The sequence below is a fragment of the Canis aureus genome, chromosome 5 (genome assembly GCF_053574225.1).
Source record: "Canis aureus isolate CA01 chromosome 5, VMU_Caureus_v.1.0, whole genome shotgun sequence".
Classification (NCBI taxonomy): Eukaryota; Metazoa; Chordata; class Mammalia; order Carnivora; family Canidae; genus Canis; species Canis aureus.
Genome location: NC_135615.1, coordinates 84,201,482 through 84,486,133, shown reverse-complemented (window position 1 = coordinate 84,486,133; position 284,652 = coordinate 84,201,482). Strand labels below are relative to the sequence as shown.

Genomic DNA, 284,652 nt, shown 5'->3' with positions numbered 1-284,652 from the left:
TACTGAGCACTTTATCCTGTGCCAAGGGATTGGTGATTAAAAAAAAAAAAAGGTCCCTATTCCCAGAGAGTCTAAATTCTGGAAGATAGACAAACATTCATGCCCTCAGCCTGTGTTTATTAAGTATCTACTATACGCTAGGCCCTGGGGGTACAGCAGTAAAACAACAAAATTCTTGCCTTAATGCAGCTTAGGGGTAGACAATTAAGGAGTAGATCAGGAAATGCACACACGTAGGGGCCCCTGGGTGGCTCGGTCGGTTGAGTGTCTGTTGATTTCAGCTCGGGTCGTGATCTTAGGGTCATGAGGTTGAGCCCCACGTTGGCTCCCTGCTCCCTGCTCAGTGGGGAATCTGTTTCTCTCCCTCGCTCTCTACCACTACTGGCGACAGCATGCTCACTCGCTCTCTCATTCTCTCAAATAAATAAATCTTTTTTTTTATTTTTTAAAAAGATTTTATTAAAAAAAAATAAAAAGATTTTATTTATTTATTCATGAGAGACACAGAGAGAGGCAGAGACACAGGCAGAAGGAGAAGCAGGCTCCATGCAGGGAGCCCGACGTGGGACTCGATCCCAGGACTCCAGGATCATGCCCTGGACCAAAGGCAGGTGCTAAACTGCTGAGCCACCCAGGGATCCCCATAAATAAATCTTTTTGCATGTGCATGCGTGTGTGAAAAAAGAAATAAATGTGAAGATGACACACTAGGGTAAAATGGTGTCTGGGGAAGAGGACCGTCCTCAGATGGGGTGTTCAGGAGCTACTGTTTCAGCAAAGACCTAAAGAACCAGATGGAACCAGTCATGGAATAAGACCATAGGCAGAAGAGATAGGTAGCTGGCGAGGAGCTCAGTGTTCGGGGAGCACCGTGTAGCCAGGGGCACCAGCGTGGGCACAGGGGCGTTCAGTATGAGCTGAGGAGGGAGACGTGGATGTGGGTGGAGATGAAGCCCCCGACTCGCCAGGGTCTGCAAACGAACATCACGAACAGAGGCCCCGCCTCCACCACCAGCCCGGTTATGGGCTGAATTATGTGCCCACCCCCACATTCACAGGTTGTTGACCTAACCCCCAATGTGACTGTTAATTAGAGATAATACTAGGGGGATAATTAAGGTTAAATGAGGTCAGAAAGGTGGGGCTGTAATCTCAAAGGAGTGGTGTCCTCATAAGAAGAGGGAGAAATAACCCAGAGATCTCTCTCTCTCTCCCTCCCTCTGCGTGTGCACAGAGGTAATAAGGCCATGGGACGACTCTGGGAGCAGGTGGCCGTCCACAAGCCAGGAAGAGAGACCTCACCAGAAACCGATCCTGCTGGCACCTCAATCTGGGACGTCGGCCTCCAGAACTGTGAGAAAACCGATGTCTTTTATCTAGAACCCCCCTCCCCCCGTCCACCCCCCACCGCCTGTGATGTTCTGTTACAGCAGCCCTAGGAAACTGATACAAACCCTCGCTGGACGTGAACGAAACATAGACCGGTGTGAGGGGTCAGCCAGCAAAGACTGTTTGTTACCAAGGATAATCCCCACGCGCTGCCTGATACACAGTCAAGTTACGGTCACGAACTGTTTACAATAAAGCAGTCGAAACTACACTCACATTTTTGCACTTACCATGTGCAGACAAACGTGCTGACTCTTAATTCTCTCCGCAACTTTATGGGGCGGGTGGTGTTATTATGCCCACCTTATGGATGAGAACGCGAAGCCTTGAGAGTTCACAATGCTCGTTCAGTGACTCAGTTTCCCCAGAAGCGAGGACACCATTTTGACATTAAGCTCAACTGCCTGCAGTCTCTGCGTACCGCTGGCTTCCTTTCGGCTTTCAGGAAAATCAGCTGTTGCTCTCTTTTTCTGCGCTTCCAGGTTTCAAGAAGCTGGCCCTCAACCCACCTCCAGAATTATCTGAAAGTCCGAATGACTTCTTCGCACCTCCCTAACGAGCTGGCTCCTGTCCTGCAAAGAGCAGCCCCCCCGCTCATCGCTCAGCAACCCCGCAACCACCCTTCGGGTCTTTGTTCGTGTATCTCTCCTTCTCCAGCTCGGAAGCAGAGGCCTCCTCCCTCCTTCGGTCCTGGCCCGTCTTTTACGTGGCCTACAGCCAACCCGCTGATGCTCCCGTCCCCATGGGAACCGCTGCCTGGCAACCAGACTCATGCCCCTCGGCTCCCCGATTCCGCGCCCACCTTACGCACCCAAGGAGTGAGCTGGACGAGACAGCTCGGCATGTTTCTCCAGCTTAGGTTTGAACTGGTTTTTGACTTTTTCTTGAAGAAGCCAAACTTTCGTTTACTACTTAGAAGCATTTTAAATGCATTTGAACCGAGGAGGAGACGGTTGTCTCCTATATCCCTTGAAGGCGTTTATCGGGGTTCCCTTGGAGTCACCGTTTTCTTCAATGGAAAGTGGACCGATCAAGTGACCTGCCTCCTCTAACCCCCCCCCCAGCCCCGATGGTGTGGACATAAGCAGGTGGACGCCTACGAAGCACGGGATGTCTCTAATTCCAAGATAACATTTGCGATCTTCAAACCCGTACCAGGTCACTATGGCCTTTAGAAGAACTTTCCAGCAGTTCTTGCCTTCGAGAAACAGCACTGACTGGAAAACAACCACGACGGAACAACAGAGGCCACGGAGCCTGCCACTTAAACCCAACGTGTGCTTGCCAAGACTCCTTGAGTCGATGCCAGCTTCCACGGGCGTCTCTGCGCCTCGGGGTTACGCTTGGCATTTTTACAAAGCGACGCTTTTCGGAACCGTCCTCTCACATTTCTCTGTGGCTGGAAGACACAGGTTTGTTTGCAAAACGTCCCGCACACGCCCCGGGGGGTGGGAGACTCTGGAGCTGTGCCTGATGCAGCTCGCAGGTAGGATACGCTGTCGCTGTCCTGACTGTCCTAACGGTCCTCGCGGCTCACAAAGGCGGGGCCGGGAGCGAGGTCCACGGAGCCACAGCCGCGCACACGAGGCCCGCGGGGGCCACCGGGCGTCCGCTGGCTGCACGACTCAGGAGTCGGGCACTTTGGGGCCCCCTCCTCCCCTGCGGGGTCTTACTCTAGCCCAGACTCCTCCCCCTCGGCCTGTAGGTGTCTCGGGTGGGAAGTGTCGCGGTAGGCGAGCCTGCGTGGTGTGGGGGTTTGTCGGCTGCTCGATGCCAGAGCCGTGCCCCCCAGCATGGCCATCGCAAATGCGCCCCAGCAGTGCCACAGGGCCCCTCGGAGGGGGCCTCGGGTCCTCCTGGTCGAGAACCTTGGTGGGGGGTGAGCCCGGCTAAGTGAGCTCCCTCCGACAGCAGGGCTACGTCGGCACCCTGAGCTGCGTTACCGAGTGGGCTGCTTTGCTCCGGGCGCTAGGCGAGGGCGCTAGGCGAGGTTTCACGCTGCAGGCCGTGAAGGGTGCAAGGAGGGAGAAGACAGAGGACACAGGATGCAAGGAAGAAGAGGAAGACCCAGTCCTGGCCTCAGGACCCAAGTCCAACAGGACGGGCAGCTGGGCAGGGCCAGGGGAGAGGTGGGGCAGGGGAGGGCACATGCGGGGACGGGGGCCCTGGGATGTCCCTACTGGATCTGGAATGTTCTCTCTCCCTTCCGGACCCCCATGCCTTCCGCTGTCTGAGTGTAGAACAGCAAACCAAAGCCAATGCCGATGAAGCACTTGGGGTGCGCTGGGCACTGCTCTCAGGGCTTCACGCATCTTAGCTTATTTGATCCTCACGCCAACCCAGCGAGGGGCCCCATGACTATCCCCCTTTTACAGATGGTCAATCCGAGGCACAGAGCATCAGATGACTTGCCCAAGGCCCCGCAGCCAGGGAACAACGGAGCTGGGACTGACCCCAGGCCACATGCTGATGGCCACCCTGTCCCACACACTCCCCCGGGGCTGCCCAGACCCGCCCAGCCCCTCAGAACAAGCTCCTTTCAGGCAGACTGGCTTTTAAAGAGATGCCCTAGAACACTCCAGCAACCCTCCTGCCCCCAGACCCTGACCTAGGAGGGACCAGAGAGGCCGCCGTTGTCAGGAGCAGGGCTCCAAATGTGGACGCGGAGGGACACCCCCCGGTGAGCCTTGGAGCAGCGCCCCAGCTGGCCTGCTGACGGCGGCGTGAGCACGAAATAAGGCACATCTGGAAAGGTCTCGCCATGGCGCCTGGCCACCATTCGTGCTTGGAAAAACAGCGTTCGTTTTATCCAGTCTCTCAAGGTTTCAAATTGTGCCCACACCTGACTCGAGACACCTGAGGAGGGTGGGTCCACCTGAGTCCGGGCTCTCGAGAGACTGGTAAGGCCGGCGACCCCGAGAGCTGATGGTGGAGTTCCCGTCTGAATACTGGCAGGCTCAGCACCCAGGAGGAGCCAGCGTTTCAGCCCAAGTCAGAAGGCGAGAAGGAAGTGATGTCCCAGCTCCAGGTCGTCAGGCAGGAGGCATCCTCCTCCCCACCTCAACCTACTCACAGGAGGATCCGTTTTGTTTTGTTCTAATCAACTGATTGGGTGAGGCCCACCAGCCCGGGGGAGGGCACTCTGCTTCACCCAGTCTGCTGATTGGAAGTTCATGTCACCCAAAGGCGCCCTCGTAGGCACCCCTGGAATAACGTCTGCCGGAACATCCAGAAGCCACCACCACAGCGCTCTTCGTGTTTTTCTGCGGTAGCAAGAGGGGTGTTTTTTTCATTATATTGATGGGAGGCGAAAAATCAAATGAAACTGTCTCCTTTCCTCCACCTGCCTGGAGCACCTGACGGGAGGCGGGAGGAGCTCGGAGCGAAAGCAAGGATTTAGCGGCGTGGAAAATGGCCCATCTGCGCAGCGAGAGTCATTCTCTGACCACGGAGGGAGTGTGGCTTCTCCTCCATCTACCCTCCAATCTCCTCCTCTGCTCCTTCTCCTTCTTCCTCTCTATATTTTTCCAATTTTATTTATTTGAGAGAGAGAGAGTGTGTTGAGGGAGGGGCAGAGGGAGACGGAGAGAGAGAGTCCTTAAGCAGATTCCCCACCGAGCGAGGAGCCCGATGCGGGGGCTGGATCTCTGGACCCTGCGATCACGACCTGAGCTGAAACCCAGAGTAAGCTCCTCAACCAACTGAGGTTCCACTGTGGCTGCTCCACTTCACGTCCCTGCCAGCGGCACACGAGGGCTCCCATTTCTCCACGTCCTTACCCAGACTTATTATGTCACATTAAATAATAATAATAATAATGATGATGATGATGATGCTCATCCTAATGGGTGTAAAGTAGTATCTCATTTTTTGTGGATGTGATTTTGATTTGCATTCCTCTACTACTAGTGAGGTTGAGCATCTTTTCAAGTGCTCATTAACCTACTCCCTCTTTTTAAACGAAGGACATGGGCCCCTAAAAAGCCGGGCATGTGATACATCATCAAGGATTAGCAGCCACGTTGCAGAGAGCTAGTCCCCAGTGAATCAACACGGGGAGAAGAGCAGGGCTGGGACAGGGCCCAGGGGAGACACACTGGGCAGATTTCTGAGAAGAAAGAATATGCATGTCTCCCACTTCAGTATAATTCACCTACAACGTCCTGAGGCCTGATGCACGCCCTAGACTGGGAAGAGGGTGCGTGGTCGTGTGGGTACCGGGTGCTGACACCTGCAGTGCTCTGATGCAGTGCACGCCCCTTAGCACATGTCATTTATCACTTCCTTCCTCTGGGAGGTGAGCAGCGCTATGCTCAACTCGTAGCTGAGGAAATGGGCCTCCGATATCTTTGGCAAGTTGTACACGATTAACTGGTGGAGCCAGAATTCAAGCTACACTCATCTTGGTCTGTTTTACTCCAAAGCCCCTGTTTCTTCCATCTGCCTATGTTGTCCCCGGCCCCAGGACGTTTATAATCCAACAGAGGCGGGATCCCTGGGTGGCGCAGCGGTTTGGCGCCTGCCTTTGGCCCAGGGCGCGATCCTGGAGACCCGGGATCGAATCCCACATCGGGCTCCTGGTACATGGAGCCTGCTTCTCCCTCTGCCTGTGTCTCTGACTCGCTCTCTCTCTCTGTGACTATCATGAATAAATAAAAATAAAATCTTTAAAAAAAAAATCCAACAGAGGAACCGCCCCTAAAATACACGAAGCTACTGGAAAGGAAGATAATACATGGTTGGGGATCTGCAGGGCTTCATAGATTTAGAGAATGAAGAGGCAGGGTGCCTAGAAGGTCTAGTATGTTCTCATGGATATTTATGGAATAAGTGAATACGTTTGAGCGTGAAGATTATTGGGTGGAATGAGAAAGGCCTCGCAGGCAAGAGGCACAGGTGAAATCTGAAAGCGTGGGTGGGTGTTGGATGTGCCTCCAAGACGGGATGGGGCCCCCTAGACACGGCATCTTCCCAGAGGACGGTCCCTGCTGGGTTTCCGGTGGGCTGAGTGTGGAGTCACCAGGCAGTCAGGGCCAGGAATGGAGAATTTGGATTAAGACATTTAAAAAAATTTGCTTTTTGTCAATGTGATGGTGGTAGTCTTTCAAGAGTCTGAAAAAAGCCCGTGGAAGTCAGGCAATAAGGCAGCACCGTCACGCAGACGCACCCGTCACGCTGCCCTAATGAGACAGGACACATGCCGCGAGCCTCTTCACTCGTCATCCCTGCCTGGTCCCTGTGCGAGCCTCTGGGTGTGCAGCCCCCGGGGCAGCGGCTTCAGCCAGTCTGTGTCCCAGACGCAGCCTGGGGGTGGTGGGCATGGCCAGAGGTTGAGGAGAAGACTGTCTGCCCACGACGAAGACCTCTTGAGAGCCTACAGTCTAGAGCTGTGGTCCTCAGGCTTTGGGATTTTACAAAACTGGTAAAAAAAAAAAAAAAAAAAGAAGAAGAAAGAAGAAGGAAGAGGAGAAGGAGAAGGAAAGAGAAGGAGGATGAAGAGGAAGAGGAAGGAGGAGGGGGAGAAGGAGAGGAAGAGGAGGAAGAAGAATGAGGAGGAGGAGGAGAACGAAGAGGAAGAGGAAGGAGGAGAAGGAGAGGAAGAAGAGGAGGAGGGGGGAGGAGGAGGAGGAGGAAGAGGAAGAAGAAGAAGAAGAAGAAGAAGAGGAGGAGGAGAAGGAGGAGGAGGAAGAGGAAGAAGGAGAAGAAGGAAAAGAAGGAGGAGGAGAAGGAAAAAGAGAAGGAGGAGGATGAAGAGGAAGAGGAAGGAGGAGGAGGAAGAAGAAAGAGGAGGAGGAAGAGGAAGAAGGAGAAGGAAAAGAAGAAGAAAGAGGAGGAGGAGGAAGAAGAAGAAGAAGGAGAAGAAGAGGGAGGAGGAGAAGGAGGAGGAGAGAGGAGGAGGAAGAGGAAGACGGAGAAGGAGAAGAAGAAAAAGAAGAAGAGGGAGAGGGAGAAGGAGGAGGAGGAGGAAGAGGAAGGAGGAGGAGAGGAAGAGGAAGAGGAGGAGGAAGAGGAAGGAGGAGAAGGAGGAAAAGAAAAAGAGGAAGGACGAGGAGGAGGAGGAAGAGGAAGATGGAGAAGTAGAAGAGGGAGAGGGAGGAGGAGGAGGAAAAGGAGGAAGAGGAGGAAAAGAAGGGGGAGGAGGAAGAGGAGGAAGAGGAGAGGAAGTAGAGGATGAGGAGGAGGAGAGGGAAAAGGGGGAAGAGGAGGAGGGAAACAGCCTGCCATAGGGCCACAGCTTATAATGTCGCCCCATAAGGACACGGGAAGCATACATCGTCACCGTCGACCTTTTATAAGAGGAACTTCCGTGCGCCGCTGAAGTTAGGGTAGGACAAGAGGAAAGTGATGCACATGCGGGGCCTTAGGAACGACTCGGCGCTCCCTATTCTCCTTGTGCAAAGGGCCTGTGGTCACCTGGAAAAACGACCCCCAATCCAGGCCACCATGGGGAAGCACCAGCTGTCTCCGTCCTTCCCGTCCCCCTGCAGCGAGCGCCCGGGGACTTTCTCTGAGAGCAGATGCCCCAGCCTACAGCCCCACAGCCATGTCCCCCCACCACCCCGTGCAGGTCACATCACCCTGGAACCGCCAGGCCCGCGGGCCTCCCCCTCCTCTCGGCGGCTCCTGTGCTGTAACCGCAGGCTTGAGTAGTTCCAAGAGGCCGGATGCCTCACGAGCCCTAAAAGGTTCGCCCTCTGAAGGAGGTGGGCCGTCTCCTGTTCAGAAGTCAGGAAACACCTCCCACGGGAAGCCTGCCCTGATTGCCACCTCCCCTGCGCCACGCCCGTCTCCCCAGAGCCCCTGTGCATCCTCCACAGGGTGAGGGGCTGTGCCTACCTTGTCTACACCGCCGGCCCCCAGCTGGGAGCCTGGCACGTGGAGGTGTGCGGGTGGGGAGGCTGCCGGCCGGGCCGAGGGGGCTGCGGTAGGTCAGGAGGCCACTCCCCTGTGCGTGCGGGGGACGGCACCCCCGGCAGGTTCTCGGGGCAGGAACGCTGGCAGCTACCGATGCTGTTGGCTTCACGGCCCCGTCGGCCAAGCGCACCCCAGACGTGCACCCCTCCGGTCGCTGCAGCCGCGGGTCCAGCAGACCCCGCCCCCCCCCCCGAATCCAGAACCGAGGGGAGAGGAGACCTGAAATCCCCAGGAGGAGACCGGAAATTCGGGTCCCAACGGCCGGACACTCGCCCCGGCTCCTGCTCTGCGGGCGGCCCCAGGCCCTCCGCCCCACGGCCAGGCTGTTACCGCCCTCCGGCTCACCCCCCACCCCCCAGCCTCCTCCTCTCTCTCATCTCACCACCCACCCCCCTTCCCGCCTCCCTCCCAGCCTCCCACTCCACCTTGCTCCCATTCCTCCCACACCCCAAGCACAGGCCGGCGCAGGGCCCTTGCACCTGCTCCCACCACCTGCCTCACGCCTTCACTTGCTTTCTCAGCGCCCCCTCCAGAGATGCTGTCCCCGCCTCCCCGATCGTTCCCCATCCCCGCACCTGCCCTGTTACCTACGCAGGCAGTTGAATGAACATAGGGATGGATGCAGGATAGGACGGGAGCGGCCGTGCAGCCACAGAGCTTCCTAACCCGCCTGCTCTGACACACGGACCATCCCTCCCGACGGCGCCTGGTGCTGGACAAGCGCAGGCCCCTCCCGGGCAGGACAAACGTCCCTTTCCCCAAATTCATCCGCAGAGAACTCTCTACTCCCTGCGAAGAAACAGAAGCTGTACGTGTTTCTCCCGTGCCGCCCCCCCCCCCCCCCGGAGTCCTACCACCTGCCAGGTGTCCCTCTAAGCACTCTGCACTGTCTACACTGCCTTAATCCACAAAACCATCTCGGGGGCGAGTACTATGTCGACTCTGGTTCGCAGGTAAGGAACCCGAACTGTTGTGTCACGTGCTCAAGGTCATGCGGCGAAGAAACAGGAAGGCAGGGGCTCTGCGTCGGGCAGGGTGACTCCAGAGCCCGGGCGCGTGGCCGTTACACTCCCCTGTCACCTTCAAAATGCTTGTGCAAATCCCCGCAGGGCATTCTAAGCTCCCGTGGGGCATATAATTATGCGGAGGCTGCACAGCCAAGGTGCAAACCCGAATTGGAACCTGCGCTCCCTCCAGCGACGGCCCAAGCGCAGGGGGCTCAGGGGAAGGACCGCACAAGGTCACGCTCAAGGGTCTGGGCATTGCATTCGTTTCCTAGGGCCACCCTCACCGGTGACCGCCAACCGGGTGGCTCAGCGCGAGTTCATTCCCTCAGTTCTGGAGGCCAGGGGGTCTGCAATTAAAGTGCCAGGAGGGCCGGGCTCCCCCCCGGAAGACTCGAGGGGGGATACTTTCGGGCGCCCCCGGCTCTGGAGGCTCCAGCAGCTCCTTGGCTTATGGCAGCGTCGCCCCACCCTCTGCCTCTGTCAAATCTCCCTCTGATAAAAACACCCGCCCTTGGATTTAGGGCCCATCCTAAATCTGGGATGAGCTCAGCTTGAGACCCTTAATTACATCGGCAAAGACTCCTTATCCAAAGAAGGTCGCACTCACGGGTGCCAGGCTTCAGGGCTCAGCAGATCTCTCGGGGGGACACAGTCCAACCCGCTCCAGGTGTCTCATGTGCGATCGTTACCTGCTGCCCTTGGCCTCTCATCCTCCCCGTCTCATTTGGAAGCTGCTCCCACATTGCATTTTGGGCCATCGCCGTTCACCCCTCGGGTCCCTCTTACAAAATGCGTGGTCCTTCCCTGGCCGGGGGGTCAGCACGTGACCGACACTGGGCCACAGCCTCTCTGTCCTGGTAAACTGAGCCTCCAGGGACCGCGAAGGGGGCCGGAGCCCACTCGGCCCAGCGGCGGCCCTGCCCCGCGGGAATCGGGCCCTGGAGACATGCCTCCTTCCTCGTGCACGGCGGCTTGGCACCCCGCCTGCTGCTGCTCTGTCCCCTTGACTGATGACTTCTCCCCAGCAGCTGACACCTGAGCTGGAGAGGGTGAAGAGCTGCCACTCTCCCGAAATAGACGGTGACACAGCGGATGGTAGATTGAGATTAATCTCGTGCCCCTTGCCAACAAACAGGCCTGCAGCCAGAGGATCTCTGGGGCCCTCCCCCCGAGCCATCAACGACAAGCTCCTCTAAGCACTTTCGTCATTAAAAATATATTTTTCTTTTCCCAACCCCACTTAGGCAACGCCCGTGTGCGCACTGAAAGAACAGAAATAAACAAAAAGGAGGAGGACCAAAGGGCCCATAAATGCATATCTAACACGCCGGCTTATCCTCCCCTGGGTCTCTTGTGTGCGCACGTGCACAGAGCTCGCCCACGTAGACCAGGCCCTGCCGCTCGGCTGCATAACCACGCTGGGAACGTCCTTCCCTCCGACCAACACAATTACCAAGCGTCACTGGCTTCTTTCCCCATTTATTTTGAAATCGGCCCCACGCCCAGCACTGAGTCCGAGGCGGGGCTTGAACTCATGAGCCTGAGATGGAGACCTGAGCTGAGACCAAGAGTCAGACGCCCAACTGTTTGGGGGACAGGCTCCCCCCAAACATGATTCGTAATGGCTGCGGGCACAGTGTTGCGTAGATGAGCCATAATTTACTTCTGCAGATCCCACGGGGCTTCCAGGTTTTTTCTGACTAGAAGCAACGCCGCTACGGGCATCTATACACACGTTCTTGGGATCCCTGGGTGGCGCAGCGGTTTGGCGCCTGCCTTTGGCCCAGGGCGCGATCCTGGAGACCCTGGATCGAATCCCACGTCAGGCTCCCGGTGCATGGAGCCTGCTTCTCCCTCTGCCTGTGTCTCTGCCTCTCTCTCTCTCACTGTGTGCCTATCATGAATAAATAAAAATTAAAAAAAAAATGTTATACACACGTTCTTAATTATCTCCCCACGATGCGTCCCCACAAGCTGAAGGCTCCGTGGACTTGCGCCAGCGATGGATGTGGTCACTCTTTCATCTCTGCCAATCTCATCAGCCCCAAAAGGGCATAACTGCTGATTGAATTTGCATTTCTGGTGACTAGCAGAGCTGAATGTTGTAACAAGGCTTCATCGGCCACTTGGAGTGGTTCTTCTGTGAACCGACTGCCTAAGACGCGGACTAAAAGCTTCGCATGACTTATCAAAGTGTGAGAAGGGCCTGGTGCCAGGGAGGGTTGGGGAGAGTGTGGCCGATGCTCTCCAGCCAACCCACTGCTGGAGCTACAGCTCCCAGGGCACCGGCTTCGACCACTGGGCTTTGGTTCCACTGCTCTTGACCAGAGCTCCCCCTCTCACCGCTCTCCTCTCCTGCACGCTGGAGGAAGAGGGCTCAGCGTGGGCTGGGGGAACCGTGCCAGGTGGCCGTGCACCCTGCCGGCCTCCCACAGCTCCAAACCCGAAGGACCAGGACACAGAAGCAGCACTGTGTTCTTTCGCACACACAGCCAGACTTCCGGCCCCAGCGTCCTGATTTCACAGCAGCATAGAGGTTAGACCCGAAGGCATCAGGGACTGCCGCCCGCCCCACCTCTCCCTTTTATCGTACCTGAAGGTGTGGGTACCATGGCCCCGGCTGCAGCCTCTGGTGTCACAGAGGAGGACGTGTCGGGGGAGGCACCCTGCAGGGCCTGGGGGGTGGGGTGCTGGGAACGCCGGCCCTAATTTCCTATAGTGCTGGCTTTTGTTCTCCACCGTAACTTTCATTAACTACGGGCTGCGGCATCAGGGAAATTCCCAGTCGTCCTCCGTGTCTCGGCCGCGGACACTTAGTCTGATTAGGTCATCAGCTGATTTCCACGGAGGAAGGTGCACCCGCAGCGCCGGGCCTCGGGCTCCTGCTGGTTCTGGCTCCACAGAGCATGTGGTGCAGAATGGGCAGCAGAGGCCAGCGCTGTGACTCGAGTCCGCTAGCCCACACTCCAGCCCGACTTGCAGCCCGGGACCTCAGGACGCCCACATCGGTCGCCGCACGTAGATAGAAAATCGACAGACTCACCGAAGTTTTCCCAGCCTGCCCTCCTCCGGGGAGGAAATGAGCAGAGATGATCACTGAGGGCTGAAAATCCTATTCCCTGGGAAGGTGCGCACGCATTTCCACTGCCACCCCCAGCATCACCATCACTGTCATTATCTTGACCATCACCACCCTTATTACTTACACCACCTGTCCCATGTGCATCACCCCCACCATGATGTCCCCCACCTGTCCTGGTTCCACCATCTCCACCACGATGTCTCCCACCTGTCCTGGTTCCACCATCTCCACCACAATGTCTCCCACCTGTCTTCCTTCCATCATCTCCACCATGATGTCCCCACCTGTCCCACGTCCACCATTTCCACCATGATGTCTCCCACCTGTCTTCCTTCCATCTCCATCATGATGTCCCTCACCTGTCCCATGTCCTCCATCTCCACCACAATGTCCCCCACCTGTCCCATGTCCACCATTTCCACCATGAGGTCTCCCACCTGTCTTCCTTCCATCTCCACCACGATGTCCCCCACCTGTCCCACGTCCTTCATCTCCCCCATGATGTCTCCCACCTGTCTTCCTTCCACCATCTCACCATGATGTCCCCCCATGTCCCACGTCCTCCATCTCCACCACGATGTCCCCCACCTGTTCCATGTCCACCATCTCCACCATTATCAACTCACTCGATCCTCTTAATGGCCCTTTAAAGATTTTATTTTATTTTTTTTAAGATTTTATTTATTTACTTATTTATTTGGTGGGGGACAGTGGGAAAGAGGGAAAGAATCTCAAGCAGACTCCCCACTGAGCATGGAGCCCAAAGTGGGGCTCGATCTCACGGCCCTGAGATCATGACCTGAGCCAAAATCAAAAGTTGGACACTTAACTGATGGAGCCACCCAGGCGCCCCTGATTGTCCTTCCTTTTAAAGCTGACTCATATCCCACTGTCTGGAGGGACCACCTTTTGCGCGTCCGTTCACCGTGGGCACTTGGTGCAGGTGTGAATAACACTGCGACGGACTTGGCCGTGAGGCACGTTTTAGATGCAGAGACCCAGGCTCAGAGAAGCTGTGTCACTTGCCCAAAGTCACACAGCTCGTCTGCCAGGGTGTGGATCGAAAGGCAGGCCTGCCTGTCACCCGAGCCCACCCTCTGTCCACGACACCACGGCTCCCACGGCAGTCATCTGTGGCACTTCACCGGCCCCTCTCCCGTGCGCAGCTTCACCCCGGCTGTGAAACCAGCCTCCGTGCCCATCTGTGCTCGGTGGTGCCGCCTCCCTGTCTCCTCTGGACCCCGTCCGTCCTTCCCCCTCAGCATGTGAGGCCTGCCTCCCGCCGGCATCCCCGGGGGGCTGCTCGTGTTCCCGGCCTGTGCCGCTTATCACCCAGGACTGCGGCCCCCGGGTGCCGGCCGTCCCGCTCAGCCTGGAAAGTTCTCTCCGTGCCTCAAATGGCTCTGAAACCAGCAGAGCAGTTCTGACTTTCCTGGGAAGTCAGCAATCAGGTTGGTTTTAGTTACATGTATGGTTCTTTCGGCAGCTGGGGGGCCAAGGGGAGGCCCGGGGTCCCAGGGGCAGATGCCTCCCCACGTGGTATTCAGGAGATGCCAGCACTGGGGCAACTGCTGTCACGGGGCCAGGGCCCTGGGGTTCGGGAGGGGGATCCCTTGTTTTTTTTTTAATATTTATTTATTTATTTATTTATTTATTTATTTATTTATTTATTTATGATAGACACAGAGAGAGAGAGAGAGGCAGAGACACAGGCAGAGGGAGAAGCAGGCTCCATGCAGGGAGCCCGACGTGGGACTCGATCCTGGGACTCCAGGATCCTGGGACTCCAGGATTGCGCCCTGGGCCAAAGGCAGGTGCTAAACCACTGAGCCACCCAGGGAGGGGGATCCCTTATTAGAAACAACCTGTGCGGGCAGAGAGGCCTTCACCTTTACCTGAGCCTCTACTTCCACAGGTGGGGGAACAGGCCCAGAGAGCCGCAGCTGCTTCCCTGTGGAAGACAATAATGCCCCCAAGAGGCTCACGTCCTAACCCACGGCATCTGTGATCATCGCAAAAGGGACTGTGCAGCTGAGGGATGAAGGGGCTTGAGACGGCCAGCGCTCCTGGCTCTCCAGGTGGGCCCAACGTCCCCGGGCTCCTGAGCCGGAGGAGAAGTGCCGACCCCGGGGAGGAGATGCCGATGCTGGACACGGAGAGGCCTCAGCGACGGGGACCACGAGCCGAGGGAAGGCCCAAGGAACACAGACACCCCGATTTTAGCCCGCAAGACCCGTTTTGGAACCCGGACCTATGGAACTGTGAGATTCCAGATCTGTGTGATCTCCAGGCCCTGATTGTGTGATGATCTGTCATAGGAAACCAAGAGAGCGCCCGGGATCACACGGGGAGGCGGAGGCGGAGCCCCGCCCGGGGTGGGGTGGGGTGTGGGGGGTGGTGGGACCCTCAGTCCTGAGCACCCGCAGCCCCTGAGCCTCTGGAGGCAACACAGGCGCCGATTCACAGCTGATAATAATAGCACTGGCGCGTGTTTCGGGCTTCCTGTGTGCCAGGCCCCGTGCCGAGTTATGAATATTGTCGTCCAGGCTTCATACACGTGACTACCGAAGCACAGAGAGGCTAAGGGATCTGCCCAGGCTCACGCAGCTAGCAGGTAGAGGAACGGGGTTCAAATGGCGGGGCTCTAAGTGCAGAGCCTGACCGACGAGCACCATGACCGACCAGCAGCTGCTGGTGTTGGGGGGTTAGGCCTTGGCTTTTCACTAGTTCACCGTGTGGTTTAGGACAAGTCACCCGAGCTCTCCGAGCCATGGTTTCCCACCTGAAAAATGAAGAAGGATAGACTGGGTAATCCTATAAGCTAAGCTTGAGTTTTCTGGAATGTTCCCTGCCAGAGAGCAGAGCTGTGGTCCAGGTCGCTGCCATGTCCTCCACGTTTGATGCTGAACCTGTTTTCACGCGTGTTTCGTCTGCTCTGGTTCCTGCTAAGACGTTCAGGTCATCCTTGGGTTCAGGCCAAGCTCCGGATCCGGAAAGCTCGCTGACGGGGTTTGGTTCTGAGCCCAAAGCAGAGGCTCCGGATCCGAGAGGCCTGGGCTTGCCGCTGAGGCACCCGGGTTTCCGGTATGAGATGCGAGAAGCTGTACGGCGGCGAGTGACGAAGATCCTGGAGCCAGTCTCCCCGGGTCACACCCGCCCAGGTCGGCTGGAACCGTCCCCTCCGGGCCACACGACAGACCCGGGGCCCTGCCGTCCGCCGCCGCAGCCCCGGCCCAGGTCCGGTCCGCACTGAGATGCGCCGCAGCTGTAAATACGCCCCGGACCTCGAAGACTTGGAACGAAGAAGACAACGGAGCCAAGACTCGTGGGTGACTTTCCTCTGGGCGACAAGGGGAAGAACTGACATTCTGGATATGCTGGATTCAGTGGAATATTACAGTGGGTTTCAGCTGTTCATCTGCGGCTCGCTCTGTCTTTCACTGGGTGGGGCCGCCCTGGGGTGCTGAGCTCGGTGCCGGGAACACAGGAAGACCCCGGATAAATGAGCCGCGGGGCAGCCTGCTGGCGGCAGGTGGCAGGGACAACCTCGATCAAATACGCGAGAGCCTGACTTGGACCTTTAGTGCTTATTTCCCCTTGATCAATTGGAGCAATTTGCTTGGACGTCATAAAATCTGATGGCTGGACCCCAAAAATGATTTTGGGAGGCTACTGAAGCCCAGCTCCCGGGGTGTGTGGGCCTGCCCTGGTGCCCTTACACTAACTAATCACATCCGCAGTGACCCCGGTATTCATCACGTCTTTGACCTTCCGGGTTTCATTTAGCTTCGGCATCTTGGGGCCCTGCCACCTGGGGAGGGAACGCCCCCCGCCCCCCAGGGTTCGACACTTCCTAGAGACAGTAAACAACCTGAAGGCACACCTTCGCTAGGCAAACCGAGCAGTCCCAGTCCACACCCCCACCCACCTTCTTTGGTGGGACTCTTGCAATCTGGAACACTGTCTCTTGCCCTGAATGACGCCAGGGCCTGGATAACAGGGGACACCCCCCCCCCCAGCCCCTGGCCTGCCCGAATTAATCAAACTAGCCAACCCCAAACTTGCCCAGCCCGCCTACCCTGCCCCTTCCTCCTGCAAAAACCACAACTGAAGATTCCTGCCTGTACTTTCCCATCATTCCCTCTGCGCCCTGAGCATCTCTGGTGCCTCCCTGCACGGCCCTGCGGGGCATCCACCCTTCTTGTCTCTAGGATCTAGGAGTGTTCAATTTCTTCCTTCGTACAGTCTTTTCTGTGTCTGCACGTCTTAACCAGGCCGGATTCAAACAAACCCCAGCCAGGGGCACCCGGGTGGCTCAGTCGGCGAGGTGTCTGGGCCTGGGGCTCAGTCATGATCCTCGGGCCCTGGGGTCGAGCCCTGCACCAGGCTCTCTGCTAAGTGGAGACTCGGCTTCTCCCTTGGCCCTCTGCCAGCCTCCCCACCCCATTTGCTCTCTCTCTCCCAAATAAATAGAATCTTAAAAAAAAAAAATCCTAGTCATGTTTAAAATAGTCCTATCCCCAAATAAGGTCATCATCTGAAGGACTAGGGGTTGGGACTTCCACATATGATTTGGGGAAACAGAGTTTAACCCATAGCATCCGCCTCCAATCATTCCCTGCTCAAGGATCTGTGAGAGCTCAAGTCAGGGTCCCAGCGGCAAACACGGCCCCCCCAAACTGGGTTATTTGAAGGGAGTCTAACAAAGGGGCTGCTGATGAAGATGTGGACTGGCCTCCAGAAGTCAGTGAGGGGTCGGTGCGGTACCCTGAGTCCAGCAGTGGGGAGGGGCGGCCTTCCCTGAGAGCCTAGGGGCGTCTGGAGAAGGAGGGAGACAGCTGTGGCTAAGGCAGGTGTGCACACCTGGCTGTCGCGGGCTAAAGGTAAGGTGGGGGGACATGGTACCTATCCACCGTGCCAACGTGGAAAAGCGCGCAGAAGAAAACGAAGAAGTGAAAAGCTCTGTGCCATTCTGCTAACGGCCAGACCACAGGGACGGCAAAAAGGCTGAGGCTTCCTGGAGAGGGGTTCCAGAGGAATACACAGGTGGAGCACAGGCCTCCTTTAGGACGGTAAGACCACCCGTAAGATACCGTGACGGTGGGTACACGTCACCCGTCTGCCCAAACCCAAAGGATGCACGCGACAAAGGGTGAACCCAGCGTACACTGTGGACTCCACTTAATAACGTTAATACTTTCCACGATGGTTCCTCAATTGTAACAAATAACGCAAGGTGTCAGTAAGAGGGGAACTGAGGGGGCGGGGGCACATGGGAACGCTCTGCAGGGTCTGCTGAATTCTCCAGAAACCTAAAACCGCCCCTAAGAAATAGCCTATTAATTAATTTTTTAAAAAGATTTTATTTATTTATTCATGAGAGAGAGAGAGAGAGAGAAAGAGGCTCCATGCAGGGAGCCTGATGTGGGACTCGATCCCAGGATCACGCCCTGGGCCGAAGGCAGGTGCTAAACCACTGAGCCACCCGGGAATCCCCTATTAATTAATTTTTTTAAAAAAATATGATAAAACCACTCTTTCACCCAGAGAAAATCACCAGCAGCGCCTGGCTGCCTACCCTTGCCAGTCATTTTTCTATGGGACTCAGTTCTTTCTCCTGGACTCCCGGGGGGCACGGGGCTCACCGCAAGCTTCCCCAACCTCGCCGCCCCTGCACTGGCTGGGAGCTTCCTTCCCCTGCTCAGCACCTCGGCCCCGTGCTCCCCGCTCCGGTCCCCAGCAGTGCACCCTAAAGCCCAGGTGTGCCCGTCGTCTAGCGGCTCCTGTGACCTGGACGCCCACCCTCCCTCCCGAGGCCCATCGAGGGCTGCCCGTCGCTGTTCTGAGGTTCTGGCCACACAACTGTCCGGGGGGACTGAAGACCTATAAACCCCCATCCTGGAATTTTATGGGTTGACAATGGCCCTTCTCTTGCAAGCGCTCCCCATTTTCTTCCAAAGCTCCTTTATGTCAGCATTTCCTTGATCACCGGGGGGTGACAGGAGAGAAAACCAAAGCCCAGAAAAGTTGGTGACTTGCCCAGGTCAAGAAGCGGGGGCAGGAGGTCCTGACCCTTGGCTCTAAGCTCCCACGTGGCCACGGGCAACTTCCTTTTTTCTTTCCTTCCTTCCTTCCTTCCTTCCTTCCTTCCTTCCTTCCTTCCTTCCTTTCTTTCTTTCTTTTCTTTCTTTCTTTCTTTCTTTCTTTCTTTTTCTTTCTTCTTTCTTTCTTTCTCTTTTTTTCTCTTTCTTCTTTCTCTCTTTCTTCTTTTTCTTTCTTTCTCTCTTTCTCTCTTTCTCTCTTTCTTTCCTTTCTCCTTTCTATCTTTCTTCTTTCTTTTTTAAAATTGCACAAGCAGAGGAGAAGGAGCAGAGGGAGAGGGAGAAGCAGGCTTCCCACCGAGCAAGGAACCCAACGCGGGGCTCGATCCCAGGACCTGAGCCCAAGGCAGATGCTTCACCGACTGAGCCACCCAGGCAGCCCCGTGGGTAACTTTCTTTTCTGATGCGGATAATCATGTATGATGGTCCTGTTCAAGGACAGATACCGTCTCACTGGTGTCTTGTGAATGAGCAAGGCTCTTCTGGTAACTGCTGGAGGGATCTCTTCTCGATAGGAGGTGGCAGCAGAGGGGAACATACTCTCACACCTCCTCATTTAAGACGCTTGCTGGGGGGCAGGACCGGTGCCAAGGAGCCCACCCCAGACGCTCTTGCTAGGAGCTGGAGGCTTCGGAGCCCCTCATCCCATGACCTGGAGGAGGCTGGCTCAGGACGGTGCAGGACCAGCCAAAGTCAGAGCTAGAGGGAGTCTTCTCCGCTGGCTAGCACGGGGCCCGAAACCTGAAGCCAGGGGGAGGAACGAGCCCCCAACATGTTTCTGGGAGCTCGGCCAGCGCAGTGCTCGAAGCTGCTCTTCACGTGCACGTGTGCTCGCTTCGGCTCCTGCCCTACCCTCTCCGAGGACTCCCACCTGTTGCCCCAATGGGCACCCGAGGTGATTTAGGGCAACTGAAGGAGGGACGAGCCTCGCAGGTCCCACTGCTAGCTTTGGATGGAGCAGGGACCCAGACTCCGATTCCTGCCTCTTTGGTTTGCATTCAGCTCCGAGAATCTTCCCTTTAGTCCTAAAGGGCCCGCAGCTCCCTCTGGGTCCTGACCCCTGCCCCAGCCCTTGGCCCATAATGCGCCCAGAGGATGGGTGGGGGGCACAGGACACCAGAGACTCCCCGATCAGCAGCCTCGGAAGCACAGGGCCGGGCTGCGAGCCAGTGGGAGGATGTGCTGTGAGAGCACAGTCCCCATCTACGTGGGTCGTCGACTCTTGGGATTGGCCGCCAGTGTGACATCCAGTGGGATTTGCAAGGTCGTGTGCAGAGCTGGGCTGTTCATCGGCATTTCTGTGATTTGCATAAAGAGAAAAAACAGCTTCTGTGTGTGGCGGCGGAGGAGACTGCACCTCGAGTTTCTTCCCATGACGTCACTTGAGGTCAGAGGGCGGGTGCCATCACCTGTATCTGAGGACACCCAGGGCCCAGGAACGTTAGGGGATGCATCTGCCGTCAGACAGTCAACCGGAAGCACAGCCACGGTCACGGTCACGGATGCCTAGCGGCGGCCTGCCCAGACCCTCCCGAAACTCTACCCCACGCCCTGGCGGTCCCTGCGGATGGTGTCACCGCGGCCATCCTCTGCCCCAACAGGACCCAGAGGGGCTGCTCCCAAACCGAGCCTCCTCCTGGGACCTGGCAATTGGGACCAACAGAGCACAGCCTCCGCCACCGGGTGAGAGGGTGGAGAACGGCCGTCGGCGCTTGGAGAGGAGGGGAAAGACGGCGAGCGGCAGAGGCGAGAGCGCGAGAGAGGCTCGAGCCAGGGGGGCGCCCAGCAGGGCTCACCCACAGTACTGCCCGGCCCGGCTCGGGACCTGCGCCTCCTGGAGACACCCCACAGCCTTCCCGGAAGCCTTCTGCTTGCTCACGCCAGGGGAAGCTGTTTCTCGTCCAGCGGGGTTCACGGAGCTCTGCGGCCGTGGAGACCCCAACGCCGTCCGCCCGCCCCTCATGCTGCACCTCGCAGAGCACAGGGCGCTAGGGCACCGGCCACCCCAGGACCCCCCGACGGCCGGCCCTGCATCTTGCCAGCGGTGCCCCGGCAGAGGGGCAGGCACGGCTGGCTCCCTCCCTCCACGGTGGAGAGCCTGAGGCTCGGGGGCCGTGGGGTTCGACCAGGACCCACCCAAATTTCCGGACCTCCGCCTCTGCTCAGGGATGTCTGGGTGCCTAGCCTTTGCTGACTGCGGCTGGGGACAAAAGCCAAGGCCGGTGATCTGAGCAGCGAAGGCCTCGGGCTGCGCGTTTGTCAGCCACAAGTGCCCGCGGCCCCACCGAGCTCCTTCCATGCGGCGCATGGCCCCGGGGGCCTGTGCTCCCACAGGGATGTGGATGTCTCGTGGACCAGGTAACATGGACTTCAGTCGGGGGCGGCGCGGGACCGCCCAGGCAGAGCAGTCAGGGAAGGCTTCCAGGATGTAGGGACATCCGACTGGGGACCTAATGCCGAGGAAGACACAGCCCCTTGAGGAGGAAACGTCCTAGCAGCTGGTGTGTCCCAGGGACACGGGGGGTCGGTGCGGCTGGGCTGGGATAGACGAGGCGGTGGGGGATGGCTTGTGGGACACGAGAGGGAGCTGGCTTGTTCTGAATGCAGTGGACCCATCAGAAGGCTTCCAGACGCGCCATTTACTGTTCCAGCCTCTGGGGAAGACGGGACGGAAAAGACGCATCCCGCGTCCTCCAAACTGGCCAGACCGGGAACTGCTGACGTCAAGCGGTGTCGCAGAGGTAGGAGTGTCCGGGGAGGCCCTACGGGAGAGCTCCCAGCCAGCGTCGGGGGCCCACAGGGCTGGAGGCTGGAAGGCTACGTGGGCACCAGGGGGGCAGAGAAGTAGAGGCGACGGGGGGCGGGATCTGGGGCCTGGAAGGGCCGGGCAGAGGCCCGAGGGCAGGAGGCCAGGCCAGCTCCCGGGCCTGCAGTCCCGCACCCAGGACAGACACGGGAAGCCGCGAATGTGCCTGACGCGGGTCCTCGGCAACCCACGGGCGTGCGCGGGGCTCCCGCGGTGCCATCACTGGCGCTGCCGGCCCGGAGGCCGCGGGGCCACTGAATCCCACGGGGTTCCGGGGCCGCAGGGACCGGACGGCCACTGGCCCAGAGCTGGCGCTCGGCTGTGAGGCGGCCGGCGGCTTCACGACGTGAGGGGGCCTCTCTAGGAGGGAGCCCCGACGGCATCCCCGGGCCGCCCTGCGCCAGGGACGTAGGTGCGCTGCCCTCCGTTTGAGTTAACCGACAGAGTGGCACAACCCATGTGACACTTCAGAGCGATCCAGTGTGTAGGACAGCGGAGCGGGACGTGGCCGGGCTCCCCGGGAGCCAGAAGACAGGGCGAGCTCGCCTTGGGTTCCGCTCGCGGCCCACTGGCCGCCAGGACTCCAGGCCCGGGTGCTCTAACGGCCGACGCTGGGCCCCGGACACGGGTAATGACGGGAGAGAGGACACCCCGCAACACCACTCTGACGCAGGGACCAGTTAAAGACGCATTAGCCGGTGCACACAGGACATGTACGGACCTGTCGCGGACACGAGGGAGGCCGCCTGCCAGGAACATGACTCTTGGGTGTATAAACACACCCCAAACATCCACTCCACCGGTCAGATTAAAGCAACCAGATGGCGGGGTTTTGCCTATCAAATAGAAGACACGTTTTAAAAATAATAATACACCAAAGTGGGAAAGATGCGGCAAGACAGGTGTTCCCCATTTGCCAATGGTGGCAGCTGCCCCGGGTGCAACTAGGCAAAAAAAAAAAAAAAAAAAAAGAAATATTTACAGAGGTTTAAAAATCACCATAGGCTCTCACTCCACATTTCCACTTCAAAGAATCCACCTCAAGGAAATAAAATACCAAGAGGCACCCCCACGTTTTCCGTATATGGGGTGTTTGGTTCAGCATTGTTTATGCACCAAAAAACTGAAGGGAAACAACCCACGTTTCTAACAATAGGAAGCGGTTTCAACGAATAGATCCATAAAATGACGTACTACGTGGCCCTTAAGTTACGCCTTCAAGGAACTGTCCCGACGGGGAATTCTCATGGCTTAAGGAGAAAGTACAAATCAGTAATAAACGCAGAGCGCCACAGCAACGTGTTTAAAAATGTAAATGCGCATAGGAATAGAACAGAAGTAAAATACGGCAAAACTTTGACGGCGGCCGCGGGATTCTGGGTGGTTTCTGCCTCCTTCACGGTACTTATCTACATTTCCCACATTTCCAAGGAGCCTGTTATTTTACAACTGGGGAAATAAAACTGCTTTTATTTCTAAAGGGAAAGAAATAAGAGTCACCTTGGAGTCAGCTGGGAGAAAGGACCCGGCTCCCTGGCTGGGACACCGTTTACCTTGTCGGCCTGACGAGACTTCCCATTCATCTGCACAAGCCAGGCCCTCATTGCGTCTGATACGAGGAAAGGAAATGGGGTTCCCGGCAAGTGGGGGGCAGCTCCCCCCAGGGAGCGGTCAGTCAGGCCTGGGTGGAGGGTGGAGGGTGGAGGGTGGAACTCGTCCGGGGCTTTGCTGCCAGGACACCCCTTCCTAGAGAGGGGCTCGGGAACCTGCAGAGGCTGAGCCCCCAAATGCCTGCATGCTCCAGGCCCCATAGTGGACCTTCTCTAGGGCCTGAGCCCCCCCAGGGAGCCAGGGTCACCGACACAAAGCATGATCTGTGGTCCCCAATCGCCCCCCCTTCATGCTCCCAGCCCTTCCCTCCCCAGAACTACGCATGTCAAGGTCTCGGGGTGCAAGATGAGCTCAGATCTCTTCGCTGGTGCTGAGGGCAGGGACCTGCAGGCCACATACACGGTGGTTAGAGAGGGAGGGGAACGAAGGTGCCTCCCACTCTGGGACCTGCATGTGCCCTTCCTGTGACATACCCTCGGCACGGTGTGGGCCGCATCCCTGGGGCAGGTGTCCGTGCACCTCCGAAGCCGAGCCCAGAGAGAGCCCCCTGCCTGCCTGCCACCGTGGTTTCTCAAACCCAGTAGCTTTTCCTCCCTGTGGCTCCCGGAGGGATGCTGGGGACAGGTGAGGTGTCCTGTGAGCCCAGAGTCCCGAGTGGTCTGGGTGCTCTGCTCCCCACCCTGCTGTGCAGAGACACGGCCCCCTAGATCCCAGTGGAAGGGTCTCTAGAGGGACCAAGCCTCCCCGGGGCCTCGATCTTCCAATCCTTAACACGAGGACAATATTCCCTTCCCTTGAAACCGTGTAATTTTAGAGTTAGAAGGAGCCTTAAAATCTTCCTGCCCACACTCCTTTGCTTGTGAAAGAAAAATCCGAGGTGCAGAGAGAGCAGGCAAGTCCTGCAGAGTCACAGCTAATGAGCTACTAACCCAGACAGGACCTCGGGTTTCTGGAGATGCAGCAAAAGGCCTCCAGGGCAGTTCTCAGGCTTCAGGATGTACTGCAAGCTCCTGGCCTGGGGGTGAGGAATGCAGGCCCTGGGCCCCATCCCCCAGCACCCCTTCAGTAGGCCCCGGAGGGAGTGGGGAGCGCAAGCTTCTGCATTTCAGCCAAGCTCCCACGGGCCTTCATTGCCCATCCGCCTCGGCGGCCGGAAGGAGACCCACCTCGGCCCTCAAAGCCCAAGGGGGTCACCCTGCTGCTCCGTGTCCCCAGACACTCGCCGCCCTCTCCCTCTCCACTGCGCAGCTCACCTGAGTGATTTCCAAGGACTCCCACCCACTTCCAGGTCCGGAGTCCTTTCTACTTAAAAAGGGATGGTCACCGTCCCCATGGCAACGCACTGTCCCAAACTGCCTGGGACCCACTGTCTCGCGGGAGAACCAGCAGACCTCTAGGCGCAGGACCGGGGGTGGCGAGGAGGTCAGCCAGCTGTGACCCGGGGCAATCGGAGGCTGGGCCGGGCCGTGTTGGGGACAGCCTCGCCCTCCCTCCTGATCTATGCCCATCAAGAAAAATGAGGTGCAGGGTCGGACACTCCTGAGGGCCAGCTCATCTCAGCCACCAACCACACGGCGTGCACAAGCCGACCTTGTGCAGACCACTGCGCTTCTGCGCGCCTATGTTGGATAGACCGCCAGGCACGCTTGTAAACTACAAAGTGACCCACACCACAAGGCGAGGCCGCCTGGGAAAATACGGGATGGCACGTGCTAATGGTGAATCTCAGAAAACAACAAATAGTTTCGTGGGTAAGTATATCCCACACTATTGCATGGGATATACTCATACTAAAATACGTAGATCTGAAATTCAGAGTTGATAAGGCATCCTGGGGGGGCCGGGGGGGGGGCGGGTTTCTTGTTTGTTTTCTCATTTTAGGTTTGTCTGCTTTGTTTTGTTGCTACTTTGGCTGATGGGCATCCCAGCTCCCTTCAGACCCAGCACCAGTGGGGAAGCTCCTCCTGAGCCTGCGGGCCCAGCCCTGCTAACCCCCAAAGGATCCCCAACGGGGGGGGATCCGTCACCTCCGTCGCCTCCACGGCCTTCCTCCCTCCCCGCTGTGGTGTGCTCTGTGACGGGGCGCTCCCATCTGCACGGTGGCCGCCTGGCAGACGATGAGCACATTTTTGTAACTGTCAGAGCCAGTCAAGGTCACTTGCTCTGCTCCGTTCTGCTTCTCTGGGGGAGGCGACCGCAAGGCAGGGAGGGCAGGATCCCTTTGCTCCTGCCTTTGGATCCCCTCCCCTGGGAGAGGCAGGGCACTTGCCTACAAAACCCCGGAGCTTGGGCCCCCTGGAGCCCGATTTTCCTCTGCAGGACGTGGGCGGCCACATCGTGGCAGAGGGCTGGACACCCTGAGGTCCCGTGCGTCCCCCAGCTGTCGTTAATGCTCTGGGCCATCCATCTCTGGGCCTTCTGGTTCAAACGGGACAGTGCCAACAGCACTAACACACGGTATTGCTGTGCGTCAGGCACTGTTCTAAAAACTTCATAAAACACCTTTTTAATCCTCCCAATAGCCCCCAGAGGTGAGCACTAATATCATCTCCATTTCACAGATGAGGAAACGGGGGGCGCAGAGGAGTCACACACGGAGCAGTAAGTCGAGGCAGGATTGGAACCGAGCTTGGGTCCTCAGCTACTTTGCACGGCGCCTCCGTGAAGACACGAGGAGTGCGGGGGGCCGGGGCGGGGGTGGGGGGAGCAGGGGGTGCTGGCATCCAGCAAGCACCTAGGCTGTGCTAAGCATCGCTGACCCCTGACAGAGCTGGTCTCATTCAAACCTCAGGGCAAACAAGGTGTGGGAGGCCCTTACTGCAGTCTGAAGTCAGGGGCAGGGAAACTGAGGCTCAGAGGGAAATGAGAGTGGAAATCAGAACCCCAGCCCCACACCCCACTCCCGGCAGCCAAGAGGTGCCGAAGCCCTCAGGCTCCCTCCCCGCTGCCTCCACCTCTCCCCAGGGAAGCAAACCAACCCTCAACCGGGGCCTGGACGCTGTTCCTTGCTCCGAGCCTGTCTGTCCCTTCTCCCCAGCCGCACACCCCCACCTGGTGGCCCTTTTCTTCCCTCTATCACAGACGGAGCAGAAATCACATCTTACAATCTCACCGCTCTTTCCGTCCATGACCCACATTATCTGGTTTGGATCCTGGCAACCACCCGCTCAAGTGGACCACCCGGCATTACCGTGTCCTAATTTCACGCCGGAGGGAGACAGGGCTCAAAAAAGTCAAGGGACCCGGCCAGACTCACCCAGGTTCTCCACCAGGACCCAAACCTATGTCCTCTGACTCCACAACCGGGGCTGTGTGGGGACCTCAGAGGTCAGTCAAAGCACTTTAGAGAGGAGGAGTCTGAGACCCAGACAGGACACGCGGCCTGCTCAAGGCCACAGAACCCAGACGGAAGGCTGCAGCCTCCAGGCCCCTAACCCCTCGCCTTCCTGCGGTAACACATGGAACCAATGATACCGGCTCAATGACAGCAGAGGCCAATGATGCCAACGCCGCCAAAAGGCAGAGGCAGGAGCAGGGGGTTTCTGGCCCGACATCCCAGTGTCCAGGACCGTCTTCTGGGGGGAGGGTCAGGCGAATGAAGGCGGGTCAGATCTTTTTAGGACTTGCTCCCGGGGCTGAAAACGCCAGCTCAGGGCCTTGCGTCTGGGCAGTGACTGTCCCGATGCCTGGGGTTCCTGCTTCGCAGAGTGAGGAGTGAAGATCAGAGAAATTCAGGGCATAAAGGAGCAACATCCCTGAAACCTCAGGAAATGGAAAAAAAGATCTACCAAAGCTAAATCCACGGCTCTGTCACCTTTTATAACGCGTGCCTCCCGGTTCTGGGTCTGAACCCTCTGGCTCCGCAAGGTCACTGCTGGGACTGGTGCTCACATGCCCACCGGTGGAAGGCTGGAACCCACCGAGGGCAGGGACATCCTGGGGCTCCCCATCCTGGGGGCTCCTCCCTATGGATGCTGGGGGCCCCTCTTCCCAGCTCTGCCTCTGCCTCCCTCCACTGGCCTTTGCAGGGCCCCTTAACTTCTGTGCCCTCTGTGTTCCCATCTGCCAAAGGGACCTGTACGTCCGCGTCGCCCCTGGAAAAGTGCACCAGCGAAGCAAGGGCGCAGCAGCCTGCTAAGGCTTTCGTGTTCAGCTTTTCACATCTGGGCTGAAAAAGCACAGAACTGCACATCTTTACTGCATCCCTGGCTAGCGGGCTGCCAGTACGCCGCGCCAGGACTATTTCTCTCCCCTCCTGGACAGAAGAGCAAACCTGGGAGCTGAGAAACAGAGCTGCTCAGGCTCTGCAAGCTGCCCGGGAGCCCGTAGAAGTGGCTGGATCCTTCTGTGTTCAGTGCAGCATGCATGATGGCACTCAGCTCTTTCCCACACAGTGCGGGGGCGAGGGGGGGGTGTCTTCCACTTACAAGGGGCCCATCAGTAACCTGCACCCTGCCGTACTCTGACGCCAAGGCGGGTGAGTTGATCTCAGACTTGGGTAGCAGAGAAATGGGAGGTCCCTAACTTCGGAAAGTGAGTTGCTGGAGAAACAGGTGGAGAAGCATGGCATCGGGGCCCTGAGACTCCAGATGTGACCCTCCCCACCCACTTTCCCTAGCAGACTCCGGGGCCGGGGAACCTGCCACGGTTATTATCCGGGAGCCACTCGCCCGGGGCAGCTGCTCGCCGGGGCAACTGCTCGGTGCACTCAAGCCCCAGCTTGCAGGGGGGACCCAAGGCCCTGCGCCGGCCGCTCCCGGCTCCCTCCCTGTCACCCCCTGCCCGTCCCGCAGCCCAGCCTGCCGGCAGCTCACCTTTGGGCAGCTTGGACGCGTTCTCCTGGATCCAGGAGAAGAGGTGGGCAAAGTCGCAGTCGCACAGCCAGGGGTTCCCGTCCAGGCGCAGGGTGCGCAGCGCGGGCAGCGCGGCCAGGGTGGCCACGTTGAGGCTGCGCAGGTTGTTGTCGTTGAGCTCCAGCACCTGCAGCGACTCGAGGGTCTCGAAGGCGGCCTCGTGCACGCCCGCCAGGTTGTTGTTGGCCAGGCTCAGCTTGACCAGCCTGCCGGCCGAGCGGAAGGCGCCGGCGCCCAGCTGGGTCAGGTTGTTGTAGCTGAGGTCCAGGAAGGCCAGCTTGGCCGAGCCGCTGAACGTGCCCTCCTCCAGGGAGCGCAGCGAGTTGTTCCTGAAGTCCAGGTACACCAGGTCGCCGTAGAAAATGAAGAAGTCCTCGGGGATGCGCTGGATGCGGTTGCCGGCCACCAGCAGCTTGCGCACGTCCAGGGGGAAGGGGTCGGGCACGCTGGGCAGCCCGCGGTCGCGGCAGTCCACGGTGTGCGGGGCGGTGCAGGCGCAGCCCGCGGGGCACGCGTGTCCGGGCCGGAGCGGCAGCAGCAGCAGGAGGCTGCAGAGCCCGAGCGCGGCGCCGGCGGGGGCGGCGGGGGCGGCGGGGGCGGCGGGGCGCATGGCCGGGACCGCGGCGGGGGCGCGGAGGGCGCGGAGGGCGCGGAGGGGGCGCGCGGGGAGGGCGCGGAGGGCGCGGGGCGGGCGTGCGCCCAGGGCGCGCGGCGGCGGACCAGGGCAGTCGGGGCGGCGGGGGCCGGGCGGGGGCCGGGCGGGGACAGTCGGGAGGGAGGGCCGAGGGAGGGCCCGCCAAGGACTTACCGGGACCGCAAATCCAGCCGCCGGAACCTCCCCGGGAGAGGCGGGGGCCACGGGGCCTGGCGCGCGCCCTGCGCCCCACGTGCGCCCCCCACCCCGGGACCCCGAGGCCGCGCCGGGGCCCCCACCCGCCCGCCCGCCGCCCACGCGCGCTCCCCGGCGCCGGCCGTCGCCACAGGGAAGGCCACCTGCGTCCCGCGGGCTCTGGCGGGCGGGGCTCCAGGGCGGTCGCTCTCCCTCCTCGCTCGGCCCCGGCCAGGGAGGCGCGGGGTCAAGTGAGGCGGAGCCGCCTGGGTCCCCGCCAGGGCCGGTCAGCACTTTCCACCCGGCTGGAGCTCGTCAGGCCCCGGAATCCCCCCTGGCAGGACTAGCCCGGGCTGCTGGTCTGGGGGGGGGTGGGGACTGGGGTCGGGGCTAGGGGCAAGGGGGGGGCAGGGACCTGGGGGCAGAGGCTGGAGCAGGGGCTGGGGACAGGGACCTGGGGCAGAGGCTTGGGAGCAAGGGCCCGGGGGTAGGGACCTGGGGGCAGGGGCTGGAGCAGGGGCCCGGGGGCAGGGGCTGGGGGCAGGGGCCCAGGGGCAGGGACCTGGGGGCAGGGGCTGGAGCAGGGGCCTGGGGGTAGGGGCTGGGGGCAGGGACCTGGGGCAGAGGCCTGGGGGCAGGGGCAGAGACCTGGGGGCAGGGGCTGGGGGCGGGGACCTGGGGGCAGGGGTTGGAGTAGGAGCCTGGGGGCAGGGGCTGGGGCAGAGGCTTGGGAGCAAGGGCCCGGGGTAGGGACCTGGGGGCAGAGGCTGGAGCAGGGGCCTGGGGGCAGGGGCTGGGGGCAGGGACCTGGGGCAGAGGCTTGGGAGCAAGGGCCCCGGGGGTAGGGACCTGGGGGCAGGGGCTGGAGCAGGGGCCTGGGGACAGGGGCTGGGGACAGGGAACTGGGGCAGAGGCCTGGCTCCTCAGTGATGCGGCCTGAGTTCCAGGGCCTGCACCTATCTGGACCCCGGTGCCCCATCTGTAGCGTGGGACAAGGTGATATGAATGATCCTGGTGGGAGATTTTCCTCCGGGGGAAACTACCCCCAAGCCAAGCTCCGTCTCCCACTCCTCCACCCATTTCAGAAATGGTTGAGGGATCCCGGCAGAGCCGCCAAGACATTGTCCTGCTGCTGGCTATTTTGGTCCAAATACCCTGGAATTGATAAGCTCCCACTGAACCAAAATAACCTTGGCAACAGCTGTTGGGCAACAGGCCCCCAGAGACCCTGCCCGGGTCCCCCGCCCCTACACAGACTGGTGGAGGCTCAGATTCTAAACCATAAGAGCTAAGCCCCAGCCTTTTTCCAAAGGTACATGCAGTCTCGATGCCTCCGATGGATCAAAAACCTGAGCCTCTGGGACGGAGCCAACAGCTCAACAGATGACAAGTGCTTGCAGAAGACCCGGGTGGAGGGGGGTTGGGTACAGAGTTCCAGGGAACAGCTCTTGGGGTCCTGCAGCTCTTTCTCTGCTTACCCTCCGGGCCACCCTGCCAGACCCCCGGAATCCTGTGTCCCTACTTTCCCAGGAACCCCCACTTGCCTGTATGGCCCCCAGGTGCAGGGTGGAGCCCCCACCCTGCCCCACCCTGGCATCATCCCCTTGAAGAGGCACCTGCAAGGGGGAGGGGGAGGCATAATCTACCCTCCTAGAGTGGGCGAAAGTACCGGGACTGCATGAATGATGCCCTGCTTCAGTGTCACACAAAGCACAGGCAGGTGCAGGATCAAAAGGTCCCCCTATTGCGACTTTGCGGGGGCGCCCTGCTCCATCCCTTACAACCTCTGCCTTTCCGGGTCGGGTTGAGGCAGGGCTCCGGGTGCTTACTCCAGGGCTGAGGGAGCCGGCCTGTCAGTGGTCTAAGCCCTCGGCGTCACTGTCTCAGGACATCTGGGTTTGGTTGGGCTCCCATCTCACACGTGCGCACCGCTGCGCCTGAGTCTCCAGCGTCCTTCCTGCCAGCTAGTCTGGTTGGCTGCAGCCCTGGCCTGGGGGTCCCACTGCAAGTCACCGAAACTTCCACAGGCCACTTGATCTCTCTGGGGACGCACTTCTCAGCCTGGGGTCCGTGGCCCCTCGGTGATGAACACTTTTCAGAATTAAAAAAAACGAACAACAACAATCTGGTGAAAACTGGGAAGGAGGCCTCCCAGAGTAACTGCTGCAGTTCTTGGTGACGGACCTGACGGCAGCCCTAGTTCTGCGCTGAGCAGACACCGGCACCCGCGGATGACTTTGACTAATGGACACAGAGCTGCGTTTCTACGTAAGAAATGCGGACTGTTTGGCAAGGGCTTTCGGAACGGGGATGCTTGGTGGTAAAATAGCATAAGGGGCTCCTGCTAATGAAAATGTAGAGAAATTCCACTCCTGGCCTGAATTTCCTCATCTTGAAATGCGGCAGAAAATACCTTCTCTCTCCTCTTCCACAGACTATGTAAGGCCCACGTGGGGAAACACTGGTACAGGATGTGAGCTGAAGAGTATTTAGAGAAACACGGCCCGTAGAGGTGGCCCTAAGTCTTACTATGGCAGGAACTCCTTGTGTCTTGCTTTGAGTGTCCCCCGAAGTCCCTCAAATCTAAATTTAAGTGTTTTTCATTAATATTAGCAGAAGAAGACTCGGCTGGCCTTCGTGGGGAGCAGGGAGGGGGCCCCGATGTTCCAGAGCTCCTATCCCTTGGGAAAATGCAAACTTTGCCACCTCTGATTTTCCCCAGGCAAGGAAAACATAGCTGTGACCTCGGCAAGGTCACACCATGAGTCAGTGGTAGCTGCTGGAAATAGAACACAGGCGTCCTGACTCCCCAGCTGCTCCACTCACCCTGCTTCTCCCACCCCCACCCCCCAGCCCAGGAAGGGGGCCCCTCACAGCCGGATGGAAAATGTTGCAGGTGACAGGGACCGACCTTCAGAGACTTGGTCAGCTCCTCCTTTGTGGTGCCTGTTCAAGAGGCTCAGAACCTGCCGTGCCAAATACCCAAGGTATTCTAAGGTTTCAAAACCTCGCGTCACGCGTTTCCCAACGGTTCTCCTCCGGTGTCCCCGAGCCACAGCCACGCAGCACCTCCCGTCCTGTTTCATGAGTGGCCGCCGTCTGTCGCCCTGTGGGGTCGGGTCTCCGGATCTGTGTGGACGGTGGCCCCCAGGAATGCCCTCTGTGGGGCCTGCGCCCTGTAAACAGAAACAATCCTCAGTCGTGAGGTTTTCCCCCTTGGGTGGGCGGACCGACCTCTAAATCAGCCCAGATCCTCGGCCCGACACTATGAACGAGGTGATGCCAGCATGGTGTGTGCAGAGCCTGCATCTGGGAGCAGGTGCTGGGCCTGAGCAGCGAGTGGCTGGCGTTCGTGGCCATGTCATCTGCTACTGGTCGTATTGCCTCTGGCGAGCGCCCGCTGACCTGGGTGGGAGGCACGAGGACACCCCAAGGGCCCCAGGACCCGAGACCCGAACTGGGCCTTTGCCCGGGACAGCCGGAGGCCTCGGAACCCGCTCTCTGCTCCGTGCACGCGGCTGTGGCTCTGTTCCCTCCTTAGCCGCCAGCTCCACCTTCACCTCCTCACCTTCCCCCGCGTCCCGCCCGCTGCCCCTTCTCACCGCCCCACGGGGGCACCGCCGGCCGCCTGCACCGGCTCCATCTCTTCTAACCACTAGGTCTGGGGTGAGGAGAGCCCGTGAGCCTGGGCCCACGGAGAGGAAGAGCTCCAGCCCCTGGGGTCATCCCTGGAACCGGGAAGCTAACCTTCAACCCGCCTAAACGAGAGGCAGGGAGGCGGAAGGGGTTGGGAACATAGGTTTGGACTCAGACCTGGGTCAGATCTTGGTTCTCCCGTCCATGGTCTCTGTCACCTTGGGCAAGTTGCTTACCTTCTCGAAGCCTCAGGGTTCCTGTCTGTGAAATGGGATCATCCTAGGGCCTACCCTGGGTTGTTATGAGGATCGAATGAGCAAGTGCTTAGCAGTGAGACTGTCCCAACAAATGGCAGCCACCTAATTACCTAGCTCTCTATTTGTTCACCCACGGAGGCGGGTGTTTTTCAGGTAAAGTAGGAGTGCCTTTGCCTGGCTGGAGGTCCCTTGTTCTGAATGCCCTAAAATTCCAGGGTCAGCTTTCAGAAGTCTCCCTCTGCTGAGCCACGCTCCCCACTCCGACTCTAGACTATCTGAGAGAGACACGTGTGCACACACCTTAGCTCTCTCCAGCTCTGGCTGACTTTCTGAGCACCGTTATAGGTGAGTGGTTCCCCAACCACACCCCAGCTCACCGGCTGGATCGGTCTGAGCGTGGGCAGACTAGTAAGATGAAGGGCATGGGGTCAGTCCTTCATCCCAGCACAAGGAGACATCTGTTCTCTGCTACGACCGGCGCTCGGACCGCTGGCTGGCCATCCAGCAAGTGTGTGACCTTGGGTTGGGCCAGAGGTTGGGGTAGGGCCACCCTATCTTTCCCAGGAGAAGAAAAATGCAGAGCACATGTCCCAAGAGTCAAAGGGGCCCCATTCCATGATGTCGTAGCAAGCTCAGGAGTCATCCCCGGTTCCTCTTGGCTTGTGTGCACCCCCTCCTATCCATTGGCAAGGCATCCCCCGCTGTCCTTCTCTGCTCCCCACTGTTACCTCCTTAATCCAAACCAGCATCATCTTGTACAGCAACCCCCACTGGCCTTCCCAGCCCCTGCCCACACTCCCAATACTCAAGAAAGCTAAAGTGATCTTGGAAAATATACACCAAATCACCTCACCTCCCTGCTTAGACAGCTCCAATGGCTTTCTGTGTGTGGTGAACGGATTTCGAAGATGATCTCCCTGCCAGTTACCCCGCCCTTGGTACTTTTTGAGTGGGGGCAAGGCCTGTGATCTATTCTAATGAATACAATACGGCCGAGGCGATTGATGCCATTTCTAAGACTAGGTTACAAGAGATGGTAACTTCTGTCTCGCTGTCAGACTCCCTCGTTCCCTCTGTGGCGTGTGCGCTTTGACGAAGCGAGCTGCTGCATCGGAGTGGCCGGCACGGCAAGGACGTGAGGATGGCCTCGGATCAGTAGCCTGTGAGGAACTGAACCTTACCAACAACAACGTGAGCTTCAGGCCCCGACATGAACCCAGAGATAAACTGTGAGATGAAACTGTGAGATAAGAAAACGTGTTCTGTTTTAAACCGCTACATTTGGGGGTAACTTGTTACACAGCAATAGCTAGCTAATACACTGCAGCACTTGGAGCAAAACCCTAGCGGACCCTGTGTAGTCTGGCCCCACATGCCTCTCCCACCCCATTTGGGACCACCCTCCCTTTAGCTCACCACCCTCCAGCCACTCTGGACCTTTGTACCTCTAATTCTTCATGTTCACGTCCATTCCTGGACATTCGGTGCACTCTGGCTGAAACACTCCCAGAGCTCTTAGTGTGTTGGTGCCATGTGGTCATCAGGTTTTCTTTTTCATGTTTTTTTTTTCAGAGAGAGAGTGGGAGAGCTTGCATGCACACACCTGAGCAGGGTTTGGGGAAGGCCAGGGGAGCAGGAGAGAGAGCTCAAGCAGGCTCCTTGTCCAGCAAGGAGCCGGACTCAGGGCTCAATCCCATGACCCTGAGATCACGACCTGAGCCGAAATCAAGAGTCGGACACAACTGCCCGAGCTCCCCAGGTACCCCGGTCATCAGGGTTACTCAGCCCAACTACCACTTCCTTAGACTGGCCTTCACTGGCCTCCCTCTGTCCTCAGTTACTCTCTTCCAAGCATTTATTACGCCCTGACATTACCTAGTTTGCTTGTTAGTTTATTTATTCATTCTAAGTTCTGCCACTAAACGGAACTACTGTGAGGCCAGGATGTTGACCCAGTTCCTAGCATCGGCCTCAGAATGTAGTAGGCACTCAAGGAATGCTTCATTAAGTTAATTGCTACCTGCAAGCGATGCTTCTCAACTAACCTACCGGTTTCTTGGTAGCTTCCAGTGGCGTCTCACCTGGAGATGTCCACCCAGCTCTTCTGGGGGAGGAAGGGCCTTCTTCCCTCCAAAGCTGGCCTCAGCTCTGGCCTCATGGAGGGAAAGGCATCCTTGTGTGGGGCACAGAGTGCTCCAGCGACACCCTGAAAGTATCCTGGGAGTTTGGGACTCCTCCAAACACATTCCTAGTTCCTCTCCACTCCATCGAAAGCATGCAGGACCCCACAGATGGCTTTATCATCCACCTTCAAGCCTTCACAATGCCCTCTTTCTGCTTTGGCTCTCAACAGCTTCCAAGTTTGGCTCAAAGAAACTTGGCCTCCTCCAGGGAGTCCTTCCAGAATTGCCCTGGATAATTCCCCTCGTTCTCCGTCCTGGAAGAACAGGTGCCGTGCTGTGGATGGGGCTACAAGATGGAGCAGGAACAGCTCTGTGCTTAAGGAGCCCATGGCTGAGGAGGCAGCTATGGGAAAAGGTAACCACAGTGTGGTCAGAGCTCAGGAGGTACATGTTGGTCTGTAAAACTCCAAGCCACCGCGTTTTATTCAGCACCCTGAACGGGGGCAGTAATTTGGGTAGAGTCAGAGCTAAAAGCATCGGCCCCTGGGCCAGTCAGCCTGTGTTCAAATCCTTGTCCACCATTTCTAGGCTGTGTCTCTTCTGCAAGTAAAGTAGTCTCGCCACCCCTCAGCTGCTTCATCTGTAAGACGGGATGCATGGTAGCCATCGGTCATTGAGAAGATTCGGTGAGGGAGAGCGTTCAGATGGGCACGTGGCACAACTTCTCACGAGCAGCGGTGTCCCGACACCGTCAACCATGGAACACTTCCTGCAACAAGCATCTGTTGCTCGCCTCATATTCACAGGGAAGGCACCCACCTGGGTCCCTGACAGGCGAAGATAGAGTAGAGGGCGTCCATCCTCAGATGACTCACCATCTTCGTCAAGAGACTGGGACACACGGCAGCAGCAGACAGCAGACAGTTCAAGGACGCGCCGTGTACGATAACCACCGAGCAAATCTCCCGGGCTCACAGATGTCACAGGCATTTGGAGGAGTCAGGGATGCCTGGGCTGGCGTGAGTGGGGCAAGGTACGTCTTGACACTGTTGGCCATATTTTCCAATTCGGATCTGGGAGCACATGGCCATGTGGCTTCATGCTTCTGTACCCTGGCGCACAGCGTTCCCTCTGCCGGCCCACCTGGCACACTCCTGCTCACCCTTGAAGACACCGCGCATTTTTCCAGGTGGCCTTGACCTTCCCAGGTGCGGACAAATACTTCCTCCTCTGCATCTCTTGCTCCCCGGGCTTCTATTCTTGTTCCCTGGGTGCAATGTGACATCTATTGATGACATGCTTGTCTCCTCTGCTGGAGGGTTAGTGAGCTCTGGTGTGAGAAAACAGGTCCTTGTGAGCAAGGACAGCAGACAAAGATCTGCTGTGAGCAAAGATCTGCTTGTGAGCAAAGATCGCGTCTGTTCCACCTTGAAATCTCGGAACCCAGCATAGGGTAGGGCCCTGCCTGGGGCACTGATCCCAGCTCAGTGTCTTTGCTGAATGAGTGAATGAGTGCACACATGGATAAATGAATAGTTCTGCCCTGAGGAACGATCACTGGACCAAGTATTTGAAGTCTGAATTGCTTCCGAAAGCTCGAGAGGTACGAGTCTCTGTAATCATGCCACCAGACTATGGGTTCAGCCCCACAAATCCTGCAGACTGCTCGGTGGCCGCCGTGGCTTCTGCTCCTGGCCCACACCCTCCCTCACAATAAGAAGCCCCGTGATCCCAAGCCCTCTCATTAACCATTTATAGGGCCGCAAAGCCCCTTATACCCATGATCTCAGTTGACCCTTGAAGAATAGTCAGGTGGACAGGCCGTGGGTCATTGTGTCTGTTTTATAGAAATCAAGACTTAAATGGCTCAACTTTTCCAAACCAGAAACGAGCTTCCCGTGCTCCTTGTGCGGCTCCCGTGTCCTCGAGTGGGGTTCTATAACAATGAGAGATGAGTCGGTGGCTGCAGAGTGGAGGCCCTGATTGGATACAGGTCCTCAGAGCCTGGCATTTCAAGGTTTATTTTGGACCAGCCACACATCTCTGATTGCACGGCAGCCTTTAAGCTGTCCTCACTAGCCGCCCCTGCCCTCCCCCACCCCAGCTCGCAGCCCTGCGTGGGCCCCGGGCACCTCCTCGTGCATGCCTGCGGGCACTTCCTCCTTCCAGGTGTGTCTTTCTGAGAGGGCAGATGGGAACAAATAGTATAAAACCTCCAGAATTCTTTCTAGTAAATGCGGAGGCACACAGGAGGCTATTTTTATGTGAATTTGTATGTGATTTGCATAAATCTGCATATATTTCCCCAAGCCATGACACTGAGCTCATGAAGCAAACCATTAATGGGTGAATCCGCTTCATTCATGCCAGCCAATGGCAGGAGTAGATGCATCTGCTATCCTAGCTGCCCTGGCTGTATTTCCCCCCCTGAGATTTCTTCTAATTTAAGATGAAATCATTTTCAGCATTACCGAAGACCTCAAAGGATATAGGAAACATGACATTTATACTATAATAATAATTAATAATAATAAGTCTCTAACTCAGATGGCTTGCTATATAGTAAGCATTGCTCTATCAGGTGTAATTATATTATCTTTTTTTGGGCAAATATATATTTTTTTATCTTCTCAGTAATCCAAATGGTGAGTCCCATCACTATCCTTATTTTACAGATGAGGAAACTGAGGTTCACAGGGTTGGGGTAACATGGCTTGTCACCGACTCAAACAGGGGCACCTGGCTTCATTTATTCATACAGCAAATTTTAGCTTAAGCACCTGCTACGAGCCAGGTATTATTCCAGACACTGGAAATACTGCAGCGAACAGTAAAAATAGAAAGTCCAGGCGTCACAAAGCATCAGGGTGCTTAGGTAGGGTGAGGTTGGGTTGCTGTAACAAAGAGACCCTAAATTTATTCAATCAAAGAACAAAGAAGTGAATTTCTCTCTCAACTGGTAATTCAAGGCCTGTTTCCCAGGTTGTGGGCAGCCCTGCTCCACCTGTCACTGGGGAGAACCCAGGTTCCTTCCAAGCTTTTGCTCTGCTGGGCACCTGGGACACTGTCTTCACCTGGTTGGGTGGCCCGGGCTGCCGCCCTGCGGTGTAGCGGCAGGAAGGTGGGAGGGAGCGCGCAGAGGCCACCCTCGGTGCTGAAGTCTGGGCCTCCGGGCAGAGGCAACAGTCATTTCTGTTTCCTTTCTGTGTGTAACCTGGTCCTCTGGCCACATCCAACTCCAAGAGGGGCTGGGAACGGGGTCTGGCCGGGCCCCGGGAGGACAGGAGAATGGCTCTGGGTGGGCAGCCAGCAGCTTTGCCACAGCATGACGTTCGTCAAGCAAGTGACGCTATTGGATGGTATCACACAGTGATAAGAGCAATGAAGAAAAATGAAACAAGGGAAGGGCCTGGAAGGTGATGGGGACAGATTTGTCAACAGTCATGAGCTCTTAATCACGGTTCTGAACTGACCCCCTGCAACCACCCCCACGTTCACAGCGACGGCGCTACAGGCTCAGGAGACACCCAAGCACTTCCTGAGCCAAATAAGGCCAAGTCAGGTCCAGCTGAGTAACCAGAGGCTCTGGCCAAGCCACAGTTTACTGGACTTGACCTTCAGGGAGGCTCTCATGCCTTTTTCCAAGGTGTTTTTATTTATTAGACACGTTACTCTCATTTTAAAAGTTCCTTGTGGTGTCTAGGGCAAGTACTGTCATTCCCCTTTGACAATGGGGCATCTTGAAGCTGGAGAATGTTCGGTTCAGTTAAAAAATAAACTGTAGGGGCCCCTGGATGGCTCAGCAGTTGAGCGTCCGCCTTTGGTCCAGGGTGTGACCCTGGGGTCCCGGGATTGAGTCCCACATTGGGTTCCCTGCAGGGAGCCTGCCCCTCCCTCTGCCTGTGTCTCTGCCTCTCTCTCTGTGTCTCTCATAAATAAATAAAATATTTAAAAATAAATAAATAAACTGCATCCAGCTCTTGTGTGCCAAGGAACTGGGATAAGAAGGCAATTGGGATGCAATGCCCCCAGATGCCATGACAGGTAGGTAGGGTGGTGTACAGACAGGTAAGCAAATAATTTGTAAAACATACACACGATCAAAGTGAGCACACAATACAGTGGTGCAGAAGAGGAAGGGCGTGATAATTCTACGTGACCCCTACGAGAGGGGTCAAGGGAGGGATCACAGAAGAGGTGATGGGGGACCAAGTTTTTGAAGGATGAGTAGGAGTTCTTCAAGCAGATGGGCAATCTGTTCCAGGTCAGGCAAATACGTCCCAGAGAGAAGGACTGTGTACATAAAGGCGCAGGGAAACTTGCAAAACTTCTAAAATCAATGCTAGAAAGTAACTCGGGCCTCCTGAATCCTCGTCCACGCTAGTATTTGACCTTCGTTTGCAGCTGTTCCAGGGTCTGGTGGCCCAGCGCCTGGGTGTTGTGCAAGTGTTGGAAAAGCTCTGATCACAGAGCTACCAGCCGTGCACTCGTCCAGGAGCACTGCCCGAGTGCCTTCTAGATGGACTTGGTCACCGGGGATCCACCGACATCCCTGGGCTGGCCTGATCCCCAGCGTGGGAGGGTGACCCGACAGGGGATGACGGGCTACACCAGGGAGGCCGCTGCATATTTCGAGGTCACGAGTCTGGACTTTGTTCTGAGCTCTCGCAAGGGTTGTGGTGACAAAAGACGTAACCGGGTGTGCCTTGCAGAGACGTGACTGTGGGGACAGTGTGGGGCTTGAGTTGGAGGGAGGCAAGACTGGAGCACTGCTCCGGGAACACAGACGGGTCTCCCACGGGGCCACTGGGGGCCGCACGCCTCCCCTCCGTGCTAGCAGGACCGCCAGGCCCCGCGCTTCGGTCCAGGCCGGAGGGGAAGGCGGGGAGACTGTGAGCACCCAGCTACGCCTCCAGACGGTGCGGGGACTTTGCCAGCCCTCCGGTCCCAGCTCCGTCACCTGCTAGTCACGGGGACTTCACTCAAGTGCTTTCAACAGTCTGGGCCTCGTCCTCCTCCTCCGTAACACGGGAGCCCTAGTACCTCCGAGGGTTTATGGGGCTGAGAACAAATACTACAAGCTTAGAACAGCACTTGGTGGGCAGGAGCCCTGGTGTTAAAATCATTCTTCGCCACTGTCATTGTTCCGTCCCCGGCTGCTGCTGCGGCTCCCGAGCCGCTGACGCCGGGTCCTGGCGCGCCCTCGTCGTGCTCCTTGTGTCCTTACCCCTTCCTCATCTGACCGCAGTTGTGCTCTGGGAGACTGTGCCTCGCCGTCCCGGCGGTGGTAAGACATCTCTGCTGGCCGCTTCCTGTCGCCAGTCCTTGCCGCCACCTGAACCTCAGCATCCTGCGCCCGTCACCTTCCAAAGCGAGAGCTGATCTTTGCCTGAAGCCGTCTGAGGACCAGAGATGTGCACGAAGATGTTCATCGTGTTATTTATAATGGAAAAAAAAAAAAGGCAAAGAAATAACCGGAAATACTACCTTAGTCCATTGCAACTGCTAGGACAAAATGCCCACGTCCTACAAACAACAGAAATTTATCCCCCTCCCCCACCCCGTTCTGGAGGCTGGACGTCAGCGATCGGTTCCTGCCTGCTTCCCGGCTCACTCGCGGCCGTGTTTTGGCCGTGTCCTCCCACGCGGGGGGCTTCGGAGCCCTGAGGGGCCTCTTTGCTGAGGCACCGGTCCCATTCGCCAGGACGCCGCCCTCACGACCTAACCCCCTCCCAAAGGCCCCACCGCCTAACCCCATCCCCTCGGGGGTCAGGGCCCCACCTGCCACCTGCTGTGGGGACCCAGGCACGCAGACCCCAGCAGACATCCCGCTGCGCGTCTTGCACAACATCCCCGTAGGGACGCGCTGCGTGGCCCCTCGAGATCTTGCCTCAGAAGACCCCCCAGGGGCGAGGAAATACCGCGTGGGAGTGGCCGGTTACAAAGCCTCACGTGCGGCGTGGGCCCCACTTCGTTTTACGGATACGCACCTGGAGAAGAAGAATGAAATACTAACGGAGCTTCTCTAGGTGGCGTCTTATAATCCAGAAAAAGACACTGAGAGCAAAATGGAAACTTCTGGGGAGTTACATTCGTCTTTTGAGTAAGTCCAGACACTTGCAGGGCCCAGCTGTGACCTCAGCCGAGTCCCTCCACCCTCGTGTCCAGCAGCCTCGCTCCTGCTCCCGAGTGCCCAGCCCGCGCTGCTCCCGGGACGCGATGGGCCCTCTGTCACCTGGGCCCGGGTTCCTCCCCCCCCGGGGCCGCTCCGGCTCACCGAGCCACCGCTGTGGGCTCACCTGTCTGACTCCCGCACGAAGCCCGTAGGGAGAGACACCCTGACCCCTAACCGTCGGCCCCGGCCCGTCGTGGGTGTTCGGGAAAGGCCACAGCTTTCCTCACCCAATTACCAGCCAGGAGGCGCGTCAAGAGTCCCCGCGGTGTCCAGTTCGGAGCAGCGCCACCTGCAGCCTCCGGCAGCTCAGGGCCCCGGTCAGCCCCGAAGGCCCTTCCCCAGGAGCAGGAGGGGTGCCCTCCTCCAGGCCAGGCGCCCCCCGAAAGCTGTCTCCTCCCGCGGCCGCTGCGCTCCAGGACACCCTCCGCCCCAGTGTCGCCCTCGTCGCTGCCCCAGACCCCAGGCCACTACCTTTCCTGCCTTCCCTGTCCCGCGTCCTGCCGTCTCCACTCCGCACCCCGGTTTGGCCTCTGGGGAGCTGAGAAGAGCCAGCCCCCCAGGAGCGAAGAGGAGCCGCGGAGGCCACAGAGCGGGAATCGTTCCCGGGCTCATGGCTCGTGGCGCTGGGAAGGGGCCTGTCCCCTCGAGCTCCGCCTCGCTGGGGTGCACCGTATTCCAAGTGATGGGTTAAACCAGATCCAGGGGCGCCGGGGGCTCAGCGGTGGAGCGTCGGCTCTGGGCTTGGGGCATGACCCCGGGGTCCCGGGTTTGAATCCCACATTGGGGTCCCAGGAGGGAGCCTGCTTCTCCCTCTGCCTGGGTGTCTGCCTCTCTCTCTGGATCTCTCATGAAAAAAATACATAAAATCCTTAAAAAAGAAAGAAAGAAGGGGACACGCTCATCTGCCCGTTGCCAGTTTCCGTCGTAGGATGTCTGCGTGCACTCAGACTTCAGCCACCTTTCCTGAGTCAGCTTTCTTAGTAAGAAAGAGAACGTTCCAGTCTTCCGTCCACTGGCGGTTCTCTTATGCTCAGCTGATTCGGACCAGGTTGGGGTCGGGAAGGCAGTTTTTTGGCGCCGCAGAGCCCAGTGCCTCCCTGCTCAGCCTCCTCCCTTGTCTGCGCGTCTGCACCTGCATCAGCACACCTGCATCTGGCACCTGCATCTGGCACCTGCGTCTGGCACCTGCACCAGCACACCTGCGTCTGGCACCTGCATCAGCACACCTGCATCCGGCACCTGCATCTGGCACCTGCACCAGCACACCTGCGTCTGGCACCTGCACCAGCACACCTGCGTCTGGCACCTGCATCAGCACACCTGCATCTGGCACCTGCGTCTGGCACCTGCACCAGCACACCTGTGTCCGGCACCGGGACCAGCACACCTGCATCCGGCACCTGCGTCCGGCACCTGCACCAGCCCACCTGCATCTCCACACGCACTCCCCTGAGCCACACAGGTGACCGTCCTAACCATCACCCCACAAAGCAGCCCTCTCCCTCTCCAGCGTCAGTAATAGTTAGGAAATCCCTGCTGTTATTTCCCTCCCACGCTGATCAGTTGGCTCCTGCTCGTTTTCCAGCGAGTTCCAACCGACTTCCTGGAGTCGTGTGACGCTGGCCCTCGGTCTCTCCCTCGGAGCCCCCATTCGCCTCAAGCTCCGCGTATTCCAGAAACGTTGTCTCGTCAAATTGGCTGCAAGGGGATATATCCGATGGGATGATATCTCTGAAGCTCCCGGTAAACCCTGCGCCCCTTGCAAACGTGAGGTGCTGTTTCTCCCACGCCCCTGAAGCCCATGACACATCCATCCTTCACTCGACTATGAAAGAGCAGAAAAGTTAGACATAACCTGTTTCCCACTGAGAATGTTCTCTTTCTCAGATGTCAGGATAAATCAGGTGAGTCCCAGGTTTTGGGGGTTTGTGGAAAGTGCACTTTATCCTGGCGCTTTTGTGCAAATCCTACCAGATTACTCACCCAGAAGATTAGGTGTATTTCCTGGCAAGCCTGCGAGGAACTCGTGGGTTATCTGTGGGCCCAGAGGTTTTGTTCCGAATTTTCTGCAACATACTCTAAACAAGGGTCATTTTGTTCGTTCACTCAAACATCAAACATCCTGGGTCCCCGGCTGGACTCTAGGGGCACAGGAAGATCTGAAGACGATGCTGCAGACTGGTCTCTGAGTGGGGAAAATGAATTCATTTCCGGCAGCAGATGGAAATAAATGACACCAGTTCTGAGCAGGACACTCCTTCATCCTACTTTTCCCATGAACTGTCAGTCCCCCTTCCCTTCAGTGCTGCCAAAATTACGTTTCTGGGTCTTGATGATAATTTGTGGCAGCTCGAGTGGTCACACTCGGGGGGAATCTTCGGAGCAGTTTACCCATTTGAGTCAGGCCCCATCCATCTAGAAACGTGCTACGGCCAGGGATGTGCTGATGGATGTCAATCCCCTGGCTTCTCCAGAAAACACATGCCAATATCTGGGCACATCAATAAGCAAAAATTTTGCCAATAAAAAGGGTGTACGGTGCACAATTCATAAATAACAAATTACAAATAACAAATCTTATTGTAAATTCCATACAGCCGACCGCTTCTTACAAAACATTTTCACTGATTTTTGTAGAACTCCTGATGTGCAGCAAACCTATGGTTGCACTTCAGTCATGTTGGCAAAACACCTGCTTGATCTGACTCAGCAAAGAAGTTGCTTAGATTTTTGATGATGGACTGGAGTTCCCACATAGTGACTATTGACTGGGATGCCTGGGGGGCTCAGGGGTGGAGCATCTGCCTCCAGCTCTGGTCGTGATCTCGGGGTCCCGGGATCGAGTCCCGCATCGGGCTCCCTGCGTGGAGCCAGCTTCTCCCTCTGCCTGCGTCTCTGCCTCTCACTCTCTCTCTCTCATGAATAAATACATAAAATCCTTAAAAAAATTACTATTGACTGATCTCTTTATTTGCATTAGTGAGTAAAATAAAACCATGCATACACATTGAAACTTCATTTAATGATGTGAGCAACTTCTCTTCTGAATCAGTGTTCAAATACTAGAATATTTCCTCAATTCTGTGTTTGTCTCAATGTAATAGTCATGGGCAGAACGTGCTTTCCAGTTTATCAGTCGATTGATTGATTGATTGATTGGGGCAGGGAGGGGCAGAGGGAGAGGGAGAGAGTCTTAAGCAGGCTCCATGCCTCGTGCAGAGCCCAGTGCAGGGCTCAATCTCACAACCCTGAGATCATGACCTGAGCAGAAATCAAGTCAGACGCTTAAAAGACTGAGCCACCCAGACGTCCCTATCGTTGTATTTATTATAACAAAGTAATGCATTATTAACTATTTTATTAGCATTAATGTTTTTCTATCACTTAAAAAAAGATTTATTTAAAAGAGAATGCAGGTGGGGGGTGGGGCAGAGGGAGAAGGAGGGAGAGAATCTCAAGCAGACTCCTCGGGGAACGCAGAGCCCACCACGGGGCTTAGGTCCCAGGACCCTGAGATCATGACCTGAGCTGAAACCAAGAGCTGGATGCTTAACCCGCTGAGCCACCCGGGCGCCCCTGTTGTTCGCATCACTTTTAAAAGTCTATACAGTTTATTTATTTATTTTTTTATTTATGATAGGCACACAGTGAGAGAGAGAGAGAGAGGCAGAGACACAGGCAGAGGGAGAAGCAGGCTCCCTGCACCGGGAGCCCGACGTGGGATTCCATCCCGGGTCTCCAGGATCACGCCCTGGGCCAAAGGCAGGCGCTAAACCGCTGCGCCACCCAGGGATCCCGTCTATACAGTTTAAAAAGAACAAATTAAGTCCTGATTTGTAGTGTTTCCCAATTTCCGTGGTGGAAATACTCACATTGTAGCTGATGCCAAGTTACCAACGTGTTGTCACTGGGCATGGAATTGAGAAGAAATGTGCAAGAGCACAACATTCAGTAGAATTTCTACCTGCAGATGCAGTAGATGTAAATAACCTCAAGGGCACAGATAATAGTAAGACTTAGTGGAGTAATTAGGAAATAATGAGTTTTAATATTTATTACCTTTTCTGTCTCTTTCCTTTTTATATATTTTTATTTATTATTATTATTTGGCGAGGAGAGAGAGAGGGTGTGCATGATGGAAGAAGGGGGGTAGGGGCAGAGGGAAAGAATCTCAAGCAGGCTCCCCACTGAGCGTGGAGCCTGACTTGGGGTTGGATCTCCTGACCTTGACATCATGACCCGAGCAGAAATCAAGAGTCGGACACTCAACGGACTGGGCCACCCGGGTACTGCTTTTTTTTTTTTTTTTCTAACCACTTTAACCTTTTTAATGTTTACATGTCAATAGCATTAAGTGCACTCACAGTGTTATACAACTGGCTCTACTTTTCAGTTCCAGAACTTTCTCGTGGCCCCAGGTGGGAACTTCATACCCCGTAAGCAGCCATTTGCCACCCCTTCCACCAGGGTGCTTTCTGTCTGTGCATTTGCTGACTCTGGGCACTATTTAAATGTCCAGTTTCTTTCCCTCAGGATGATGTTTTCAAAGTTCATCCATTTGTAGCTCGGATCAGTAGTTCATTCCTTTTCTTGGCTGGTGAATATTCCATCGTTCAGAGAGACCACGGCCCCTTTAGCCCTTCATCCACTGATGGACATTTAGGGTGTTGCCACCTTTTAGCTACTATGAATAGCATTGCTATGAACATTTGTGATTACCTTCATTTTCAATATAATTTACTTAATTGTAAGTTTATATAATTTCATTTTTAATAATGGTTGTGTTGGAGCATCTGGTAGAGCATGCAACTCTTCATCTCAGGGTTGTGAGCTCAAGTCCCATTTGGGTGTGGAGTCTACTTAAAATAATGCTGATGATAATAATAATGATGATGATAGTAATAAATAACAGTTCTGTTACCAACCAACTTGCAAAATTCCTGAACATTTAAAGATTGGCCCTTGGGAGTGGGCAGGCGCCGGCTCCAGTGCTCCGCGGGTTGTCACCATCTACCAGCAGATCTGTATTCTGGGATCAATGAAGGCTCCTCCTTGCTTTGTCAGTTTGAGCAGGTCACTAAGCTCTCTTGTCTTTGTCTCATCTCTAGAATGAGCCTCTTGGGCTAGATGATGTCTAAGGTCCCTTCCTGGGATAGCTTCTCTCTAATTAGTGGCCATGCCAGGTAAACAGGTGAGACAAACCCACATTAACCTACCACCACCACCCCCAGGCAGTTGAGGGGCTGAGCGGCATGCTTCTGCAGGTCAGGGTCATCAGCCCCATGGCCCTCGATGGACATGTTTTGATTGTCCCCCTTCCACCACTTCTCTTCTCCTCTGATCAGTTTTCCCGTTGGTGGATTCAGCCTCTCCCTGTTCTCGAGCCTGTATTTTAGGCACTGACCTGATGAATATTCTCTCCTTGACCAAACTCTACTCATACTTCTTTGAGCTACCCTTCCATTGGGCCCCATCCTTGGGTATGTCCTCAAGGGCCCAACTTTAGCAAGAATCCTGCTTTGTCAGGTTAGCCAAAATCCCTATCCTTTGTATCTGCCCAAATTCCTCACTCCACCATCCCCCTGTGGCACCTGACTGCCCTGGCCTGCCTTCAGCAAGAATCCAGCCAGGTCAGTTTAGCCGGAATTCCCCCTTAGCCCTGATGGTTCCCCTTAGCCACTTTCGATCCATTGAACCTCCCACCTGTACCCCCCCACTGCTCCTTGGCTATAAATTCCCACTTTTTCTTGTATTGGGAGTCGAGCCGCACTTCTCTCCCCTTCTGCAAAGCCCCATTGGGGCTGTCCTTATGCTTATTTCTATAGTCCTGAATAAAGTCTGCTGTACCATTTTAACAAGTGCTATGGCTTTTTCTTTAACAGACCCTACCCCATCTGCAGGTGATCAGGTCAGGACTGAACACATGACACAGTTGGCTCTAAGAAGATGCCAGCATCTCTTTCTGAAAAGAGAAAGAATAACCTCTTTTCCTTCCACTGAGATACTATGGTGTGAGGATGTGGTGCTTGCCGTTGCTAGGGCCATTTTGTGGCCCTGGTAAGCATTTGTTAAGCACCTACTGAGTGCACGCAGGGCCCTGAACCAGTGGAGTCTGTGAGCAAATGGATAAGAAGAGAATGGAGATGCGCGGTCTCTCTGGACTTCTCAGTTCACAAGCCAATAAAATCCTGGTTTTTTTCTTGGGCTAATATGAAGTTTAAGCTGCATTTTCTGTCTCATGCAACTTGAAAAAAACCAACCAAATCAAAGGATACCACCTCCATGAGAATGAGAGCTTCACTACCGCTTTAATATCAGACCAGCTGTGCTCAGTGCCTTTGATCCAAAGAGATCCTGGGGATTCCCACTGGTCCTGGGTCCAATGGGAATATTAGAAAACCCATCCCCTGTGTAACCTGAAGGATCACCTCTGGATACTGTGGTATAATAAAAAATATATTCAGTCATCATCTCTGGTTCCTGGCACAGTGCTCTTAAACCTTTGGCATTTCCTGAGTGAATGGCGTGTATTTGGTTACTCACAACTAACCCTTTTAAATTGCACCTGAGTTTGTGCCAATGCCATGGCTCAGGGTGGGGCTCTTAGATAGCCTCAGAATGGGACCGGTCACCAGAAGGACCAAGAACTTTCAGCCCCAACCCTGAACTCTGGAGAGGGGAGGGAGGCTGAAGATTGAGCTCTGTAAAAACGCATGGACAATTATGAGCTTCTGGGCCGGTGAGCACATGGAGGTGCTGGGAGGGCGGTGCCCCGAACAAGGCTTTGTTCTCAGGTCAACGGTACCTTCTTTTCTCCCCAACCTCACATCACCTGCAAACTCACGCATTTCCCCCGGCCCCTCTTTGAAGTAGATAAGCTTATCAGAGCTTGGAAGAGACAGTGATGTGTGGCTTCTCCTGCCGCCATCAGACTAGCTCTCTCCCTGGCACTTGACAGATGAGGTACACTTCAGTTTGGTGATGAACGAGATAGAGCATGACCTCAGAAGTGATCAGGTGGTGGAATGGAATGGTGAGTGAGCACAGGTAAGCCTAAAATCCCTCAAGGAAAGGAATACATTAAGCTAAATGAGCTAATTATGTGTGTAAAGGACCATGCCAACAGGAATATGGAATGGGGGAAAGACGGTCTCTTTAAATAATGGTGTTAGGAAAACTTGGACAGCTACATGCAAAAGAATGAACTGGACCTCTTTCTTACGTTTTCATACACAAAAACAAACTCAAAATGGATTAAAAACTTAAGTGTAGGGCAGCCCTGGTGGCTCAGCGATTTGGTGCTGCCTGCAGCCCGGGGTGTGATCCTGGAGACCAGGGATCGAGTCCCACATCAGGCTCCCTGCATGGAGCCTGCTTCTCCCTCTGCCTGTGTTTCTGCTTCTCTCTCTCCTCTCTGTGTATTCTCATGAATAGATGGATAAAATCTTAAAAAAAAAAACTTAAGTGTAAAACCTGAAACCATAAAACTTTTAGGGGAAAACATAGGCAATAAGCTTTTAGACATCAGTCTTAGCAGTATTTTTTTTTGATCTGCCTCCTTAAGCAAGAACTACAAAAGCAAAAATAAACAATTGGGACTACATCAAAAAAGAAAGCTTTTGCACGGCGAAGAAAACCATCAGCAGAATGAAAGTCAACCTACTAATGGGAGAAGATATTCACCCATGATATATCTAGTAAGGAGCTAACAGCCAAAATATATAAAGATCTTATACAGATCAATGCCAAAAATAAAAGAGAATCCCATTAAGAAATGGGCAGAGGATCTGAACAGACATTTTTTCTCAAGACATCCAGGTGGCCAACAGGCACATGAAAAGATGCTCAACATCACTCACCATCAGGGAAATGCAAATCAAGACCACTATGAGATATCACATCACACCTGTGAGAATGGCTATCACCAGAAAGACAAGAAACAGCAAGTGTTGGTGAGGACACGGAGAAAAGGGAGCCCTTGCTCACTGTTGATGAAAATTTACATCGGTGCAACCACTACAGAAAACAGTATGGAAGTTCTTCAATAAATTAACAATAAAACTACCATACTCTCCAGCAATTCCACTTCTAGATATTTATCCAAAGAAAATGAAAACGCTAATTTGAAAAGACGTATAGGGGCACCTGGGTGGCTCAGTTGGTTAAGCATCGACTCCTGATTTTGGCTCAGGTCATGATCTCAGGGTTGTGAGACAGAGGCCTGCATCAGGCTCCACAGTCAGCACAGACTCTGCTTGAGATTCTCTCTCTCCTCCCTCTGCCCCTTCCCGCCTCTGAAATAAATAAATAAATAAATAAATAAATAAATAAATAAATAAATAAAATCTTCAAAAAGACACATACACCTCTATGTTCATTACAGTATTATTTACAATAGCCAAGATACAGAAGCAACTTAAATGTCCAACAATATGTGAATGGATAAAGATGTGATACACACACACACACACACACACACACACACACACACGTATACACAACAGAATATTAATGGGACAAAAAGAATGAAATCATTTACAATGAGGTGGATGGACCTAGAGGGTATTATGCTGAATGAAATAAGTCAGACAGAGAAAGACAAATACCATATGATTTCACTTATATGTAGAATCGAAAAAACAAAACAAATAAGCAAACAAAATAAACAGAAAGCGACTCATAGATTCACAGAACAAACTCATGGTTACCAGTTTGGGGGGCAGATAGGTGAAGGGGATCAAGATGTACAACCTTCCAGTTATAAAATAAATAAGACACCGGGGTATAATGCAGAGCATAGGGAATATAGTCAATGATACCGTAACAACTTTGTATGGTGACAGACGGGAACTAGACACGGTGGTCGCTTGTTTTATAATTTATATAAACCTCGATCACTTGTTGTGCACCCGAAACTAACACACTGAATGTCAATTATTCTTCGATAAAAATAAAGAAAACATGTCAGTCAGCCAGCATTTATTGAGCACCTCCTGTATGCACACAGAGTCCAGCACCAGCCCTGGACCAGGTACCTGGGAGGAGAGGATGGCAGCGGAAGGCACAATTCTGGACCACAGGCACGAGTCCTCAGTTCTCACCAGTCACTAAACTCTAACCTTCTCATGGCTGGCTCATCACGGGAACGCTCTTAATCATCACTGGGTTTAAGGGGAAGCACTGCGGCAGAGCCACTCAAGTCGGATTGGAGATGCTGAATTTGGAAACGCTCCAGCGTCTATGAGAAGGCCCGCCGTCTGATTTCTTTAGGGAGCAAATGACCTCAGCAGACGGTACATTTCATCACCTGAAAGGATGGGAAGAGGTGAGGGGGGATGCCTCATAGGAAGTGACACCTAACTACTCATTGCTCATCCTGTTTCCAGCCCTGGCAGGCAAAGTCCCTCTGGGCATCTGGTCTACCCTTCCCCAGGAAATGCCAGGCTCGAGCTCCCGCACACACGCCCCGAGGGTGAATCAAGGCCTTTTTCTCAGCTTAATCACAAGCCCTGTAAGAGTAGAAAATGAGTGTTCTGCATTGTGATTCTCTGTCTCCTGCTCTGATTAGTTATTCGGGAACTGTTGATGGGTGACACTTGCCTTGAAGTTGTGGCGACTTTCAATATCCTGAAGCATAGAACGCGGGGAGAGAGCCCTCCGCACGGAATGACAATGCATATTGAAAAAAGAAAATAGTGCAATTGCTGCCTTGGAAATAGGAATGTATCTTTGATGAGAAAGCACTTTGCAGATGAGACTCTCAGGAAGAGAGGCTTCGAGGTGATTATTTCTGAGAGATTGTACATCTAGACAGGCAGCTATTTTGCCAAAAGACACTCATTGTCCGATTATGAAGGAATGAATGAACAGGAAGGGGACAAGGGGACTTCTCATCTCATCTGGATACACATGCCCCTTGCTTTAGGGAAGGCATTTGTTCCTGAAAAGTTAACTGCAAATTGGAATTTTCATAGCCTAAATCATTTTTTTCCATTACTTTCCTTGCAAAATGGGTCCTCAGAATATCCTTAAGCTCTAGGATGTGATAAAACTGCAAATAAGACTGCAGCAAACCTTTTAACATGATCACTTTTATACTTGGAATGGACCCTTTTCTTATATTAAAAAATACATTTCAAAAAACTAAAAAACACGAAATAAAATGCTAGGGTTCTTTCTCTATATGGTACAATAATTTCAACATCAACCACCATTTCCTGAGTCGTTTCTAAGTTTGGGGCACCAGGTGAGATATTTTCACATCGTATCTAAATTAATTCCCACAACAACCTGTGAGCTAGATATTATTTTCCTCTTTTTTTTTTTCCTCTTTGATGCAATAATAGTTTACGGAATGTAAGTCACTTATCCATGTTCATGCACTGAGAGTGGCAAAGCAGGAATTCGGACCAGGTCTGGAGACTCTGGGATTGGGGTATTTTCCCCTCCTCCACAGGTAGGTTTAAAGGTCTAAAGCAGAACACCAGTGACCCCAACAACAACCTCAGCTGCTAAAAGAAACAGATCTCAGCCCCAGCCCCTAACAGGTTTCTCTCTTAAGGGTCCTTCGAAGGGTAAGAAAGCAGCCCCACTTTCGCTGCTCAGATCTGGAGTCCAAACCACGTATGAAATCTATGGGCTTTGGGGCACCGGGGGGGCTCAGGGGTTGAGTGTCTGCCTTTGGCTCAGGGCGTGACCCCGGGAACCCGGGATCGAGTCCCGCATCAGGCTCCCTGCATGGAGCCTGCTTCTCCCTCTGCCAGCGTCCCTGCCTCTCTCTCTCTCTCTGTGTCTCTCATGAATAAATAAACAAATTCTTTAAAAAGAAATCTGTTGGCTTTCCCAACAACAGCTTGGGCAATGCTGAGTGGGTGATGGACAAAGACCCACCACTCAAAGCTCAACTGGAAAGGAACTGGCAAGGGCACATCTGTAGAGCACGTGTCAGGGGTCAAGGTCTCCACGGCTAAACCCCCGAGGCCTGCAGAGTCTGGGGAGCCTGAGCTGACGGATGCCATCTTCAAAATGTGACTTTCTCAGGATGTCGGTGCTCCTGTTCTGCTGTCGTGTGGCAGCTGGCCTCCAGGATGGTCCCCAGCGGTCCCCTGGAGTTCACATCCCATGCAAGGTCCCCTTGCACCCTGGGGTTCACATCCATGCAAGGTCCCCTCCCACCCTGTACCGGGTGCTCTCTGCAACCAATAACTTGCGGCAGGTCAGGTCCGGGCCTAGGTGAAGAAAAGCCTGCAGCTCCTGCCTGGGGTGGGTACTCACCCCGCTCGCTCGCGGGTCCTTCTCCTGGGGGGCCAGCTGCCAGGCGACGAGGACGCTGTCCTCTGCAGAGAAGGCCACATGGGCGCGGCTCCAGGTGACGGCAGCCGCACCCGGCCTCCTGACCCAGGCCTCCCGAGGGGCCTGGGCCACAACCACCCAGCGCAGCGCTCCCAGACTCCTGACCCACCGAACTCGTGAGAGGATGAACATTTGTTATTTGAAGCTGCTAAATTTGGGGCTAATTTGTTTTGCAGCAAAAGAGGCCTGACACGGCTTGTTCTCTTTTGCGAGCTTGCCCACCGCCAACCACAGGAACCGCGCCCGTGTGAATGTGGTGGGGGGTGAGGCCCGCACACCTCCGCGAGGCGCCCGCCAGGCCTGCACGCGAGAACGTGCTTGATGCCAGGCTTCCTGCTGGAAGGAGCCCATGGGCCGGTCTTCCCAAAGGTTACAGGTGACAGAGGTGGGGGTACGGTGGCTGGTTCTCACTGGGGCCGGTGGGCCCATGCTGGGGTCGCAGGCAAAGCCCCAGTGTTTGGGCCATTATCTCCCTGTCTCAGGGAAGCACCTGCAGGGTGTGGTGGCCAAGGGTTTGGGCGCTGGAGGGGTGCCTGGGTAGCTCAGTCGGTTGAGCATCGGACTCTGGATTTTGGCTCAGGTCATGATCTCAGGGTCATGGGATCGAGCCTCAGTGGGGAGTCTGCTTGGGATTCTCTTTCCCACTGCCCTTCCTCTGGCTTGAGCTCTCTCTCTCTCTCTTTCTGGAATAAATATATATATATATTTTTAAGAGCTTGGGCACTGGAATGGCACAGCCAGGTGTGGTCCAGGCCATTAGTGGGGCCACCCGGTAGGCGGCTTCACCTCCCCTGGGACTCAGACTCCTCAGGTGCCAGGTGGGAATCATAGCAGCCCCGCTGCAGAGTGGCCGGAGCGTAGAGAGGGCCCACACGTGTTGTACCTGGTTCGGGGCCTGGCACCTGAACGACGGCAGGTATCGTCTTTCTGCTCGCCCAGGTGACTTCTGCTTCCCGCTTGTCACAGAGCAGGGGCTCAGCAAGGATTTCTCGAACCCGCCGAATGAAAGGCTCCATTTCTCCGGGAGGGGGACCGCCCTGCCCACTAGGTCTGGTCAATCAGTCGATGATGCCAGTAAGAAAACCCCTGGCACTGAAGGGAGGCTTTTCACTGAACGGGACGAGCGTGGCGTCCAGGGAACCCTCCGCCTCACCAGCCAGAGCCTTAATTCACACTTGGTTTTTTTCCACACTGGAGAAATTTCAGAAGAAAATTCTTGACCCCACCCACTGGCAAAATACAGACTCAGAGGCGGCCTCAGCACAGTTCCAGATGCCCTTGGAGGGCTCCGGCTAATTCTAACCTGGAGACGCACACGCAGTCAGTCAGTGACGTCGGCCTGCCCTGACTTGAACCAAGCTGCCGAGCTCGCAGAGCCGCACACGGGCCCTGGCGACGGGCCTCCTCTGTCCCCGGGATCACGTCGGAGAGGCTCCAAGGGGGAGAGCGGATGCCGCGCGTCCCTTCCCTTCTTGGGCCTCAGGACACAGGTCCAGCCAACGTCTGGCGTCAGAGGGGAGTTCACGGGCCCTGCTCCGGCCTAGTGTCACACTGGCCGCTCCAGGAAGTGACCGGGTGGACCCGCCACGGCGTGGGCTGGGTACAGGAGCACGCCCGGCCTGGCCGGCACACGAGTGTCCACGGAAGATTCATTCAGAAAAGGGACCGACCCACCGCTCCACCCGGCGTGGCCCAGTTCCCGGGTCACCTCCTGCCCTGGCCCTCTGGTCACACCCACCGGCACCCCACCAGCTCCGGGGCCGCGGTGCTCGCCTTCCCTAGCACCCGCAGGCACCGGCCCCCCAGAGCCAGCTCCGTCCTCACCGTGCGGACACACCTGTGGGTGGACGGCGTGGACGAGAGGAGACAGACGGCAAACACGGAGAGAAAGAAACGATCCGGTCATTTCAGGCACGGATGGTGTCGTGAGACAACTGAAACGGTTCCAGGACCAAGAAAGACCAGGCGGGGCTCGTTGGACGGGTGGCCAGGGAAGGCCCCTCCGAGGAGTGACGCTGGAGCCAAGGAGATCCAGTCCCCCGGGATCACGCCAAGGGTGGAGCGTTCTGGGTGGAGGCAGGACCCACCACACCACACGTGGGGCCCAGGGCAAAATGACAACGTGGGGCCTGGTTCCAAACTTAGCAGGAATTTCAAGACGGCAACAGCAGAGCGTTACGTCGAGCGTGGGGCTCTCCTACGCTCGGGCTCTGTGCGACTATGTGGTCATTCGTCCAAGAAATGGGCCCTGAGAGAAGGAATACCAGTCCGAGAGCCCTAAGGCTCCGGTAGGCTTGGAAAGTTCCAGAATTAACGAGGAGGCCAGCAATCCGGCTGGCAGAGGCCAGGAGAGGCGTCAGAAAGGTGTCGGGGGTGGGCGCCTGGGTGGCTCAGTCAGTTAAGCGTTTGCTTAGATTCAAGTCACGATCCCAGGGCCCTGCGATCAGTCCTGCATCGGGCCCTCTGATCAGCGGGGAGCCTGCTTCTCCCTCTGCCTCGGTCCCTCCCCCAGCTCATGCTCTGTCTGGCTCTCAAATAAGTAAATAAAATCTTAAAAAGAGAGAGAGAGAGATTGAGAGAGAAAGGTGTGTGTGGGGAGATGATCAGTGGGCTTTGGTAGCGGGTGGGGCGGTGTGATGGGACTTTGCACCAGGGGGAGACTCAATCTCATTAATATTTTTTAAAGATTTTATTTATTTATTCATGAGAGACACAGAGAGAGCAAGAGGCAGAGACAGGCAGAGGGAGAAGCAGGCTCCATGCAGGGAGCCCGATGCGGGACTCGATCCCGGGACCCCGGGGTCACGCCCTGAGCCAGAGGCAGGTGCTCCACCGTGGAGCCACTCAGGCGTCCCCTGATTCATATTTTTTAAAAATCCTCCTGGCCACCAGGTGAGCCCCACCTGTGCACCCGCCCGCGGCCGCACCTGCCGCCCCCGCTGGACCGGAGCATCCTTTGTGTTGCCGTGTCCTCAGCACGTCCGGCACTTGGTGGTTCGTGTGCAATAACTAGCTATCAGTTGGGTGAATGGGTTTATGAATTCATGTTACAAGAAACGGGGCACCCCCCCACCCCCCGAACCCGGCAAACCTGAGCCCAGACCTTGCCCTGAAATAGGAGATTCTATTTCCAAACTCAGCACGCTTCCCTCTCATTAGATCTCTTTAAAAAAAAAAAGAAAGTCAAAAAAGGAAAGAGAAGCGGCTGCCGTCCTCGGAGGCTGCTGCACCCAAATTGCAGCCTCGGACTATTGTTTACGCTATATTTGTCCCGAGGTCGGGCAGGTCGGGCGTCATCCTGGGTGGGGGACGGGGACAAGCCAAAGCGGTCCTCCCGGGCGTTGCCCTGCGGCGCCCTCCCGTGGCCGGGATGGACATTGGCTGTGCCCAGCAGAGATTTTTCCAGACTTCTGGAGACACAGGATGATTTTGATGATGGAGGATTTAGCTGGGAGCTCCGATGAGCCGCCAGGGAGGCTCGGGGAACCGAGGGCCTCCTGGGCCCGTGGCCTCCACTAACCCGGGCCGTTATTTACCCTGGATGGTCCCAAATCCCGGGACCGCCAGGCTGCGCAATGACAGCTCTCCCGGACGGGCGACTTGCAGCCCTGGCCAAGGAGGACAGAACACTGGGCCTTTACAAGGCTTTTTATGGTCCCTTCACAGGGCTGTTTTATTTACCTGCTGCATGGATGAGGAGGCCTAAGAAAAACCCAGATCCACCATATAATTTAGAGCTAAGTACATGATGGATGCCCAGAGATTTAAAATTAGCCGAGCAAACTTAATACCGGGCATTATGCTTGCTTTCAAGCGCCTGGATGTCTGTTAGGGAGGCATCACTCGAGAAGGACTCTCGATAAAATAATCAGCCTCTATCCTCCCTGGAAATTAGAAAAATAAAAGGACCGGGTCTGAAGGGGACCAGTTATCCCAGACGTCCTCCAACCAATGAGTAGAGCTGGTTGTCCGTGCGTGTTCATGTCCCACGTGTGGGATCTATCTTGTGGTTGCACAGATTAAAGTGAAGTGTGGGGTGATTTCCAACAGGCAAGTAAGTGTTCGCGATTTTATGAACACATCCCACTTAGCTTTCAAAACCGAGGTCCTCCTCCCTCCCCGACCCTAAGGTAGGTGAATGATGGGGAGGTGAGGGGGCAATGAAGACATTGTCCCTCAGCACCTTTGGCAAGTACATGGTGAGAAGAGAGATGGCAGGGACCCCTGGGTGGCTCAGTCGGTTGAGCGTCCGCCTTTGGCTCCAGGCGTCATCCCAGGGTTCCAGGATCAAGTCCTGCACCGGGGTCCCTGCTCATCGGGGAGCCTGCTTCTCCCTCTCCCACTCCCCCTGCTTGTGCTCTCTCTCTCTCTCTCTCTCTCTCTCTGACAAATAAATAAATAAATAAAATCATTTAAAAAAAAAGAAAGAAAAGAGAAGGCACGAAGTCATATGGATAGTTAGCACACGAGAGGACCCTTATCCTTAAGCTCGTTACCTGCCTTATTTCATTTATTTATTTATTTATTTATTTATTTATTTATTTTTTTAACTTTTTATTTATTTACGATAGTCACAGAGAGACAGAGAGGCAGAGACATAGGCAGAGGGAGAAGCAGACTCCATGCACCGGGAGCCCGACGTGGGATTCGATCCCGGGTCTCCAGGATTGTGCCCTGGGCCAAAGGCAGGCGCTAAACCGCTGCGCCACCCAGGGATCCCTATTTCATTTAAACCTTAACTCCACGTGGTCATGACCTCCGTTTACCTCCGATGACCTCCGTTTACAAAATGAAGAGGCCGAGACTTCGCAGGGTTCAAGGAGGTGCCCAGGATCACGCGGGGGGAAGTAGCGGCAGCGACCAGGAGTCGAACTCGGGTCTGCCTCTGTGTCCGGCACCTGCACCAGCCCCCGCCAAAGCGGAGCTGAGCCTTCCGGTTGTCACCCCTCAGATCCGTCACCCGTCGGAAGTGTGGGCGGCCGGCCAGCATCGTCTTCTCTCCCCTTCGGAGTCGTACGGACGCCCGGGAGGTAGACTGGTCGTTGTCTGTTTCCGGGCGACACCTGGTCCCGCGTTTAGCAGCTGCGCACACCCACACCCGCCCGGTCTCACTCCCGAGGGTCAGGAATCGGAGCGAGGCTGGCCGGTGACTACGAGGTGGGGTCTCTGAAGGGACGTCGGTCGAGAGGTCAGCCCGGCTGCGGTGGGCTCCCGGCTTACTTGGAGCGAGGATTTGCTCGGTGCACGCGGAGGCTCCACTGCTTGCCTGCGTGGGCTCCTCCCCAAGGTGCTCATGATGGGGAGCTGGCCCCCTGCAGTGATGAGGGCGGGAGGGGGGGGGACGGGGTGAGCCCCCAGTGGCTCCACCATTTCCGTCTGTGCGGACGGCCTCGTCGGTTCCCGGCGCAACCCGCCAGTCGGAGGGCGCGTCCCAGCGGCCAGGGCCTCCCGGCAGCACCTCGGAGGCTGCCTCCCTCCCAGTACGGGGCCGCTGGGCAGGTGGAGAACACAGTGGCCGCTCTCAAACTACAGAAGTGGCACAAGACGTGTGGCCACAAGGGCCTCGGAACTACTTCCTGCCCGAGGTAGGCGCCCAGAGCACCCGCCCCAGCTGGGGACCCCGCAGGAGGTCGCGGGCCGGGTGGGCTTCACGCACGGGGCAGGATGTTCTGCGGAGAGAAGGGGCGGTTTCGGGGCCTCCGCGGCCACCCGCCGGTCACCTCCCTCCCAGGACGCGCAGCTGGGGAACGGGCTGCTCACTAAGGTCCTCTTGGCCAGTTCTCTGTTCCACCACCACCTGCTACGTCTGGTGGGTGTTCTCTGAGCCCCTGTGGGCGAGAGACGCTTCTCACAGGCGCTGGGGTCCCCGGAACCTGACGGAGGACATGACATGTGCCCCATCGTCAGGGCCACCGGCATATGTCATTAAGCACCCAGCGCGGGCCACGCCGCAGGCCAGTTCCCGCAGGAGTCGTGTCATCCATCGCCGTCACCCTTGCACCAGGCCCCGCTTGCGTCCCAAACGGCGAAGGCACGTCGGCTTCAGAGGCCTGGACATCGTGGTCCCCGGCGAGCAGGTGGCGGGGCCGGGATTGGAAGCCCCGTCCGGCCGCACAGCTCAGCTCCTCAACTCCAAGCCGGAGGCCGCCGGCAGGTGTTGACTCAAATACATGAATTCAAAACCAGCTATGACTTGAGAAAAGGAAAGAAAGTCCCGATAAGTGAAGCCGTTGGGCCGCAGCCGGTCCCCAGGAGCCCCGATGGCCGCCAGGCTCCTCCGGGTCCTCGGGATGACCGAGTGCGGCATGGGACAGCCTCCGACACAATGAGCGGTTTCCGAGAGGCCGGAGGCCGGGCCAGCCAGCGGTTCCCCCCGCGTGGGCAGCTCCGCCTCGCCCCGCTCCTCCGCGAGTGCGGGAGGGGGGCTCGCCCTGCACGTGCGGCCAGGCCGGCGGGGGACAGATGGCCTGCTGGCTGCGCGCTCGGCACCCGCAACGGGTTTACACGACTTCCCAAGAAACAGAAGCCCCGAGCTTGTTTATGAGACAAACAAATGCTCGGCCAAGAGGCAAGCTGCTGAGGGTCTGGACGCCTTCCGGGAGCAGCGGCCCGTTTGCCGTCACCGCGGCCGCCTCCGTGGCCTCATCTAACCCCTGCCTCCACGTCCAGCTGTGTCCCTCTGGTTCCGTCGACTCGTTTCCATGTCCAGACAAAACCGGAGCGTGCCAAGCGTCGTGAGCACACCAGTTACACGTGGGACACAGGGCAAGGATCACCGGGGGACGTGGGGAGAGGAGCTCTCCTGGGGGAGACGAGGGGAGGTGAGAGAAGGTGAGGACTCGGGGAGGGGCGAGGTTTTGTGGGGAGACGAGCTCTTATGGGAGGACATGGGGGAAATGGGGAGATAAGATCTCATGGGGGGATGTGGGGAGACAAGATCTCAGGGGGGAGATGACGTCTTTTGGGAGGACATGGGGGGACGTGGGGAGACAAGATCTCCTGGGGGAGACAAGTTTTCATGGGGAGGCCATATGGGAAGATGAGGACTCATGAGGAGAGAAAAAAAGTGTAAGGGAAGACTTAGTCTGCGGGGAGTTGGCTTTGGGATTTTTGGCTGTCCTCAAAGCGCTTGCTTGAGCTGTGGGGTGAGTTGGGGGCGTGACAGGAATACGGGGGTGATCAGCTGAGAGGCACTGGCCACGAAGCTCTTGAGGCTGGGCCGACAAGGAAAGCTTTCGGGGGGACGCGGATCTGAGGAACCAGGAAGACACAGTCTCCCAACCCCCCTTCTCATTCGATCTTTGTGACATTTGGCTACAGCCTGTTCTGTTGTTTCTTCAACATCTTCTTTAAATTGAATCATTTTTTTCATATACAAATTAATTCTCTTTAAAAAAAAAAAAAAGACTTTCTATCACGCCAGTCAATGGAAAACCAATGTCGCCTTCCATAACGGAACAGGAGCACAAGGTCGAGGCAGTGAACACAGAGCAGCGGGGTCGAGTCCTAGCTGGATACTGTTGACGGCAAGGTCTCTGGTTCTCGACGGGTCTCAGGGAAGTGCGAGGGGCACAGGCTGCTCCCGTCGGACTTTGTCCTTGGTTCCATCCAAACGTTAAAAGTCAACTGACCCCTTCTCATGGGAGTGTGGCCAATGGGTTCCCCCAAAGACCCCTCCTAGTGCAGCACAACTGGATCCAGGGAGATTACAACCGACGTGCACGGACCACTGTAGGCTCATACGAAAATAAGGACAATCTCCAGGCTCGGGGGCGGCGGGGGGTGGGGTGGGGGGATGAGAAAATGGCAGCAGGGTGGGCACGGTCGGCGTGTGCGGTGGGGATGGTGGGGATGGTGCGAGCACCAGCCCGGGGCAGGACGCCTCTGCTGCGGGGAGACCCTACCCCCACGCTCCCACCCTAAGCCCCGGGTCTTTGGCTGAGGTCGGGTGAGCCCGGCCTGGTAGGCAGCCTCGGGCCGCTGAGAAAAGCGAACATTAATCCTCCCTGGAAGAAAGCGGGCCCGCTTTAGGGTCTCGGGATCCCTCCAGGTGACGTCCACCCCCACGTGGGCTCACAGGGAGAGAATCCCCAGATGCTCGAGGCAACGAGCTCCACGGAGTGAGAGCAGCAGAGCTAACGAGGTGCTGGCTCAGAATCACAGGCCCGTCTGACCGTACAATTGTAACATGTAAAATACACCGTATGGGGACGCCTGGGGGCTCAGGACGTGACCCGGGGGTCCCGAGATCGAGTCCCGCCTCGGGCTCCCCGCAGGGAGCCTGCTTCTCCCTCTGCCTGGGTCTCTGCCTCTCTCTCTGTGTCTCCCATGAATAAATAAGTAAAATCTTAAAATATATATATAAAGTATAAAATGTTTCCAGAAAAAAAAATGTGTGATTGAAAATGAACGAAGAACAGGAGGCTATAAAAACTGGCCAGGGCAGATCGGGGAGAGAACCACGTGGAACTTTCAGAAACGAAAAACGTAAAACCCGACGGACTCGGCGGGTGACGGGTTGGCAGGAGGGTGAGCGAAGTGAGGGGCGCGAGGTGGCCCCGCGGGTGCTGCCTCGGCTTCGGCTCTGGGCACGTCTCGGGCCAGGGGCACGTGGGGGGCGGGGGTCCTGCCTCTGCCCGCCCCCTGCTCCTGCGCACTCTCCTTCTATGTCAAATAAATACATAGAATCTCTTTTAAAAAAGAGAGAGAGAGAGAGAGAGAGAGAGGAGCTTAGTCTTTCCGGCCCCGCCCGCGTGAGGTCGGGTGCGGGGGGCCGGGGTGCGGGGGCCGCAGGGGGGTTTGGGAAGCAGAACACCCGTCCACGTTGTCCCTGAATGAGCCCTCGGCGTGTCCGGGTTTCTGTCTTCCGGCCGTCACCCCCGACCTCGGGCGGAGGCCCCAGGGGTCTGGGCAGCGTCTCTCTCCTTCTCCTCCTTCCGAGTGTCTCGACTCTTCCCTCTCACGTCAGAAACATCCGTCATGTCCCAGTAGCCTCCACAGTTTCTTTTTGCTCTTTCCTTGCGCGGGGCGGGGGGGTCCAGAGCTCTCCTTCGGAGCCGGGCGGCTGGGTCAAGAGCCACGGTGTGGACGCGGCCAGGTCATACCATCAAATTGCTAGCACGCTTGATAACTGGACCCAGAATAACCCAACCTGGGTCCGAATACTACGATTCTCTCCCTCTCTCTCTCTCTTTTTTTTTTTTTTAAGATTTTATTTACTTAGGGGCACCTGAGTGGCTTAAGCGTCTGCCTTTGGCTCAGGTCACGATCGATCCCAGGACCATCTTAAAAAAAAACAACAACGATGTTATTCATTTATTTGAGAGAGAAAGAGAGAGCACACACAAGTGGGGGGGAGGGGCGGAGGCAGAGGGAGAAGCAGGCTTCCCGCAGGGGGCGGGACTGGACCCCAGGACCCCGGGATCATGACTCGAGCCCAAGGCCGATGCTCAACCGCTGAGCCCCCAGGCTCCCCCATAGCCAGCTGTTAACCAGACCATAATACTGCGTGTGGTGGCAGCAGCGACACGGTGACCGGGTGCCCTGGCTCCGCCGTGGGAGACAGGGAGGTCCCCCCAGTAACGTGTCCCAGACACTGTTCTGTGCCTGTCGCCCACCTCAGGGGGTCCGTAAACACGCTGCTCCTGTGCCAGGACAGTCCTTGCTCCATCGGGAGGCAGCTGAGGACAGGGCGGGGGCCCGGGTACTGGACCGCTAACATTAAAGCTGTTTTCTTCCAGCTTTATTAAGCTTTAAGCCTTTTCCTGTTTTCCTATCATGGCCAAACCCACCTCTTGGCAGACACTGACGTCTGAATTTTTTGAATTAGATTCCTGAACGGTGATTAAAACCGATTTGGGACCTCAACAAAAGATTTCAAAATACCGACAAAATCCAGGCTGTTCCGTAGGGATCGTATCCACTGGAGGGAGGCGGTGGGGCGGGGGGAGGCTCGTCCTCCAGGCCTCTCGGTCTCCTCATCCTGGGGAGGCCCCCGGCGGCCCTGGCCTGGGGATTTGGGCTGGGGCAGCACGTGCGCTGTGGTTGGGGGTTTGCTGTCCCTGCCCTCAGCGTGCCAGCAGGAGCCGGTGGGATGCAGGGTGAGGTTGCTCAAGCCGTCGGCACGGGGTCATGCGTCACAGGCCGGTGGTCTCGCCGACACGCCAGGGCCTCATCACCAACATTTCCACGGGCTCAGCTCCAGTTCCCACCCGGGGAAACTGAGGGAGAGAAAGCAGGAGATGGATTTCTTCAAGGCCAGCAGTGTTGGAGGGCGCCGTAAGGTAAACAGCGGCCGCCCGGCCCTGTCCCTGCCCGACTTCACGGCCTCCTACACTGAGACGCATTCATTCGGATTGTTTTCCGAGCAGAGCCGAGTCTCCATAATGAAGGGCTCTCTGAGCAGGGCAGTGAAAGGAGCTTTCTGTGTGGCTCGGCCAGAATTGTAAAAAACGTCGCCCTCCCTCCTCCCCGATGCTTGTCTGTCCATCAAAACGCGGTGTCGGTTTTTTTTAAAAACCCAAATAAAACAAAACAAAACACAAAACAAACAAAAAACTGACCATGCTCCCAACCCATAAAAGTAATCGGCGACCCTCTCCTCGCAACCGCCCCAAACAGCGGAACTCAAATCGTAGATTCAGCCAATTTTTCCTTTGTTGAGGGGCGGGCGGGCAGGGGGGGATCGATAAATGATTGTAAATAAGTAAGTTGTTGTTGTGGAAAAGGGCAGACGGCCGGTGGCCGAGTGAGCTCTCCTTGGCTTTAGCCCTGGCGGCCGAGCTCCGAGCTCCCAGCCCTGGGCCCCGACGGGGCGGCCCCAGGACACGAGCCCCAGCCCTGCTGGTCCAGAGCTGAATGGTTTCCTTCTTGCTTCAAGCCAAAGCCTGATGCGTTCGGCCTTGGTCCTGGCCTTGGTCCTCCTGCGCCAAAGCCAGGGGGGCAGCAGCTGCCCCGGGGTTGGGGCTTCCCGGCTCGCATCTGTGGCCGGGGCACCCAGCTGCAGCCGCCCCGGAGGTGTCCCCGCCGCCGCGCCCCGTGTGCCCCCGGCAGCGCCCAGCAGGTCGGGGAGTGCGTCGGAGTGACAGTGCACGAACCGCGGCATGAAGCCCGCAGCTGCTGGGCCAAACAAAGTGATGAAAAGGGTAAACCGAGTCTGTGGCACCCCAGGGCTTCCGCCGTCCTGGTGACCTCCGCGAAGCCAGGACCCCTGGTGACCCTATCTAGATCTGCCCTCAGGGTCACTCTGCATAGACGGGCCGGCCTGCAGGGTATCCTGTGCCACTCACTCAGTCTCTGGGCTGGGCCGGGCCGGGGCAGGGCATGTGTGTGTGTGTGTGTGTGTGTGTGTGTGTGTGTGTGTGTCTCCCGGATGGGCCAGATAAAATCCCTTTCCTCTTGCAACAATTTATGCAGCATAAACCAGAAGCGACGTCTACAAAGATAAATGGATCAGTAAACGCCCGGCTTTAGGGAGCTCAGGATGGTCTCCAAGGGGGCAGGGGAGCACCACAGCTCAGAAGACACTGGGCTGGGGCGCCTGGGGGGGGGGGGTCAGGTCGTGACCCACAGGGTCCAGGTCGGGCTCCCTGCTCGACGGGGAGTCTGCTTCTCCCTCTCCCTCTGCCAATGCTCATGCTCTCTCTCTTTCTCTCATATAAATAAGTAAAACCTTGAAGAAGAAGAAGAAGAAGAAGAAGAAGAAGAAGAAGAAGAAGAAGAAGAAGAAGAAGAAGAAGAAAGAAGAAGAAGAAGAAGAAGAAGAAGAAGAAGAAGAAGAAGAAGAAGAAGAAGAAGAAGAAAACGATGACATTGGGCTCAATCTTTTAAAGCAGGATGGGGGGTGGCCCTAATGCTGGGAGGAGGACCAGCCAGGCAGAGGGACAGGGCAGGGTCTTCAAACTGGGGACTCACACAGATTTCCCCAGGGGCACGCAAGCAAGGGAGCGATTTCTTAAATCCCCAACACCCATAAGTGTTCCCTCAAACTGCAGGGAGGGATAAATCAGCATCTTCACAAACTACCCCTCTCCTGTTTACAAAAGAAAGGCGACTCCTCGGGCGAATCCCCCGAGGTCTTATCTTAGAGCATTTTCTAGGGGTGAAAAAAAATCTCTTTAGGCCCAGGGTGCCAGTGTATACAGCGTTTTTCCCCCATTTTTACATCCATCCTGTTAAGGGTGAAGCGTGTCTCCCATTGGCTTGTTCTAAATTCAGGAATGGTGATGGGCACTGAGGGGGGCACTTGACGGGATGAGCACTGGGTGTTATTCTGTATGTTGGCAAATTGAACACCAATAAAAATAAATTTATTATTAAAATAAATAAATACATAAATGTGGTCGCCTTCAATGATAAAAAAAAATAAAAAATAAAAAAATAAAAAATAAAAATAAATTCAGGATCAGAAGGCCTCACAGCGGGGATCAAAGTCAACGCTCGCCTGCGCTGGGAACTGTCCTTCTGGGCCTCCTCCGGGATGCACTGAAGAAGCACAGGTCACCTCCGCGGTCCTCCATCCAAACGTGTATACCTGAACCTAATCACCAGGAAAAATCAGGTAAACCCGGACCGAAGGGTGTTCTACAAAATAAGTGGCCTGTTGTCTTCAAAAAGCGTCAAGCTCGAGAAAGACGCAGAAAGGCAGTGTTCCCACATCTTCTGGAGGCAGGACAGCCAAATGCAATGGATGTGTGTGGCCTTGGATTTGATTCTGGGGGGGAAAACTCTGTAAAGCAGACAATTCGGACAGCTGTCAAAATTGGAATATGGGCTGTAGATTAGATAATAGTATTGCACTTGTGTTAAATTCTGTGACTTGGCTAATCCTACTGCAGCAAGACAAGGTCCCTGTCTTTAGGGAACTCACCCCATGTATTCAGGCTAGAGGGGATGATCGCCTTTACTCTCAGGTGATTCAGATCAAAACCAACACCAGAGTGTTTTAGATACAGAGATAACAGGGAAGCAAATAGGGCAAAATATAAACCAAGTGGTGAATCTAGGCAAATGTGACGTGAATGTCAAAAGAACAAATGGCAAACAAACACACGAGGAAATCTGGACATCTGATAAATTTCCTATTTTCCTGTTTCCCACGTTTTCTTCAATAAATGTATAACAAAAAATTGATTAAAGGCACACCATTAAAAAAAGAAAAAGAATAGGGGTGCCTGGCTGGCTCACTTGGTAAAGCCTGAGACTCTTGATCTGGGTCATGAGTTCAAGCCCCACGTTGAGTGTAGAGTTTACATTAAACATATTTTTTTAGATAAGTAAATAATAAAGATAAGTTTAAAAAATGTCTGTTCGTGACGCTGACTCTTTTTAAGTGTAACTGGAAAGTTTCCCAGATCTTCTATCAAGAAAATGTCAAAATGTATAGATTGAAATTCATAGATAATTTTTTAAAATTTTTATTTGTTTATTAGAGAGAGAGAAAGAGAGAGAGAAAGAGCACAAGCAGGGGGAGCAGCAGGCAGAGGGAGGGGAGGAAGCAGAGTCTCCGCTGAGCAGGGAGCCCGACGTGGGGCTCGATCCCAGGACACCGGGATCATGACCTGAGCAGAAGGCAGATGCTTCACCGACCGAGCCCCCCAGGTGCCCACGTAGATAAGATTTTTATATATTTTTTTTCATGGTCAGCACTTCCTCAATGTTACCCAATCGTATCATGAAGTGCTTTTTCCGATTATAGTCAGTCTTCCCTTTATTTCTCTTTATGAAGTGTTTACTATGTCCTACCTTCGCTGAGCGTGCACTTATTTCACTCTGTGACTAACAATGACTGGTACCCAGTTCCTCAGACTTCTTCCCGGGGGGTCCACAAGCACAACTGTGTGCACCCCATTGAAATATAGGGCACAAGTTTGATTCTGACAACAAGACGGGCGGTTGGCCCCGGGGTTGAGGGGCGTCCTTGGGAGAGCAGAGTGACAAGCCCGAGCCAGCTCCCCATCGTTGGTGGAATGGCAGGACCCAGGTTCCAGGGAGGGGCCTGGTGCAGACACCAGTTCCTGAGGGGACCTGGGAGGTGACCTGGCTCCTCAGTGGGGTCCGAGGGCCCCGGGAGTGGGACAGGGATCCAGGACGGCTTTTAGGAATAAGGCCCAATGTGAGGGGGGCACCTAACAGGTCCTCGGGTACTGGCCCAGCTGGGTGTGCTAAGGTGGAAAGGAACCAGTTCCACTGGGCCCGCGTCAAGAACTTCTGATGGAATGGCTGGCTGAGCGTGCAGGTGGGCGCAGGTGGGCACAGGTGGGCACAGGTGGGCACAGGTGCGCTGGGCAAGGCCTGGCAGAAACAACCATCAGAGCCATCAGGGCAGTTACACTGCCGGCTGCGCACAGAGGCCTCCGCGGCGGGATGACATCCCCATTTTAAGGAACCAGAAACGTGCCCGAGGCCACCGTGGAACTGAATTTGGATCCTAAAACCCCGAGGCTCCTTCCAGCAAGCCAGGCTGCTGTGGGTTCCCGCAGTCCCACCGCATTCCCCGCCCCCAGCCTCATCTCATTCCTGCTAAATGCATTTCGAACCCAGCCTGTGCACCCAAACACACGAAATCGTGCACAGGGGTGCCTTGGATATCGATACCATCTGGGGTGGCATCTCAGCTCTGGAGCCGTGTGTGTTGAGAAGCAAGAGAAGCTGCTCGAGAAGTCTTCCCGGGCAGCGTGGGGAAGCTCTTGGGCTGCGCAGAGGCCACAGAGCAGGCAGGGAGGATGAGAGATCCGGGCCTCGGCTCTTCAGCATCCCTCAGGCCGGAGGGTGTCGTGTCGGGTGCTGTGGCTCTGCAGCTTCTCCTCCTGCAGCCTGACCCTCGGGGGACTCCTGCTCCCTCAAAGCAACTTGCAGACCTCTCCCTCTAGATCCTTAAACAAGACCCAGCGCTATCAACAGGCTCGACTTGTGCAGTAGAGGGACAATGCTCCTGCCACTCCCTTCAGAGGACCCTAGACTGTGTGCGGCGCATCTAAATCAGTGGTTCTCCAAGTGGGGCCCCAGGGCCAGCAGTGTCACCTGGGAACTTGTTAGCCATGCAAATTATTGGGCCCTTCTCTTGACCTACAATCAGAAACTCAGGGATGGGGCCCAGATCGGTGTCTTAATTAAAAAAAAAAAATTAAAGAAGGTCTATGCCCACTGAGGGGCTCAAACTCAGGACCCTGAGATCAAGAGCCTCACGCTCCACCGAAGAACCAGCCGGGAGCCCCTCGGGGTCTTCATTCTAACCAGCCTGTCCTCCACACAACGCCGGCTATGGAAACCGCTCTGGAAACCCGTTCCCTTATATATAAAATAGGTACTATCAGTGTTCTTACCCCAGGGAGTATTTTGAAAATTAAGTGAGATAGTACTAGAGTTCCTGGGGAACAGGGTAACAGTGACGGTTACCTTACTAGGCACTGTTTCTGGATCCCAAATTATTTCAAAGAATGGAGGGATCTCCTGGCAGGTACTCGTTTCCTTCCTCCTCTCATCTGGGCCGGTCTCAGGCTTCCAAATTCCATTACGTCTCACTGCACCTTCTTTGGCCTAACCTTGGGTCACTCGGGTGCACCCCAGCTCCTACCCCTTAAGCCCAAGACCAGAGTCATCTCTCTCTCCTCCCTCCTAGCCCCAAGCAGCCCTCCCAATGAGCTGATTTTAACCCATTCTTTCCCACCCAGGCTTCATTTCCTCCCCGTTGCCAAGGGAAGATGATCTTTTTCTTTCTTTTATTCAATCTTTCTTTTTCTTTTCTTTTTTTTCTTTTACTTTAGAGGAGATTTGCATCTTTTCTCCATCTCAGAGGCTGGGCAGATGATAATGGATCATTCAGTGTGGGAAGGAACATGCCTGAAGATGCAGTAATACTAAGCTCTTAACAAGATGGGGGAGGAGGTCCCATTATCTTCTCCATCTGTTTTTATCTTTACATTTTCAGCCCTTTGACCCCTGGGTCCCTTTCCCGTCTTTAGGTCAGATATCAGCTCCTATCTTGTAGGTAGCCCCAGAATAAGATGGTGTCTAGATCTTTAGAAATATGGAATCTCCCCACGCCTGACCCACAGAAGCCCACCTGCACGTGACCACACCGCAGTGTTTCACACGTGGTTTGAGAAGCCAGGTCACAGGACGTGGTTTATTTTTTTTGTTTTGTTTTTTATTTTTTATTTATTTATTTATTTATTTTTACAGGACGTGGTTTATTAAACACCCCTGTGGACAAGTTCTCCTGCAACGCCGGCTCAACACGTGGATTCCCAAAGGGCCTGATTTAAGGAGTTGGGTGTGGAGCCCAGGAATCTGAGCTTTTAAAGCAACTTCCCCCCTTGTGATTCCTACGACAGAATAAATTTGGAATCAGGGTCTGAGATGAGGATCTGAAAATAGCCAGTGTTCACACAGGTCAGGAGCTTCGGGGCGTTGTCTGCAGCTTCTTTTTGTTGAATGGAATTTGTGGCACCTGGGAACGGGTGGAGGTCGTGTGCCCATCCCCTCTTCCTAAAAAATTTTCTGTTTTAAAAGAATTCCAACAGTTCAAAAGGAAAGTTAAAAAGAAACCCACAAGTTTGCCTTGTTGCTAACACACAGGACCCGAGATCAGGGCAGGATTGCTGAAACCAGTAAAGCGGGGATTACGGGCCGAATTCCAGGAGGAACAGGGATGGGGGCGGCTGGAAGGGGCCACGGTGGCCAGGTGGGTCCTGATGCCTGCGCGGCCCCTCACCCGCTGCGAGCCCCGCATCCACGGGGAGGACCAGCAGACCTCAAACAGCCCTTTTTCTATCACTGCCGGAGCCAGCGAGTCCTCCAAACTCCCCACCGGCTCTCCCGGGCGCCGCCGGAGCCCGCCTCCCCTGGTCCCTGGACAAGGGAGCAGTTTACCGGCCCCATCCGCCCCTGGCCCACCCAGACGAGGCGGCCACTTTTTTTTTTTTTTCAAGCCATCGGATTCAATATTTACAAGAACAATCCCATCCTTGGTTCTAAAATTGCTGGCCGTGCAAGGAAGAGTTTACTTCTAACAACAACAACAAAAATCCAAAAAACCAAAAAACCCCAACAACACAGGCTTGTGCCTTAGTCTTTTTTTTTTTTTTTTTAAATCAAACTAGCAAAGTAAGATATTCTACAAAACTGAATTGCTTCCTGCGTGCCCCCTTCCCCTGGGGGCTCCGGCGCCGGCCGCCCTGTAACTTTAAACCTGGCCTGAGGTCGGGTTTGGCGCGGGCCCACGGCGGTGGCGGAGGGCGGGCCTAGCGAGCCCGAGCCCGGGACCCCTTAGGGCCGCTCCGCCCTCGCCGGGATAAAGGCGGCTCCGCGCTCCTCGCTCCTCGCAAAGTTTCCAGCAGCAAAGTCAGCTCGGCGGCGGCGGCTGCGGGAGGAGGAAGCTTGGGGACCCTGGGCGCCGGGGCTCCTGCTCCCCGCGGCCTTCCAGCCCCTCTTCCCTGGCTCCCGGGGCCGGGCCCTGGCCGCAGAGCTTGGACCCCCCAGCGCTGAGACAACCGCTGGCCCCCAGGGGAACGGGCAGCCGACGAGATGTGGAGGGTGCCAGTCCTGCTCTTGGTTTTGGGCGGCGCGGGGCTCCGGGTCCCGGCAGCAGGAGGTAAGCCCGGGCCCTGCCGCGGGGACGGGGCGCTGGGACTCGCCCAACGCCTGGGCCCCGAACTCGGGGTTGCCCGGCGGAGCCGAGGGGAGTTGGCTGTGCGTGCCTGCGGGCCCAGGGGCCCCGAGAAGGAGAGCTGGGGGCTGAGCCGGTGCTGGCAGCAGGTGGGGCCCAGGGGCAACCTGCCGCTCAGCCCTGACTCGGGGTTAAGGATAGGAGCCGGGAGCCCTGTGCTGGCGGGACTGGGCTCCCCATGGGGCTGCATGGGAGGGGTGCACAGGGCCCCAGAAGAGGCCGACCCTCTGTATGGGGGGACACTCAGCAGTGCTGGGGCGGAGGGGGCTCCCGGTGGGCTCCCTCGGGCCTGCCAGGTCTTACACCCCATGCACCACCCCGCTGGACGCCCCCAGGCCCCATCGCTGGGGTCCACTAGGCTCCAGGGAGAGGATGGTGCATGTGGAAGGATGGACGTGTGGGAGGCAGCGGGTGAGTGTTGTGAACCTTGTGGGTTTAAGTTGGTATAAGTTGGTTTGGGGCCATGTGTTGGACTTGGCCAACGTCAATGACTGAAGGAGTCTTGGCGTCTCCTTGGACCTGACCTGTGTTAGGTGTGACGGTGGGAGCTCCCCTGCCCCCACCCCACCCCCGCCCCAACTCTCACATCCTCTTCCCATCTGGCTCTTTTCTGCCCGGTGTGCTGTGCTGGTGGCATCCGTGCACAGGTGTCGACATTTGATTTTTCTTGGGCTTTCACTTGAATCTGTTTTCCCCAATAGAATATAAGCCCTCCAGAGCAGAGTGCTGTCTCAGCCCCGATCCCCAGGGCCAAAGCAATATCTGGCACGTAGTATTTGCTCACTAAATATTGGTTGAAGGAACCGTAAGCGAACCAGTGATCTTTAGAGTTGGGGGTTGCTGAAAGGTAAACTGTATTTTCCAGATTGAGAACAGAGGTGCGTCTAGTACCAGAAAAATCCTCCTTTGGAGGGAGTGCTTTGCGGGAGGGATAGACCTGACCCAGGCACCTATAATTCCGTGGCCTGGGGAAATTATACGGGGTGCGCTACTCTCTGCCAGGCTGTCTGCCTCAAAGGGACTTGAGCAACTATCTTTACAGGCCCCTGGGCTATTCGCGGCAGGCCTATCTTTGGAACTTCTCTTTCCACCGGCGCACACCCGGCTCCGCTCTTCGGTTACATTTCCCTTTTGGCGAGACCATGTGCGGATGACACCGTCCTGTGCTCCCCGGGGCAAGGGGTGGGAGACCCCCAAAGCAAGCCACATCCCAGCTCAGCTCAGGAAAGGCAGCAGCTGGGCAGCATCCTCCGTTTCCTCCTAGGAAAGTGTTGGCTGGAATCAGCTTTAAGCCAGTTTTTGAAAGTCAGAGGTGGGGAGCGGCGAGCGGAAGGGCTGGACCTGACCTAGGCATCTCCAAACCTGGTCTGGAAAACAAAAAAGAATCACCGGCCGCTGTTGGAGCTAGAAACTGCCCGGGCTAAGGACAGACGCCCCCGCCCCACCCGCCCCCTCCCCAGGCTGGGGGGCTGGCTGCGTGGGGATGCTGAGTTGCTGGGCTGCCGGCAAGCAGCTGAGGCCCAGGACGGGTTTTGTCCGAGAATAATGACCGAGGCCAAGGGAATATGGATGAATAAGTTCATTGAGCTGAGCTATTGTGGCTCTCGCGGCGGCGCCGGGCTGGGGGTAATTATGGTGATGAATTTTATTATCCTTCTCCCAGGTCCTACTCCCCACTGGGTCGCCCCCATCTAGTGCATAATCTGGTTCCGTTTTGTAATCTGGTCCCATGTGCTGTCTCTTTGGAGCTGAGTGGATTCAAAGGAGCTCCGTGGTCCGCGCATCTGGCCTTGTCCTCGGTTGTCGGGCCTGCCCCGGCTCTGAGCTTCCATCCAAAACACCCAGGCCGGGGCCCCTCCGCTCGTCCGTTTATTTTGTGAAATCCTGCAGGCTGCTGCTTGCCGCAAGCCCACATGTGATTTTCCGGGACTGGTCCACCCAGGATTAATCATGCGGCAAACAAATTTCCCTGTGATTTCCCCGAGACTCCTGGCAGTGACTTAGGGAGCTCTTCGAGTTGCTAAGAGTTTTTGTGGCGCTTAAGGCATGGATCAAGCATTTAGTAAACACCGGGTCCGTTAAAGTCTTTGGGAGGGAGGTGCTCCCGTTACCGTGGAGAATGAGATCCAAAATAGAGTTTAACGGAGAAAAGCAACTTTTTAAGAAGTATCCGAGCGTGCCAAGACTAAGTGGGACTCGGAGAAGAAGGCAGAGGTAGGCGATCCCTTCTCTCTTTCTCCGGCCTCCGAAGTGAGTGGTCCCTGCTGGTGTAGCCGCTCCATACCAGAGGGTTGTCAGGAGCCCAGACGCTGGTGTGACAGTTGGCGTGACAGTGAGCGTCTGGCCAAGTAGGGAGGACACCACCTCCCCGCCACGTCCACCCCCACCGTGTGCTCGGAGTGTCACAGTTCCCTCCTTCAATCTTTACAACTCCTTAAATTACACATCCTTATCTCCAGGATATGCCAGCGCTGGGATTCAGAAATGGGTCTCCCTCCAAACCCCAAGCGCTTTCCAGGACATTACAGAGCCCCATAAACACTAACGGTCGACCTTGAAATTAGAGGTGAATGTCCCTTTAGGCTCCTTACACGTGAAAACAAACAAGAATGTAAAGGTATCAAAAGTCCTTTACATTAAGAGCTTGCCATTCAATGCCTGTAGGAGTGAAAATAGGACTCATGGCTTCATTCCCCAAATGGTGACCCAGCACCTCTTGGGCGCTTGGTGGGGAGCCAGGTGCAGGATTGGAGCTGTGCGCACGCACGTTGGAGAGTCACACCTGACTACAAAGCATTCCCCAAGCCCTTGCCAGCAGAGCAACGGACCTGTGCTTTAAATTCCATTGGCTTATCTGAATATTTGTCATATTTCTGGCTCTAAGAACATGCACGCCAGGTTACAACTTGTGGAAATGTTTCAGGGGAAGACAGAGAAGACTCGAATGCCAGCAGTGCCCTTGTGGAACCCTTTGGGGAATCGAAACAAGATCTCCCAAGGCTCTCCAAGGAAGCCGTGCCATTCCTGCCACCCCGAAGCCCCTCAAGGAAATACGGGTCCAGCATGAGCCATTTGTTGGAGGGGAATCCAGTGACTGGGGGGACCCGGTGGGGAGCACTTCTGCAGCCGAGTCACCAGTTAAGGGAGATAAGCCTTGGGATTCCCGAGGGGTGGGCAAGAGCTAAAGAATGCTTGATTGAAATTCTGAATCCTTCCCCTATCGATTCCTTCAAACTTTTTGGTGAAGGAAAGAGAGCAGATATCTTCCCCGAGGGCTAGGAGCTGGAGCCAGGTTAGGCAACAAAGTGGCTGCTTCAGTCCTGGCTGCCATCAGGGCCCCCCAGGACCCGCCAGGACCCGCCAGGGCCCTCCAGGACCCTCCAGGACCCACCAGGGCCCACCAGGACCCTCCAGGACCCACCAAGCAGGCAGGCCAGTCCGAGGCAAGTGTTCCCCGGAGCTTCAGAGATTGGGGTGGCTGGGATCCCCCTGCTTGTTGTCTGGCCCAGCGACTTTGCCTGTGACCCACTCCGAGGAGGTGGATTTGTCTTTGGAGGGGAATCTCGCCAGGTCCGGGGGGACCCTGCAGACCTGGCCACCTGGCTCCCCTAGTTGTCTGAGGAGCTGCAAACTGAAGTTGTTTGGGGCGACACTCAATATCACGTAGGGAGAAAACCAAAAACCCAACAAACCGATTGAAGGGATAATCACCTTTCCCCCGAGGAAGGTGGGCCTTCCTGCCCTATCCAGGGGGTAGAGCTGCCCTGTGCCTCCGACAGCGGAGGGGGTACCGTGGGGCACACGGGGGAACAACCGACGGTGTTAACATTCGTAGCGTGCAGGGGTGTCGGGGACCTATGGGTGGGAAGCAGGGAAGCGGGTCCTGGAAGATGTGCAAACACAGTATGGATGGGAATGCGGTGCTTCCTACAATTCCTTACAATGTCTCCGTCCAGGAGAGTAAAACACAACCGACATAAAAAGCTGTTGGCTTATGAATAGTATCCTGCCTGAGGAAGAAAGGTGCTGGTCTGCCTAGAACCTAGAGAGGGAGAGAAAGGGGATGAGGATTGACGGCGGTAGACCCGCCCTGCCCAAGGAGTTCATATGTTTAGCAAGCACATGTCGAGTGACTGCGCTGTGAGTCAGGCAAGGCACATGGAATCCCTGCTACAGCCCGTGTGCAAGATGTCGTGTGGGGTGGCCTTGGGTCTCAGCCACGGTGACTGTCCTATGATGAATCAGGGACCCTGTTCCATCACAGTCTGGAAATGTATTACACCCAAGAGCTGCACCCTTTGTCTTTGTGGCATGTGCGCCAGGTATTTCCTCTCGAGGAGGGCCTGCCTCGGACAGCAAACAAGCGTGGCCTTGGAAAACGGTCTCCTGTCGCAAATAAACTCTTTGGTTTCCTGGCCTCTTTTCAATTTGGCTAATGTGAAATGGAAGCATCTGAGTTGGGTCACCCCGTAATAAGATTCAATTTCTGGGGACGGCCTGGATGGCTCAGGGGCTGAGTGTCAGCCTTTGGCTTGGGTCATGAGGCTCAAGTTGAGTCCCACGTCGGGCTCCCCGCAGGAAGCCTGCTTCCCCCTCTGCCTGTGTCTCTGCCTCTCTCTCTCTCTCTCACTCTCTCTCTCGCTGTGTGTGTGTGTGTTTGTGTGTGTGTCTCGTGAATAAATAAATAAAATCTTTAAAAAAAAAAAAAAGAACTTTTTTATAGAAGCACAAAGTGGGCAGCAAGATAGATGTGTGTGGTGTACTTGTAAAAAAGAACATAGGAGACAACATAAAATGGCAGGTCCTGAGCAGCAAACACCATTAACTGCCACTAAGAATTTGGAGACGAGATTCTTTGGCCTTCAATAGCCAGGAAAAGCCTAATGGGGCACAAGGGCTTGATCTCGGCTGTGAAAAATGGTAGGATTGGTTGGACAAGGTGACAGGGAAGGGCAACGCAGGCAGGAGCGATTGCTCAAGCAAACGCATGGAAAGTAGAACAATCTGGAGTTGGATGGGAAGACTAATGCAGGCTCGCTGGGGTTGGAGTGAGGATAAGTCAGGGAGAAGGATGAGTCCCTGCTCAGTGGAGGAGGCAAGACGCAATCATGGCAAATGGGGGTAAGGAGCTATGAATAGCGGTTGGCAGGAAAAAATTGGTGACAGGAACCATGTGGGATTGAATCTACTTTATGGGATGACTGGGGTGAGGGTGGGGGGGTCAGGAGATGAGAGACTAAGTGTGGTGACAACCAAATGGGGGATGAGCTCAGATTTGGGGGAATCTGAGCTAGCATGACTTACAGCTCAGAATTTCCCGACTTCTTATTCTTCCTTCATTTCCCAAGTTCCCGCTGTTCACCTCTTACAACACAACATTACCAAATATTTTTTTTTTATTGGTAAGTAATTCACAGATCATAAAATTAACCCTTTGAAATGGACTAGTCAGGGGCAACTGGTGGGCTCAGTCGGTGGAACATGTGACTCTTGATCTCAGGGTTGTGAGTTTGAGCCCCATGTTGGGTGTAGAGATGACTTAAAAATAAAGTCTTATAGGAAGAGATAAATTGAATAATCAAACCACTAGAAGTTTTTCCCGTTTTCTCTGTCTCCCATCTCTGGGCAACCATTGATCTGCGTTTTGTGTCTATGGGTTTGCCTCTTGCGGGCATTTCATATAAATGGAATCCTACAGTATGTGGCCCTCTGCGCCTGGCTGCTTTCACCCAGTGTGATTTCAACGTCCATTTCTGTTGCAGTGTGTGTGTCAGAATTTTATTCATTTTTAACGGCCAGATACCACTCCACTTGTGGTTTATCCATTCACCGCTGCATGGACGTTTGGCTTGCTTCTGCTCTGGGGCTCTATGAATACCGTGGCCATGAACATTCGTGTACAAATCTTTACGTGGATGTATGTTTTCATTTCTCTCGGGGGTATCCCTAGGAGTGTGATTGCCCAGTCATATGAAAACTTTACCTTTTGAGGAACTGCAAACTGCTTTTCAAAGTGGCTACATCATTTCACATTCCTACAGACCATGCAGAAGGGTTCCAATTTCTCTACTTCCTCACCAACACTTGTTTTTTTTTGTGTGTGTGTGTGTGTTATTTTTGTTTCATTTTTTTGATGGTCGCCCTCCTAATGGATATGAAGTGGTATCTCATTGTCATTTTCATTAGTATCTTCCTAACGACTAATGATGCTCAGCATCTTTTCAGGCATTTGTTGGCCATTTACATATCTTATTTTCTTCTTAAGATTTTATTTTGAAGTACTCTCTACACCCAGTGTGTGGCTTGAACTCACAACCCCGAGACCAAGAATCACACACTCCACCAGCAGAGCCAGCCAAGTACCCCTATATCTTCTTTGGAGCAATGTCTATTCAAATCCTTTTCCCATTTTAAAATTGAGTTGTCTCTTCATTGTGGAATTCTTTATATATTCTGGATACCAGACCTTTATCAGACATAGGAATGGCAAATATCCTTCCCACTCAATTTCTTGATGGTGTCCATCGAAGCACAAATAGTAAAATCTTTAAAGTCCCATTTATCTATTTTTGCCCCTGATTGCCTATATTGTTGGCGTCAGATCTAAGAACCCATTGCTTCATCCAAGGTCACAAAGGTTGACTCTTGTGTTTACTTTCAACAGTTGTGTAGTTACAGATCTTATGTTTAGGTCTTCAACCCACTGGGAGTTACTTCTTATATGAGATACAAGGTAGAGGGCTCACTCCATTCTTTTGCATGTGGCTGTCCGGGTGTCCCAGGGCCATTGGTTGGAATTCTTTTTTATTTTTATTTTTTTCTTTTTTATTTTTTTTATTTATGATAGTCACAGAGAGAGAGAGAGAGAAAGAGAGAGACAGAGAGGCAGAGACATAGGCAGAGGGAGAAGCAGGCTCCATGCACCGGGAGCCCGACATGGGATTTGATCCCGGGTCTCCAGGATCGCGCCCTGGGCCAAAGGCAGGCGCCAAACTGCTGCGCCACCCAGGGATCCCCATTAGTTGAAATTCTTGATGGTCATTCTTTTCCATCAAGTTATCTTGGCACCTTTGTCAAAAATCAATTGCCCATAAATGGATGGGCTTATTTCTGGACCCTCAATTCAATTCCATTTTTCTATACATCTATCCCTTCGCCAATGCCACACAGTCTTGATTACTGTAGTTTTGTTGTAAGTTTTGAAGTTGGGAAGTGTGAGTCCTCCTACTTGACTCTTTTTCAAGATTGCTTCAACTTTTCTTATTGCTGTATTTTAGTTATTTGTGTACATCTCTTGCCCATTAGAGAGTGGGACCCATGTCTCACTCAGCACTTAAAAGACATGGTTGATACATAATAAACATTTTTCAGGAGGAGGAGGGAGGAAATACAGTCATCCATGCATTTAGGCAGAAACAACAAAGACGCAGGTGATAGAAATCTAAAAGTCAGGTTGGAGGGATGATAGATTTGAAACCAATGTCATAAGGAGGAGTTCAAGTTTGTGCACTCTGTTCTAGACAGAGGGACTTTGAGGTAGGACATCCAATTTGATACATCTGATGGGTACCTGGGAGGAAAATCAAAATGACATTGGAGCTAAGGCCTACAGACACAATTTGCTGCCTGAACTCCTCCCCATTCATCAGAAACAAGGGGAGAATGATGGCAAGGAGGGTCAGAAGAGATTCCCCCTCGCTAAGAACAATTATTTTTAAAAATCTACCAAAGCATACTTCAAACTCCCCAACCAGGCTCAGGATCAAGGCCAAGAGCAGCTTAATGGAAACACAGCCACATTCTGCACATTCCTGCAGGGCCTCATCCTCCTCGGTGCACAGCTGGGCTGTCTGTGAGCTACATGGGTGGATGGTGAGGTCAGATCCGAACGGGCTTCTCTTTTCACTCTTGCAAAATCAGGGCCTGTTCAGCTGACAGCCCTGATGAATCAGAAGCTCAGTTTCCGAGCAGATGGCAAGTGATTTCCCAAATTCTCTGCCACCCCGTTGAGATGCTCTGTTCCAGGGCAGGACTTCTAAAGCAAGTTGTAGTCATTTGGTTTTTCACGTACTAAACAGTCCTCTCTACGAGATGGCCTTTCACACAGGATGCTGAACCCAGCTAGTTCCAGAAGAGTTATTACAGAGGTGTTGATTCCAGTTTATAAAGCTGAACTCATTTCCTCTTTTACTGAGAACATTCTCTTGGTCAACAGAGAAAACCTCTTTCCAGGTTGAGTAATCTTGGTTGAAGTTGTAATCAACAGCCTCTAGTTTTAATAGTTGAGGAGTTCTGAGCCCTGGTTGTGGTTGGGGTGAGCAGGTAAGCTGATTTGTGAATGCTGAGACGTGTGACTATTCGTGGATTCATCCATTCAGCTCTCAGAGGCCACGCCAGTGGTTGGGCCATAAACCTGCAGCAGAATGAGATGTTGCTCCCAGGAAGCATATAGACGTTAGTAGAGAAAAAGTGGTCGGTGTTGGTTTTATCAAGCCTGGTACTAGGTTAGAGAAATTGCTTCCTCTTGGCATCCTGGGAAGGCTCTGAGGAAGCAGTAGCTCACCTGGGCCAGGTAGTACAGTAGGTATGGTTTAGATGGACAATGGAGTTGGAAGGATGAAACTTCAGGTGCCCTTGACATCCAGAAGCCCACAGAGCAGCTTCAGTGCCACCCCAGCCCTTGCCACATGGAGTAACGAGACTATGAGGGGAGCTGCTGAAGAGTGACCAGTACACGCAGAGCCTGTGTGACACGGTGGCGCGAGGGGGCTTTGGAGTCTCACAGAGCCGATGTCTAATCCCTGCATCACCACTTGCTGGCTATGTGAGTGGTTTACTCTCAGCCTCACTATCCTTAGCTTCAAAATGAGGATGACATTAGTTTTGTTTTTTTTGTTTTGTTTTGTTTTGGTTTTTGATGACATAAGGCTTTTGTAAAGATCGGGAGAGAGTGCTTGGTACCATGTTTCCTACATCCTCCCGTAAATTCAAAATAGCAACCATCATTACAATACCTCCTTCCTTGGAAATGCAAACTGGTGTCGCCACTGTGGAAAACAGCATGGAGGTTCCTCCAAGAATTAAAAATAGAATCACAGGGGTGCCTGATGGCTCAGTCAGTTAAGCATCTGACTCTTGATTTCTGCTCAGATCGCGATCTCAGGGTTGTGAGATTGAGCCCCGCTTTGGGCTCCATGCTGGGCATGGAGGCTGCCTGAGATCCTCTCTCTCCCTCTCTGTCTGCCCCTTCCCACTCACGCTCTCTTTCTCTCAAAAAAGAAATAGAACTACCATATGATCCTGTAATTCCACTACTGGGCATTTATCCAAAGAAAATGAAAACACTAATTTGAAAAGATATATGCACCCTTCTGTTTATTGCAGCCTTATTTATGATAGCCGAGACATGGATGCAACCAAGTGTCCATCCATAGATGAATGGATAGAGAAGAGGTGGCATTTATAGACCATGGAATATTACTCAGGCATAAAAAAAAGAATGAAATCTTGCCATTTGCAACACCGTGGATGGAGCTGAAGAATATAATGCTGAGTAGAATAAGTCAGAGAAAAACAAATACTGTATGACTACACTGATGTGTGGAACTTAAGAAATAAAGCAATGAAAAAAAAGACACAAACCAAAAAACAGACTCCTAGCTACAGAGAACAAACTGGTGGTTGCCAAAGGGCAGGTGGGGGCGGTGGGGATGGAAGAAATAGGTGAAGGGGATTAAGGGTGTTTTTAGTGTGATGAGCACTGACTAATGTGTAGAATTATGAATGACTCTATTGTACACCTAAAGCTAATGTAACACCATGTTAATTGTAATAGACTAAAAAATAAATACATAAATAAATTAAATACTGGGCGCTTGGGTGGCTCAGTTGTTGAGCATCTTCCTTCTGCTCAGGTCATGATCTCAGGGTCCTGGGATCGAGCCCCACGTTGGGCATCCTGCTCGGCAGGGAGCCTGCTTCTCCCTCTCCCACTCCCCCTGCTTGTGCTCTCTCTCTCTCCCCCTCTGTCAAAGAAATAAATAAAATCTTTAAAAAATAAAAAAAATAAAATAAAACACCTACTTGTTGGACGGTCATGGAGATTAACTGGGGATTTGTGAAGGGCACCCCGTGGGCTTCCATTGATTCTCCGCCATCAGGGGAGAGAGCATGCAGGTGGCGGGGAAGCGCGGGGTTGTGCGTCGAGGACTGCACGTCCTGCTCCGTCCACCCGCCAGGGACTTGGTGGGAGTCGCTGCTAGGGAAACGAAAGCTGAGTCCCCAGCCACACGGACCCCTCTCCTTTCTTTGCTGCTCCTGTTCAGCTGCAGAGCCTGTCAGAAGGCTGCCTCTTTGGGGCACTGTGCACAACGCCCCCTCCCTGAAGTCAGGGAACACGGCTCCAAACCCTAATGTGTAAGCGTTGCTTCTGGTTTCTTCAGAGGAACTGGTGACACTTGTCAGACCTCAGCCTTGACACGTCTCTCTTGAATTTCACATGTCCCCGGTGGTGACGGGAGGTGACTGCACCCCACCACGGGCCTGGGCCTGCAGGGGCTGCCAGGGTGGGACCCAGCAAGTGGACAGGCCGCTGCTCGCTTGCAGAAGGAACAGCAGAGCCACAGAGCTCATCCTCAGAGGCGACTGTCCTACTTTCAGCCACGTTCTGGGGAAGCTGTTTAACAACTGGGGCGAAGCACCGTGGACAGTAGCAAGACTATGCTAATAGGCGCGATGATTCAGAAGAAATAACCTAGGTGAGTGGCCGTGTGCTTTTTGAGTCAGGAGTAGCTCAACAAACATCTGCTGAGCGCTTACCGCGGGGCCCAGCGCTGGGGATGCGAAGTGGTGTGGGCTTTAGGGGGGCACCGTGCACCCCGGAGGAAAGCTACAGGTACTGTGGCCGGGCCGAGCCCTCAAGGAGCCGCCTCGATTTCCCGTGGCCACGCTTCTGATCCAGGAAGCAGTTGACCCTGATCCGTGGAAAGAGGGGAACCTGTTGGCCACTTCAGGGGTTATACTGACCACAGCCCAGTGCTGCTGGGACCTGAAGCTCTGGGTCAGCAGGCAGTTTTCAATATCCCAAGGAAAGGCTCCTTCGCAAGGTCTGAGGATGGACCAGGCTGTGGGATGAGAGAGGATTGATTCCAAAGATGTTGTAAATCAAAGCAGAGTCCTGACACCTTTCTTCTGGTTGCAGAAACCCACTTGGTGGTAAATGAGGGAGCAGCATCAAAAGCTAAATTTGGGCCGTTGGAATGGAGATGAAGGACCCGGTGAAGATCTGAGCAGGAACGTGGGTGGTCTGCAGGGCGCTAGGGAACCTCGGAGGTTGGCACCTCTCCACAGCTCGGGGAGGGTTTATTCTCAGGCTCCTGAGCGCCCGTAGGAGACGTGCTGGGAAACGAACTAGGGGTGGTGGAAGGGGAGGTGGGGGGGGTGACTGGGTGACGGGCACTGAGGGGGGCACTTGACGGGATGAGCACTGGGTGTTATTCTATATGTTGACAAATTGAACACCAATAAAAAATAAATTTATAAAAAAAAAAAGGAGACGTGCTGGAAAGGTGATAGGCAGGAGCCTGTCTCTGGGCAAAGGAACAAAAGCAGGCATTTTTGCTTTTGTTTTCCAAATAGATGTGTTGACCTCTCTAAAAGCATTGCTTCATCCCAAATGTAATTGGGAGGCCAGGTGGGTGGAAAGGCTAGAATGAATTATTTATGAATTATCTTAGTTACTCCAAGGGTGGGTGGGTGGGGAACCAGAACTTCCTAGGATTTCGTAAGAGAAAAAAAAAGAACACTCTGTTTCCGTGATGCTGGAGCAGCTCAAGATGCTAGAAAACATCAGGCAACACGGAAGATTGCCTCAATCTGTTGGCTGACACCACAGGTTTTCTTTGAAAACCCCGGGGGTAACTCAGCTCGTGACTTCTTTATTTTGAAAATCAACTTTCATAAGATGAAGTCAGCGAGGGAGGCAAACCATGAGACTCTGAACTCTAGGAAACAAACTGAGGGTCACTGGGGGGGCGGCGGGTGGGAGGATGGGCTAACTGGGTGACGGGCACTAAGTGACCGAAGGAGCACTGGGGTGTTCTGTGCAACCCATGAACCCCTAAACTCTACTCCGGAAACTAATAACACTTATGTTACCTAATTGATTTTTTAACATTTAAAATCAGAGTATCGCTAAAAAAAAAAAAAAAAGTATAGTTAAAACTGTAATATCTTGGGGCGCCTGGGTGGCTCAGTCAGTTAAGTGTCTGCCTTGGGCTCAGGTCAGGATCCCTGCTTTGTGGGGAGCCTGCTTCTCCCTCTCCTTCTGCTCCTCCCCTGCTCATGCGGGCTCTCTCTCTCTGTCTCTCAAATAAATGAGTTTTTAAAAATATATTTTTTTAAATATTTTATCTGAAAAAAATTTTATTTTTTAAAAAATTATTTTATCTGAAAAAATAGTTAATTTTTTATTTATCTGAAAAAATAGTTAATTTTATTTATCTGAAAAAATACAGTTAATTTACAGTTTACACTGAAACGTAAAACAAGCACACACACACCCAAATCAACTTTCCTGTTTCAAGATAAAATGCCGTGGATGCCGCCTCCCCAGCTGTCTGGTTTTTGAAGCTTCGAGTCAGCAGTTAGAGGACCGCAGGGAGCTTCTCCCTTGCGTGGACATGGAAACAGCAGAGGCGTGTAAACTTAGGGAACTTAGGCGGCTCTTCTACTAAACTAAGGGGAAGTCCGGGAAAGCCTCGGTGTCACGTACTCGGTGCCTCCGTTCATAGCCTTGTTGTCCCCCAGCAGGGCTCGAACCGTTGATGAAATGAATTCTCAGCTCCAAGGCTTTGCATTGACTTCTGGTTGTCGCTGGGGGAGGACTTCAGACTCGTCCCGGGCTGTACCTGCCTGGCTCTCCCCCGGCCACCTCTCTGCCCTGGGCCAAGTCTCAGCCGCTCCCGCGGGGACACAGGATAGGCTGAAGGGTCTCCCCGCTTCAGTCTGATCCAAGCGCCTTCCCGACACACACACACCATTCACAGGGCGTTGGACCCAGTGACCTCATCTACTGGCCTCCCTTCACACTCCAGGTGACACACACCCCACCAGACGGGCCCTCCCCACCTCCTCGATCTCGTTTCTTCCCCCCAGCACCCATGACCTCTCTCCGTTTCTTTTTTTTTCTTTTTAAAGATTGATTGGTTGATTGATTGATTGATTGATTTAAGAATGAGAGAGAGAGAGAGAGAGAGGCAGAGGAGGGAGAAGCAGGCTCCACACAGGTAGCCCGACGCGGGACTCGATCCCGGGACTCCAGGATCACACCCTGGGCCAAACGCAGGTGCCAAACCACTGAGCCACCCAGGATCCCCCTTCTCTCCGTTTCTTGAGCGTGTCCTACCCCAAGCCATTCTGGGCTCCCAGGTTAGTTAGCCCAGCTCTCCCCATCTGGAGTTCACTTGCTCTCTCCACAAGTATTTATTGAGTGTCCCCTATGTGCCAGGTATTTTAGGAAAGGGGGACACTGAGGTAAACAGCCTTTACTCAGTTGATGTCCTGGTGGGACGGCCCGTTAGTGAATATACGGCACCATGAGTGGTTGAGTACTGTGGCAGGAGTGTGAGGGTGTGTGGGGGCAGGTACTGATTTCCGTGGGGTGGGGGGGAGGCCTCCCCAAGGAAGTGCCCCTGGAGGACATGTCTAAGGGGGTCAAAGAGTGCCAGCTTGAGGCTGTCCTTGCTTGCTCGCTGTGAGTCCCCTCCCCCAGACAACAGTACCCAAACCCGTGAGGGACCTCCCCTTGCTCACTCCTCTGTTTCTAGTGCCCAGAAGGGGGCCCAGCACTTGGTAGGTGAACGGAATGTTTGGGGACGGAAGTAGGCCTTGGGAAGGTTCCAGTCTTGACTGATGGGGGAACACAGGGCCAGCTGAGGACAAAGCACGAGCCCAGGGCAGCACATTGACAAGTCCATGAAACAGGCAGAGGGATCTTCCTTACGGACGCAACTGCCTCAATGTTCATACTTTGCTGAGGGCAAGAGGCAATCTTAGCCCGACCCCAGGATCCTGTGAGTCTACTTTAATGTATAAAAGAGGGACAGCTGGGTTGCTCAGTGGTTGAGCGTCTGCCTTCGGCTCAGGCCAGGGTCCCCATCAGGCTCCTTGTGGGGAGCCTGCTTTTCCCTCTGCCTATGTCTCTGCCTCTCTCTCTCTCTTGTCTGTCTCTCATGAATGAATATATTTAAAAAATCTTTTAAAAAAAAGTATAAAAAGTCCTTCAGAAATTTCCTTTATCTCTAAACCCCCAAGATCCATGTTGGCGGTCATTCCCCAAGCACATGACCCACCGATACACATCTGAAGGGTCATCTGAAGGGTCTCATGACTCAGGTTTTATTAGCCAGTAATAAGTGACCTTTTCCCAACAATAGCCAGCCCCTCAAGGTCCTCGAAACCTTGCTTCTAAAATTCCTTAGAGCCTATGCCATCCTCAAACCCCTCCCAACTCTCAGGTATATAATCAGCCACTCCTCACAGGCCCGGGGTAGCAGCTCTTCCTGCCCCCGGACCCTGTCCCCGGGCTTTAATAAAATCACCATTTGGCACCAAAGACATCTCAAGAATTTTTTCTTGGTCGTCGGCTCCAGACCTCACCCCACCATCGTTGATGGTTGCTGCTGTCTTAATTTGCAGAGCAAGGATGAGCTGCTGCTGAAAGAGAAAAAGACACACTCTTATAAAGGAGGTCACGTCTTCCTTCGATAACCTACCGCTTCAGAAAGCTTAGTCCTAGAGTCATTTGAGGAAACTGAGATTCTGGTCCCTAAATAATTGGGCTGGAAGATTCTAACCAGATGGGATTTCGTAAGAGGACATGTGATGCCAGAGTGAGCAATTGCTTCTGACGACCAGGATTATAATTTATGAAAGGATGAAGGCTGAAGAGGAAGGATGTCAGAGCCCAGGGAGGGGGCAGCGGGCTTTCCGGCCCACTGTGGCCGTGGTGCCACAAAGATGTCTTTTGTTTTGTTGGTGAGCACATGGATGAGCCGTTAAAACACTTGGCTTGGTGTTTGCTCACCGACCAGGTGATCTAAGCAAATCATTTTTATATATATATTTAAAGATTTTTATTTATTTATTCATGAGAGACACACAGAGAGAAGCAGAGACACAGGCAGAGGGAGAGGCGGGCTCCCCGCCAATGTGGGACTCGATCCCAGGACCCCAGGATCAGGCCCTGAGCCAAAGGCAGATGCTCAACCACTGAGCCACCCAGGTGCCCCCTGGACAAACCATTTCATTTCCGATGTTAGACAATTATTCTGACGCTTTTTAAAACATTGGAAGACTTTCTTCAAGATTATTGCAATAGGGGGAGAGAGAGAGGGGGTTCAACTCTAAGTACAGCAAAGATCGCTGGGGATTTATAACCGAGGAGCAGAGTGTGTGGGGGGCAGGTAGGAGGGGAGTGAATGGAAAAGTATGGAGAGAACACGTTAAGGGTAGGGGGTGGTTCTTGCTAAACTGGCCCAACAGGATTCTTGCTAAAGGCAAGCTTCCCACTTAGACATCGAGGGTGGGGGATGGGGAGCTTGGTCAGGAGGGAGCGTTCTCTCTAAAGTGACCTAGCAGGGTTCTTGCTGAAACTAGACTCTTGCAGGGATGGACAGAGAAGCCCAAGTAGACTTTGGTCAAGGAGAGAGCTTTGTCAGCCTCACTTCCCTAATCCGATAAAGGGAACGAGCCAGTGCAGCTCACCCACCAGGCCATTTTGAAACGAAGTCAGTCAAAAGATAATAAACAAATAAGGCCTATGCTGGGGGAGGGGGTGGGGCAAATGTTATAAAGCTGGGGCCTCCCACGTGGAGCAGAACCTACAGCTTAGAGAGGCCTCAATGCACTTCTGTTAAAGTAGCCTACTCTTCCTCCTCGCGGTCTATACCCCTACACCTGCCCGGGTCTACACCCCTACACCTGCCCAGGACACTGAATTGACTCTGCTAGCAGCCAACTTGAGGAGGAAGGGGGAGAGGATGGTAAGGGGAGCACAGATTTAGGAATCCCTTCTGGAAAGAATCTACGGGCAGTGTATGGTATGGAAGTGAGGTCAGAAGGCAGTGGGCAAGCCATGTAGCGGGTCCTTGTGCTGAAAGGTTGCTCCCATGACTGTGACGTGGTGTTTGAAAGAAGACATTCGTCTCAATGAGAGCTGGTTTTGAAGCAGTGAGGGAAAGAGGGTTTATTGGGACTAACTGGTCAATTTTTTTGGGGGGGGGATCAAATTGTAAATTATAAACATTAAGTGTAAGAACAAAACCATAAGGATAATCTTGGTGAGTATTTGTATAAGCTTGAGGTAGGGTTTGTAAGTATGACGTCAAAGGGAAAAGCAAGCTTGATGTCTGACTGGAAACTGAGCTCAGGACTTACAAAAGAGAGGTGCAGGGATGCCTGGGGGGCTCAGCAGTTGGGCATCTGCCTCCAGTTCAGGACGTGACCCTGGGGTCCCAGGATCGAGTCCGGCATCAGGCTCCCTGCATGGAGCCTGCGTCTCCCTCTGCCTGTGTCTCTGCCTCTCTCTGTGTGTCTCTCATGAATAAATAAATAAAATCTTTAAAAAAGAGAGAGATGCAAATGCCAGCTAGTCAAAAGAAAAAAAAAAGTATTTGCAGCAGCTCTTACAAAAATATATTCCTAAGGCATAAAGCACACAAAAAACTATATGAAAGATGAATACCGTAAGAGAAATATTGGTCACAGGAGAAGAAGACATTTTTAATGGCCAACAAATAAATGGAACCACTCACCACCATGAATCAGGAATGTAAATAAAACCAGAAGATTGAAAACACTTCTTTAAAACACTTTTTATCAAGACTTTGGTCCTATTACTATTACAGTAACAGTTGTAGATTCTGAAATATTTTATTTTTTACTTTTTTAAAGATTATTTATTTGTTCATGGGAGACACGGAGAGAGGCAGAGACACAGGCAGAGGGAGAAGCAGGCTCCCTGCGGGGAGCCCGAGGTGGGACTCGATCCCGGGACCCCAGGGTCACGCCCTGGGCCAGAGGCAGACGCTCAACCGCTGAGCCCCCCAGGTGCCCCTAGATTCTGAAATATTTTAAACAAAAGGGGATCCCATAAAAGTATGGAAACAAGAATCATTTCTTTCCAGAGATCAGGCTTCAATGCGAGGATAAAAGTGATTGACAATTAGCGTCTTCAAACTGCTAAGGATCTCCTCAGTTCCGCTGGTTCTCAGATTTAAGAACTTTAGGGAACATTGATTTATCACACCTTCTCCTGGTTAATAAAAAATCCTGCTGAGCTTTTGAAAGAATAACACCCACACACAAATTCCAAAGCCAATGGATGTGTTGCCCCTGAGTTTGGAAACTCCCACAGGTTCTGGCCCCCAGGCAGGTGAGGCTCCCAGGCGGGTGATGGCCCCAGGTGGGTGATGCCCCCAGGATGGTGAGGCCCCCAGGTGGGTGATGCCCCCAGGAGGGTGAGGCCCCCAGGTGGGTGAGGCCCGCAGGCTGGGTCAAGTGTCCCCGAGCATGAGGCTAGTGGGGCGCAGGACTGGCGCTTGCTGTGGGCTCGGCCCTGGGCTTACGTGGCCAGGTGTGTGTGTGCTTGTGCACGCACGTGCCTCGGGAGGACCAAGGCATCGCCCCGTGATTTGAATTTCACTGGTCAAGGTGAAAGGGCGTCGATCGCTGGCTGGAAACGGGGCAGCTGGGCTGGTAGGGACTCCTCACCCGGGAAAGGCTTCAACCAAAATAAGAAGAGGCTCAGTCGAAGATCCCTTGTTAGAGATCAGCTTTCCCATGGAGCGGAGAGAAAGCCAGGGCAGTGAGACAAAAGCTGCGCGTCTTAATCACGAGTGTCATTCATGAAACAGCCTTTGTCTATTCAGGGCGATCTTAGTACTTGGCTCTGGGGCCAAGGACAAGAAGGCATTTTTATCAAGTTACGCTTTCCACCAGCTGAACTTTCTATGAACGAGTGCAAACCAACTTCATTCAGTACTTGATTTTTTTTTTTTTTTTTTAAGCAAGGCTGTTTTGCTTTGTCTTGTAAAGTTTGGAGGATGCCACATAGTAAAGGGCTTTGCTGAGCGGCCCCCAGAACACATCCGTAACACTGATGACTTGTTAACTGGTCAAACCAGGAGGGGAAGAAAAGAAAGCGGGCCGGGCCGGAGGTTTCGGGCGTGTGTGTTTAGTCAGGTCTGCTTGGCCGGCCAAGGGCTATTTCCCCCCTGAGCTTGATAAATAGGTTCAGCATTTGCCCAACACCACAGCCCTAAATCCCGGCGGCAGCGCATCACTGCCCCCCGCCACCCCAGCGCGCTGCCAGAGGGGAGGCAAACTGCTCGAGGTGTTCAGTCATTGCGAACTGGTGAAATCCATCCCCACCCCCCCCAGATGAAAAAATAAATGCCTTTGCTTCGGGGGCTCATCCAAAGCCATTGATTGACAGCCCCGGATTAGGACTCCAGATGCAAAGGAAAGGCTCGCGGAACAAGCGAATTCACTCTTGAGACTTTCTCCCTCCATCAGCAAAGAAGTTATGATCAAATATTTATTAGCTGTGCCTTTGGCTGGGCTCTCTAAGCACAGGGAGAAATAATATATCTTAAGGCAAAGACAGGATTGCTGACTTGAGCACCGCCTGGGTCCAAGCATCTACTCTTTAATTATAAAACCCAGTCTCCAAGCACCGCCTCCCTCTTGCCCCTGGGATGTGTACGCTTGCTTAGTCGGCAACTGTATTTAGCCACGGAGTTCCCAGAGCCGCTCTGAGTATGGGGACGGAGCCCATGGCCAACGAGTCAGATTTTTAACTCGTGAAAAGGGCTATTTGGTGAATGAAGACAATGCCCCTGCTTGGTCGTGACTCATTTGGATCATTGTAACAGAGGTCAAGGAAAAGGCCACTGTTGTTATCTGTTCTGCTTCCCCCACTCCACCTTCGTGTCGAATTCAACCTGCTAACCCACTCCACCCGTCCCCTGCTCCTCGGGAAACCTCTCTCATTGGTACAACAGGATCATTCATTCAACGTTAACACAGAAGAGCCGCCTCCAGGGACACTGAGGTCCCTTGTTAGCATCGCTCTCTGCGCGCTAGGACTTCTGTTGGGTATCTCGGCACCATTACGTGCGTGACTGACTCTCCCTCATAGACATTAACCTCAACTATAAAATAAGAGGTTGACCTTACCTGGGAGGTCTGTGGTCGGAGCCAACGGTTCGAATCACTCAAGGAGACATCCGTCTCAAAATTAAATGGAAAGCACACTGGATGGTTAAGAGATAGGATCCACTTCTGGGCATTCTGATTCAGCATGTTAGAGATAGAGCCTGCAAATTCGTATTTTTAGAAATCTTCCCAGGCGACTGTAACATAGAATTTTTCCAGGTCTGAATGATATTCCACATTAACCTGAATACACTAATTGATTGTGTGAAATGGCACCAGGAAGTATCTGGTTCAATACTGAAAAGGCGAAGTAGGCATCCCACTGTCACCCCGCCAAGTGGCTCCACCATTTTGTATTTTTAGCTCCTTTTGCCTGGCTGTGGAGTTGACCACACCATTGTATGTGACAGAGGTGCAGCAAGGAGAATGGTTTGTGGTAAGCTGGAAAGATGACCCCAAAAAATCCCCCCCCCCAAAACAGTAAATAAATAATCTGGTTGTAGTTGGCCAGTGAGGTCTACCCACACAATTGCTACCTTAAGCCCTGACCCAGTCTTTCTTCTTCAGCCAGCACAGTCCGGCCAGATGACATAATACCAGGTGTAGAAGACAGCGTGGTGACCCCAGGCACAGAAGACAGCGTGGTGACGCCAGGCGCAGAAGATAACGTGGTGACTGACGGTGCCACTGAAGAGCCTTATGAGTCTGGCTTAACCCCTCTGGTGAGTGTTCCAGGAAGAGTGGAATTGGTGCCATAGGCATGCAATCGTATGCAAGGACATTTTATGACTGGCTTATTTCACCTAGAATTATACCCGTATGGTTTATTCATCTTGTAGCACATGTGAGAATGTCCTTCCTTTTTAGGGCTGATTATTATTCCACTGTATGTCTGTACCACATTTTGTGTCTCCATTTATTGGTCAGTGGACATTTGGGTTGCTTCCAACCCTTGGCTATTGTGAATAGTGCTACTATGAAAATGGACGTGCAAATACCTCTTCCAGACCTTGCTTTCAACTGGATTATACACCCAGAACTGGGATTGATGAGGCATACGATAGCTCTATTTTTAATTTTTTTGAGGAGCCTCCTTCTTGTTTTCCATAGTGATTGCACCATTTTACAATCCTACCCGCAGTTTCTCCAGCTTCTTACCAATATGTTATTTTCCATTCTTTTGAGAGTAGCCAACCTAACAGGTATGCGGTGATAATCTCATTATGGTTTTAATTTGTATTTCCCTGATGATTAGGGATACTGAGCATCTTTTATACGCTTGTTGACCATTTATATCATCTTTGGGGAAAGGTCTATGCAAGTCCTTTTGCTTATTTTTATTATTATTTTTTGGTTTTGGGTTTTGTTTTGTTTTTTGAGAGAGGTACAAGCGGGTGCAAGTGGGAGGGGAGGAGCAGAGAGAGAGAGAGGGAGAGAGAGAGAATCTTAAGCAGGCTCCACTCTGAGTGCAACGCCCCACATGGGGCTTGATCTCATGACCCTGAGATCATGATCTGAGCTGAAATGGAGAATCGGATGCTTAACCAACTGAGCCACCCAGGTGCCTGCCCCCTTTTGCCCATTTTTGAATCAAGCTATTTAATTCTCTGTTGTTAAGTCATAGGAGTTCTTCAGAGTCTTATCAGGTATATAATTGGCAGATATTTTCTCCCATTCCATAGGTTGCTTTTTACTCTGTTGATTGTGTCCTGCTACAAAGTTTTTAAGTTTGACGCCGACCCACTTAACCTAATTGTGCTTTCATTGCCTGTGCTCACTAGCATATGTGTTGAATGCTACATTGGCATGAACGTTGGAGGCAGCAAAATCCCTTCCAAGTCTTCTTGCTTGTTGGCTCTGTGAGTTTGGGCATGTTGTCTAATCTCTCTAGGCCTCATTTAGGCTATAGGACTAATAATAGGATTTACTTTACAAGGTTGTTTACGGAGTAAATGAGAAAGTCTTTAAAGGGCCTAGCACACAGTAAGCTCTCGATAAAGGCCAGTTATTACTCTAATTGGGGTAGGGAGGGCATTGATCGATGATACAACATAATATGTGCCAAGTAAATATTAGAGGGGAAAAATGCCATTCAAGCTCAAGAGAGAGGAAGAATTAAAGTCTAGTGACCTAGTATTTTTTGGAGAATTAAGACCCTAGGAAGCCAACATGCCAAATATTTGGTGTTTATTTCTGGAGTACATTTGGTTGTATTCCTGTTCCCAGTCTGTCATTTCTGTTTGTTTGTTTTCTTATTTGCACTTTAAATTTATGTCATCATATATTTTATGTATGTATGCCACTTTAAATCCTTTTCTGTTATAAGGCTGTGTATATATTTTAAAACATTGGGTTTTATTTCTCTTTGCCTCATTTACTTCTCAAATAGGTGACAAAAAATACAGAGAGTGTAACAGACTTACACTTAGAGGATGGGCCGACTCAAGAAAGCACAGTCCATGCCAAAGAAGAGAGCCAGAGCACCACAACCTTGAATGTAGTGACTAGTCACTCCAGAGGTAAGAAAACCAGTTGCCCCAACAGGTGTTGATCTTTTGCAAATCAATACATTCCAAATATCCAAGAACAAACCTAACGATTAGTAGGGCACATACTGGAATGCTAAGAGCGAATTCTGAACCAAGGCTTATAATGTGCGAGGTTCAAAATTCAATTTATAGGGTTGCTAACTTGAATTTTATTTATTGGGTTGCTGAACACAGCTCTTCACTTTGAATGACAATAGTGATAATGTCCCCACAAGGACAAGTGAGCTACTTGTGTCATGTTGCTGACCATAAGTTGATATGATGCTACACTAAGAACTTTGTATTGACTCCCAAGAGCAGAAACCTCAACCAACCCCTGTGAGTTGTAATAGATTCTGTGCTACTATTTACCATCTCACACTGAGTTCATGTCTGTACACATGGAACAAGAATCTATTCTAAACCAGTCTTGCCAGGATTAGGGGCTGTACTTTGATTCGTAGTTGGCACCAACCATGCAGCAGTGTAAAAGGAGCACCACATTGGGACTTTGTCGTTATTGTGAGGTGTAGACCATCGCTGAGAATGAGGAAAACTCATTGCCATGACAACTTAACAATGGAAAGAGATAGCCTCCTATTTCTAGAGCTTTCTTAAGAAAAAATTTAGTTGTTTGGGATTTGTATTTTAAAATTGACTTATTTTGGGACACCTGGGGGACTCAGTGGTTGAGCGTCTGCCTTGGGCTCAGGGCATGACCCCGGGGTCCCCGGATCGAGTCCCACATCACGCTTCCTGCATGGGGCCTGCTTCTCCCTCTGCCTGTGTCTCTGCTTCTCTCCCTCTCTCTCTGTATCTCTCATGACTAAATATCTTTAAAAAAATTGCCTTATATTGTAGTAAGTGGGGTGGGAGAGGGGGAAAAAACCAATCCTTCAATAACTACAATGAATGCTTACTAATGAGCAACTTTATGTAAATTATTTTACCTAGATAGGTGTTTCCATCTTTAAATGAAAGTAAAGTCTTTAAAAAAAAAAAAAAAGAAAGAAAGTAAAGTCTTTGCCTAAATTGATGGTTCCTTAAATCAGTTGCACAGCTGAACACCTAGAAAGTTACTCTTTATTATTATCAATAAACATTTCTAGACCTAATCACCACTCTAGTTTTAAAAACTCTGTAGCACTTCTGAGGAACTTTTTAAATTGCTTTATATTTGATGTGCCTGGCTGGTTCATTTGGTGGAGCATACAACTCTTGATCTCAGGGTCATGAGTTCAAGCTCCACATTGGGGGTGGAGCCTATTTAAAAAAATTTTTTTTAGTTGCTTTATGTTTTTACACACAGTGCCCATAGCAGCATCACTCACAATACATAAAACACGAGAGCAATTCAGATGTCCATCAACAGATGAATGAATAAACAAAATATGGTATGTACATTTAATGGACTATTATTTAGCCCTTAAAAGGAAGCACATTCTGACACCTGCTACCATATGGATGAAACTTGAGGACATTATGCTACATGGAATAAACTAGTCACTCAAAGAAAAATATTGCATGATTCCACTTATATGAGGTACCTAGAGCAATCCAATTCATAGAGACAGAGAATACAATGGTGGTGGCCAGGAGCTAAGGGGGTAGTTAGGGTTTAGCAAGTATAGGGTGTCAGTTTTGTGAGATGGGAAGAATCCTGGGGGTAGAGGATGGTGATGTCAAGACTGAATGTACTCAATGCTGCCAAACTATCTATTGTAAAATGGTGAGGACAGTAAATTTTATGTCATGTGTCTTTTACCACGGTAGGGGAAAAAGGGGCTTTATGAAATGGTTTGAAAATAAAGCCCAAAAGTCACTCTGAGATGCCAAAAAAAGGTGAACATTTAAACACCAGATAGAGTCAAATAGGGCCAAGCAAGGAAAGAATCATCAATATAATTGGTCATTGGAAAGCATTTCAAAGGTCTGGAGAAGAATCGATCATTTGTGAAATGAGTTGACAGCTAATGAGCTGCAGAAAATGGAGTGTTCCAAGTTGAGGAGTCTTCCTATCATCCGGGACACTCCTCCTATTCCTTTAAAACAAAACTCTCAATTCTCTGGAAAATACCCATGATTACACTCCTATCCTGTCTCCTGCCTCACCCTGTCACAAAAAGTATGACTTATGGTACATTTCCACATAATACATCAGTGTCCCAAGAAATTTTCACATGTGAGTTAAAATGTAATTATAAGCACTTAGTTTTTTTTAAGAGGTGATTTTATTAGGGCAGCAGATGTCTTTCCCATGAAACACCCAAGCATGATGATGTTCACACATATGACACACTCTCATGACTACATTTCAGTTGTAATTGGGTGAGAGCTAGGGTGGATAGAACTAATAATCTCTAATTTGGTAACACATCTTCCACAGTTTTTGGCAATACCTTTTCAACCAATGACATCATTGATGGTGATAATGATGCATTACAAGTCTGGAATCAGGACATGATGTTACATCAGGTTAGGACAAGATAAACAAATGACTGACCTTTCTCTACTGGTAGTTGGCAGCCAGGGATGGCCTATTAGGAGAGATTCCATGATAACTTTGTTCCAGGCTGGCCTCAGATCCACCAGTCTGAACCATTTTTTTTAATGGTGAGATAGCACCATCAGCTTGAGCTCCATGTGAAAGCTCCAGAGCCATGGCTTCAGTTCATGGTGGCAGAGCTGGGTTCAGGAACCTTTATCCTGGGGCCATCTTGTAAAGGTGCCTTTTTTTGAAGAAAGCCATGGTACAAAGACATCTTTCAAATCCAAACATTAGGGGATCCCTGGGTGGCGCAGTGGTTTAGCGCCTGCCTTTGGCCCAGGGCATGATCCTGGAGACCCGGGATCGAATCCCACGTCGGGGTCCCAGTGCATGGAGCCTGCTTCTCCCTCTGCCTATGTCTCTGCCTCTCTCTCTCTCTCTCTCTGTGTGACTATCATAAATAAATAAAAATTTCAAAAAAATTTAATAAAAAAAAATCCAAACATTAGAAAAAGTAAGCATTTTGTAGATAATGCTTTCACCTTTGATTTGAAAAGCCCTTGGATATCTGTAGTATTCACATGTTGTAAACTACAGATCTAGGGAGGGACCTGATTGATTGACTTCTCTCCATTGTCTAATTAAAAGACAGCCTCTTGGCTTTTCCTCCATCTGCAAACTAGGTAAATGAGTGCTACTCAGAGGAGTTAAAGTGTTGGTATGCAAAGAGAATGATGGGAAAAACCAAACCAAACCAAACATGTTTTTTTTTTTTTAAATAGGCATTGTGTAAAATTATCTGAAAGAAGCAACTTTACTGCTTACTTACTCTAAGTTAATAACTCACACCAATGTGATAGATAAATGATATTATTCCCATTGTAACTATCGGACTAGGTTTGGCTGCAGAGAGAAATCCTAACCTAACAGTGACATAAACACAAAGAGTATTTTCTCTTATTAAACTTAGCTGTCCAATAAAAAACAAAACAAAACAAACAAACAAACAAAAAACTTAGCTGGGCATATTGCTGCCCTGTAAGATGTGGATTTTGCTTCTAAAGAAAAGGCAGGGAATTGATATCACAAGACAAATGGTAGTGTAGGCCCCATTTTCTAGAACTAGAATATATTGCTCTCAAAATAAAATCCTTCAAAATAAACCTTATCACAGTGAATGAGTTTTCTATAGTCTTGACTTTGGACCAAGAATCAATAACCTTGGCTTCTTTTGTTTCCCAAACCTCTGAAACTTTTTGACCATTTCTATAAGATCTTTGTGGGTTAATTTCCCTGACTCTGGTCTCTAAAGTAGATGAGAAAAAAGTAAGGTACATCAAAATAGTATGAACTCATAGGTGTGAAGAAGCATTAATAAATTCAGTAATAATAGTTTTGAAGACAGGATCGTGTCAGAGCTTGCTTCAAAATCCCCTGATCCAATTTATTTAAGAAATTATCCTCTTTGCTTGTGTTTTGCTACCTTCCACTTAGGGTAAATTCATCTTTTGCCAATTGTTAAATTATAGTTATTATATCCTAATAATTCTGTATCATTACGTCTCTTTCTTTACAGAGAAAGTAGGTGAAGACACCGAGACAACGGTTGAGAAAGGTAGGCTAGATTTTGTTACCAAAATATTTTTATGGGAGTTTAAAAAAAAAAAAAGTTTCTTTGAAGCTAATCTTTTGATGAGTTACATGCTTTCCTGGATTGTAGTCAACAAGAGCAGAATACGGAACCTTCTAAGAATAGGTTTCAAACCTCTTTTAAGAGAGAAAAGAAGATTGCCTGTATTTGAAAATATGCAAACCACAAATGAGTCTAGTCACTTAATGACAACCATGGAAAATGGTGTCATATCACAATTTATTGTTCCAAAGAATGAAAAGAGGGGCTAATTTAATACAGCACACAACCACTACCTAGTAATTAACAGCGAAGCCACCCAGTATGAGTGGTATGCTTAATAGATCCTGAGACCCAGGAATCTTTCCATTCGTATGAGGGGATGAGAGTAGCCCAAAGTTTCATCTCTTCTAAGTCAACTCCCACTGGAAAAGGAGAAGCAAATTAGAGAATGATCTGCTATCTTCAGTGGGGCAGTGGTAGTGTAATAAGTGACACATTTTCTCACAGGCGAACCATTTATCTAGGGCTCATGCTTTTTTCTTCCTCCTCATTCAGATGGCCTGGCAACAGTGACCCTGGTTGGGATCATAGTTGGAGTCTTACTAGCCATTGGATTCATTGGTGGGATCATCATTGTGGTTGCTCGAAAAATGTCAGGAAGGTACTCGTAAGTAAATAACTTACACCCATGTGGTAGGTAAATGAGAGCAGTCATAGCTACTACTCCGACTTTTGAGCTAATAGAAACCTCTAAATAAAGATCATGTTCAGAGGCGCGTGGCTGGCTCAGTGGGTGGAGCATGCAACTCTTGATCTCGGGGTTGTGAGTTTGAGCCCTATGTTGGGTGTAGAGTTTACTTTAAAAAAAAAAAATCATTTTCAGAAGGGCCTTACCTCTGTGAGGACTACACCTGAAGTTCCCCCAGTAGAACAGGTATCTACTTGGCCCTTCTAAGTTTCCAAAAAAAAAAAAAAAGAGAGTTAGAGCCAGAGATGGCTTTTTAGTTGACTCCAACTGGGATCTAACCAAATTTGACCTCTTGTCCTAATTTTTCAACTACCTGAACTTGAAAGAAAACCCACACCAAGTTTCAACTTGACTCCTAATTGCCCCGTTTCCAGACATCAGAGGGAGGTAGGTAGCTTCCAGCTGAGCATCCATTGCAGAGCCAGGGCACCATGTAATGAGAATCCTTCTGGTGGTGGGGTCCCCTCCCTCCACTCTTGCCTTGCACACACCCACGCACTTGGTAGTGAACCCCTAGCAGCGACTATTATGAAAAGAAGGAGTTTTCTCTTTATGAAAATTCCGTAAGAATTCAGAAGATTCAAACTCATAACCAGAGGAAAGCTTTTTCTTATTTCTGCTGGGGAGATGATAGATAATGGGGGCAGAGAGGGCAAATACTATACAACCGGGGGTGGAGGGACGTAGCCCACAATAGGGTCACAGGTTCACGTGCTTGGAAATGCTTGGGAATCGGACCGTGGCCGTGACGGTGCCTCCATGGAGGCAGGAGGAATGAGGAGAGAGAGCAGAAGAGCTCCAGGCTGCAGAAGGGCAAGATTTATACAAAAGGACAATAGGACCCAATAGGACCATGACTCACAGGATTACTATTTACAGTGCCAGTAAGAGAAGTGACAGTCACCTTTTTCTCTGTTTCCACAGGCCCTAAAGAGCTGAAGAATTGTGCCCTTCTACCAACACATTTAAAAGAGAGTTTCCGACTTCCCCGTCCCCAAGCATGTGGGAGAAGATGACCCATGGAAATGCTTGGCGATCCCACTACCAAATCCATGGTGATCCCTCCACTTACCAAAAGTAACCCAAGGAAAGACAGTTCACAAGACTTGCTCCTCTAGGCAGGCATCTGTCTTCTGAAAATGTTTTTAAATATAAATTTTGCAAAAGAGGATTCAAAAGACACAATGCCTAGAAAATGGAGCAAAACCACGTAAACTGATTTGTAACTAAGACAATATAATTTAATTGATGTTAGAAATTATGCTCCCATCTCCGTTCTGACCATTCTCTCGTATTGTTAAAATGCAATCAAGCCTGGAAATATTTATACCAGTGGAGCCCTTGAGTTGAGTGCGACGTTCATAAACAGCAGAAGCATTTTGCAATTTCCGATCTGTTGAAATGTACACATTCCAATCTGGCCTGCTTTTTTAAAGCCTAACTTCATGTGAATAATCAAATAGAAAAATCTAAACTTGTATAATATGTAATGACCAACTGCCTTTCCCTGGCCCAGATAAATAATTTCAAAGGCGCCCGTGTTAGGTCATAAACGGGAAGTCTATGGTTTGGAGAAGGGATTTGTTTATCGCAATAAGGTCATCGGGCAGGCTCTAGGCTTGCTTATTGCCTTCTCCAGCGATGGCTTGGTGACTCAAAGGCTTGCTCCCACCTGCCGCCTCCTCTTCCCTCAGACGATGGGGAGCCAGAGCTCCTGGGGCAGGCTTTTTCCTTTCCATGACCTCTAAGCCCTTCAGATTGGCTGCTTTGTTCTGGAATATGGAAGTCTTGGCTCTGATGCCAACGAGACTGCTGGGGGCCCAATGGTGCCCGAGGCTCAGATGTACCAGAAACCGAGAACCATGGTGGTCCCCACACAGAAGGAAATCCTGCGTGTGCCTCTGGCCTGAGAAATAGAACCTGCCAGGCTCCTAACATTTACTTTCTGCCTCAGAGGAAAGACGTAGGACATCATAATAATCCTGTAATTTTAAGAAAGCAGGTGGATTCAAAGACTTGATGTAAAAAAATAAAAGAAATGCCCATCTTGGTGACACGTACCACACGCCCTACATGGGGTCATCATTGGAAAGGTCGTCAAAGTAGAGGACCCACCTGCCATCAGGTGGGCACCATCCATTCAGCTCAGTACATTTCTTCCCGTAGGTCAGTTGACTTCTTTTACCCAAACACAAAGATTTTACGCTGAGCAGATGCTCTGTCACGGTTGTGCTTGTGCAGGTCTGTTATCCTTGCAACTCGTATGAAAAAGTAAACTATCCTTTGGAAAAGCACAGCGCATTTCTCTCTCTGCCGCAGTAACGTGGGGGGTGGTATCTTAAACAGCGAGGCCTCCCGAACCCAGTCGGGCTGGTCCCCCCCCCCAAGGTCCAATTTGGATATCTGCTGGTTGAGAGAAGGGGCCTTAGGAGGGCTTTGTGAGCTTCCAGAGCCTTCTGTTTCGTCACTCAGATTCCTGAACTGGAGTCGGGGACAAAGTCCGTTTTGTCTTTTGTGTCCTTGCTTTTCTCCTCTCACTGTGAACCGTAGCGTCCGCCCCAAGTCATACACTGGACCCGCCGCCTGCTGGGACAGGACTGTGGGTTTCTTGGTCACATCTGTGTTGGTGTTTAATGCAGTGTGGACGTGTTTTAAAATAAAACAGATGATTGCGTGTAACAATGAGTCAGACCTTTGATTGGAAAGATCACATCTGGGTCACATCTCCAGATGAGATGGTCGGCTGTGTAAACATCTGCCTCTTCCCTTGATTGGGGGCGAATTAGAAGTGGTCACAGGAAGTACATCCACGGGAAAGGAGCAACTGCACCTGCCGAAGTGGAGGGGCAAAGGCCTAGCTGAGGAACGGGGTGAGACGGGTGGCACCTTGGGACTTCTTTGCCCTCTGGTCACAAGGGCTAACGAGGTCTTGCGTGGCTCCTGACTTCCCGGCACTGGACAGGAGCCAGGCGAGGGAGCAGTTACAGCTGCCACTGCTGGCCACCCTCCCCGCGGCCTGTGTCCCTGGCAGCCTGTCACTCCTGCTCCTGGGACATCTCAGTGCTCCGTGCCCTCGGCCCTCAGCTCCCTACCGGGTCTGGAGACAGTGGCCAGGCCCTGCGCCTTTGTCCCCCTGTCCCCTTCTGGTGGTTGAGCTGCTGCTGCACCCCCAGCCCCCGTGGGGCCCCCAGCCCTATGCGCCCCCGGGTCTTCCCCCCGCCGCCCCCCACTCCGGAAAGCTGGACGCTGGGAGCAGAAGAGCCCTTAGCACCTGCCGCCCTCGCTGTCACTCCGCTTCTGTTCAATCGGGACGCCAGGAACTCCGGGTGCCTATGTCCTAACCGGAGAAGCGGAGTGGAAAGGCGGGGAGCTGGAGTCCCCTTCTGTTTACAAGTCATCCCTCAGGTGAGTCCTTTAACCTCCCCGGGCTACAGTGTCTTTGTAGGAATGGCCAGCAGCTGCTTAGGGAGCAACCTTTTTCTAGCAGAAAACTAGCCGCGTCCACGCGGCCCAGGGACAGAGAACAGGGCCCTCAGCTCGGTCGGGGTGCGGTCGTGTCCCCCACCTGCTCCCGCCCCAGGGCACCGCCCGCCAGTGCAAGGGGACAACTGTCCCCGAGGTGCCTGGGTGCAGCCGCCTACCCCCGACCCGGGTTAACTGGGCCTGGAAAGTGGGGCCCCAAGGCCCGGCCACCCCCTGGCTTTGTCTCTCCAGGGAGAGCCCTTGAGAGCGGAGCTTCTGCCCTACAGGCCCCCTAAGTTCCCAGCCAAGAACAGGGCCTGGGGGCCTGGGGGCCTGGGTGTCCCCGTGGGCATCCGCGTTTACTTAGTACTCAGCGAGTGGGGCTGCTGGCGCCGAGGCTTCCACGGGGAATAATGTGCATTTGGACTTTAATTTTTTTTTTACTAATTAAAGTCCAGTGGAGGAGGGGGAAGCAGTCCAGACGCGCTGGGCTGGGCTCCTGCGGGACCCACTGGGTGCCAGGGGACTTGCTTCCCAGGGGCTGCTCTTCCCCGTGCTCCCCCCCCAGCTGAGCGTGGGTCAGCGGGTGTCCTGGGCCCCGCGCCCTCAGGGTCCGCGAGTATGGACGATGCAGCCCCGTTAGTGGGCGACGATGCAGCATGAATTCAAAATCTCGAAGTGGAAGTATGCAGACTGCCCCGCTGCTGTGAAGGCTGCCGGTCGTTCTTGGCCGGGGCCCGCGGACGTGTGTCCCAGCCTGGGTCCCCCCGCCTTGCGCCCCATCGCTCCTGCTCCTCCGGTCGTCCTGTCCCACAGGGACGCGAAGCGCCGTGTGCTGAGCCTCTGAGTCCAGGGCTCCCGGCCTCAACTGCACCCCCAGTCCCACGCTCAGCCCTGAGGCCTTGTTTCTCCCAGGTTCGTTCCGCTCCCTTCTCTCCTACTGCCTCTACCGTCCCACGTCCCACGGATGCAGACTTTTCAGGAGTAAAGTCCCATGCCGGGCACAGGGGGCTGTTCCAGAAGCGAGGGCCCCCTCCCCCCACGGCCCCTGAAGACCTCTAACATGTGCTCAAACGACTAACACCACCTAGAGCGTCCACGTGTGACCTCCGCAGGGGGAGGAATGTTCTGGCTAAAGGGACCAGTTGAACCCTCCTTTTGCACCCCCCTGTAGATGTGTCTGGGGCTGTGGATGGCACAGGACCAGTTGGAAAGGGAATGTATGGTGTCAACAAGGCCTTCCAGGCTGCTGGAGAGAGGAGAATAATCTGATCATTCATTCATTCATTCAACAAACGTGTTCTCAGGCTCTGTTCCAGGTCCTGGGGACACACAGTGAGTGAAACCAACGAAAATTCCTGCCCACGTGGAACTTGGAGTCTAGCGTGGGACACAGGCTGTGTCCCAAATAAGTAAGCCCTAGAGTATGTGGAGACTGGGGGTGGTAGAGGCAGCGGCGAACAATGAGGGGAGGGAGAAGCGGAGGAGCGAGGCGTGGAACTGGGGGTGGCGAAGACCTCCCCCGGGTTGGGCGAGGTTCTTGAGGAGGCTTGGGATGAGCCAGGGCGACATCTGGATGGAAAGCCGCCCAGGAGAGGAGCATCAGAGGCCTGAGACAGGAGGGTGTCTGGTGCTTGGGGAGGGCAGAGACGCTCAGGAGGCTGGAACAGAATGGACTCGGGGGGGAACGGTAGGAGGCAACGCCTGAGAGGTTGAGGGTGCTCGTAAATAGGGACGCTTGGGAAGGCTTTGGGAGATGGTGTGCACCTCAAATAAACATCTGACATTAAAAAAACAACAACAACAACACTCTCAGGGCACCTGGGTCACGCAGTCAGCTAAGCGTCAGACCCTTGGTTCAGCTCAGGTCACGATCTCAGGGTCTTGGGACTGAGTCCCATGTGGGGCTCCACGCCCAGTGTGCAGTCTGCTTGAGAGTCTCCCTCTCCCTCTCCCTCTGCCCTTCCCACTCATGTTCTCTCGCGCATGCTCACTCGCTCTCTAAAAATAAATAAAATTTTAAAAAATAATAAATTAATTAAAAAAATTTTTTAAAAACGCTCTCACTTCTTGTTGGGAACCAGCCAGTTGAAAAGCCAGTGTGATGGGGTGACTGGCTGGCTCAGTCGGGGGATTGCGCAACTCTTGGTCTCAGGGTTGTGGGTTCCAGCCCCACACTGGGTGTGGAGATTACTTAAAAATAAAATCTTAAAGAAAAGCCTGTGTGATAATCCAAGCTCAGACCAGATGGCTGTAACAGAGATGGCATAAGGTGGTCTGGTTCTGGCTGTAATTTGAGTAAAATCAACAAAATTATCTGATGGGTTGGACATGGGATATGGAAAAAGAAAAAAAACCCAGAGAAGTCAAAATGACTCAAAGGACTTTGCCCTGAGCAACTGGAAAGTGGAGTTGCCATCCAGTCACTGGAGGGCGGGAGGGGGCGCGGTGGGTGTTGCAGGTTTGAAAGGAAAGAACGGGATTTCTACACCGAACATCTAGCATGTTCCTCCCGTTGTTCCGTTGTTCCTACCGTCACTGGCCAACACCACCCTGCTTCCTGCTGCTTCCTGGCCTCTGCTGATTTATAACTTCCACAAACCCCCAGCCTAAATCCCCTATGGACCATGGCGTCCCCTAGGCACACCCTCCCTGGCCCAGCAGCCTCTCTCACCTTTGGTTTCTGCCGCCACCAGACCGATTCACTCTGCATTTGCAAGACGTCCCATGTCTCAGGGCATCTGCTTCTCCTGGCCGCTCACCATCGTCTTTGTTGGTCAGAACTCCCTGTGCTGGATCACCAGGGTCACCCTCACCCCCATGTCACTGCCCCTTCCTTATTGGCAGGGATTGGTTCTGGAGGGAAGAACCTGGGAAAACCGTCTGCCTCTGAGCCTTACTATTTTTTTTACATGACAAAAAAAAAATCCATAGACAATAATACCTACATCATAGAGTTATTAATAGGTTTACAATAATGAATGTTTACTGCCTATTTGAAAATACAGTAACTGCTCAGTCATTAGCAGCAATTATCCCAACAACGTCTTCTTGCTCCAGTTATTATGGCCTCATTTTGCCCTCACTACCTCCCTGTGAAGTAGGTGAGAGAGATTATCCCTATTTTACTGATGAGGACACTGAGGTTCAAACAGTTGCCTAAAATTACAGAGTTACCATGTGCCTGAAGCATAACCAGAGGCCAGGTATCTTGATTCATTCTCTGGACCTCCTTTGTTTGGTCCACATGTCTTTTTCTTTTCTTTTCTTTTCTTTTCTTTTCTTTTCTTTTCTTTTCTTTTCTTTTCTTTTCTTTTCTTTTCTTTTCTTTCTTTTCTTTTCTTTCTTCTCTTCTCTTCTCTTCTCTTCTCTTCTCTTCTCTTCTCTTCTCCTTTCTCTTCTCTTCTCTTCTCTTTTCCTTTTCTTTTTTAAAGGAATCTCTCCGCCCAATGCGATCCCAAGATCAAGAGTCTCTTCGCCCAATGTGAGGCTTGAACTCACGATCCCAAAATCAATTGTTTCCCCATCAGGTCAACGGTAGTACACTTTGAACACATGGTGTCCTCAGCCAGTGGGAGACAGGGAACTTACTTTTTAAATTAAGAAATATTTTAGGGGATCCCTGGGTGGCTCAGCGGTTTCTTGCCTGCCTTTGGCCCAGGGCGCGATCCTGGAGTCCCGGGATCGGGTTCCGTGTCGGGCTCCCGGCATGGAGCCTGCTTCTCCCTCTGCCTGTGTCTCTGCCTCTCTCTCTCTCTCTCTATGTCTATCATAAATAAATAAAAATAAATCTTAAAAAAATATTTTAAACATCTGGAAAAATACAGGGATTAATAACAAAGCCCCACATGCCCACCATTCCGCTCTAGCAAACCCTAACATCTTCTCATATTTTCTACATAATATTTTTCGAGAAATAAAACCCAGCACCTACTGTCCTCCTGGCATCAGTTCCTTCCTGCTCACTTTCCCAGATGGATCTTTCTCCTGAATCGAATGCATTGCATTTGGAAACATGTATATTTTTCTACTACTCTTCTTATTTTATGTGCAGGTACCATAAAGATATAGCATTGTTGTGCATGTTTTCAACTTTTAAGTGCATGGGATCCTTCTCTGCAACTTGCTTTCCCCCCCTCATTGTGAGTTGGGCATCTCTGTAGCTGGTGTGGAGCACTGGGTCACGACTAGACCAGCATTTACTTAAGCTTTTCCTTGCAGATGCATATTTAGGATGTTTCTGAATTGTCTAATTAGAAACCATGCTATGACAAATAGGGTCATAATAAAAGAATTCTCGTGTTCCCAGAGACCAGGACTTTGTCCCCTGGGAAAAATAAAAGCAAAGGTGAGTTAATATTTTGGATATTTAATTACCCAGATTTGACTAGGAATTGCTTGGCATCTCTCCTCTGAGTGTGATGCTCAGAGGAAGAAGGTCTAAGTTCATTGGATTTAAAAGGCTGATAACTTCGAAATGATCGTTTGTCCCTATCCATCTGTTCTCCTTCAGATGACCTCCTGATCTTTAGTTTTTTCCTATAAGAAAATATTTTAATAAAACACATTTATTGTTTCTTTTCAAAACGATAGAAATGTCTCATCCACCTTCCATGACAACATCTTTGGAGATAGTCAATTATTTATAATAAAAATGAAACTTAGTCAATGTAAAAGTCGGCATTTTAAAAAAGGATTTCATTTATTTATTTATTTGAGAGAGAGAGAAAAAACACAAGCAGGAGAAGCAGGCTTCCCCATGAGCAGGGAGCCCGATTTGAGGCTTGGTCCCTGGGACCATGACCCGAGTGGAAGGCAGATGCCCCACCGGCCGAGCCACCAGGTGGCTTTTTTAAAAGTACAATGTGACGTATCAGATGTTAGAAGAGATTTTCTAATATGGAACAGAAAAGGAATTTAAAGATATGACATTGGCTCCTGAGAAAAATCCTTCTGCGGTGATCCACAATCCAAAATCTTCCCGGGGAAGTTTTCAAAAATGGAAAGATTTCATGATTGTTACCTTCACCGAAATGAATAAGAATTTCTAGGCACACAAATTTAAATTGAATATTTTCCCTGTTTAATCAGGAAACAAGGAGGGCAGCCCAGGTGGCTCAGCGGTTAAGCATCTGCCTTTGGCCCAGGGTGTGACCCCAGGGTCCCGGAATCGAGTCCCACGTCCGGCTCCCTGCATAGAGCCTGCTTCTCCCTCTGCCTGTCTCTCTGCCTCTCTCTCTCTCTCTGTGTCTCTCATGAATAAATAAATAAAATCTTAAAAAAATATATAAACAGGAGGCAAGGAGTATGCGTGGGATCAATTGGGAAATTCTCAATTGTTTTATCAACATCCCTTCAGAGAGCAGCTGGAGCCGACCCCACCCGGAGTGGATTGAACCGTGGCCCCCAAGATGGGAAGTCCAAGTCCTGAATCCCAGTCCCTGTGAAAATGATCTTCTCTGGAAGAAGAAGGGTCTTTGCGGATGTAAGCAAGTTTGGGACCGTAAGGCGAGATCATCCTGGATGAACTGGGTGAGCTCTAGATACCATGACAAGGGCTCTTCTAAGAGGAGGAGACACAGAAGCGGCGACACATGGGGAGAAAGGCCACACGGAGACACAGGCAGGTCGGAGCGATGCTGCCACAAGCCAAGGAGCCCCAGAACCCCCAGAAGCTGGAAGAGACGTGACGTCTCCCCTAGAACCTTAGAGGGAGATGTGCCTGCCAATGCCTGCATTTCAGACTGGGGCCTCCAGAACTGTGAGAAAATCAATTCCTGTTGTTTTAGTCGCTCTGGTTGGCGGTAATTTGTGGCGGCTGCCCTCGGAAGTTAGCCCAGCCCGTGAGCAGCCCATGTGGGGACGCGGCTCCCCACCGCCCACCCAGCCCCTGCCAGATGGAAAGCAACACTGACCTCTTCCACCGTGACCTTGAGCCATTCCCTTGATTCTTCCAAACAATGGGTTGGCAGCTATCACGCTTCCTTTGTGACAGACAGATGTTACTAGACCTTCCCATGCTGTCATTCCAATTTTTCACTCATGTTGGAGGAATCTGTGGTGAAAGAAATATGTGGCCTAGAACAATAGGCAAAGCCAACCCTCGCATGGTGAGCGGAATAGAGGCAGACCCAGCTGCGCTAACTTCTCCACCCTTCGTGGTGACTAACCCCCCAAGGCCTCCCTCACTCAACACTCGCCCTGCGTGAACACAAATGCTCCAGTGAGAATAAAATACCCGCGTCGACTGGGGGGGGCGTCCAGCAGCTACTCACCGCACACTCTCCCGGGAGTCGGGTGCGGCCGTAGATGTTAACAGTGAGAAGAAATCACCCCAATAATTCATACAGCGGGCCGGTAAAAATACCCCTTTTAGTCTGTGGCTAAAGGAAAAACTGCTTCTTTGGGGTCTGAGGAGCACTCCTCATTCACAGAGCTCCAAGGGGATTCACTTCGATGGCCAGGGTGTCCCCGGATTGCTGCGGACAGCCCAACGCACGGACTGCGACTCCAAAGACGGTCGGGGCAAAATGAGCAACGTCCTTTGCGTCCTCCCACCTCCCCTTTGCTCAGTCCTCTCCCCCGGGCTCCTAGTCTGCGCTCCTCCGTCACGGGCCAGCCCTCAGCAGGCTGCCGCCTGAGCCACTGATGCGGGAGGGTGGGGACAGACCCTGGGTGGAAGGAGCACAGGGCTTGCAGTTGACGTACAGCGGTCACCTGTTTCCTCATCTGAAAAGATAGAAATGGTGGTGGGTCACAGGCGTGTTTGCATCTGGAACACGTCCCTAGTGCATTTGGAAGTGTTGTATCAAAGCGATGGGGGCGCTTGGCTGGCTCAGTCGGTGGAGCGCACGACTCTTGATCTCAGGGTCATGAGTTCAAGCCCCACATTGGGCATAGAGAGTACTTGAAAATAAAATCTTAAAAAAGAAAAAACACCAAAGCAATATCCAAAAGCAATAGGACTTGCTGTTTATTTGGCAACCACCACGTCCTGGCCCGTGCTAGACTCTCTACATGCACTGGGACAGCCCTTCACTGTGGGTATTATTATTGCTCAATCGTGGGTATTGTTTTGGTGAGAACACCAGACGTGGGAGAGGTCAAATCACCCAAGGCCACCCCACAGTAGGTGAAGGAGCTGCCGCCCCAAACGCACAGCTCTTTCGCTGTGTCACTGCGCCGCCAATATAAGGCACCGTACCTGCAACAGGCTCACTCAGATGGCTGTCCATGTCTCGTCCAGAGAAATAAATGCTTGAAAAGTCTAAGAAACAAGATTTTTTAAAAGATTTTATTCATTGGGATCCCTGGGTGGCTCAGCGGTTTAGCGCCACCTTCAGCCCAGGGTGTGATCCTGGAGGCCCGGGATCGAGTCCCACGTCGGGCTCCCTGCTTGGAGCCTGCTTCTCCCTCTGCCTGTGTCTCTGCCTCTCTCTCTCTCTGTGTCTCTCAGGAATAAATAAATAAAATCTTTTAAAAAATAAAAATAAATTAAAAAAAAAAAAGCCAAGGGAAAGCCAACTATGTGACAAGCTTCCTGGTTCTTGTAAGCCGCAGGGGTTCAACTTCCCTTCCACGAGCACACACTCATGCCTGTCACGCTCACCCCAGGCCCTGGGCAAGCACCGGTACCCGCAGGGCAGTGACCCGCCGTCCCTCCCCAGCGTGTTCCCAAGTCCCACGCCAACCCCTCCTCACCCACCCGCTCCATCCAGCCCCAGCTGGTTCCCTCACGGTCCTCGACCCAAATGGGAATAAGAACAGCAAATACGCGTGCGGCCCTGGGCCCCTGCCCGACATCCCTCTGTGTGCTGTACGAAGCCTCTCCACCCAGGTGGTGCGTGCTGTTGTCATCCCTGTTTCACAGCAGGGAAACTGAGGCACGGAGAGGTCAAATGGCCTAAAGGCACTCAGGGCCAAGAGGCAAAGCTGAGATCTGAGGTCTGTGCGTCTGGCTCTGCCGCCCCTCGGTGTCCCCAGGGCCCCTCCCGTGGGCTGGTCATCGGGGCACCCCCTTTCACATGGCCGTCACTGCGGTGCTCAGGCTGTGCTCTCTGCTGGCTGCAGGCTCCCACGCTAGTTTCCTTGGGCTGATGGGACAGATCACCCCAAACTGGAGGCTGGAAGCCCAAGATCAAGCTGCCCCCCGACCCCGGCCCCCGAGAAGCTTCTGGGAGAGTCTGCTTCTTGCCTCCTCCGCTTCGGGGGGCCATCATCCTCCCTCCGGCCCTTGCCTCCGTGGTCCCCTGGCCTCCCCCGTGTGTGTCTGTCCCCACACTCCCTCCACTTGTCTCTTATTCGGAGGCCCGGACGGCACCCAGGGCCCGCCGGCCGAGGGAGGGCAGCGCCTCCTCTCAGGAGCCTTGACTCCATCCCCCCGGGGCCAGGTGAGGGCTGGGCCCCGCTTCCAGGGGCTACCACCCGGGCGGGTACTGGCCGTGGCGGGGGGGTGAGGGTCCCAAAGGGCCGGAGGCGCATGCCCCATCCCTCGGGGCACCCTGTGGGTCGGGGCCCTCCGGTGCTTGCTGCAACCGGCGCCCAGGCCCCGCTCTCTGGGGAAGGGAAAACCGGGGCTGCCGCGTGGGTCCGTGTCCCGGGCTCGGGGCGTTACCGTTGCCCCCGGGCTGGGTGTGCAGGACTCGCTCCTCCGGGGGAAGGAGGCAGGGGTCCCCCCCTCTGGACCCGCTGCGGCAGGCCCCGCGGTCAGCGTGTGTAGGAAGAGCCGGGTCCCCAGGGAGGCGGCCGGAGGGCGAACTGCTGCGGAGCTGCGGGCGGCGGGTGTCCCGACTCACTGGCAGCAGCACCGCCGGGACAGACGGACGGACGGAGGCTGGCGAGTCGTCGGACGGCAAGCTCCTCGGGGACAGCGTTGGGGGGCCCGGGCGGCACCGGCCCCAGGATGTGCTGTGCGCTAGGGGTCCCTGTGCCTGAGCCACCCGGACTCCTTCCGAGATGTGGCTTTGCCCCTCCCGCCATCGCTACTCCCTTCTTTTTTTTGTTTTTAATTTTTTAAAAAGATTTTATTTATTTATTCATGAGGGACAGAGAGAGAGAGAGACAGACAGACAGACCCAGGCAGAGGGAGACGCAGGCTCCATGCAGGGAGCCTGACGTGGGACTCGATCCCGGGACCTGGGGTCACGCCCTGGGCTGAAGGTGGCCCTAAACCCCTGGGCCTGCCGGGCTGCCCCCGCTCCTCCCTTCTAAAAGCACACAGGCCTCCCGGCTCAACCCAACTCCCCTCCACAGAACTCTCCAGGCCAGTTGACTCCCTTCTTTAAAGCTTGAAGGAGGAATTCTGCGAAGACTTGTCGTGGAGAAAGCAAGATGCCAGGCGACCCCAAGGGGCCCAGCACTTGGGTTTCTGAATAGGGAGGCGGGAGCCAGCACCGAGCAGCCCCAGGCAAGGTGGCAGCTGCAAGAATGAATAAGGAACCCACGCAGGGCCTCGTGGCCCCCAGGCAGGAGCCCACCCAAAGACTCATTACCCCACTTCACGGGAACGGGAGCTCTGCAAGGGTGAGCACCGTCCGCTTCTAACTCATGGACGGCAGAAACCCAAGAAGAGCCAGTGATCCCGAGAGACAGTGGACGCTCCGATGGCTTCAAAGAGACTTAAAATGATGCTTAAAATACTACATGCATGTAGCACAGTCTCATTTGAAATAGCAGCTTAAGAAAATACAACTTTGCATCCTATTCGGATACCGTAGTCCAAGGAGGTGTCTCAAAGTCTCTTTTTTCAAATTTTTATTTTTTTTAAAGATTTTACTTATTTATTCATGAGAGACACAGAGAGAGAGAGGGGGGCAGAGACACAGGCAGAGGGAGAAGCAGGCTCCCTATGGGGAGCCTAACGCGGGACTTGATGCCGGGACCCCAGGATCAAGACCTGAACCAAAGATAGACATTCAACCACTGAACCACCCAGGCATCCTTCTTTTTTCCTTTCCTTTCCTTTCCTTTCCTTTCCTTTCCTTTCCTTTCCTTTCCTTTCCTTTCCTTTCCTTTCCTTTCCTTTCCTTTCCTTTCCTTCTTTCTTTCTTTCTCTTTCTTTCTTTCTTTCTTTCTTTCTTTCTTTCTTTCTTTCTTTCTTTTTAGAGAGAGAGCAGGAGCAGAGGTAGGGGCACAGGGAGAGGGAGAGAGAATCCGAAGCAGACTCCATACCCAGCGTGGAGCCTGACACGGGGCTCAATCCTGTAACCCTGAGATCATGGCCAGAGCCAAAATCTAGAGTCGGATGCTCAACCGACTGAGCCACCCAGGTGCCCCTCAAAGTCTCTTTTGGTGGCAGGTACTATATTTTGGCATATCACTGAAACCTGGACCTTGTATTCTGGGCTCTCCAGTTATAACATTTTTACTCAAGGATTATATCACCTCATTATTTGAGAAGAAAAATAAAGTCTTGACCTGAACCTTGGAAGCCAGTGTCTTGCATTGAAGAGTCCTGCAGAGCCTACAGTTTATGTGAAGGTAAAAGCTTGGGGGACTCTTTTTATTTAAAATGAAGCAAGTGATACTGCATTTTCAGAATTTAACACACACCATTTATCCTGAAAAGCCACAATTGCACTTAAATAATTTTTCAATGAAAGAAATGCAAGCTGAATTTTACGTGCATTGGGATCGTAGCTGGCTGAGTTTAAAACGCCTTCCACTGCAGCATGGTCCCCCTGTCATGACTAGCTGGCAGTACGTGGCGCATGTGGTTCGCCAGCACCACCAATGTGGTCTCCAGTGGGGACTTGCTACTTGCTTCTCCAGGATTGGCCCCTGATGGGTAGGTTGGATGTCAAAGCGAGGTCAGGTGCCATAACATTTTCTCAGTGTTTGCTCTCAATTTCTGAACTTTCTGGCATGAGCCAGTAACAGCCCTCAGACCAGCACCAGTCTGCTCATGGATCTAGTCCTATCCTTTCTTGGTAGAGATTCATTCATTTGCTTGTTCATTTGTTCAGCAAATAAGCAATTGGGTTTCAAGCATGTACCACGCACTGGAGCCAAACCAGGGAATAAGACTCCAGAGACAGTCCCAGCCTCACGGCACTTATAGTGGTGTGGGGGAGACTACAAATTTTAGGTTGTGACAGTTGCTATTCAGAAACACAAAGCAAAAGAAAGGGGAGAGAGAGTGAAGGGATGAGAGGATCATGGAAGGCCTCTCTGAGGTGGGAGGGGGGACATCTGAGCTGAGAAATGAAATGAAGCGTGGAAGGGAACCAAATGACGTCCTGGCAGAGGGTGTTTCCAGATAAAACAGTGAAGGCCAAGGCCCTGGGGGTGGAAGAGCTTGGTGTTTTTTGGAAGAGAGAAGAAGGCCAGCGTGCCTGGGAAGGAGTGAGTACGAGAGAGAGGGGTGGGAGGTGAGGGTAGAAGGTGGGTTTGGAGCCAGACCTCGAGGGCCATGGGGTCGGAAGTTTGGCAAGGATTGTACGTCTCATGTTATGGGGGGCAGATGGTGGGTTTTGAGCAGAATGAGTTTGACATGCAAAAGCCGGGGAGGGGGAGCCCAGCTAAAGTTGAGTAAGACCATAGCAGTGGCTCCCAACGGCCCTCATCTTGTGGTATTTACACCCTTACGCAGACGCCTTCAACATTAACTAGGTCTGGCCTGCGTAACCACAGAATATTGATTAGAAATAGAAATAGAGGGGCGCCTGGGTGGCTCAGTCAGTTAAGTGTCTGCCTTCAGCTCAGGTCATGATCCCGGGGTCCTAGGATCGAGCCCTTTGTCCAGCTCCCTGCTCAGCGGGGGGCCTGCTGCTTCCTCTCCCTCTGCCCCTCCTCCCACTTGTGTGTTCTCTCTCTCTGTCTCTCTCTCTCTCTCAAACAAATAAATAAAATCTTTAGAAATAGAAATGGAAGAGTCCAGCTCATGAAAGGCAGTGTGGTTTCCTCCTTGCTTTCGCTCTCAGATCCGTTGCCCGGGAGGCCAGCGGCCATGCTGTCAGGGTGCTCAAACAACCTTGTGGCGAAGTCCATGTGATGAAGAACCGGGTCCTCCTAACAACAACCACGCTGACTCGCCAGTCCTGTGAGCAGCCTGTCTTAGAAGTGGCTGGTCCAGCTCTAGCTGGCCCTTCAGCCGACCGCAGGCTAGCCTGGCATCTTGACTGCAACCTCGCGAGAGACCCTGAACCAGAACCTTCCAGCTAAGCTGCTCCCAAATTGCCCATCTGCAGAAACTATGAGATAATAAGTGTTGATTGCTCTTCGAAGACGCTAACCTATGGAGTAGTTGGTTATGCAGCAAGAGGTAGCTAGTACCGGGAACCTTTTTTTTTCTTTTTTTTTACCGGGAACGTTTTTGGAATCCCAGAGACTAGTTTATCAATGCAGCTTGGGGGAGAATGAGGGGCTCCTACAAGGGAAGTTTTCTGGTACATGAAGGTAAATAGTGTCTTGAAATGCTTGTTAACCCCAACCTGCATCAGTGAGAATTCCAGAAGACGGGATGAAAGGTGCATCGGGGGAGGTAGAGAAAAATACGCACTCTGGCTGTCACGTGAAATACATGGCACAGCTCGGTGTGGATCCACTGACGTCGATTTATATTTTTGTGTTTTCTTCCCAATGAGGTAACACATCCACGTAGGCATGTCCTAAAATGAGAAGACTGGGTTGATGATGGTGGAAGCTCGTGCCCAAAGGATCCTCATTGGCCTCTGCTTACAGATCAGTGTATGCTCGGAATTACCAAGGGCACAGCTCCTCCAGAAATAAGTGTGAGGAGTCTGGGAGGAGCGATTTGCGGCCGGGCAGCATTGCTCTGGCTTGGAGCTTTGGATGAAATTCAGTACATCGATCATTATCCCAAAGAGGCTCCTTTAGAATAAGTGTCTCCAGCCTTGCATGGAGCCCTGAGAACCCAAACAAATATTTGCATGTATTAACTTTCCCGAATTAGTCGGTTGTTGACTTTTAGTACAAGCCATGACTGGTGCTGGTTTCTCTTCAAAGAAAACATGGTTTTCTTGCCTCTGAATGTGCATTCAGGAAGTGGAAACCTGATGGTCCCTTCAACTGAAGCGGGGTTCTGGAAAATCACCACCTTTCATGCTGTCGTGGGGATAGTCAACAGCTGGAGATCGGAGCGCCGAAGCAATGACATCAAGAAATCAATTAGAGTTGTATTAAAAGGACTTTGATAAGGCCAGCAATTGTGGGAGCGCCTCACCCAGCTGTCCAAGAAGGCAGAGGGACACGGAGACTACACCTCGGGGCCCCGGGCCCCCGCCCCCTGGTGACCCGCAGCCTGGGAGTTACTAGCATGGGTTGCGCAGCGTTGCGGCGACCAGGGGTCTCTGGTGGGCCAGGAGATACGGGACCGTCCTCTGGCCATTTCACCATTCGGACTGGCTGTTTATAGAGAGAACGGACAGTCGGTGGCGGACATCCCAGCTTCCGCTGCCCGCCGGCAGCCCGTCTAAGTCAGTCATGGGTCTCGTTCTCCTTCCCGTGGCTGATTTAGAACCAGCGAGGGGATGGATTGTGGCTCCTAAGCAGGCAGCGGGAGCCGGCTGGGGCTGACAGCCTGCGGACAGGGTGCTCCCCCCGAGTCTCCGATCCTCAGCCACGTCTTCCTTCAAGAGCCGTTGCGAAGATTAGCTCTCATCCTTATTAAGAGGAGGCTAGAAGCAAAATGAGGTCAGATTTTTCTAGAACAGCGGTTCTTAAGCTTTTTGATCTTGGGAATTCTTTACACTCGAATACGATTTAGGACCACAAAGATCTTTTGTTTACGTGGTGTATCTACCAATATTTGCCACATTAAAGATTAAAACTGGGGTAACCTAAGAATATATATTTATCTATTTATTTAAAAAATCCATCATAAGCCCATGTATGCATTACCATATTTTTCAACTACATATCCCAAACCAAGACCAATTTCCTGAGAAGAGTGGCATTGTTTTGCGGTTCTGCGAACTTCCTTGTCGTCTGGTGTCACAGGGACAGCCGGATTCCCATACCGGAGTCCGCATCCTGGCAGCTGGGTTTTGGTCAAAGTATAGGAAGAAATTCCTGCCTCATGCAGACAGGTGGACAAAGGGAGGCTGGTCAGAAAGGGCTCCGGGCGCCCCCAGGAATTCTTGCCCCACACCCTGCAGGGCGTACCCCAGTCACTGTCTAGGAAACCAGATCCAGGCCAGTGAGGCCAGAAACAAGCTGCTGTGATTCTCGGAGGCCAGGCTCTCCGGGCAGAGGTCAGGCAGCTGGTCCGCTCGGGCCTGGAGCCTGGAGCTGCTTTTATGCATCTGGGGACACACTTCCACTGCAGCCTTTGGCTGAAAACTCACATTTGATGTTCCGACGGGCCAACACATGCTCAACTGGCACCTGCGTCAGAGCAGTCCAGGATCTCAGCGCCAGGAGGGACCTCGGCATCACGTCCTGGCTCCCCGGGCCATCCCCTGCTCCCGCGTGTCCACACACCACCTGCAGGCCGACCCCCAGCACCTCAGGAGACTGTGCATCCACAGAAGCTGCGCTCGGGATCCCCTGGACACTCCCGTGCACACCCCCGAGCAACCTGCTACCGATCCTACAATTCATGGCCGGCCGGCCCAGCCCTTTGATCCAGTATGTTTTTTTACTTCCTTACATTAACTTTTTTTTTTTTTTTTGAGTTTCGGTCATAAAAACATTCGTCCTTTATGTGCCGATGCCAACCACGAGTTCCTTTCTGGGAATTAATAAACCACATCATTTGGTTTCGGCCCCGTGGGACACTCTTTGCTAAATGAACCTTTTGAATCAGTCGATCAGTTAAAGGAAAGGAAGGTTTCAAAGTAAAACGTCTCTTTAGGGTACAGTGAGGACACAGTAGCCCACGTGGCCTCGTGGAGCACCTCTGCTCCCTCCCCCTTTGGCCCACCTGGGGGATCGCTGTCAGCACCCGCGGGCAGGAGCCTTACTGACCAGGTTTACCCTACGTGATACACGGATCGCCTGAAATCTTTTCCAGTGCCCGACTGTTGTTTTGCGGTTTGCATTTTATCGTGGACATTTTGATGGCAAAAAGAATAATTAACCCATTTCTCTAAATTAACAATTTCAACATTTTTATTTTGTTATACTGGCTTTCTGTAGCCAGTCTTTTTTTTTTTTAAGATTTTATTTATTTGAGAGTGAGAGAGAGTACGAATGGGGGGAGGAGGAGGGAGAGGGACAAGCAGACTCCCCACCCCTGAGCAGAGAGCCCAATGTGGGGCTTAATGTGGGCACCCTGGGATTGCTTTTTTTTTTTAAGATTTTTAAAATTTATTTATTCTTGAGAGACACACACACACACACAGAGTCAGAGGCACAGGCAGAGGGAGAAGCAGGCTCCCTGCAGGGAGCCCAACGTGGGACTCGATCCCAGGACCCCAGGATCACGCCCTGAGCCGAAGGCAAGGCACTCAACCACTGAGCCACCCAGGTGTCCCGGGACCCTGGGATCTTGACCTGAACCTAAGGCAGACGCTCAACCGACTAAGCCCCCCAGGTGTCCCTAGGTAACCAGGCTTTACCCCTCTCCTTCCCTTCCTTCCCTCCTGTCTTTTTTTTTTCCATCAATAACTTAAAGCATATCCTTAACACCATGTTGTTTCACCTTGAAATGCTTCTATAGATATTTCTAAAATACAAGGCCGTTACCCACAATAGCATCATCTCACTTAAATTAAAAACTCCTTGGGTGCCTGGGTGGCTCAGTCGGTTAAGCATCCGACTCTTGATTTTTGGCTCAGGTCATGATCTCAGGGTCATGAGATCTGCTTTGAGATCAGCGGGGAGTCTGCTTGAGATTCTCTCCCACTGCCCCTCCGCCGACTTGGGTTTTCTCTCTCTCAAAGAAATAAAATCTAATCAATCAATCAATCAATCAATAAATAAATAAATAAAATAGAAATTCCTTAATAAGAATGATTAGTCAGTTTATACTCTAATTTTCTACTCATTAAGTTCAATGACTATAATTATGTCTCTCAGGTCATTTTTATAATCTGGGACATCTTCCTACCCCTTCCACCCTATTTTCCTTAGGCCCTTGACTTGTTTTAGAAACTGGATCTGTTTTTCTACGGGATGTCCCACATTCTGCATTGTGTTTTGGGACTTTCTTCTGGAGTCGTTTAACTTGTTGATTTGTCCCTCGTTTATTCTGTAAGCTAAAAGTGAGGTTCATTTTCTCTTATTTAAATTCAATTAGCCAACATACAGTACGTCATTAGTCTCAGATGTGGAGTTCAATAATGCCTTGGTTGCACACAACACCGTGGGCTCATCACATAAAAAGTGAGATTTAAAGGCTTGATTAGATTCTTCGGCAAGAACGCATCACAGTGGTTCTTTCCGGTGGACTCCATTTATAGGTGTACTTTCTACGGCGTCTCAACCACAGGCACAGAGTCTGGTTGTTCTGTGCATAGTGATGCTGAGACCGGCCAGTGGGTTCAGGTGGTGAGAGTCTGATTCCTCGTTGTAAAGGTCCCTGCCAACCCACATCCGTTAGGTTTTGCATCAGTTTAATCCCTGGACCAATGATTTCATTTGCAGTTGAAAACGGTGATTTTTCTACCATTTTTATTCTATTCTATTTATTAGCTGGAATTTTCTTATAAAGAAGAGCTTTAACTCTTCAACTAGAACTTTTAGTAGTCTAGAAATACAATTCACACGGAACCAGCAAAATAAATGCTTCGTTCTTTCCCTGTGATCACCAATTCTGAGTCAAGACAGTCTCAGTTGAGGCTGCTATAGCCAGATACCACACACTGGGTGCCTTAAACAATTCTTTTGGCTGGGGAGCCCAAGATCAAGATGCCAGCAGATTCAGGGTCTGGTGAGAGCCCACCCTCCCGGCTCGGAGATCCCCATCATCCGGCTGTGTCCGCACATGGTGGCAGGGAGTCAGAGAGTTCCGGAAGCCCCACCTCTGAACACCTTCACACTGGGGAGCTAGGGTCTCAGCATTCAGTCCATAGCAGAGTTGGTGCTCTAGCTTCCAATGGTCGCTTCATTGCACCCAGTGGTTGTGTTGTTTGGGTTTTGTGTGTGTGTTTTTGGTTTTGTTTTTTGTTTTTTTTTTGAGCTACTACCGCCATTCCTCTCTCTTCTTCCAGTTCTCACTCTGATTATTGTTGTTAACTCATGATCTTATATATTTGCTATGTGTTGGCCAGTTACACTCATTCCTCTTTTTGTTTTTTTGTTTTGTTTGTTTTTTAATATTTTATTTATTTATTTATGAGAGACACAAAGAGAGGCAGAGACACAGGCAGAGGGAGAAGCAGGCTCCCTGTGGGGAGCCCTATGCGGGACTCCGTCCCAGGACCCCAGAATCAAGACCTGAACCAAAGACACTCAACCACTGAGCCACCCAGGTGCCCCTCATTCATTACTCTTTTTGATGCGCAGAATGTCCCACCTTAGGCCATGGTAGCTCCACAAGGTGGCTTTTTGACATGAACCCATTGATCTTTGCTTCCTTGCTTTCGGGCACAAGAGCCTCGCCAGATGGCTCATACATTTCCTGCCTCCAATTCAGACTTAGCTATTTTTCTAAAAAGCCTTGTTTGTTTTGGTGGGGGAATGGTGTATGCATTGCTATCGAGTTGTTATTGCTTCTGTTGACTATTTAGAAAACACATATTTTTCAAAAGCAAAAACCTAAAGTATTCATAGAGATATCTCCGCTTCAAATTTAACATCACCAGGTTTACACTTAAACTCTTTAATTTTATACTTGGGTGCTTTTGCTGTTATACTAAACATCTTGACTCCTAACAATAATTTTATTGCTGTAATCACTCAATAACCTTCATTACACATGTAATAATTTCGAAATGTCAATATGGATACTCACAAAAGACTACTGAGAGAAGCTCAATTTCTCTCTATAGTTCTTCTCAACCTTAGAAGATTCTGCTAATGATGTGCGGTCCAAATGCTGCATCCCCCAGTAACTTGAAATAGGTCTTTTATCTTTGTGGTACGACATCAGTTTGATATATAATTTAGTACTTGTTTGGATTTGTTTTCGAATTTTAAGGAATGCTTTTTCCCCTGCCTTTTGATTTAATTTTCTTTTTGGAAGATGTAAAATATTTCCTGATTCCAAAGTCAAAGCTTTACAGCAAGACTTATTCAGAGAAGTCTCATTTCTATTTCTGCTTTGCCTCTCATTCTCTCCCTCTTCCTTCCATTGGTTTACCCTTACTGTATTTCCTTTGGGAAATATAAGAAAGTGTGTGCATGTGTTAATATTCCCTCCTCTCCTTTATTCAAAAGGTGGTGCTCTACATGCAATGTTTTGTAGGTGGTCTTCTCTTTTACCAATATATCCTGTGTATCATCTCATTTAAGAATATGGAGATATTCCACATTCCTTATGCAACACACTGTGCTCTATTGTGTGGATTTTTCATACTTTATTCAACCATTTCCCTACTGATGGCTGTTTGGTCTGTTTCCAATGTTTTACAATTACAAGTCACGTTGCCATGAGTAACTGAATATGTATGAGTAAATGGATGTGTCCTTCTGTGTTTTGCTTGTTTGTTTGCAGATGTATCACTGGGATAGTTTCCTAGAAATGGGATAGCTGCATCGAAGGATAAAATGCATATGGGATTTGGCTAGATATTGCCAAATTCTCCTTATGTTATTTCGTATTCCTACTAATAATGGATGAGAATTCTTATTGGCTCCACACCTCATCTGTGGCGTTTGGTGTCAAAGTTTTGAATGTTACTCTGGTAGGTGAGAAATAGTATTTGAGTGCAGTTTTCCCATTTCCCCTATTACAAGGGAGGTTGAGCATCTTTTCTTCTTTTTTTTAATATTTTTTAAATTTTTATTTATTTATGATAGTCACAGAGAGAGAGAGAGAGAGAGAGAGAGAGGCAGAGACACAGGCAGAGGGAGAAGCAGGCTCCATGCACCGCGAGCCCGACATGGGATTTGATCCCGGGTCTCCAGGATCGCGCCCTGGGCCATAGGCAGGCACCAAACCACTGCGCCACCCAGGGATCCCGCATCTTTTCTTACCTTTAAGAACCATTTGCTTCTCATTTTCTATGAACTGTAACTTTCATCCATTTAAAAAAATCACTTTCTTCTTGACTTTTAGAGGCGCTGTTTATAAACTCCTTCTCTGTAAGTTACAAATACTTTTCCCTCTTTACTATTTGTCTTTTTGCCTTTGTATATAGTAGTTTCACCACATAAAAGGCCTTTAATGTATTTTGCTTTATTATCTATGTTTGTTTATTTTTCAGATTTTATTTTTATGCAATCTCTACACCTAACGTGGGGTTCAAATACCTAATCCTGAGGCCAAGAGTCGCATGCTCCATGAACTGATCCAGCCGGGTACCCCTGTTTTATTTTTGGGAGTTGAATTTACAATATTTTTCCCTATTGCTTCTGGACTTCAAGCCATAATTACTACGATGTTTCTCCACTTCTATATTACAAAGGAATTTACCCACTTTTTTCCTACTACTTATAATAATATCATTTATAAAATTTAGATACTTAGTCCATTTGGAAATCACCTTTTTCTTCTTCTTCTTTTCCTTTTAAGTAATCTCTACACCCACTGTGGGACTCAGACTCATCATCCTGAGATCTCAAGTCACCTGTTCCACTGCCTGAGCCAGCCAGGTGCCCCTGGAAATCACCTTGACATACTGTGTGAGCGACAGATTTTTTTCCAAATGGAATTGTGATTGATTGTGGTTTTGACGCAGTTAGTTGAAACGATTGCTGTTCTGGTTCATTGGATAGCCTTAGGTGAAGTAAGATAATATCTATCTCACATTTTCAGCACCTTGTCACTGATAGGCCAGAACTCAAGACTACTTTAAAAGTTACAAGTCAATATTACAATAATCATTGTTACCTTCATTCCGCCTGTTCTTTTAGGTTTTCTAACTACACTGCTCACATTCTTGTCTCAACAACAGTCAACTCATGATGTTACACAGGAAGCCAGAAAGAGCAAACTCTTCTTGCTGGCCTCGCTGTCCACTTCCTCTCAATTTCCGATGTGATATTGTGTACCGGACACAATTGGGAAGAGGAGATTTTCACATTTGCTGTTGACAAACACATGCTGTTGGCTCACACATGTCAGTCACACAACATTGCCCATGAGAACACTTTCCATCCTTGATCCCCATGAGGGGGGACCACTCTAAATGACCTTCGGAAATGCCAGAGCTGACACTTTAGATATGTTAATTCAGAGAATTGCAAATAATGATATTTCTGACTTAGTGACTTTTAGAAATTTTTTTTAAGTAATCTCTACACCCAACATGGGGCTCAAATTCACAACCCCGAGATCAAAGGTCACATGCTCTTCTGACTGAGCCAACCAGATGCCCCTATTTCAATGACTTTAAAAGCAGAATTTATAATGATGATCGTACAATAAAATGAAACTCGGTTTGTAAAATTTCTTGAATATTTTAAAGGGTGATAATAGACACCAAACTCAACCAGAAATACAATGGTCAGCGTATTTTATCAACAGATAAACCTTTTCTTCTGTGCTTTTTCTTTTTTTTTTCATAAAATCTGCTATTCTTCACTTGTTGAAAATAACAGAAATAACCAGCAGATAGCAGGATGTGAACTTCTGTATTGTTTTTCTAGTAATGTGAAGACCCCATATTTGCAGAGAGGCTTTCAGACTTCTGTAAGGCAGAGTCTTTCATCATATGTATAAATGACCCAGCGTAAAACTGCAAAATGAAAAGAGAGCTCTGGCTAACTATCCAGCTCTGTTGCTTCCTTTGAAGAGGACTTTAACAACATAGTTTTGGGGATTTGTATTTTTATTAGGATGTTTCTGTCTTTAAAATCTCTGGCCCCGGAACGCCTGGGTGGCTCAGTGGTTGAGCATCTGCCTTTGACTCAGTGGTGATTCCGGAGTCCTGGGATAGAGTCCCACATTAAACTCCCTGTGGGGAGCCTGCTTCTCCCTCTGCCCGTGTCTCTGCCTCTCTCTGTGTCTCTCATGAATAAATAAATAAATAAATAAATAAATAAATAAATAAATAAATAAATAAAATCTCTGGCCCCCTAGATGCACCAGGTATAGGATAAGATTCAAGAATAATCAAAATAACTTGATATGTTGGAAGTGACAGTAAAACCAGAAAATCTTGGTTTTGAAAGAGACTTTAAGGCTTGTCTCATTCAAAAAGAAATCTCTTCAATGTTTGTAAGTGCAGCTGTGGGGGGGGGGCAAGATTGGGGAGCTGCTTTCCTCCGCCTTGATAAACCAGAGAGTGGAAATGACATGAGGGCATGAGCTCAAACAAAGAGGAATGACCCACTTAGGGTGACTAATCGTGGTGGATTCAATGTAATTGCATGCTTACTAGTGGTATCCTAGCACCAGCTAGTGGCAAGAATTAATGAAGACATTATTCGCCAGGAAAAATAGAACATTTGCATTAAGGACATCTTACATCTCGATTTTTCAGCCACTTTTTAGGCACCTTCTTCAGTACGTAATTTTTATCCTCTTGACATTATTTAAGATGCCAAAGGATGCTGTTCAGCTGGGAAAATTGATAAGCAGCCTGCCTGAGACGGTTATTAGAATCCTGGGAGGAGGGTCCAGGGTGGGGTTAGGAAAGAAGGGAATAGAAAAATCTTCATGTTTAGAAAAAAAAAAAAAAAAACCCTTGAATATGTCAGCTTTCCCAGACCTTGTGAGTATATAGCAATTACTTAGTAGTTCACCGTAATTCAGCCTGAAGGATACTGTAGCTGTCCTTGAGAGCGGTTATTAACCATCAGACCCCAGCTCATTTATCACATCCAACACTCTGTGATGGAAAATCTGGAATTTCAAGCAGACTCACCAGTCACATTCTGAGCCAGCTCTGACAATGTCTTGCTGGGTCTATACAGACAGAGAATTAAGGACTTTGAGGGCAAATTCGACGTTGGTAGCCTCCCTGCTTTGCCACTGTCAGCAAAGCCCACTTTTGTAACTGTTTACACATCCAAAAAAGCGAGTGAGTCCACACAAGTACACGTAGCATTATTCACGATGATCACAAGGTGATTCAATTGGATGCAATAGCTATCTTCTGTGGCTAGAGGAGAAAAACTGGAAAATGTACACTTGTTATGCAAGGAAAGTTCCTCTAGGACCCAAATCACAGGAATAAGTATTATCTTGTTGAAGTTAAAACACATTCGAAAAGATCATAATCAAAGAATAAAAACTTTACTGGTAGAGCCTATAGCAGTCCTAGGGTCTAACATATATTCCAAAAACAGACACACAGATCCACTGTGTAGTTTGTTTATATTAAGAAATTATATATGCGAGTCTATCTATGGATCTATACATCCAAACACAACGGAGTTCTTACGGGTGTGCTTTTAGCTGCTGAAAGATAATTGGCTCAAAGTATATACATGCATTACTTCTTGAACAATGTTATTTCTTTTATTTTATTTTTTTTAAGATTTTATTTATTTATTCATGAGAGACACAGAGAGAGAGAGAGAGAGAGGCAGAGACATAGGCAGAGGGAGAAGCAGGCTCCATGCAGGGAGGCCGATGTGGGACTCGATCCTGGGTCTCCAGGATCACGCCCCGGGCCGCAGGCGGCACCAAACCGCTGTGCCACCGGGGCTGCCCCAATGTTGTTTCTTTAAACTGTACCTGAAACCTGGGGTTGTAACTCACGAGCCCAAGATCAAGAGTTGGTCCTACTGACCAAGCCAGCAGGGCACCTCATGGAACAATGCCCTTTAATGACTGCGGCTTATATGACCTACAGATGTAAGTCCTGCCGCTTGTTGACTTGCTTGGTGACCATAAACTCTTCCCAGCTCACCTGCTACCCACAGGCAGAAAGAAGCAGCTCCCAGACTCTGCATCTCCAGGAGTCAGATTGGTCAGGCCTCGGTCACCTGCATGCCTCCCTCGCAGACAGAACTAGTCAAAAGAATTGCCAAACACAGTCAGATCCGAAGTCTGAGGGTCCTACACCTGCCCCATTCCCACAGCTCAGAACCAGAGCCCTCGGTCCATAGACACCATGCTCTGCAGCCAGGACGGCCATAGTTCTGATCACGTCTACGCATCCCTTCATTCACTGGCTCATGCGCCTCAATACGGGCTTATTTGAAACCACTATGTGATGGATGCTGATGTTTCAGGGATGAAGGACCCAGTCCCTGCCCTTATTGCCCTCTCAGTTTAGTGGTAAGAAGGAGATGCCAACTGACAAATAATACAGAGGAGGAGGTGGAAGTTCTTAAATTCCTAAAATGTGCTGGCACCATACTAAGAGACTAACAGGGATTATCTCACTTAATCCTCGTTCAACAATACAGTGGATATTCATTTTACTTATGCCAAAAAAAAATATGAGGCTTTAGAGAGAGAAGCAATTTATCCGAGATGACTAAAACGGAAGTGGCAGAGATAAGAGGAAGTCACTCTATGTCCAGAGTCTAGATGCAAGCATATCTCTAACAGGCTTCTTCAAAAAATCAAGTAAAAAAGCTTTCTTATCTTCCAACCCAGAATAGATTTACATATTCTTCCCCATTTATTGATATCATGATGGACTCATGGATAGTTTTTGAAAGATTTTACTTGACAGAGAGAGAGGGCGTGCGCAAGAGCGCACAAGCAGGGGGAGTGGCAGGCAGAGGGAGAGGGAGACGCAGGCTCCCCACTGAGCAGGGAGTCCCACACGGGGCTCGATCCCAGGACCCCGAGATCATGACCTGAGCCAAAGGCAGATGCTCAACCGACTGAGCCGCCCAGGCCCCCCCCCCCCCCCCATGAATAGTTATTCTGCACTTTGGTTTACAATCCAACACTGTGTGATTTGTTTTTTTGTTCAGATTATTTCAGCTACGGCCATTGGGAGGAGCTCCTGCAGCTGGCTCCGGGCTCCCTTTGACATGTCTCCAGGACTGTATTTGCTGTTTATTTGAGCACTTTCTTCTTTTCTGGCACCACGAGATGCTTCAGACTTGTACATTTGCCTGTTAGCTATGCTTACAAACGAAATTAATGCTATCAGTTTGACCAGACAAACTATCAGCCACTTTGTGTAAATAACCACAGATTTGTGGCTACACGTTGAGTTTTCACAATACTTTACTTTTGTATTTCTGCCTTTCTTTTGGATGCCATCGGCAGTCATCTGGATTTGACCACAAACCTGTGATCCTGGCTTTGAACCCTTGACCTACTACTCCCTGAGCTGACCGGTTTACAACACTGGAGTTAGCCCAGTGCTTTCCACCGTGCCCAGTAAATCGCCGAAACTATCAGCCTCTCAACATCACGCTATATCCTCTATTCTGCTTTTGCTGAACATTTCTGGGAAGATGTGGAGGCCGTTCCACAGCGGCAACACTAACATAGAAATCAGTTGTTCTGGGATCCCTAGGTGGCGCAGCGGTTTGCGCCTGCCTTTGGCCCAGGGCGCGATCCTGGAGACCCAGGATCGAATCCCACATCGGGCTCCAGGTGCATGGAGCCTGCTTCTCCCTCTGCCTGTGTCTCTGCCTCTCTCTCTCTCTCTCTCTGTGACTATCATAAATAAAATAAAAATTAAAAAAAAAAAGAAATCAGTTGTTCTTCCTCTGGGTGGAGAAAAAGGAAACCAGAAGAACACAAGAGCTCTATGCCACCCGGCGGGCTTGCTCCACATCTGGGGCCGGACACTTCCTCGTCCTGGCGGCTTCCTGTCCTTGCAGGTTGTTTCGCAGCCTCCCCGGCCCGCCTGCTAGATGCCAGTAGTACTCGCCGAGTTGTGACAGCCACAATGTCTCCGAAGAGCAAAATTCCTCCCAGTTGAAAACCACCATCATATAATAACTAACTGGGAGTGTTCAATTAGCAGCGTTAGGACGGAAAGGAGAGCGAGGAGTCTTGGTTATTTATACCCTTTTCCCCTGTCATCTGATCAGCTTTGATATCCTGAGCAGGACTGAACTGGGCAAGTCACTGCAAACCTCCAAGGACCAAGAAGGGTGGAAACTGGGTAATTCCATACACGACTTAAGAGGTCGGAAGGTTGCTCTGGCTCATGCACCGAAACACCTGCACCAAGGTGGTGAGTTAACTGTGTGGTCCTGGCCCATTTCCAGTCCAGGTGATGGCAGGTCACCTTCCGTACTGTTCCTTCCAGTCTCTGGGCCCGTGGAGCCTTTCTTCGCTCCTGTTCAACGCTGCGTGACTAAACCATAATTATTCTCTTAGCTTCCAGCGATTAGTTAGGGGATATTAATTTGTGATTTGTTTGTAATGTTTAAGTTGGCAAAGCACTGGCGGATGAAAAGTTCAACTTGGAGTTTCTCATTTTGGCTCTGTGCGACCTAATGGTGGAGAGAGAAACCTCCCCTAGGCTATGTTGCCAAAAGAAAAAGAAGTTATCCAGTAGTTGGTGAATCTGCAAAAGGCTTTCTCTGATGAAGCCCAGTTCTGGAGAAACTAGGAGGCAAAGCCGGATCACAGTGTCGTGCGCTTGGCTGTGTAGACACAGGAGAGGGACCTCGGGTCCTGTGAATCGCTTCCCCCCCCCATCCCTGCGCTGATGCCCTGCTTCCAGCTGACCTTTGGGGGAACCTGCGCCATCCTCGGGCTTTTCGAAGTCTCCTTGTTCCCATTTAAACCACCAGCGCGGTGCACTAACCTCGGTAGAGACCTGGTCTCAGCGCAGCTGCCCGGGGAGCGCGAGAGTAACCTGGGGGCGGGCAAGGGTCTCGGCGTACAGGAGTTGCCAAAATAGTGACAGTCCAGTCCCAGGTCCGTCCCGAGCAGCCCCAACCCCTTGAAGGCGACGTCCAGGGTTCGTCGCCCTTAACCTCACCGCTGTCCTAACGCGCACCCCGCGGGGGGTCGGTCCGGGAGCGCTTTTGCGTCTCAAACCAAGAGCTGGAGACCCGGGGATTAGCCGCAAGTGTGCTGCGGGTCACGAGGGGGCGGGTCTCCCACATGGGGAGGAGGGGCAGGGGGTCCAGCCCGGCAGGGGAAGGCGGTGCAGGTCCCGGTTGGGGCGGTGGGGTCACGAGGGGGCGGGTCTCCCACATTGGGGGGGAGGGGGTCCAGCCCGGCGGGGGAGGGGGTGCAGGTCCCGATTGGGGCGGTGGGGTCACGAGGGGGCGGGTCTCCCACATTGGGGGGGTGGGGGTCCAGCCCGGTGGGGGAGGGGGTGCGGGTCGGGTTGGGGCAGTGGAGATCAGTTCCCCGGACCGCCAGGGATGGCCGAGGGGTAGACATAGGAACAGGCCCATCAGTGTCCTCTTCCCTTCACACACACACACACACACACACACACGTGCACACACACGCACACCCCCCCGGGGCCCAGGCGCCCTGTATCCCCCACTCTCCACCCTCACGACCACCTTGCAAAGGGGGCCGTAGCCCGAAGTGGCAGCACTGGGTGAGGCTGGATGGGGCTGCACCAGCCCCACTGGTGAGGCTGAAAGGACCCCACCTTTTCACCCCTACGCACCACCCTGCTGCTTTACAGAACCACGAAATGGGCGCAGGACAAAGTGTCCTGGGCTTAGGCCTGGGGGTGGGGACCGGGGGCAGGGAGGGCAGGCCGTGCGGATGGACGGTGCCCTCACGGAGACCTGGGTGCAGGCGCAGCGTGGGGAGCACGGGGCGGGGACCCCAAGGGGGGTCGGGGTGGGACATGGGGATGCCAGCTGCGCTTCACCTGCAGGGCCACGGGAAGCAGGGACTGTAGCACAGTCGGGAGCCCGGATCGCCAGCAGGCGTGGTGGGGCGCAGGGCCGGTCACTGAGCCCGAGGCCTTCCTAGGAACCGGGCCCTGCGGGACTGGCGCTGCCCCGGCACCAAGCCACCTGCGGCTGCCCCCGGCCAAGGGAGCCCGTGAAGCCAGCCCCAAACTATTCATTTTTTAAAAATATTTTATTTATTTATTCATGAGAGACACAGAGAGGCAGAGACACAGGCAGAGGGAAGAGCGGGCTCCCTGCGGGGAGCCTGACTGGACTGGATCCTGGGACCTTGGGATCAGGCCCTGAGCCAAAGGCAGATGCTCAACCGCTGAGCCCCCCCAGGCGTCCCTGGGAATCCCTGGGTGGCTCAGCGGTTAAGCACCTGCCTTCGGACCAGGGCCTGATCCCAAGGTCCCAGGATCCAGTCCCACATCAAGCGCCCCAAACTATTCAGAACTGAAGTTCCAAGAATACCCACAAAAGAAAAGCACCTGGCATCGCTGTCCTTCAAGCAAAGGAAAGAAGAGCGTGGCAATTCCACTAAGGAGTCATTAGATGTCTTAACCCTGTGGTTGGTGCCAAAGACACGCAATGTCCTAGAAAAGGGTAAAAGTGATTGAGGGGCGGGGGCTCTTTTAGAAGGGAAATCTTTAAATTCAATTCAACTTGATTGAGATTCCTCTGCTGCTTTTCACACTTTACAGATAGGCTCAGGAGTCCTGGGGTTCACTTGTACTTTTCTCTTTTTCTTAATGAAAAATCTCTGCAATAGTTTTCATAGAATTGAAATTTTTTTTTTTTTTTTTTTTTTGTGTCTATCATCTTGACAATCACAGCTTGGAAGACCTGCTGAGCTGTCATGAAGAGGACTCATCTTCACATTACTTTAACCAACACAGTTTTGGTTTTTAAAACTATGAATTAGATTACTATATCTGTCCCAGCTTCCTTGGCTGCCATCAAATGAACTAGGCTAACATTCCTGAATTGCAAATAATCCTTTCCCCGTGAATATATTTTTATCCAGGGCAATATTGCTCTAATTCAAGTCTTGAAAAATGAAGCCCACATGATTTCAAGAAGATGAGCACTTTTAAGTTGTGAAGCATGTTGTAGCTTAAAAAAGAAAAAAAAAACATAGCCTTCCAAGAGAATCATCTCTTCAGTAACCAAAAAACCCCAAAAACAAAAAACCCCCAGAACCTTGATGGACAGCTCTTTTCAAGTGCAAATGAGAGAATAACAGCAAGAAGAGGTTTGAAATCCTCATTCATTTGGATGGTAGGGTTCCTCCTTTAATGTAAATATTGATATGCATTCTGGTTTTCCCTGTTGAAAATCACTCATGCATGCAAATATGCTCAGAATTTAATACACATGTTCTCTGTTCCTTCCCTAAATCCTGTATTCTTTTCTTTATAAGGCCCTTGCCAGAGGAGCAGAAAGCATGTGATTTACAGTCAATTTTTAAGATGGCAGCTCTGAAGAGCACCCAAAAAAATGTGCCCATAAACCAGCCAAAGAGCAAATATGTTTATATAAACAAAGTTCTCATCATTTCCCTGTCCAGTTAAAATTTTTTCAATAGCCTTCTTAAAAAAAGAGTCCCAAGGTGTTTGGCTGGCTCAGTGGGTTGAGCATCTGACTCTTGTTTTTGGCTCAGATCATGATCTCGGGGCCATGAGATCGAGCCCCATGTCAGGCTCTGCACTCAGCATGGAGTATGCTTGAGATTCTCTCTCTATATCCTCCCCTGCTCTCTCTCCTTCTCTCACTCTCTAAATTAATAAATAAATAAATCTTTTTTTTTTTTTTTTAAAGAGTCCCAACACATACTTCATACAGAACTGGACTGTTGTAAATACACTGTGGAAGGAAGGAGGGGTAAACCTCACTCAGGGTTGCTCAAACTAATGATATCAGTAGAGGATATAATGGGATTTTAGTGTACGGACAGCTGTCCAAATTTATTTTAAAATTCAACATATTTGGGGTATCTGGCTGCCTCCATTGGAAGAGCCTGGACTCTTGATCTTGGAGTTGTGAGTTCAAGCCCCACATTGGCTACAGAGATTATTTAAATAAATAAACTTAAAATAAGATTCAACATATTTTACGATTCATTATAATTCTTTACCATACAAGCAAAATAAAACATATTTTTAAATAAAGAATAATAGTTGTTTATATTAGAGAATAAGATAGCGCCATTTCTTCTCTTTTAAGAAGTATCCGTCATTTGCTGATGATGGATCAGTTGAGCCAAAAGTATGACTCCAAATCCAATTGGCTTTGTTTTTTATTTTTTTATGTTTTTTAAAGATTTTATTTATTTATTCATGAAAGACACACAGAGAGAGAGGCAGAGACACCGGCAGAGGGAGAAGCAGGCTCCCCATAAGGGGCCTGATGTGGGATTCAATCCCAGACCCCAGGATCATGCTCTGAGCTGAAGGCAGACGCTCAACCACTGAGCCACCCAGGCGCCCCAGCTTTGTTTTTTATTGGTTAGTTGCTATATTGGCCAGTGCTCTTCCTCTTGAAGTAATAAATATCAAATTAGCTTAATTTGAACTTACTGGCTTAGATAATCAGAAAGTTCAGGGATACTGCTAACTTTAGGCATAGCTGGATCTAGGTGCCCAAATGATGTCACAAGAACATGTCCCTTTTCATCTCTTCTCTCTCTCTCTCTCTCTCTCTCTCTCTCTGCTTCCATTCTAAGCCTTCTGTCCATGTGGCAGCAATTATGACCCCAAGTTGCTCTGACTTACATACCATATTGCCTATGCTCTCAAAAGAACCAGGGTGTCTCTTTTAACAAAAACCCTGTGAAAATCTCCAAAAAGCAGATTGATTACAAATCCATCTTTCCAGATATAAACCAATCACTGTGCCCAGGAAATACTGAAATCACTGGACAGGCCCGCACTTGTTCCCATCCTTCAGACTTAGGTTGGCATCCGCATGGACCACACAGCCTGAGAGCAGGAAGGAGATAATTTCCCAAAGAAAATTTAGAATGCTGTTATCAGAGAAGTGGGGCATGATGTCTGCTGGGGAAACACAACATTTGTCCACTTCAGATACTAAATTCCTCATTAACAGTCATTGAGAATGGCAGCAAACATTTGGTGGCTCAGATAGTTATGAATATGCAGCTAGAAGAAAGGCCAGGAATTACGGGCAGGCCTCCCAGGGAAGTCTCTTTCCAGTGCTCCATCCCTGGCTCACCCAACCAGCATGTCACACTTGTTCTAAAAGTTTCCTCCATTTGGGTAAGAACTGAGTGTGACTTCCTATCTCCTGTTAACTTGCTATTGGCGTGGACATTGTATCTTCATGTTGTGCTGTGCATTTGGATGTGATATTAAGATTATTCCCAACCATCCATTGAGGATAGAAAATTATTGATTCTCGGGGCTGGGTGGGAGGGGGGAAGCAAACTCTTAATGATTAGACCATGTGCACCAGAGTTTCGATTCTTTAAAAATCCAAATCTTTTGTACACTCCATGAAAAACCATGCAATCTCATCCTTGAAGTGAGAGATTGCAGCTTGTGGGATATGCCATTTGAGCCCAGCACCAGTCACGACAGAAGTAGTCTTTGTTGTATTGTCAACCTTCTGGACAAATGTGTTCACCATCATTCAGTTCAAAGAATTTCTTAATTTCCCTTTTTTATTTCCTTTACAACTCTAGGTTGTCCCTTGATACTTCGCGTTCCAGACATATGGCATTTTTGTGGTCATCCTTTAGTATTAAATTCTAATTTTACTGCATGATAGCTGAAGAACATGGTCAATATGGTGTTTGTGATCTTGTTCCTTTGGAATTTATTGAGGTCTCTTTTATGACCTAATTTATGGTCTAGTTTTCTGATATTTTTTCCATATGTACCCAAAAGTGTGCAGAAAAAGATGGTGTGTCCCGCTGTTTGGTATATAGAAATTCTTAAGAAAAAAAAAAAAAGAAATTCTTCCCTCTCCCTATATATATACATAGCAAAAATCTGAAAAATACAGTTAATAAATTCAAGCTATATAACACGTGTATATACATGCATATAACGTACACATGTGCATACATTATACATGCATGTAGGTCCACACATACACTGATGTGTATCACCTCCCCAGCCCAGCAGGGACTTGTGGAGCCTTCAGACACCAGTGACCTGGGATTTCTGTGGTGAAGGGGGAGAGGCATTTTACGGAAGAAACGAGAGGAGAACTTACGATCTCTCCCCCAACCTGACCTCTTAGTGCCACTTCCAGCCGCTGTCGCCCTGGCTAGGTCACCAGTGTTCCCACAACCAGCTAGAGTTTCTAATGTTTTGTTGTGGTTTCCATTTTTCTTAATTTATGGAAGCCATACTCTCTTTCTGTATTTTTTTTTTTTTTTTAGTTTCTCCAAGGTTGGTTTTGGGATGAAAGAAACCACAACCTGTGCTGGTTTGTCATTTTGACGGGCACCAGAAGTCACCTCTCAGACCAAAGGAATACATTCACTTAGCTTTCTTTTCTGGACTCCTATGTGACACTTGCCCTCACAGTGAGGATATTTTGGAGTAGACCTACTGCTCATTTCATTGTACATTATGCTCGAAGTATATAGTTTCAGGATAGAGATTTGATTGTATTTGCAACTTTAAAAATCAATGTGTAATCCACACACTGTAAAATTCACTTTTTTGAAGTATACAATTCAATGATTTTTAGTGTATTTACAAAGTTGTGCAACCGTCACCAACTATAGAATTCCAGACCATTTTCATCACCACAAAAGGAAACCTTACACCCATTTCCCTCCCCTCTGGCAACCACTAACCAGCTTTCTGCCCTATGGGTTTGATTCACCTATTCTGGATAGTTATCATAAATGAAGTTGTATAATGTGTGGTCTTTGTGTCTGGCTTTTTGCACCTAGCATGATGTTTTCAAGATTCAGGCTTGTTGAAGCGTTATTCATACTGAAGCATGAAGCATTCTTGACAAAGCAGGGCCTTGTCCTGTTATATGGCTGAATAGTATTCCATTATATGGATAAAGCACATTTTGTTTATCCATTCATCAGTCGATGGGTTGTTTGCACTTTGGGATACTATAAATACTGCTGTACTGAGTATTCAAATGGACATTTTTGTGAGGTCATGTGCTTTCAATACTCTTGGATCTATATCTAGGAGTGAAATTGCTGGTCCTATGGCAACTGTACATTTAACTTCTGGAGGAACAGCCAGCCTGTTTTTCAAAGCTGCTGCACCATTTTATATTCCTACCAGCAATGTATGAAGGTTCCAGGTGTTCTAATCATTCTTTGGTGATATTTGTCTTTTGTCTGCCTTTCTGATGAAAGCCATTGCGGTGGGTATGAAGTGGTATCTTGCCATCATTTTGATTTGCATTTCTCTATGAGTAACGATGTAGAACACCTTTTCATGTGCTTATTGGCCATTTGTATATCCTGTTTGGAGAAAACCCTATTCAAATCCTCTGCCCTTTAAAAAAAATGGTTATTTTTCTTTTTAGTGTTAAGTTGTTCTTTATATATTTTGAATACTGGACTCTTAGCAGATATATGATTTGCAAGTATTTTCTCCTGTTGTCTGAGTTGCCTTGTACTTTCTTGATAATGTCCTTTCTTGATAACTCCCAGACTTCAAAGTTTTAAATTTGTGACTCATGCTGTCTGCATAATAGGATATTCAAATAAACACGTAACAACCTTTAAAAAAAATAGGCTCATACTTCTTGATTTCAAAGCTTGCTAGAAAGCTGCAGCAGTCAAAAGTGTGGTACTGGCAGAAGGACAGATAAAAATCGATAGACTAGAATTCAGAGTCTGGAAATAAAGCCATATTGAGGAAAGGTGTGAACTGTAACTCGATATGTCTGGCTGTGTAAGGAGCTACAGCGGCACAGGGAAGTGGGAGCAGATCTGTGAGCACAGTCATCAGCACAGCCTCAGAGAAGGGGGGAGTTTGGGATGGGCAGGAAGGGAACCAGGACGGATGGGTTTCCATACATGAGGAAGATGACTGTCTGGGCCACTTCATTAGTGTCTTCCTGAAGGTCAGCAGGGTCTGGAGAGGGCAGGCACCAAGGGCCAGGAAAGCTGACTCTGCAACCTTTCAGCTCAAGGTTACGGATCCAGACTTCTACATAGGAGTGACGTGTGGTTAATAAGAGCCTTCATTAAGTATTTATGGGAAAACAGGACCAAAAGTTGTCATTGCAAAGATTCACACCCCAACTCACTTTGCAGATCAGACTAAATGAGGTAAGTGGCTTGCCCCAACAAATCCCTGATTCATTAATGTATTCCTCCTGTAAGCTGCATCTACTGTGAGCAGGGCGCTGTGACAGCTGTGATCACAGAAACAAGCAGCCTCGGACCCTGTCCTCAACAGTCTAGTGAGAGAGGTCAGATGTGGGTACAAATAATGAGAATTATAAGGCAGAAAGTTTGAAATGCAATAAAAAAGGCCAAGGAGCTCCAGGAAGGATCCCGAGGTCTGGGAGTCTCAGCGAAGGAGGGATTTCTCCCCTGGGGGGAAGAGGGATGACAAGGGAGGGGCTCATGAGAGGCAGGTGAGGAGCAAATGTGAATGACCGGGGACACCTGGGGAAGGGGCTTTCCCGGGGAGGGGACCTTGGGAGAAAGTCAGTACATGGGCAAGGGTGAGTCACCGGGAGGAAGGGAGAGAAGCTGAAAGGCAAGTTCACGTGGCGACTTTCCAGCTGGATAGCCGGGAAGCAGGGCCATCCTGTGTCCTGCCGCCCTCAACCTCCCAAAGCTTGCCTGGTGCCCCATAAATCTGTGCTGAGTGGATGGATGAAGCCCCACTAACTGAGCTCGCCTTGACTCCTGGTCAGCTTTGTGATACACAGCAATATAGTCACTCGGGATCCCTGAATCCCAACGTGAACCATGAAGTGGAAACAGATAAAGAATGCGAGGTGAGGGGTGCCTGGGTGGCTCAGGGTGTAACCCCAGGGTCCTGGAATCGAGTCCCACGTCGGGCTCCCCGCAGGGAGCCTGCTTCTCTGTCTGCCTGTGTCTCTGCCTCTCTCTCTCTCTCTCTGTGTCTCTCATGAATAAATAAATAAATAAATAAATAAATAAATAAATAAATAAATAAATAAATCTAAATAAATACATAAAAAAGAAAAGATTATTTAAAAATGCAAGGCCAAAGGACAAATATGAGGGTAAGGTACAGCAGGTTCTATTCCTACAGAACTCTCGGGAGAATGGGATTGTGAGAAAATCATTTTACACTTGATGTCATATTTGTATCTTTTTAAAAGATTTTATTTTTAAGTAATCTCTACACTCAACGTGGGGCTCAAACTCAACCCCGAGATGAAGAGTTGCTCACGCCACCAACTGAGCCAGCCAGGTGCCCTGATGTTGTATTTGTATTATTTTTTTTGCTTTTAGATTTAATCTCACATAACATTTTCCCCAGTACATACTGTGTGTGTGTGTGCACATGTGTATGTTGGAACAAAAATATATTTTCCTCTAGGAATTTGGAGGTGCTTTAGTAGAAAGAAATACATTTCTTTCTATTGGCTGATAACATTCTTCAAAGATGTTTATATTAAAACTAAATGATATCTGTTATAAAATAGTACTGAAGCAGTGACAGCAATTCCCAGACTTCACGTCAAGACTTGCCTAAATGCCACGCATTAATCTACAGTTAAAGACATGGAAATAAAAAGGGCTATAAACGTGATTGAGCTTGTCTTTTCTTTGCTTTAATATGTTTTTTTTTTTCCTTTTCATAGGAATATCTTCACTCAGAAGTTCACATGTGTAGGAAAAGTGCAACCAAGTGCAGAAGACTCAGCAGCATTTAGTGCTACCCTTTAAGGAGAAATACTGTACATTTGTGAAAATCCAAGTTTACCCATAAGCCTGGTCTCTAAAGCAGAAATCGCGGACAGAAAAAAAGAATTCTATCTGAACCTTCTATCTAATTAATATTACAATAAAATACTTAAGTACCAAAGCTACATTTCCATGAATATTAGTTTTGTTAAGATCAGATTATTTTCTATAGTATTACTGTATCTTTGTGATGGGTAATTGTCTGTATCAGCTTGGACGGTGTTTCTGATGAGATTAACATTTAAACTGGTAAACTTTGACTAAAGCAGATTGCCTTCCATAAGGGAGGGTCTTATGGAATAGGTGGCTTTAATGAATGGGTGGGCCGCATCCAATCAGTTGATGACCTGAATAGAAAAAGACTGCTCTCTACATATTTGAAGACTGGTCTCTACAACATGAAGTCTCAAAGAAGAAATTCCTCAGCAGACTGCTGTCAGATTTAATCGATCATGGGCTTTTCTGGATTTCCTGCCTGTTGGCTCACACTGTAGGGAGATATATATCTATGAATATATGTATTTATATTTACATATCTGTTTAAGTCAGGTGTAGGAGATGCAGTATGTTTAAACCATAAGGAGGTTGTTGAGGTACTTTTACAGAAACTTCTGTTATACTCATCTCTTTTTTTCTTCCACTTCGTTTTCTTTGCCTATTTTTAACTGTATGTGCAAGAGTCACTCCCCTGTATTTTTTTAAAAATGAGGTTGAATAAAAATAAATAAATGAATACATTAATGACATTCCCTTTATAGAATTTGCTTGGAAATTTTGGCAGAAAAAAATTCAGTGAAGCAGAAAAGATTAATACAACATTATATTTATTAATGTTTTACATTCCATTCTTATAATTATGCTTTTAGAATTAAAACTACTTTAAAATTGGACATTACTGATTTATTTTTTAAATTTTACTTATTTATTTGAGAGAGGATAAGAGAGCATGAGAGCGAGGAGGGTCAGAGGGAGAAGTGGACTCCCCACTGAATGGGAAGCCCAACGTGGGGCTCAATCCTGGGACTCTGGAATCATGACCTGAGCTGAAGGCAGATCCTTAACCAATGAGCCACCCAGGCACCTTGACATTGCAGATTTAAAGAAAATTGTTTTTCTTGCTATTTTCAAGTCAACTCCTATTCTATCGTTGAGTAAACTTCCAACTCGGGGAGAGTTTGTAATAACTTCTTTTAACCAAAAGAGATATTATGTTACCTTGTACTTCTAAGTGAATACAATGTTATGTGTCAATTATATGTAAATTAAAAAGACAATTACATTAAAAAGATATCTGAGTGACAGTCTGTTATTTGCAAAGTGACTTTTGTATATATATAATACATCATACAATTTATATAAATATATTTGCCCATTTCATATTAAAGGCTGTATTACATCTGTTTTATGTGACATATTTTATCTAACATATTCATATTTGTATTTCTTATGTTCCCATATATATGCTATCAAGTAATGAGGTGTTTTTTTTTTTTTTTGGTCCCTGAAAGAAAATCCCTATCCTATTTAACTGTAAATGTCCAAATTCCAAAGCAACATTTCAAGAAGATACAGCATGAGTTCTTAAGTTATACAATATTTTGGTCTCCCTGTTTTGTATTTCTCCGCATATGTCACCTGTAACAAAAGGTGAATTGCAAATTATCTTTACATAAATTGTTGTTAAAAATGCATAAAGTTTAAAAATTGAAGGTTTATAAAATTAATTTTGTTAGAGTGTTTCTTACGAACTAAGGGATATCTGAACTATACTTTTTTTTTTAACTCAAAATACCTCCCATTGTCAAATACTATGGTTCAGTTTTTTATTATGAAACTTGCCAGAAGTTTACATAAATACAATTAGAACAATAGATTTTAGGATCATTAAGGATCTTAGGGGTTTGATCTAGCTCCTTAATTTTATATACATAAAAATCAGACCCAGAGGTACCTGGGTGGCTCAGTCATTTAGGCACCGTACTCTTGATTTCCACTTGAGTTAGGATCTCAGGATAGTGAGATCAAGTGTCACATTGGGCTTGGCACTGGGCATGGAGGCTGCGTGGGATTCTCTCTCTCCCTCTCCCTCTCCCTCTGCTCCTCCCCCTTGATCCCCCACTCACATGCATGCTCTCTTTCTGAAAAAAAAAAAAAAATCAGATCCAGAAATACTAGACATCATAATTAAAGTCATACAGATTCTTAAAATTCTTAACCTCAAATTCTTAAAGACAAAACACTAAGATAATTTCAGAGGCTAAAACAAATATTTTTTAAAAGAAACCTAGGAGTTATATTTACATTTAGGAGCCATTTATCATCTTGCATAAAATATTAGTTTATTGCCTGCTAAAATATTTGTTTGCTCGCCTGTATCTATTGTCATAATCTTCCATCGCACTCAACTATAAAAAGTGGTTGAGGGGATCCCTGGGTGGCTCGGTGGTTAAGCACCTGCCTTTGGCCCAGGGCGTGATCCTGGAGTCCAGGGATCGATCGAGTCCCACGTCGGGCTCCCTGCATGGAGCCTGCTTCTCTCTCCTCCTGTGTCTGCCTCTCTCTCTCTCTCTCTCTCTCTCTCGCTCTGTGTCTATCATAAATAAATAAATAAATCTTAAAAAAAAAAGTGGTTGAGTGTTGTGGTTTATGATACCACCTGGGTAAGTAAGAAACAGCTCATAGGAGTATCTATTGCTAATTTTAATCATATCAGAAGAGAAAGTTTGAAAAACATTGCCTCGGCCATGCCGTTTCCTCACTCTTTCGTCTGTCTCTCTGGAAGTAGACATAAACTGACTGGCATAAGAGGACGTTAATGAGGCTTCAGTCTTGCTGGCAAATTTTTTTTGACATTTGTTCTCAGAGTAGAATACTCAAAAAAAGAGTATGATTAATCTTAAGCTTTCCATATTGCTATCTTTATGCCTTGTATCATAAGATACATCTAGAAACAGGTGCCTCTCTAGTCCAAATGGATCCCAAGTTTGTTGACATGTTTAGATTAGGTAATCATAGTATGAGGAAGCAAAGCTTTAACCTTTCTACTAGTGAACTTTTTCTCCCATGATCAGGATGTTATTGATTTGAATCATGCATTCTCATCAAGGGCAAAAATTGGTTCTTGTGGGATACAACATCTTAACTATAAAACATTTAAAAATTCCTGGCCATACATTCTTAAACACAAAACAACACCTAAAACTTTTCCAAGGCTGAAACACATATTTGAAAAAGAAATGGGAGCTGAATTTATATTTAAAAGCTGTTTATATGCCCAGAAATACACCCCCCACACACACACACTGCATATATGATCAAATGATTTTCAACAAGGGTGCCAAGACCATTCAATAGGAAAAGATAGTCTTTTCAACAAATGGTGCTGGAAAAACTAGTTATCCACATGTAAAAAGAAAGAAAGAAAGAAAGAAAGAAAGAAAGAAAGAAAGAAAGAAAGAAAGAAAGAAAGAAAGAAAGAAAAGAAAAAAAGAAAAAGTTGAATCTTTTCCTTACACCATATATGAAAATTAACTCAAGATGGATCAAAGATCGAAATGTAAGAGCTAAAATGATGAAAGTCTTAGAAGAAAACAGAGGGGGTGGGGTAGCCTGGGTGGCTCAGTGGTTTAGTGCTGCCTTTGGTCCAGGGAGTGATCCTGGGGACCTGGGATCGAGTCCTGTGTGGGGCTCCCTGCCTGGAGCCTGCTTCTCCCTCTGCCTGTCTCTGCCTGTGTGTGTCTATGTGTGTGTGTGTGTGTGTGTGTCTCATGAGTAAATAAATAAAATCTTAAAAAAAAAAAGAAAACAGAGAGGGAAACCTCCATGACATTGGATTTGGCAGTGATTTCTTGGATAGAACACCTAAAGCACAGACAGGCAAAAAAAAAAAGAAAAAGAAAAAAGAAAAGTAAAAATAGACAAATTGGACTACATCAAAATTTAAAACTTCTATACATTAAAAGATACAATCAACAGAGTCAAAAGAACCCAAGAATGGGAAAAAATATCTGCAAATCATATATCTGATAAGTTTATATTCAGAACATAACAACTCTTGCAACTCAATAGCCAGCACAACTAAAAAGTGAGCAATGAAGCAAAGGGGAAAAAGAGAGAGAGACTGAGTGAGAGAGAGACAAATCAAGAAACAGGCACTTAACTATAGGGAACAAACTGATGGTTACTGGAGGGGTGGGTGGGTGGGGGAAAGGGTGAAATAGCTGATGGGGATTAAGGAGGGCACGTACCCTGATGACCACTGGGTGATGTATGGAAGTGTGGAATCACTATATTGTACACCTGAAACTAAGATTACACTTTATGTTATCTATACTTGGATTTAAATAAAAACTTCAAAAAAAATGAGCAATGAACTTGAATAGACATCTCTTCAAAGAAGATATATACACAGCCAGTAAACACACGAAAAGATGTTCAATATCCCTAATCAATAGGGATATGCAAATCAAAACCACATTGAGAAACCACCTCAAGCCCATCATGATGGCTACTATACAAGAAACTGAAAATAATAAGTTTTGGCAAGGGTCCAGAGAAATTGGAACCCTGGCGCACTTGGAAGGGATGTAAAATGGTGTAGCTATGACATAAAACTGGGGGCTCAGTTGGTTAAGTGTCTGACTCTTCATTCTGGCTCAGATCATGATCTTGGGGTCATGGGACTGAGCCCAGAATCGGACTCTGTGTTGAGCATGCAGCCTGCTTAAGATCCTCTCTCTCCCTCTGCCACCCACCACTCTCATGTGCATGCTCTCACTCTCTCGCTCGCTCTCTCTCACAAGGAAAAAAAAAAACCAGCATGGCAGTTCCTCCAAAAAATTAAAAATGAAACATCCAGCATCACACTCCTGGGTATCTATCCAAAAGAACTGAACGCAAGATCTTGAACAGATATTTAGACACCCATGTTCATAGCAGCATTACTCGCAATAGCCAAAAAGTGGAAACAACCCAAGCGTCTTCTGACAGATGAACAGATAAACACAATGTGGTCTATACGCACAATGGGATATTGTTCAGCCTTAAAAAGGAAAGGAATTCTGACACCTGCTACAACATGGATGAACCTTGAGGACATGATGCTAAGTGACATAAGCCAGGCACAGAAAGACAAATACCGTAGGATTCTTCCAATGATGTGAGGTACTTAGCATAGTCAAATTAATAAAGATGGAAAATAGAATGGAGGTTTCCAGGGGCTGGGGTGGTGGTGGAGGGGGACTGATTTTTTTTTTTTTTTTAATGAATGCAGGTTCCTGTTTGAGACAATGAGAAGGACTCTGGAGGTGGATGGTGGAGATGCCGCACACCAGTGTGACTGTGCTTACGATCGCTGAGCCAAGCACTTGAAGTGGTTAAAAAGATGAATTTCATGTTTTGTGTATTTTACTTTACTTTTTAAATTTTTAAAAAGATTTTATTTATTTATTCACAAGAGACACAGAGAGAGGCAGAGACACAGGCAGAGGGAGGAGCAGGCTCCATGCAGGGAGCCCGATGCGGGACTCGATCCCAGGACCCCGGGGTCACGCCCTGAGCTGAAGGCAGATGCTTAATCGCTGAGCCACCCAGGCATCCCTACTTTAACTTTTTTTTAAAGCTGTTAATAATCTTACCTAAAAATTGAGTTAATTCTCTGCTAAAATATGTATTCGTTCTTTAGCGACTATGGCTGCAGTATTTCTCCAGAGTGTACAAAGCACAGGTACACACGTAGGACATAAGCAGAAAGATGGAATATCTACCGATACTAAAATTTCATGGTGAGGGGGGCAATTTGAAAGGAATGCCTAAAAAGGCTTGTGGGATAGGGGACGTGACAATAACAACAACAACAGCAAACGTTGAGATGTACTCCTTTTCCTTGACAAGTTCCTGTGCCATATTCCAATTAAGTAGACACATGTCAAAAGGCGAGACTGGAAAATCAGATGCAGAATGATCTGCAGTAGGATTTCTCAACATCTTGGCCATACAATTCTTTGCCATGAAAGGGGCTGTCCTGTGATTCACAGGATGTTTAGCAGCCTCGCTGGCCTCTACCCATTAGAGGCCAGTAGTGTCTCTCGCCCAGCTTGACAACCCAAAGTGTCTCCAGACGTTGTGAAATGTCTCCTTGGGATCCGATCTCACCCCACTTAAGAACCACTGCTCTACAATTAGTTAAACTTAATCATAACTTGGCCAATGGGTAGGTTTGGGGTAGAGGCTCAGACAGGTTGATTACGATGTTTACAAACCCAGCTTAGGTGTCTCAGCCCTGACAGGTATTGGCAGGTGCTATCTCGGCTGTGACATTTGTAGAACTACTTTATCCTGTTTAAAGGATGACCTCTGTGACAAAGGAATGCCGCACCTTCTGACCCTGTTTGTGAAGCTTTAGAAAGGCATTATTATTTCTACGGTTAAACAAAGACTCTTACGAAGGCAACAGAGCTTAAATATGGTGGGAGGGACACACAGCCAAATTAAACTGGAAAAGAAATGAATTCAAACTGCAGGCCCAGAGTTCTTGATAAGCTCTGGCTAAAGCACTTCTATCTCACAGATCAGATTTAAATTACAACGTAGGGTGCTGGTCTCTATCAATCAACAATATCCATCAAGGGAAGACTCTTTGTCTACCATTGTTTGAATAATGGAAGCCTTTACAACTGTTTTCATTCCCAAGGGCTTAGAACAGATTTGGGACTTGGGACATGCATGCGCAGTAGTCAGACAGTGGGACGGAGCATACAGATAAATGTGGATGGTGCATATGTAGGGATTCATACACACGGGAAATGACCAATGTGGGGTTTACTCCTGTGCTGATTGCATAGTGTCCCCTCCCTCTCCCAAATTCATGCCCACCTGGAACCTCAGAATGGGACGTTATTTGCAAATACTGCCTTTGCAGATGTCATTAGTTGAGACGAGGTCATATTGGTCTAGGGCCTTAAATCCAAAGACTGGTAACCTCATAAGAAGGTCTTGTGAAAACACAGAGGGGCGTAGGGAAGAAGGCCACAGGAGCAGGGCGCCTGGGTGGCTCGGTTGGTTAAGCATCTGCCTTAGGCTCAGGTCATGATCCCAGGGTCCTGGGATCAAGCCCCGCCTGCATGAGGCTCTTTGCTCAGCAGGGAGTCTGCTTCTCCCTCTCCTTCTGCCCTCCTCCCCTGCTCGTGCTCCCACTTGTGCCCGCACACATGCTCTATCTCAAATAAATAAAGTCTTAAAAAAGAAAAAAAGAGTTGGATTAAGACTCACCAACACATGACCCCTGAAAGAAAAAAAGAAAAGCAAGCAAGCTATGGGAGCATGGAGACAGATTTGGAGGGATGTGTCTGCAAGCCAAGGACGACCAAGACAATCCGCAGAATCCAGATGAATCTAGGAGAGAGGTGTGGTGCAGCTTCTTCCTCAGAGCCCCCGGCAGGAACCAGCTGACTCCGCCAACCCTTGGGTGTCAGACTTCTGGCCTCGGGACCTGTGAGCGCATCACACGCTGATGGTCCCGAGCCCCCCAGGCGGTGCCCTTGCTGCCGGCAGCCCTGGAACCTGCTCTAACTTCTAAAGGAAAATCTCATGGAAACACGGGCTCCTGGGGAGACACAAGGTTTGGGTGGGAGAGAAGAGGGGTGACGGGGGAATTCCAGAGGAAAGGCCAGCGGAGGGAAGACAGGGCGAGCTTTCCCAGCGCAGAGCGGGCGGCCAGAAGCAGGGCTCCTCCTGCAGCAGCACCTGTTAGGTGGGTGAGGAGTGGGGGCCACCTGGGTAGTAGGAGGGGCCAACCTGGCTGTAGACACACCTGGAAAGGGGCACTCGGGAGCTTAGTCTGGGGCGATGCCTCAGGGCTGTCCCACGTCAGCGCTTTCTGCATGTTTCTGGACCCGATTTATCCTCTACTCCCCGACGGCTGCTTGCTGCTTCCTGCCGGAAAAGATTTCCACTCCAGGGTTTTGTTGCCAGCCTAGATGTTTTATTCATGTTCTCGCGGCGGTGTATTAGCGAATTAATTCTGCCTTCAACGAAAATGAAGACTTTACCAACCTTCCCCTTGTGTTCTCTAGGACGACACTGCCTTGGGCCCGGAGTTTGTTATACCAGGGGCTCCGAGACAGGAGCAGAGGCTGCGACCTGGGGACCTCCGCACAGCAAATTCTGAACTTTTTAACTGACTTCTTACTATGTTTGGTTCTAAACATGTGGTCTAAGAAGAGCAATGGAAAAATCTAGAAACAGTGCTCTGAATTTTCTTATAGGATGGAATACACTTATGGGGGGCGGGGTCACAAATTTGAATTGGTTAGAAATGTTAGCATCGTGGCATTGGGTTTTCCTCTTTTTTTTTTTTTTCTTTGCACAGGATTTTCTCTTTGTTGTTTCATTCCAGAAAAGGTTATTAGACAGACCACAACATAAAATCCCAATTCATTTACTTTTGTCTGGCTCCTTCCCAACAGCTCACCTTTTCAGGACAATGATTTGTTATTTGTATGCGTTGTGAATAGATCACCACAATGTCTGGTTGACCTCCACCAAGAACGTTTTTCTTGTGATGAGAACTTTTGAGATTCACTCTCTTAGCAACTTACAAATATGCAATATAGTATTATTAGCTATAGTCACCATGCTGTCCATTACATCCCCATGACTTGTTTATTTTTTAAAATTTTATTTATTTATTCATGAAAGACAGAGAGAGAGAGAGAGGCAGAGACACAGGCAGAGGGAGAAGCAGGCTCCATGCAGGGAGCCCGACGTGGGACCCGATCCCAGGACCCCGTGATCATGCCCTGAGCAGAAGGCAGACACTCAACCACCCGAGCCATCAGGCACCCCGACTTAATTATTTTACAACTGGAATTTTGTACCTTCTGACCACTTTCACCAATTTTGCCCACTCTCCAAACCCTGCCTCTGGTAACCACCAATCTATTCCGTGCCTATGACTTTGATTTTGTTTTAGAATCCATATATAAATGGGATCATATGGTGTTTGTCCTTCTCTGACTTATTTCACTTAGCATAATGTCTTAATGTCCATCCATTTGTTGCAAATGGCAAGATTTATTTTTCTTTCTGGCTGAATAATATTCCACTGTGGTTATCTATCTATGTATCTACCTACCTACCTATATCAGTATATCTCCTATATATAGTACATGATCTCTCTCTATATATGTATTTATATAAGTATTATATGTAATACAGAGAGATATAGAAAATGTGAGATATATGTATCATACATTAATGATCTATATGGACATCCATATATATCCACTCCTCCACCAACGGACACTTTGGTTGCTTCCATATCTTGGTTATTGTAAATAATGCTTCAATAAACATGAGAGTGCATCTATTTTTTTAATTAGTGTTTTCATTTTCTTTGGACAAACACCCAGAAGTAGATTTGCTTCATCATCTTATAGTTCTAATTTTAATTTTTAAAGGCACCTCCACACTGTTTTCCATAGTGGCTATAGCCATTTACCTTCCCACCAACAGTGCACAAGGGTTCCCTTTTCTCCATATCCTCACCAACACTTGTTACTTCTTGTCTTCCTGATAATAGCCATTCTCACATGTATGATGTAATAGCTCATGTGGTTTTGATTTGAATTGCCCTAATGATCGGTGATGTTGAGCACCTTTTCATGTACCCACTGGCCATTTTTATGTCTTCTTTGGAAAAATGTCTATTCAGATCCTCTGCCCATTGTTTTTATTGTTCTTCTGTTCAGTTGTATGGGTTCTTTATATATTTTGGATATTAGCCCCTTATCAGATACATGATTTGCAGATATTTTCTCTCACTCAGCAGGTTGCCTTAAAGTAATACTGATAAAAAAGAGTGGGGCGCAAACCTGCATGGAGCATGCAGGGAGCATAAGGATGCCGCTCTGGTCTTCCACTGTACTCTGCTTTTGTAAGCAAGCCCAGACTGCACCAATAGACTCTAGTTCTTGGAGGGTGGGAGTGGTGTCCTTGTCCCTTTGTGTTCTCCCCAGTGCCCAGAGATCGTAGGGAAGCAGTGGCCAGTAGACAGATCATGGGCTTTGGCACCAGACAGGTTCTTGAGTCCTGCCTCTGGCACTTTTACAATCTGTGCTTTTGTTTCTTCATCTGCAAAAGGGCTGTCGTTGTTCATCTCATCGGAAAAAATTTGCACCAAGAAAGGAGACTCAGGTGTTTTGTTTTCTGTTTTTTTTTTTTTTTTTAAGTGGTGTGTTATTCAGACAAAATAGGAGTTCATATGATGCTGTTGCCCTTAGACACCCAATCCCTTCTCCTTGACCGAGATGTTCTTGCCTGACGGTCCAGGGAGACTATTTAGAATGGTTTGTTTATGCAGATATTTTTTTAAAAAAGTACATCCCAGTTCCTACTGTAGTATCTAGATTCAGGAGTGGCTAGTTGAAGTTACCTATGCCAGCTCTCAACTTTCCAGTGTCTGTGTGCATGTGTAGGGAGTATAGTTTACTCGCTAAGCCTACAGCTTACTAGGGAACTACATCGTCTAGGCTGGAAACCTGGCTTTGTTACTAACTAGGCAGATTCTTTAACTTTTCCTGGCCTCAGTTTCCTCAGTTGTAAAATGAGGCCAGTGCTTATCACATAGGGTTATTATGAGGATGAATAAGACAGTCTGTGCAGCATACCTAGAGTAGAAGCAGGTGGAGAATAAATACGGTTATCATTCGAGGAATTTTAAGTCCACTTACATTCCCATTGGTGATATGTTGTAAATTCCTTAATCTTGGTTGTAAAATCTTTCATCTTTTTAGGAGCTCTGCTGTAGGTCTTATGGTTGCTCTGCTGAGCAGGAATTCTTGTGGTTTCTATTATAACCATATGCTGTCTTTTTAAATGCACCATGTCTTTGGTCCATACATACTTGCTGTAATCTAGCCATTTCTGAAGAGCCAGAGAGAAGACTTTTTTCCCCATTAAACACATCTATATAGTGTTTACTATGTGCCAGACAGTTCTGGGTACTGGGGCGTTGTGGTGAATGACATGTCCCCTGCAAGGGAACTACACACCAGAGTACAAAACTGGCCAGGACCTACACTAGATGTACCTGTGTAGAGTGGAGTTTCATTCATGTTACAGATTCAGACAAAGAGTGCATTTTATACTTCCATCTCAATATAGAAGTTGCCCATGAGATGTGATGAAAATGTCTGAGTTTCCTTCTCTCATCCTTTAGCAATATATTTCACCTTTTGAAGAAAGCAAAAGAGTAATATTTAGCATATCAGACAAATAATAAACACTCATGAAATTACATTGTTTTCTTGACAGATAGCATCTTTTTTGGATTAAGTTGGTAAAATATACACAATGATTTATCCTAAGAGGTGGCACAGGTTGAAAAATAGAAACACGTACAAGAAAAATACACAGAGGAAAATTAACGCAATGGATGATTGGGGGTAACTTAGAAGAGCTGAGAATATATATACCCAGTGTGGCAGGCTAATGCCCCCCAGAATTTGTTCACATCCTAATCCTCATATGGAAAGAAGTCTTTGCAGATGTGATTATGTGAAGGATTTTGAGGTGGGGAGATTATCCTGAGTTACCTGGGTGGATCCTGAATGGGATCACATGTACCTTCAGTAAGAGGGGTGCAGGTGGAGATTTGAGCTAGACCCAGAGGAGAAGGTGATGTGGAGATGGAGCAGAGAGATTTAAAGAGGCTGGTCTGGAAGACTGGAGTGATGTGGCCACAAGCCTACGCATGCTGGCAGCCACCAGAAGCTGGAAGAGGCAAGGAACGATTCTCCCCTAGAGCCTCCAGAGGGAGTGTGCCCCTGCTGACGCCTTGATCTTGGTCCAGGGATGCTGAGGTTGGACTCCTGGCCTCTAGAACTGCGAGAGAGTCCATTTCTGGTATTTGGAGCTACACAGCTTATGGTAACTTGTTACAAGAGCCACAGGAAACTAACACACCCAGTCATTTCAGATTAAGGCTGGAAAGACAATCACCAAGGATTCAGTCATCCATGTCTTGGGATTAGGTTATCCAGGATGTGTCTAGTATATGTCACTGTCTTGCTTTCAAACTTGATGTCCCTTTATCTTCCTTTGCATTTTATTGAATGCCAGATAGCATAGAGCTTTAACATTTTTTTTTACTTGTAGGTCTGTGTTTTAATTGTGGATGGAATGATGGCATCTCTTTTTTGAAGGTATCCCAGGTAATTTTAAGGCATGGATTGTGTTGCAAGGCATTGATTTAGGTGAGAGATGGAAACTCTGATGTCTGCTTTGATCCACAGCAGAGTACAGCTATTTTACTTTATTTTCGGAGTACACTATTTTTGCAACATGCATGGGAGCATCTCCCAGATCTTGGGTCTCTTTCCCTTGTAAGACTGCAGAAAAAAAGCAAACGCTTGAGGTTTGATTCCTTTTTTTTTCTTATACGCTCTGTGCTGGCCCTGTCATATTTTAAGGCCTTGATGAGTCTTTCCTGTAAACTTTTTTTTTAAGCTTTTTTTCTTTTAAAAAAGATTTTATTTATTCTTGAGAGACACAGAGAGAGAGAGAGAGACACAGGCAGCGGGAGAAGCGGCTCCATGCAGGGAGCCCGATGCGGGACTCGACCGGATCCGGGACCCTGGGGTCACGCCCTGAGCCCCCCGGCGACCCTTGATCTCTTTTTAGACCCCGGCTGAGCTGGTCCCCGGCCACGCTACCCCTTCGCGGTCCGGCCGTAGCAGGTAAGTAGCAGGGTAAGGCCGTGCTCGTCCTATTTTCCTAGGGTCCAACTCCCGGCGCACACCTGCCGCTAAGCCGGGGTCTCTTCCCCGCGGCCCCTCCTCCCCTCCGCGGAGGCCCGACGCGTCTACACTCCGATGCTCCCTGACTTGGCCGTCGGGGCGCAGGGTCACCGACCGGCTCGCGGCTTTCCGCACCCCGCGGGCCGGGCCTTCCTCCGGCCCCGACCCGGCGCCCACCGCCTCCTGCGCCCCGCGCTCGGGCCGCCCCACAGTCGGGCTCCACCGGGACGAGGCCGCGCGGCACCCAGGGCGGGCCCGGGCACCCGGGCGGCGGCGGAGCGGCCAGTGAGCCCGGGGCCCCCGCTCCAGCCCTCGGGGCGCCGCGGCCGGTCCGGGGGAGCTGAGCCGGGAGGGCCGCGTGGTCACCGGGCGCGGCCCGCCGCTCAGCCAAGGCGCGGGGTCTCCCAGGAACTTGGCGCCCGCGGAGCTGCGACCTCGGGGCGCGGGGTCCTCGGCAGCGGGGCGGCGGCGGGGGGCCCCGGGGTGTCGGCGGGTCCGAGGGCGGCGGCGGGGGGCCCCGGGGTCTCGGCGGGGCGGGTCCGAGGGCGGCGGCGGGGTCCCCGGGGTGTCGGCGGGGCGGGTCCGAGGGCGGCGGCGGGGGTCCCCGGGGTGCGGCGGGTCCGAGGGCGGCGGCGCGGGGTCCCCGGGGTGTCGGCGGGTCCGAGGACGGCGGCGCGGGGCCCCGGGGTCTCGGCGGGGCGGGTCCGAGGGCGGTGGCGGGGGTCCCCGGGGTGTCGGCGGGTCCGAGGGCGGCGGCGCGGGGTCCCCGAGGTGTCGGCGGGTCCGAGGGCGGCGGCGCGGGGTCCCCGGGGTGTCGGCGGGTCCGAGGGCGGCGGCGCGGGGTCCCCGGGGTGTCGGCGGGTCCGAGGGCGGCGGCGCGGGGGTCCCCGGGGTGTCGGCGGGTCCGAGGGCGGCGGCGCGGGGTCCCCGGGGTGTCGGCGGGTCCGAGGGCGGCGGCGCGGGGTCCCCGGGGTGTCGGCGGGTCCGAGGGCGGCGGCGCGGGGCCCCGGGGTCTCGGCGGGGCGGGTCCGAGGGCGGCGGCGGGGGGTCCCCGGGGTGTCGGCGGGTCCGAGGGCGGCGGCGCGGGGTCCCCGGGGTGTCGGCGGGTCCGAGGGCGGCGGCGGGGGGTCCCCGGGGTGTCGGCGGGTCCGAGGGCGGCGGCGCGGGGTCCCCGGGGTGTCGGCGGGTCCGAGGGCGGCGGCACGGGGTCCCCGGGGTGTCGGCGGGTCCGAGGGCGGCGGCGCGGGGTCCCCGGGGTGTCGGCGGGTCCGAGGGTGGCGGCACGGGGTCCCCGGGGTGTCGGCGGGTCCGAGGGCGGCGGCGCGGGGCCCCGGGGTCTCGGCGGGGCGGGTCCGAGGGCGGCGGCGGGGGGTCCCCGGGGTGTCGGCGGGTCCGAGGGCGGCGGCGGGGGTCCCCGGGGTGTCGGCGGGTCCGAGGGCGGCGGCGCGGGGCCCCGGGGTCTCGGCGGGGCGGGTCCGAGGGCGGCGGCGGGGGGTCCCCGGGGTGTCGGCGGGTCCGAGGGCGGCGGCGCGGGGTCCCCGGGGTGTCGGCGGGTCCGAGGGCGGCGGCGCGGGGTCCCCGGGGTGTCGGCGGGTCCGAGGGCGGCGGCGCGGGGTCCCCGAGGTGTCGGCGGGTCCGAGGGCGGCGGCGGGGGGTCCCCGAGGTGTCGGCGGGTCCGAGGGCGGCGGCGCGGGGTCCCCGGGGTGTCGGCGGGTCCGAGGGCGGCGGCGGGGGGTCCCCGGGGTGTCGGCGGGTCCGAGGGCGGCGGCGCGGGGTCCCCGGGGTGTCGGCGGGTCCGAGGGCGGCGGCGCGGGGTCCCCGGGGTGTCGGCGGGTCCGAGGGCGGCGGCGCGGGGTCCCCGAGGTGTCGGCGGGTCCGAGGGCGGCGGCGGGGGGTCCCCGAGGTGTCGGCGGGTCCGAGGGCGGCGGCGCGGGGTCCCCGGGGTGTCGGCGGGTCCGAGGACGGCGGCGCGGGGCCCCGGGGTCTCGGCGGGGCGGGTCCGAGGGCGGTGGCGGGGGTCCCCGGGGTGTCGGCGGGTCCGAGGGCGGCGGCGCGGGGTCCCCGGGGTGTCGGCGGGTCCGAGGGCGGCGGCGCGGGGTCCCCGGGGTGTCGGCGGGTCCGAGGGCGGCGGCGCGGGGTCCCCGGGGTGTCGGCGGGTCCGAGGGCGGCGGCGCGGGGCCCCGGGGTCTCGGCGGGGCGGGTCCGAGGGCGGCGGCGGGGTCCCCGGGGTGTCGGCGGGTCCGAGGGCGGCGGCGCGGGGTCCCCGAGGTGTCGGCGGGTCCGAGGGCGGCGGCGCGGGGTCCCCGGGGTGTCGGCGGGTCCGAGGGCGGCGGCGCGGGGTCCCCGGGGTGTCGGCGGGTCCGAGGGCGGCGGCGCGGGGTCCCCGGGGTGTCGGCGGGTCCGAGGGCGGCGGCGCGGGGTCCCCGGGGTGTCGGCGGGTCCGAGGGCGGCGGCGCGGGGTCCCCGGGGTGTCGGCGGGTCCGAGGGCGGCGGCGCGGGGTCCCCGGGGTGTCGGCGGGTCCGAGGGCGGCGGCGCGGGGTCCCCGGGGTGTCGGCGGGTCCGAGGGCGGCGGCGCGGGCTCGCGGGCTCTCGGGCTCCCGGCGCCGCCCGACGTCACTTCCGACCGGAGCCAAGATGGCGTCGGCGCGGCCGCGGACGCCGGGGCGGGCGGAGCGGCGGCAGCGGCGGCGCGGGCGGCGGCTCTCGGCGCTGTGAGGCGCGGGGCGCGGCGGGCGCAGGTAAGGGGGGCGGAGGCGGCGGAGGCGGCGGGGCCGGGCGGGCTCCGGGACGGCGGCGGGGTGGGCGCCGGGACGCCCGTCCCTGCCCGCGAGGAGCGAGGCGGCGGCGGGGGCGACCCGCGGGGACCGGGCGGGCGGGCGGACGCGCCCCCTCGGAGCGGCCGGGCGGGGCGGGGGGTGGATCTCGGAGCCGGGCTCGGGCCCCCGCGTCCCCCCGCGCCCCGGACCGGCCTCGGGGCCGCCGCCGCCAAGTTGTGCGGGGCGCTTTGTGGCGGTTGGGTCGCCGCGCGCCCGGCGGGGGGAGGGGCGGGGTCGGGGTCGGGGTCGGGGTCAGGGGCGGGGCGGGACCCGGGTCGGGGTCGGGTCGGGGTCGGGGCCGGGGCGGCGGCGGGTCCCGGGCGGTGGGCGCGGGCGGGGTTCGTCCGGGGCCGCCCCTCCTCGGCAGCCGCCGCGCTCCCCTCTTTTGTGCCGGGCGCGGGCGTGTGTCGCCCACTTGGCATTCCTGACGCGTCGCGTGCCTTTGCGCCTTTTGTGTTTATTCCCCGAGAGTTGCGCGCCCCGAGGCTGGAGGTGGCCCCCGCCCCGCGCCCCCGTCGCGGACCCCGGGGTTTTGCTCGCGGGGAGCCGCCGCGCGCTCGCGGATGGACCTTTGGCTACCGGAGCCGCCTACGCGCCTACCCTTGCGGGGCCGGTGGGACCCGTGGGACCCGAAGCAGCCGAAGCACCCCTGCCTGCCGCGCGGAGGACCCCCAGCGACCCCGCTGACCCGCGGAGCCCGGCAGGGCGCTCCGGTCGGGCCCCGTGGGGCGCGGAGCCCGGATTCCTGGACGCAGCTGTAACCCCCCGAGAAAGGGCATTTACGCCGCCCCCCCCCCCCCCAGCCTTCCATTCAGTGTTGTGCTGGGGTCGGTTTTACTTCATTAGTTTTATTGCAGGCGCCTCGGGGAGGTCCCAGGCGGCCCTCGGGCCCCTTCCATCGGACGCTGAAATGGTCGCACCCACAACGCGGCCGAAATCTCTCCAAGTTTTTGTTGACTACAGGGTCTAATTGTTAAAAGCAACGATAAACGTCGGACGCCAAGTGCAGCCTCTCGGTGAATCTCTCTCTCTCTCTCTCTTTTTTTTTAAACCTCCCAGACCAGGCTTCCCGCCCTCTCCATCGGTTGTGGCCGAGTATCGGGAAAACGTAGGCCTTTCCACATTTTTTCTTTTTTTTTTTTTTTTAAACACGTTAGGAAATGTGTCGTGCACGTATGGAGGAGGAACTGGGACACGCAATCATGTTCTTTTTTCAGAGGGTTTTGTCTTTGAGACGGGCTTGCAGCTGCCCCATCGTTCTCGAGAGGAGAAGCTGCGGTGCACTCACTGGCTCAACCATATTCATCATGCGTAGAATCTCATTGTGGCCTTGAGAGGACCTTTCAAGATCCTCTTATTAAACACCCTCATTTCAGTCTGTAGAAGCTGAGATGGAGATTCTTGGGGAGACTAAGGCTGATTCACAGCTTCTGTTACTCCAGGGCTCTTTTCTTCCTATCTGTTTGTTTGTTTGTTTGATTTAAATAAGTGAATACATCCCAAGTGTGTAGAAAAATACCAGGCACATAATAATGGCGCTCAATGAAAGTTTGCTCTTGTTGGTGCTGAAGGTGGCTTTGACTGAAAAGTCGGCGTATTCAGATGTCTTTTTTCTTCTCCTTTTGGGGACAGTTCCTGAAACAGTACGATTTAAATTTCATTGCGATGATTTGTTTTGTGAGTACACATCATAAGAAACGATTCTCAGAGTAGGACAATATGAAAATAGAGAAAAGCACAGAGAAGGAAGGGAAATGAGCTCTAATCCTCCCACTCGTCAGATAACCCCTGTTAACATTTTGGCAGACCTCCGTCACCTTCCTGTCTTTCTTGTGCATGTGTGTATTTCTTGCATATATTTATTCACCTCTGTGTATTTGTATTTTATACAAGATTGATACTATGTTGTGTGTATTATTCATAACCTGTCTGTGTTGGGAGCATATATTCATGCCATTAAATATTCTTCAATATAATTTTTAGTGGCTGTGTAATATTTGAGTGGGCCATAATTTATCAATTCCATATTGATCAGTAAAGCTTCTGTAGCCTGAGATTCTCGTTTCATTGAGATTCGTTTAGATTTTTCCATTGTGAATTTTAAAGTTTTGTGATTTTTTTTTAAGACAATATGTGAAAATGTTAATTCTATCTTTTAGCCTCTAAATACGTAGTTTCCCTGCCAATGCAGTTATAAGAAGCAGCAGTCGATTTCAGCTTCCTTTTATTCTCTCCTCCCTGAGCCGGGTCTGTGCAGTTCCATAGGTATATCTGCACTCATATTCTTTTGATGATGATTTTACGTTAGATGTTTATTTATTCATGGGACTGTTTTCTTTAAGCTGCCGATCTCTTTTCAAGTTACAGATCTGATTTACAAACCTTTTAAGTCCTGTTAAATCATAGACTTTCTGGGATGGAAAGCACCTTAGGTTATTTACTATTTTCATGTCTTCCAACTTGCTTTTCATGCTATTTTTAATAACCCAGGCAGAGGAAAAAAAGCCCGTGGGCTGCACGAGAAAACTCCATAGTGGGAGTGAAAAGGGAGTAGTAGTAGGTGGACAGTGGGGGAAAACTCAAACTTGTGTGGCAGTGTGTAGATACTGGGAGTTTCCAGATGCTGGGGACATTACCTGACAGTCATTACTCTTGACACTGCTGACGTGTGGCCAGCACTCTGTGGTTTGTGTGGTGCCCGTCGGTGACACTGTCACTCCTCATAGCATTTGGTTAGAGGTCTGGCTCTCTCCTTTTGAAGTTAGAACTTTGTAATTAGAGCCGGTAAAATCATCTTCCTAGATCGACCAAAAGCTACAGGTTCCATTACTGAGAGCGTTACTTAGGTTCCATGAAACAGGATTTCTTAACCTGGGCAGGGTTGACATGTGGGGCTGGATAATTGTCTGTTTAGGGGGCTGTCCTGTATGCTCTAGGGTATTTTTTTTTTTTTCTTATGATAGTCACACAGAGAAAGAGAGAGAGGCAGAGACACAGGCAGAGGGAGAAGCAGGCTCCATGCACCGGGAGCCCGACGTGGGATTCAATCCGGGGTCTCCAGGATCGCGCCCTGGGCCAAAGGCAGGTGCCAAACTGCTGCACCACCCAGGGATCCCCGCTCTAGGGTATTTGGCAGCATCCCTGGTCTCTCTACCTGTGAGATGCCAGTAACACTCCCCGCAGCCGGAATAACTAATAGAGTCTCCTGATGTTTCCAGATGTCCCTTGGTGGGGACTCAGTCCTCAAGCACTGCATTAAAGGAAGGGAGGCCCATCTGATCGGATGGTGGAGTCACTGAAGCAGTTTATGGAATCTGTTTAGTCAAAGAACTATAAGAAGAGAGTCTGGTTTCCTTGAAGTCCACCTTGGGAACAGGGAATGGACTTAAGTGGCCTGTGGCAGTCCCTGGGTGTGTCTTTATGATCATACCCCATGGTCTACTTTCAGCAAGTCTGTGGCAAGAGATAAAGCAATTTGAGATAACCTGGAGACTCTGAAGGAGTTTTCATGACATAGATCAACATTCCCTGTATGTAGATTAAACTATTATGGATTTAAATAAATTTGTATAGAGTTCAAGCATGGTGACTCATGTAAGCTTGTGGTCTGTTATACTTGAATAGCATAGAAACATCTGTTTTCTAGAAGATGAGACTCATTGAAGCAACCCCTTAAAGATTGATGGTAGAGGCCAGACTAGATTTTCTAAGATTTTTTTTTTTTTTTTACAACCGATTCAGGGTTATGCACTGGAAGTGGTGAATTTGTCCTGAGGAAATAGTTTACTTTTGAAGTGCTTACGTAACTTTAGCTTATTTCTTTATAACTTAAAGATCGATATTGATTCTCATGGCATACATGCAGCACGAATGCGACTTCCCGTGGGAGAAGACTGCAATCAAAGATTGCATACTTTAAAAGTATGGATAGTATAGATTGAATTTTTACTGTGGCGTAAGTGATCTTCAGGTAGAACTTAAGGGAAGAGATGTGGTGCTGTTGGACCATGTTTGGTAATGGGGTGGCTCTCTCAACTATGGAATACCTGCATAATTTCACTGGAATGAATGCATGTGTCATTTAAATATTCTTTCGTAAAGAGAATGCCTTTCATTCCCCACCCCCACTTCCCTGAAGCATGAATTAGTTATTGTATGTAGTAAATCTGGCTCATTTGGAGTGAAATACGCTTATAATATTTTTCTCAGTACTGCATAGTACTTAGAGCCTTGGTTCAAGTCATACTTAGGCTGTGTTTCATTTATTAGTCTTTTGGAACATGCAATAAAGGAGGTTTCACTGAATTACTTATGTATTTGCCAGCCATTTTGGTGAAAAGAATATTTTGTAGCTCTTGCAATAAATCATCTGATAGGCTTTGCTTTGAAAGAGCTAAATTACTTCTTGGCACAGCTTGCCTGAAATATGTAAAGCTAAGTGCAACTGTTAGTTTGATTACTGTGGGCAGCCTGTCTGGGAATTGGTAAAACCTACAGCTTTTACATGTGCATATAAGTAGTTCCACTAAGACTACATTAAACTCTGGTGGGAAAACTCTATGGCATTTTCAAGTAATTTAAATGATGCTGTTAAAATTTGAAAAGAAATCTGAGATTCACCAAACCCTTACATACTTCAGTATGAATCCTGCGCATTACCCAAGGGGTTATTAAGACAGTATAAATTAAGCATAATTTGGAGAAAGAGTATAAATATGATATTCTTAACGTTTCTCACTGTGAGGCTAATTTTAGGGACTTTGCTGTAATTCTAAAAGGCCTTAGTTTTAAAGTACATCTGAAAGGAGAATTTTTAAGAAGGGGGGTGGGTCTCTGGGATAAATTTAGATTTTTAATGGTGAAACTGCTGCCCTATGTTAGAGGACGTTGAGCTAGTCAGTTTACCTGTTTTGGGAGGTAAGTGTGTCAGTGCGATCCCTAGTCATTTAGTTGAGCCCTGCCTCGATGTGTGGAATAAGGCCTCGCACCGGGCTGAAGTATTCCTGGCCCTGGAGGGGCCGCTCTGTTATCCTGTCCCCGTCCTGCTTGTAAAGGGGGCGCAGGGATTACTTCTTTCCTTTCCCGGGGTGTTTTGTGATGAATAGATGAAGAATATGAAAGCAACTTGAGATACTTGTAGGTCTCTTCGAAACTATTACCAGCATTTTCCCGAGCTGCTCCTCTTCGCTCGGCTCCCGAGGGCCAGTGCGGTCGCATTATTGGCAAGAGGAACCCTTCCAAGCTCCGAGTCCTCCGGCTTTTGGGCCCCCGCCGCCAGCGCGGTGGAGGAGGCACTTTTTCCTCGGCTCTCCCAGCCTGTCACAAAGCCAAGTCCTTGGTCTCCTCTTCTCTCTGGACATCCTCGCCCTTCCTTGGCAGCTTCCCTGGGCGCCCGTGCCTGAAGTCCCCTGCATCTCCATCTCCAGCCTTGGGGGCGGCCCGTGCGGGGCCTGTGCCGGGCCTGTCCCCTCCTGTTGGTGGACGCAGCTTTCCACGCGGATGTCTGGCCTGCCCCAGAGGCTAAAAGGGAGCTCGCCACCGTCCGCTTAAACACCGTCCCTACTCCTGGCGACTCGACCTTGAAAATATATGCATTCTTCAGTCAGTCACAGTCCATATTCGGGACTCCTCTTCACCATTTTTTTACTTCCTGTGCGTTAGAAGACACCTTCTGTCCATTCTGTGTGTAGCGGTGGTCATTTTTTTTTTTTGTTTGTTTGTTTCTTTTCAGCTGTCATCTGTGGTTCACACCCTTACGCCCTATGGCTTATCATCTCGGGTTCTTAACCCACTTGCCTGGTCCCTGGCTGCCCTCTCCTCACCTCCTTCCTGTCAATTTAATCTTTCAGAACTGGGAGACCGTGTTTGTGGCATTCCTCAGCCGAGGCCCTGTTGCTCCTCGTTGCTCCCGGCAGGGGGCCGAAGCTGCCTCCTGATGGGCCTCAGGGAATCCGGCTCCTGGGCTCTCCCGGTTGCTCTGCCTTGAAATAATTCCCCTTGCATCTTTCCCTAAAGACCTGCAGGGCTTTGGGAGTGGATCGGGAGGGAGGGTGAGTGAGGGAATAGCTCCTGTGACAGCTGGGGAGCCCGACCCACAAGTTTGCATTTAACTGGGACTCGCATCCCTCTAGAACCGCCCTTTTAATCTGCTGCTCTGCACAGACCCTCCCTGGACCGGCGCCCTCTGGTTTACCGCTGCGGGTAGTACCAAGAGATAATCTTTCATTCTTTTCATCGTAAGTGGGGAGGCATATATCTTTACCTTGAAACAAGAACTACAAATTATTTGGAACCCTGCTTTCCTTTAAAAAGTAAAAGCTTAAATGCGTACAGAGCCACTTAAACTGTAGAGCAACACATAAACATTGCTCTGTAAGCAGTAGGTGTTGCTATTATTTTAAAATGCTCTTGAGAACAGAAGTACTTGCATATTTAGAGGTTAGACCCTGAAGCTCAGACTTTATTTAAAGTAGAATGAGTCACTCTGTACCAAAAGAATAAATATCTTAATAAACTCTTGGGAAAAGACCTTGAATCTTGTAGTGACAGAAGTGTGCCTGAGATCTTAGGAAAATCTAGTTGAAGTTGTCAGCCTGTCTGGGATAACTTCCAATTTTGCTCTAGGTTCTTCACTTGTGAATTCAGGAAGCCTTGTGATTTATGTGGAGTTTGGGGAAGATGAGTTTTCTTATGTATTTTGTTGTGTAGGAAAGATAAAAACAAAACAAAACAAAAAAACTCTGAGCAGCTATTTGTAAGGTGACTCTGTTAACACTTAAGAGAGCCTTTGTGTGAGAAAATGAATATTCTAGTGCCAGGAGCTGAGCACCATGTTGCAGAAGTTCTCTTCCCTATTTTAGGAAATTCAGAAGCATTTTTGTAGGCTTTCTGAAAATCCCTCAACTTTAAATGTTTAATCACAAAGGTAACATCTGTATTGGCAGCGCCAGTGGAGAAACATTAACCCAAAAGGGTCAACTGAGAATTCATTTTATTTTGGGGATTGTGAAATGAACGGTCGTTTCTTGTTTTGGAAATTTCGTGTTTGAGTTGGAAGCTTGACATTTGAATGTTAGGAAAGAATTGACTTAATTTTCCTTTTAAGATAATTTGAAGTTTTTACATGTCTCACAAGGGGAAATATTAGGAAAGTCTCATTTTATAGGAACTTCTTTGATTTGAATGCTGTCTGGAAGAATGTACAGTCAGCAGTTGGTTAAGCTGGACTTTTAGGAGAGATGGGAGCCGAGCTGTACTACAAATCTTGAGTGGGGCACAGTTCTCTTCACAGAGCAGGGACTGGCCACACAGCATTTGTCTTCTTACTCACTTGTCTTTTCATGTGGATTTTTATATCAATATTTTTTGCCAATTAGTCTTGAAAATAGGAAACGAAATTAACTTATTAATTCAGGAGTATTTTGATTGGATGGAGTTACTTCAAGAAAATTGACAATGATTCTTTTTTTTTTTTTTTAAGTATTTATTTGAGACAGAGAGAGACTGAGCGCTGGAGCTAGGGGAAGGGGCAGTGGGGAGAGAAGCAGATGCCCTGCCGAGCAAGGAGCCCCATGTGGGGCTCAATCCCAGGACCCTGAGATCATGACCTGAGCTGGAGGCGGCGGCTTTGCTCACCTCGACGGTGATTCTTGCGGTTTTTAGTACCATGAGGAAGAATATCAGAGTAAGACGTTAAAGTGAGAGTAATATGTTTTAATTTCTTTAGAGAAACAGTATTTTTAATTGTGGGATTAGAGGGGATATTTGTAGAAACCCTAAACAAAACCTGGAATTTATGATGTAATTCTGTGTTTAGTGCGATAAAATGACATAGATATATAAATTTAATCAGAAGAAAGGAAAGTGTATGTTAATGGTGGTCCATAGCATAAACCACATAAATGGTAAATAGCATTTACTATACATTTATTGCTAAGCTAGCTCTTCATTAATGGCTGCTTGAAGCAGTATTTTGTTAAAAAATTTTCTTGAATCTCTCTTTTCCACAGAGATATTCTAAGGGAAGGAAAAAACACTTATAACATCATAATCTAACTTTGGGTTTATAGTACTTTCCTAGCACATTTGCAGATCTCTTATTTAACATTCTTCTGTGGTGTTAACTTACATATATTTTTTGTTTTTAAAAAATTTTTTTATTCATTTGAGAGAAGGAGAGAGAGAGGGAGAAAGCATGAGCCCTGCGCTGGGGAGGGGCAGAGGGAGAGGGAGAGTCATTCCCCACTGAGTGCAGTTCCCACTGCAGGGCCCCATCCCAGGTCCCCAAGATCATGATCTGAGCCAAAATCGATAGTCACTCGCTTAACTTTTAAATGCCACCCAGGCGCCCCAACTTACATATTTAATTTTAATTTTAATTTAATTTTAGTTTTTTTAAGATTTTATGTATTTGAGAGAGAGACATAGAAAGCAGGAGTGGGAGGAGAGGGAGAAGCAGGCTTCTCTCTGAGCTGGGAGCCTGATGCAGGGCTTGATCCCAGGACCCCATCATGACCAGAGCTGAAGGCAGATGCCTAACCAACTGAGCCACCCAGGTGCCCCAACTTACATATTTTAAACAAAAGTTTAATAAACCTCATTTTCTTGTTGGATTTCTGCGGCTCTGAAGCTGTTCTGAACAACAGACTTTCTGTTTTTCCCCTCCATTGTGTGGAAACTGTTGTCAGGATCAGGTTCTCCCACCTGGAGTAAATTCACCGGTCTGTGCTTCCTTATTTAGGATTGTGTCAGGACACCACCTTCCAAGAATTTGGAGAATCAGACCTTAGGATATTTGTTCCTGGTGTTCTGGGCCTCACTGGGGGAAACTGATGTATTGAAATAGGAGAAGTGATGGGTTTATTTACGAGCATTCTATTCGTTGTGTCTCCTCACTTACTTCGCAGATAGGGAAATTCCTCTGTGTGATATACTCTGTTCTACAATTGCCTTTTTTGCCTTGGGTAGAACTTGTTCTACACGGGGAAAGACTTGAACATCCAGTTTTGAGAAGCAAGAGTTCACACCCTCCGAATCTTTGCTGTATTCTCAGTCTCTTTCTCTTTACACACACATGCGTGCACACAAACTTTATTTTTAAGATGATAAATGCACAAGGTTTGATTTTTTTCATTTCCATTTATTTAACTTGGTAACATAATTTGCCTTTTAAAAGAGGACTTGGGGGGTGTATTTTTTAGTGCGAAATTAGATGTTCTAGATGGTTATTCTTGTGAAATTGTGTTTGTTATTTTAGAAAAAAATGAATGATTTTGTGTTTAGCAAACTCTGGGGCAGATTCTATATTTATGAGTTACATGTTTTTGCTTAATCCGAGTAAGTGCTAAGTGTTTTTATTATTCATATATAGAGTTCATAGATTGTGTAATTTGGTGATTCCATTCTTCTGGTAGGAATTATGAATGGTAGTTTTTATTTTATTTAATTTATTTATTTTAAAAAAGATTTTATTTATTCATGAAACACACACACACACACACACACACACACAGAGGCAGAGACACAGGCAGAGGGAGAAGCAGGCTCCCTGTGGGGAGCCCGATGTGGGACTCGATCCCAGGACCACGGGATGCCCTGAACTGAAGGCAGATGCTCAACCGCTGAGCCACCCGGGCATCCCAAATAGTAGTTTTTAATAACAAAATATGCTAGCTGTGCTTGGGAGTTAATAAAAACTGCTCTTGAGAAGTTGGCATAGTTTAGATATTTTTACTATTTTTCTAGGAGTTTCTGGATTGCAAGAATCTTTTGGTTAGCATTGTTAAACACTGTAAATCTACTCTGCTAAACGCTTAATCATCCCTGCTGTTTGCTATAAAGATTAATTTACCATGAAAGATGTACTTTAAGCTGTGATTAGTATTAATTTACCTTGAAAGATGTACTTTAAGCTGTGATTAGTTTTAGAATATTTATCTTAGGTAGGCTATAAACTTTCTAAAACCTCTTTCACAAATTATTATTTTTTAACTTTTCTTTGCATCTAGTCCATGTTTTTTAATGCATTAATGATTTTTTTATATTTTAATATACCATACTAGGTCTCTTAATTCCAGTGACTCTGAATGTTGCAAATTTAATTATTTTTCAAATAGTTCCAAAAGAGTTTAATTGACCCAAAAGAATACTTGTAAAATAGTGACTTATAGGTGAATATACAAATCAAATCAAATAATTATCTTCCTACTTCTCTGCCTTCCTTCCAGATTTAAACTACTCCTACAGAATCTATTGCTTTTACTTTGCCTCTCAAGTAGTTTTATAGATTTTACAAGTCTACAAAGGGCAAATGTTACAGTTTAACCTGTTAAGGTGTTGCATTCCTGTTACTTCCTGTCTTTGTTTAGTTTAATCTGCCTTATTTTAGAGGATGAGTGACAGTGAGATGCCAGGGACTCCTAGGCTCTTCTGACCCAAGGACTGGAATGTCCGGTGTGTCTCTCCTTTTTCTGGTCTCTGGCTCTCCATGTCAAGAGATAGTAGCCTAACAGTTGTTAAGGTTGTTTTGACACTTTAAGGAACCAGTATTGAAATAAAGACCCCAATAATTGTTGTATTGATACTAATCATATATAATCAAATCAATTTTATTTTAATTTTTAAAAAGACTTTATTTATTCATGAGAGAGAGAGAGAGAGAGGCAGATACACAGGCAGAGGGAGAAGCAGGCTCCATGCAGGGAGCTCGATGTGGGACTCCGTCCTGGGACTCCAGGATCACACCCTGAGCTGAAGGCAGGTGCTAAACCGCTGAGCCACCCAGGAATCCCCCTCAAATCAATTTTATGATATTATTAAATATTTGTAAGGATGATTTGTCCTAGGATTTGGAAGCAATATCTTGAGAAGTTAAGTACATGTATATTATTAAAGCCATGGATTTGTAAAATCAGGACCACGCTCTTACTTTTCTAAGAATGTATGCTATTAGCAAAGTATAGTTGGTGATAAAAATTCACATGCTCTAAATTTGTATATCTGCCTAAGTATTTTATCTGATAGATGTCAGCAAGCTGGAATGGAAGGGATATGTAGAAATATTCAAGGTGGTTTGGTCAGGTATAGAAACTGAAAAAAGAAACTAAGGCTTTAGCTAGGGTAGGATAAGTCTTAGCTTCTGAAAATTTTAAGATTTTCAGTATTGACTGTTAGAAAACCAGAGGCACTTAACTGTTTAGCATTTTTTCCCTTTAATATGGTAGAATTATTGAGTTTCAGTGATTGGTATGGAAAGATTCCTCTCTGCCCCCACACTAATAGGATTGTTAGTTCAGGTTCTCACATATGATAAAATTGATCTTAGTTAAGTGGATATGTGAAAACGGCACTGCTGAGGTCAACACTGAATATGAGAATATGTAGGATTGCCAGGCGGCTCTCACAGGGGTTTTGCACTGCTGGAGGAACCTTAAGGAAGTTACTTCAGCAGCAGCTTGTAGAGTCTATAGTTGTTTTAAAATACATTGTCATATTACAGCTAGTTACATGATTATTATAATTCAGGGTTCTCAGCTGGGAGGTTATTTGGGAAGGCCTGTAGGTATTTTTGATTTTCGAGATGATCAGAAGCACTGTTGGCATTTGATGGTGCAGAGCAGAGTTAAACGGCCCCTCCTAGAAGGGACAGACAAGGAGTAGTTGCCCAGTCCAAAATTCAGTGGGCTTCTGTTGAGAGACACTGCCAGAGTCTCAGTTCTTGTGTTTAACATCCCTTGTTTTTAGTATAGTTTAGTAAAGGATTTAATTTTTAAAGTATTATTTGAGAAGTCATTTTTGGATTTGCAGTGCTTTTGACTCTGTAAAATATTTTCGATATATAATTTGACAATGTTGTGAGTCAAGGGGAGCGAAAAAAAATGAGTCTGGTTTTTGGCAATTGGGATTAGAAGTGATTGGAGAGGAGAGCCCAAGCATATGTGTTTGTAGCGAACTCTGGGGGGGAAAAGATGTTAAGACCCCTTTCTCTGGAAAGAAATGATGAGTGCATTCCTGTTAGGACAAAGAGGGAACAGACAATGCAGAAAGTCAGATTATTAATCATTTAACAACCTGAATTATATTGTAACTTTTTATTAAGAAAAAGTGAGATTGAGATAACAAATGAAAGACTAAGTGGTTCTAAGTACTTTAATATTTGAGTTCTTTGGGATTAGAGGCCAGATGCCATGGTATCTCAGTCGTTTGAATCATGCCTGTGAGCCTGTAACTACAAAAGGGGAGGAAGGAAAGGAGGAAAGTGTGAAGTGAAGGGAAAAAAGCAATGACAAGCAGATGGGAGGAAGGAGGCAGCATCTCCTTTGATGAAAGAAAATGGCAGCTCCATCCTTCTGTGTCCTTGGGATAAAAATCTTGGTGTCCTCCCTGACTTCCTCTTCTTTCATACCAGCTACTCTGGCAGCAAATCTCGGGGGCTCTGTTTTTAAAATATATCTGGGATCTGAGTACTTCTCGTACCTCTTTATATGGGCCAAGCGGCCGCTGCCATCTCTTGCGTAGATGGGGGCAGGAGCCGCCTGAGAGGTTGGCTTGTCCCCACCCTGCTCCCTTGTGGTCTCTTAAACCTAAGGCACGTCAGGTGTGCCACCTTGAGCCTCCCAGTGACTTCCCACCCCTTGATGGAAAAGCTCTAGCCGTTCTGGTGGACAGTGCTTACCTCGCAAAACTCGTACTTTATCTGCCTCCCCACCCACCCCCATTCCCACCTTATACCCCACACCTTTCTGAATCACTTCCTACACTTTCCCTTTCATTCACTGTGCCCTTGTCACTGTCCTTGCCCTTCCTCAAACACCCAGGCACACTGCCGAAGGGAGTTTCTTACTTCCTTATGATGCTCCTTCCTCATACCTTCCTGGCCCACAGGTCTTCTAGTTTTTATGCAGTTGGCCTTTTCTCATGGAGGCCTTCTCTGACCAGACTGTTGGAGTCACAGGCAGAGAGATAGAGACTGTAATTCCTATCTCCCTCTCCTTACCACCTCTTTATTTTTCCCGAAAGCACTTTTGTTATCTGACCTCCTGCACATTTTACTAATTTATTGCCATCTGTTCCCCTAGAGGGCAGAGATTGTTCTGCTTACTGTTGAAAACAGTGGTTGACACATAGTAGGTGTTAAGGGGAGGCAGGAGTAAACAGTTGGTGAAATATGGTTAAGAAGCAATGGCAGAAACCCATTATGAGAGTGGTGGAGTTATCCTGACCTCCTTGAACTTAACTTCTTACTTACCTCTGTAAAAATCAACTGGGCTAACTTAAGTGAATGTAGCACAGTGTCTGCTGGTCTTAGAAGCAGCTTCATAGGTGATAGTTGCAATGATGGTACCAGTGATTCTCATGGGAAGGAGAAGACGACAAACCGATGGAAATGGTAAAGCATCATAGCTCTTGCCAAAGATCTTTCATGACAGCATTTGCGTTTTCCTGCAGAATTTTTGTTCTGTTCCTTAAAGAGAACTCCCGGTGGCCAATATTAGTAAATCCATCCGTAAAAGCTTAGTAAGAGGGCAAGTGAAACCACTGACATTTTATTCACTTCTGAGTTGCAAATTGTCCATCCCGACGGTCCTCCTAGTGGACTGTATGGCATTCAGTAGGCATTGATGATAGAGGGAGCAGAGGGGCACACCCCTCAGGCCACTAACCTCATCACTGTGTGACAGCCAAATCCACAGTTGAACCTCATAATGATTTCAAATCTAGAAAAGCATGGATTCTGCTCAATAGGAGATGTATACTAAGGAAAGGCATATTAAATATATATGAGAAAGATTTCAATATTAAAATTTAAAGGAATGGACTTAATGGGCTAACCTCCAGTTGTCTGAAATCATATTCACCGAGTATTTCCTTACTGAGAGTTTATATTGGTTTCACTAGCCCTGAGCTCTCTAACTAAAGATGCAAGTTTCAGAATACATTTCCTTGTGCCGAGTGTGAATAAAAACTAGTTCAGGTGCCCAGGTCCTGACTTAAATATAGTGCCTCTGATTGTTAAAGGTGATCAGGTGAGTGTGTGGGGAAAACCCCAACCATCCTTGTTAATGAAGTGGGGCAAAATGTTAAAGCACTATGTTTATGATAGCCGGCAGGTAGTATATTCTAGGATGAAGGGTGTCATGAAGCCACACGTCCCTTGGTTTATTAGCAGCTAGAACGTAAATTTCTACAATGTGAGTAGAGTCTTGTGGATCTAGGAAAGAAGGATAATTTATTAAAGCAAGTTCATGAAGAAATAGGAGACCTGTTCCTGACGGTATGTGTGTGTGTATGTCTACCTGCTGGAAGCAGTTAGCATGTCGCCGGGGAAGTGCTACTTAAAGTGGTGCGGCTTCCATTTATTGTGAATGACTTCCAGTGACTCCTAGGTTGTGCACGACAGCAAGGACCATCTTCACACATTGTCATTTAGAAATAAATGTCATATGCATTGACAAGAAATTATTTTGTCATATCATTTCAGTGTACTATGAATATACTGAATACAAATTTTAAGGGAATTACTGCAGTTCTTTTCAAACAGCTTTTATTAAAACATTTTGCCTTTTACTACAAGGGTTTTGTTTTGTTCCTCAAAGAGAACTCCCCGTGGAAATGTTAGCAAATCTACCTTCCTACTTCAGGAACTTGAAAAACTAAATAATGTAAAGGGTCTAATTGTGTTTGCATTCAACACAGTATTGATATAAGTGAAAGAAGGACATTTATTTACATTGCATAATAAATTACTCAGCAGTGCTTTGTGTTTCTATTAACAGAGCTAATCTGTTTCTTCTTATAAATGATGTAATTTCACAGCAAAAATTTGATGTCATTCTAATGAGTATGCTTTCAATTGTAGAGTACAATGAAGGCCTAGTAAAGATTAGTAAGAAATCTATTTTATTGTAGATAATAAATCTGCGAAGTAAGCTCTCAGCATAGATTGAAGTTGATCTGGCATGGAGTTGCTTTATGAATAGCCCTTTGAGCAAACTCTACAGTTCTGTGTGTGGTTTTAAATCACTGTAAATTTGTAGGCAGGTACATATTACAATTGTCTGTTTTTCTTTTTAGGGCTCATGTAATCAAAGAAGTTTCTTTGTTGTGTGTATCTTTTCAGAACACAACAGGAATTGAAAATGAATCAGGTGAGTTTAAAAATAAGAATTTATACAAATACATTACCTAGATGCTAGACCAGTTCTTGATTTTTAAAAGATCAAAACACACACATTCATTTCTCCCAGATTTTCTTTCCATTTCTTAGTACCATTAACTGGTTCATTGCTTTCATAGTGTGCATTTGTTTGTGGAGTGGCGTGTGCTCTGTTGTGCCGTGGGTTGACATTTCCGTGGAACCCTGCACTAGGGACTGGTTCTTTGAGACCGTAGTTCAGACTTTCTGTTTCTACCTTTCCCCTGCCACACTGTAGTGTTAATTTTTTTGTTTTTGTTTTGAAGCTTATTAAGCTTTCATTTTTAATAGTTTTTTAAAAATAATTTTTATTTAGTAAATTATCCATTGGTTGTAAAGGGAAGATTGAAATTTATTTTTAGAGACTAAAATTTCCTTGAAAAAACAAGATAGAATGGATAGAATAAAAACAAGAAGGCAGACATTAAAATAGAAGATGTATTTCTCCCTATAGGAGGGTGTGGGACTACCTAGGAATTAAACAATTCTGCTATGGAGATTTCTGTAGCCTCAGCGGTGTTCTGATAAGTAAAACCAGTTATGTGGCCTAAATGTATTCTAAACTAGGATTCTTATTTTCTAGTCTTAGTATCATTTCACTTGTAGTTACAGAAAATCATGGGTGTTAGAAACACTCTTTTGAGGTCGTCATAAACACATTTAAAAAATACAAAAGAAAAAACTTAGAAATGTGAAGTCTAATTTGTAGTGCTTAGCTTAAAACTATTGGACTTGAAAACATTTGGTATCCCTCATTATCTGAAATTGGGGACACCTTTTTATCACTTATAGGTGCTTCTAACTGTAGTCCCAGTTTTCTTAGGGTGGCTATTTAATAAGTTCAGTTCCGTGTTGCACGGAGAGATGTGAAATTTTTGGAATGGATTCTTTTGATTTCTTTTCATTATTTTGCTGTATCAAAAATACGTTTATTTTAATGCGGAGGACCATACATCATAAAAAATGAATCTGGCGAACACATGGGGCACATGGTTTCTATTATTTTACAACTTGCAGATTTACTGACATGCTTTTGAAGCCAAATTATTTTTGAAATAGTGAGATGGAGGAGGGGAAAAGAGAATAGAGTGGATTTTTGTAGTCCTTGTTCATCAACGTTATGTGCATATATATGTGATACATTTCACTTATTTTTTTGTCTTAAGACTGATTCCATATAAATGTGAACCTGGCCATCCAAAGGAACTTGATTTTCTCTAGAAATCTGTTGTTAGAAGAGCCTCAATTCTGGATTAGAATGATTGTGAATGCTTCCAGAGTGGAATCCAAATATTGACGTTACTTTTGGGGCATCACTGTTCAGCAGTCAGTTATTTCAGGTGGCTACAACTGTACCCTTAGGCTTAAATTAGGCTTTAATTCTTACGCTGTATTCAGCTACTAATATTTTATTTCTAACGTCTTTTGACCTGTTTGACACCTCACACTTTCACTTTATGGTCCCTTTTATATCAAGTGACCTTGTGTTTAGAGAAAGTCCATATGCCATTCAAAAGAGTTGTGGCAATAACCTTTTCTTTTTTTGGCTCTTTTACAATTTCATTTTGTTTTTGACAAGTTTTAATATCAGATCTGCAGAGGACTGCCTTTGATGCCAAATGCCAAATATCAGTGGAAAAGTGTCCTCTTATGTTTCTAATGGTTAGCACATTTCTGATTTGGATGTAATTTAAGTGGTCTGGTAGTAATGAAACTTTTATTTGGATTATAAAAATTGTCCACTTTTTATGAGTAAAATTTTCAGCATCTTTAGTTATATTTTCCTTATCTGAGGGATTTTAGTTGCATGATGTTTAGACCTGATTATTATGTCATGGCATAAAATCTATGAGTGTTTTTCAACAACTGTCTCAGTAATTCTTTAAAGTTAAGAATTGTTTCAGGACATTTTATGTTTTTCCTTCTTATATTTATTCTTCCCATTTTTAGCCAGTGAAAATGAGCAATCAGTGCTTGAGAAACATGAAAGTAACTACGCAAAAATTTAGATATTGAAAAAGTTTTAACTTGAACGAGATTGATTTTTTTTTTAAGTTTATTTATTTAAGCAATCGCTATACCCAGTGTGGGGCTTGAACTCATGACTCTGAGATCATGACCTGAGCTGAGCCCGGGAGTCAGACGCATATCTGACTGAGCCACCCAGACCACCCCTGAACCAGATTGATTTTTAATTAAAATCTTAATGGGGATTGTAGGGTCAGATAAATTCTCTCTAAGGACTGAGCAGCCTTGGTTAGATGAATTTTAGCAGTCAGATCTATCCCTTACAGCATGGTCTGGACAGCACAATACCATTCATTCATATGTGTCTGCTGCTTGAGGTTTAGGGACCAAAGGATCCCCAGAGTGAGCAGACCATATTATTTGCAGATGGGTTCTTTAGAGGAAACAGTGGACTTGGAAGACTCACGGTATTTTAGGAGCTGACTATTGAAGCAGGGTTCTGGACTGTTCAGTCTTACCGTGGTGTGTGCTCTTGGAGTGGTAGCTCCCCAGGCTTTCTCTCTCACTCTAGCTCTGGGCTGCACAGAGCCTCTGGATCCACATGTTCTTTGTCCTTCTTTTCCTTCCCGTTCTCTGCTCAACACTTATCCCTTTTCTTACCTTCCCAGCTTGGAAGCCTTGGAACTCTGCTTGCTTTGCCTCTGAGCCTTTGTTCCTTCCAGCCTAGTCCTGGCCTGGTTGGCAGGCAAGTAGAGAGCCACTCTGCTCCCCCACTTCATTCTCTCATTTTCTTTTCTCTTCATTGTAAATCATGCATACACTTTACTTGCTTCATATCCCAATATTTAACTTTGAAGATGTTCTAGTATTTTCCTCCTTTTCCGCCCTAGATTTACTTAGGAGAATCTACAACTTTGCAAATGACTTTCTCATTGAATAAAGAGTTTAGAGTGCTTTACTTTATAGAATATCAATGGTGAGGAAAGTTCCACAATTTGAATATGCTCATAGTAGTTTAAGATAGATACGCTGGAGTTTACTACCACTTCCTCTCTACTGAGTGCTTAAGCAATATGCCAGGCACCCATTATTTTCTCACTCATTTAGTCTTTGCAACCATTCTATCAAGTGTAGGTATTATATCCGTTTTATGGATGAAGGCATGAAGGCCCAGAGAGGTGGCCATGGCTTGCCCGTGGCCACTCAAACAGTAAGTGATACTGTCACACTGTCACTCGTCAGATTCCAAAGCTCAGGTCCTTGGTCACCATGCTATACTGATGTATCAGTCAGGATAAGCTGTGTCATACTGTGCTAACAAACAAGCAGCTCCAAAGTGTCGGGGGCTTAACGTGGCGTCCTTTCATTTCTTGTTCTTGCTACGCGTCCTGTGTGGATCTGCTGTTGTGGTTGCTCAAGAACCAGAGATGATGAAGGCTTTGTTTCAATATACATCACTTCTATTCACATTTAATTAGCCAGAGTTAGTCATGTGGCCACATCTGACTAGGGGCTGGATGGGATGGAGGTGGGGGCCAGTGCCATCCTGTCAGGTACCTGGGAGGAGAGGAGAACTGTAATATCTTGGGTAAAGCTTCAGTGATTTCCCCCTAGCTTTATTGAGGTATAATTGACATGGTACATTGTGTAAATTTTAGCCCTAATGAGGTAATACAACTGCTTTGATTTCTGATTTATTGAATCCTAGTTTTTTTTTTTTTTAAGGATCTTTGCGTAACTTAAGTTGTTCCTGATTCTATCAACATAGTAGCTTATGATTGCAGCATATCTATATCCTGATCAATGATCTTTAGTATTGCCAGTAGCCTGTAGCAAAATAGTTTAGCAACTCAGCCTTCCAGACTTTTAAAAAGTTTTATGTAGTGAAATAATAAAAGAAGCTTTTTTAAAAAATTTTTATTTATTTATGATAGTCGCACATAGAGAGAGAGAGAGAGAGAGAGAGGGAGAGGCAGAGACACAGGCAGAGGGAGAAGCAGGCTCCACGCACCGGGAGCCCGACGTGGGATTCGATCCTGGGTCTCCAGGATTGCGCCCTGGGCCAAAGGCAGGCGCCAAACTGCTGCGCCACCCAGGGATCCCTAAAAGAAGCTTTTAATCACTGGATGCTGCAGATCCAACTCTGATAATTGGGAGAAGCCACCCATAGTTGCAGTATCTTGCTGCTATAAATTTAAATGAAATACCAGTAAAACTTGCTTATTTTTGTATGTTTAAAAATAAAACCATTGGTATATATTGCCTTTCTCAGATGGTATGTTCTGGATGTACATTCGTTCACTCATTCATCTTGCGTAGACTGTACCCCAGCATGTTGTGGATTCTGCAGTGAGCTAGACAGGCACGGGCGCTGCTCTGCAGCTTACCTAGTCAGAGAGAGATCATTGAAAAGCGGAAGATGAGACAATTTCAGGTAATGAAAAATGCCGTGCAGACCGTGAAACCCAGTAGTGTAGTAAAGGATGATGAACGAAGGCAGGAGGAGGTTCTTTGGGTTCCACGGTCAGGGAAGGCTGTTCTGAAGAGATGTCTAACAACTAAAACGGACACTCAAGTGATCGCCAAGAACCAGATACACAAAGATCCAGGGAAAGAAAATTCTTGATAGAGTTAGCCAATAGTGAGTGCAAAGGCAGGAGGTGGGAATGAGCTTGCTGGCTCAAGGACACAGAACAGGTGGGGGTGGTGGTGGTGGTGCTGGAGCTTGGCAAGCATCATGGGCTTTGGGACAAGGTGAAGTTGGGGAGAGGCAGGGGTCAGATTCATAAAGCCTTAATGGCCATAGAAAGAAGTTTTTATTTTATTCTAAGTGTAGTGGAAAGGCACTAGACAGTGATATGATCTGTTTTCTATTTTTTTAGAGTATCACCTTTATCTTTATTGGGCAAGAGGATAGTAATATGTTTGTTCATTATTGAGATTAACACCATATTTGAGGATAGTTTCTTCAGTTGGACAATTTAATGGGCCTGCCGCTTTTTGAAGGAGGGCACTTTTTAATGTATTTCAGAACTATTGACTACTATTGTTTTCAGAGATGGTGTGAAGGTTTTCTTGTTCTGTGTCCCCATCTCTTTATTGTTATTGCAGTCATACTGATTCCTTAAACAAACACAATTTAATGCTGTTTCAATAAACTGTAGCTTGTTTCATCCCCTCCCTCTATTGTTTGCTCCCAGAATAGTAGCTAAGAGTCTTGTTTGCAAGTTTAAACAAAGAAGAGTTGTTCATAGAATTTAAAGTATTAGCACTCTGCTTCTCAGATGTCTTTTGCTGGTGACAACAATTAACTGTGGTGATTATCATTAGTCTGTGGCAGAATAATATGTATTTTAGCGTGAATATGCTGTGACATATGCTCAGTGCAAAGCGATGTACAGCCACTGCTGGTGCTCTCCAGTGTTTTGATTAAATTGAATATTTAAGAAACTAGGTGCTTTAATTAAATTGACTAAAACAGATACATTTATGGTTGTTTTCTGTGTGGAGTATGTAAAAAGAGTTGCTGCTATAAATTTAAATGAAATACCAGTAAGACTTGCTTATTTTTGTATGTTTAAAAATAAAACCATTGGTATATATTGCCTATCTCAGATGGTACGTTCAGCCTCATGTAACAAACAGCAGCCAATGCCAGTGTCCTGCTACATGACTCTCTGTAGTGGAGTTACCTTCCCCATTCCGGTGGTATCTGTCTTGGGGGGGGGGGAGGTAGGGAATGGGGCAGGCTGGTTCTAAGGCTACCGTGTGTCTGGAGCAGAGCACATGAGGGAGGAAGGAGTGGTCAGAGAGGTGTGGGCTCAGCTCTGTGGTCATTGTAAAGATCAGGGTAGACTTTACTTGGGGAGATGGGAAGCGTTTGGAGGATTTTGAGCAGAGGAATGCTTGAGTTGGGTCAGAAAAAAGCCTCAAAAGAAAAAAAAATTTTTTTCTCGGGATCAATGTTTTTATCCTTTGTTTTCTGGGACCATTAAAGTTTCATTTGGACATGATTTAAAGAGGAGAGTGTAGAAGTCATTTACTTATTTTATTTTAAAGATTTTATTTATTTATTTTATTTATTTATTTATTTAACAATAAATATTTATTTATTTATTATTGTTTTATTATTTATTTATTTATTTATTTGAGAGAGGAGAGAGTGAGCGGAAGAGAGAGGGAGAGAGAATCTGAAGCAAACTCCACACTAAGTATAGAGCCTGATGTCGGGCTCGATCGCATGACTGCAAGATCATGATTTGAGTTGAAATTAAGAGTTGGACGGTTGGTTAACCAAATGAGCCACCCAGGTGCCCCTATTTTACTTTAGAAACTTCTTTGAGGTATAATATTTGTGCATTAAAATGTACTCATTTGAAGTGTGTCAGTCTTCAGGTTGATAAATACCTGCATCCAGTGCTCTCAAGATGTAGGATACTCCTTCCACTGCCCCGAAAGTTCTTTCTAGCTGCTCTGCAGTTAGTATCCCCCCGCCCCCTCAGCCCCTGCCCAGGCAAGCACTGATTGACTTTCTGTCCCTGTAGGTTGTGTTTTCCTGTTCTGGAATTTCACACGAGTGGAATCATTAGCACTTGTCTTTTGTGTTTGTCTCCTTTTTGAGCAGCATCGTGTTTTTGAAATTCATCCATGTTGTTGTAGGTATCAATAATTTATTCCTTTCACAGAGGACATTTTATGAGGGACAGTCTGACCATCCAGATAAATTTGTTTATAATTGTATTTCTAAAGATTTGGCGAAACCGTGAATGACTCTCTTTCATTTTAGGTTATCTTCCCCACTTTTTTCCTAATCCTAGATATTGCCAAATATGGTATAAAAATTGAAAGTACTTTTAATTGAAATACGAAACCATGTTTTAGCATATTATTAATATGGCATTACAGTTTTAAAGGATTTTGTTTATTTTACAGAGAAGAAGGAGGGAGCACAAGCAGGTTCAGGTTGATAAATACCTACATCCAGTGCCAGGTTGATAAACACCACATCCCAGTGGGGAGTGGCAGGCAGAGGGAGAGGGAGAAATAGACTCCCTGCTAAGCAAGGAGCCTGATGTGGAGCTCGATCCCAGGACCCTGAGATCGTGACCTGAGCCAAAGGCAGACTCTTAACTGACTGAATCACCCAGGCACCCCTCGAAATACATTTTTATAAGTAATTATAAATGCAAATTTGATTTTTCAGACTTTTTAGAAAGAGACTTCTAAGTAAGGTGATTCCTGTGTGTTAGGACTTAAACCTCAATTAGTGAATGTATAGTTTAGAAAATTAACATGTTTGATAATGGTGGCACTTAAGTTTCATTCTGAATCATGTATTCTACGAGATAAATTAGCAATTTTTTATGAGATCTGGGGCCTTGTCTTTCTGAATGAAAATATATTATTTCTGAAGTTTGAAAAAGAATTAGTAATGTGGATAACATTTCCTCGTATAACTGTGGCAAGAAGGCTTATAGTTTTTGTTATTAATGCTTTGGTAGAGAAAAAGGTTGTAGGATTGTTTAGCTCTTCCTCCCCTTTGCTGTCTGGTGACTCACATTCCACCTCAGTCCTGGCTTGCCCCTCCAGCTGTGTGACCTTGGGCAAGTCACTTGACGCTTTAGTATTTGCTCTTTTACCTGTTAAATAGAGATAGTAGTGGTGGCCACTACATATGGTTGTGGTCAAGAGTAAATGAGTTAATAAACATAAAGGCCAGTGCCTGGCAAATAAGAAACACTGTGCAAGTGTTGTCGTTATCATCGTTATTTTTAGCTGGTAACCAAGTGTGGATTCTGCTCTATAACATACTTTCTAAGCACTGTCAGTGCTTTAGTTTAGACCAAGGCATTGCTTGTTTGGATTATCACAGAAACCCCCTCATTATCTGCTTTGCTGACCATCTCTTTCCCCATGGGACCATTCTCTGCAGGCCTTGAGTTCTGTATTTATACTACATAATCCTGACCATATAGGAAGTCAGGAAGGTGGGCAGTTAACCAGGAGTTGTTTGGAATGTCTTCATGGATGAACTGGGATTTGAACTTGACCTGGTCAGAAGAATTGAGGGCAAGAAGGATCAGTGTGGTCTGGGAGCCCTGTCAGCTAAAAGCCTGACTTGTTGAAAGACCCTAAGGAGAAGGAGGACCTCCAAAGCGTAGGGCCTGTAGGGATCAGGGAGGAACTTTAAGAGTAAAATTGGGATTTTTCTGTGATTTCTTCCAGTAGAATTCTAGTTTTTTTTAAAGCTATGGATAGACCAGACAAACTCCATGTGACCTGAAAACCTGTGGCTCCAAAGTTTGCCACCTTGGTGAAAGTAAAGTGGTTTGAGGTTTGGCAGCCGAGTCTCAACGGTGGCAGACTCACTAGGAGGCAGCATAACCTTCCTTCTGGACCAGGGGAAGGGGTATGGCCAGTTAGAAGAGCTCTCAGGACCTAATTTACTTTGCTTCTCTTGAACCTTGAAAGACTCTAAAACCAGTAGAGTAACTACTGGGTTTTATTTAGAATGTTTTTAAAAAGAGTTCTGAGGCAGTTGCTTTATAGGATGATTGATCAAGAAGGCAGAGGGTTTAGGGAAGTTGAATATAGAAGAGGCTGGAAACCAGAAAACCTTCCCATCACATCATGTCAGTCCCCTGCCCAAGACCCTCTAGCAGTGTCCCACCACTCCCCAGATGCACTCCAGTCTCTCCCCAGGCCTTCACGGTTCTGTAGGTTCTGGTGGCAGCCGCCTTGACTTTCTCCCACTCTGACGCGGCCACAGTGTGTCATTTTGTTCCTAAACATGCCAAGCCTTTGTTTCCTTGGGGTATTCCCCCGAAATGTTCAGTCCTTAGCACATAGCCATTGCCATCTTTCAAGTCCAAGTGTCTGTGTGTGTGATCTTCTCTAAGATGTCCCCGCAGCTACCCCCCTTTTTAAATTATTTTATTATTTTTATTTTATTTTTTAAAGATTTTATTTATTCATTCATGAGAGAGAGAGAGAGAGAGAGGCAGAGACACAGGCAGAGGGAGAAGCAGGCTCCATGCAGGGAGCCCGATGTGGGACTCGACCCCAGGACTCCAGGATCACGCCCCGGGCCAAAGGCAGGTGCTGAACCGCTGAGCCACCCAGGGATCCCCAGATAGCTTTATTTTTAACTCTTTGAGGAACCTCCACACAGTTTTCCAGAGGGGCTGCACCAGTCATGTTCCCACCAACAGTGCAAAAGGGTTCCCCTTTCTCCACATCCTCTCCAACATTTGTTGTTTCCAGTCTCGTTCATTTTCCCCATTCTCAAGGGGGTGAGGTGAGATCTCATTGTGATTTTGATGTGTATTTTCCTGATGGCAAGTGATGTGGAGCATTTTCTCATGTGCATGTTGGCCACGTCTATGTCTTCCTCTGTGAAATATCTGTTCATGTCTTTTGCCCATTTCATGATTGGATTGTTTGTTTCTTTGCTGTTGAGTTGAATAAATTCTTTATAGATCTTGGATACTAGCCCTTTATCTGATAGGTCATTTGCAAATCTCTTCTCCCATTCTGTAGGTTGTCTTTTAGTTTTGTTGACTGTTTCTTTTGCTGCGCAGAAGCTTTTTATATTGATCAAGTCCCAATAATTCATTTTTGCTTTTGTTTCTCTTGCCTTCATGGATGTATCTTGCAAGAAGTTACTGTGGCTGAGTTCAAAAAGGGTGTTGCCTGTGTTCTCCTCTAGGATTTTGATGGATTCTTGTCTCACATTTAGATCTTTCATCCATTTTGAGTTTATCTTTGTGTCTGGGGTAAGAGAATGGTCTAGTTTCATTCTTCTGCATGTGGATGTCCAGTTTTCCCAGCACCATTTATTGAAGAGACTTTTTTTTTTTTTAATTTATGATAGTCAGAGAGAGAGAGAGAGAGAGAGAGAGAGAGAGAGAGAGAGAGGCAGAGACACAGGCAGAGGAAGAAGCAGGCTCCATGCACCGGGAACCTGATGTGGGATTCGATCCCGGGTCTCCAGGATCACGCCCTGGGCCAAAGGCAGGCGCCAAACTGCTGCGCCACCCAGGGATCCCCTGAAGAGACTTTTTTCCACTGGATAGTCGAATATTAGTTGACTATAGGATTGAGGGTCCACTTCTGGATTCTCTATTCTGTTCCATTGATCTATGTGTCTGTTTTTGTGCCAGTACCACACTGTCTTCATGACCACAGCTTTGTAGCACACCTGAAATCTGACATTGTGATGCCCCCAGCTCTGGTTTTCTTTTTCAATATTCCCCTGGCTATTCGGGGTCTTTTCTGATTCCACACAAATCTTAAGATAATTTGTTCCAACTCTCTGAAGAAAGTCCATGGTATTGTGATAGGGATTGCATTAAATGTGTAAATTGCCCTGGGTAGCATTGACATTTTCACAATATTAATTCTTCCAATCCATGAGCATGGAATATTTTTCCATCTCTTTGTGTCTTCCTCAATTTCTTTCAGAAGTGTTCTGTGGTTTTTAGGGTATAGATCCTTTACCTCTTTGGTTAGGTTTATCCCTAGGTATCTTATGCTTTTGGGTGCAATTGTAAATGGGATTGACTCCTTAATTTCTCTTTCTTCAGTCTCATTGTTAGTGTATAGAAATGCCACTGACTTCTGGGCATTGATTTTGTATCCTTCCACACTGCCGAATTGCTTTATGAGTTCTAGCAATCTTGGGGTGGAGGCTTTTGGGTTTTCTATGTACAGTATCATGTCATCTGCAAGAGGGAGAGTTTGACTTTGCCAATTGGAATGCCTTTTATTTCTTTTTGTTGCCTGATGGCTGAGGCGAGCACTTCGAGTACTATGTTGAATAGCATTGGTGAGAATGGACATCCCTGTTGTGTTCCTGATCTTAGGGGAAAGGTTCCCAGTGTTTCCCCATCCCTCAGCTACCCCTTACTAGGACCTTGTCTTACTCCTTATCTGTCCCACTCTTGATTTCATCGGATTCCAAGGGGACACCCTGTCAGATGGGCAGAACCTGCCTTGTCTTCAGGGCTGCGCTCTCGGGTAGCACAGAGCTAGCCCATGGGGCACTCACTGGACATTTGTGGGATGAGAGGAGATAGCTGTGGTATTTCAGGTTGGAAGGATGATGGTGGTGGCGGGAATTAAAGAAAGGGATCCGAGACAACCTACTGCAGGTTTAGCAGGTGCGTTTGACTGTTGACCTCTACCCCTCCCTTGAACCTTTTCCCTAGCTTTTCTGACACCATGTTCTTGGAACCCCTTCTGCCTCTGTGACATTGCTTCTGGCCTTATCTTCCTTCCACTCTTGGTGGCATCCTGAGGGCTCTGTCCTCGCTTGTGCCTCTTTCTCTGATCTCATCCACTCTGCTGGACTCCATTGCCAGTTGAGTCTATACCCTCTTATAACTGTCTCTGCACCCAGACTTCATGGCACTTGACTGCCGGATACATGTGTTTGTTTGCAGCAACCACTGCTCCGAGTGAGGCATCCTGTCAGGCACCGGGTTCGGTGACGAGTGAAATAGAACCTGCCCCCTGTGTCTGCAGCCTAAACTTGCCTCTGGTGGGGAGACCCTTAAACAGGCCGACCAAGTAAGTGCTCACAAAGTGCGAAGTGCCCCAAGAAGTGGCCTGTGTGCTCTTATGGAGTCTTGAGGGAAATCCTGCTTGGTAGGACAGTGGAGACAGGCTTCCTTAGGGCAGGGCGGGAGGCCTAGGGCATGAATGCAAAGTGGTACCCTTATGGCTCTTGCCTTGTGTGTGTGTGTGTTGGGGGGGGGGTCCCCGCCCCACCTTAGTGGTGCTTTGAGTCGAGGGTGGAATCTGTCTTCTGCTTTTCTCTCCCACCTGTGCAGGAGCTCTGAACAGTAAGTTGTTGCCTTTTATTGTCTTTGAAGCTGCTTATCCCAGTTTGTTCTCATCTATTTCGCTTATTCTCCTTTAGTGATTCACAGTGAAACCCTTAACATGAACCCCCCCACCCCATATGCCTGTAGGGAGCAGCCCCTCCAGTTGTAGTTAAGAAGTAAGGGAGGTAGGACTCAAATGTTCAGTCCAGGCCCTCCATCCTCACTCTCCTCTTTGGTTCCTATACTCTCTCCAGTTGGTCTCTCAGATCTCTCTTGTTCTCTGCTTCTCAGGCCTGAGGTGGGAGGTGCAGGAGGAGCAGAGGTGGTCTGTTTAGTGCAGTAGTCCTCAAGCTTTTTGCCTATGTGGATTAGATCTCTGGGTATTTACCATGTTAGAAATTGAAACACTTTTTTTTTTTTTTTTTTTAAGCTTAATTTGGGGCTTGAACTCAAAGACCTGGAGATTAAGAGTCTCATGCTCTACTGAGTGAGCCAGCCAGGCCTCCTTGAAACAAAAATTTTAATTGGAAGTATAGAGTCACAGGAAGTTGCAAAAGTAGTACAGAGAGTCCTTGTTACCCAGTGGTAACATCTTACTTTATTACAGTATCAGAACCAGGAAATAGACCTAGTTCAGGAGTAAGACTACAAGCTTTATTCATAGATCAGAAAATTTTAAAATACAAATTAGAAAATTTTAAAACTTGAGATCAGAAGCTACTTATCCCAGCCATCACACATCCATTAGCCAGTGGAATTGATGACCTCATCACTTGCCATAACCCCTGGAAAACTCCCCTCTACTCACCTGAGAGTGAAAAAGGCAAGTAACATCTTAGTATGATTGTAAAAGTAGCCCTGACCTGTGGGCCCCCGACAGGTGGCCCTGGATGATCGTGAGAGACCCCACTGGCTTTGTGGTTGGAATATGTACTCTGGAGTCCATCTGGATTTTATCTTGGCTCTACTGCTTTAAAACCACATGGCTTGGGATAGGTACTTGACAGGAAAGCTCTATGGCAACATATTTGAGAATCCAGACCCTGAAGCCTGACTGTCTGAGTTTGAATCCTAGCTCTGCCACTCGCTAGCTGCGACTGTGGGCAAGTTTCAGTTTCATCTGGAAAGTGAAAGCACCGCCACTAGAATGGTGGTGCAAAGGTTAAATGAGATGAGGTGTAAAAAGAGCTGGGAAGAGTGTCTGAGTTGTGTCCTGAGTATCCATCAACGTTAGCTGTGATTGTTGTGAAGTAATAGAGGAAAAATGGTCAGCCCAGAGCTTGGCGCAGAGGAAGCAGTAAAGGTCCTACTCCCGAAGCTCCCCTGCCATCCAGCATGAGGAGGTCATCATGGGCCAAAGGGAAGGTTTTTGGTAGTAGGGAAAGGAAAGAACAGTTCCTCTAAAAGAGCTTTGTGATGAAGGGGCCTGGATCAGCTCTATTAACCATCATATCTTCACCGTGCAGTGCAGTGCCATCCTGGAACAGGTTCTCAGGAAGTGTTAGTGATCAAATGGTAGACTGAAAGAATGAAGGAGAACTGCTCCTGGCCATGAGTTGAGGAGGGGAGAGGATGCTGACTTTCTCTGAGTTTGAGTTAGGAAGTTGGAGACCTTGATTTAATGAGATCAATTGATAGTTAATAACTGAGTAACTTATTAAATTAGCTTAAGTTTAATGCATTGAATTTAACATGTACTGCTCCAGCTCAGCTCACTGATACATGTTTGGAGGCTGTACTACACTAAGGAGTGAAATAACCAGTTCTTAGGTTTCCTGTTACATAATAGGAAAGTAGAGAAGTCCTTGTAACGTCCTCTGTGCTCATCATGTGATTCAAGTCAGAAACCCTTGAAACGGGAACGTGCCTTTATTCTGGGGCATCCTGGATAGGGTGGTGGGGGTTCTGCAGGCCACTCCAGAGAAAGGAGCAGCCAAGGTTCCTTCCTGGAGCTTGTAGTTTGGCCTCTACTCCTGATAGTCTCTGCAGTTCAGTGGGTGATCATTTCTCCTAAGGCACCACCCCTGCCTGCCTCTGCCGCTTCAGCTCTAGCTGCTTTTCCCTCACCTTCTCTGCTCCTGACACATTGGTCTTTTTGCCTGTCTGTTCTCTGAGCATACCAAGCTTGCTGGATTACCAGCATCCTTGCTGATTACCTTTCTGGGCATGTATGCCCCCTGTATGGTCACACGGTGCCCTTCCCACTTCTGGGGAGGTCTTCTTGAAGTGCTTCTGTCCAAAAAGCACGCTACCCATCTCTGTCACCGTGTCCTTTCTTGTGCTTGGTTTTTCCTCAAGCATCAGTAAGTACTAGGCGGTGTATATCCTTGCTTGATTTTACCTGTTCCTCGCTAGAGTGACACATTGTTAAGGCAAATGAGATGCTTAACATGTTGCCTGGCTCAGTAGAAGGGATTCAGGAACTGAGTAGATGCCGCGCCTTCTTTTAGAAAATTAATCTGGGAAATACTCTGAGGATCAAATTGTGATCTTTAGTGTAAGAACCAGGATGACCTTGTTTAGAGTATTATATTGTATCTAATGCCTTAAGGATATCACACACACTGGTGTGTGTGCCTCTGGTGGGGAGACCCTTAAACAGGCCGACCAAGTAAGTGCTCACAAAGTGCGAAGTGCCCCAAGAAGTGGCCTATGTGCTCTTATGGAGTCTTGAGGGAAATCCATATTTACCACACACACACACATATGTATATAAAAATGAGATCCCAGTTTATAAGTATGTAGGGGAGAGAAATTATTTTTAAATATTCTTTTGTTCCAAAGGTTTACTTGTAAATTGGCTACTTAGAATTGAGAACATATATCACATTTTCTAAAAAAGAATTCTTCTCTTGACTCAGAAATATACCTACCTCAAATTCAAGAAGTTCAGGCACACAGAGAAAATGCTTTCTGATTGGTGACTCTGTTATTTTATTTATTTCTAGCCCTCTTTTTCCCCCCCAAAAAGGTTCAGTTCTGTTTTTAAGAATTATTTACTCATTCAAGTATTCAAGTGACAACAAACATGTCACGTCTACTGCTAAGCATTGGGAATGCAACACTGAGTAAGATAGACACCATCTGTCTTCATTATCGTTTATCAGGGGAGCTACATTAAACCCATAATTATACAAATAATTACTTAAAATTGTGGCAAGGGCTATGAAGGAAAAATAAGGAAAGGGAGAGGCAATTTCCAGCCAGAGCCTTGCAGCTGGGAAGGGGAGAGGAAGTTCCTAGAGTTGGCCAGGGTTGGCTTGCTGTGTTTGGGGTCCTTGAATTTAGTTGAGTCTTGTTGTGTGAAGGATACTAAAATAAACAAAAAAGGGTTTCCTCCCCTAGTTAAATGAGCCCAAATTTAAAAACATGGACTCACTGAAAGGCAGGTAAATAAATGCATAGGAATTTGTCTTATCTTTTTTCCTGTGGGAGCTCTATTGAAGTGTTTTATATTTACATGTGTAGCAAAATGTTAACATACATGATCTTTGTATTACACTAAGTTAGAAATTTCCTATGGGAATGACCATTCCTGCCTTAGGAGCCATTTCCTGCTGACCCTTCCATGGAAGTTTGAAAGTTTTAGGGCACAGGTTCTCAAATTATATTCCAGCAGAATCTTCTTTTCTTTTTTTTTTCCTACTTTATTGAGGTATAATTGACAAATTGTAAGATATTTAAAGTATACATTGTGGTATTTTGAGATCTGTTAACCATCTAGTTAATTAACACATCCATCTCTCTCATATTTACCTTTTTCCTTTTTTTTTTTTTTTTTGGTGAGAACATTGAACATTTTTTTGGTGAGAATTTGAACATTTGCAAATTTCAGTTCTGTAATACAGTGCTATCAACTAGAGTTAGCCATGTTTTACATTAGGTCCTCCAACCGTATCCAGGAGAATCTTAACTGGAAATAGCACAGTGGTTATGAACTTGGGCTCAGGATCAGACAGAGGTTCAAATCCTGGCCTTAGGCAACTTAGACGACTTTCCTAAGCCTCAGTTTCTTCCACTCTGTGTATTTTGGGGATGAGAGTTGGGGGAGAAAGTGGAGGTGGGGATGGAAGAAGCAGTGTCGGTCCTTGTCCCTTGAGCTGTTTGGAGTAAATGCCGTCATGCATAGAAGACTGTTAGTGCAGCACTTTGCACTGAGGTCCCAGGAGTTTCTCAGGAAATATTAGCTTGTTAGTATTACTGTCATAGTGCCTGGAAGTATCAGTTAGAGTAGCTGGCACACTGTCTTTTCCAAGTTCTTGGGGAGGTTAAATTGTGTCAAATCCTTTTAAATTTTAGGTCAGGGTCCCACCTGAGAAGAAGAGGAAAACTCTCACTCTGCTAAATAGGCATGTGCTGATAGGACTTGGAGCTTTGGCTGAGACTCTTCTTAATTTTGCTTAATTTATCAGTATTAAAAATAATTATTATGTAGCCTAGGATACTGACGACCAATTTCACACCTTTTCCTCCATTGGAAAAAAAAATTATGCTTCCAAAATAACTGTTAATCAATTAAACATTTAAAAATGGTGGTACTAAAAAAAAAAATAAATAAAAAATAAAATAAAAATGGTGGTACTACATTTAAAAGTGAGAAGTTTGTGTCCTAAATTTATTCACATTTTAGCTAATTAAAAATACCATAAGGGGCAGCCCGGGTGGCTCAGCGGTTTAGCGCCGCCTTTCGCCTAGGGTGTGATCCTGAAGACCGGGGATCAAGTCCCACGTCGGACTCCTTGCATGGAGCCTGCTTCTCCCTCTGCCTGTGTCTCTGCCTCTCTCTCTCTCTCTCTCTGTCTCTCATGAATAAATAAATAAAATCTTTAAAAAAAATACCATAAGGCCCATTTTCTGGAGCAGTTTTGATATTCCCATGTTTTGCAAGGCATTTAACTTGTGTTTGGTGATATTGTCAGGACCAAGCTGTAGATCCAGATCCAGCAGGATCAAAGCATTTGTGCTTCTGAAGTGTCCACACTGTCAGCTTTGCCTTGTTGGAGAAATGACTCTCAGGTTGTAGATGCCCACTTGTGTGCATTCCAACTCAGAGCAGACCAGAGTACACCTTCATAATGAATTGCTCATTGCTGTGGGATTTATTTCTCTTGAAGCAGCCTATTGATACTTAAAAAAAAAAAAAAAAAAAAAACGACATGTTGGGAGCACACAAATTTGGATGATATTCTCATCTTTGCACAAAACATTCTTAAAAGCTGTAAGAGCTTCATTGTGGAAAAGTTAAGTTCTTTAGGTTGGAGCTTGCTTTTTGCCCACTTTGGCTTCTTTGAAAGTCCTTGAGAAATGTTTCCCTTGGAGTGAAAAAAAACAAACAAACAAAAACAAACCTAGACTATAGAACCCATCATTCTTACTGGTGGTGTGATATGCACTGGTTCTTTGGGGCCCATGGGGTAGCAGTTAAAAGACATTTGGTTTTCCTTGATTGAATGTTATGCATTGAATGTTATTTGTTTGAATGTTGTTTTTAAAATAACAGTTTTGTTTTACCAGTTGGCTCAGATTTCCCCTTTCTGTTCCCTTATATTCATACTTAATAGTAATCTTATTTCTTAAGATTAAAGTGAATTTTGGTTGGTAATTGTATAATATTCTCTATCTCAAGACTGTGATATTCTGGTGACTTTGTTAATTTAGTGACTTGATATAAGTGGGAAATTACTGTTTCCTGGAAAGGTCACATTTCCATTGAGGGCCCAGAAAAAGTTGTAGTGTTCCTGTTGGAATATTCAAGGGGGTATTGTTGCTGGAGGGATGAAAGCATAGATGAGGTGGGGTCTGGCTGGCTGGCAGGTCCTTTATAGTGTGTGCCGAAAGTATTCCTTAAAGTAGAGAGTGTTGATTTTTATTTTTTAAATGTTCTAAAATGCTGATGGTAGCCTTTGATTTAAAAGTAAGGTGTTTACTTCCAGATTCTGTGGGAGTAAAAACATTATGGTGCCAGATATTTACATATTTTGAAAATGACTACAGGTGGCTGGAACAAAATAGATTAACACAGACATGCTTGAAGGTTGTAGTAGTTTCCTTTAGAGACTCAGGAACAGCCATCAGAGAGAGCAGCTCCTGAAATGCTCCGCAGCATGGTCCCCTTGCTCTGGCTTGCCAGCTTCAGATTTCAGTTACATTTTTGCATATTTGCTTATTGGACCAGAAAAGAAAAAAACTGACTGGGTTTGCTTCCCTCTGCTCTGATCCTTCTGTTTCTTGACTTGCAGGACACTGAGCCTTTTGCAGCTGCTGAGAGCCTGGCTGAGGTACCTGAACATGTGCTCCGAGGACTTCCGGAGGAAGTGAGGCTTTTCCCATCTGCTGTTGACAAGACTCGGATTGGTGAGGACCAGGGTCACAGAGGGTGGTGGGGGCTGTGGGGAGAACCACCTGTATCCAGGCATCCTTTGAGAGCATTTAAGGTAGGGAGCTCATCATAAAAGAAACAGATTTGCATTTAGATTTAGAGGATTATGTGGTGTCACTGCCTTCTCCAGTCAAGAATCCAGGGTGGACATAGATTATAAAACTAAACCAGAAATATCCACACACCCATCCACCATCCTTTGTGACTTAGCCAAGTGTTCCCTCCCACTGTTCCTTGGGCCTTTTCTTTCTACTGAGTATATTTGTTCCCTCCTCTCTGATTCCAGTGGAACTTGAATGTGAGTATGTTATTATATTTGATTTCATTATTTTGTATTTGTTTTCACATCTGCCGTTTTCATTGATTTTGAGTGCCATCGTTTCTTGCCTGTCTTTATGTCTGCAGTACCTGACACATGATGGACTTCAGTAGGTACTTATATTGTATCATTCACACGAAAGTGGTAGGTTGTATAGCTCCACTAACTGATTGTTAGCTCTGTTATCAAATTGGATTTGTAGACCTACAGAAGAGTGAAATTTGAGCCTCCTATCTGGGCAAGACTGGCTAGGCCTCTACCTTCCTTCTGTGCATTCTCTGAGAGCAGATGAGGGAACCTGTCCAGAGGGCTGTCGTCAGTGAGTGTCACCTCTTCCGTGCTGGTTGCTTTGACTCCAGGGCTGTCTTCTGCCATTTTGCCTGAAGCTTCTTCAGCCTGTCTGCCTGCCTTCTGGTCCATGCACAGAACACACCAGGAATATGACGGAGTGGCGGCAGGTGTAGCTCTGGGCTGTTTGAAGCTCGGCAAAGTGAGTTGTTACAGCAGCTAAGTTTTCAGGAGACTTAGCTGGAGATGGCAGAGGAAAGTGTGTTCCATTTTGAGCAAACAAACTTCAAAAATATTTATCCATAAAACAGCATTCCAAGCCTTTCTAAAAGCAATTCATGTGCAGTAGAGACTGTATGAAATCTACAGAAGAGTAGAAAGGAGTCTAAATAATTATTTCTAGTTTCATTCCTTTCTCATGTTTTGTTTCCCCTTAGTTGTTGTGATTGTGGTGTTCTGTTCTCCAGGTATTTGTGATTGGACCATCTGAGTAATTTTACCTGTTAAAAATAGAAACAAATATAAAACATTCTTTCCTACTTCTCAAACAATGTAGGTTCTCTACAGGCTATTTGGGAAATACAGAAGAATATAAGGAAGAAAAATCTTTGTGGAAGACAATTTCATTTGACTTCACTTGCTCTCCATTGATTTAACATTATCTTGTTAGCCTTCTAACTATTTTGTGAAACAGAATTGACTGTAATATTTCAGTTTTTAAAATAACCACAATAACATGATAAAAATATTTGTTTCATTTTCTAGGTGTCTGGGCCACTAAACCAATTTTAAAAGGCAAAAAGTTTGGGCCATTTGTTGGTGATAAGAAAAAAAGATCTCAGGTTAAGAATAATGTGTACATGTGGGAGGTAAGAAAGAATTCTGGTTCTTTACCAGTGTTCTTCTGTACGTCTTCTCGGAAATCATTCTATTCTCTCAGGATTTGACATTTTGAAGTTAAAAAGTCATCTTAATGTTCTTTAAAATCAAGAATATATATTTTTTAAAGACCTCTATTTTCGGGAGAGAGTGCATGAGTGGGGGAAGGACAGAGGGAGTGGGGAGGGGAAGAAGGAGAGGGAGAAGGGAAGCAGATTCCCCACTGAGCTGGGGGCTGACTGGGGCTCTGTCCCACCACCCTGAGATCATGACCTGAGCTAAAACCAAGAATTGGATGCTCAACCACTGAGCCACCTAGGCATCCCTCAAGAATATTTTTATTAAAGAGAAAATGTGTTTCTTTGGTCACAGAGTGCTGTTCACATTTGTATTTTGAAGATGCTTGTCTGTCTTCAACAATAAATGTCAAATCCACTTTTTCTATTATTACCTGTTCAGGGTGTTTTACATTACAGTGGAGACTTTGGTCTGTCACATTGCAGGCTTCCAGATAGATAACATAAAAGACACTCTGAGGTGGCCACAGATAAAACAGTGTTAGGGTCTTCTCTGTGTTTTAGAAAATAATCTCTGGCTGCTGGAATATTCAGAGTTGGATATATTTAGCACATGGCACATTTATATAGCTCTTTGGACTTCTCACAAGGCTTTAATTTTGTTTATTTCATGTTCTCACAATGGTCCTGGAGGACCATGCAGAGCATTAGCATATTGCTTACAGAGGTGAAGCTGTCAAGAATGGAGGTAAAGTGTTCCTCTTATGTTGAGAGTGGTATTGATGCAGAACCAGAACCCATGTCAGCTGCCTGACAGTGAGGCATTTAAAAATGTTTCATTGGATTGCTGGCCTCAAATCAAGCCTTTAGCTTTGTGACTCTCTGGGTTCTTAACCTGTGGGCCCCAAAGCTCTCAATTTAAAAATGGGGTTAATAAAAAAATACCTTATTAAGATAACCATGAGGGTAAAGTAGATTGTTACTGTTTCCTGGAAAGTTGCATGCAAATTCAGCATTTATGTGGAATTTAGTTCAGATCAGGTGCTCTGGGGAAGCTCTTCACATTCTGATAGGATCTCAGTTGGTGTGACTCTTTATCAAAACAAGTGAAGTTTTTCAGTGGTTAGAAAAGCATTTCTATCAGATGGTCTTATATTGACTCACAGCTGTTTTACACGTAAACATCCAGAGGCCTAAAAATAAAATATGCCTAGGAAATGTCTGGATACTTTGCATCAAGGAGTTCTGTGACATTTGTACCACTGAGGTATTTTGCTGTTGTTTTCAGTGAGACAAGCAATGTTTCTTAACTTGAAGATTCCTACAGTTCCTTCCAGTAATTTTGAGTTTCTTTGTTGTGAATCCCTTATAATAAATCTGATGCCGGTTAATCCAGGGGGCCTTAGGAAATGAGGATTTAACATGAGAATAATCACATTATGCTGTTTCACTGCTTCTGAAGTAAAAGAGTGCTATATTTGTAGAACTGCCCAGCCAAAAAATGATACTAATTATTCAAGCTAATGCCTGAATGATTAAAAATGTCTTGACCACAAAACTATGCCCGAAAATAAATGGCACTTTTAATTTTAGAAATTTCTCAAGGGAAACTAACAAATATGTTCTATCAAGTTAATGCTAATCTCAGTGAGGCTAATGTCTGGAAACCAGGAAATGCATTGTCTAGTTCTGTGTGTATAATGCTAAACTTGACCAAATGTCATTAATATTACACCTAAGTTTATCATACCTGTTTTACCCAGTGTAACAATTGGATATTTTTGGGCATAGAATGTAAATTATTAATAGTGTCTTTTGTAAATTAAGCTTCATTTGTGTTGAAATTCATATGTAGTATGAGTTCATAGTCAGCTTGGTGAAAATTGTAATTTGGAGCCATGACCTATTAGGGATTTGACTTCTACTTATAAATGAGTTAATATTGCATTGTTAACTTAAGGTACTTCTACGTATGTACTACCACAGTTTGTGAATCTTATGACATGGCCATTTCTTATTACATTTAAAGATTGAGTTCTTGTCAAGGCTAGCCTTTCCTTCTTGTCATTAAAAAACCAACTGGATGCCATTCAGATAGTTGCGATTACAAGGTATGTATACTTTAGAGAAACCTGTAAGCTTTTTGCTTTGTTAAAATAAAAGTAGATATATCTGACATATATGTAGAAGTATACATGAGGCAAAGTATAGGAAGCATCAATTGTAATGTATATATTTCTTAAAAAGAAAAAGAAACACCAAATAAAACTTAGTATATCCCCATTAATTTATTCCAACCTTAGTCTTACCCTCAGACTTGCATCAGAATGCCTCTTATTAACATAACAGAAACTGCTTATCATTAAAATCTCATCTTGGCATTTGTTCTTCCATTAAAGCCCCTTAAGACCAGCTTATCTTTTAGCAGCCTGGTCTCTTGCCCCAGCTAGAACTCCATTTTAAAGCTAATCTAAGACAAAGTGTTAAATTGCTTTTCTTGAGCCCTTGATTATCTAACACAGTCTTAAGTCCCCTAAGCTTTCACTGAAAACATTCTATTAAATCAGAAACAACAGGAGAGAAACAGTCAAGTATCCTCAGGGTGAATGCACAGAACTGTCAGGTTCTCCTAAGAGGAGAGCATTCTTTGAGCTGCTTCTAGGGAGGAATTGCTTGCTAGCCAGCTAAACTGCTGAACTTGGTGTGATACTTGCTGTGACTAGCCCCCCCCCTCCCCCCCCCCACACTGAGCCATCTGCAGTATTCTAATACTGCTTCTGACAAAAGCCTTTCAGATTCACTTCATGGGTCTCAGATCGCTTCCCATGAGATGAACTTCTGAGTTGTTTGCCTGTGAATTGTTCTAATAAACTTTTTTTTAATAGACTTTATTTTTTAGAGCAGTTTTAGGTTCACAGCAAAATCGAGCAGAAAGTACAGAGAGTTCTGTACACTGCCGTCTCCCCCCACTATCGCAGCAAGCGGTACATTTGTTAGATACTCGATGAACCTGCACTCATGCGTCGTTATCACTTAAAGTTCATAGTTTTCATTAGGGCTTGGTATAAATTCTAATAAGTTTTTTTTTCAAAGATTTTTTATTTATTCATGAGAGACAGAGCAAGGCAGAGACACAGGAGAGCCTGCTTCTCCCGCTCTGGGAGCCTGATGTGGGACTCCATCCCAGGACCCCGGGATCACGCCCCCAGCCAAAGGCAGACACGCAACTAGATGAGCCACCCAGGCATTCCTAATAAGCCTTTTTTAAATTATAAAAGTAATACATGCTCATTGTAATGTAATGTATATAATACCAAAAACTATAAACAACAAAGTAAAAATCATTTGTGAATATTTTGGTGAACATTCCTCTAAGTGTCTGCTTCTCTGTCTCTGTTTTTCTTCTGTCTCTCATGTACACTGGTGCATATACAAACACCATATATAGACATTTCATGCAATTGAGATCAAACAGCACGTGCGGGTTTTGTGACGTGTTTTTCTCTTTCAATATGCTGTGGACATATCCATGTCAAATAGTTTCATCTGCATCATTATTTCTTATGGCCACCTAGAATTCATCCCATCCTTCCATTGTTTAGCAGGTTGGATATTTAAATAGTTTTAATCTTTTCATGATATTAACAGTTCTTCCAAGTATGAAACTTGCTGTATATATGTGTATGCTCACTTGTCTGTTATCTTAAGATAAGTTTCTGGAAGTATAATTGTTAAGTCAAAAGTTATATACATTTTAATCTTTGGTGAATTTTGCTAACAGACCTCCAGAAGGATTGCACTAATTTACATAGCCACCAAAAGTACATATTTTTTCTCCACTTTTTAAAACCCAGTACTATTGGGATGTCAGAGTGGCTCAGTGGTTGAGCATCTGCCTTTGGCTCAGGGTGTGAACCCTGGGTCTGGGATCAAGTCCCACATCGGGCTCCTTGGAGGGAGCCTGCTTCTCCCTCTGCCTGTGTCTCTGCTTCTCTGTGTCTCTCATGAATAAATAAGTAAAATCTTTAAAATCAATCAATCAATCAATCAATCCAGTATTGTTAATCTTTTTTGTAGCCCCTCCCCTGTCTCATTCTTATAAATAGAAACCAATACTTGACTGCTTCTATTGCGTGGTATTCTTTTAGGCAACAACTTTTGAGTCAGGGATGGCGGGAAGATGTAGAACTGTATTTCAACTAAAATTGTTAAGTCATTTCTCTATAATGAGAGGACTTTAATTATTTAAGGAAGTGAATAACTTTTTATCAGTCTGCACTGTTAGCATTAGATGTTAGCAAGTGCATTCCCTGATCTTTGCTAGCTCAGCACTTCTAATTTCAGGCTTTGTTTTTGTTTTTAAGATTTCATTTATTTAACATAGAGCACACAAACGGGGTGACGCAGGCAGAGGGAGAAGGAGGGAGTCCTCTGTGGGGCTCGATCCCAGGACCTGGGGTCATGACTTGAGCTGAAGGCAGACCATAACTGACTAAGCCACCCAGGGGCCCCTAATTTCAGATTATTTCTAAGTTAAAAATGGAGGCAAGAAAAGAGAGCAGTCAGCTAGTTGATCCTGTAGAACCTTTTTCCAGTAAGTACTATTCAGCTCTTCATTCCAACTTCTAGAGTAAGTAGCAGAGGAAAAGACTAGGGTCACATGGAAATGCAACCTGTCACCTGTTCCTTATAGTCCTGCAGGTACGAGTGGTTTCTACATTCTTAAGTGATATAAACAAAAATAAAATGTTTTGTGACACATGAAAATAATATGAAATTCACATGTAAGCTCATGATTCAAGTTGTATTGGGACATAGCTACACTCATTCGTTTGCATGTTATTGGTGGCTGCTGTGGCCCTATGGTGGCAGAGTTGAGTAGTTCTGACAGGGACTGAATAGCCTGCAAAGCTGAAAATATTCATTGCTGGGTCTTTACAGAAAAAGTTTTCTGAGCTCTGGTCTCAGTGTCTAGAAAGGAGAAGTGGTGGGAGTAAGCATGGTGATGTCTGGTGTCTTCGGTTTACTGTGAAGCTATGTGGTTAATAGTGGGAAGATTTTGAACTAGGCACTTAAAAGTGGAGTAGCTGTAGAGTTAGCCATAGAAACTCCTAGGCCGATCATATTCTTTTCTGAGGAACTTCAGGACAGACGAGGGCATTGAAATATGGAGAATGAAGTGATCTTCCCAAATAATCTTCCCAAGATTGGTGGCTTGGTCTGAGGCAAAAACAAAAACAAAAACAAACCAAAAACAACCCCAGAAAACCCAGAACTCTTTGGGAGTGTATTATGCCTTCTTTTAACCCCTGTTTGTGAAGCTCTGAAGTTCTGGAGCACTAAATTTGGCATATAACATGCGTGCTATTGTGTAGATTACTGGTGATATACCCTTTGGAAAGTTTTGTTTGTGGAATAAGAGTACTGGAACTGCCCTAAATCTTTGCACGGGTGAGAAATCTGAGTGTGAAGGGGCTTGCTTGATGTCTTAAAGCTGTCAGTCCTGGAGTCCTGCTGAGAGTCCAAGCTTCTTGGTTGCCTATTCTGTGCTCTTCCTGCTAGCAGAGCCCAGAGGTTCCTTATTCTTCTTTGTGTTGTGGGCCCTTTTGAAAATCTCCCAAGAAAATATACAAATGCTCTATATCCATATTTATATATGATATATATTTTGCATATGATATATGGGGTTACATGGCATGCTTAAACATCCATAGTCCAGTGTTAGAATAATTTACTTTGTTGATCCATTGAGTATTGATCAGGGCACCTACCTCAAACCTGTGAATATTTATTGAACACCCATTATTGGGAGATTTTCCAAATACATCTGTGTAGTTGTAGGTATGAAACTTAAAGTAATTCCAAAAAAGAGTGTCAAGGGTTAGTCAGTCAGTGCTGTGCTTTGGTAACAATGGCTGTGGTATGGGACTTTGCAGGCTTGAGAAGCCCACTTGTTTAGTTTTTCAATTTGTATTTTAGGATTGCCTACAAGTTTGCTTATTGAAGTATAATGTGCCACCACCTATTAGATTCTCTTTATTTCTCTTACTCTAGAATCTTCAGAATATTTCAGATGCACTGATGTGTTTAAATAGTTCTAAAAAGAAACCTTTGGTTTTCTAAAGCAATCTGAGGAGTGAAGTAGTTGGTACCAAAGATCCAGTCTCTAGCCTCCAGAAAGTTATTTCTGTGGGGTGGCAGTTTTATGGTCCTTAACAAGCCCTCCAAGTGTCTAATTCTGTAACTCAAGAATGACTGGAATGTGAACATACCAAGAAGAAGGTGTGGTATTTTCCAGGTAGCAGTGTTAATAACTTACGGAGATATAACTTTCATTAAATGTTTTCATTGAAATGCTCCCATACCAAGCGAGGCTGTTCTTTTCTTCTTTTTCCTCACTCTTAAATGAGGACAACAAGCTCCTCATTAGTTTGGCTACAAATGAGATGACGTTTATGAAATTACTTGATATAGATGAATTTGGCCCGGTAAATATTAGTTGAATTTGAACATAAAAGAAAAGTACTTGAGTGATCTTATGGAGGACTAAAACACATTTATATATGTATTCGTAGTTGAGTACTTTTTAAACGATTACTGGTCTTCATTTTTGCTTAGAATTTCCTTCTCTTCTAATATTTGAGAGCATGGGCTGCATTTTGAACTGAAAGACCAGAATAACCGTGTGGGCTGGAAATCCTGAAACTGACTTCTGCAAGCTGATTTACTGCGAGGTGGGCTTGTCGAGATGCTAGCCTCTTGTCTCCCCGTTCCGCCTTTGTCAGTCTCCACAAATGGTGAAGGGGATTGTCTGTCTTCCAGGAACAGGCAGGGAAAGTGAGATGTTTCTGTTGTGTATAGGTCAAAGTGTTGGAAATTCCAACAAGCTAGATTCCCAGAGAAATAAAGACAGAAAGGAGCCTCAGGAGCCCGGACCTCCAGGACAGGTTTTGTCCCACCTAATAACATGTTTTTTTGTTTTTTTTTTAAGATTTTATTTATTCATGAGACACACACACACACACACACAGAGAGAGAGAGAGAGAGAGAGAGAGAGAGGCAGAGACACAGGCAGAGAGAGAAGCAGGCTCCATGCAGGGAGCCCGATGTGGGACTCCATCCCAGGTCTCCAGGATCACGCCCTGGGCCGAAGGCGGCGCTAAACCGCTGTGCCACCCGGGCTGCCCCCACCTAATAGCATGTTAAAGCTTCTTGGAGGGCAAGTTGGAGAACAGCCAACAGAATGGCTTTATCACTGTAGACTCTTCGTTTTCGGGGGGCTGTCTGGATGCACAAAAGACGTATCTCAGCACCAGAGCTGATTCAGCATGAGGGGGCATCGTCAGTGCTCTGTCTGGGAGTGGTTTCTGTCACAGTCAGCTGGTTACTGTAAGTTGAGAGTGGGTAGGAACCTCAGACCTCAACCAAGCAGTTGAGGATTCGAATGATGCACATTTGCACTAACTGAATGAGAATTTTTTTCAATTTATGAATTTGAACACGTTTAGAAAAGAACAAGTAAATGATAAGGAAGGATCTATGTGAAAACTCTTACCCCTAACTCATGAGGTAAGTATGTTGAATAGTTTGGCTTGTTCTTTGCAGAACATCCTCTGTGCATCAGGAGGATTTAATTTTGATTTGTTTTTAAATTGGAGTGTGTACTGAATTTTGAATTTAGATTATTTTATAACTATTTCAAAAGGACTGGATTAAACTGAATGGAAATTGAGTGGTATAAAGATTATGTTTTGTTTGACAAAAAATTAATACCCAGTCTTTGTTCAGTGGTGAGGACAGAAAGGAGGTCAGGCCTGGATAATGGAGGGAAGGTGAAGCGTGGGAGGAGGGGTTTGGAAAGAGGAAAATTGAAATGGATGCATACATGAGGGAACCAGGTTTGAATCCTGGCTCAGACTTTAGTGACTTTAGTATTCTAGTAAAATGATCAACCCTCTCTAGTGTCCTGATTTTAAAAAGGGGCTCAGTATATTTCATGGGGTTCTTGTGAAGGTTAAATAAAATAACACGTTAAACATCTCGCCCAGCGCTTGGGGTGGCGGTGCTCTTCCCCTTTGAGTTCTTTTCTCCAAGTAGGGAATTCCATTTGAAAGTTAATTTGTAAAAAATTGTTTATATATACATAGTCAAGTACCCTTGCTTTTGTTAAAAGGGACTGTGTTATAGACTGGCTCAGGAAAAATGATTAATTATATGAAAATATTTTTTGGTCATTATAAAGATTTGGAAATAGATTTGTTGCATGTCTTTTGTTGAGTTTGAGCTAGAGTGGGAGTTTTAGCTGCTTTTGCATTATCTTCATGTGAAAGGAAGGGATTCTGGTTGGTTCTCCACTACCCTAGCCTAATGGTGCTGCAGCACTTCTGCTGTGTAGTATAGCATTGGGAGTTAACATTAATCTTAATATTTGGGTTCTGTGTGTGAGTCACTGAAGTGAATTACAATTTGAAACCAAGGTTTGACCAACTAAGGTAGAAATGATATAAAAACATATTTTTATCCCCATTTCTAATTATAAGGTTAGACTCTCAATAAAAAAAAGGAAAAGCTATATACTTAAAAAAATGATGTGTGTGTGATGATGATGTTGGTGGTGGCAGGAGGAGGAGTGTCAGCAGGCCTTGGCTTACGTCAGGCACACTTGGGCTTTCATACTGGAGACTAACTTGCTCTCCCCACCCACAACCTTTTTTTAATTTAGAGATTATACTAAGTCAGTGGAGGAAAGGCAGAAAATTCAGATGAGCAGAAGAAAGAAAAATGATGGAAAATCTCACTTCTCAGAGAAAATCATTAGTAAGATTTTCATGTATTTAGTGTCAGGTTATTTTTCTCTTCATATATTCCTGAGTTTAAGACAAAAATGTCTTTTGTTTAAGACAAAAAAAAGTTTAAGACTGTGCCTCAGTGGCACAGTCAGTTGAGCATCTATCTGCCTTTGGCTCAGGTCATGATCCAGGGTCCACCCATGTCCGGCTCCCTGCTCAGCAAGGAGTCTGCTTCTCCCTTTCCCTTTGCCCCTCCTCCAGCTCATGCTCTCTCTCTCTCTCTCTCTCTATTTATATAAATAAGTAAAATCTTAAAAAAAACCCAAAAAGAAAAAAAATGACATCATCCTAAGCCATACTTTCTGTAAGTGGCTTTATTCAGTTGTCAATAGTATTCTTTTATACCTGTAAAAATATTCCTCCAGCTTGTCTTTACCTATGTTTTCTTCCAATTGTAGAAATAATACAAGTTCATTGGAAAAATTCTTAAGGGATACAGAAATAGCTAACAAAATAAAAGATTCCACATAAACCAACTGTTTACACAAAAGTACTTTTTAATGTCTACTTAGTATTCTGCTATGTGCACTGGATTATCATACTGAGCTGATCCATTGTGTTTTCCACTTAGCAATTAATGGAAAACAGTCTGTAATAAACCGCACTGTTAGGAATGTTCTTGTACATACATCTTGGTATAATTGCCAATTATCTCATGAGAATAAATTCCTATAAGTGGGTATGCTGGCTAAAGTGTGTATACGTTTTAAAGCTTTTTTGTCATGGACTGCTAAATCCCATCCAAAAAAAAAATGATACCAATTAATTCTCTGATCACTGTTTGGAGGATGTTTGCTTTCTAATCCTGTTTTTGTTTCTCTTAAAAATTTCTTTTTACCAAGTTGATAGGTAAAAATTATTGAATTTGAAGTTATTTTTTGATTATTAGATAAGTTTAATTTCTTTCATGAGGTTTTGGCCATGTGTATTCCTTTGTGAATTATTTTTCCACATTTAAAAAAATTGAGGTATTCATCTTTTTATATGAATTTAGTATTCTAGTTTTTTTTTTTAATTTTATTTATTTATTTATGATAGAGAGAGAGAGAGAGAGAAGCAGAGACACAGGCAGAGGGAGAAGCAGGCTCCATGCACCGGGAGCCCGACGTGGGACTCGATCCTGGGTCTCCAGGATCGCACCCTGGGCCAAAGGCAGGTGCTAAACCGCTGTGCCACCCAGGGATCCCAGTATTCTAGTTTAAATATGACATAGCAGATGCTATGAAATAAAATAAGCCATTCATAAATAAAGAATTCACCCAAGTGGGCCACAGAGGTCTGTGTTGACCTGGGAGCCAGGAAATTCTGGCACAGCTTGTATGGTTATCCTGGTTGGTGGGCAGACTTGGTGTCTCTCCCCAGCTGCCTTCTTTGACTATGTGGGGTTTTCCAGCACCATCTCTGTTTGTCCTGGTGATTTCTGGATCTACATCAGTATGTCGATGGGGAGTGAGTAGGACTCTGCCATCCGCTGTGATAAGTCTAAACAACACTTTGGATGGACTGCCGGTGTTAGCGTACAGTTGCTCCCTTACCCTTATGCCATCATGCTGGCAAACATGACAGATGTCTGTTAAACATTTTAAAATAAAGCCCCTTCTATTATTTTGGTGTGTGAAGTTTCACTTTAAATTTTGCATTGTGGGGGATCCCTGGGTGGCTCAGCGGTTTAGCGCCTGCCTTTGGTCCAGGGCGCGATCCTGGAGTCCTGGGATCGAGTCCCACGTTGGGCTCCCAGCATGGAGCCTGCTTCTCCCTCCTCCTGTGTCTCTGCCTCTCTCTCTCTCTCTCTCTCTCTCTCTCATAAATAAATAAATAAATAAATCTTAAAAAATTTTTTTTTGCATTGTGATGCTGTCTCTTCATAACATACCACTTGAGGACTTCCCTTTCTCTGTTTGCAGGGACAAGAGTGTGTATGTGTGTGTGTGTGCGTGCGCGTGTGCGCTGAGGGTGAATGATAGCTTGAAAAGGGGTCTAATGGGACACAGATAACTTTTCTTTAGAGTGGTGTAGGTAGATGTTCAGTAGACATCCAATTTCTAAATAAACTCAGAGGAGACACTTACAGGACAGTGAAAACACTCCTTGGCATGCTACCTGTCACATAGTCGGTGCTCATTAACTGATGGTGGTGGCACCTTGGTGTGTGACAACATCCTTTAGGTCATTCCATAGTTATTCATTGAGAGCCTCCTCAGTGGCAGGCTCTGGTCAAGCCTTGGGAGTGCTGCAGTGAGTGCAAAGGCTGACGTGTCTTTTCTTCATGGAGCTAATGCTCTGGTGTGGGGTTGCAGTCACTAAATAAAATAAGTAAGGAGATGATCTCATACTTTAAAAGAGCATAAATGCTTTGAAGAAAAATCAGGTAGGATGGCTGGGGGGTGATGGGAAGAGAAGGATTTGCAGTTTTAACTAGGATGGTCAAGGAAGGTGCTGATAAGTATGGTTGGGTCAGGCAGATTTGGATTTAAGTGAGTGACTTTGGGAAAGTCCAGTTGAACTCTTGATCCTCAATTTACACATGTTAAAAAGTGATAATAGTGAACCTGCTGCCTAGGGTTAAATGAGATGACGTGGAAAGCATATAGCATTATGCCTGACATCTGACTCCTCACAGGAAAGAAGTATGGTTAGCACCGGTTGAGGTGGGTGCTGCTCAGACACAGATACAGGCTGGGAGACACAGACATGCTCAAGAAAGCGGGGAGTGAGGCATGAGAGCTTTGTTCCAGAGGGACAGAGGCGGTAAAGAAGAGTGTGTAATGTGGGTAGGAGAGAAAAGAAGAAATGAGTGGGGGAGTCTTGGCTATGTATGTGTAGGGAACAGATGAAGCAACAAGAGTCTTTCCCTTCTTCCTAAAGAGAAGGTAAAAGACACATTCCTTTTTTATTTTTTGACAGGTCTATCACCAGTTGACCCTTTGGTTCTATTTCAGTGCATAATCAAGTGTTTTACAGTCTAGTTTGGGGGGAAGTAAAAAAAACCCCCACATATATGATTTATATATGTATGTATGCATATTTGTATATGTGTATACATGTATGTGTGTATATACAAAGATAAAAGTTAAATATTGTTGCTAAATAGACTTTCAAATAAAAGAATGAGAAATGCTGGAAGTTTGGCAGAGGTGGGTAGGATGGGGACATTGACCCAGAGTGGATGAGTAGGTTTGATGGGAGTCCTGAGAGGGAAGTCGGGTTTCAGGTCTTTACTTTGGAAGGACACTGGTACTTCCCGGAGTGTGTTCCATAGCACCTTAGTCCTAACAGATGATTAGGTAGAGAAGGTTTGGAGGGTCAGCTGAGTTTGTAAGAGCACCCGAGCGCCATCACACACAGGGGGGTTCACACTGCACGTTCACTTCCTGAAGCCCAGGGACCTCTAAACTGTGTAGTCCAGCAGAACTGGGCCCCCACATTCCCAGAACACTCAGGGAACTTGGTGTGGTGTGGTGCTGCCGGCAGCTCACTCTTCTTTTCCAATTACATTTAGGGACTGGAGTTGTTATTTGTCTTTGTGTGCAGACAGTATTTGCAGAGCATTTAGAGATCATTACACATACTTGCTATCGTTCTTGAAGTTTAGGAGAAAAAAATGACTCCAGCCCAGATAGAGAAATGATTAATGAGGATTATCAGTCTTGGCTCTCCGTTTTTCATCTTTTAGTTTTTTCTCTGTTGCTTATTTTTTTAAAAGATTTTATTCATTTATTTATGACAGAGGAGGGAGAGAGAGAGAGAGAGGCAGGGGCACAGGCAGAATCAGGCTCCATGCAAGGAGCCGGATGTGGGACTTGATCCCAGGACTCCAGGATCACGCCCTGGGCCAAAGGCAGGTGCCAAACCGCTGAGCCACCCAGGGATCCCCATGTATTTTGTTTCTGTGAAATGTTTTGTTGAGTACTGCATATGATAAAAAGGAATTATCTCAAAAGTTAAAAATGGAAACATTTTGAAGACACTCCTGTTTTAACAATGGTGTGTCCTCCCTTTCTCCTCCAAGGTATATTACCCAAATTTGGGATGGATGTGCATTGATGCCACCGATCCAGAGAAGGGGAACTGGCTGCGATATGTGAATTGGGCTTGCTCAGGAGAAGAGCAAAATTTATTTCCACTGGAAATCAACAGGGCCATTTATTATAAAACTTTAAAGGTAAGAGTGTTAAGAGCTGGGCTGTTGTGAGTTACTATGCATGCATTTATTTTTGTGACTGACAGTAATGACTTTGCCTACCTTAAAAGGATTATGTTTGAAAGTGGTTCATCAACACATCGCAAGGTCTTTGTTTTAAATATACAGTTGCCACTGCTTTCTGTGCACCAAGGCATGAAGATTGTGTTAAGTAATTACATACTGCATCCTTAGAGATACCGGTGAGTTAAGCGTGTGGCAGCTCAGTCCCTCCTCCTAAGATACAAATGCACCACGAACTGTCCCAGGGCAGATTTGTCCAAGTATAGGACACTGTCAGTAGCAGTGGTCCTTCTGTGTTAACTGAAAACACATTCTTGGTCTTCAGTGTCATGTAGATGTGGATTAGCTTTTTTTCTTCCTAGATTTTATTCAGAATGGAAGTTAAGTGGAATGGGTTTCTTCTTTTTGCCAATTTTTTTATTTGGAGGCATTAATCATTGAGATGAAAAGAAGAGGAAAATCGTCTTCTGGAGTTTGTTGTGAGGCCAGAGGTCACTGAGTACATGCAGGGCAGTTAGCATTCGGAAGCCTAGAGTGCTGCTGTATTTCTGCAGCAGTCAAGTCCATATCTCTGTCCCTGTTTTCGTGTTGTCTGGGAAGGCAAATCTGCAGTGATCCTGCATGGAAGTGTTCTCTAAAGAGGAGGTTTGAGGCTCTGAGGTAGATGATTGTTCCTTTTTGGAATAGATACATTAACTAAAATTGGCTGCAATTCAAGTTTCTGTTTATTCACTTCCATTTAAAAATGTCCTAGACAGTCCATGAAAACCATGAAAATGGTCTCTGTGGAGTTGAAATCCCTTGAGCAAGCGTTGAAGACAGTGGTCAGCTTTGCAGCATGGTAGTGCTGGGATTTTGGGAAATTTAGTTAACACAGAGCTGTTTAATTTTCCTTTGCTGTATTTTTCCTGTCATCCTTAGCCAGTTGGACTGTCCTTTGCTTCATATATACCCAAGTCCTTGATTCCAGTCCCTACGGGAATTTTTTTTTTTTTTTTTTTTTTTTTTTTTTGTGGTATCTTCTCGTATAAAATGTCTCCCATTGTCCTTCTCATTTTCTTTCTGCTGGGTTGCAATCACATGATTTCCTAGTAGGTGTTACTATGCAGTTTTGTTACATCACAGCTTGAAATTGGATTCAGAACTTGATTCAAGAATTCGTTCATTGTTTCTCAAAATGACTTCAAGTGACAGTTCCCTCTGATTAAATTGGTGACGCAGAATCCTGGTGGAGATGAAGTAACCAGCGAGGGGATGAATGCGAGGGGATCAAGGGACAGCAAGCCCAGGATGATAGTCAGGCATTCCGCAGTTCCTTCATCAGACTTCCAGTTAAAACGTATTCATCTCTCGTAGCAGATCTGGGAAACACTAAGAATCGAGTGAGAATGGTATTTGGGAGAGTGAACTTTAAAACCAGACTTCTGGATTAAATCTGGGTTTGCTTTGTGAGCCAAGGGAACCACCTTTCTGTTTCTTAGTTTCCTTATTTGTAACATACAGGTAATTATGGTAATGACCTCATAGGGTTATCATGATGATTGCATAGGTTATTAGAGGTAGAGCTCTAGTGACTGATAAGTGCTAAATGCTAGCTGTTATTTTTGGTGAGGTGGTATAGTCCTGTGGTTAGGAGTAGGGACTCTGGAGCAGATTGCCTTATGAGTGAATTCTGGCTTCTAGATGTCTGACTGTGAGAAGTTACTTAAACTCTCTTAGTTTTCTCATCTGTAAAAATGCAATTAATACATAGCAGTTGTTGTGAAGGTTAAACAAGCCACTATGTATAAGGTTCCTTGAACAGTTCCTAGCCTAGCCTGAGTACTCCCAAGTGTCAACCGGCTGTACCACTGCTACTCTTTTTACCTTTGTCTGAAGTAACATAGCTCTGTCTTTGCAGACTTTCCGCAGTCCTGACCTTTGATGTTTGCTCACGTACACATAAGACCTTTCAGATTCCTTGCTGGTGATTATCTGACTATAATCTTCTAGATTAAGCTTTCTGTGGGTTAGGTTTTGTAAATAAATTACACGTGATGTTCCTCTGGGCTTTGTATAGCCTTCTCAACTATCACCCAGATAATGAGGAGATCTCAACACTGGTCTTGTTTATAGTATGATTAAAAACTATTTTAAATTCCTGAAGGTTAGGGGCGCCTGGGTAGCTTAATTGATTAAGCATCTGCCTTTGGCTCAGGTCCTGATCCCAGGGTCTTGGGATCAAGCCCCACATCAGGCTCCCTGATCAGGAAGCAGGAAAGGGCCTGCTTCTCCCTTTCCCTCTGTGCTCATGCGAGCTCTCTCAAATAAATAACATCCTTATAAAAAAATTCCCGAAAGTTAGCCTGCCATCCGTTTCATTAGTTTGATAAATATTTATTGAGAGTCTACTACATACAAAGTATTCTTCTGTAGTAGTGAGTAGAACAGAAGGTCTCTGGTCTCATGGAACTTCAATTTATGGCAGAGGAAGCAGATAATAAACAATGAGTAAAATTATACAAATTATATAATTTTATATCTGGTGGGTCAGGGAAGACAAGACCTATAAACCCTATCCACCCTACCCCTTAGCATAGGAAGGAGCCAGTTACCCAAAGATGTCTCCAAGAAGAGCAGTCTAGGAAGAGGGGCTTGGAAGAAGCAAAGGCCTTGGAGTAGGAACAAACTAGACTTATTTATTTATTTATTTTTTTAAAAGACTAGAAAAGGCCAGTGTGGCTGGAGCAAGGAGAGGAATGGTAGATGAGGCTGGTGAGGTGGCCGAGGCTCAGATCCGGTGGGGCCTAGTGGCCCGCAGGGAGAAAAATAAATTTCAGTCTTCAGTTCGCCCGTTGGGGAGTTGAGGCCATCTGACCTGTGACTCTGAAGAGAGATCATGCTGGCGAGTTGATTGTAGGGGGCCAAGTGTTGATGTGCTTTGTGTGTTCTTGTAATTCTGGAGTACTTCTCTTATTCTGACCTAGTGTCTGGAATATTTATTGGAACCCTTGCCTGTTCCCAATTGGTCTGGTAAGATTTCAAGTTTATATTTACTGATACTTAGGTAAGAGTATATGCTTGGTTCTGTACACCTGTCGGAACTCAAAGGAGAAGAAAGATTTTAAAGTCTTCTTGTTGTTGTTCTGTTGAACACCACAGTACAATACATAAAACAGAAGTTGTTTGGACTTTCAGCTTTATTTTTTATTTTTATTTTATTTTATTTATTTTTAAAGATTTTATTTATTTATTCATAGAGATGCAGGGAGAGAAAGAGAGGCAGAGACACAGGCAGAGGGAGAAGCAGGCTCCATGCAGAGAGCCTGATGTGGGACTCGATCCAGGGTCTCCAGGATCACGCCCTGGGCTGCAGGCGGCGCTAAACCGCTGCGCCACCGGGGCTGCCCTCAACTTTATTTTTTAAAATGTGGGTTTATCTTTCCTCTGTTTAAGGACATGATTTTTCTCTTCTGAAATTTGACTTACAAAATCTTAAATGTGCTAAGCAGTGCAGAAGAAAAAACATAGTACAGAAGCAAAGGAGCAATGATTAAAAAAATACGTTTTCCTCTTGGTAAAGTTCTGTTAGTTGTGTAGCTATTTTACTGTGAAGTTTTTTACTGGGAAGTATATAGCTCAATGATACAATAGTCATCTCAGCTGCTAATGGCTTTGAAGGTTGTTCAATAGCTACAAATCAGGTTGTTCTTAACTTAGCTGTGCACCAGATCTTTAGCTATTTAGAAATGTTATATGAGATTTGAGTTAAGAACAGATTCTATTGTGTGTTTAATATTGTGTTTTGCAACAACAAAAGAGTACCCTCCTAAAAAAAAAGTTTGTGCTGATATTTATCTTCACACAGCTGCTAGTACAGTCAGTACTCTGCAGAAGATTGCAGTAGAACGAACAAGCTCTGAGTCTGGGAGGTATCTTGGAAATATCCAGTGGGTTTCTGGTAGCCAGTGTTCTGGTTATGCTGTTTGGCTAGGGACAAATGGGGTATACATTTTTCTTCACTCCTTTTCATGTTTCTTCTTTACTTTGGTTTTATTGAAGACTTCATTTATTTCTCTGAACCCTAATCATTTCAAATATTATAGGATACTGCCATTTCATACATATATGACTTAATAACAAAAAAACAGAAGCAAACTATATTTTGGAACTAGAAATAGTTTATTTAAATAAAAAGCCTGTTCCTTCAGCAGAAACAGATTTAGCCCATCAGAGTGCCAAAAGACATCTGTAATGGCTATTTCAATGCATTAACAGCTTATATATTAGATTTTTTTTTTTTGTTTCTTTGGGTGTAATTGTTTCAATAAGGCAAATAATAGTATATTGGTTTAAATATAAGAAAATGGCAGGTTTTAGCCATCCTTGGGGGAGCAAAGGAAACAGTATCTCGTTCTTTCATTTAAAAAACTTTAGAATATCTTAAAATTTGGACTACATAAACTGAGTTCTGCAGAGAATGAAACAAAGGCTACTTTCAAGGGCTTTATCTAGATGAGAAGGTATGTTAAAATGAGGAACTGTGCAGTTTCTAAGTTGGCATCTTAGATGGAATTCACCTGCACCTAAAACCAAGGGCCTCCTCTTCCATGATCCGAGTGCAGTGATCAAAATCAGGAAGCCAACACTGACACAGTATCTCATTAGCTAATCTCTACACCTTATTCACATTTTATCAGTTGTTCCAACCATGTCGTTATAGGAAGAGAAAGCTCAGTTGCATTCAGCTGTATTATCTTATCAGTCTCCTTACTGTGGACAGTACGTGGTCTTTGTCTTGTATATCCTTTCAGTTTTGAGAGAACTGGTCGGCTATTTTGTAGAATGCCCCACAGTTTGGGCTTTTCTTACATTTCATCCTGATTAAGTTATGGTCGTGGCATTTTGGGCCGAGCTCTCCAGAAGTGATGATATTCTTTCCTGTGCATTGTATCAGCAGGCAGCTGATGTTGACCTATCTTGTTCTAAAGGGTACTACTGTTTTTACCTTTGTAATTAATGTTTTATGGGGAGATGTTTTGAGACCATACAGCTAATACTGTATTACACCTGAAACTTACACCTACTAGTTTCCGCATCTGTTGATGAATCAGTTATTAATGCTACGATTACCAACTAGAGGTTTTCTAACATGTCATTGATTGGTTGGGATCTACTTTAAGGAAGAGAGAGGTCTTTCCTTCTCAGTTATTTACTTGTCCATTCACTAGATTTGTATCGGTATGGACTGATGGATTCTTAGTTTATTCGGTGAGTTTTAGGTGCAGTTTTACTTGTGTTGTTACCCTTGGAACTTTTTGAGCAGATGAGTCATTGTGAGAGAAGCCAATAAGCCATTTCCTTAAATTCTATTTAGGAATGTGATCTTTGCAGTTCGTGTATCTGTTTCGTCGGGATCCTATCGTAGGTGTCATCAGCACGGTGGGGGTACGTGTCCGTCACTGCTTTTATGGCTTTTTCAGAGTTCATGTTTTAGAACCATAGTACCTGTGGGTTTTTGGTTTGTTCTCTGTTATTTTTGGGAATTTCCTTGTGAGTCTAAAAGCTGTCCGGTGCGAGGGCGAGGCAGCGGCCCGTCCTCGGGAGCAGGTCGGTGGCCGGGACCCCGGGACCCCGCGTCCGCCCGTCCCGCAGCACTTCTGGGATTCCGTGGCGGCGCGCTGCGGTCCTGCCCAACCTGCTCCTGAACTTGCTCCGAGACGTGCGCAGGTCGCTAGCTTCCAGCGCTTCTCCTTCCGGCCGCGGCTCTCCCCACTGCGCTTTCCCAGGGTCGCGAGCCTGCAGTTCGTGGGCAAATGGTTGCGCGTCTCAGTTCTTGCGCGTGGGCGGCCGAGGCTCCGAGCGGGGGCCGTCGGGGGGCCGCGGCTGCGCAGGCCCGGGGAGCGGCGGGGCGACGTGAGGTCCTCCCTCCAGCAGAGGGTCCCCGCCCGCCGCCGCCCGGCCCGCCCCGCCGCCGCCGAGCTTCGGGAGCCCTTCCTGCCGGGCGGGCCTGGCGCCGCGCCGCGCCCCGCCCTGCCCTGCCCGGAGCCCCGCCCCCCGCCCTGCCCGGAGCCCCGCCCCGAGCCCCGCCCCGCCCGCAGCCCCGCGCCCCGCCCCGCCCCGCCAACAACCGCCGCTCTGATTGGCCCGGCGCCTGTCTCTTCTGTCCCCGCAGCCAATCGCGCCGGGCGAGGAGCTCCTGGTCTGGTACAATGGGGAAGACAACCCCGAGATAGCAGCTGCGATTGAGGAAGAGCGAGCCAGCGCCCGGAGCAAGCGGAGCTCCCCGAAAAGCAGGAAAGGTAGGCGCCCGCGCCGCCCCGGCTCCCCGCCGCCCCGCCGCCCGGCCCGGCTCGGGCTCGGGGGCGCCCGCGGCCCTCGCTGACCTTCCCCGGCCCCGCGCGGCCCCACTCGGCGGCCCCGGCCCCCCCCACCCCCCCCCGGGCCGCTGCTGAATCACGGCCGGACGCCGCGCTCGCAGCCCCGCACGCCCCGCGCAGCCTTGGCTTTGGGTGCCGTTGGCCCGGGACGCGTCACCAGCCGTGCCCCCCCGTGACATTGCCAGGCCCGCAGATCCGGCGGCCTCGGGTCCGCCCGGGACGGCCGCGCCGCCGCCGCCGCCGCCCGGGCCCTGCCCTCCTCTGGGCCTCCCGGGGCAGGCCGCGCCGCTGCTCCCCGCTGCTCCCCGCTGCCCCGCTCCCCTGCCTCCTCTCCTGCTCCCCGCTCCCCCGCTCCCCCGCTCCCCGACCTACGCTCCGGCTCCGCTACCCGCTCCTGCTCCCCTGCCTCCTCCCCTGCTCCCGGCTCCTACTCCCGCTCCCCCGCTCCCCTGCCTCCCCTCCTGCTCCCCTGCTCCCCTGCTCCCCTGCTCCCCGCTCCCCGCTCCCCTGCCTCCGCTCCGCTCCCCGCGCTGCGCACGATTGCAACACTCCGGGTGGGCGAAGGTCTGGGCGCCGCGGACCTTCTCGAAATTAGGCCACTAACAAGATGGAAGTTGACGACTGTGCTGTTGTGTCACTTCTGCTCACCGCTCTCCTAGTTTTATTTTGTTTTATGATGTTTCCGAACAAAAGGTAAAGCGTCGTCACACTTTAGGGAAGGGGATAATTTCTCGGTAGGAAAACAGTTTGGTTGGATGGATCGTATTTCCAGCTGGCATTCGGACACGTCGGGATTTTTTTTTTTTTAATGAAGAATTTTAATGTGAATTGGCGAATCTTTCATAGAGTCCAGTTTGAATATGTGCCAAGGCACGGTATGGTAGTTCCTCACTCGCATAAACCCTTTTTTGTTTGTTTGTTTTGCCTGCTTTAGCTCTTACGTAAATTTTTGTAGTCCTCGGAACTTAGGCGCCCGTCCTTCTCCTTCACTCGCACCGTAGCCGAGTGAGCTGCGGAAGTCATACTGTAAATAAAATCAACCTACTCTGATTTTGGAAGAGTGTAAAAGTAGTGTTTAAAAACGTAGGCGAGAAGTCGATTCTGATTTTTTTCTATTACACATTCTTCTGTATTTCGCAGTGTAATGGGAATACAGTTAACTCATCCAAGAGAAAGTTGGTGGGGTCTTTCACTAAATACATGTTTCCTATTTATCAAATGTTATCTTGTCATTGTTTTAGTCCATTAAATGCTTTGATCCTGCATCAGATGATTAGGGTCTAGAACATTCCCGAGTGTCTCTTCTGCTGTAACTGAATATTTACGATTTTTGCTGTTTTTAGGCTTAGTACATAATTGTTTGAACACTGTTTACATATTTCAGTTTGTTCCTTTATTTAGTGTTCTTTTTATTTATAAGTGATGCCATCAGCCTCTCCAGGTAAGTTGTGATTTATTTGCAGGGGTGGGAGTTTGGGGAAGAAGAGCAGATACTCATTCTGCTACTGAGTGTAACTAATGATTTATTTAAATACATTCATAGCTTACTAGCACCTTCTCTCAGGTTTTTCTCTAGTTTGGCATACTTTGGTGTGCATGTTTAGAACATTTCATGGCTTTCTGCTTTTTTATTGATTCCCTAAAATTTTTTCCTGCATATTTAGTTGGATGTGGAGGGAAAAACCTGAAAATAAATTTTTTATTGGTGATACATGAATTTTACACACTTATATTTTTATACCTGCCTGGATTGCTGGGTTTTTACATTGAATTAAGTATTTCATATTATCCTGTTACTGTTTTTGTATTTACTCTGGGAAGCATATAATCTACTGAGTCTTAGGTTTTAATGAAAATACTTGGCATGAAGCTTGCTCTGAGAACTTAATAGTCTGTTTTGAACAACTTGCTGGTAAAGAGTCCTGAAGTTTAGAGACTTTAAATAATGAGTCAAACCTTTGCTTTTAAATTAAACACTCGGTGAAAGCTAATTTATAGCTTGCAAAGACCTGAAACGGAGAACTTTTTATTTTAACTTGGTTCTCTTTAGGTCTTATGTGTGACCTCAGACATTTAAAACTATTTTTTCAGGCAGTGATGTCAGAGAGTAAATCAACAAAAATTTCATTCAGTAGCATGTTAGCTTAGTAATTCTGAAAGCCAGATGTTGAAGACATGCAGCTGACAGGTAGACTGACAGTGGACCTAACTAACTTCATTTTGGTTATGAGGCAGGGAGAGAAAAACAAAGGGCTGAATTCTTCAGGAGTTCTGGGCCTCGGCTCCTTTGCATGACAGCTGCTATGCCTACAGCTGTGCATTGCATGTGGCGCCTTTCAGAATTCATCACATCGCTGGTGGATCATGAGGCGTGTTCTGGGCAGTAAAAAGTCCTACTTCCTTTACAAAGTGGCCTCTTCTCTCTGTCTCTGTCTCTGTCATTCATTCATTCATTCATTCATTCAGTTCATGTTTGTTAAGTCCCTGCCATGTGCCAGGCACTCTGCTAGCTTGTACAGGGCAGTGGTGAGCAGAAAAGAAGCAGTAATGCTCCTCATGATGCCTGGAGTCTAGTTGGGGAGACCGACATTACATAAGGAAGTTGCTGATCAGCACCTTGATGGTTGGCATGGAATAGGCCCTCAATAAACGTTGGCTGATTGGCAAACAAAGACCCACACAAACCTTGTAACGAAGGGAGAGCACGCAGTGCTGGGAGAACACAGTTCATATTGTCTCTGACCAGCGAGCATGCAACTTTGCCATGGGCCAAAGATGTGCATACTTTAGGTGTTTCAGACGAGAGTTTTGGATTCTCAGCTTCGTAATTCAGCCTGACTTCTTACGTGCCTGAGCAGCCCGTTATGAGATGGAGCATGAGAATTTCTTGGCTGGGACAGCTGAGACTTTGCAGGTAGAGAAGGAGGGAGAGTTTTTTAGTGTCTGATGCTTCAGTTATTTTAATTTGAACCACAGGAAGATTGTGTTCTGAGAATAGAAACCTAGAAAGGCCACAGTTAGAAGAATTTACCATCTTCTCGATTTGTGCCATTTGTGCCGTTTGTTCCTGTGAGATATAAGAGATTGAGTTTGCTTGTTAGCAGTACATAATGACTGTTGGCAAAAAGTTCTTGTAAAATACAGACCATAATAGAATGTGGCGTTGCACGGCTGTCTCCTGGCTACGGGAGAGCCTTACCTGAAGTCCTTACCTGATCCCTAAGGAAACAATAGTGGCTCATACAGATGGGCTTAGTGGAAGGAATGTAAGACACAGGAGTCCTGGGTTTCTTCAGGTGTGTGACTGGGGAAGTATGTCACCTTTCTGGGGTGTACAGTGTCCATAGCTTTAAAAACGAGAATCCTAACATAGCACGGTCTCTGTGCTACCTAACCTCATGGGGTTGCTGTCAGGAGCAAAGGAAATAATGAAAAAGAGCTCAGTGCCACGTGCCAGGACCATTGTAACAGTAAGTGCAGGGGGGTAGCTGACAGTTGGTGTTTCTTGCAGAGGAACTCTTGAGTCTGTGACTCATTTAATCAGTCGGTATTTATGGAGGATTTCTCTAAGCCCAGAACCAGCGGCGGACCCCTCCATTCTCCTTTCCCTTGGCGGAACCTCGCACTGTGCCACTTCACCTTGATTTTTGGCCTCCTTCTCACCTACTGACTTTCCCATTCACAGCAAATTAGAGACAGAGGAATTATTTATAGCAGCAGATAGTTTTTATAGCTGGGAGCTGGACAGTAAAGAAGGCGGTTTATAACCAAACTGGCAATGCCTTGTGAAGAGTGTAGCTCCTTCGGGTTACTTGAGAGGTTTTAGATGATCCTTTATAGAAAGTGTAAGTAGTCCCTGAGAGTGCCAGCTAGTTTATAGTATCTGAGGAGGTGATTTGTAGTCATCACAGAACAGTTAAATTATAATCAACTTAAAGAGGAAATGTTCCGTGCGTCTCTGTAATCAGAGTCGTTCAAATAAAGCACCTTGGTACTGTGAAGAGCACCTGCGCTTTCCTTAGTTGCACATATTTGGAAAGGCTTGCTTCTCCAAAGGTGACGGAGCCTACACGCACTTAGAGTCAAGTTAGGGAGGTGGGAGATCTGTGTGCAGAATGATAGCTCTGTGGCAGTTTAAGGGGAAAAAAGTAAGTGCTGACCTGCTGGTGTGGGCAACAAGGGCTCCGGATGCCAAGAGGAGGGAGAGCTTGGCTAGGGCGCTGGGTCGTCTCTTTAGTAGAAAGGGTGGCGAGGAGCCTTAGGGGACTGTCAGAGAGGAGCGGCGGCAGATGTCTGGAGGGTCCCCCCTCGGCCTCTCACAGGCATTTGCCGGTCCGCGTCTGACACTGTGCTAGATGCTGAGGTTCCAGCCGAGAACTGGAGTGGCCAGTGTTCCCGCCATCACGGAGCGTACGCCCCAGGGAGCAGGGGGATGGTCAGCTAGATGAACAGTGTGAGTCTGGAACGTGTGTGTGAGCTGGTGGGGGGCGGTGGATGTGGGTAGCCAGGGATGGCCTTTCAGAGGCCGTGACACGAGTGACGCAGGGGTGGGCCTCCGCTCAGCTCCAGGAAGAGGGACCGATCTGGATGTTCTCTCAGCACTTTGGGCAGTTTATTGCTCAGGTAGGGGTGGGGACATCGGGGGGGCCACCTATGGGTTTTGTATCATGAAACTCAGGTCTCCAAGTGGACGCACAGGCCCCTTCTCTACCAGGTGCTCCACTCAGTGGCTGGATTGGGAGGGAAAAGGTCCAGGGAGGAGCTTACCGCCCATCTTAATGTAGCTCAGTGCAGGTCAGGCTTCCTAGGTGTTCGAGTTTATGTGTGTTTGGGGCCCATGGTAGGGAGGGGTAGGCAGGAACCCCCTGGGAGAGGGGACATGCTGCATTGCAGTGACAAAGCAGAGCACGGTGGGGAGGACTCCTGTGAAGGATTCTGAGGAAGAGAAGAAGGAAAGACCTTGTACGAGCTGGGGAAGGAAAAAGTTGGAGGGACATGGGAGGTCACAGGTCCCTGCTGGACAACAGGTAGAAGACAGGTGCAGCAGGAGGCTCTGGTGGCAGTGGAGAGGGTGCTAGGGGACAGAGGTGTGCGGTGCTCCAGCTGGGCGGGGTCAGTAGCCCGGAGCAGTGCTGGGCACTCTCCCGTGGGTGTTCCGCGCAGCCTCTGCTGCTGCGGTGCGCACACCACCTCCAGATGAGGAGACGGACACTTAGCCAGCTTGGTGAAACTGTCGGAACTCACGGCTGGTGGATGGCAGAGTCAGAACTTGAGTCCAGGTTTTCTATGCTTTTTCTTCTGCAGAATATGCTGCTTTTTGTCCGCTTGTCCGTGGGGTGGGCTGCAGCAGCAGACATGACAACACCAGTTCCCTTTAAAGTTAGGATTACAGGATGCAAGCTGAGAACGGGTGCTTTGGTGGTGTTTGGTGTCCTAGTCTCCCATAGCAGCTGACGACGACGGCTCTTTTTGTGGCTCCTTGGCCAAAGCTGAAGGGCAGAGGCCTGGCCGTGGTGCCTGAGGGTGAGGCCCTTGGGCCCTGAACCTTCTGGGCACCTGTTGGGCAGGTCCTGTGCCCCCTTCCTTGTAGGACACTCTGCAGTGGTTCTGGTTCACAGGTGCTGGAGCGGGGCGTGGGGTGGTTGGAGGTCGTGACGTTCCTGTGGAAATACCGCCCCAGCACTAACCTGTCGGGTTGGACCCAAGAGAGCAGTCTTGGTTGGTTCCCACTGTAGCTTTCACTTCCCTCTCGCTGAGTGTTGGCCTTTGCAGAGTGTTGGGTCCCATCTCTGATGGTTGGCTGCCAGGTTGATCCACGCTGCTGTGGTGGTGCTCTGTTTTTTAAAGCTTGATACAGGGATGCCGGGGTGGTTCAGCAGTTGAGCGTCTGCCTTTGGCCCAGGGCGTGATCCTGGAGTCCTGGGATCGAGCCCCGCGGCGGGCTCCCTGCATGGAGCCTGCTTCCCTTTCTGCTTGTGTCTCTGCCTCTCTCTGTGTCTCTCATGAATAAATAAATAAATAAAGTCTTTTTTTAAAAAATGAAAGCTTGATACAGTTTTGATATTTTTTCAGCAGTAGGAGATGGGATTTTTTTTTTTTATTTCTAATTCTACTTCTGATGCTTTTCTGACTTCAAATTTAGTGCCTAAATAGTTTTGTGCCTTTGATGTTTGCTGTGTATAACTTATTCATAGGGAAATTATATGGATTTACTAAAATTTTTCAAAGCATTTTGTGCATTTTTCAACTGTAGTTCAGTGGATGAACTTGGGAAAAATCCTGATACATGCCATGATTAAAAACTGCTTTAAGCATTGTGACTGAGTATATAGTTAGGCTGTTATTCTGATTCTCCTGCTCATATGTAAATTGGAAGGTGAGCCAAATGCAGAAAATAGGTTTGATCATGATTAAATTTTCTAAAAGAAAAAATGTGAGACCGTTAATGTAGTGGGTACAAACTCGTTTAGTTGATTTTTTTAAAAACTTGGTTGTAATTTGAAAGTAAACAGAAACCAAATGCAATCTTCAGTGCTTTCCCTAAATAGGAGTACTGAGTTCTTTTTTCAGAATTATGGATTAATTGTTTTTAAAACTCATTGAGTGCTTCCTTTCCCTAGGTGGTTTCCTGTTCTGGTTTACAGAGGGGCTGCTACACACATGAACTTAGTAGAATTACAGAAAGGAGTTTATTGAGGTTGCCTGTGAAGAAGTGAGGACTTGGGTGAACACTCCCAGGGCACCGTGACGCACGTTCTCCATACGTTAGGCTGAAAGAAAGGTCGGTCAGTTGGGGTTGCAGATAGGCTAGGCTAGGCTAGCCTGATCGTGTTGGCACTCATGTGACCTGTCCATACTTCACAGGCTGCCAAGGACAGTTCTAAAGTTTGATTTCATTAATCTTAATAATTTGGTTGACACAGTTCAGGGAATGTGAATGACAAGAGAAGCGAGAGTTACTTGCAAAGGCTACTGTTGTTCCTCGGAGTGAGAATGATGAATACTGAAAGCAGCCGTTTTTCTTTATTAGCACTCCGATTAAACCAGTGTCAGGCGATACAAGAGTTCTGGGTTGAATTCATTCCTTATGGTATATTGTGATGCGGACACATCTCGTGATTGGACGCTTCCTGCACATCCTATCACTCTGTGATGGATCACTGCTTTCTGTTGAGGGTGAGCGTGAACAGCAGTTACTCGTTGGCATGTCTCGCGTGTGCCTGGCGCTGTGCTTAGTGCTCCATCCACAGCGTTGACGATGCTCCCTGCTCGTAGTGCTGCAAGGTCAGGAGGCTCCTGATCTCCCTTTACATGGTTGGCCCAAGTCCACCTGGCTCCCACGTTATTTGGCTTCGTCTTGTCTGCCTAACTCCAGTTTTTATTCATAATGTTTCTGAGTAGGACAGTCATACTGAGTAAGTAGCAGTGTTTTATAAGGCTCTAGTAATTAGCCAAGATGAATTTTCACTACTCACTGTAGAATTGCCCACTTTAATCCTAAATAATAAGGTAGTGTGATTAAGTGAAGCCTTTGGTATTAGAAAGCTAACTTATGGTGAGAACTAATGCCTTCAGTTATTTTTGCCTTGGGGGTTTATGGATTGAATAGATTTATTGTATTCCTTTGAGCACCTCAAAGAAACAGTTCTTAAAAACACTGTTAGGTTACATTTTTGTCCCTTGTTAGCCTTCGTCTGTTAAGTGTTTTTTTTTTTAATGGCATTTGTTGGTTTGGGCTTCTTCTGAATATTTCATTTTTCTTAAGTTTTATGTTATTTTTGAAATCTGTTTAGAAGCCGCAGAGTGAGACATTGGCCTGGCCTAAGTCCCTCTGCAGTGCGGACGGCAGGGGAAGGCACTTCTAGGACCAGGGAGCTCTTGCGCTTTGTCTTCCTTGTGATCTCAAGAAGACCATGATGTTGGGCTTCCTTCTCTGTACCAGTGTTCTTTTTTTTTTTTTTTTTTTTTTTTAATTTTATTTGAGACACACACAGAGAGAGGCAGAGACACAGGCAGAGGGAGAAGCAGGCTCCGTGCAGGGAGCGCGAGCTGGGACTCCATCCCGGGTTTCCAGGATCACGCCCTGGGCTGAAGGCGGTGCTAAACCGCCGAGCCACCCGGGCTGCCCGGTACCAGTGTTCTTGTGTTGAGAATAACTGGACTGTTCCACTGACTACAATAAAATTTTGGAAACTTTCTTAAGCTGAATGTTACAGATCATGAACATACTTTAATTTACATACACTCCAGAAGTTAGGTGTAGAAACAGGTGGTAAGTGCAGTGCTGATTTGCTGTGGAATAAATCATGCTTGCTAGTTTCTATCACTCTTATGATGTGACACCAAAAAATGGTAGGGATTTTGTCTTTTTGTTTTGTCAAAGTGTTTATTGGGGGGGCTGTTGGCTCTTTAATTTTTATCTGTTCCTTTAACTGGAGCTCATTTGAACTGTTAGAAGCAGCACTTTGTTAAGAGGTTTTGTTTGCTCTTAAAGCCGTTCCTATTCTAGGGGCTTGACTCATTCAGGAGTAAAAGCATGAAAAAAAACAAGGAGGAAGGAGCTGCCCTAACCTGCCTTTGTGCACTAGTGATTTTTCCTCATGAGGGGCAGGGGTTGATTCCTTAATTGTATTTACCCCGCTGTAGAGTCTTTGGAATATGTAAAAAGTGTTGAAACTTTTTTGAAACTTCTTGAATTTGTAGCAAAACGTAATATGGCCTTTTCTATTTCAAGCTTTTAATAAGAGTTTTTTTTGTTTTGTTTTTACTCCATTTCTTAAAGATTTAGTCTTTAACTGAGGTCATGAACCCTCCACCCCCATGCCTCAAACACAGGGCCAACTGGACAGAACCTCCGCCGCCTAGTGATCCGTGCTTTCATTTTCCAAAAGCAATTTCCTTTCTGTTCTATCCTTTCCCCTAAATATTAGGAGATAGCTTTGTTTTAAAAGGTTAAAACTTGGCACATACAATTAAGAAAATGTTCTGAGGGATTATGGGTAGGATGAAAATTCTCAGCATTCTGAATCCTCTGCTGTAACTAGTTCCTCTTCCCATTTTTGTGGGCAAGACCCTGAAAGTTAGAAATATTTTATGATGGGAATTTTCATACTAAGCTGGTACATGTATAGTTAAGTATTATATATCAATATATTTTAATATACACAGTCTTTAAGTAGTTTTGGAAGCCAGAGATTTATCCTAATGATAAAATAATGATATTGTATGTGTGTGACCTATAACAACACCAGTTTCTGAGGTTAGGACATCTAAAATGTTTGCTAATTTGATACTTGGAAAACATTTCCATTTTATGTGTTCTTAATAATTTAATGTGTCTGAATGACCCAAACCTAATTTCATCCTTAGTAAATTAACTACTGTATGTTATATGTAGTTGTGGAGAATTATCTTTGCTTTGGTTAAAAAGAAAACCAGTAAGTACCTACTTAGGCTACTCCCCCCCCCCCCCCCCCCATTTCTCTTAAAGCTGAGGTGATAAATAGTCTTTCCCCTTGTACTTCTAATCCTTCCTATTGGGGCAGTCTTTTGTAGATTTCCTGAGCCACCACATGCCACAAAAATGAAGACAAACTGGTTTGTTCACCCCTGTTTAGAACCCCAAAACCAATCCTATGCAGTGTTTGAAGTTGCAGTGCAGTTTAGAATGGGCAACAATGCAAATTCCTTTGCCTTTTGTTATTTATTCATTTATTTATTTATTTATTTATTTATTTATTTATTTATTTATTTATTTATTTATTTATTTTACTGTTTGACTTTTTCATTTCAGTTTTCATTCTCTTGCCAGTTGGAGGTGTAGAATATGCCTTTCTGGTTCTGTATTTTTGTTTTTAACATGGGATTTTTTAGACCACGTTTCTCTGTGTAGTCAAGTGACTGCTGGTTTTAGGCAGAATGTCTGAGGATCCCTGTGAGGAATGAGGCCTTCCACCTCCACCTCCTGCCTCTGGCGGTACCTTCTCTGTGAGCATATTAATGTTGGCATCAGCACAGACCGAAGTCTACATTTCCTCTCTACCAGGTTTATGCTGCAGGCAGCCTGGTGCTGGCTGTTTGCACATGGGGCACTCTCCTCCTGCAGTTATAATTTGTGGATTATAATTTTTGTAGGATTAACCTTGGAGTTGAAGTTATAGTTTTCCTCTCCTTGGCATTCCAAACAAATAATAAGAAATAATTAGATACAGTCTCAATCTTGGTTGGATTTTTGAACAAGAGGGTTAAAATCCCAAATTTGCTTGGTTAAGCAGTTTGATTAGTTCCTAAATATATTGTCACAGGAAATATCTTCCTTGCTGCTTGTGATCATGTAGTTGATAACAAGAGCAATTTGGGTGTTAAGCTTGATATTTGTAGTTTTGATTCCATCAAAATTATACGTTCAAGAATGGAGGATATAAAATGTAAATTGCTGCGTGTGCGCCAATATCAATTCAATTTATGGTTGCACTAAAGTGTAGAAAATATTGAGAAAAAGTGATGCTTACCACTCTTTGTGGCCCTCATCAGTTTTAGAGTGAGAGGATTTCCTAAATCTCATGGGCAGTTGTCAGAAAATACACAGAATTGGTAAGCTTTGTTTTCACAGAGAATGATTAGGTCGGTGCTCCCTCCAATTTTTAGTTTCTGTGCTAAAGAAATACACAATATACATGAGTATATTGCCTGAGTTTCGTTATTGCCTTTCTATTAAATGCAACATGACCAGTACTTTGGAAATGGATAGCCTGTTTAAAATGAGCCTGAAAGGTGCGTTGTGTCTCTGTTGTGAGGAGGAGAGAAGGGAAAAACTGCTGACTCAGCTATACGTTTGAGTTCTGGGAGCTTGGAAGTATGAGGCCAGATTCATATCCCAGCTCCACCGGTTAATAGGATGACTTTGGACAGGTTATTCTAAAGTTTTGATCTTCAGTTTACAAGTCTGTAAAGTGGGGATGAGATCTGCCTTGCAGGATTGCACTGAGCATTAAATGAGAGCCTTGTAGGAATACGCCCGGCACACTGACCTTGTTCCATCCCATTATAATTGGTGGGCACCGGCAAAATTAGCTCTGTGGTAACGCTCTCCATTCTTTGGCTTATTGTGGCACTTCCGAAAAATTAAAGGAATAGTTCCAACGTCTTATTTTGGTTTGATGACATAAAGTGAATTAAGTAGATTGAAAATAGGTAAGAGCTAAGACGGTCTTTGGATCTGCATCTAGGTACACATCGTGGCATTAGAAAACTCCTCCTGTGCTAGAGACCTGCTTCTCTCTTAAAAGCTGTCTTGTTTTACTAGTTAGTTACTCAAACTGGGACACCTGTGGTTACATAGATTGGTGGATTAGATAGCTCCTGGAATCTGATTTCTTGCATGTGCCTGGGCAGAAGTAAACATGTTTGACTGTTTGCTTGTTGCCCAAATGAAGGTTTACTGTTTTCTTCTGTTCTTCTGTTTTACCTGTGTGGTCCAAACCACTTATGACTACCATGCTGTTGTGACCGAATTTTGTGTGGTTGACATTTTGGATGAATTTTGGATACATTTCCTTAGACATTAAGTTATCAGACAACCCTGAAGGTAACTGTGGGAGCAATTTCCATGCTGCACATGCCAGATTAGGAAATCTGTAATTTTACATGTTTCTGGTTGTGCAGTCAGGAAAAAACAAAAATGTGAAAGAGCCATTTTCTTACAAGTTACCGATGAAGCCAACAATACCGACTTTAAAGGAAAAGAACCTTTTTAAGGAAACAGATGTCCTGATTTGCTGTGCACCATTTTTTATTGAACACTCTAAGGATTGGGGTCTGTTTTGGGGAATCATACAGGTACACCCCTCAGTACTCATGTGTGGTGAACTTACAGCTGGACTCTGCGACACAGAGGTCCGTGAGCCTCCTAGAATGGTTGTGTCTCTTTCTGATTACCTGGAGAGGAGGAGCCTTAGGTGTGTTGCCTGACTTTCAGAGATTTCCCAAAAGATTAAGAAACCACTAAGTGAGCTGTTATGTTTAGACAGTTGGTGAGAAGTAATAAAATCAGTAGGTTAAAGATTTAAAAAGCTGAAGTATACTCAGAGCTTCTGTTAGAGCATGACTATATATTGGTGGGGGCATTAGTGAGTGTTTGAACTTGTGTCCTCATTGGACATGTACATCTTCATAGTGATATCTGGGTGGGATCGTGGGAATCACTGGAGAACAAATGAACAAAAACAAATGGATGAATTTGGAATTGTTAATGGAAGCAGAATGTCATTGTCTTCCTAAGAAGGAACATATGCTGACAATTTAGGCTTGTAGGCATGGGGTTTCTGTAATTTGTTTAGTAGAATCTACTGTGGGTAATCCTTACAAACAATTGATTCTATTGAATCAGTTGGGACTGTGTCAGGCACTGTGCAAAGTTCTTTTTATGCATTGTCTGATTTACTCCTCCTGATTCCTGTATCAGGTAGTTGTCACTAGTGTCTATTATAGTTCCTGTCTGCCTTAACCGGGATGGTGTCTCCTTGATCAGATCATGGCCCAAGGCTGCACAATATAGTTTTAGTTTTGTGACTTTCAATTTTTCTGGGTTTGTGTCCCTGGAGAACTGTTTTATTTATTTATTTATTTTTTTTGAGAACTGTTTTATTCAGAGTACCACCCCAACACTGGGGAGAGACAGAAGAGCCCATTCCAGAGTCTCATTTCGTTGGGGCCAGCTGTTTTCAGGAAAGATTATGACTCTGGGGCCACAGGGACCTTTTGGGAACAGGTGAAAGGAGTGACTGGCATGAGAGGGAGCCTAGGAGGCAGCAGTTTAAAATCCTAGTCCTTGGTGAGACCTTGCTCCTAGGCTTCTTTGTTCCCTGGGGGGCGTTATTTTACCTCCGTGTTGGTGAAAGAGAGAAGCATCAACTCAGGATAATGTGGCAGGCATAGTCCTGTCAGTGCTGGGGTTCCACAGCTGCTCTCCCGAGGAGGGCCCCAGTTGGCCTGCGTCCTTGCTTTACCTGGCTGGATGGAGATTTACTTTATCCCCTCCCTCTCCCCACCTCCCTGGCCTGCCTTTTTCCTTCCTTCCTGTTTTCTTCCTCCCTCTTCTTTCCTCTCCCTTCTTTTTATTTTTAATGAGATTCAGTTTCTCTTGAACATCTTTTCTATTCAATATTTGCTTCTTGTTGACATCAGGTAGGGCCTTTCTGCAAAGGGACTTGCTTTTCACAAAGTTGGGTATAACTTCAACTTTAAATTCCTTTGGGGCAGACAGCTTTGTAGTCATATCTACTATATCTGTAGCTATATTTATATCTATCTATCTATATATACACACACACATACATATATATATATATATATATATATATATATATATGTATGTATTCCCCATAGCTCTTAACAGAGTGCTTTGTGGATAATAGGCACCCCAGAAAAATCAAAATACTTCTGCTTCACCATGGTTCCAGAAACTTTACAAAGTGTGTAGAGGGAAAAATTCTAATCTGGCATGAATTGGGCTCTGATAACAGGCCGGTGCATCTGAGTGTGAGTTGTATTATCTGGTATAATCTTGTTTTTAGGTGCAGATCTTAGAAAAAATCTTGAATTTAAATGTAATTTGTGTCTTAAAAAATAATTATGAGGAGAATACATTTTAGTTTCTTCTCTGCTTGAGTCTGAAAGACACCATTCTGAGTTATCAGAGTGGGCAAATGTATGCTGGTCTGTGCGCATGCATAAAAGTCTCCAGAGGTCCTAGCTCTTCCCTGGTGGAGTGGTGATGCATCTGTTTATAAGCTCTGATAGAGGTACATCCGCAGATGTGGAGGAGGCCAGAAGACAGTTGAGGTCTCAGAAAGAAGAGAATGAGATTGCTTAGCAGTAGTGATGGATAGTCTTAAAAATTATACTGGAATAAAAATAAGTATCCCATGGTAGATCCAAATGATGAATAGTTTAGAGTCTCTGTAGATTGTCTCATTTTTATAATCTGTTTCTTAAAGCTCTATCAAAACGTGGCACATTAATTTCACACTTTCAGGAGAAGCAAAATAAAAGCCAGGAAACAGTACTCTCATGATTATCACGGGTGCCTGCCAGCACATTGACCCTTCGTTTATACCTGGGAGGCATTCAGTATGGTTATTTAAATTATACTTTTGATTTAAATAATGATGGATAAAAATAAGCAAGTGCGGTAAAACAAGAAAAAGAATACAAGTGCATGGCTGCTCAAAAGGAGGAGGGAAGTTAAATTTTTGTTTGTAGTAAACGTGATGCACAGGGAAGAAGAGAGTTGAAACGACCCGCCAGAAGGTTAGCATCGGTAACTGGAATGCTTGAGCAGTGTCGGCTGTTTACTAGTGTCTTTTCTGTTTTACACCCCCTTTAACTGTGTATCTGTTGTGAATGTTGATTTTTTTTTTTTTCTAGACACTTAGACTAAGCTATACAGGTAGGAGATAGGGAACAGAGGGAGCACCTCAGGACTTTCTGCTGTGTAGGCAGAGTAGACCATTGAGACCTTTTCCAAATTGTACTGTTTAAAATTGCATATATTAATCTCAACCAATAGTGGCCGTTTTCAGTTGCCTCATTAATTTTCCCTTTGTTAGGTATTTCTTTCAGAGATAATTTATTCATTTGTTTTTTGCACAATATAACCAAATGTCCATCTAGAAAAATGAGAAAATACGAACACATAAACAGGTATCATACCTTCGTTGGTGGTATGGCTTGACTGCTGTTTCTCTGAGCATTTTTGGGGAAACAAATGTAGATGATGATTTTAAGTGTTGTCTTTGTGTCTTCTCTCAGATTTATATCTAGATTTTACTTCCTGAAAGTATTTTTAATCTCAGTTTCACAGTTAATTCATCAGGATGTAGCATTGTAAAATTTATCAGAAATGTCTTTCCCTTTAGCTGAGGATAACCAATGCTCTAGGGTGTGGCCGAGTGCTCCGTGTTAGGGGGTTGCCAGGCACAGGCCACACACCACCTCCCTACCTAGCTCCCCGTCTCTGTTCGTTTGGCCTCGGGGGACTGACGCTGGAACTGGAGTTAATGTGTAGTTGCCAACTCACATTTTATATGCATGGTTTTCAGACTTTAGATACATTTTTTTCTCCTGTAAAATAAAAGCTATTGAAGATCAATGAGAAGAACCCTAGAAATTAAAATAATTACGAAGTAGAACAGGCTGGCAGCTTGTTTAGGTTTCAGAGGTATTGAGTTAGCCTCTCAAATCATTTTATTCATGCCGCAAGACTTTGAGGTTCCAAAGAGCGTAAGGAAATTTAATGCTTTCTTCATTTGAATTTATTAAAGTTTATTTGGGGAGCCTTTTCTGGTATTTGGAATTATCCAGACAAAGCCACTAAAAGCCTTTTTTAGAGAAATTAAAAGCTCCCTTCAGATGGGATCCTTGCTGTTCCTTCCATCAGCCTAGCATGTGGAAGACTTGTGGGCCAGACCCTCCACAGGGGCAAAGACTGTGTGCCCCCCCCGCCCCACGCGAGGCAAGCATCCTAGGAATTTACACTGGGATCTGAGGCACTGAAAAATCCAGAACTTTTCCATTGTTTCTGTTGGAAGCAAAGCCTAGAGTCCTGTTTTAATACTATGAGCAACTTAAAACCAGAGAGGTTTTATTTTTATAATTTGCCTCCAGGATTACAGACAGCTCTCTTGGCGAGTTTAACTACAGAAAAAGGTTGAAATTATGCCCAAACTGCTTAACAGAATTTTTTTACAGTCAGGTACGTTTTCAAGCTATTTTAAGTATAAAAGCTATTTTAAGTATAAAAGAAACATATAGAAAACGTATTGCCTGTTACTTTCATGAAAACCAGTTGCTGCACGACGTCTTGCCACTTCATAATGTTCTCTTGCAAACAGCTGGAGCGCTGGGACTGGGCTTGGAGTGGCTCGTCTTCCCCCAGTGTCCCCTTGGGCAGCTGTAGCAGCTGATGGACACACCCCGTCCGGGTGCCACTGGGCTGACCTCCGGGGGAGCCTCTCTGGCCATGGTTTCCGAGGCTCCGCTCTCACTTCAGTCCAGCTGCCCAGACCGGGACCTCTGCTGACCCTACTGAGTCCGTCGTCTTCTGGATTTTTTAAACATACATTAAAATAATTGAAATGGACTGTTACTTTCCTGTAGAAAACGTAATTTTCGTATATGTTTCCAGCTTCTTTCCTCTGTACTCCTCACACCAACTGCAGAACATTACCCACCCCCAGACAGAAGGCGGTGCTGGGGTCTGACTCTTTGCCCCGTTCCCAGCTCCCACGAACATCACATCACCGTCATTCTCTCAGCCTGTGACTTTGCCGTCATCCATCGATGCCCCTTCCTCTCTTTGCGGTTAGAGATTGTGTGTGTGTGTGTGTGCGCGCGCGTGCATGTGTTTTAATCCTGTAAAGAAGTCATTTAACATGAACTTTATGCTTTTAATATTTTTAATTGATTATTTTAGGTTGGCTTCACGCCCAGTGTGGGGCTTGAACTCACAACCCTGAGATCAAGAGTCATGTGCCCTACCGACTGAGCCAGCCAGGCGCCCCTGAACCTTATGCTTTTCTCCCAGCCAAACCTTTCACCTTGCCCATGGAATGCTGACCTCCCCCTAAAGCTGGCGTTCTGAGTGCTGCTGTCATAAAAGCTACAGCCTTGCTTTCAGAAATTTGAAAAGCTGTATGCCGACTTTGTTTTTATGATAAGTTTCTCAAACTTGCCTGCAGTGCAGATGGCGCCCTTAATTATCTTCATTAAGGGTGAAAGAATTAGGGCCTAGAACATATCACTCATAGCAAGGCCTCTAGAACACAGTGGACAGAGTAGTAAATAGAATGGGAATAAAAGTCCCGGTTTTGCTACCAACTTGCTGTGAGATTTTAGGCAACTCCTATAATGAGATAAAGCTTCAAGAGGCATGTTTGTGGAGTTTGGGGAGCAGATAAGGCCACCTTTGAGGCTCCTTCTGCTTCAAATCTTAAGGTTCTTCTCTCTTCCCTTTTAATGAAGCCCATTGTTCCTGTGTCCCATGTCTGTTTTGTTCTCTAAGATGTGCTCTGGGCTTGGCCTTTCTTCAACCTTGTATGAAAGCGTCCAGTCTTCACCTTCCCTCTGAGGGACCCTCTCGGTGGAGGGCAGGGAGAAGAGGAGGATCTCATGAAAGAAGCTAACAGAAGGAGGAGGTGGTAGATGGAGGTGTCCCAAGGCTGGGGGAGAGAATCTGAGGATTGTTCAGGCCCATGAAACTGTCAGATGCAGAGGGGAAACCTGGGGCGAATGTGGGGTTTTGTTGTCACAAGGCCAGAGGTAACCGTGCACAGTGGGGCTCCAGCGGGTAGTTGTGGATGGAGGCGCAGCTGCTGGGATGAAGGGCTCAGTGAAAGGCGAGGCACTGGAGGCAGCAGGTACAGCCTGTCCTTCAGGGGTTCCTCTGGGGGTTCTTCTGGGAGTTTGTGGCGGCTCCTGTTCAGGGCAGCTCATGTTCTCGATGACCTTTTCTGGTGGAGGCTCAGAGATGGGGCCTCACCTGGTGTGGAATCAACCGTGTATCTGAGAAAGGTGGTGAGCTCCCTACGCAAAGTGCAGATAGGCCTGCTCCTGTGGGCTAGCACTGAATTCTGATTTTATACCTTGGGAGTTGAGTCGCTCCCCAGTGAGGAGGTGGCACATGTTGAGTTAGTTACATAGGTTTCTAAATTTAATTCACTTAAATCACGAAATGTGTGAGCCTTCACTCTTGTGATGAATTTTTAATGTAACTTGAGCACGCCTTCTAGAATTTTGTGTTTTCTCTAAAGTCTGTGCATATTTAAGTGAAACATTATTCTCTAGAATTTCCTAGTGTTTGACCAGTTTTATTAGACTAGTAGAACACAGTCCAGACCTAGGTTAAATTATTTATGTGATGCTTTAGGCAATTTTGATTTCGCAACTTGCATCTCAGGCTCCGGAGGTATAATGCTAGACATTATCTTTAAAAAGTGGTCATTATGACTGTTGGACTTCTCTGTATGGTAGCTATTTCACTAGAAAGCCCAATTTTATTGGTACTGTGTAATGGTGAATCATATTTGCTTAGATCGAGGTTCTGTGCTATTGACTGATCAGTGTGTCTGACATCAGATAAAATTGAAATGGGAAAAAGATCTGCACTCCAATTCGATTCTTGTTCCTTTTCTATAAATGCAGTGGAAGTCTCTAGCAGTTTTCTTTCATTTGCCCTTGAAACCAAGTGGTTTCAAACCAAACGCATAGAAAACGCTTTGTAGGGCAGCCTGGGTGGCTCGGCGGTTCAGCACCTGCCTTTGGTCCAGGGCGTGATCCTGGAGACCGGGGATCCAGTCTCACATTGGGCTCCCTGCAGGGAGCCTGCTTCTCCCTCTGCCTGTGTCTCTGCCTGTCTCTGTGTCTAATGAATAAATAAACAAAATCTTTTTTTGAAAAAAGAAAGTGCTTTGTAGGGAGCGCCTGAGTCACTCGGTTGGTTGAGCATTTGACTCTTGCTTTCAGCCCAGGTCTTGATCTCAGGGTTGTGGGATCAAGCCCCACGGCTCAGCGGGAGTCTGCTTGGAATTCTCTCTCTCTGCTCCTACTCCCACTCAATGCACACGTGCACACATGTTCTTTCTCTGTAATAAAATCTCTTTTAAAATGCTTTGTAAAGAATATGATATTTTTATTATGTTATTACTGATATTACATAAATGTAGTAGCAAGAACACTTTGAGCACTATCATCCTTGGGGGTTCATTCTGGCTCTGGGGCGAATTTAGTGATGTGACCTTGGGCAGATGACTTACCGTCTCTGGTCCTTGGATATCTGTAAGATGAGAGGCGTGGACGGGGACTTCCGGGTCTTCAGCAGAATGTGCGTGAGTGGTAAGAACATCTGTTTTGCAGCGCAGGCGTGGTACAGGCCTGAGAGTAAGTATACCAAGCAGGTCCTCCTGTCAGTGGCTGAGAACACAGTTAAAGATAAATTTTTAAAATCTTTTTTTTTTTTTTTTTTTTGTGCGTGAGAACCTTGCTGCAGTAGGTAACTGCTCTTTCCCTTCTGTTTCATTCCGTTTTCTTCATAACTGTGTGTGTATTTCTTTTCCTCAGATACATGAGGTTTGTCCTGTCCCCCCGTTACGTTCTTTGTTGGCATTTCCATTTCACTTTCCTGGTGTTTCATTCCTGTATCTTTCTTGTTTAGACCAAGTGGAGCACGCAGCTGGCAGTAGCTTCTATGTAGGACCCTTCAGGAACCTGATGGTAAGTGCACACGTGTACTTACCAGGCTCCCAGCGGGCTCAGCCGGCCGGGTGCCCGAGGCGCCTCCTGCCTCACAGACACAGACAAGTCCCCGTGCCCCTTGGTCAGGGCCCTCACAGGTGGTTGTTGGTTATAGGCTTGTTTTTGTTTTTCTCTTTTTGTGGATGACAAATAGAATAGAAACCAAGTATCAGGAAGAGAAATTTACTCATTTAAGGAAATGTAGCAGGCTCCCCCACCTGTCGTCCTGTTATGGCAGTGTTTGGCTTTGTGAGTGACGCCAAGCATGCCTAAGTGTAAGTCGGGACACCTGGGCCCTCATTTCTGTTCTCCCGTAGACCGATGATTTAGTCCCTCTGGGGCCCTGGCCTTCATTTTTCTCTCAAAATAGCAGGCAGGACAGGTGGTTTTGAGAGCCCCTTCGTCTCTAGTCTACGGTCCTGATGGGAAGTAACGCGAGGGTTAGTTAGGTGGTTCTGATTAGGATTGTGAGGATCATTTCATGTGTCGGCTAATCTCAAACTCATGAGTGAATGAGAATTAGATTAGGATAGACTCATTTCCAGGATGAACTAAGTCTGTCAGCGTTCCCCAAAGGGACTTGGGAGTATGTTTAATTGTCCTTTTGTTTTTATCACTAGTTTACTAGTATATTCCAATACTTGAAAAAAATTCTTAAGTATATAGACTGCAGAGCCCCGATTATGTCTTTCGTGGCCTGTATTGTATTGGTTCAGCCCAGTGGTTCTTAACCTGGGGAGAGCCTCCCGCCCCACCCTAACTCCCCCGCCACCCCCCCGGACATTTGGCCATGTCTGGAGACTTTGGGTTTTCACAGTTAAAAATTGGAATGCTATTGGCATCTCATGGGTGGAGGCCAGTGATGTTGCTAATCGCCCTCCAGTGCATCAGACAGGCCCCACGACAGAGGGTATCATTCGTGGAACGCCCAGGCAGCCTGTGGCCCTCTGCATAGGATGCTCATGTCCCTGCTTCAGGTGGTTTCTCTTCACAGGGCAGGGAGTCAAGGTTTCCTAATTTTGTTTTTTAAAGAGGGCCCCTGGCGTTGGGCGAGGGGGCCCCTTCTCACTGATTAGGTTTGGAGAGTCCAGAAGTATATAACTGACGTTCAGTATCAGCTAAGGTGTTTTAATATTCTTTTAGGCAAGGAATGAAACTTCAAGTAGTGCTTTGGCCTTTTAGATAGTTGTGTGATTTCAGTCTGAATACGTATTGGTGAATGGTATCATTACAGTTGTGCTGTTTTATTATAAATCTAGAAACTTCACTTATTTAATACTCTGTTTACAGATAGGCCAGTTTTTGGTATGACCTGCTAACCAGCTTTGTATAATAGCACTTGAAAGGTTGCAGAAACCCTTCGAGTTGCTTTTGTACGGGATTGTATTACAACAAACTGACATCTGTTTTTCTATTAAATTTCCCAGTGTGACTTTTTGAAATGTATGTAAGATTTTTCCATAACAGGTCAAGCTTATACTGCATCTCTATTTTTTACTTCTTTCAAAAGCTCAGACCTGTACAAAGTAGAGAGTTAGAGTAAGAAAGGGCCATTCCTTGGGCTCTTTGGGGTATATGAGGTGGCGCTGATGTCTTACAACACTTTTGTGTCTGTGATCCAGGGAACTTTTCGGAATATAACTTTTGACTTCAGCAACCTAGAGCACTAGGGGTCCTTCACGTGGTTTTCAACAGACATGAACTGCAGCATTAGAACAACTATATGTTAGTAGCCAGTAATCATTTATGTTTGTAGTGTTTGCCACCAGTAGTCTGATATGGACTGGGCAACACATACAGGGAAGGGCATCTGTCATGGTGAGGATAAGAAAACTGATTGAAAATCGATAGAATTCAAATTTGCTGAAGCACAGTTGAATTCCTCAGGAGTCTTGTCATCAGATTGAGGTTTAGTGCCCTTAGGGTGACAAAGGGAAAAAGAATTACAAGGGGGAGGTTACTTCTTTCCCTGTGAAAAGGTGTTTTTGTGTCCTTCCCTTTTACAGAGGGGATTGGATTATAATCCTCCCACCTAGAAGCTCTCGGCTTCTGTTCCCACCAGAATATGGTTTCAGAGAAGTGTTTGTGTCCTGAGTTCCATTTTAGATGCCTTTGGAAACGAGGGATGGATGTGTTACCAGGAATTTATCTGAGCGAGCTCTTACATAATGACAGAAAGCATCAAAGCATCTTTTTTTTAACAGACCGAAGAACTAGGGATTTAAAATGGTATTTTAGAATTTGCTTTTTAAGACTGACCATTTAAATGCCCGATTATTGAGTTTTTTGTACTTTCCCCCCTTGTTTCATCTCTTCAGTATTTATCAAAATCTGGTGGTGCTTTTTTTTAGGATTTAGCATTTACTTTATAATTGATGTTTCCATTTTTAACCGTTCTGAACTTTTCAATGTTACTTGTGTGTCTCACCTCATTTTCATGTGTTATCTATATTTTAGTTAATTCTGCTCCTCTGTAGTGATGTTCTGTTACGGAGAATACTGTTTTCCAGGAGCAGTGAGTGGTTTCCAGTTTGTCATTTTACTAGTTCAGAGAAAAAGGTGTCAAGAGGCTTGTTCTGAAAGAGGACAGCTCTGTGAGGCCTGATGGGGAGAGCATTGCGGGAGGGGAAAGAAATGTTTGGGGAAGATGAAGAGTACCCTGTTCTGTATCTGGAAACTGAAAAACAAGTTACCAGGAAAGAGAAACTTAGAATTAAAAAAAAAAAAAATTAAAAAAAAAGGGCCACAAATTCTGGTTAAATCCCAAAGACACTGAGCTGCCAAACGTCCAGTATTAGTGCTTTTCTAGAGAATTGCTTATCCATATTGAATATCTTGGTGACCTGAGCTCATTGTTCCAGCTTGTCAGAGATGCATTGCATTTTAATCTTACCTCCTGAACTCTGTGGTATTGGTTGGAATGCAGTTAGTGTTTCCTGAATTCCATTCTTCCAGTTGTTAATGAAATCCCGAATTGTACTGGACCTGGAGTCGAGTCCCTGGGGACCCTCAGAATTCATGCCGGCTTGACAGTGAATTATTCATAATTACTCTGCATTTGATATTTGAGCCACTGCGCAATATGCATCCTTTGCAATTCAGTGGAGCCTGCTTTTGGTGTTTCACTTTGACAGTTATGGATAAGCATATCTTAACAAAAAGGGACCCAAGTTACACCGCCTTGTTTTTCCCCAGTATGCTTCTTACAAATCATCAGACTCTTGCCAGTCCTTATTTGGGTGGTATTGAAAGTATCTCTCTCATTTTCCTCTGACATCAGTATTTTTAACTTTTCTAGAATAGATGATCTATTAGTTTGTTAGGGGAATAAATGCCCCAAAATACAGGGTTTATAGTTTTGTTTTGTTTTTCTCTGACATGACAAAAGTATTCATATTCATCATTTGTTCCTTTCTTTAGAAATCTGATCTGATTAACTGCTGTCGTTAGATTAGAAATAATCTTTTTCAAGAATTCAGGGTAATAGTGAGTGAGTAAGTAAGTAAATAAATAAATAAATGTTGTATTTTAGGGAAGAAAAAATCCCAGGAAAGTAAAAACAAAGCAAACAAAACTGACGACCTGCAGCTGAAGACAGGCGAGCCAGATTCTGCTTCTGCAAATATGAGAGATTCTGCAGAAGGTAAGCTTGGAAGTTGGACATGTATGATTGGGTATGTATCACTAGTTACTGTAACTCTCCTTAGGATGCCCTTCTGAGACTCACCCAAGAACCTTAAAGGTTTACCGGCAAAGGCTATCCGAATTTAACATGGTGAGCTGAGCCTTCCACATCCCACCTATCCTTAAAAAAGACCTTCTTTGTTAAAAATGAGATTATTCCCTGATTAAAATAAAATGAAACCTACTGTATGATCACATTTATAAATAGTTAAACCATCGAAACAAATCTCTGGTGACAGAAGTGCTACAGGCAGGCAGGGGCTCGGAAGGCCCTGGATCACTGACGCTGGTCCATCACTGAGCTGGGGGATGGGCGCATCAGTGTCTTTACTCTGCTACTGTTTTATCTCGCTGTGTACTTATGATTGATACTCTTATATTGTTATGTTTTGCACTTCAGATAAAAATGTACTTGAAGTCTCAAAACACCTTTGATGTTATGTGTCGGCATGAAAAGTGTGCAGAGTGAAGAGCGTTCTTGTTTTTTTTTTGTTGTTGTTGTTAGAAATTAAATTCCTATTTTTATTTCTTTATATTTCTCCACACCAAATTTTCTTCTTTGTAGTCCCTTCTGAGGATTGACATTCTAGGCCTTCCATGATGTGAGAATTCAGAGAGAGGCTGGATAGGAAGTTCATCAGAAAGGCAGATGGTTCCGTGCTCCTTGCAGTTGAGCTGCCACACTGAGACCGTTGGTAATAGAAATGAGGGAGGCGTGTCTAAGTTTGTTATGTGGCAAATACATGCAGAACCTGGAGCTTTTTAAGGATTGTTTGTAGTGACCCAAACAGGCAAATTTCAAAATAACGCTTGTGACTCTTTCAAGAAACATTTGTAGGGGAGAAACAAACAAACCCAAACAGAATATTTTGGCTGCCTTTTTACAAACTGCTTTATTTCAGCACTGTTTGCAGTGATGACATTCATAAAGGATTATAATTTCCTGTGGCATTTTATGAAGCAAGAACAGGCAGGTTGATTTCCTAGAGCCTTATGAAACTAAGTTCTGCATGCTCATAGCAGATTTGCTAATTAAGACTTTGTTTGAACAACAGGACAAATACTAAAGAACCTCAGTGCTTTTAGTGGCAGAATTAAAAAAAAAAAATCCAGTAGCCTTCAGTAATTGGAGACATTTATTCCTGATATGTAATATTAGGTCTGGTGAAGAAAAGAACCTCATACTGTACCTGTGTTTGGAGTAGCTGGACAAAGTCTGATTGGTTCCTTACAGGGTGGTTGTCAGCCACTCCTGAATGTTCTGCATTGTTCTCAGCTGAGCAAACAGTCCAGACTCTTCCATGTGCGCCCCAAACCTTCCTTTATTTTTAAAACTCAACAGACCTCATCGAATGTGTGCATACACGGTGTGGGCCTTACTGGTTAATTAGTAGAGCTCTGTGGGTTTTGCTCCGTATTATTTTGGACAGTTTTAAGTCTGGGATTGTTTACCAATCACAGGGAAAGAAAAAAAAATGCTTTTCCCCAGTAAAAGAAGCCACAGATTTTGGCTAAAAATGGACTCTAAAATTTGTAAGCCTTAGAGGTGTTATTTTCATTTTCTGTTGTCTCATTTTGAGTTTTTTAGCAACGTGCCGGGGCTTTGTTGAAAATGTACTTGGAAAGGGAGTTTGCTCCCAGCACCATTAAATGACTGGTGTCCTGGTGGAGAACTGGTGGGATTAATGAAGAGAAGGCCCATCTGTTGGAAGGGAGAGAGGCAATAAATGTCACAGTGGACAGGCAGGTACACAGTAAGGCTGAGCGGCCAGGGGGTGAGGCCTGGGTGAGCTTGCACCAATACGTGGTGTTTGTAGAGCTGGGACCCGCTGGCCTTTGTAGTGCCGCCTCCTCACATCCAGGTGGTCACTGGGCCTGTTGGCAGGTCTCTGCTCTGACGGCCTGGCAAATCTTTTCTGTGTCCACTGCTTCCTTCCATTTCCTTCTCTTAGTGTAGCCACACACCCGCCACCCCCCCACCCAACCCCACCTTGGAAGTGGTCTCCTGCCTCCAGGGGTGTCCTCTTCCCAATCTGTAATCCACACTGCAGCCAGACCTCCCTGACGCAGGCTCCTGCTTTAGAGTACCTCAGTGGGTCCCCACGGCCCCCAGGAGGTCTGCACTGATCTCCAGGGTGCGCCTGCTTTGATTACTCCTGCTCTCTTTTTCCTCTCCTGTCCTTGACCTTCAGGTTCAGCCCCGCCCAGGGCCTTCTCCAGGAAGCCTGCCTGCCCTGCCTCAGCGGGACCTCGTGGGGGCTCGTTGGCAGAGCGTGGCCCTTAATTTATGGCTGCATCATCAGCTGGTGGAGGGAAGCTCTGTGGGAAGTAGGGTCTGGACAGTCTCACTCACCCAGTCCTGGCATGTGGGAAATACTTGCACACCAGACGAGGAGCCAGAAGTCAGAGTAGCTTCGCTTCCTTTACGGAGCCCTTCTTAACTCTCATTTAATGTTCTTAAAAGGGGCCTAATTGAGCAGGGACTCAGGTGGTACTGTGGAGAAAGCAGCACTGTCAGCATTAAATGGGTTCGTGACAGTGCCTGTCTTAGAGTCCCTTGCCGTCCCGGTGAGTTGTTGCAGCCACTTCTCTGCTCTCCTTTATAGCTGCACCATAGTCTCTCTGTCTCCTCGCTCTTGGACTCTGATAGGCTCTTGGACTCTGATAGGCACTTGTCCCCATTGCTCTGCTAAAACTCTTGTCACAATCCCCAACCTCCTCTACTTTGGTAAATTGGATGTTTAGTTTTCTGTCCCGCTCTTTGCCAGCCCATTTGCAGCTCCAGACACAGTGGATCGCTCTTTGGAACTTTCTTTACTCTTTCATTCTGACCTGTGAGCCCTTGGGTCATGTGGGGGCACTGTCTTCCTGCCTCTGCATTCATTCCCCAGGCGGCTTCGTGCAGTTAGTTCCACACTCCAAATACCACTTCTGGCTTGAGGACTTGGATGGTCTGGGTTCAGCCTCTTTGTTGAACTTGAGTCCTATAAAAAAAAAAAAAAAAAAAACCACTTAATGATATCTCTACTCGGAGATATATTAGGTATCACAAACTTCACCTCCAAAGTAACTCTTGACCCCCCCCCTCCCAAGCGCAGGCACATTCACAGAGGGGGGATGGGGCTCAGACCTACTTTCCCCCAGTCTCTCAGTAAATAGGATTATTACAGTCCTGTGGAATCCTCCTTGACCTCTCCCTTCCTCCCTCCCTCCACTGCCCTCCACAACCAGTCAGCAACCTTGTCAGCTTTTGACCTTCAAAACCTACCCAGTGTCCAGCCACTTCCCACTACCTCTCCCTGCCCTGCCCCCATCCTTGTCCACCTAGAGTTTTCTTTCAGTTGCCCTCCCCCCCCCCCCGCCCCGCCCCAGCCTCTCTGACTTCTTGCTGTTTTTTGAACACATCTAACACGTTCTTGACTCAGAGCTGACGTGTCTGTTTCCTCTGTCTGGAGGGCTTCCCTCCCCCAGATGTTCACATGGCTCATTTTCTTTAAGCCTCTGCTTCCCTATCCCCTTAACTGGGGAGTCCCTCCCTGACCACCTGTGCCTGCCCCTGTCTTCCTCTGGGGCGGGGTTGGGGGGTTGTTCTTCCGGCTATAGAGACTCAGAGGTAACTTCAGGTCTTTATTTCCTTCTTGAGGTGCTCCTGAATTCTTTCTTCTTTATTAAGTTTTTATTTTAACTCCAGAGTAGTTAACATACAGTATTATATTCTCTTCAGGTCTGCAGTGTAGTGATTCAGTAACTCTGTACATTCTTCTGCCCTTTGTGATGCGGGTACTGTTAATCCCCATCCCCTATTTACCTCTTCTTCCCCTTCTGATAACCACTGGTTTGTTCTCTGTAGTTAAAGAGTCTGTTTCTTGGTTTGTCTTTTTCTCTTTTTTCCCCTTTGCTCATTTGATTTGTTTCTTAAATTCCACACTAGAGTGAGATCGTGTGGTATTTCTTTCCCTGACTTTGCTTATTAGCATTGTGCTCTAGCTCCATTCATGTTGCTGCAAAAGGCAAGATTTCATTTTTTATGGCTGAATAATACTCGTGTGTGTGTGTCTGTGTGTGTGTGTGTGTGTGTGTGACATCTTCTTTATCCATTCAACTATCAATGGACACTTGGGCTGCTTCCATAGTTGGGCTGTTGTAAATAACGCTGCCGTAAATGAAGGGATGTATCCCTACGTGTATCCCTCTGAGTGAGTGTTTTTGTATTGTTTTGGGTAAATACTCAATAGTGCGATTAGTGGATAGTAGGGTAGTTCTGTTTTTGATTTTTTTGAGGAACCTGCATGCTGTCTTCCACAGGGGCTACACCAGTTCACATTCCCACCAACAGTGCATGAAAGTTCCTTTTTCTCCACAGCTCCTGAGTTCTTAATAATTTGTTTAGACTTGGAAAATGTCCACCCTTCTTAGCGCTTTTCTAGCTTCAGTTTGGAATCATGAGGAATTAAAATTCACAAGACTCCTAATATCCAACATCACATGCTGGTCCCAAATCCAATTTTGTGTCCATATCCAACACAGGTTTTTTTTTTTTTTTTTTTAATTTTTTTTTAACATTTTATTTATCTGAGAGAGAGAGAGAGAGCGTGCACATGCAAGAGAGTAAGCACTGGGAGGGAAGAGGGAGAGAGAGAAGCAGACTCCCTGCTGAGCAGGAAGCTTGATGTGGGACTCGATCCCAGAACCCCGGGGTCATGACCTGAACTGAAGGCAGGTGCTCACCCCACTGAGCCACCCAGGCGCCCCTCCAACACGGTTTAAGTACTACGATTTCTGTCAACAGAATTGTATTTATATGTGTGTGATTGATTACAGAAGAGATTCAAAGCTCCACGTGGGCACCCTCTGTTCATGTACGTATCCTCACCGCACAGCATGTTGCCTGGTGTGTAGCAGGTGCTCTGTAGACATTTGTTGAGTGAATGAACATAATGGGATTCCTAGCCAATACGGCTTTATAAATGCGAAGGTAGAGCTTTTTATTGCTGGCCATATGCTCCTCTACGCATCTTGGGTGATAAGAGAAATCGCTTGAATACTAAGAATTGATCAGAAAGTGGCTTGTTTTTGCCCTCATGCCCATGCTTCTGTTTCCCTGTGCTTTCTAGGTCCCAAGGAAGAGGACGAGAAGCCTTCAGCCTCAGCAGTGGAGCAGACAGCCGTTCTTCAGGAGGCGGCTAGTCAGGATGTGCTTCCAGAACTAGTGGTCCCCCCCACCACCTGTGAGCCCCACACAGAACCGGACGAGAAGCCAGAAGCCACGAACTGTGAGGTGAATGATTTGGAGGAAGAGGAGGAAGAGGAAGAGGATGAAGATGACGAGCTGGAGGAAGAGGGGGAGGAAGAAGCTGACATGCCAAATGAAAGTTCTGTAAAAGAGCCAGAAATACGATGTGATGAGAAGCCAGAAGATTTATTAGAAGAACCAAAACATGTTTCAAAAGAAACTCTTGTGGGCTCTCTAGAGCTTCCACCTGTTACCAGAACTCCCAGAGCTAAGGAAGAGGCCAATGGTGATATATTTGAGACGTTTCTGTTTCCGTGTCAGCATTGTGAAAGGAAGTTCACGACCAAACAGGGGCTGGAACGTCACATGCACATCCACATATCCACGGTCAATCATGCTTTCAAGTGCAAGTACTGCGGGAAAGCATTCGGCACACAGATCAACAGGAGGCGGCACGAGCGGCGCCACGAGGCGGGGCTGAAGCGGAAGCCCAGCCTCCCTCTACAGCCATCCGAGGACCCCGCTGATGGCAGAGGACCCGGAGACAGTGTTGCTGCGAAAGAGGACTCGCCGCCTTCCAGTCTCGGGCAAGACTCTCTGCTCCTGCATTCAGAGAAAGCTCCCCAGGAAAGCGTCGGTTCTTCTGTTGTGGAAGAGAATGGGGAAGTTAAAGAGCTTCATCCGTGCAAATACTGTAAGAAGGTTTTTGGAACACATACTAACATGAGGCGGCATCAGCGCAGAGTCCACGAGCGCCATCTGATTCCCAAGGGCGTGCGGCGGAAAGGGGGCCTCCTGGAGGAGCCACACCCCCCTGCCGAGCAGGCCCCACCTGCCCAGAGTGTCTACGTGCCTAGCACGGAGCCGGAGGAGGACGGGGAGGCAGATGACGTGTACATCATGGATATCTCCAGCAATATCTCTGAAAACTTAAAGTTCTATATTGATGGCAAAATTCAGACCAGCAGCAGCACGAGTAACTGTGATGTCATCGAGATGGAGTCCAGCTCGGCGGACTTGTATGGGATAAATTGTCTGCTTACTCCAGTTACGGTGGAGATCACCCAAAATGTAAAGACGGCACAGGCCTCCATAGCAGAGGATCTTCCTAAGGAGCCTTCTGGGGGCACCAACAGTGAGTCCAAGAAGCGAAGAACGGCAAGTCCTCCCGCACTACCGAAAATCAAAGCTGAGACAGAGCCTGACCCCTCGGTGCCCTCGTGTTCCTTACTGCCTCTCAGCATATCCACGTCAGAGGCGGTGTCTTTCCACAAGGAGAAAAATGTGTACTTGTCATCGAAGCTCAAACAGCTTCTTCAGACCCAGGACAAGCTAACTCCTCCTGGGGGCATTTCAGCCACTGAAATACCGAAGTTAGGGCCTGTTTGTGTGTCTGCTCCAGCATCGATGCTCCCCGTAACCTCGAGTAGGTTTAAGCGGCGGACCAGCTCTCCACCCAGTTCCCCACAACATAGTCCTGCCCTTCGAGACTTTGGAAAGCAAAGCGAAGGCAAAGCAGCATGGAGTGATGGAGTTCTAGGTTCCAAAAAGCCCAAATTAGAGAGTCATAGCAACTCACCTGTGTGGAGTTTATCTGGGAGAGAGGAGAGAGAAACTGTGAGCCCACCATGCTTCGACGAATATAAAGTATCTAAGGAGTGGGCAGCCAGTTCTGCTTTTAGCAATGTGTGCAACCAGCAGCCACTGGATTTATCCAGCGGTGTGAAACAGAAGGCTGAGGGTACGGGCAAGACTCCGGTCCAGTGGGAATCTGTATTAGATCTCAGTGTGCATAAGAAGCCTTGTGGCGACTCTGAAGGCAAGGAGTTCAAAGAAAACCATCTGGTGCAGCCAGCCTGCAGTGCTGTAAAGAAAAAGAAGCCAACCACCTGCATGCTGCAGAAGGTTCTTCTCAACGAATACAATGGCATTGATGTACCTGTAGAGAATACTGCAGATGTGACCCGGAGCCCGAGTCCTTGTCAATCCCTGGACCCCCAGCCAGACCCTGGCCTTGGCCCGGACTCGAGTTTATCTGCCCCTGTGGTTGAGTCCCCACCTGATGTCTCTCCTTCCTCGCCTGCCCTACAGGCCTCTTCCCTTTCTTCTGGGCAGCTGCCTCCTCTCTTGATCCCAACACACCCCTCTTCCCCCCCAGCCTGTCCTCCCGTGTTGACTGTTGCCACGCCACCGCCTCCACTCCTTCCCACCGTCCCTCTTCCGGCCCCCTCTTCTGAGGCGTCTCCCCATCCGTGTCCCTCTCCGCTCTCAAATGCCACCGTGCAGTCCCCGCTTCCCATTCTCTCCCCGACAGTGTCTCCGTCACCCTCTCCCATTCCTTCCGTGGAGCCGCTCACCTCTGCTGCTTCGCCGGGACCCCCAACCCTTTCCTCGTCGTCGTCTTCGTCTTCCTCGTCTTCCTTCTCCTCTTCGTCTTCCTCCTCTTCCCCCTCGCCGCCACCGCTCTCAGCTGTATCATCTGTTGTTTCCTCTGGGGATAATCTGGAAGCTTCTCTCCCCATGATTACTTTCAAGCAGGAGGAACTAGAGAATGATGATCTGAAACCCAGGGAGGAACCCCAGTCTGCAGTCGAACAGGAGATTGTTCAGGAAACATTCAACAAAAACTTTGTCTGCAATGTCTGTGAATCGCCTTTTCTTTCCATTAAAGATCTAACCAAACATTTATCTGTCCATGCTGAAGAATGGCCCTTCAAATGTGAATTTTGTGTGCAGCTTTTTAAGGCTAAAACTGACCTGTCAGAGCATCGCTTCTTGCTTCATGGAGTTGGGAATATCTTTGTGTGTTCGGTGTGTAAAAAGGAATTTGCATTTCTGTGCAATTTGCAGCAGCACCAGCGAGATCTTCACCCAGACAAGGTGTGCACCCACCATGAGTTTGAAAGTGACACGCTGAGGCCCCAGAACTTCACTGATCCCAGCAAGGCCCACAGAGAGCATATGCAGAGTTTGCCGGAAGATCCTTTAGAAGCATCAAAAGAAGAGGAGGAGCTTAATGATTCCTCTGAAGAGCTTTACACGACCATAAAAATAATGGCTTCTGGCATAAAGACGAAAGACCCAGATGTCCGGCTGGGCCTCAATCAGCATTACCCGAGCTTTAAGCCACCCCCATTTCAGTACCATCACCGAAACCCTATGGGCATCGGCGTGACGGCCACAAATTTCACTACCCACAATATTCCACAGACGTTCACCACTGCCATTCGCTGCACAAAGTGTGGGAAAGGTGTTGACAACATGCCAGAGTTACACAAACACATCTTGGCGTGTGCTTCTGCCAGTGACAAGAAGAGGTATACCCCCAAGAAAAACCCAGTCCCCTTAAAACAGACTGTACAGCCCAAAAACGGTGTGGTGGTTTTAGACAACTCGGGGAAGAACGCCTTCAGACGGATGGGACAGCCCAAAAGACTGAACTTCAGCGTCGAGCTCAGCAAAATGTCCTCGAACAAGCTCAAACTAAACGCATTGAAGAAAAAGAACCAGCTTGTCCAGAAAGCAATCCTTCAAAAGAACAAATCTGCGAAGCAGAAGGCCGACTTCAAAACCGCCTGTGAGTCGTCCTCGCACATCTGCCCCTACTGTAACAGGGAGTTCACGTACATCGGGAGCCTGAATAAACACGCCGCCTTCAGCTGTCCCAAAAAGCCGCTCTCCCCGTCCAAAAAAAAAGTGTCGCCTTCATCCAAGAAAGGTGGACACGCGTCATCTGCCGGCAGTGACAGAAACGGCAGCGGCCACCGGCGCCGGACTGCAGACGCGGAGATTAAGATGCAGAGCGTGCAGGCTCCTCTGGGCAAGACCCGAGCGCGCAGCTCCGGCCCTGCGCCAGGCCCGCTGCCGTCCTCGTCCTTCAGGTCCAAGCAGAATGTCAAATTTGCAGCTTCGGTGAAGTCCAAGAAGCCCAGCTCCTCCTTGAGGAACTCGAGCCCTATCCGGATGGCCAGAATAACGCATGTCGATGGGAAGAAGCCCAAAGCTGTGGCCAAGAGTCACTCCGCTCAGCTCTCGAGCAAGACGTCCCGGAGCCTGCACGTGAGGGTACAGAAGAGCAAGGCCGTCTTGCAGAGCAAATCCGCTCTGGCCAGTAAGAAAAGAACAGACCGGTTCAATGTAAAATCTAGAGAACGGAGTGGGGGGCCGGTCACCCGAAGCCTCCAGCTGGCAGCCGCTGCCGACCCGGGTGACAGCAGGAGGGAGGACAGCGGTGGCAAGCAGGAGCTGAAGGACTTCAGGTAAGCCGAGGCTTCCAGGGCTACAGGAAGTCCGAGCTGACAAGCGCGGGGGGGAAGACGGTTGGAAGAAAACAATATTCTTGCCCAATGGCTGTTTTTTTCCTTTTTCCTGTAGAATTTTGACATAAGCGTTTAAAGGAAGTAGCTGTTGGTTCGGTTGGAGGCACGAAGAAGGGTCACTGCTTTGGCTGCCTCAGACCTGAATTCCCAGCTTTTGTGTCAGTCCTAGGACTCACCGAGTGGTACCGTTTCTTGAATAGGGCCGATTGCGAGTTGAATTTGAGACCATGAGAAGCTCTCAAAGGTACCCTCTTGTGAAAAGATGAAATCCTCTCACACTTCCTTCATATCTTGGGTAATTTCTCAGTGCCACTTGTATTATTTCCAGATCATAGATCATTGCTTTATGGTTAAGGTTGGATCACCGAGTTCGTTGAAACCACATCGCAATCTTGTTTAATACTTCTGTGACTGGAGTCACAGAGACTGTAGTTATAGTAATTGAGCATGCTTTTATTATTCATGCTTTCTTTTTGTGTGTTTTAATTTGAAAAAAGTTGCCTCATTGGTTAAAGCAAAAACACGACACCGTACTCCTTTTAAGATGCCTTATGTCCCCCACCCCCACCCCCAGCCCACTCCCGTCTCCAGACATAGGATAAAATAAACAGGCCAGATTCTGAAGAAAGACGAGGAGGGAGCGCTGAGAGCCTGGCAGTGGGACAGCGAGAGCCTGGCAGGCCCCCGGGGCAGGTGTGGCAGCCCAGGGCAGGTCAGCCCCCACGCGTCCGCGCCTTTGTTCCCCTAGTAATGGCGGAAGATGACTTCTTAGGTTGGAGGTTGATTTCAGTGTTTTATTCTGTGTCTTCCCTGTATTAAAAACTCTTCTCAGTGACACGTTAAAAACACAGGGCAATAGTTAAATTTGTCATATTGACTTTTCAGACTTTTTCAAGTCACTCAACCCGAGGTGATGTGCATTCTCGGAATTCCTATTTCCTGGAATAAAGCCTACAGGTGAAACCCACGTGAAATAGTCAACATGAGATAGAATTTCCACAAGATACTTTAAAATCTTGTCCTTTCAGAGTAATGAGCTGCTCAGCTCTAGGCGTTCTTGGCTATAACTTTGAGTGAAAACTCTGATGTTTCAGGCAAACCATTAGAATGAATTCTGGGAGAGTGAGTGCAGTTTGGAGAGGTCACGAGGACTCGGAGGTACGGTTATCACTGCACAGTTGATAAGGTGGAGTTCTTGGTGCTGGTGTGCCTTAAGTCCTGGCTAAAGAAAAATAAAGAGAAGGATCATTAGCCAAGGCTGATTGGAATGATTTACTGTAGGCATCAAGGGTCACGTTTTAAAAAAGCGACTTTCGTAAGTGAACTATAAATAATCCCAGTTACTATAATTCCGGTTCAGCATCTGGTCTTTGGCCATGGCATATGCATACATACCATCTTGGAGCTTAGCCCTGGTGAAAATACGCACCTGTATATCAGCTGTTCAAGCTGCCTACCTGTAGCAGTGTAACTGTACTCCATCTGTGTTTGCGAAGTTCCACAACAACAGGATATTCTTGAACCGACTCCTTTTCAAGGTTAAAGAACCGGAAAATGCCATCATTTTCACTGACTGTACTAAAAAACATCTCCCATGTGGTTAATGCTTTAGAATGTACTCTGTGCATCCCTTTTTGTCTGCAGTGTTACGTGAAAGAATCACTTATTTTGTACTGGATCCCATTTATACAGTTCAAGGCTGAGGTTATACAAAATTACTTATAAAGATAAACTCTCTGAATAACTATACATTTATGAAGTTCGTTCACTTAGCCTCTATACTCATCCAGTGCTTTTTGAAGAACCCTTAAAACTGCAAAGGACCAAAGTGCCTAATAAAATTGTGTCTCTCTTTTTTGCTCCAGTTAATCTTGATTATTTCATTTTATTTGATAGTTAACAGAGGGTTACATTGCTGGAATGGATTTGGCCTAAAAGGCAGCACTGAAGAGTCTGATAAGAAAACACTGCTGTGGTTTCTAACGGGTAGATGGTGGCAGCAGGGGTCACTGGAACTGTACTGTGGGTACATCTGAACGAAGGACGTCTGTCTGACGTCGGGGGGTGGGGGGGTGGAGGGAGAGTGGGGTGCTGCTTCCAGGTGACCATAAAATTTGGGAAGTAAAGAAACAAACAGGTTCCATAGGACATCATAGTTTAATTAGCCGGACACAAGAGTGGGGGCAGTTCTTCAGAGAGTTTGTTGTGGCCGTCGGTAGCACCTTGTGCATTTGTTCTAAGGCTGGGTGGGATTCCTGCTCTCCAGCCTCCGAAGGTGGGGCTGGTCATCACTGTCCAGTGCAGAGCTCTTAGAAAGCCCGCCTCATCCTCCTCCCGTGCCGGGTGTGTTACACTGGAAAGGAATTGTGTTAGATGTAGTCTTCGTCCCTTCTCGGTATATTTCTGCTTGTAAATTTTATTCAGGGATGATTTCATGGTGCATGTTTAGAAATACTTGCTTTGCATTTGTTTTCAGTGATTTTGCTTTACTTAGCCCTTTGCATATTCAAGGACTTGCACGAAACTGGCAGCACATCCCTTTTCCTGCGTGTTCCTTCGTAACAAACTGTGATTAAGAGCTAGTCCCCAGCGCTCAGACATTTTACATTGGAATGCCAGTTGAGGATTCCACAGTTTCTCAAGCCATGTGAATGAAGTCAGAGTTTCCCACTGAATGCTGAGGGCTCAGCAGACTTTGCCAGTTGGTCATTTCCTGGAGCACAAGACATGGTGCCAGTCAGGGCGTAAGAAAGGCATGTGTTCCACATCCTCCTCTTAGGACTGGGCAGCGGAGGACAGCAGGCATACCACCCGTCTTTAGCTTGTCCTGTGACAGCTCTCAATCCCCTGTGGACCCTGTCCTGTGTTGGGCTCACCTTGCACAGTTAGTGGCCAGAGCCCGCCTGCATGCTGTGGGACTGAAGTTAGTTTTGTTGCTGAGGGCTCATTGCCACCTGCTACAACAGGAAAGAGGTACATCCTCCGCCCCTGGCCATCTTTTTGGTCTTCGTAAATTCCAAGGTGTTCTTCCATTCTTTAATGCTTTTTTTAGAGCAGCTTAAGTAACTGTGTTCTCGTTAAACACTTAAAGATGGAGAAGCAGCATGAACTACCAGACCATGTTTTCCCCTTGGCCGTGAATGAATTGATTGAAAAAACGCTGCGATGCTGTTTTCACATACCTGTCTCTGCCACTCACCGCTCCAAAGAGACCTGCTCATGGTCCCTCCCAGCCTCTCTCGAGTAGGCTACCCAAGTTCCTGTGCACCTGCAGAGTCATTCTGTCAGCTGTCCTAACGACATTTGTTGAACGGTCTTTGCACCGTTCAGTTACCACGGTCAGGTCATGTCAGGTGAGGTTATGTTGCCATTCATCTTTAGTTTCCTTATTTTCTAGGAGCTTCCTATAGAAAGCCCCCCAAAAGCAAACTTTTAATTGGCTAAATAAAGATACTGCATGTTCAACTTAGGATAAGCACTACAGCCAAAAGGATATGAGATCTCCCACGCTTGCAAGACCAGTTGAAGCTGACTCAAAAATCCTAACGCAGGACTGACGCAGGCTTCTCGTTGCCCTGGTTAGGCTCGGGTCTCTGCTGCTTTGCTGGGGCCCATCGCCACAGCACTGGGGGCTCAGATCTGAGCGCCGCTCCGGGTCTTCGCACGGCAGAAAAAGGAATGTTTGGAACTTAACCTTGCCAGAGCAAGTTCTGGTTTATGAGTAGTTCTCTGTAGATTTCAGGGATGACAGATTCTGATGCACTCATTCTAAAAACGTTTTGGTCACACACCAGCTCTTGATGCCTTTCTTTTAAATGAGTTCTATACAGAGAGGCATTTAGCTTCTCTCAGCTTGTGTGTTCTTTTTGTTTTTGAAATATGTATCACAAGCAGATTGCCAGCATAATGGAGAGGGAACCAGATTGGATGTGGACTGTTTTTTAATGCTTCTTCCAGTGTCATGTTCATATATCCAAATGGACATTATCCTCTCAGATGATTATCTGGCACTAATTTAGAACTATTGTATTATTGGAGACTATGTAGCAATATATATCCGCACCCAGGATGCACCACAGGCCTCTATAGATGTATGTCTACACGTAAGTATAAATGAATTTACATGCCAGGTTTTACACTTCTGTCTCTTAAGAGAGAGCAACAAACCCACAAATTGGCCTCTTCCCGAGTGGCTGTGTCGTTTCTCTGTGCATTCTATGCCTTTCCCTTAATCGATGACTGAGTTGGTGGAAAATGGCTTGGTTTTATTCATGTTGGTTTTTTTTTGTTGTTGTTGTTCTCAACTTTAAAAGTAATCTACCTCTGAAAATGTGTAGTTTGATGCTTGTTTGGTGAATTTGTGCCACTTTAACCCTTTCGCGACCATTCCCATTTTGTTAAATTTCTGTTATGGGGACTTTATGTTGAAATGTTGTACAAAGCATTTGTAGCAGTTTAAAAATAAAATATTTAAAATTATTTAAATTGTTTTGGACACTTCAATTGTATTATATGTGATTTACATTTTACATTTTTGTTGGAGTTGTTAATCTGGAGAGTGTTCTTGTATTGAAGTTTGCTGTTAGTTACTTTATTGTTTCTTCTTGGAGAGTGATATCAAAGACTATTCTAATGAAAACATTAAAATTTACAATTTGACATACAAAAGAGGTTGTCCGTTGATTTTAACCAATGTAGCCTTAGAGAGCGAGAGAGAGCGAGAGAGAGAGCGAGAGAGAGAGGGAGGGAGGGAGGGAGGGAGGGGTTCCTTACACAGACAGGACTGCCCTTTGCTGTTCTTCCCCTTCTGGCCTGAAAGAAATCATTGGAGCTTGTCAGATGTATAAGAAGTGTTTTGATGCTGTTGCTAGCAAGCACTTAATAACTAGAGGGAATTCAAATGAGACTTTTTATATAATTGTAACCAATAAAAACGCTTTCTAAACCCTTGTGAAAGGACTGCTTTTGTCCACCCTGGGGAAGAGGAAGGGGACAGGCAGGAGCTGCCTGAGGCTGCGCGTGGCAGGAAGTGCGGCATGTAGAGTCCACCCAGACGGCCCCCGTTCAGTTGCTCCTGTTTGGCACCCGCTGAATGTTTGCTAAACTGCTTCTATAGCCGAGAGGGTAGACGTGCAGTTGGGGCAGCTTGGGGCGGCGGTGCTGAGAAGTACCTTGTGAACTTTGCTAAGAGGGAAATAAAGAATTTCATGTTGGGGGCGGGGGAGGGGTTCATCTCAGCCTCCTCTATATTTCTTAACAGTTTACTCTAGCTTGGGGGTTTTTCTTTTTAAGAATCCCCACAAGAATGAAACAAGCTGTAACATTTGTATTGGGCTTCTATGGAATTGCTGTGTTTTGCTTTTGTTCTTTAAATTAAAAACGATTGAATATAAGCAGTTTCGTAAAGCCCACCACAGTAGCACTTGCTATTCTCGTACTTTGTTCCGATCTCTGCGTGTCACTGCATCCGCGGGGATGGTGGTGAAGCCGAACGTGTGATCAGCCTCCCTTGGCCAGATGGTCCTGTCTCGGGCTTACAGCTCTCCAGCTCTCCGGTGTTACAGAAACTCAGGGGGGAGGAGGGAGGCGGGCGTGGAGGAGGTGAGGGCTCCATGCAGCTTCAGAATGACTTTCCGTATCCTTGGTTTTTATATCTTCTGCTCAATGGAGCGCCGAACTCCTCCAGTGCCCTGTTGACAAGCTGGGACTTGTGAGATGGAGCACTGACGGGGCTCTGGGAAGGAGAAGTGGGTTCCCGTCGTGGCCCGTGCACTCGCCGTTTGTCCATCCCTCCATGTGCCAGTGAACAGGCGTCTGACCTGTGCCCTCTCTGTCCCTGCCGTGGGTGGCTTTGCCCCGGGCAAGTTATTTTACTTTCTGGATCTTAGTTCCCAATCTGCCAAAGCAGCGAATGGACTAGATGGTCTCTTGAGTTTTTCCCTCCAGAAGGAGGCCTTTTTTACTGGGTTTGGATACTTAGCAGACTATCTCACTGAACTGAACGAGCAGGGCCGGGTCTCACCTGGGTACCTGGATGCTGTGCTGACAGCAGTGCCCGGGCGCGACGGGCACACGAACATTGACTCAATGGAAGGAAGAGTCCCAAGAAGTCTTGTGACTCCCATCCTGCCGGGAACAAGCTGCCCCTGGTCTGGTTGCTTTTACTCTTCACAGAGTCAAACATTTAAAAAATTCAAAAGGCTAGTAATCGAAGCCTTATGTTTCTGCTCTTTTGAAGCACCTCTCACTGTTTCTGATTACAAACCCCTCTCTGGCCTGGCTGTTTTAATTTGGTGGATTCAGGTGCTTTCTAAAGCAAGATGTTATACGGAATCACATGAGCTTACCGAGCACCTACCATATAGCAGGGCCGCATTCGGGTGCCTCGGTTATTACACCGGTGGACAAAAATCCCGGCCCTCGTGGAACTTAGTTTTGCTTGGTGGTCTTCCCTATTTATACTTCGTACCGAAAATGCCACTTGGTCACAGTTCTCCACGGGCTGGGTGGTCAAGAAGATACCGCTGGCTTCGTATTTGTGGGTGGAGAGCTAGAGGACTGCAGTCTTTTTAATACATAGGTTAAAGTGACTCTACCAAAACGACAGCTTATTTACTGCATTTGATACTTAGGTGGATTTTAATTTGCTATCAGACCTTGAGGTGGATTGACTTCTATCCATAAAAGAAGTATAAATGGCACTTGACCTTGAAAGTGGATTGCAGCGCAGGTGAGTGAAAGGCTGCCTTGGATACCAAGGCCACATTTAAAGACCCAGGGTGATGGTTAGAGGATGTGGTTTGCCACTTGTCATCCTTTTAGAGACCCAGTGGCCTGTGGCCTCTTCCCTACCTAGTGGCACCAGCCCTTGCTGTTCCCACTTTGGGATCTCCTCTTTCAGGGACTGTCCTAAAGCACTGCTGAGGGTGTGTTCCAGAGTGTAGAGAGTGATGGAGCCGTCCTGAGAGACTTGGGAGGTGGGAGGGCTGCGGGGGCACCCGGCAGTGACTGACACGCTGGTCGGGCGACAGGTGTGGCTGTCAAAAGACTAGCCACAGCCCTGCCCTCTTGGGCAGCCGGTTCTCAGACAACCCAGCGAGGTGCTAAGCTACCGGGTCCAGAGCCCTACAACCATCCTTTTAAATTAGACCGTGGGTGGGGCCTGGGTAATCTGTAGTTTAAAGCCCCAGGTGATTTCCATGCACATTGCAGACTTTCTGAAGTGAGGTGGGAGAAATGGTAACGAACGCGTTGTGCGCTCCCATCTGAGCTTACAGTCACTCCAGAATAGGTGCTGTCTGCCCCATTTTTCTGAAGGGGGTGGTGGACGGGTGTTGCCTGGGAGGTGGGGTGTAAGGGGCTGTTCTGAAGCCAGGCTTGAAGAAAGGCATGTGTACTTTATGGAAAGAAGAGGTGATAGGCCTCGAGGGGGGAGGAGGAGAGGCTGGCCGGGTTGTGCAGTTTCTTTCTCAGACCGTATTGCCAGGTCACAGCCCCCATTGGGTCCCTCCCTCCTGGCGCCTTGACCCTTTTCTGGGATTTTGCCTACAAGATGGCAGGACCTTTAAGTGAACACAGTGCTAGGAGATAAAAAATACACAGTAGGAGCGAGGCCCAGATTTGAGGGGTGGGGGGTGGGTTGAGGCCTCATAAAACTTAAAATTCGTTTTAGACAGAATTGTCAAAAGATTGGATGGAACAAAGCATGAGGTTTGAGTGGATCGAACAAAGGGGAAAATGTAAAAAACTGCCCATTGACCCATCTGTTGGGGCTCCATGGCTCAGACTCCTGTTTGGGGACTGCCCAGGCACCCCCCTGCCTCCAGCCACAGGGTGCACCCCAGCTCTTCCTCCCACCTCCCGCCCCTGTGCTGCTCCCTCTCCAACTGGTCTTAGAAACGGCCCGATAAGCCTCGTGAGTCTGGCATAGCTCTCCAGTGCTTTCTGCGCGTGAGGGACGGTGCCAACGTGTTTCAGGCTTGCCTCTTGACAGTAACAACTTGAAGCTGGTATCGTGTGCAGGGAGGGGGAACAGACCTCAGGGGGAGTGATTTTGTCACAGAGGTCACACCGCTCTCAAGTAGCAACTTGGGGTTTGAACTGCCCCCAAGCTACGCCATCCTGTTGATTGTCTTTATAGTTTTATCTAAGTTTCTTGAAGCTTCATTTCCTCCGGGTGTAGAACACAGGCCTTGGTACCTTCCCTGCATCTGCACAGGGCTCTCTGGCTTAGTGGGAGTCTCCTGCTGCAGCCAGGGCGCGCGTCGTCGGGAGCTGTGGCCGAAGTCCCGCGTCCGGCCTCGCCCTGACGGTGGAATAGTGCCTCTCCCTGTCGCAGACCTTCCAGCTCTGACCGGCTTTGCAGGTCATTCTGCTTAATCAAGAAAAGTCTGCTTTAATAGGAACCAAGCTTGTTATAATCATACCCTTTGATTTTGAAAGTGGTTCTAAGGAAGGGGCCTGGGGGTCATCAGGAGTCAGATGTCACTTGGGGGCCTTCCTCTGGCGGTCATGAGCCCAGGAGGATGGTTGAGGTGGGCCTGGCTTCCCACCCCAGCACCATGCAGAACAAAGGGTTAAGTTTCTGCCCGTAGTTATTTTTGAAGGATAGGATTAGAGCCTGGGGGGTATGTGTTGGCTTTACTTACTTTCTGGATTAAGAATAAGAATTGCAGAAAACCGTCATGCCTCTGCATTAAATCACTAGCCGCTGCAAAAATGGCATTCTGTTGTGAGCCACGAAGATGGTCTTGGAAATGCTTTTTTATAAGAGAAAACGTGCTGAACTGTTGGGATAATAGCATTTGTGCGAACTCCTGTCTTCTGCTTCACTTCTAACAGCTGGATTCCTTTTCAGCTGCCTTGTGTAGAAAGTGACCCAAAAACCAGATGGATGTTCCAGAAAACATCAAAGTATGTTACGGAAGACGTTAGTGCCTAAATGTGCCTTCCCGTGTCCCGCTAGTCACCCGCCGCAGGAAGCCAGACGAAGCACCCGCCTGATGAGGGGGCATTTCAGTGATGAGAGAAAGCTCTGGATGGATTTTAAAGTGTGGGCTTATGCCCTGAGTCAGGACACGTTCAAGCTAAGCATATTTCCGTGTCCACCCAAGGTTAGACGGGCACCTACGGTATGATCTGGAATCGTGCTTGGATAACTACCAAGTCTTAGCGTTAAATCTAAGTGCCAATTTTAAATACGAGTCATTTAAAAAAAAAAAGACCAGGCATCCGTTGTTCAGGGAAGTTAATAACCAAAGGGGATTTGAGGCCTTAGGATACAGTTGTGGCAATTTTAATTTTTAATTCAAAAGTAAGAATTTCAGTGTAAAGTAATTGTGTTTGTTTTAGTATTTAATAATTGCCCAGAATAGACTATTTTAATACTCTTTGTTGGAATGGAGTTATTTGAGGCTCATATGGATTCGATTTTCCCCTGCAGTAACATTCTCCTCTCGCTTGCTTTTTATAATCACATCCAAACCTTGCCAGCCCAGCTCGAGTTTAGGAACATTTTCAGATGGCTTCTATTTCCAAGCTATTATTGGACTTGCGAATTTGGGCACATTCTCCTCTAGTGTTTCAGTGGGTCAGCCATTCAGAAAACCTTTTTAACGGCCGGTGTGGGTCACGGAGGCGTCGGGCTGCAGGTCTGATGGCCTCTGCCCCACGCGCTGGGCCCCGAGAGGGCCCTGGGGTGCAGCCGGCCGCCGCGGGGGAGCCAGCTGGGGGGTGCTCCCGGCCGAACTTGCGTGCCGCCCCGTCCTGAGTGCCTTGCAGGCTCACCCTGCCCTGCAGCTCTCACCACGTGGGGGAGTTAGCATCCTCGTGTACAGATACGTGGGCCCAGGGTGAGGGGCAGCGACACCTGGATCGCGTCCCGGAGCTGTAAGTGGAGACCGCAGGCCGGCCATGTGATGCCGCCGTCTCCACCACAGTGACACCACCCGCTTCACCGTGCCCTCCCCCTGGGTTTTACACAGCTGTGGTGTCTCCCGCGTGACCAGTGGTGATGTCATCGCCCCAAGGGGGGGTTGGTTGCAGGGGTTGGATAGCACAGTGGGAGTAAACATTGGCCTCGAGCCCTCCTGTGCAGGGTCCTTTTCGCCCTGGGTACCACTTACAGCCAAGGTGGGCCTGCAGGTGGCTGGGTCGAGGGACGTGGGGGTGTGTGTGCTCGGTATAGGGGTTCGGTGGTGAGTTCTCCCCACCCTGCTAAGGAAGCTCACGTCCTGGTAACCACCCCGGGGTGTGAGGGTGGGACGTGCATGATGATGATCCTCGTGGAACTTTTGGAAGAGGCTCCTGAAGAAAAACTGCTTGTGCTTTTATTTTTATTTATTTAAAGCTTGACTTATTTGCGAGCCGGCAGGGGGAGAGGGGCAGAGGGAAAGGGAGAGAGGGAATCTTAAGCAGGCTCCGTGCTCAGCACAGAGCCCGATGTGGGGCTCCATCTCAGACTCGGAGGTCATGACCCTGAGATCATGACCTGAGCTGAAACCGAATCGGATGCTTAAGCGACTCTTTTTTTTTTAAGATTTATTTGTTTGGGGCACCTGGGAGGCTCAGTGATTGAATGCCTTTGGCTCAGGGTGTGACCCCGGGGTCCCAAGATCGAGTCCCATGTCGGGCTTCCTGCATGGAGCCTGCTTCTCCCTCTGCCTGGGTCTCTGCCTCTCTCTCTGTGTCTGTCAGGAATAAATAAATAGAATCTTTATTAAAATTTTCATTCATTTGAGAGAGAAAAAGTGAGCTGCTCGTGCTTTTAAAGGCCGTGGAAGAAGAGGATTCCTTCATGACAGCTGACAAACATCACGTTCTGTTAGTTTCCCAGAACAGACGGTTATTACCTTTGGTGAGATGAGAGCTTGTGTCAGAATCTTAGAAACCCCCGAAGCCTTCCCGGGCAGGCCCCTTCCCTCCTGGGAGCCCCGCGTGGGCCATGTGCTTCAGCCCAGGGTGGCTGGCCAGGACCACGCAGGGAAGGGATTCAAGATTGAGAGCTTTCCGACGGCCTCTGGTCCTCTGTGAGGGACACTGTGCTGTAGGCCAGCAGTGGCCTGGTCTTGAGGTTTCGCTGTGATTTTTTTTTTTTTTTTTTTAATAAAAGGTTTTATTCATTCAGAGGACACACAGAGGCAGAGGGAGGAGAAGCAGGCTCTCTGCAGGGAGCCTGATGTGGGACTCGACCCCAGGACCCCCCAGGACCCCCCAGGACCCCGGGATCACGCCCTGAGCTGGAGGCAGACGCGGCACCACTGAACCAGCCAGGTGCCCCTTCGCTGTGATTTCGTTACAGGCAGTGGGATGTTGGGAAAGGTGTTGATTGGCTCCGGACCTGGAGCTGCTGAGCAGCTGTCACCTCCTCCAAGAAGCCTTCCCTGGCCATCTTCCCAATTAGAAATACTGTCCTTGGCTCTCTCCGTCTCTTTACTCTGCCCTCCTGTTTTTGGGGGCACTGAACTCCCGGGACGTTCTGTTACCGCTCTGTGTGTTTACTAAACGTCTCCCTTCCTAAAGTGAACGGTCTGCCCGGGAGGAAGGACTTTTGTGTTGTTCACAGCTGCATTTCCAGCATCTGCGACCGTGCCTGGCATGCAGTAGCTGCTCAATAAATCCTCGTTGGCTGAATAAAATCTCTGAATCCTGGCTTTATTACTTACCTGCTCGTAAGACAAGAGCTGAGCGTGTGGGGATCACAGACGCTGCCTGCCGTAGCACGGTGCTTCGTAAACAGTCGTGGCCACGTGGGTGTCCGTTTGAATCTCACTGAAGGTTGTGGCCGGTGCTCAGAGCCGTGCAGGAAATGTTGTGTGACGGCACAGGCCGTGGCGGCTGGAACATTGCTTGAGTGTGCCCTGCCTCTGCTCGGAGGTGGTGAGGAGCTGCTGGTCCTGCCTCCGACCCCAGGGACCTTGGCGGAGTCTGGGCCCGGCCGGAGCGGCTCCCTTTCCAGGTCAGGCACTGGCACGCGGCAGAAACGACCAGGAGCTTATATAGAGCAGGTCAGCCGTTTTCCAAATCAGAGGAAAGAGCTGCTTATGATTTTATCACCACACGGTGTTCTTGGTTTTGAATTTCAAACCCAAAACGGACATTTTTAGGGATCCCTGGGTGGCTCAGCGGTTTAGCGTCTGCCTTCAGCCCAGGGCGTGACCCCAAGGTCCCGGGATCGAGTCCTGCGTCGGGCTCCCTGCGTGGAGCCTGCTTCTCCCTCTGCCTGTGTCCCTGCCTCTCTCTCTCTGTGTCTCACGAATACATAAGTAAAATCTTTAAAAAAAAAAAAAAGACAAGACCTTTTTAAAGGCCGGGTTCAGAAGACGACCTTCATTAGCTCCATAAAATCGTGGAGACCTAGGGCCCTAGCGAGGCCCAGGATGGAGCGCTTTGCCCCAGGTCACAGCGTGCGGCCCCGTCCCCATCAGGGTCCCTCCTCCTCCTCCCTGCAGGCCTGGGAGCCAAGGCCTTGCCCCTTCAGCCTCCAGTGGCCCGACATTGAAGAAGGGAGGGGACCGGACTTCCTCCGGCTGCGCGTGTGCAGCAGACGCGCCCGCGAGGCTGGGGGGGGGCCAACACCCGTGGGGGGCCCAGGTCTGCTGCGTCTCAGGTGTCCTTGGGGACAGGCCTGCGGCTTGTGTCGGCCTGGTGTCAGCCCTGTGCTGGCGCCCCGTCCGTCCGCGCAGCTTTGTCGGGAGGGGCAGCAGGTCCCTGCTCGGTCAGACCTGCTCTCCCTTTGCGCGGGGATCCTCCCGGGCCTCCGTGGGCAGTGGGTTCCCATGTGTTCCGGGGGCCGTGCTGTGGGGGGCTGCTGAGGGCCCGGGGTCTGCCTCCGAGGCAGGAGGGGATGGCGGTGCTGGGGCTGGCCGGACAGCTGCTCTGAGAAACTTGTGGGGACACCACCTCCCCTTCCCTTCAGCCCCTGCTCCGCAGTGGAAGCGCTGCCTTCAGAGGTCTTCAGGCGGGCGGGGTCCCCGCCGTCCCGTCCCATCTGGTCCCGTCTGTCCTGCACTCCCCGCGCCCCCGATGTGCTTCTGTTCGTCACCTGCAGGCCTGCCGTGCGGACGAAGGGGTGCAGGCCTGACCCGGCCCGGGCGCTCCCCTGGCAGCGGAGCCGCTCGTGCGCAGCCTGGGGGTTCTGGCCCGAGTTGCTGGCCCGCTCACACAGGCCCTGGCCCTTGGCTCGGCGCTGCCAAGGGACGGGGCTGGATGGGGCTGGACGGGGCTGGATGGGGCTGGACAGGGTTGGACGGGGCTGGAAGGGCCTGGACGGGGCTAGACGGGCCTGGACGGGCCTGGACGGGGGTGGACGGGCCTGGACGGGGCTGGACGGGGCTGGAAGGGCCTGGATGGGGTGGACGGGCCTGGACGGGGCTGGACGGGCCTGCACGGGGCTGGACGGGGCTGAACAGGGCTGGAAGGGCCTGGACGGGGCTGGAAGGGCCTGGACGGGGCTGGATGGGCCTGGACGGGGCTGGAAGGGCCTGGACGGGGCTGGAAGGGCCTGGACGGGGCTGGACGGGCCTGGACGGGCCTGGATGGGGCTGGACGGCCGGCCTGACGATCGGAGAACATTAGGCGCCACAGGCAGAGGGAGCGCGGGTCTCCTCCAGCTCCTGAAGCCCGAGGGCGTCGGGACGGACTCATGGGAGGAGGGTGCGGCCGGGGGCCTGCGGTGGCCCTGGCCGGCGCCCGTCTGCGTCTGCGGCAGGACGTCTGTCCTCTCCGCCCGAAGCCTGCCCTGTGTCTGCATGGCTCCCCTCCCGGCTCACCTCTCCCCGCTGGGTGCGGCCGGTGGAACCTGCGCAGCGGCTTTCCCGTTTCCGGGTCTCGCTCCAGAAGCTTCTCAGAACCGCTCTAATCAGTGCACGGTCTGTAGGTGTTTTATGCTCCTTTTTTGTTATTGTTGTTAGATTTTATTTGAGACAAAGCGCGCACGTGAGCAGGAGCAGGAGGGGCAGGAGGGAGAGGGAGAAGCCACAGCCCCCGCCCGGCCAAGCAGAGATCCTGACCTGAGCCAAAACCCAGAGCCGGACGCCCTGGGACCGGCCGTTGGCGCATCTCCGTCAACCGCTGCCAGACGTTGTGCTTGGAGTTGGTGCCGTTGGCTGTGTGACTCCGTCCCGTCACCGGCACGCGTGTCCTCTGGGACTGGGACGGTTACCCTGCAGCCCGCTAGTGCCAGCTGACAGCAGGTGTTTTACGGAGGTGACGTCCCGAGGTGTGTGGGGTGCGGTGCAGCGGGGCCGGGGGCCTTGGCCCCGCGTGTATGGCCCTGCTACCTCCCGGCTGAGGAGCCCTGTTGCTCAGGTGTTCCCAGGTGCATGAAGGGGCCCGAGTTAGGATCTCCCTCCCCGGCCCGTCCCCTTCGTGGGCCACCTGCGTCACTACCCACCTGGGCCGCGTCCTTAACGTTCCCGACCGACTAAACCATCAGCTCCAGGGCGGGGCTCGGAAATCCTTGGTTTATCAGCCACTTGGATGAGTCTTGGCCGGAGTTAGGAGTTCTCCTTTGGGTCCAAAAGAGAACGGGTGACGCGGCGTCATCCCAGCTCATCATTTAATTTGCTTCCGGTCTCTACCTGAAGTTTTCTGTCGCTGCTTAGCCGTACCTCCGATGTGGCATCGCTCAGTTTTCAGAACGCTTGACCTACGTTCCCGTCAGCCCTGGCGACACCGCGCGACCAAGGCATAAGGACACGGACCCGCAAGCGTGGGCCGTCAGGGCTGTGGTGGGGTGAGGACTGGCCGCGTGGCCACCGTTGCTGTCTGTAGCCCTCGGGGCCTCCGCGATCTCGGCCTCTCGCTGGCGTCGGCTCAGGGTGCGCGGCGGGTGGTGGCGGTGGCGGTGGCGGTGGTCCCCCGCGGGCATGGCCTCGCCGCGTGTGGAGTAAGCGGGGGGGGGGGGGGGGGGGGGCAAAACGAAGTCTCCGGGGGTGAGAGGCAGCCGCTCCCCGAGCTGCGCCTGACTTGGGACCTCCTGGCTTCAAGCGTGAGTTTGGGGGCAGCGAATTGTCAGGAACTGCGGAGTCTCGGGTAAGTGCGCGATCAGCAGAGGTCAGGTTGAGAGGAGAGGACGGGCCACCGGGTGACCCTTCCCTCCGGGCGGCAGCAAAGGCTGGGCCCGCGGGCGCAGCTCCAGGTTAGAGATGCACGGGGCGCGCTCCCCGCCGGCTCGTTGGCTCAGCGACACGGGTCACGTCCTGCGCCCCGTCCACGAGGCTGCCGGAGACGGGTGCAGCGTCCGGAACCTCGGGTGGCGACGCATGCAGCTCGCCGGGCCTTCCTTGACGTCTTTAAACACTTTGCTCAGTTTTTGGCTCTGAAAGGAGGGTCGCCCTCCCTGTCACCCTGTGATTCCGCCTCCTGACGTCGCCCCGAGGGCCCTCCCCCGTGGAACCTCCAAACCACCCAGCAGCGGAAGACGTCCTTGCAGCTTATTACCTTTGTTCAGAAGCCGCGACTCGCCTGGCCCTAGAGCCCACGCTGATCGGGGCTGTGCCAGCCCAGGCCGCCCCCGGTGACAGTGCCACGCTGATGGCAGCAGTGGGAGGAGGCCCGGGCCGCGTGGGGGGCGCACCTGCCGCGCTGCCAGCGGGCCCGGAACCGGCGCCGTACCGCCGGCAGCGAGTGAGATCGGCGGGTGGCCCGCTGTCCAGTGTCCCGGTGCCCACGCGTGGCCGCGCCGCCGGCCCTCCGACCCAGCCCGACACCTGCGGGGACAGCCCGCGGCCACCCCGTGGCGGCCGTACTGGTCCCTGGGCCTGTTGACGGCGCTTGGACCTGTTACTGACGCCCGTGCCTCCGTCGTATCCAGGCCGCCCCCCGAGCTGGAGCTGCTGGTGCGGACCCGGTCGGGTGAGAAAGGCTCCTGGCCGTTTGCCTAAACCCCCTCGGATCCGGTTAAGGGGCGCGTGCCGCCCGGAAGGCTTTGCGCTCAGGTTGCTTTATGAGGCACGTGGGCTCCCAGAAGCCGCAGCCGGTGCGTGAGGGGCGTGCGCCAGCCGGGGCCGTCGCTGCGGCCTCGGGGCTTCGTCCCGTCCTGCCCTTACCTGTCCGGTCGGGCGGACGTAGGGCGCGGGGGGCGGGCACTGCTGAGGGTGTAGCAGCGCCCCACACTCACGTTCTGGGGCGGGGAGGGCGGGGGGACAGACCGTGAACAAGCAGGGGCTACACCGAGTGTCAGCTGCTGAGTGCTGTGGAGACGCGTGAAACAGGGAAGGGGGGAAAGAGATCTGAAGTCCATGGGGCGCTGCTATTTAAAACGAGGGAGCCCGAGAAAGCCTGGCCGAAAAGGGGAACATGTAAACAAAGACTTGGAAGTGGGGAAGGAAGCAAGCCCTGGGGACCCAGGGTGGAAAGCGCTTGGCAGAAGGAATAACAAGTGCAAAGGTCCTGAGGCAGAAGTATCCCCGGCTCGCCCAGGGAATCCGGCTTGGCTGGATGGGGACATGGGGGGTGAGGTCAGGGAGGGGACCAGGGGCGGCTACCGCCATCGTAAGGACTCCCCTTGTACTCCGAGCGCGTGGAAGCCCGAGGGCCGCGAGGGGAGGAGTAGCGTGGGGGGACGGGCCTTCTGAGAGACTGACTCTTGCTCATCTGTTCACGATCAGCTGGAAGGAGCCACGAGTAGAAATACTAGGAAGGGAACGCAGTGACCGGGGGAGCGATGGAGGCTGGAGGCTGGACGGGAGTGTGGCAGCGGGGGACGCGCAGCAGCGGAATCCTGGGCCTGTGTTGAAAGCAGAGCCGCGAGGTTTGCTGAGGATTGGGTGGGGACTGGAGCAGACAGTTAAGGAGGACCACGGGGTTGGGGGTTTTCTTACCTATGCTTCCGGCATCCGGGTGCCTTTTGTTTTGCCATTAAGGGATGAGGGGAAGACTTACCTAATCAGAGGCGGATTGTGTGGCTCGCGTGTGCCGGGAATTCAGGTTTGAACCTAGGACCTTGGAGAGGCTGTGAGGCCCTGCAGGGGAGACGTGGGATAGACAGTGTGAAGCTCAGACGGCAGGACCCAGCTGGAAGCGTCACTTGGGGCGTCCCTGCTACGCACAGTGTTGAAGACCTCGAGATTGGAGGCCCCAGAGAGCGAGCCTAGATGAAGAGGAGACGCCGGGAATCGATGCTGGGGGTGCTCCGGTGTTGAGGGCGTGGGGAGGGGAGCCTGGAGGTGTTGAGGGCTGAGTGAGGATGTGCAGGGGCCGACGTGGCATCTGACGGTGGTGGTGGTGGGTTCAGACCCGGCTTGGTGTGCTGCAGGCCCGGCCCTGCACCTGGGGAGGCCCTCCCCGCTCCCCGCCCCGCAGCTCTCAGGCTCTCCTCTGGGCCCCAGCTCCCCTCTGCCTCTGCGCCTACTGAGCAGGGGCCAGGCAGTGCCCCCTGACTCCTCCCCCTGACTTCCCACCACACCCATCCCCAGCTCGCCTGCTGCTCCTCCAGGGCTGTCTCTGTCGGAATCCAGCAAGCCAAGGGTGACCCCGTGGAAACGACCTCGGCCGCTCACAGACCCGCAGAGCTGCTGCTTCCAAGGAGCCGAAGAGCCCCGTGTGACCAGGTGTGTTGTTCGCAGTTCAGAGAAGGCCCAGGGCACAGACCGGAGGACTTCCTACCCCAGTCTTGTTCTGCTTGCCAAGTGCCCACATCCCCGGGTGCAGCGCCCGTCTTGAGGCTCAGGTGCACCAGGAGGACAGGAGAGGCTTGGGGGTGAGAACCGGTAGTAACAGCCCTGGCCCCTGCCCCGCTCCCGGAGGAGTGGCCTTCGGGGCCAGACTTTCAGACCTCTGCTGCGGGGCAGTCCTGTCTCTTTCGTCCGGGGGTTATAAAGTAGGTTATGCCTTCTACGCTTTCTCGTCCTTCCCTACCCCGTAAAATAAAGCAAAAGGCAGCGTGGTGAAGAGAAGCGAGTCCTGAACTGTGTTTCGTATGTGCCCCAGAGCCCGAGTCTCCGGGTGTGCTTGCAGTGCTTGCTGGGGTCCGTGCCCTCGTTCTGAGCTCTGGTATTGTCTGTTTTTCACACTTTGCAATTGCGTATTTACTTCTACATTATACAGATAATGACCTTCCCCTTCTGGAACATGTGCCCCATGGGGGCAGAGACCAGGTCTGTCTGGTTGACTGCTGTGTCCCCAGGGCCTAGCGCCGGGCCAGGTATGTGCCAGGTGCTTGACTGATGAATACTGATAATCAGCGGAGCGTCTGGTTTTGTTTGGTGTGCAGACGGGAAGGCTGGCACTGGCACGCCTCCGTAAGTCTCGAGGACATCTCCCCACGAGGGCGCACGGCAGCACATGTACACGTGCAGAGTGGGGACCCCGACTCCCAAAGATTATACTAAATCAAATTCAGGACATGTTGATTCATAGGGCTGATTTTTTAAAAATCAAAAAAGGTTTTTTTTAAAGGTTGTATTTATTTGACAGAGGGAGTGTGCACGCTCACGTGCAAGAGAGGAAGGAGAAGCAGACTCTCGGCCAAGCGGGGGAGCCCAACGCGGGGCTCGATCCCAGGACCCCGAGGTCACGGCCTGAGCCCAAGGCGGTCACTTAACCGACTGAACCACCCAGGCGCCTGCATATGGCTGATTTTAGAACGCTTTTGTTCGGAAAGGCTAAAGTAACATTTTTTTTTTCCTTTGTGGTGCTTTGAAGGGCCGTCGCGGAAGCTTAGCGTGGATCAAGGCCGTCCCCTTGCAGTCTTGTGCCTTCAGAGAGCACGTCTGCCCGCCCCCCACTGCCCCACGGTGCCGGGCAGCCAGTCAATCAATAGTTACCCGATCAGATCAACGATCAACGGGGCAGTAGGCTGGGGGGAGGTGACTGCTCGCGTCGTCCTCTTGGGAGCCTGTGCCACCCGCCCGTCAGCACGTTAAAGCTCGGGGTCCTGCAGGGACGCGGCCGCACGCCGAGCTCTGGCAGGGAGTGGCTCCCCTTTGACCCCAGCTCTGCCTCTTGCAGCGTCACTTGGCTCCTCGTGCATAAGGCGTCGTGGTGCCCGTCTCACAGAGGCCTCGTCAAGACTGAGTTTGTGGTTCCAAGTCAGGCACCCAGGAGGGACGGGCCCGGTGGCTGCCGCGACGCGGGGGTTATGCCGACACCAGCCTTGGTTGGGGAGACCCGTTAGGAAGGTTTGCGCTCCGCGTGTGCCACTGGCCAGCTGCGGGTCCCCAGTGATGAGGCTGGGCCGGGGTCTGACCCCCGGGGGTAGCCTCCCCATGGGGCGTGAGCGGTTCACCAGGCAGCGCAGGGGGTGCCGGGCGGCCCGGGTCCACGGCCCAGGGCACCTCCAGACCTGGGCGACCTGTCTGTGAAACAGGGTGAATGAACTGTCCCGCCCTCCAGGCTACACCCGTCTGAGTCAGCCGGAAACAGGGCGGGGGCTGGGGGGAGGCGGGGGCGGGGGCGGGCGGTGCCCCAGCGGACTCGGCCGCCCAGGCCCCTGCGCCCTCTGCACGGGAGGTCTCCGGCCCGCAGTCCCGGCACCCCTGCCCTCGGGGCAGCGTCACCGTTGCTGACGACACCCCGTTCACGTGGGGGGTCTCCGGAGACGAGCCCCTCGAGATGCGCGGTGGCAGAGGCGCCCCGACCCCCGCGGGCTCCTCCCGGAGGCAGCGCCTGTTCTTGGTGTCGTGGGACGGGCAGCAGACGTCGGGACCCAGGACGCCCATTAGCAGGCCAGAGAGAGCCCCGGTGCCCGCCTTCACACCCTGCCAGGCTTTGCCCCGGGAAGTGACTTGCTCTTTTTTTTGGTGCGTGTCAGCCTCGGAAGACGGGACGGTCCCCATAATTAAGACTTAGCGTCTTTGCAGTTTCACCATTTCAAGGAACTCTCCGTGCCGGCCTCCGGGGAATCTGCTTTGTGTGTGTTGGTCTGGACACACGTGTTTGCTCGTGTTTCCTTTTGGCCTCCGTCCTGGTCTTAGATGTTTCCTGAGTTTCCCTAGGTGTTAGAAAGCCGCCTGTTTGTGCTCAGTGAGGGGGAGAGGGGCCGGCGCTTGGGGTGTGCTGGAGCTGGGTGGTGGCCGGAGCAGAGGGCCCGGAGAGGTGCCCGCCTAGGGGGACGGTTCCTCTGCGGGACCTGCTGGGGCTGCTGGGTCCCGCTGGGTCCCACTGGGGCTGCCTGGGCCTGAGCGGGGCTCGTCTGGGGCAGCGGCTGTTCCCTGCTGGCCTGAAGCCTCCGCACCGGAGCGTCGCCCCCAGGGCCGTGGGGAGCAGGAGAGGGTCTGTCGGGGAGGCCCGAGGCCTGTGGCATCGTGTCACAGCATTGTCAAAGTGGGCGCTGGCCCCACGGTTTGGGGGGGCCTGGCAGCGAGAGAACCCTTCCAGGAAGTTCCTTACTGCGATGATTTGGTCTTCGGGCAGTGTCGTTGGGCGTGTTTGGGGGTCTGGGCTCCAGGTTTGCCCTGTACTTGTTCAGGAACATTCTCCAAGCACCTCCTGAGCCGGGCTTGGTGGCAGAGCAGTGGGCGGGCGAGGAGTGAACGCGGATCGGGCCCCTGGGGCCTGAGTCCCATCTCCCCCGGGGGCGCCCACCTCGCACGGCTCCTCGTCCCAGGTCTGTGGGGCTTCCCTTTGCCCTGCGCCCCCTCCCATTTTAGCGTCCCCCAAATGAGCAGTGAGGCCACTGCGTCCCCTCACTGCTCCCGCAGGACACCTGCCGCGTGACCTGAGCGAGTGGCGGCGGCGCTGAGCGTGAAGGGCCCCGGCCCCCTCCCAGCCTGGCGGGGACGGACGGAGGGACAGACGGACAGACGGACGGCGCCCGGCAGGATCTGCCCGCCAGCAGCTGCCTTGGCTCGGGTCGCCGTGGGCCGGGCCAGCCTTCCTGGTGCCTGGGTTGTGTTCTGAGCTGTCACATGCTGGTGTTTGCAGTTCAAGCCAAACAGGTTTGGGGAACTAATGGCCTCTGAAGACCTCAGATCCTGGCATGAAAGCCCCGCGAGGCAGGGCGGCCATCCGTCTTTGGGAGGCACGGCAGCCGGGTCCCGAGCCAGCGGGGGCGCGTGGCGTGGAGAGGGAAGGGCGACCCGTGTGCTGGGAGGCGGCCTTCAGGTCTGAGCAGGTCCCTGTGAGTCCGGTCCCCCCCGTCACGCCTCTGTGTGACCCAAGTTACCTAACCTGCCTGTGCTGCTGTCCCCCCAGCCAGAGAGAGGGCACAGGAACCCTGTCACGTGGTCAGAGGGAAGAGCAAGTGAAAATACTACCTGTTAGCTGCGAGTCCCCCCGCCCCCAGCCCCCAGCGTCTCCATTTGAACCAAGTGCAACGACTGTCAGGCCAGTGGTTTCGGACCTTTGCTCCCAAGAGCCTCTTGCGTTGTCCTCGTCCCGGCTGCAGAGCCAGGCCTCTCCTACGAACGGCCTTAGCCTGGCACCTGGCACCTGCCCAGGGTGTCCCCAGCCCCTCACCCTGACCTCAGTGGACTGATTGCCTGGACGCCCCAGGGAGCTTGTTAAAATGCAGTTCTGACTCAGGAGGTTGTGGGGGTGGCTGAGCAGCTGCATTGCTCCCAAGCCCCAGGGACTGCAGACCACACTTTGAGGAGACACATCTAGACCAGTGGCTCTCGGAGGTGGCTTTTTTTTTTTTTAAGATTTTATTTATTCATGAGAGACTGAGAGAGAGGCAGAGACCCAGGCAGAGGGAGAAGCAGGCTTCCTTGCGGGGAGCCCGATGCAGAACTCGATCCCAGGACCCTGGGGTCACGCCCTGGGCCAAAGGCAGATGCTCAACCACTAAGCCCCCCTGGCGTCCCTCAGAGGTGGCTTTTATTTATTTATTTTTATTGTTTTAAAGATTTTATTCATTTGTTCATGAAAGACACTGAGAGAGGGAGAGGCAGAGACAGGCAGAAGGCAGGTCCCATGCCGGGAGCCCGACATGGGACTCGATCCCGGGACTCCAGGATCACGCCCTGGGCCGAAGGCAGGCGCCAAACCGCTGAGCCACCCCGGGATCCCCTCAGAGGTGACTTTTAAAGTTTTCAATGCCTGGGATGCCAGCCAGCTAAATTGCAATCTGTAGGCCTGAGGCGCGGGGCTGCAGGATTGTTCTCACCTGTCCAGGTGACTCCAGCGAGTGCTGGAGTTTGACCCCCCCGCCCCCCGCCCGCCCCCGTCGCACTGCCAGGGTTCCTCTGAGCTGCCAGGGTTCCAGCTCAAACAAAGCCAGCTCCTGGCCTCCCGGGTGGCTGTCCTGTGGGCAAACGGCTAACTCCATCTGGCGTCCTGGAATATGGAAACGCGCTCTTTGGTCAGGGAGGGGACCCAGGCTTTGGGGGCAGATGGTCCCGGATTCGCAGTTTAGCTGCACCCCTGTTGGCCAAGAGAACGTGGTTGGGACCTCGGGCTCCCTCAGCTCTCTGAGCCTGTCTCCTCCTCTACAAGACGCAGATCATCCTAGGCCCTGCCTCCAGGGCTGCTGGGAATACTTGAGAGCTCCCCTGAAGGCCCCGAAGTAGCTCGGGTGCATAGCCGGCGCTCCCTAATGGTCCTGTTGCAGAGTTGTCCTCGCTTGACGTCCTCATTTTACAGGTGGGGTGGCTCCGGTTCAGCGGGTCCAGGGCTGCCCACCTGTCCTGCCTCTGACTCCGCCCGGGGCCTCATCGCGGGGAGGGCCTCCCTGGAATGGAAGGGGCTGGCTGATGGGGGACTCCCGGAGTGGCGGGTCCTGGCGCCAGGAAGCAGGCGGTGCCTCCCACAGCCTGGCCCAGCCCCCAGGGAATCTCAGCAGCAGCTCGGGCCGCCCCGCCTCGGCAGCGGCTCCCACACGCTCGGCCTGTCCCTTCGCCTCTGGCGATGGCGAGCGTGCAGGACGCCAGACGTGGCTTCCGGTGAGCCGCACTGGGCGAGCTTACAGAGACTTGGGGAAGACTCCGCGGGGCCAACCAGCTCTGGGGACCGGGTTCCCGGACGTCCCTGCCGCCTCCTGCGCGAGGAGGGCCAAGGCGGCCGGGGGTCTCTGCTCAGCGTGTCGGGCAGCCTGGCCCGGGGATGGAGGCTCCGTGGGGACTGGGGCACCCCTTGGCCTCCGGCAGTGGTGGCCTCTCCCTGGGCAGGCCGCCGCCCTCGCCCCCGCGCTCCGGGCTCCCTCGGCGTCTCCACCGGCCCCTCCTCGCCCCGTCCCGGGTCCACACACGCTGAGCAGCCCCAGATTCACCGGTTCCGTTTCAGCCACCCGCTTGACCCCACTCGGGGCAGTAGACACTTCATGTTTAATCCTTTTCCGACTGATGTCTGCCTGCCTGAGCCTCTCCTGCCATCTTCCCGTCTTGGCTAAAGGCGGGCCATCCTGCTCTGGTCATTCGAGGCTCCGGTGTCTTCCTGGCCCCGGCCCCAGCATCCGGTTCATCAGCAAATCCTGTCCACACAGCCTCCAAGCTGCATCTGGAGTCAGCCGCTTGCCCCTGCTGCCCCTAGGGAGGTGCAAGCGGCCATCCCTGACTGGCCCACTCCCCCCTCATCCCATTCCTGCCATCCTACAATCTGTGCCCAACACGGCGGCCGGATCTGCTGCCCGGAAGGACAGCCTGGCTCCCACCTCTCTCAGGGCTCCCAGGACCCTCCCTTTCTGCCTCCTTTTCTCTGGCATTCCAGGCAAACTCCACCTCAGGCCCTTTGCACGTACTGTTTGCACCACCTGGAACGAGGCACGTCCAGGTGTTCAGGCAAGATCCCTCAGCCACCGCCTTGGGGCTTGGCCCAGATGCTTCTGTGGTCTTCCTTGTTCGCCTCACGGCCCCCTGCCCCCACCGCGCACTCCTGAGCTCCGTCCCCTGCTTCATTTCTCTCCACGGCGATCACTGTGCTGCTGTGCTGCTGGCTGGCTGTCCGAGGACGTGGCCTGGGGGGGAGGGCTGGGGTGCGTGGCCCTAAAGTGGGAGGGAACGGAGGGGGGGCAGCCTTGACCCGGTCGCGTGCCCTCACCTGCGGGCTCCATGTTTCTGTGCCTTCCCCGTCTGCCCAGTGACTGTGGGGTGTTGACACGCTCTTCTTGGACGACAGCATCTTGCCTCTTCGTGTCATTGAATGATCTGCTCAGTGATTGGATGGCCTTTGCCCTTTGTTTTAAGTGTTGTCGCACCGTCACCCCACCTCTCTGGACGCCGCGCCCCCTGTTCTCGGGAGGCCCCGGGAGGCTCAGGTGTGGCTGCTGCTCTGTGACGTCACCTTCCCCCGGCTCCCCGGGCTCAGGGGCATTGGGGCTCCAGGAAGCCCATGTGAGGGGACGGGCCCTCCCCCATGACTCGTGGAGATGCCCCCTGGTGAACAGGCCCAGCCTGGAAGGTCCCAGGGGTCCTTGCGTAGCCCTGAGCCTCGGGGGCTTGGGCTGAGACCCCGCACTCTTGGCGTGCTCCCCGGGCCCTGGCCTTCTCTCCTGCTTCCTCTGTTTCCTGCAGGGGGTTCCAGGTGCCCAGGTGCCTCCTTTCCCAGAGGCCAGGTGGGGGCTGAGCGAGACCGTGGTCCCCTGGAGCCCGGGGGCTCTGCACCTGAGCCCTTTTCCTCCCAGGGCCCCACCGAGTCACAGCGGACCAGGTTAGGGGGCCTGTCCGCCTCACCCCACGGATCACCTTGGCCCAGCACCTGGCAGGTGGGAGGCTCCCTCCAGTGGCAGGCGATGGTCGGGGCGGGATGCTGTGGCCACAGGAAGTCTTCTGCGGGTGGAAGGGCCAGGTGGGGGCCTTGGCTGTTCCTGTGGGGGCACCTGAGCAAGGACGGGGGGGGGGCAGCCGTCTGCCCATGTAGAATCGGGGGGCTCACACATACCTCCATACCACCCCCGGGGGTCTCACCTCCTGGGCCTGGTGTGCAGACCTGGGCTCCCCATGAATCTACTGAGGAGCCAGGGCTGAGGGCCGCCTGGAGGGGAGTGCGCGTGGCCAGGCTGGAGGGAGCCCAGCACGGCGGCCAGGGCAGCGGGGGGCCGGGGAGTCACTGCCTGGGAGTGGGAGCCGGGACTGAGCCGGGGTGCGTCCTGACCCGGCATGCTCTGGGGAGTGAGGGGGCCCAAGGGGCAGGGAGGGAGGGCACTGGCCGGCCATCCGCCTGCTCCGACCCGCCGTGTCACCACCACCAGGAGCATCCCGCATCCCACGCTGCTGGGGTCTCAGGAGGTGAAGTGCCCTCGCATCTGGGTCCCCGGGCTCCCCAGCCCCGCTCTGCCTCGGCGGCCCAGCTGGGGTGGCCCCTGTTTCAGATGAGGAGGCTGAGGTTCAGAGCCCTGGAGGCACGGAGGGCCACACCCTGGGTCACACGGCCAGCGGGATGGGGACCCACACGGGGACTGCCCCCCCGGCGGCCCCACCGACTGCCGCCAAGCAGACACCGTGCGTGTCCTGTGCTAAGAGCTTCCTCTCAATTTAATCAGCCCAACAAGCCAGGGGGTCACTGCTCGTGTTTTGCAGGTGGTGAGACCAGGGCCCAGAGAGGCCCCGACTGGCCAGGGTCACACACTGGGAACCTGGAATCGGGTCTCTGTGCGTTAACCACGGAAGTACGTGTGCCGCAGACGGTGTTCTCAGCCCGACAGCTCGGCTGCGGCAGCCACAGGGCCCCGGGTCCTCTGGCTGCAGGAGGTTTCACCGTCAGGAGGGAGGCCGTCCTAACAGGAGACACAGGGGTGACCTGCTGTGTGGCCCACGGAGCTGAAAGGCCTGGGCTCTGCTCCCCCAGGAACGTGTCTGAATCTGAGCCTCAGTGTCCTCCTCTGTGAAATGGGTATAAAAAGCGCTTGTTCTTCCCACATCCTGAGCTGCCGGGAGGGTCCATGATAACAGCTGAGAAAGTACGTGGGAATTACAAGGGCTGTGCGCATGCCAGCTGGGGTGGCCCCCACTGGGCCAAGCCCGGTGGAGGGTGGGGGCGAGGGGAGCCTGCCTTTGGGGGCTCTGCGGGCGGCTGTGCAGAGGCCAAGGGCTGGGGGGAAGCTCGCCCCCCAGCGGACGTGGCTGTGGCTGCAGGAGCCTCGGTGGAACAGGTGCGCAGGGAGCGGGGGGAGCAGGGGAGCAGCTGCAGAGGGAGGGGCGGCCAGGGGGTCCCCTTGGTTTGATGGATCTGGGTTTTGAGCAATGATGCTGTCAGACGTAGCAGTTGATGGTGGGGGCCGGCCTGTCTTCCAGGCTGCTGCTCGTCCCACTCCACGCCATTAGGGACATCTCTGCAGACAGGGGAGGGGGCACCCGCGGTGTGCTGGGACTGCCTTTGTCCCCAGCAGGACAAGCCCGCGGGTCGTCCCAAATTTCCGGGCGGCCTCACACCTGAGTGTCCCTCCGCAGTCGGTCAGCTGGTGGAGGGGCTGTGCTCATGTTGGGGTCCCGGCCCGCACCCAGGCCGCCGAAGGGCCTCGTCGTTCTGGGGCCTGCCGCTGAGCCCGGGGCCCCCCTGGTTGTCTGCCTTGACTCTTGCTCCGACGGCGGAATGGGCTGCCCACAGGCCTGGACTGCACGGCCGTGGGGTGGTTCCCACGGGGCACCCCGCCGCCCCCGAGGCCAGGCCCCCACTTGTCGGTTCACGTGTCTGTGTGTCCGCACGCCCCTTACTTCTTACTGTGATAGGAGCTGTTGGAGCCGTTGGCTGCCTTTGCAGCTTTGACGCTACTGACGCGGGGTCAGTCCCCAGCTGTGGAGCGTCTGGCGGCAGTCCCCGGCCTGTCCACTGGTGCCGTGGCGGCTCCCGCCCTCACATGGGACCCCCAAGCCTGTCTCCAGACACGCCCCACACTTGCCCCTGTTGAGAACCAGTCGTCTCGACCCTGATATCTCCGCTTTGTGACTGGCCCGTCCCCATGTCCCGCGCCCTGTCTCAGCGGACTCTGGGCCACCACCCTTCCCGCTGCCCCGCTCGCCCCACCCTCCACCTGTCCTGACCCAGGGCCTCCTTGCTGTGCATTTCTGTCTGGGGAGCCGCTCTGGGACCTGGGGCGAGGTTCTCAGCCCGCCGTGTCTGTTTCCCCGTCTGCAAGTCGGGGCCCGTCGAGTGTCCACCTCGGTAGGTCGTGTGTAGAGCGGGATGACTGCAGATACCTAGCTCGTTGCCGGCTACGTGTCGTTCTTACTCAACGACTATTTATTTTTGTCGTGCCGAGATGGAGATGCATCAGCGAACAGGACAGAAGCCCCGGCCTTGGGATCTCTCAGCCCAGGAGGGAGGCAGATACGTTACCCCGCGATTGTGACTCCGTGTCACCGGGGCTGCGGTGGGGAAGTGTGAGGGGGCCGTGGGAGCCTGCAGGGGGATGCTGCACTCAGGAGTCAAAGAAGGAAGGCTTCCTGGAGGAGGTGGTATCCCAGCCGGGACCTGAAAGATGAGTCTGAGTTAGCTGCGTGAAGGAAGGGGAGGAGTCGTGGTCTTAGGTTACCTATCTTTTAAAAAATGTTTAAATGCTTTCCTGGGATAAAGAAATCGTATTTAATGGGCTGTGGTAGTGGACAGGGCCAAACCGTGTCACGGGATCTGGGCTCACAGCCTCTGAGATTCCCGAAAGTGCTCGATGCGGTGAGGCCGGGATGGGGCCGAGTGTAGAGTGCACGGCCTGGAGGAGACCCACTGTCGGGGATGGATGGAACTTGGTACCAGAAGCTCCCCCTGCTGCCCCGGGGTGGGACGGGGTGGGACGGGGAGGCCAGGGGAGGCAGGTGGGGGCACAGGGCAGCCGCCATCTGCACGACAGAGCTCTGTTCCCAGCTCACCCGTCGCCCTGGGGGGGGCCTCAGGGCAGCCCTGCTCGGTGCAGCGCCCCAGAGCCCCGCTGGTGGGGGCCCCGTCCCTTGAAGCGGAGGGAAGGTGGCGGGCAGCGCTCAGCGGAGCCCATGCGGGCCGTTAAAGCCCACGTCCTGTAGGTGCCGTGTGGGGCACCAGGGCCAGCCCCTCTGATGCTGTGTGTCCTTCCTCTCCCCAACAGCTACAGCCTCCGCCTGGCGTCCCGGTGCCCTCCGCCAGCCGCCCCGTACGTCACCAGGCAGTGTAGAAACGTCAAGGCCACGGCTGCAGCCCAGTTCCAGGGACCCCTCTTCAAAGAGTAGACACTTCGCCTGCTCCCTGACAGGTACGAGGAGGGCAGAGCGGCTTCTGGCCCGGTTCGGGTGGCTCTGGGGGCGAGGCGCACTGGGCTTGGGGCTTGGGGTGGGCGGGAAGCAGGGAAGAGGCGGGCACGATCGCCTGTGTGCCAGCTGGGGCACGGCCGGCCCGTCTTGCAGGCAGGTGGGCACCGGGGGGCTTCCGGGCGCAGACACCAGCTCTGCCACTTACTGGCTGGGGGACCTCGGCAAGGTACCCCGAGACCTCAGTCTCCACGCCGGTAGACTGGGGATGACAGTGGCGCCTGCTTCATGGCTTGTGAGAACTACAGGTGTCGGTGTGCAGAGCAGGAACAACAGCGCCTGGCACACACAAGCACGAGGTGTCACTGCTGACGGAGAACAGCAGGAGAGCAAGAGCCAGCACTTCATCGAGACCTGGAGAGGCTGTGAGCCCAGCAAAGGTTGTGGAGTCTCTATTCCCACAACGTATTTGCGAGTGAAAGTCCTAGTAAGTCCTAGTATTCTGCGGAACACGAACCAGAAGTCTCTTCGTGGATTCTCTACTGGTAAAACCTGAATCCATGCGCGGAAGCTGGACTTCCCCTCTTCAGGGGGCCTGGGCCTGGCCAGTAGTCTCGAGCAGGCTTGGGCTCCTTTGCTGCTGACGTGGCACGTCTTCTGTCACTGCGCCCCCGGGGCCGGCCTCTAAAGCATGGTTGGAGGAGCCCGTGCACCTGTAGGTCAGGGCGCTGGTGAAAGATACAGACCCCAGGGAGCCACTCGAGATTTACTGAGGGAGCGTCCTGGTGCAGGGCCTGGAATCTGTACTGGCAGATGGCCCGTGATTCTGGGGCCCGCTCAAGTTCGGGGACACCTGCTTAATGCAGCCAGGGTTGTCAGAATGAGAACGCGGTGGTGGTTCTGGGCAAGAATGGGCTGAACTCTGAAACTTTGGGGTCCTCCATCCTGTACGTTCTCCCCTCCGCCTGCCCTGCTACCCGGAGCTTGTTCGCTCCTCCCTTCCTGAAGCTGCTGGAGTCTCTGGGCTCTGGGCTTTACTTCTCTGGGGACTGGGGAGGGGCATGGAAGCAACATCCACTTGCGCCAGAGGGTGTGTTGTCTTGAGGCAGGACTGAGCCTGCGTCTCCAGAACAGGCTCCCGAGAGGGCACGTGACTCTGGGCTGGGCACGCCATGGAGTGCCGGTGGCCTGGGCGCTGAGCGCAGAGCTGGAAGGCTCTGGAGAGCGTCCCTGCCCTCGCCCTTCTCACAGACGGAAAGCTTGGGGCCTGGAGAGGAGAGGCTGGGCTGGCGTCTTCCAGACGTGGTGGGGCAGTGCCAGGGCAGCCCTGGGGCCCCGCTTGTCCCGGGACCCTCCCTGTGGTGGCTGGATCCGGGTTCCAGGCCCACGGCCGCCCCTGGTCATCAGCCTGACCTTGTAAAAGTCACTCGTCCTCTCTGAGCCTCTTTCTTCCCTGCAAAATGGGGATCTGGGGATCTCTGTCACCTGCCATGGGGGGGTCTGGGGGTCGGTGTCACCCGCCGTGAGGGTCGTCGCAAGCATCAGAGTGCAGTCAGGTGGTGGTGTAGATACCATGGAATAATGTTGGGCGGTATTGATGGAAGCCGAACCTCCACATCCCTAGGACCCAGCAGCTGCACCACCAGAGGGATACTCAGCGGGGGGGGTGTGCCCACATCCCAGAACACACCGCGGGAAGTTCGGGTGTTCCATGTGCACACCCTGCTACCCAGTGCTTCCCCTCGGCCTATATACGACGCGTGTGCACCGCACGTGTCCTCCAGACATACGTAGCGGGTCCCAGCAGCATTCCTCACGGTGGGCCCGGACTGGAACCTGCCCCCTGTGCGTTGGCCGTGGACCAGGCGGATGAAGGCAGCAGGTCCTGCAGTCGACCCCGTAGCAAGGAGGTGGGCAGGAGCACACACAGGCTCGGAAGGGATGAACCTCACATGCTGTCACGCAGGAGAAGCCAGACACAAAGGACACGGACCCACTGATTCCATTTATTTCAGTTGAAAATGGGCAACGTGTGCATGAAGAGGGCCGAGAGTTTTCATTCCGGGGCTGAGGCTCAGGGGTGGTGCTAAACGGGGGTGTGGCTGGGGGCCACGGGGAGGTCGGTCGTGTGCTGTTTCTTGGGCCAGGAGCTGGGCACGCACGTGTGTTCACTGTGGACTCCTCGAGCTGCGTACGTGGCACATTTCAGTGCCTGGTTGAATCAGACACGTGGCGGGAGCGCAGGCCGCGGCCGGACTGGGCCCGGAGTCTGCAGCCACCGCATCATTTCTCTTCTTTTTTCTCCTCAGCACCTGAAGTGACCTGGAATCCGTGAAGCCAAAGGGACTGGCCTTCTGCCCTGCAGGGAGTACCGACCTATTCCACTTGATGAGCCTGGGAGAGAAAGGAAGGGAGTGTGTGCGCGGGTGAGCGTGTGTGCGCGTGTGTGTGCGGTCTTCAGACGAGGGTCTCAAACCCCGGGAGGCAGGAAGGCAGCTGGTTCCACACCACGGACGACACTTGGGTGCAGCCCCGGGACTGTCTTCTGCGGCTCAGCCTCCCGCCAGGGTGGGGCCTCTCCTACTATGCAATTTTTCAAGAGCTCCTTGATCCTGCTTTTTGCTTCTCGAGTTGTCTTTTGCCGTGGCGGGGACCGTGCTCGGGCTCAGGGGTCGGCTCCAGCCCCGTCCCAGGAAGGCCTCGGGGGAGGCCGAGCCTCCCTCCCAGCCACGCTGCCTTCCCCAGCCTTCCACCCTCTCTGGGAACCGACGGCGTGTGGACACGTCGGAGCCTCGCTCATCGACCCCCTCGGCCCATGCACGTCGACGGCCTCCCTCCTTTGTCTGAGCTGCTGGCTTGAGTCGTCGCCAGACTCGAAATTCTCATGGGTCCTCGCCCCCGCCTGGAGATCGGGGTCCTCCCTGGGGGGAGGCGGGGGATGGGACGGCGTGGGGGGGGCCAGGGGAGGGCCCGGGTGCTGCTCTGGCCTCACTCGGTGGGACCATCCACACCTTTAGCGTCTGACCTTCGCAGACTAGCTGGAAAAGGACACAAAAATTGGGAACTGAACAGCCAGCTGGAGGATGAAGCAGCGAAGCACAGGGGGAAGAAGAAGAGATTTCTAGAGGCCACCGGTCGCCTGCCAGGGAATGACGGGGCTGGCTCCTGCGTGTGCGGGGCCGTCCATGTCTCGGAGAAACGGGTGAGCTGGGCTAGGAGTTTGGCCCCAGTCCAGTGAGGGTCTTGGGTTTTGTGCCTTTGGGGCAGACCCCAGACACGGATGTCTGAGCCCACTTTGGCGCTGTTCCCTCAGCTCTGTTTTTAGTAGTGACGTGTCAACCCCACGGTGGAAGGAGAGAACTTTGGAGAACCTGAGTGGTCACACACAAAAAGGGACTTTTTTTTTCAGGGCTACTATGGTTGATCTTGCAACTCTGTAAATATGTACGTAGACACTTTTAAAAGCACGTATTTATGTCCCTGACTGTAAATGCCCCCTTTTTAAAGTTTTATAACTTGTGTTATTTAATTAATCAGTCGACTGGCTGCAATGTAGGGTCTGATAACGGTCTGGGAGGAAGGTCTCACGAGACCCTCACATGGGCAGAGAAGGGCCGATGGCTGGCCACGTCACCGTGTTCCGTTTGCCACCCAGCTAAAAACCATCAGTTAAAGTTGTCCATTTCCATAGCTGGCATCCTTTTGCCTGCTCCGAAAATTAACCCTCACAAGCATGAAAGGCTGTGGCTGTTCCTCATCCGTCCCATAGATGTTGACACTCCTGAACTGTACCCCAGCCTCTCAGTTCTTGAGGATTCTCCTTTTCAGCAGCAGGGAGGGCTCCCGAACCCAAAGCTTTGAAAGTCAACTTCAACCGATGGTGAATCCCAGAAAATGTCGTGGGGGCTGGGGGATGCTCCTGTTTGCATGTGCGAACGTGCCGGTCCGCCTTCGACCCTCTCAGACTAGCGGAAAGGGCCACGGAGTGTCCTAGTCACGGAGCCGGGGTGGTCTTCTAGAGAGTGGTGTTTCCCGGTCAGCGGTGGTTCTCGGGCGTGGGTGTGGATCGCGGAGGAGGGCGGTTCTGTATCTGCCATGTGAAGAAAATTAACAATAAAAGTGTGAAGCGCGATTGTAAAGAACAAGCCTGGGCGTGATCGTTTTGGGTTCTGGGTCCGTGTTGGCGATTCCCTGGGCGGCCCCGAAGGCCCCATTCCAGCAGGTTCCAGAGCGCAACCTGAGGTTTCAGGGAGACTCTGCGAAGATCCTGCCTGGTGAGCAAGGTTACTTTGCCTTCAAATCTCCCGCCTGCCAGCCAGTGAGCGGAGCCGCTTCGCGAAGGCTAGAAAGGCCTCTGTGGTGCCCAATGTATTCTTTTTAAGTAGCTTTATTGGGATGCATCCCCGTGCCACACAGTTAACCCACGTAAGGAAGTGTACAAATCAGTGGGGTTTTTTTTTTTTTTTTGGTACATTCGGAGTTGTGCAGCCCCCACTGCATTCAGTTTTAGAACATCTTCAGTCACCCCCAAAAGAAATCCCACACCCATTAGCAAGCACTTGCTGGTTTTCCCCTCGGTTCCTTAGGCAGCCAGAAGCCTACTTCCTACCCCTGTGGGCTCACCTGTCCGGGACATTCCACGTAAATGGGATCTCACAGTACATGATCTTTTACGACCAGCTGCTCTCGCCTCGAGTGTTTTCAAGGCGTACGCAGGCTGTAGCATGTCTCAGCACTTCATTCTTTTTTATGGCCAACTATCCCGTTGTATGGGCGTACTCGTGGAATATTCGGGACATAACAGACTTAAAAAAGAGTCACTCATGGTTTATCTGGAATTCAACTAGCGGGCACGCTGGACCTTTCCTGGCAACTCAGCCTCCAAGCCCAGGGCCGTCCTTCCAGGGACCATTTACTGTGACCTGTGATGCACCAGGTATTCCCCACACGGTCCCTCTCCTGTCACAGCCTCCCAGCAGGACAGGTACCTCCGCAGCCGTTTCACAGATGAAGAAACAGGCTCAGACACCCTCCGTAGTTTGTCCGGGGTCCCACAGCTGGCAGATGCAGGCCAGGCACTGGGCCCCGGCTCTCAGGCCCACAGTTTCCGGTTTCCCGCTTGCCTCTGGCTGCTGCCCCTCCTGCCACCCCACTGGCTCCTCCAGCTCTTGAGTCACCTGCAGGCAGAAACATGACAACAGGTCAGTCCCCAGATGCCCAGAACATAGCGGGCCCCTGGGCCTCGGCCCCACCCCAGGTGCATGGCTGTATGGAAAGCATAGGTTTCAAACTGTGGGTTAAGTCCCATCCCAGTCCTGCTCCCTGGCGGCTGCATGACCTTGCCTGGGTTCCCACCCGTCTCAGCCCGGTTCCTAGTTTGCCAAGGGGATGGCCCCCCCCACCTTCCTGCATTCTAGCTCATTGCCTGCCTCTGGGGTCACCTGGCTGATCCCTAAGGGAGAGATCCTCGGCCTCTACCCCGCCCCCAACCCCAGCAGGGCCCAAGGCTGGAGCAGGCGTGGAAACAAGCATCGGGGCCTCAGCCCACTGCATGGGGTGCCCAGGGGTCTGCACCAGCCGGACCGTGCATGGGGCGCCCAGGGGTCCGAGAGTGGGACCGTGCATGGGGCGCCCAGGGGTCCGAGAGTGGGACCGTGCATGGGGCGCCCAGGGGTCCGAGAGCGGGACCGTGCATGGGGCGCCCAGGGGTCCGAGAGTGGGACCGTGCATGGGGCGCCCAGGGGTCTGCACCAGCGGGACCCTGCATGGGGCGCCCAGGGGTCCGAGAGCGGGACCGTGCATGGGGCGCCCAGGGGTCCGCGTCAGCCGGCGTCCCCGGTGCTGGTTCCGAGCGGGCTGTGCAGCCGCGGGGCCGCCGCCAGGGCCGGGGTGGGGCGGACCCGGGCCCGGAGCTCCGCAGGATCCGTGCAGCTGCGCGAGCTGAGGCCGAGGCGAGCGGGGGCGGGGGGCGCGGGGCGGGGGGCGCGGGGCGGGGGGCGCGGCGCCGGGGCGGCGTCGGGGTCGGGTCCCCCTCCCGGGGCGGGTCAGGGCGCGTCCCGGTCGCCCCGGCAACCGCCACCGGAAGCGGGTGCGCCCCCTGCTGACGCCGCGCGCCCGCCGGGGCCCGGGCAGCCCGCCGTGCGTCACGCCTGCGTCATGCGCCGCAGGCCGCGGGGTCACGTGGGCACGCGCGCTGACGTCACCGCGGGCGGGCTGAGCCGGGGCGGCGGGCGGGGGAGGCGCGAGGTCGCCGCGCAGGTGCGTCGTGCAGGTGCGGGGCGGTGCGTGCGCTGAGCCTCTGCCTTCCTGCCTCGGCCTGTGCCCGGGGGGCGGGGGCGGCAGGTGCGGGCGGCCCCGGGGGGGGGGGCGGGGGCGGGTGCTGAGCGCCTTCCCGGCCCCGGCCCCGGCCGCCCTGCTCCGTGTTTCTCGGACCGTGGGCATCCCCGAGTGGGTCCCGTCACCGTAAAGAATCCTCGGGGGTTGCCTGTGCCCTTGGGTAGACCCCAGGCCCTCCCTCCCTCCCTCCCTCCCTCGGCCTGGAGGCCGCGCCTCTGCGCCAGCCGCGACCGCAGCGTTGCTCCGCCTCCTGCCACAGGGCCTTTGCACACACAACCCCGCTGTCGGCCCTGAGTGTCCGGCCAGCAGCCACCTGCCTCTCCGCCGGTGCTGTCCCCGCAGCGTCCCTCCCTCGCTGCGGGTCTCGTGTGGCCTCCCCGTCTCCTGCCCTCGTGCATTTGATTCACTGCCTGAGATTTTAGAGTTTCTCGAGAACGTCAGCCGCGGGGTGCAGACTTCACCCGTCCTTTCCTTGTTGGCTGCAGCACCTGCCGCCCGCGGGCCTCCGGGCTCCCGGTGGGATGCGTGGGATGCCGCCCTGCGGGGACCTGAGCCCGAGGCCTGGATGCGCGGGGGGCGCGAAGGCCGCCAGAGCCGGTGGAGCGCCGGGCCTTCCCGCTGCTGGCTGGGAGCTCGTCAGGGCCTGGCCCTCGGCCCAGCAGCCGCGCCGGGCCCCCCCCCACCCCCGGGACAGCTCGTGGCCTTGGGTCGCAAGGCCGCGGTGTCAAGTGGGGCCCTGAGGGCCCTGAAGAGTGTTCAAGTGGCTTTTGACGCCTGCTGACATCTTGGGCTTGTGGCTCTGACTCTGCTGATGCATAGGATTCTTGTATTTTTTTTAAGATTTATTTATTTATGATAGAGAGAGAGAGACCCAGGCAGAGGGAGAAGCAGGCTCCATGCCGGGAGCCCGACGTGGGACTCGATCCCGGGTCTCCAGGATCACGCCCTGGGCCAAAGGCAGGTGCCAAACCCCTGAGACACCCGGGGATCCCGATGCATACAATAAGAATACCTTGTTTTTTGAACCATCTTGTCTTTCTTACCATCTGGGGGCAAACGAGTGGACCGGTTTTGTTCTTGGCTGGTCGGACGTTGCCATCATGTTGGGCAAGGCAGGGCCTCGGGCGGTGCTGGGTGAGCCCCTCCGGCCCACGACGCTTACCTCCTTTTGCCCAAGTGCCTTCAGGGGCTCCTGGCCGGGCTGGGACGTGAGCAGAGCGAGGGTCCTGGGAAGCATGGGCTGCCCCGTGGGCCATCCACCCCTTCCGCGACTCGGTAGGCCGGGGGGCGTGCCCAGGTCCCAGCGAGCCTCCAGCCCGCCAGGCATCGGGCCAGTTCTCGTGTGTTTCCTTAAACACCCAGTTTTGAGTTTTCTAATTGGAAAATTGTACGTTGACGCAACCTGAGAAAAACAGAATCCAAGGAAACCCCCAGGTACCGATTGACCCTCTCGTGCGTAATCCTTTGGATTTTTATGTACACAGAGCTTAGCTAACTGGCCCTGCCGGACCTCCCAGCGTGACCTTGCGATGCCCTTGACCCTCCCCACGCCTCCATACCCTCCTCTTTAAAGTAGAGGGTCGCAGAGCGTCCCCGGAGGTGTCTGGGGAAAATCAAGGTGATTGCTCGAGCAGAGCCGCCCGGAAGAGTGCGCAGCCCTGGGTGTGGACGGTAAGCGCCCATCATGGTGTCCTTCCTGTTGGCTTTTACACTCTCCGATTATTGCTGCTGCTTTCCTCTTAATGATGCTAGTGGTGGTGGAGGGTGCACATCAGAGCCAGCATTTGGGTTACTCCATCACCTGGGCGTCCTCATACCTATTTGCCCCAGTATGATTTTTAAAAAAAAATTGGAATGGAAGTGGAATGGCCAGGTTAAAAGGCGATAATCGGTGATCCTTACGAGATACACCCTGTGCGCCAGGCCCTGGGCTACACGCTTGCCTTATGGAGACCCGATGGAGGTAGGCTCCCTCATGGTCCAGTATTTATGGACAGAGACCACTTTTTTTTTTTTTTTTAAAGATTTTATTCATTCTCTGCTCTCTCTCAAGATCGCTGCGCCGGTTTGGGGGCTTCTGTGTCTCTATGCAAATTTTAGGATTGTTTGCTCTATTCCTGTGAAAAATGGCATTGGCATTTTGATAGGGATTGCACTGAACCTGCAGGTGGCTCCGGAGAGCGTGGATATTTATTAGTATCAATTCTCCCAATCCATGAACACAGTATATCTTTCCATTTGCTTGGATCTTCATTTTTTTTTCCATTAGGATCTTACAGTTTTCAGGGCACAGGTCCCTCATCTCCTTGGTTAAGTTTATTCTGGGTGTCTGATTCCTTTTGATACAATTGTAAATGGGATTTTCTTTTTCCTTTTTTTTTTTTTTTAAGGCTTTTATTTGAGAGAAGAGAGAGCATGCACGAGCATGGGGAGGAGAGGGAGAGGGACACGCCGACTCCGTGCCGAGTGTGGAGCCTGACACGGGGCTCGATCTCACACCTCGAGATCAGGACCTGAGCCGAAACCAAGAGTCAGATGCTCAACCAGCTGCACCACCCAGGGGCCCCGGGATTATTTTTTTTTTTTCTAATTTTTCTTTCTGATACTTTGTTATTAGTGAATAGCAACAAAACTGACTTTTGGATATCAATTTGGTATCATGCAACTTTACCGAATTTGTTGATTAGTTCTGACCGCTGGTCTGTTCTTGAAGGTTCCAGTGGGGAAAATATCCTGTGCCCCGGTCCCCATGGAGCATCCTCCAGTTCCCGCAAATATGTGACATCCAAGGCTCTTCCTTGGTTTCCCAAGGCTCTTTGGTTCGTGTGATGCCACCCAAGGCCCCCATGTCCATCCTCACTGAATCAGGGGTTGCTACAGGACTCCTGCTGGGAGAGCGTGGGTGGGAGGGAGGGTCTGAGAGCAGGGCCCCCCTGGCACAGGGCGAGAGTTGCTAAATGCTGAAAGCCAGCTGCCCTCGGCTCTGTGTCCAACTTGGTTCTGCTGTCTTGGGGAAATCCTTTCTCTTCCAGAGTGCCCCCAGGTTCCTCCAGACAGCCACCTGGACAGAGGTAGGGGCGACAGAGGTGTAAGGAGAGCCCGAATGCGGAGGGGTAGCACGGGGGTCTTCCCCCTTCCCTGTGACAGCCACCCCAACCAGGGGTCTCAGGTGGGCCTCTTTGCAGCTCTGCGGACCCTCTGCTGCTTCCCGAGCTCTAGTAAAAACCTCCAGGCTTCTATCCCCTTGCAGCCCCCTGCTGGGGACCAGAGGCTCCGGTTAGGCCGGATGTGAGAGAGGGAAGGGAGCCTGCAGAAGCAACAGAGCCCTACCTGGACGGCCAAGGCCCGATTTACTCGCTCTAGCCCGCCCCGCCTCCCCCTTGCCGACACAGACCCACACTCGCCGCCCTGGGGGAACCTTTTCCAGCTGTGCCAGCTGAGATGCAGTGTCCCTTGCTTCACGGTGCTGAGCCGGTGGCCAGGGGAGGACTCTCCCCGGGACGGGCCTGGGCTGGCTGCAGCTCCCCGGCTCCCTCCGGTCCTCCTGACACCAGCCCGTTCTGTGCTAGGTCCCTTCTGAACGTCGTCCCTCTGTAGGTCCCCAGGGATGGCGTCAGTCCACCGTCCTCGTAGGGACGGGCGCTGGGGCTGGAGCCTTGGACCTTATAGGAGGAAGGGAGACTCTTTAACATGGAGAATGATGGTGATTGTGCAGGAAGAGGGTGCTCAGGGCAATAGAAGGGTGTGCTCATTCCCAAATGCCAAAGGTATTTCTTGCAGAACAGACCTCCAGGTGTGGCCTCAGGGCAGGGCCAGGACCAGGGGCACAGAAAAAGCAGCGAACAGACTCACAGACTCTCCTCGTGTAAAGGCTGGATTGCCTTTTAATGTAAAAATAGGTCGGTGATCAAGTCTCTGACGACCCAGTCATGATGCTGAGCTTTCCCACATGCCGACACCCCCGTGAGGTTCGTGCCATCACATGGGCCCCCCGGGACCGAGACCAGCCACGGCCTGGCTGCAGGATGTTGGGTGGAGCTGGGATTTGAACCTGGGGCCGGGGATGTTTTCCCTTAGGCCCCCCAGGAGCAGCGGGGAGAGAGCAAACAGCGGCCTGCATTTCTTTTCAGCCTTTCATGGTGTTTTGTTTTGTTTTTTGAAACCAGGCTTAGTTAGCATGCGTGCTTGTTAACAGACATTTATTTGGGATGCATTCAACCGTCTGAAAAGCAGAAGTACCCCTTTGTGCAGGTGTCCCCAGGGGCCAGACAAGTGAGCGGGGTCAGATGACCAGCTGGAGTGCGGGGCTGGACGACTTCCCTTCTGGGTCAGGGAAGACACACGGGGCCAGGAAAGCTGATCCTCCGGTGATCACAAGGCGGGGGGGCGGGGGGACATCCCGCACCCCGTCCCGGCCCCGAACAAGGTCTAGCCCACCTGAGACCTTGGTGGACCTGGGGGCCCCCGAGGCTTGTCAGAGCAGGCCGAGTGGCCCCCACGCCAGGAGGGGCTCTCCTGGGATCGGGCTGTTTATCGTCGCCGAGCCTGCCTGTGCCGTCACCGCTCCCTGCTGGGCGAGGACAGGTGCAGGTGCAGGGTGCCCAGGGCCCGGGTCGGGGTGCTCCGGGTGTGACCCTGGCTCTGGCCCTGCGTGGCCCCGCACAAGCGACCCCGGGTGTGTGATCCCTCGCGCCCAGGGTGGGGGTGCCCCGGGGAGCGAGACGAGGTGGGGGAGGCACAGGCTGGCCCAGGCCTCCAGCGAGCCTTGGGGGGCGCGTCATCACCTGATGTGTCGGGGCGGCGACTTCTGTCCTGGAATGTGGCGGTCCTCGTGGCTGGGGGTACCACCCGCCGGGAGCTCAAGCAGCCCCTTTGCTCCCGGTTCTGGAGGCTGGAAGCGCAGGCCAAGTCGCGGGCTTGGTTTCTCCCGAGGCCTCTCTCCTGGGCCTGCGGGCGGCCGCCTTCTCGCTGTGAGGGCAGGTGGTCTCCCCCTGCACACATCCCGGTGTCTCCCCTCCTTCTTGGAAGCTCGCCGTCCTATAGGCCTAGCCTTCACCCTGTGACGGGGGAGCTGCCTTTTGCAGCTCTTGCAAGACCTCTTGCAAGACCCTGTCTCCATATACAGTCCCGTTCTCAGCTGTGCTGGGAGTGAAGGTTCCAGCATATGAATTTGGCTGGGGGCACAGTTCAGTTCCTAATACAACTATTTGGATATTTCCCTGTTCTGCTGAGACTGCAAGAGATGGCGGAGTACCTAGTAGGTGTGGGCCGTGGAGTGGGAGTGTCATGCAGGAAACTGGTCTGAGTCTTTGCCGTTTTTTTGTTTTGTTTTGTTTTTTAAAGTAGGCTCCGTGCCCAGTGTGGAGCCCAGTGTGGGGCTTGAACTCACGACCCCGAGCTCAAGACCTGGAGCTGAGATCGAGTTGGGTGCCTCACAGACTGAGCCATCCAGGCGCCCCAAGTCTTGGCTTTTTAACCTCATCAAACAGCCCCCCCCCCCCCCCCCCCCCGGCGCAGCATGCCAGGGAGTCCTGGCCTGTGTCGCTAGCTCGTGTCTGTGATCCATTCCCAGGTTTTGGGGGCCAGACGACTTTTACCTCCGAACTCTCCCACCGTGTGCGCGTCGGTTCGGACGGGCTCCTCGTGCTGCCGTGACCGACAGGACCCTGGTTGCCGAAGACAAATGCTTATTTGCTTGTGCTACATGTTGATTGTGCATCGGCTGGGAGCGCTTTGCCCACGTTTGCCGACTCCTGGGTGACTACAGAAGAGACTACGACTGCCCTCTTTCTCTCCAAAAGCAACTACTGCGCTGACCTCCGTAGCGATCACTTCCTTGTATTTGTTTGTCTTTAATGAAACTTTAAATTTTGAGATTGTGTCGTTGTAAGACGAGAATGCAGAGCCCCTGGGTGCCCTTTGCCCAGTGTCCCCCACTGATACCTGTAGAAGTCACTACCACAGTGAGACACTGACATTGATTCCGTCACGATACAGGGCATCTCGGGGCATCTCATCACCATGGAGACCCCGCACCTTGGCTTTTTATAGCCACATCAGCTTTCCTCTCTCCTCCTTAACCCCTTGTGATCTGTTCTCCATCTCTGCAATTTTTTCATTTTGAGAATGTTACACACGGAATCACACAGTCTGTGTGTGACCTTTTGGGATTGGCTTCTCTCACTTGGCTTAGTTCTCTGGAGGTTCCTGCAGGTTGTTAGGAGTATTGCTAGTTTGTTCCTTTTTTTTTTTGCTACATAAGTGTTGCAGGGTGTGGACAGACCCCAGCTAACCCCTTACCTATGGGAAGGCATCTAGGTTGTTTCCAGTTTGGGGCTATGGGGACTAAAGCTGCTCTAGACACACTATTCCTTACAGATTTATGTGTGTGCATGTGAGCGCAGTTTTCATTTCTCTGGGGTAAATTCTTGCAAGTGCAGTTGTTGAGATGTATACCTTGCTTTGTTTTATTCTTAAGAAACTGCCAGACTGTTTTCCAAAGCAGCTATATGATTTTACCTCCGCCAGTATATGAATGACCCAGAGAGTGATTTCTCTGCATCCTTGACAGCATTTGGTGGTGTCATTATTTTTTATTTTAGCCATTGCGGTTTTTAATTTGCATTTCCCTGACGGCCAACGATGCGAATCTTTTCATGTGCTTCTTTGCCATCTGTGTATCCTCTTTGGTGAAAGGTCTCTTGTCTTTTGCTCATAGTCTAATTGCATTCTTTGTTTTTTTACCACTGAGTTTGAATTTTACATATTCTAAATGGATAGTTCTTACATTACATATGAGGTTTGCAGATATTTTCTTCCAGTCTGCGGCTTATCTTTTTGTCCTTTTTTTTTTTTCCTTTCTTTTTGTCCTTTTAACAGGGTTTTTCACAAAACGAAAAAAATAATCAAAACCTTTTTTTTTTTTTTTTTGGATGAAGTCTTGTTTGTTCTTTTATAAATCATGCTTTTGGTGTCAAGTCTAACAACTCTTTATTTGGCCCTAGGCCCCCAGGAGTTTCCCCCATGCTTTCTCTTCTAAAAGTTTTCTATTTTACATTTAAGCTGGTGATCCATTTTTGAGTTAATTTTTGAATCATGTGTGAGACCTAGGTCAGGGGTCTTCTTTCCTCTTGTGAATGTGCATTTCAGTGTCATTTGTTAAAGGGCCGTTTCCTTCATTGAGTTGGTCTTGTATCTTCTCAGAGGTCAGGGGGGCATATTTGTGGACGCTCCTGGATTCACTGTCCTGTTCCCGATCTGTGTGCTGTACTTCTCCTGCCTTCCTAGGGCAGCACTATTACGGCTCTACTAAGTCTTGAAATGAGGTAGACTAATTCTTCCAGCTTTATTCCTTTTTTTTTTTTTTAAATCCCAAATTGTTTAGCTGTTATCGTTCCTTTGCCTTTCCATATAACTTGGGAATAATTATACAATTCTAGGATAATCTTGTCTGTATGTACAAAAAAACAATCTCGCTAGGACTTTAACAGGAATTGTGTCAAACCTATGTATCACGTTGGAGAGGAGCGGCGTTTTTACCATGTTGGCTCTTTGAATCACTAACACGATTTATTTAGACATAATTTGAATGATCTGTGTTGTGTAGTTTTCGGCATAAAAGCCCTGGACACACTTTGTTAGATTTTACCTCAATCTTTTTCCTTTGGATTGACTGTAGATGGTATTGGGTTTTTAAGTTTGATGTTCCTGTGTTCCTTGTAAGTGTAAGAAAATAACAGTTGATTTTGTGTGGAGGTCTTGTATCCTGTGACTTTGTTGAACTCATTTGCTAGTTCTAAGAGTTTTTTGGCAGATTCCTTGGGATTTTCTCTATAAACAATGTTGTCTGCATATAGGGACAGTTTTATTCTTTTCTGATCCGTATGCCTTTTATTTTCTTTTCTTGTATAGAATTGGTATTCATTTTTCTTTAAATATTTAGTAGAACCCTGATGTGAAACCAGTTGGGCCTAAAGATGTCTTTTTTGGGGGTTTTGTATCATAAATTCTGTTTCCTTAATAGCTGCAGGGCTATTCAAGTGATTTATTTCATATTGGGTGAGTTGTGGTCATTTGTGTTTGTAAACGAGATTAGTTTCATATAGTTGACAAATTTACATGATACAGTTGTTCAGTCTCTTATTATCCCTTCAATCCTCTTGTTTCTTTTCTGATACTTTTCGGTTTTTCTTGTCAGTCTTGCTGGAAGATCATTTTCATCAGTCTCTTAAAGGAACTAGCTCTTCGTCTTAATGATATTTTCCCCCCTATTGTTTCCTCTCTCTGATTGCATTGATTTCTGATCTTTAGCGTTTCTTTCCTTCTGCTTGCTCTTATTTTTGTAGGTTCTTGAGGCAGGAGCTTAGATTATTGATTTGAGACTTTTTCTCTTTTCTAACATATACATTTTGTGCTATAAATTTCTCTGGTGGTATTTGCAGAGTCCTAGAAATTATGATATGTGGTGTTTTCATTTTCATTCAGTTCTGCGTATTTTTTTATTTCACTTGAGACTTTCTCCTTGACCCATGAGTTATTTAGAAATGTGTGGCTTGGTTTCCAAGTCCTTGGAGGGTCTCCTGATATGTTGGCTTTCAATTTGTAGTTTGAGTCCATTTGGTCAGACAATCCACTCTATGTGATTTCAGCTCGTCTACATCTGTTGAGGTTAATTTTTCCCACGTTTATGAAGATATAACTGATGGATAGCATTGTCACATTTTAGGTATACAACCGGATGACTTATTTATTTATATATATAGCAAATGCTTATCACAACAGTTTAATTAACATCCATCACTTCACGGTTACACATTTTTTCTTGCAATAAAACTTTTAAGACTTACCCTCTTAGCAACTTTCAAATAGACAATATAGTATTGTAGGACTGTGGTCACCATACCCTACAATATGTCCCCAGGACTTATTTATCTTATAACCGAAAGTTTGTACCTTTTGACCACCTTCAACCGTTTTGTTCACCCCTTTACCCCTGCCTCTGGTGATTGCTGATCCCTTCTCTGCATCTATGAGTTCAGTATTTTAGAGTCCGTACACAGGAGAGATCATACAGTATTTGTCTTCCTCTTTGTTTCACTTAACATAGTGCCCTCAAGGGCCATCCACGTTGTTGATAAATATGTTGCACTGTATATCTATTTCACTGCATACGTACGCCACACTTTCTTTACCCACTCATCTGCCACTGGCCATTTAGATTGCTTCCATATCTTGGCTACTGTGAACAATGCCGCAGTGAACATGAGAGTGCAGATATCTCTTCAAGAACCTGTTGTCATTCCCTTTGGATATATACCCAGAAGTGGAATTGCTGGATCATAGGGCAGTTCTATTTTTAATTTTTTGAGGAACCTGCACACTGTTTTCCATTGGCGCAGACCAGTTTATATTCCCACCAGCAGTGCACGAGAGCTCCTTTTTGTCCACGTCATATCCAGCATTTGTTTTCTCTTGTTACTTTGATAACAGCCATCCTAACAGGCATGAGGGGACATCTCAGAGTGGTTTTGGTTTGCGTTCCCTGATGGTTAGTGATGATGAGTACCTTCCCATGTACCTGTTGCTTGATCCCATATCATGTTACTTGATGCTATTCTTATTTTTATACCTGTTTTATTTTTTCAGAAGTTTTTAGGATCTTCTTTTTATCCCTGACGTTCAGAAACTTCACAGTGTGACTAAGCATTTTTCATTTGTTATACCTGGTGGGTACTCTGTTGGGAGTTTAAAACCTAAAAAAAATATAAAATATGGGAAATAAAAAAAAAACCAAATGAATAAAAAAGTAAACAAAAAGCAGAATCCGTTTCTGCTGATCACATCACAGAAACTGTGAATCATCACATCAGTTTTCTGATGTGTAAACACAGAAAATGAACTGACATTTGCCAGCAGGGGAGGGTGGGGGGGGGGATGGTCAAAATGGAGGAAGGGGTGTGTGAATAATAAGCTTTCAGTTACGGAATGAATAAGTCACGGGAGTAAAAGGCACAGCATAAGGAATATAGTCAGTGGTTTTGCAGTCGTGGTGTGTGGTGACAGATGGTAGCTGCACTTGTGAGCACAGCTTAATATTTAAACTTGTCCAGTCACTATGTTGTACACCTGAAACGAGTGTCACATGGCCTATCAACTCCACTGAAATAGCAAAATTCTAAAAAACCATTGTCAAATTTATTCAAGTCACTCATGTCCCTGATGAATGAGTGACGTTCCAACACCTGTCTTTGTTTTTCACGTACCGATAAATCATTAAAATCAATAGAAATATTAGCTAGATTCTTGTCAAAACGATCCTTGTTCATTTACATAAACAGCTGGCGACAGAGACAGAAGTGCAGCAAAAACCAAGGAGACATTCCATGAAAAGCAATTGACTGTACAGGATTCTCATTAAAGAATATTGTATATTTTATTGTATATAAACTATGTGCTCTATACCTACGTCAATGAAAGTTAAGTGTGTGTGTGCACAAAAACTCCACTCGCCTCCAGAACTTCTGTTGTTTTTATGTTTAGCTCCTAGATTGATTTTTCAATTTTTGTTATTTTATAAATTTTCATCTTCTATACTTTGGTGACTCTTAGTGCTATTGCTCTTCTGTTTTTAACCTCAGTCATTTTTAAATCTTAAGGGCTATACATGTTTCCTGTCCTTTTGTATTAATATCCCATAATTATATGGGTATAAAATTACCTTCACATTTTTTCAGTCATTTGTATATAATGCATTGCCTATTTCCACAGAGCTGCTTTCTTAAGCTCTTATTTAGAGATTATATAGTTCTTTTATATACTAGACACTGTTCTACATAGTTTTACAAGTGTTTACTTAATCCTCCACCCACAAGATAGTCCTTTGGCCAGTGGCAGAGGTGGGATTTGAACTTAGGCCTCTCGCTTCAGAGCCCACAGTGGGTAGAGACTAGGTGGTCCTGCTGGGATCAGCTGGTTCTGAGCTGTTTCTCCTACTTAGGTGACGATATGTGGATGCTCTCAGGCTATCACTTCTCCCTCGTGAGGGCGATTTAGTTAGAAGAGGCTAAGTCCATTGTTTGCCTTCTGTTTAGTTGCTGTGGGGCCTCTCTCTCCTCTCACCATCCCAGCCTGGTATGAGCAGGGGACCCAAGCTCTGCTGAGCAGTTGCCCTTGTCTGACACTTTGACCCCTGAGAGACTGATAAAACACCAGAAAAAATATGATGGGCAGTCACGCATCTCAGCTGTTTCTCCCTGACCGGATGGATACTTGTGCCTTGCTATGGCTTCTGCAATTTTTGCTTCCAACTCCCTGGAGATGTCTTAGATGGTTTGTATCACTTAGAGTTTTGTTTGTAAGTCATGGTACTGACTCTTCAGTAAGAATAAGGAATCTATTGGAAGGATATGGAGGGGCCAGATTTGAAACATGGACACTGACCAAGGCTGTGCTGGAGGGTTAAGAATTCAGAAGCATGAAAATCCTGTTTTGGTAGAAACAGCCCATCAGAATGGATATGCAGCTGCTAAGGCATGCTGTTATGTCATCAGCCTACCCTCCCCATAGCTGCCTTGGGTTTATTCCTAATTGTCCCTTTGTTTCTACTACTCCCTCCAGAAGTCTCAGTTGGGAGGATGAGGAGCCAAGCACACATCACATAACTGCCCACTGATTGCCAGGAGCTAGGGAGAAGGAAGATTCCCCTCCCCCCTTGGCTGCTAAAGGTAGGGGTTGAGGCAACTAATACCACACCTGATGGGTATTGCCCCAGAATAAGAAGGTTAGATTCTAGATAGCCCCCATACTGCTGGTTCCATTACAGGTTTCCCCACCTTTATATGGGTTCTGCAGATTTCCTATTTCTTTCCAATCAGTAGTCTTTGGTTCTAGCCAGAATCCTGTGTCTGGTACTGAGGGGTCCCTAAGTGAAGTATGTCCTGCTGCTCCCATAAGAACTTTGTTTTTTTGATGCATTCTAGAAGTTTGGGGACCTTGAGGTCTAGACTTCCAGTTTGTTCTTGTCTCATTAGCTTGATGAGAGTGTGTAGGGGAATAAATAATCTGCAAGTCTTTTGCTGGATAGCAGCTTAGTGAGGACTGGCCGTGGAGAACATTTTCCGTGTTCTTGGCTGCAGAGCCAGCTGTTCTCATTGATGTTTCTGTACTGAGCCAAAGTCCCAGTGCTTGGAACCGGGGCCGTGGAATGACTCAGTGTGGCCAGTCCATTCTAATTTGGCACATTCAAGCCTGACTACTTTTCATCAAGGAGTTCATTATTTGGGGCTAGGAGGCAATTTCACGTGAAAATGAATACCTAACTCCTTTGCCCGTTGCTATGACTTGGTTGGGGAGACCTGGCCAGCCCTAGGGGCCCAGAACTCCCTGAAATTGTGTTTAAAATAGAGAACCCATGGTTTTCAGGGGCTCACAGGGGTCCACGGTACTCAGAAAGATTGAATCATCGACTTGTTTCCTGAATTCTGAGCTTCTTAAAAATGACCTTTTAGATAGCAGTGGCGGTTGTGTAACTCTAAATTTACTAAAAACCATTGTGTACTTTGAATGGGTGAGTTGTGTGGCAATTGAATTGTATGTCAAAAAAGCCGTTTAAAATGGACCTTTCGTTAACCTATTTTTAAGCAGGGGACTGCCTGAACAAGGGACCCATCTCTGGTCCTCAGTGAATCTGGGTATTATTGAGCTTGTTTGTATGTACTTGCCCGTTTTTATGTATTACTTTGGCTCTAGCTTCACCCAACTACAATAATTTTGTGGTGCTTCTAAGCGAGTTATTTGAACTCTAACGCTGCACTGAGAACCATGTCTAATTCTATGGTGGGTTAAAAGCCGGAGCTAATTTCATTTATTGCCCCGTAAATTGTGGTGGTTATAGTAGTGGGAGAAGACATGAGCACAACATAAGTTTAGCCAAGTTCCCTTACTTTAATGACCCCCATCGGTATTTTGTACCCGGTTAAGTGATTACGTGGTGAGTGGTAAGTGTTCAGGACTTTTAGGCAGAAGTCCTGAGTAGCGATGCTGGGACTGCAGTTCTGTAATCGAAGCCAAAGCGGAAGAAAGACTGATGGGATACCCACCTGAGGTCCCAGTGACTAGATCAGAAAATAAGGTCTACGCAGAAAGCATTAAGTAAAAAGAATTGGGTCGTACCTTGCGTGTAGCCCTCTGAAGGCAAGTCCGACCGCGTCCTGTTCCTGGTTGGTTCCCGGATGGCTTCCCATCACAGCAGCAGCAAACCTGTGCCCATTTCCACAGCGTGGGGGCGTGTGGATGTTCTTCGGGCTGAGTGGCATCGACACAGGTGAAATACCTGT

At 49.7% G+C, this 284,652-nt stretch overlaps 3 protein-coding genes and 2 long non-coding RNA genes across 22 annotated transcripts in view; 4 read left to right on the top strand and 1 right to left on the bottom strand.

Moving 5' to 3' along the window:
* LRRC38 (leucine rich repeat containing 38) overlaps window positions 1-28,374 on the bottom strand; it is a 31,021-nt gene extending 2,647 nt beyond the window's left edge. The window contains exon 1 of the mRNA XM_077899577.1: window positions 27,726-28,374. Coding sequence (XP_077755703.1) covers window positions 27,726-28,374 — 649 coding nt within the window. The remainder of the gene's footprint in view (window positions 1-27,725) is intronic.
* A 1,161-nt stretch (window positions 28,375-29,535) lies between these two features.
* On the top strand, window positions 29,536-38,532 carry LOC144314919 (uncharacterized). Of its 2 annotated transcripts, none has more exons than XR_013380771.1 (4): window positions 29,536-31,580; window positions 33,545-33,677; window positions 34,840-35,024; window positions 35,198-38,532. It is a non-coding gene; the product is annotated as an uncharacterized LOC144314919 (long non-coding RNA). The 2 variants fall into 2 exon arrangements; XR_013380770.1 differs by lacking the exon at window positions 29,536-31,580 and adding an exon at window positions 32,636-32,831.
* A 30,879-nt stretch (window positions 38,533-69,411) lies between these two features.
* On the top strand, window positions 69,412-99,101 carry PDPN (podoplanin). 2 transcript variants are annotated; one of them, XM_077899574.1, is made up of 6 exons: window positions 69,412-69,729; window positions 89,590-89,744; window positions 91,412-91,541; window positions 95,615-95,653; window positions 96,227-96,338; window positions 97,344-99,101. In XM_077899574.1, the coding sequence occupies exons 1-6, from the start codon at window positions 69,663-69,665 to the stop codon at window positions 97,348-97,350; spliced, it is 510 nt and encodes a 169-aa protein (XP_077755700.1). In that variant the 5' UTR covers window positions 69,412-69,662; the 3' UTR covers window positions 97,351-99,101. The 2 variants fall into 2 exon arrangements, with proteins under 2 accessions (XP_077755700.1, XP_077755701.1); XM_077899575.1 differs by having other exon boundaries at window positions 69,413-69,729; window positions 96,227-96,332.
* Window positions 99,102-150,027: 50,926 nt separating this feature from the next.
* PRDM2 (PR/SET domain 2) lies at window positions 150,028-269,127 on the top strand. 15 transcript variants are annotated; one of them, XM_077899561.1, is made up of 12 exons: window positions 150,052-150,068; window positions 165,219-165,292; window positions 183,374-183,488; window positions 184,886-184,989; window positions 197,875-198,027; window positions 204,224-204,350; window positions 227,251-227,361; window positions 232,517-236,894; window positions 253,565-253,707; window positions 254,392-254,506; window positions 264,844-264,987; window positions 267,292-269,127. In XM_077899561.1, exons 2-11 carry the CDS (start codon window positions 165,284-165,286, stop codon window positions 264,962-264,964), a joined length of 5,376 nt encoding a protein of 1,791 aa, XP_077755687.1. In that variant the 5' UTR covers window positions 150,052-150,068; window positions 165,219-165,283; the 3' UTR covers window positions 264,965-264,987; window positions 267,292-269,127. The 15 variants fall into 15 exon arrangements, 12 of the variants coding, with proteins under 12 accessions (XP_077755693.1, XP_077755699.1, XP_077755688.1 ...); XM_077899567.1 differs by lacking the exon at window positions 165,219-165,292 and having other exon boundaries at window positions 150,028-150,068; XM_077899562.1 differs by lacking the exon at window positions 227,251-227,361 and having other exon boundaries at window positions 150,050-150,068.
* Window positions 269,128-272,549: 3,422 nt separating this feature from the next.
* Window positions 272,550-277,192, top strand: LOC144314915 (uncharacterized). Of its 2 annotated transcripts, XR_013380766.1 has the most exons (3): window positions 272,550-272,989; window positions 273,709-276,740; window positions 276,891-277,192. It is a non-coding gene; the product is annotated as an uncharacterized LOC144314915 (long non-coding RNA). The 2 variants fall into 2 exon arrangements; XR_013380765.1 differs by having other exon boundaries at window positions 273,709-277,192.
* The last annotated feature ends 7,460 nt before the right edge of the window (window positions 277,193-284,652 follow it).

Excerpts from the sequence above, each read along its gene's own strand:
- PDPN (XM_077899574.1), top strand. The coding sequence starts at position 69,663 with ATGTGGAGGGTGCCAGTCCTGCTCTTGGTTTTGGGCGGCGCGGGGCTC. Across the intron at positions 69,730-89,589 it reads CCGGGTCCCGGCAGCAGGAG|CCAGCACAGTCCGGCCAGAT; the intron begins GTAAGCCCGGGC and ends TTTCTTCTTCAG. Across the intron at positions 95,654-96,226 it reads CGAGACAACGGTTGAGAAAG|ATGGCCTGGCAACAGTGACC; the intron begins GTAGGCTAGATT and ends CTCCTCATTCAG.
- PRDM2 (XM_077899561.1), top strand. Across the intron at positions 253,708-254,391 it reads GTTGAAAGCAGAGCCGCGAG|GGCTGTCTCTGTCGGAATCC; the intron begins GTTTGCTGAGGA and ends CTGCTCCTCCAG. Across the intron at positions 254,507-264,843 it reads GAAGAGCCCCGTGTGACCAG|CTACAGCCTCCGCCTGGCGT; the intron begins GTGTGTTGTTCG and ends TCTCCCCAACAG.